Source organism: Brienomyrus brachyistius, chromosome 6, assembly GCF_023856365.1.
Source record: "Brienomyrus brachyistius isolate T26 chromosome 6, BBRACH_0.4, whole genome shotgun sequence".
Lineage (NCBI taxonomy): Eukaryota > Metazoa > Chordata > Actinopteri > Osteoglossiformes > Mormyridae > Brienomyrus > Brienomyrus brachyistius.
Window position 1 is genome coordinate 30,681,803 of NC_064538.1, and position 225,430 is coordinate 30,907,232.

General features: G+C 46.9%; 10 protein-coding genes and 3 long non-coding RNA genes across 26 annotated transcripts; 4 read left to right on the plus strand and 9 right to left on the minus strand.

The window, feature by feature from the left end:
* Positions 1-807: 807 nt before the first annotated feature.
* Positions 808-2,803, plus strand: rpain (RPA interacting protein). Its single transcript, XM_049017098.1, has 7 exons — positions 808-990; positions 1,452-1,637; positions 1,748-1,820; positions 2,077-2,191; positions 2,313-2,376; positions 2,453-2,593; positions 2,714-2,803. Exons 1-7 carry the CDS (start codon positions 919-921, stop codon positions 2,741-2,743), a joined length of 681 nt encoding a protein of 226 aa, XP_048873055.1. The 5' UTR covers positions 808-918; the 3' UTR covers positions 2,744-2,803.
* A 283-nt stretch (positions 2,804-3,086) lies between these two features.
* LOC125744829 (complement component 1, q subcomponent binding protein) lies at positions 3,087-6,616 on the minus strand. 2 transcript variants are annotated; one of them, XM_049017096.1, is made up of 7 exons: positions 6,578-6,616; positions 4,955-5,279; positions 4,599-4,749; positions 4,346-4,433; positions 4,145-4,240; positions 3,407-3,532; positions 3,087-3,314 (listed from the first exon to the last, which is right to left on the minus strand). In XM_049017096.1, the coding sequence occupies exons 1-7, from the start codon at positions 6,599-6,601 to the stop codon at positions 3,165-3,167; spliced, it is 960 nt and encodes a 319-aa protein (XP_048873053.1). In that variant the 5' UTR covers positions 6,602-6,616; the 3' UTR covers positions 3,087-3,164. The 2 variants fall into 2 exon arrangements, with proteins under 2 accessions (XP_048873053.1, XP_048873054.1); XM_049017097.1 differs by lacking the exon at positions 6,578-6,616 and adding an exon at positions 6,467-6,490.
* Positions 6,617-6,918: 302 nt separating this feature from the next.
* dhx33 (DEAH (Asp-Glu-Ala-His) box polypeptide 33) lies at positions 6,919-15,563 on the minus strand. The gene is made up of 12 exons (XM_049017094.1): positions 15,190-15,563; positions 14,407-14,567; positions 13,946-14,173; positions 13,329-13,499; positions 12,760-12,945; positions 12,458-12,569; positions 10,525-10,684; positions 10,190-10,278; positions 9,798-9,925; positions 9,510-9,713; positions 9,320-9,406; positions 6,919-9,059 (listed from the first exon to the last, which is right to left on the minus strand). The coding sequence occupies exons 1-12, from the start codon at positions 15,395-15,397 to the stop codon at positions 8,751-8,753; spliced, it is 2,043 nt and encodes a 680-aa protein (XP_048873051.1). The 5' UTR covers positions 15,398-15,563; the 3' UTR covers positions 6,919-8,750.
* Positions 15,564-21,104: 5,541 nt separating this feature from the next.
* p2rx1 (purinergic receptor P2X, ligand-gated ion channel, 1) lies at positions 21,105-35,308 on the plus strand. Of its 2 annotated transcripts, none has more exons than XM_049016688.1 (13): positions 21,105-21,380; positions 24,401-24,545; positions 25,048-25,119; positions 27,588-27,639; positions 28,743-28,830; positions 28,909-28,989; positions 30,367-30,508; positions 31,041-31,177; positions 31,262-31,352; positions 31,572-31,637; positions 31,966-32,061; positions 33,742-33,775; positions 34,810-35,308. In XM_049016688.1, exons 1-13 carry the CDS (start codon positions 21,244-21,246, stop codon positions 34,824-34,826), a joined length of 1,158 nt encoding a protein of 385 aa, XP_048872645.1. In that variant the 5' UTR covers positions 21,105-21,243; the 3' UTR covers positions 34,827-35,308. The 2 variants fall into 2 exon arrangements, with proteins under 2 accessions (XP_048872645.1, XP_048872644.1); XM_049016687.1 differs by having other exon boundaries at positions 21,106-21,380; positions 27,588-27,651.
* On the minus strand, positions 33,521-34,705 carry LOC125744648 (uncharacterized). 2 transcript variants are annotated; one of them, XR_007398468.1, is made up of 5 exons: positions 34,600-34,705; positions 34,449-34,561; positions 34,297-34,372; positions 34,221-34,258; positions 33,521-34,182 (listed from the first exon to the last, which is right to left on the minus strand). It is a non-coding gene; the product is annotated as an uncharacterized LOC125744648 (long non-coding RNA). The 2 variants fall into 2 exon arrangements; XR_007398467.1 differs by having other exon boundaries at positions 33,521-33,954; positions 34,145-34,372.
* An 8-nt stretch (positions 35,309-35,316) lies between the features above and the next one.
* On the minus strand, positions 35,317-77,145 carry camkk1a (calcium/calmodulin-dependent protein kinase kinase 1, alpha a). Of its 3 annotated transcripts, XM_049016684.1 has the most exons (19): positions 76,879-77,145; positions 76,618-76,725; positions 62,972-63,023; positions 55,314-55,714; positions 52,237-52,284; positions 51,770-51,823; positions 49,137-49,188; positions 48,798-48,931; positions 46,716-46,752; positions 46,252-46,273; positions 45,707-45,795; positions 43,601-43,800; positions 42,816-42,869; positions 42,473-42,546; positions 41,772-41,859; positions 41,063-41,191; positions 40,730-40,833; positions 38,894-38,941; positions 35,317-37,914 (listed from the first exon to the last, which is right to left on the minus strand). In XM_049016684.1, the coding sequence occupies exons 4-19, from the start codon at positions 55,617-55,619 to the stop codon at positions 37,845-37,847; spliced, it is 1,509 nt and encodes a 502-aa protein (XP_048872641.1). In that variant the 5' UTR covers positions 55,620-55,714; positions 62,972-63,023; positions 76,618-76,725; positions 76,879-77,145; the 3' UTR covers positions 35,317-37,844. The 3 variants fall into 3 exon arrangements, with proteins under 3 accessions (XP_048872641.1, XP_048872642.1, XP_048872643.1); XM_049016685.1 differs by lacking the exon at positions 62,972-63,023; XM_049016686.1 differs by lacking the exon at positions 38,894-38,941 and having other exon boundaries at positions 76,618-77,144.
* An 8,192-nt stretch (positions 77,146-85,337) lies between these two features.
* atp2a3 (ATPase sarcoplasmic/endoplasmic reticulum Ca2+ transporting 3) lies at positions 85,338-124,624 on the minus strand. 2 transcript variants are annotated; one of them, XM_049016452.1, is made up of 22 exons: positions 124,500-124,624; positions 115,503-115,520; positions 114,615-114,697; positions 112,375-112,479; positions 112,085-112,223; positions 108,491-108,571; positions 105,964-106,049; positions 105,195-105,659; positions 99,654-99,742; positions 99,225-99,327; positions 97,745-97,876; positions 96,388-96,504; positions 95,796-96,014; positions 94,964-95,299; positions 93,775-93,995; positions 93,291-93,493; positions 91,321-91,406; positions 91,104-91,237; positions 90,618-90,735; positions 90,103-90,220; positions 89,852-89,884; positions 85,338-87,862 (listed from the first exon to the last, which is right to left on the minus strand). In XM_049016452.1, exons 1-21 carry the CDS (start codon positions 124,615-124,617, stop codon positions 89,880-89,882), a joined length of 2,976 nt encoding a protein of 991 aa, XP_048872409.1. In that variant the 5' UTR covers positions 124,618-124,624; the 3' UTR covers positions 85,338-87,862; positions 89,852-89,879. The 2 variants fall into 2 exon arrangements, with proteins under 2 accessions (XP_048872409.1, XP_048872408.1); XM_049016451.1 differs by lacking the exon at positions 89,852-89,884.
* Positions 116,012-116,897, plus strand: LOC125744539 (uncharacterized). Of its 5 annotated transcripts, XR_007398425.1 has the most exons (6): positions 116,096-116,110; positions 116,146-116,215; positions 116,286-116,425; positions 116,461-116,530; positions 116,601-116,740; positions 116,776-116,897. It is a non-coding gene; the product is annotated as an uncharacterized LOC125744539 (long non-coding RNA). The 5 variants fall into 5 exon arrangements; XR_007398428.1 differs by having other exon boundaries at positions 116,107-116,215; positions 116,566-116,740; XR_007398424.1 differs by lacking the exons at positions 116,096-116,110; positions 116,146-116,215; positions 116,776-116,897 and adding an exon at positions 116,012-116,075 and having other exon boundaries at positions 116,216-116,320; positions 116,496-116,609.
* A 2,089-nt stretch (positions 124,625-126,713) lies between the features above and the next one.
* Positions 126,714-127,369, minus strand: LOC125744540 (uncharacterized). 4 transcript variants are annotated; one of them, XR_007398429.1, is made up of 3 exons: positions 127,242-127,369; positions 127,137-127,199; positions 126,714-126,800 (listed from the first exon to the last, which is right to left on the minus strand). It is a non-coding gene; the product is annotated as an uncharacterized LOC125744540 (long non-coding RNA). The 4 variants fall into 4 exon arrangements; XR_007398430.1 differs by having other exon boundaries at positions 126,756-126,842; XR_007398431.1 differs by having other exon boundaries at positions 126,798-126,884.
* An 18,270-nt stretch (positions 127,370-145,639) lies between these two features.
* On the minus strand, positions 145,640-180,466 carry zzef1 (zinc finger, ZZ-type with EF hand domain 1). Its single transcript, XM_049018113.1, has 54 exons — positions 179,622-180,466; positions 178,044-178,188; positions 177,515-177,709; positions 177,123-177,306; positions 176,799-176,998; positions 176,091-176,301; positions 175,689-175,805; positions 175,226-175,404; positions 174,862-174,960; positions 174,395-174,486; positions 174,128-174,273; positions 173,881-173,986; positions 171,338-171,592; positions 171,150-171,250; positions 170,704-170,864; positions 170,242-170,375; positions 170,072-170,142; positions 169,843-169,957; positions 169,382-169,541; positions 169,179-169,300; positions 168,898-169,026; positions 168,272-168,411; positions 167,958-168,039; positions 167,514-167,715; positions 167,273-167,394; positions 166,648-166,888; positions 166,433-166,512; positions 166,184-166,274; positions 165,573-166,062; positions 165,186-165,350; positions 164,656-164,775; positions 164,405-164,566; positions 164,008-164,137; positions 163,331-163,469; positions 162,904-163,069; positions 162,563-162,825; positions 162,264-162,397; positions 161,806-161,950; positions 161,548-161,708; positions 161,145-161,428; positions 160,888-161,062; positions 160,653-160,785; positions 160,376-160,575; positions 159,558-159,872; positions 159,333-159,433; positions 159,061-159,196; positions 158,188-158,547; positions 157,755-157,898; positions 157,485-157,653; positions 155,563-155,661; positions 154,895-155,060; positions 154,073-154,223; positions 148,412-148,483; positions 145,640-147,566 (listed from the first exon to the last, which is right to left on the minus strand). The coding sequence occupies exons 1-54, from the start codon at positions 180,036-180,038 to the stop codon at positions 147,486-147,488; spliced, it is 8,958 nt and encodes a 2,985-aa protein (XP_048874070.1). The 5' UTR covers positions 180,039-180,466; the 3' UTR covers positions 145,640-147,485.
* An 884-nt stretch (positions 180,467-181,350) lies between these two features.
* LOC125745354 (neuferricin) lies at positions 181,351-184,946 on the plus strand. The gene is made up of 4 exons (XM_049018114.1): positions 181,351-181,972; positions 182,086-182,226; positions 182,307-182,490; positions 184,217-184,946. The coding sequence occupies exons 1-4, from the start codon at positions 181,699-181,701 to the stop codon at positions 184,392-184,394; spliced, it is 777 nt and encodes a 258-aa protein (XP_048874071.1). The 5' UTR covers positions 181,351-181,698; the 3' UTR covers positions 184,395-184,946.
* A 152-nt stretch (positions 184,947-185,098) lies between these two features.
* Positions 185,099-202,566, minus strand: ankfy1 (ankyrin repeat and FYVE domain containing 1). Its single transcript, XM_049018116.1, is given in 29 exon segments — positions 185,099-186,577; positions 186,708-186,798; positions 186,909-187,055; positions 187,142-187,196; positions 187,199-187,274; positions 187,720-187,810; positions 187,949-188,096; positions 188,499-188,675; positions 188,852-189,052; positions 190,584-190,740; positions 190,833-190,951; positions 191,250-191,418; positions 191,522-191,675; positions 191,778-191,876; positions 192,110-192,323; positions 192,402-192,499; positions 192,816-193,018; positions 193,264-193,333; positions 193,535-193,765; positions 194,371-194,536; positions 195,522-195,671; positions 196,165-196,188; positions 196,190-196,276; positions 196,278-196,290; positions 196,384-196,519; positions 196,646-196,688; positions 196,691-196,766; positions 197,039-197,222; positions 202,410-202,566. Coding segments are annotated over 29 exon segments (3,522 nt in total). The 5' UTR covers positions 202,420-202,566; the 3' UTR covers positions 185,099-186,444.
* Positions 202,567-203,336: 770 nt separating this feature from the next.
* On the minus strand, positions 203,337-216,849 carry ube2g1a (ubiquitin-conjugating enzyme E2G 1a (UBC7 homolog, yeast)). Its single transcript, XM_049018115.1, has 6 exons — positions 216,643-216,849; positions 205,887-205,989; positions 205,586-205,683; positions 205,323-205,501; positions 205,073-205,196; positions 203,337-204,615 (listed from the first exon to the last, which is right to left on the minus strand). The coding sequence occupies exons 1-5, from the start codon at positions 216,686-216,688 to the stop codon at positions 205,110-205,112; spliced, it is 513 nt and encodes a 170-aa protein (XP_048874072.1). The 5' UTR covers positions 216,689-216,849; the 3' UTR covers positions 203,337-204,615; positions 205,073-205,109.
* Between the last annotated feature and the right edge of the window lie 8,581 nt (positions 216,850-225,430).

Below are 225,430 nucleotides of genomic sequence, written 5' to 3' on the forward strand. Positions count from 1 at the left end.
AATACACTTACACAACAGTCTTAATCTTAAACTTTTGACCACAAATAGAAAGACATATATACCATGGGTTTTCTAAAATAAAACCAGTTTCTACTGTATGTAGTTCAGTTATACCCATTAATATGCAAGATTTTCCCAGTTCCAAACATAACTGACATATAGCATCGGACGTGAAAGTAATAAAAGCACATGAATAACTATACTTGAAATAACTGAGGGCTGTGTGTGACCGTTGTATTTGCTCTCCCTCTTGATCGGCGGCATGTACAGTTTGACGTGACGCCAACACCAGCCTCTGGTTTCTCTTCTTTTATTGCTGAATTCGAAGAAAACAACCTCAGACATGGGGAGCAAAGGACACATGCAAAAGAGGCAGAGGACAGCAAAATGACACACCCTTGCAATTTAATTTTATCCGTGCAACTCTGCTTGACTTGGATAAAGAGTTAAGACAAGCGGATAGAAAAACAGTGAGCTGCTCCGCGTTTGACATACGGGGGGGGCATTCATAGATCACCCATCTTTGCGAGTTATGCAATATGGGAAATTGAGTCCGATGGAGTTGCACCAGCGTATGCACAGCACCAGCTGTCGACTTATGCTTATAGTTCTAATAAAGTGCGGTGGACGAACACGTGACTCAGTATTCATCTTTGAAAATACACGAGATATTACGGCCCAATCCCACTCACTACTGAATGAACTGCTAAAGGCTAAATACCAAATCAAATAACTTTAGTCACGCTGTCCTAAACACTTAGATTCACTACAATTCCCAGGCTACCTCAGTACATTACTTCCGGTGTGTTGCTGTTGGGAAGGTTAAAGGTCGCGAACTAGAAACTCAGGTTCTTAAATTTCAGGAACAGGCGAAATTGGTTTTTATCTTTTACACCTACTCTGTACATCGGTAAAGTCATGGATGCTCTACACAGACATCGCTCTTTGTACAAGGGAACCACGCCGCCATGGAAAGAGACCTACAGAAAAGTAAATAGTCGCGCATCATTGTTGTTTCTTTGCAAGCCTTGTGCGACTTTCTAGACCTAATTTATTTCACATTCGCAGTTGTCCAATCTATGTTTATATGTATTTGAAGTTGGTTCCAATGCAGTCTTGTTTAATCACATAACTTTAAGTTCTGCTAGATGTTGTTACTATCCGAGTTTAGTTTTAGTATCGAGTGCGACTGTTTTACTACACTGTGGTCTACTTGTATCCTTCTCCCCCTTTCATGTATTTATTAACATTTATTGTTTACTCATTTTACGCAGCACTCTATTGTCTTTATTACACTACTGTTTGTCTTGCTTTGCATTGCATTACTGTTTGTCCTGGCCCCCGATGCACCTGCCCCCTACCTACCCCTCATTAGTGGAAGAGTCACGGTGTCACTCCCACCGTGGAAAATTAAGATTAAATTAAGATTGATACTTGAAACCTTCTACCAGCGATGCGTGGAGAGATTAAAAAACAGCAGATCGCGATTACTGGAGAAGTATAGACAGATGGACGAGAGCCTGAAGACAGGGAGTGGATGTGTCCTAGTCCAGGAGGTCATGGAGGAGGAGTGGAGCGCCCTGCAGGCGGCCAGTCAGTGGCTGCCCTCGCTGCGCGGTAAAGGCTGCATCCGAGATGTGCGTTTGCCTCCATTCTGCCGCCTTCATTAATGCATTTAATATTCAATACTATAAAAATGCAATAATGCAGAATTGCATCATGGTAAATGTTTCTGCTTATCCCACAGATATACAGCGTTTTGCAGGAGAGTGATGAGCTGGCTGTGTTAGAGGAGATCCAGCAGGAGCTTATGTCACAAGGTATCCTATTTGTTTATTGTTATTGCAATTTTATTTTTTTTTGCAGGGGGGATGTTCTGTTTGGTGCCACTTTTCATGCCTTTTAGTTTTAGCATGTTGGTTGCTTGCGTAACTCTGCATGTACTTTGATATTTCTCGTACCTCATTACTGCCTTATCAGAACAAAGGGGCATATGTACACCTTGCGTCATGATTTCTGAGCCAATAGCACACTTATCTTAAGCATTTGTAAAAGTGTTGCATTTTCTGCTTGCAGAATTGTCAATTATAGAGGAGTATGAGAAGAGCTTGCAGTATGAAGAGTGCTACTTGAGCTCTGTGGTGGAGGGGCTGGATGACGAACAGCGAGTCATATGCCCTGTCTGCCAACTGTGAGTATTAACTGTGCACCTGCATGGGCAATGTGAATCGTGGACGTAAAGCTCATTTCTTATAGGATGAGACTGAAGTCTGTTTGCTTTACACCATGTGACTGATGCATGCTTGTTTCAGGAACCACCTCACCATAAACAGTCATTTCATCTTCTGTGAATGTGGAGTGCACATCGACACAAGGGTACGTCACCTTTCCATTTTAATGTTACATGTAAGAGAATCTGACTCATTTGGATGCATTTTTCTTTCTTTTCCAGCATGGGAATGTCACACCAGAGCACCTGCAGTCCCTGCTGGAGAGCAGAGTCTCGGAGCACATGGAGCAGTGCCTTCATAAACCCACCTTCTCTCTGACCAGCAGTGCAGAAGGCTGTGCCAGTCTACTAATGAGCTGTACTGTAAGTGTGGGCCTGCAGTCTCACTTATTTGAGGATGAAACAACTTCAAATATCCAGTTGTGTGATTAGTACCGCATGAGGGGAAGGTGGCAGATAACTGATGTTATTCTCTCTCCATAGGCCTGTGACTACATTTCCATTGTTCTCTGAATTCCTGGATATTTCATTAAGAGGGTTATTTTAATTAAGTGCAATAAAATTATTTATTTACTCTGTCTTTAAAAATCCTTAATTACCCCCTCCATCCACCCTGCATTTGCTGAAGTAGCAGCTTTGTCACAAAATGCAGAGTCTTTATTGAACAACGTTCTCACAGGAAGCCAGTCGCTGAACACATATGAACAAAGTTAACAATGCACCCCCAGCCAATTATCTGGAACCATCTTAAATATCATGTCACACCATTATGGAAATAATTCATACTTTACTGCCCCCCAGAACCTTACCATCAAACATCTGAACAACTTAAACGAAACGTATCAGCAGTCTGTCACAGGATTTTTTTTTTTTTTATTAGTATATGGTCATCAACAGGGTGACTATAGAATGCTCCAGAACAGCAGCCTATAGCTTACTGGCACTTGATGAAGCTTTTCAGATCTTCCAGAAACTTGATGTATTCCTGGTGCTCCAGTGCAGTGCTCAGCTCCATGAGCTCCTCAGCAAAAGTGTTATCCACCCGCCGCTCGGCCAGGAAGTCCATCAGGTGGTCATAGAGGGCCTACAGAGACACAATCTGCTTCTTATTTCTTTTGTTTAGAAAAGAAGTAGGGAGTGATATCTCATCCACTTTGGGTCTCCAGTTCCACCTACCCAGTCCAGGGAATCTGTGTTAAGGGTATAGCTGGTCTCCTTCCAATCATCATCTCCAGCTGGCTGGAAGCTTACTTCCCGTATGGCAAAGATGTCACCATCCTCCTCCTCTTCCCCACGTCCCGTCTAAAGAAGCAGAATCGTTTCCTTTGTCTCAAGTCTGCTTACTGATTTTTAAAGTCCAGTCAAATGCAGTAATTTCATTCATGTTTGATGTACCCAGGATCTATGGAAGTGGCATCTTTTTCATATAAGAATTATATACAATTAGCACTTCCGTATTTTATTCCCTGTAATATGGGTTAAGTAAAGGGTGAGAAAGTAGACTTAATTGAATTCCCTTCGATTTACTTCACAAAAAAATCCCAAATACATGCAGGTGTACCTGGCCAGTAATGGGAATTTGGATTCTGAATAGAACCAGGAAGCGCTAGGGGGTGCCATCCTAAATGAAAATAGACTAACCAATTTGAACCTGAACACAGCAGACCCCTTGTGATGTACTGTATCAGGTGTCATCACTGGGATCTAGAAATGGTACTGACAACTCATTTCCTATTTCCTCTCCAGAAGGATCTAATACAAGCTGAAGAGATCAGAAAGTAGCACCAATGGCTACATAGCCCATCAATTGGCAATTAAAACTATTTACGGGTGGAACTGCTCTTCAGAGCAGAGAGCTTGGTGTGCATTAAAATCTGCAGAACACACTGACAAAATCAATGATTAATATCCTACCTCATCTTCAGGATAATGACAATCAAATACCAATGAATGCTTTGCATCTTGTTTCGTTACTTCAACCACAAAGTTGGGTGTTGAAACAATTTCTGGCTGTAAAAAACAAGTTTCTCTTTAAGGCATAAACAGGGAAAATTAGTAGTAATTACTCTTAATAGAAGGCAGGACCAGATCAAATGTATATTATAAGCAGCTCACCTCGTTCTCAGATGGTTTCTGTCCTTCCTCTGGTTCTTCCTCAAAGTTAGGTGGGATACTATTGTTCACGTTAAATGTGACAGTTACCCTACAGGGTTAAATAAGGATGGTTAGTTTTAAAGCACGCCAAAAAAAAGAAGCTGGTAGACGTAAGTATTACTTTCAATAATACACGTCCCAACTAGACTGGATTAAGTCAGATATTATACCAAGAGAATTGACATGTCTAATTAATAAACATAAAACAGATTACGTTTCTCCGCCTGTTTTTCTAATTAGCTTTGCTTCTGTGCCATTCAGTTCCACCTCCCATCCTCCAGACATCGCAGGAAGCGATTTGCTTTTTTGGATCTTCTTCTCTTCTTTGATCTCATCCGATAGAAACTCTGCAAAAGCTTTGTCTCCTAATAGTAGGAACACGAGCCCAAGAATATATTACAGATATAGAAAGTTGTACCGTTACATGAACTACTTCTACGCTCCTACTTCTGATAAAAAAAAATCAGAAATAGAGCCAGTGATTAATACACGCCACAATAAATTCTAAAAATGATCAAAAGGCTATTTTATTGCCATTCGAAGCTAAACTTGCGAATACCCGTGACTTACCTTCCGTGTGAAGTCCTCCGCAGCCACAAGAAACAGGCTGGATGTGCTGGTTTGAGTTGAGAAAGCCGGGCCTGTGTCCTCCTCCGTTTTTGCTCATCATCCACAGAGAGCGAGTAAAAGGTCGTACTGTCGCTAATTTCGTGAGATTTAACTCTGACCGGCCAGCTGGCGCCAGCACCCGGGACGCCGAGACTGTGGCGAGCCGAACCCCGCCGTTTACGATCCGCGCCAGGGACTTCAGCATGACTGCAGAGACCGAGCGATCTGACGCACCGAACAACGTGTTAAAGGACGCTCTGACTTCTTCGGTCACATGACCTTCGACCTATAAACCGGTAATTGTGTTACTAGTGCACGTTTAAATGTGTACCGTAGAAACACCGGTGCCCAAAATGAAGGTTCCGGTCCAAAGCGACGAAACAAGCATTTATTTATTCTTAAGTCAGTCGGATCCTCAGTGCTTTCAAGATCTGTTTCACTCAAGATCAGAGCCACGACACCAGGATATGTCTTTGTAATTTTAGCTAACTAAAATAGTATTTTAACATTTAATTGTTCAGTTATCTAGCCCGCAGTTAAATGAAACTGTAACTTATCGGCATATATTCCGCACAATTACAGTTTTACTTATAAAAAAAAGAAATTCAGTACATTATAATGTGATGGGAAAATGTTACAGATTTAGTCGGGCAGATGACAGTATGAGAGGCGTTCATCATTTTAGCCCGATATTCGCATTATTTAATGCTTACAGAGTAAAGATCAATTGAATATTAGCGACCGGTTTAGCTGGATAATCGCAGATGAAAACACATTAAATTAAATCTGCTGTTTTGTAATTAGTAATAAATAATCAGACTACCAGATGTACCATATCTGTACATATACTCCATATCGTCGGCTAACTAAAATCTCGCGCCTGCAAAGTCATTGTTTTTCTGGCGATACAAAAAACGATTTTCCCGTTACAAAGAAGTTAGATTCGTATCGATAACTTTTATATATCAGTTCAATAAGTAGTACAACACCAATGTCACTTAGGAGGTTTTCGGCGCCAGTGAATATGACAAAGTGGTGTGTACAAGGTATTCATCTAAATTTCCTATTATACCATTAGATGTAATTGTGAAGGTAGGAATAGATGACGTGCACTCATTTTGATTTAGATATTGGCAACATAGAAATACGTCCTGGCGATTAACAGAGTAGCAGATAGCAGCAAAACAGCAAATGGCTAATCGACTGACCAAACTAAACATCATAAACTGTGCCCTTTGAATACTCAACAGACATTTCTGATTAAAAATGATCTAATTTTCTAGTCACTCTCACCCAAACTTCATTCAAAACACAAAAACATGGAGAAAACAATCTTTTTTTTTAGAACACTCCACATAGCACTTGTAGTAAATTATCATAGCCTCATAACACTAAAACTAATTACGACTAAGTTCGTTAAGGAACAATGCACAACATCAAGTGGTTTTTATTGCACTAAAGAAATAATCGTACCTTGTACATGCATGCAGCGCCTTGGGCTATTGACTGACGTAACAGAATTTGCACAAATTTTTAAGTTCATGTTTATGACCAATAACATTATAGAAAGAGTGCATTGCTTGCCTTCACCAGTAGTGTATACGACATGAGATAGAGGCTGGGGGCGGCGTAGGGGCTCGCATGGGTTTCCGCCGGGTTTCTGCCTGCGACCGTTTTAACGGGATCGGCTCCGGTCTCCAACGCGACTTCAGTTGTTATTAAGCGGTTACGGGGATGGACGTCATGTTAGAAAAAACGGGAAATCAAATCATAACTTTTCTATCGGCTAGGCATTTGAGAGATTTTCTCAAAACAAAATATTATCGTAAACCAAAAACCTAAACTAAAATTGCAGATAGGTTTTCTTAGTTAGCCGATAATATACTAAAAATCCGTGTATAAAAAACCAGACACATATGACGGACTTTGATCCCAAAGGGAAAAGCTTTTTTTATTACAAACATTTACATTACTTGTATTATATAAAGTTTCTCATTCATTGGTCATACAACTGCCCTGCGATGCTGAAAATATAAACCTCATTCAGTGTGCTCTATTGCATTTTACCCAGGCTACGACAGACTAACAATTTCCTTTCCACACACACAAAATCATTAAGTAGCTGAGCATACTGGGGTCACAGACTCACTGCTCTAACCAAGACCTCAACTTTTATTGCACACGAGATCATTAATATTTTTTTTTATTTATTGTGGCACAGAACATATTCAGTAAGGAGAGTTTACAACATTCTAATAATTCAGGACTTACTTGAGTTAAAATTTAATAAACATTTTAATGAATTCCTCTATACTGTAAATTTGGTTGGTTCTAATAAAAATGATTTTTTTTTTTTTCCAAATTGCACAGAATTCTGTTTACGATTAAATAATCTAGGGGTCTGCATATTTCATAATGTCTTTGAGATTACTAATTAAATCCAATTCACTTTTACCTAGAATTCAGTAAAATAAAATCTAATTTTTAATAAAACTGACATTTTAAATAAAATCCAGCAGCTCTCTCACTGACCTTCTACAGTACTGTCACCGTGCAGTAAAATCGTCCATTTCCATGCATGGCAGGCACACATCTACAGGCACGTTAGCTAATGCTAAGACAGTGTTGCTAAGCAGCATTCAGACACCGCGGTAAATCATCGTAGCGGATAGAGAGGTAATTTGCGGTGTCATATATGAGTACCACACATATTGTCACATCTTTGCTAGCACATGTGCTAGTGCTGAACTATAAAGGTGTGAGAGAAACATGCATCTGGCATCCAAAGCGAAACTCGATCTCTGGATATTTTACAAAGGCTAAACACGCAGGTTAAGGCAGCCTGAGACAGACAAGACTCGTGAGTAACTGGCTCTCTGCTAATTACTGACAGGGTTGCAAGACAGTTTTTACCTCATTGCATGTTCAATTTCCTTGCAGTTTTCACAATTTTTAAAGAAAATAAAAGACAAGCAAATATTTGGTTAGAATTAAAAACTAGTTGACACAAAGGCCGATGGGTTCTTCTATATGTTGGAAATGTATACGGCGGTTGGATAAATCCAAGTGTGGTCTTTACATACTTATTTCAAAGATATGAAAATAAAAAATGATCCCAAAAGGTTGAACAGTAGCTGACAGCTGGTAGTAGACCAGCAAGTTAGAAAAAAAGCCAAAACACTGGGATCTAGAAGGTACTACAGCCTTGGGCAGAAGAGAGAACACCACGAAAGACTGTCCCAGGCCGGTCCAAACAAGCAGCTCGGACAAAAAGTATGCTAAGGGTGCTCCATATACTAATCCCACTACAAGTCAGAGGCATGCAGAAGTCACTAATGGTAAGCAGCAGAAGAAAGCACCCAATGTCTCTGGGCTCCTTACAACAGCCCAACTCCTCTTCACAGCACTGCAGTGGTACCGTAAACGTTTTCGATGGAAAAGGGTGGACTAATTAGTTTCTTTTAAGTCAATCCTATTTCTATGTGTCAAATTCTGAAACTTAGACTGGATGCGAGACGGTCATTCATCATCTACAAGGACGGATGACAATCAGGGCGATGGAATGGCATATTGCTGGTGAATCCTAAACGGTGGTTGAGCCAAGTAAGCATCTGTATATTAGCGTTCCACTGTAGAGGTACCAAGTTACAAGTAAGTTTTTGGAGCACAGGAAAAGGTCACTGGGGTCACCACACTTTCCAGCTCTGAGGTTTCCACTTCATAGAGGGGAGGGGCTTGTAGATCTAGCGGCGGGGGGCTAGCTCTTTGCAGCCCGCAATTTGCGGCGGAAGTACTCAGGCGCGGCATCATGGAGCCAGTCGGCATCCACCAGGCAGAGGTCCCTCATGTAGCACTTGGAGGTATGGAGCAGCTCGTTGAAGATCACGTACGCCGGCTTGGCCTGGAAGAGCACCGAGGATGGGTGTATGGCCACTGGCTGGTGTGTGTCCAGCGCCACATAGCTGCCGTCGGGCTGGAGCTCAGCCGCGTTGGTGAACAGCCCATGGGCCAGGCAGCGGCGCACGTTACCCATGTCAGCACGTGAAGACTCCAGCGTCATCCCCAGCTAAGCAACAACACACGGGTTAGACCTCTGGGCTGACAGGAAGCTCACATACCAACATCTCCCTAGGACATGGGTCTCCAACTCCAGTCTTGGGAAGCTACTGTCCAGTATGTTTTCTATCCTACCTGGCTTCTGAAGAGCCAGGAACAGGTGTGGCGCATCAAAAGCCAGGTAGAATAGAAAACCTGCTGAATAGTAGCTCTCCAGGACCAGAGTTGGAGACCCCTGCTCTAGAAACTCAAAAGCGCACATCTCCTTACCTTGAGGGAGATCTCCCTGAGCTGGGCTCGGACCTCAGACACCAAAGCCATGTTTCTGCTGTTGACAAAATTCTCCCGACACCATTCCTTCAATGAGAAATGAGGAAACGCACAAGATGTCTTGTTAAAGCAGCTTTCGACCTAGGCGCTTTTTTAAAATCTGGCCTCGATAAAGATCTTAAATCTTCACCTTATTCCCACCCACATTCTTGAAGGCCCGGTAGATATTGAGTAGGGTCATGTGATCACCCTCGCTAGAGATGAACTTTCTGCGCACGGTGTGAACTTCCTCCCGCCGAGCGGGTGGGTTATAAAGTACGCTGTCCACAGACAGGAGAGACACGATGGTCAACACCTCCTCAGTGCAGGAGAACTCTGGGGACAGGAGGATGGTCTGCAGGAGGTCACATGGAGAGATGGTCAGTGTTTACTGACAACACAGCCCAGGATTCAGAGGAAGAAATGGCACTCCTCTCACCTTGGCATACCTCGGCTCCAAGGGAAAGCTGGCCATCTTTTTCCCCAAGGGAGTGAGACTGATCTGTTCATCCTTGCGGTCCACAGCTCCCAGCAGATCCAGCTGCTCGACGGCTGTGTAAATAGCCTCTGCAAAATGGAAGTTCTTGAGTGTGGCCAGCCAGTAAGATCCACGCACCTCAATGTCTCAGAAACAGGACCTGCTGACCCTGGGAATCCTTGATAAGTTACTTTACAGCAGGTAGGATCTCTGGAGCCAGAGGGCTGCAGAAATTGCAGCTTTTCTTCTATACATCACCAACTGGTTATAACCAATGTCAGCAATGAAAGCAGTCAACAGTGAGAACTTTCAATTAAAGAAGATAGAACCAGGGGAAGAGTAACATGAAATACCTGATGATGGTTTAGACATGAAATCAAAATTTAGGACATCAGGAACCTGCAGAGCCAGCAGCTGTAAGAGGACACTAGCCAGGTTACACCTACAGATTGAAAGAACGATGAAGTTAACCACTCCTCATTTTTAAAAAGCCTTCTAAGTGCCCTTAACCTTCCTCAGAAAATGTATAATTTCATTCATACAATTTTACAGCCCTGAATTGAAAAGACAGAATACTTCCAGAATAAGTAGTTCATACGCAGGTTTCAGACCCAGAACCAGTTCAGGACACACTTCTTGACCCATATAGGGTCTCTGTATTTTCTGGGAACATCTCAGGCAGTCTCACCTTTGGATCTCGGGCACAGTCATGTTGACAAAGTTTTCAAATTCGTCCTCTGTGTAGAGACGGTAGCAGAGCCCGCTCTCCTCTCGGCCTGCCCTCCCAGTCCGCTGCCACGCCTGGGCCTTCGACACCCTCTGCACAGCCAGAACCTCCAGCCCGCTGTCTGAGTCCAGGGATGAAACAATACCATTAAGCTCCAGATGACTTCGGAGTTCTAGTATTTAACTCATGGTGTGGTTTCTATTCTGGGTTAGTGCATATCGGGGAGGTTAAGAGATATGTTGCCTGCAGTGTTTAACCCCTCACAGGGTCACCCATGCAGTGGTATCTTAGGAGAGATGCAACACAAAACCTACCGTCTGGTAGTGGCAATAGAGGGTTATATGGATGATCACAGGGGTGAGAACAGCAAAGGCTGTACACCGATGAGCCAAACCACCTTAGCCTAGTCATCAGACCACAATGGAGCTCTTATTAATCACACAGGCCTTCAGTCCCGCCCATTTCTTCTGCATTCAATAAAACTACTAAAAATCGAATACATCCCAGACCTCGACGTGTTGTTTTCACAAGATAGTCAACGTTATTTGTATGACATGGGAGTGGCCATAATATTTTAAAGTATAGGAAACTGATATGAGATGCTGGACCCCTTCGATGGAGAAGCAGAGGAGCTTTGGATGAAATCCATATAATTAATTCAAGAGGATTTTGAAGAAAGAATGATCTAAGGGAAACGGGTATCGGGTGGTTATAAAGCCGAAGACTAGCAACAGAGAAAATAAACTATGGCACAAAGCAGATCAAGATATGGATGCAAAAGACCTCTATACAAAATATGTCAAGAACTATGACACATTTAAGAACATCAGACATTTGAAAAATAAGACAGCAAGATCAGCCAGTGTCCCTGGAGCAATAGGGGATAAGGGCCTTCCTCAATGGCCCAACAGTGACATCACTCTTCCATCTTTGGGATTTGAACAAGTGGTCACAGGCACACAGTCCTATCCTGCAGAGCAACACACCACCCCACACTGTATCAGTGCAGTTATATCCTTATGAAGAATCACTACATTGAACAAGAAGCCACATTCAGGAGAGACTGGTACAAGACTGGTAAAGGGGTTAGAGGCTGGATGCTGTCATCATACCTATGCAACCAAATGTATAATAAGAAAAGCTGGACCAAATGAAAACTGCAGTGGGTGAAGAAACATAAATAACCCCCTATTTGCTAATTACACCACATTTATAGTGGAAAATGAAGACACAAGTATGAGGTAACAACAGTGTGAAAAGATGGGTCTGGAGCAGGGGTGACCAATCTTATCCAGAAAGGGAAGTTGTGTATGTGGGTTTTCACTGGAACTCCCTAATTAGTAGTGATGGACAAAATGACGCTTCATAAACCACTTGCTGTATTGTTTAACCCCACTAGATGGTGCTCTTTGTTCAAAAAAGGGCATAAAGCATGCCTCAAAGCAAACCAAGAGCACCATCTAGTGGGGTCAAAAAATACAGCAAATGGTTCATCAAGTGTCATTTTGTCCATGGCTACTAATTACTAATTAGAGGACTGACTGGCTGAAGAGTCCTGCCACCAGGCTTTGAACAGCTGACCTAAAGGTTCTGTCTTTGGGTTTTATTTTAATCTCATTCATGAAGTACTCTGAGCTGCATTCCATGTATGAAATGTGCTACATAAATAAAAATGATGGAAATAATAAATAAATAAATAAATAAATAATAATAATAATAATAATAATGTGAATTATAATACTACAAAAGACAATTATTGTATTTTAAAAAGAAACTCTACCCATAACACTGTAACAGAACCTTCATACCATGCTGTTCATTAATCAGTATTGATTAATGATATTGGTGAATGATATCGCCATTCCCTTGTGTGTTGAAGTTGAAGGGGTCTCACCTGGATTGTACTTCTTCGCTTTCACCATTCCTGTGTCAATCACATACTTGATGCCAGGGATGGTGATGGACGTTTCCGCAATGTTGGTGGAAAGGACAACTTTCCTAGTTCCCTTTAAGAGATTGAAATGTGAGAAAAGTTCAATGAACAGCTCCAAAGCATCTGTTTTTCAACACAGACCCAAATGTATATTTGGACAACACAATTTGTCAATTTCTCTGTGTCTCAGAAATTCAACAAGAGCTATGTGTCGCCATGTCATCGGCAGCTGGATCCTTCCAGTCCAGACTGGGCGGTGGTACCTTGGGGGCAGTCTGAAAGACCCTCAGCTGCTGGGCAGGGGGCAGGGAAGCGTACAGGGGGATGACCGTCATGGGGCAGCAGGTTTCTGGCAGATGTTTGGAAATGTCCCTGCAGGTGCGTGCCAGTGCCTCAATCTCCTCCTGGCCAGTCAAGAAGACCAGGATGTCCTGAGATGGGGATGCCTCCTTTAGGAAATGGGAGGGGGGGTGTGCACAGGGGTCAGTCCCTGATATCCCCAGCAAAATGAACACATTAACTCCAGTTAATATCTCTAGTCAATGGGCTTCACTGCACTGTCCTACCTAGTAACCATAAGTCAAAGTAGTCAACCATAACTGAACAAACCTGAATGTCTTACTGTCATGTTCCAGTAATATGGACATAATCAAGAGTGGGTATGTTGTTTCCGGGGCTTCACTCAATAATCCACTTTGCCCACCCCCCACCCCTCAAATGTTTCAAAAACTAAATAGCTAATGTGGCTTGAGTGGTGATAAACACTGGGAATGCTCAGATGATTTTGTCCCAGTCGTTAAATAAATCAAGAACTGATGTTGAAGCTGGCCACCTGATGGATCTGAAAGATAGACACCAGGGCGGCCTGGAGGTAGTCCGACTGCGGCTGCTTGGTGTTGAAGATCTGGATGGGGTGCTGCCGGCCCTCCAGGTAGAGCACAGGCGCCTTGTTGAAGTATTGTGAGAAGAGGTCCACATCCATGGTGGCCGACATCACAATCACCTGCCAACAAACAGCCAATGGAACAGCAGGTGCTGGTTAAATGGATACGGACTAAGTGCAATGCGCAAGATGCTGTCAGTTTCAGTTACCAGGGTTTACTGTTGAACCATAGAACAACACACTTCAACTCCTATTTTAGCACAAGGTCACCAAAAGTCATTAAGAGTCACACTGATACAAAATATGCTTTACCTAGTGCCTGATTAGCACCTGAAATACCCGGAGATGTTAATTACTAATTCTCTAGAACAGTCAATTGAGATCTGGGGATGAAGAATCAAAATCTGCTGACTCACACCTTTGGAGGAAAATCCAGCTTTGAAAGTCAGTGAACAAAACCACAACCTGCACATAACTCAAAATAAAAGCATCTCAGGAGGAATCTGCTTGTTCATTGGATTAATGGCAATGGGCTACACCATCCAATCATGCGACAGCGACCTCACCTTCATGGGGAACTTGCTCTGCTCACGGCGCTTGCGCTGTGCCGACTTCACCACGCCGAACAGCACGTCTGTGTGCACCGTCCTCTCGTGGGCCTCGTCCAGTACCACCACCGTGTAACGGAGCAGCAACGGGTCCCCGATGGCCTCACGCAGCAGCATCCCGTCGGTCATGAACTTCAGCTTGGTCTCCGACGTGATCATGTCCTCAAACCGCACTGTGTAACCCACCTGGGGGGGGTGACTCAGCTGAGTCAGCCTGGCCATGCAAAGACACTCCGAAGCAGCCTAGGCTTCCAAGCACAACTGACATGAAGTTACACCCACATACTGGTGACCAAGGATACTTCCATTATGCTTAATAACAAGAATTCAGATGTATAAATAAGAGGACAAGCAGGACAAAGAAACTGCAAACTCCCTTAGAATAAGATCACCAAACACTTCCGTCCACCACAACGTACAAGTTTGCCCAGCTGAGTCTTCTTCTCTTCGGCCACCCTCCCGGCCAACGAGATCGCCGCCACTCGGCGAGGTTGAGTAATTGCGATGATGCCTTGGCGGCCGATTCCCGCTTCATAGAGATATTGTGGGATCTGAGTAGTTTTCCCAGAGCCAGTCTCACCTGAGCAACGACATCACGATATCATTAAGTAAAGTGAACATAAAGCATCACAGCGATTAACACGTCCCGAGCACTTCACGGACATACAGTGCAATGGACAATGTGAAAGGCACTAGTATAATCCAATACTTCTAATACTTTAAACTTTGTGGAAATAAACTTAAAATTGTAATCAAATCTGTAGACACACTGTACCTGTGCAAAAATATATTTGTGAAATTGATAACGACCGTCCATTTACTTTGTTTCGTAATTTCTTCCATTAAAAATACCTCCCAGTAAGCTCCCAACGTACAATTTTATGACAAAATACGTAAACTAAAGGCAAACTAAAAGTAAAAATTGAACAGAATCAGAAACACAACATGCACAACTGATTCTAGTGAGACGGTAATAAAAAAACAATAACAATAAACAGTAACAGTGCAAAGAATGTCAGGTAAAGTGCTGCACATAATTACATAGTATAAAATAGGATCAAACGGTGAGCTGTACAGTTATAAATCGTATTGCACGGTGGGTTTGCCTGTAATAAGCGGCACTGCACGTAGGGCTGTACAGTGAAGGAATGAATGCTCTGTGTAAGTGCGGCGTAAGTGTGGTGTGCCTTAGCACTGCTTACCGATTAAAACGGCGCTGTCCAGCTGGCGGAGCCGGTTTATGAGCTGTGACTTCGCCTGATAAATAGGAAGATGTTTGCGCTGGACATCTACCGGCACTGATGCGTTTTCCTTCCTAGGCAGCAGCATGCCAGGCTTCTTATTCAGACGGAAAAACTGGGACCCCGGCTTAAACCTTTTCGCCGGAGGAGGATCGGGGTCGTGGGGCATGATCCGGAAGGAAATTTGACACGAACCCCCCAGCTAATTTGACTCCTGAACCCAATACTTAAGTAACAACTATCAAAAATCTCTTTGTTACGGAGTAGTGACGGCAAGTAAGAACACTGCGGTTCCCCTAACCCACGTGGTACTGCAGGCGTTCTGTCGCAGAAGTTTTGCGTCACCATGCATCGCACGATATCCGACACTGCCAGCTTATGAATAGCTGTAATTAGTAGTGATATACGGTATGAACAGTGAACAGAACAGGATGTGAAAATATATGATACACCTCTTATACTTAATTATTTTAGTTTTAATGCCATAATAAATCAAGCAAAAATTAGATGGAATAATAAAACGTAACACTAGGGGGGGCAGAAGTTACAGTTAGCAGTGTTATTCAACCCAACGAACTTGCATAGCAGTGTGATAAAATGAAGCTTTATTTGTCATCTGTACAAGGATGAGTACAGCCAAGTACATTAGAATATATTTTGTGACATATCCCATCTTGATCTTTGAGACACACACATACAGGTGAGAGCGAAGCTTAGGGTCTAAGCACAGGGTCAGACGTCCATCCAGCAGGCCTAGAGCATTTCTGGGGGAGTTATGAACCTTGCTCTAGGACCCTGCGGAAGTGGGGCTACTCAAACGAGCACGAAATTCAAACCAGTGGTCTTTCGTTCGCAGCCACCGAGGCCTAACCCTTGTTCATTGCCTTATGCATTGGGGGGGGGGGGGGGGGTTCAATTCAATTCAATTAAATTAGCTGTTTGCAGTGCCTGTCACATCACAGTTGTCCCAAGGCACATGAGTGCTGTATTCCTCCATTTTTACAGAATCATTAAAAAAACAAGGGAAAAGGAAGCCAAAAAGAAAGAAATATGCAGAGAGGAACAAAAAATTTCCAGGGAGAGAGAAAAAAACCTCTGGTGGTCCAAGACCCCCCCCCCCCCCCCCAGGCATGTTAACATTATAGGAAAAGGAAGAGGAGGCTTGCTTGCTAAAAACAACATGTAGACTGTAGTCAAAGTCAAAGCCGAAGTCAATAACTGAGTCAGTTCTCCATGCCGGCCTGTGTGGAGTGGCAGATTAAAGACTGCACCCACTATGATACAGTTTGTAAGTCGCATCCACAATGTCACCCTTCCATTGGACTGAACCAGGACTCCAACTCAGATGGTATGCACCCCAGGCACCATCCGGACATGTGGGAAGGAAGACAGAGAACATTGGGGGTCATAACATGCATGGACACATTGATGGACAAGCATAGTAGACCAAAATGGCACGTACAGCAGCACCAGCAGCCATAGTTATAGTGTGTCGTGTTAAGTTGTGGGTAAGCTAAACTGATGTAACAGATTTGAAGACTGCTCTGCTCGCGGCGCTTGATGAACAACAACATGAACATTACAGGGCTGCCAACCCTCACTCCTCTGGCGTGACACTCACGCTTTCAGACTCTCACACTCACGCAAGAAATCTCACAGTAAATTGATATTATTCCATTATAATCTGGAAATTAGCTACATCAAAAGCATTGGGGCAGTTTGTAAACCTATTACAAGGTACATGTACATGTAAATTCGTGTGCAGACTTGTCTCAAATTGAAAATCTCACTCCAGCCAGCTGACCAAAGTTTGTGACCCTAACATGAGCTGGCAATGCATTCCACAATAAGGCGCCCTGGGGCAGAATGCTTTACCGTCAACTGTTACTTTATTTTTTATGTGGAATGAGAAGGAAACCTGTGTTCTGTGATCTGAGTGAACGATGCAGCTGGTAAACTTGAAGTAATTGTTAGGTAGGCAGGTGCTAAACTTTTGAGTGACTAATATGTATGTTGGAGTGACTAATATGTATGGTGCAGGGAACTAAGAGCAGGGGTTATATGTTCAAACTTCTTGCTCCTGGTGACAATTTGAGCTGCAAAATGCCCAGCATGGGTTTCAAATCAATCATCTTCTGATCACAGATGCAGAGACCTGCTGATTTCTGTTTGTGGTTTCCACTTGAATTTTAATGAAATTGTTCACTGCTTGTGCTCTCTGACAGCGTCCTGTCCAGGGTGGTTATTTAGCTTTTGGCATGTGCATTCTGGGTAGGCTCCTACCTCACCTTAACCCTGTACTGGAAAAATACATTTTCATCTCCATTCTGATAATTTACTAATGCTTTATGCAGATGATCTGATCTGGTCTTATTGTTACTCCAGAAAGATATTGTGAGTAGTCCAACTGGCAAAGAATCATTATCCCAGGAAAGTAGAATTTAGAGGTTAGCATCACTGCAATGAAATATACACTAATGACTTTCTAGCATAAAAACTGGTTTGCAAGGGAACTAACACCTTACTTGAGGCCATGTTTTTAGTAATATATAAGCACATTCGTAATGCACTATAATATATTCATAAAACATTATAAACATAGCTATAAATATTTATAAAAAGGCATAACACATTATATTGTTTACGAGTGAGGGAAGGATGGAGCGGGAGATCAACAGGCGGATCGGTGCAGCATCAGCAGTGATGCGGGCGCTGCATCGGTCTGTCATGGTGAAGAAGGAGCTGAGCCAAAAGGCAAAGCTCTCGATTTGCCAGTCGATCTACGTTCCTACCCTCACCTATGGTCATGAGCTATGGGTAGTGACCGAAAGAACAAGATCACGAGTACAATTGGCCAAAATGAGTTTCCTCCGCAGTGTGGCTGGGCTCTCCCTTAGAGATAGGGTGAGGAGCTCAGTCATTCGGGAGGGACTCAGAGTAGAGCTGGTTAGGTGTTCTGGGCATGTCCCACTGGGAGGAGGCCCCGGGGAAGACCCAGGACACGCTGGAGGGACTATGTCTCTCGACTGGCCTGGGAATGCCTCGGGATTCCCCCGGAGGAGCTGGATGAGGAATGTCTGGGTTTCCCTGCTGAAACTACTGCTCCAGTGACCCGACCTCAGATAAGCGGAAGATAATGGATGGATGGATGGATGGATGGATAACACATTATAGACATGTGTATTATGTATTATGACTCCCTTATTAAGCTCTCACCTATAATGCACTATAGATACTTTCATAATGCAGTACAAAGCATCCTTAATGCTTGTATCCACCATTATAATGCATTATAAAGGTATCTATTATAAATATAACATCCATCCACCATATTTGTTTCTTGAATGAGGACTAAAAGTTAGCCACAGGAGAATGGTTTATATGTTTTATGGCACTTAGAGTAAATTTTTCTGCATAAATAGGCGTTGTTCTATGATGGTAATGTCAGTAGATAAAATTAACTCACTCACTGATATGTGCATTGTACACTCTAGTAGTAAGCTACAAAAACGGACCAAATTGATATGTCATTAAAAGCACTGTTTTGTGTAGTATACATACATGTTCATTTGACTTCCTCTGCCACCCCCTGGAGGATGGGCTCCCCCTTTGCGTCTGGCTCCTCTCAAGGTTTCTTCCTTCTATGGAGTTTTTCTTGGCCAGTGTCACCTCTGGCTTGCTCACTGGGGGGCTTTGGGCGGGGATAATGTAAAGCACTTTGAAACAATGTAATGTTGTAAAAATGTGCTAAACAAATAAAACTGAATTGAATTGAATTTAATTGAATGTTACATGGCTGATCGGGGCTAGATGAACATTAGAGGGGGGTTTACTTGAAGCATGTTCCAAACTCTGGACTATATATGTCATACTTAGGTCCCTAGCCTTCTTTCCCCCCTTTTTCAGCAATATAAAGTTATAAGGTTGTTCAACACCTGAATATGCCGGAGGAACAAGAAAGTAATTTTGAGGGAGTATCTCACAAGTAAGGGGACACATCTGTTGAGGAATAAGCTTCTAAAACCAAACTGTTTAATGTTATTAAATTAAGATTCTTCTGCATTCAGCAGCAAAAACATGCAAACAAACATACATATGGTTCCAAATACACATGGTACAAAGACGATATAAATAATGCCAACAAAGGAAATGCAGCACAAACAAACAAATTATAGAAATATTCCGAAAAACAGAATGTGATATTAAAAATAAATATTTCAAGGTAAGAATGATTATGTGCAAATAAATTATGTGCAGCTGGGGCAGAAAGTGCCGGATCGTATTGTAAAGAGGCAGGATGCTTCCTGTTTTGTTATAGCTCCGGGGGAGGGGTGACACTTCAGCAGGAGGTGCAGTGGTGTGTGATGGCAGCAGGCAGGAAGGGGTCCCAGCAGCATTCGTTAGCACACCATGGTTATTATCCCAACATGGCTGGAAGTATTGTTGAAGGAGACTTTGTGCTTATGTGACTCCTTGGGAAAAAGATCCAGTATTATATCACTGGCAGGATTATTCGCCTCACTGAGGACGGCCATGTTGAAACTGTGTTCTTACGACGTTGCAACCAAAGGGAGCATCCAACATTTTTTTCCCAGATACTGAAAACATCAGTGTTTATGGAAAAGAGGGTGTGGTATTCAGGCTACCAACACCAACTAGTACAGGAAGCACCAAGCGTTGTACATGTTGTGAAAGCTTGTGTCTCCTCCTAAATTGTCTACAATCCAAAGTAATGACGTTTGGAATCAACAGGGTGATAAATTCAATTACATGGAAAATGGATTTATAAAGGGTTTTCAATCCTTTCTTCAAGCATATCTTGAATTATAACAGCGGTTCCATCTTATCTCATATCACTAACTCCAGTGGCAGGGTAATAAGTTATACCACAGATAATCTTGTTTGCAGTTGATCATATAGAAAGGTGGGTAGTTAAGATCGAGAGAGTAAAAGTCCGGACCAAGATTTTGTTTTAACTAACCAGTTGAGTATAAAGACCCACGGTACTCAACTCCGTACCCACGGAGTACTCAACTGATTGGTTGAAACAAAATCTTGGTCTGGACCTTTACTCTCTAGACCTTAACTACCTACCTCTGACCATGTAGAGGATAATCAAAGAGTCTAGGAACATTTAATGCAACATTTGTAACTTAGATATGTATGACGGCAGTGATAGAAATGTTTCAAGACGAAATCATGTTTCTGTATTATGGTGGGAGGCATTCGCTAAAAATGTTCCAGCTGACCCACTTATCCCTAAATCATGTGTAAAAGTCTTAAATTAAGTAATGCGCTGAATCCATGGGCATAAATTATGGGGGGATGGTACACTAGTGTGAGTACACCCTAAATTGCCCTCAGCGCATGCGTAGCTTAGCTTCCCATCCAGGGTGTCCCATGCTGCCTGAGAGGCTCCAACTTCACTGTCACCCTGTTGTCTGTATGTCTTTGGCGGTTGGATGGATTTTCTTCAAAGTACACTAAGAGAACAGACAACTATGAATGCAGACCCGCATAGACATAAGTGATGACCTCAGCATGAACCCAGCAGTGACTGCAGTATGTTCAGCATTCCAAGGAGGAATGAAGCTGCCGTGAAGCAGGAGCCGAGCGGTTCCACTCCTTATTAGGTCTGTCACATTAATGTTTTTTGGGGTATACATCTAACTGTGTGAAAATATTTAGTCAGCTGTATTTAATGTTTTCTTTGTATATTTTATATATAATGGTACATAAACAGTAATTTGACAAACAACAAAGAAAGCAAGAAAAAATGCAAATAAACACCCTTTGTGTTGAGTTTTGTCATAAGACTGGGAGGGAAGAAGGCGGGCAGATAGAAAGTGAGAGAGACAGAGAGAGAGAGAGAGAGAGAGAGAGAGAGATACAAAGGATCGGTGAGTTTCTTTCCCACTGTGCAAGCAGCAGGAAAAGTTTGTATGCTGGTGTTGGGGCGTGTGGTATGTTTTCATACAAGTTCCTTGAACTGGAAGGACCCCTGAAGACTGCACAATGAAGAGCCGCTTCAGTGACCTACTGTCAGACTTTTTATTTGAGTACGAGACCCCCCGCCAGGTACTGGTGAAGAACAAGAGGGTGGGGGTGGTGTGCCGGCTCATCCAACTGGGGGTCCTGGTCTACATCATTGGGTGAGTCACATTCCATCTCTCTGGCAGGCAGCTTCACAATCAGGCGTGCTGGAACTGGGGCCCAGTGCGCAGCTCTCTTATCTGGGGAAGAGTTTGTCGCATGTGTGGACATGTAATATTTTGCATATTTCAGAGATATAACAAGAGAAATTGCAAAATGTAGCGGAATAACAGAAAAGTAGTCCAAGAAACTCTGTGACAGTCCGTTTTATCTTGTGTATTTTCCTTGAGATGGTTTCCCCGCTATTAAAATTAATGTTATTGTGGGCACCAAACGTAACATCAGTGGAATGTGGCTCAGTGGGTTAGGAATCAGTATCTGTGATTGGAAAGTTGTTGGTCCGAATCCTGGGGGCTGGTACACTGATGCTGCTGTTGGGCCCCTGAGCAAGGCCAAATTTGCCTGGGGTGGCACAGGACACCTTCACCAAAAGAAAAGCTTTGATATTGGTTTGATATTGCACTTGCAAGTCACATCAGTGATATCATGTTACCATGTGGGTCAGTTAATCTTATCGGAGTGGGCGCCCTGATTCTAGTTTGTCAACTAGACAGGTTACCACTCGAAAGTACAGGATGGGGAAGAGGATGGGCGTGGGCTGATTTGAAGTCACTCCAGAAGAAGCCTGAGATAGAGTTCACCCAGGGCGCCATACAAGCTAGAACTGCCACTGTGCTATTTGACCTTGCGCTGTGACTCCCAATAAGGCTTTCACAGTGAGATAACAGCATTCTTAGGCAGTACCCAAAACTACCCATCATGCAACCCTGCAGAAAATTGTTAAGAAGATCAAGGGCTTTGACGGCAATCTGATGGCTTGCAGGAAACTGCTCGCTGACATAGGCACATATGCTCATTTATGACATGGGGACGGATGCTATTTCTCCATTCAATGGACTCTTGCATGTTTTGGATCACAAATGTCACACCACTAAAAAGACACACACAAACACGGAACGTTTTCCCCAGGAGAATTGCACAAAAGTAGGGCACAAAAGCTACCTAATTCTTTGTGCAGATGTACTATTTTGTGAGACAACATGGTATGAGGCAGTGGACACCCTGGATAGAGTTCCAGTCCCTCTGATGGGGGGGGGGGGGAATTCTGAGATGCTAGAACCTAACACCTAACTGCACATGTTGTTGTAACACAGAAAGCAAACTAACACAAACACGGAACGGGGGCAGAATTCAAACCCCTTTTTGGGGTGTGAGGCTACGAAAATCTAAGTTGACATGGAAATGACAAGAGCCAGGTATGTGGTTCTCTCAGAGTAGATATATGTGAATACTGATATCACAACTGTAATAAGAACAGCAGAAGAAATATACCAGGCAATAAAGATAAAGGGGTTTTTGGAGGCATTTCTGGCCTGGTGAGCAGTTTGGCAGTTGGGCAACACGCCTCTATCTTTGAAGTTTGGTAGACAGAGGCCTGGCCTGCTTTCAGCAGCTGGTTGGCTAGTCAGGGCAGCAACTCTCAAAAGACAGTGTAACACAGTAATGATACAACCCGCTTCAGGTTGCCTTGTCAGCTGTAGACCGCAACTTGCAAGTGCATACTGCTATTTGTGGGAGGTGGGGGGTCGTGGGTTTTTTTTGTTTCCTGAGAAACGCAGTCAGGGGTGATAACGGCCATATTATCTTGGGGAGATGTTCTAGATGGGAGATGCTTTTGCACATCGTTTTGATAAATGATGCTGCATGTTTAGTTTGCTAAACTTCTACCATTTACGTAACTCTGTGTCTAGATGTGGGAAAATGGCTGATTTATTGACACTTTCGTGTAGCATCATGTGAGTGACTATGGACCCCAGTGCTTGCCTGGTGGTGCTGCTGGGAGATAGAATTACAGCAGTAGGGACCTGCGGCCATAGAAACCAAAGATGTAGACATGTGTTTGTTTTCACCAAACAGTCCAGTGTAATCACCATAGTCTGGATTATACTAACAAAAGCTCATGTGACCAAAGCAGGCTGTCATGTAACACGCCAAATAACTGGTCTTCTTCTACACTGATGAGACTCGACATCCTCTCCCCAAGCTCCGCACCTCCTTGGTTTGCACTGTTTGCCTTTTGATGATCTGTGTTCTGATGGAAAAATGACTTGTTTATCAGTTCTGTTACCAGAGGTTTTACAGTTTTGCAGTAATGGTGGAGTTGGAATTTCCTGCTACAGATATAATGGGAACGCAATTAAATAATCCAATAGATATCCACCTTCCCGTTATCTTGCCGAAGCCATAAACCTCACAAAGAATTCACGCATGCCCCTTTATATATATAATATTGAGGGGGATCTAATTTCTAGAACTCTTACGAGTGAAGATACTGTCCTTCCTTCTGTGATTTTGCTGAAGTAGCTTGTGGAAATTCTTGTCAACTTAGTCATTGTGTGACTTGTAGGTGGCTAACTGGTTCAAATCAAAACAAGAGCATTTTACATGGATCAAGACAATAATCTTCTTTATATGGCTTTGGTCATTCCCCCCACCTGCCCCCCCAACGAAGTTCCGTTATGCAGGAAGGGCAGATGTGCAGAACTACTTCATCATTGGGACAACAGACATATCACGGAGCAATGCCTGCTTCAGAGGACAGGAAAGGCGCCAAGAAACGGCTAAACCATCCATGCAAAGTGCCAAGATGCTCAGCTGGCTATATGTGCACTGCAGACGGTATTCTGTGCCATCAGGGCCAGCCATTAATTGGGATACAGTAATAGTGCAGAGCCATCTACCCAAACTCAGTGCTTCAGTGCTGCTCTGCCTGTTTACTGTGAACACAAGACCTAGGATTTCCCCTGTCACTGATGCACCCTTATCCCATTCCTTTGGCATCTCCTGGAGTCTAGATGGAGATGTAACACATGGCCAAGTGCAAGGCAATGTTTATGAGGAAGGGGGGAGTGGAAGGTTTGGGGCAGACTGGCGCCCTGGTACCTGCTTCTCTAGGTTGATCTAAGAGGCGGCTTACTCTGTCGCCTAATGGGTTGACCAGCTTTGCATTGGCCTACAGGTGGGTGTTTATCTACGAGAAGGGCTATCAGTCCACTGACACGGCTATTAGCTCCATCTTGACGAAGATGAAAGGCATCGGCATCACCAATGAGAATGGCACGGAGCGCATATGGGACGTGGCGGATTACGTTTTTCCAGCACAGGTGAGCCATCCTTCAACAGCAGACCCGAGAGACATTTGTTTTCCAGTTCTGGGTGAAGGTACATGTCTTGATGTGACAGTGGGGGAAACTTGACTGTTTGCCATACAACAGATTCAAGAATGACGTGGAATGTCCACAGTGTCAACACCCATGTGATGGCTAGAGATTTTGGGCCCCATGGAGGCATATCAAATTGGCCCCCCCAGTCCAGACCAATACAGTTATTTTCCAAATTTTTTAGTCCCCCTGTCACTCATGGGCCCTTGGAACCGTCCTAGCTCCCCCCTCCCCACTCTTATGGCATTCCTGCACCCAAGCTCTGCACTGTAACAGTGAATGGAAGCTGCAAATTAAAGACACATTTTTTGTAATATGTAGTCATATATTTGTAGATTAATGAGAATCTCACAAAATCACTGTATAGATGGAAGGAAATGATTGTTTGTAAACGTGAAGCAGGAACGTAGAGTGTTACTCTCCAAGATTACTTTCTTCATCCTAGGGAGACTCATCGTTTGTGGTGATGACAAACTACATCATGACAGAGGGACAGCAGCAGACTACGTGCCCAGAGGTAAATGCGGGAAACGCCGAAAACGTAGTCAATACGCTTCCGGGAGAAATGCCTGTGTACGGTGTTTCTCTTCTGTTCATCATTTCTCTCAGGAGCAGGTTGACCAACATGCTCACAATTCTTATTGGTAACACTGAATTTTGATAGTCCACCTACAGAAGGTATGCGGAGTATTTGTAAGATTTCAGTAACTTATTAGTTAAGATTCAACAATTAATATAACATCAGTTGATGAAATAATCAAATTCAAATAAATTATTCTAAGAATATAGAGGTACATTTATTAATTGATACATATACTCTATATACTGTGTATTCTGTTAAACATCTACAGTTACAGTGAAACAACTGAATTGACGAATCTCAACCAAGTTGAAGTTGAGGTGCTACAAATACTCTGTAGGTGGACTATCCAAATAAAAGGTTATCCTTGTTTGTTTTTTCACACATAGAACAAACAAATTACCTCATTGTACAATGCAGGTTGATACGTTGCTGGACTGTATGAAAAGGCAATTACTTGTTAACAGGGCTCTCAAGTTTCATTGATGCATTGACTGACATTCACACACTCACACTGCACACCCTGTGTTTCTCACACTGAGAAGAAAGGGATAATGCCCACTGAGGTGTCCAGTTGTATGGAATTAATTGACGATGCCCAGGCATACGAAGTGGAGTTTTCCGCCAAGTTCATAGCTGTCCTGAGTTACACAGAGTTAATAGCCACCTACCAGAAAATCAGAATATAGCACTTGTTGTCCATCCATCCATCCATTTTCCAAACCGCTTGGGTCGCGGAGGGTCCGGAGCCTATCCCAGAAGCAATGGGCACGAGGCAGGGAACAACCCAGGATGGGGGGGCAGCCCATCGCAGGGCACACTCATATGCACACTCACACGCCATTCACTCACACATGCACACCTACGGGCAATTTAGCAACTCCAGTTAGCTTCAGCATGTTTTTGAACTGTGGGGGGAAACCGGAGTACCCGGAGGAAACCCCACGACGACATGGGGAGAACATGCAAACTCCGCACACATGTAACCCAGGCAGAGACTCGAACCTGGGTTCCAGAGGTGTGAGACAACAGTGCTAACCACTGCACAGCCCTTGTTGTTTCCAGGTAAATTCCAAAATAAGTTACATGTAATCCCATTGCAAACACGTTATTAGCCACGTCCCAGCCATTCAGAAAATATTTGCTGATTCCAGATAAATTCCAAAATAAGTTACATGCGGTCCTGCTGGAAGCAGGTTATTACATGGATGTGCATAAACACAGAGTGCAAATAAGGTGGAAATGGAAGAGCAAGAGTAGGCAGGGCTCTAAAATGACACGCACTGACTGTGGGACGCACAATCCGCCCCTAACAGATCTAACTCCAAACTGCTGATTAAACTTGAGAGCCCTGCTTGTTAAGCATGATAAATACACTAAGTAGCCAGTTTGATAGGTATGCCAACTTCTTAACACAAACAACCTCATCCGCTGAACAAAAAAGATCCAGTCAATTGCATTTCTATGGGAAAAAACACCTTGTTAATCAGGGGATGATGTCCAGATTAGTTAAAGCTAACAGTCCTCAGTGTTGTGCAGAATACTAATAAAGTGGCTCCTACATGGTATTAACTAGCTAGCGGTACCCAGGAAAAGCAGGTCCTACATGGTACTAGCTTGTTAGGCGTACCTAAGAAAGCAGGTCCTACATGGCACTAGGTAGCTAAGGGTACCTAATAATAGCGGGTTCTACATGGTACTAGGTAGCTAAGGGTACCTAATAATAGCGGGTTCTACATGGTACTAGATATCTAGGGGTACCTAATAATAGCGGGTTCTACATGGTACTAGGTAGCTAGGGGTACCTAATAATAACGGGTTCTACATGGTACTAGGTATCTAGGGGTACCTAATAATAGCGGGTTCTACATGGTACTAGGTAGCTAGGGGTACCTAATAAAGCGAGTCCTACATGGCACTAGGTATGTAGGGGTACATAATAAAGTGGGTTCTACATGGTACTAAATAGCTAGGGGCATCTAACAAAATGGGTCATACATGATATTAGGTAGCTAGGGGTACCTATAAAGTGGGTTCTACATGATACTAAATATCTAGGGGCATCTAACAAAATGGGTCCTACATGATACCAGCTAGCTAACGGTACCTAATAAAGGGAGGCCTACATGATCCTTGCTAGCTATGGGGACCTAATAAAGTTTAAATTCATGAATGTGAAATCTTTCTGTTGCATAATGTTGTTTTGTACTGTTTATGAAAGGAAACAAAGTCTGTTTTTATGTGCAGAAGTCACACCTGGGATCATAGCCACATGTCCCTCAGCCACACACCTGATTTTAATTTTTTTTGCCTAAGCTTACAAATGATGTTCATAGATCAGAGAACTGATAAGCAAATGCAAAATATTTGCTTACCCAAAGACTGTTTGTCTTTTCACCTTCCAGCCACAGGCTAACTGCACATCAGACACGGACTGCAAGGGAGGAACATTCAAACGTACGGGACATGGTAAATTGTAGCCGTTTAGTGGTGTGCGAATGAAAATGCAATGTCATGACAGCCACCAGACCTTCAACAAACACTGCGACGTATGAGCCCAGTTATCTGGCATCCAGGGATACCAAGCCTGTTGACTGAAGGCAGTAGTTTCTGTAACGGATGCTCATTCTCAGTTTGCACTGTGGTCTTTACAAATATTTACTGTGGTTGAAGCCACCCAAACACACAGAGGCACGCACTCATCCCCAGGGGGAAGTCTTTCCATGAAACTGCTGGAAACCGGCCCAAGTGGGGAGAGTCGCTCTGCAGGGCTTCGCATCTATCTGCCCTTTGCTAGGTTCTTTACCCACGTCTCTGTCTCCACCTCTATACTGTATCCTGAGACAGTGATGCCACTAGAGCCCCCAACGCAGACCAATCAAATTATGTTCCAGATTTTTAGAGCCCCTGTCAATAGCGTGGCCACTTATCTGGATTTTGCCCAGACAGTCCGGTCCTTGTTTTCTTCTTTCCATCCCCCATATACGCCTCCTGCACAAAAAACATGAAACAATTACACATACATACGCGGACGCTGGGAATGACCATGGTTGCAAGTATTTTCTATCTTTTATCTTTTTATAAGCTGTTATTGATATTTTTGGCTTCCCCCCTCCCCCCACTGCTCAACAAATCCATTTTAGAGTCTTGCTGGTGGGCACCCTACCTGTAACTGAGGGGCCCTTGGAATCACTTGGAATTGATGGGGGAATGGAACTTCTCCCCCATCCCGAGAAACCTTTTATGTTCAGGGAGGCTGAAAACGACGCGGCTGCCATGTCAGGCGGCAGCTGCTCTTATTTGCACTTTGCCGTCAGTGTTTGCACAGGAGCTCTACGCATGTAAGCTGCACGAAAGGTAGATGAAATGACAGAAAAGCAGAGGATGAGCTTCGCTTTCATGGTGATGCTATTTGTCTTACTCTCCTGCACGACACAGAATCGCTCAGGCAGAAACACAAATAGATTCATGAAAAACAACATGCTGCATGTACTGTAAGAAGATACTGCCATCCTCCGTGTTATCAAGTAAAACACCCCACTGTTACCTCCCCCCCCCAGGGCAGCTGACTGGGAAATGCCTCACGGAGGTTGGAAAGTGTGAGATTCAAGCTTGGTGCCCCACTGAGAACGAACCTAAGATCCCTGAGTAAGAATCTCCCCATACATACAGACATCAGTGTCCCTCTGCCATTACTGATGTGTCTTTTTTCATTTTCACTTAAAGCCCGGCTCTACTGATGTCATCAGAAAACTTCACGCTTTACATCAAAAACTCAATCACCTTTCCGACATTTGAAGTCTCCAGGTAGGTGACACTAATGGCTCTTTCTGTAGATTTTGTGCTTTGTAAATCAGTGCCACTCAAAGTCCATGTAGTACTTTAAGCAAGCTTCACCACCAGCGCATCCTGTATGAGACAAAGTGAAATTAGCTTGCTAAGTAGATGGCGCCCTAATCAGCTGCCTATGTCTCCCAATGGGTTGCGTGGCTCTAGTACACCATCTCTGATACACCGTCTCTGCTACTAACCCTTTGGTACACCACTAGTACATTACCTCTGGTACACCCCCTATGGTACACTCTCTCTAGTACACCCCCATTCCAAGCCACTGCTTCGGAGCCTCAGATTACCTAAACAGACTGCCTATTTCTGGTATACCCTATCTAGTACACACTCCCTGGTACACCCTCTATGGTAAACCCACTCTAGTATACCCTCTTTCGTACACCATATCTGGTATTCTCTCTCTCTGGTACACTCCCTCTGGGACACTCCCTCTGGTACACCCTCCCTGGTACACCCTCTCTAGTACACCCACTCTGGTACTCTCTCTATCTTTGACACTCCCTCTGGTACATCCCTCTCTAATATACCCTCTATGCCACACCCTTCTAGTACACCCTCCCAGGTACACCCTCTCTGGTATTCTCTCCCTCTGGTACACTCCCTCTGTTACATCCCTTACCAAGCCACTGCCTGCCACTGCCTCGGTACCCCAAATTACCTAACAAGACTGCCCAGCACTCTCAGTCTGAGAATGCCATAGCTTACATCTAGACTGAGGACATTTTATACATCCATCCATCCATCCATTTTCCAAACCGCTTATCCTATCGGGTCGCGGGGGGTCCGGAGCCTATCCCGGAAGCAATGGGCACGAGGCTGGGAACAACCCAGGATGGGGGGCCAGCCCATCGCAGGGCACACTCACACACCATTCACTCACACATACACACCTATGGGCAATTTTGCAACTCCAATTAGCCTCAGCATGTTTTTGGACTGTGGGGGGAAACCGGAGTACCCGGAGGAAACCCCACGACGACATGGGGAGAACATGCAAACTCCACACACATGTGACCCAGGCGGAGATTCGAACCCAGGTACCAGAGGTGTGAGGCAACAGTGCTAACCACTGCGCCACCATGCCGCCCCCATTTTATACATTATCTATCTATTCTAATAATTAACCCATTCTGCTTCAATAACATAGCCGTGACATGTCTTAGCTTCAGTAAATATGTTCTATAAAAGGGTCCCATCATCCTATGTAAGGTAATTGGCTGGATTTATTTGTACTTCACTACATGAAGAACATGGTACGCCATGCTTATAGGCCGGCAACCACCCAGGAGGTCTCAGAGCATCTGATGTCTCTTCTTCCTTCTCGGATTTTTTCAGGAGCAATTTGGTGGAAGATGTGAACAGCACTTACCTTAAAAGCTGCATCTATGAAGCTAAAAATAACCCGCTCTGCCCCATCTTCAGACTGGGGGACATCGTGAAGCTCTCCGGTTTAAAATACGCAGACATTGCCAAAGAGGTACACTGTACGTCACCCACGTCACGCTAGGGGTCACCTGACTCACAGCAGAGAGAGTCCGAGAGTCAGGCTCTAGCTCACACAGAAGAGATCAACCTCAATTCAATTCAATTCAATTTTATTTATATAGCGATTTTAACAACAGTCATTGTCACAAAGCACTTTACATTTAACTGGTCAGAAACCCACCAAGCAAGCCTGAGGCGACAGTGGCAAGGAAAAACTCCCTCTGGCAGGAAGAAACCTTGAGAACCTTGAGATGGGTACCCCATCCTCCTCTGGGCGACCGGGGAGCAAGAAACTGCATTTATACCTCACATACCATGCCATGAATATTTGCAGGAGAAAACACAGATCCTAATGAAGAAGATCACATCACCACATCCTTATTCCCATTGTGTCACCTATTGTCCCCTCCCTTGCAACAGTGGCATGAAAATTTCCCATAGCTCCAAAAAAAAAAACGCTACAAAGTAAATCTTGAAAGTGAAGGGTACAGTCGCTTACTGAGCTCTGGCTTTCCTCTGGATAGGGTGGTGGCATTGGAATTGTCATAGACTGGGAGTGTGACCTTGACTTCCACGTGAAATACTGCAAACCTGACTATTCCTTCTACGCCCTTTATGGCGACACACAGAAGACTGACTCTACCCTCGGCTACAACTTCAGGTTTGCAGTGCTGTTCTGCCAATGGCCGGGTGAGTCGCTGGCACACCCCTGGGTAAGGTGTTTCTGATTTGTTTTCGGTTTTAGGTACGCTAAATATTACATGGATGATGGGATAGAGAAAAGGACACTCATTAAGGTGTTTGGCATACGGATTGACATCCTCGTGTGGGGGGAGGTAAGTGTGCTTCTTCACAGCTCTACTGCAGTAGACTTTTCCAGAATTATGACGAATATGACTGAAGCCCCCATTATTTGTCATGAACAGTAAGAGGGATCAGGCACCCTCTCTCTATCCATTGAGGCCTGTTAGTATTTACTCCTTATTTCCTGGGTCTGTAATAGAAATTGGGGGCCCAGGGCTGACCCACAGTGATCAGCTCCCTTTTTTCTCCAGGCAAGGAAATTCGACATCATCCCAACCCTGACGGCCATCGGTTCTGGAGTGGGCATTTTCGGAGTGGTGAGTTGTGATCAGCAAAAAAAATCAAATCAAGGTGATGTATTATTTGAACTAGCTCTTGCAAAGATGAAGGAGGCTAAGTGAGTACCCCATGAAGTTACAGGGTCAGGGGTTTGAATCTATCCCCCCCTCCCCACCACACTCTCTGTCTGCGAAATTTCTGCATGCCAGTCTGTTATGGATACATGAAAAGACATATAATACTGAAAACACTAATCGTGCATATTGTGCATTATTCAATATCTGTTGTGGAAACACAATATGAATGACTTGCATAGTATGTGGTTATTTTTCCAGTCACTATATTGTTTTGTCGTCTATCTTTAAGGCCACCGTAGTCTGTGACCTGGTTCTTCTGTATGTCCTGCCCAAAAGAGACCTGTATAAGAACATGAAGTTCAAACACACAGAAATCCAGCAGGAGGTGAGCTTCTTCCAAACAATGCAAATAGAAGAATCAGAATCACAGCAGAGGCATACCTGGGATGACCAGTTGTATGGATGGATGGATGGCTGAACGTTGAAACTGGATGGATGGCTGAAGTTGGATGGATAGATGGATGGATAGATGGATGGATGGATGGCTGAACGTTGAAGCTGGATGGATAGCTGAATGCTGGATGGATGGATGGCTGAATGTTGAAGCTAGATGATGGCTGAATGCTGAAGCAGGACAGATGGCTGAATGTTGGATGGATTGATGGCTGAAAACTGGATGGATGAGAATAGGACTGCTAACAGTAAATATACTGTTGAAAATCTGTAAAATATTGTATTTGTTTTTACTTACAATACAGTATTTTAAACAAAGAATCAGCAAAGATGCACTTAAAGGCATAAATACACGTCCATGGGACAGGAAAAATGACAGAAACACCTGCTTGTGGTGACAGAAAATGTGTGCTGAAGACAGGCTATGGCTTTCTCAGAGCAGAATCTAATACAGACATAAGATAAAGCGTGACCTGTCACCATGACCATATGCATTTCTCCATAGCTTGGCGGGCCAGGGTCTGTTCTATGCGATTTCCATGCAGCATCTCTGCTGTAAACTCCAGCTTGGTGGAGTACGTGATGTACAAATGGTTTATGTTGGGGCAGGATCACTGAATTGCTGATTCACACAGCTGATCAATGTCTGTCTGTCTCGGCTGCTGAGCTTCAGCTGCTGGACGCTGTCCTCTGTCTATTTGCCATATGCATGTTCAATAATTCTGTATTACAAAGTCTTCAGTGTCATATTATAACTCGCATATCAGAGTGCTGATCATCAAACCTCTCATATCTGACACACATCCTGCTAATTGACATCTGGCCGAATGCGATTCATCTTTAGTCCTGTCCTTAAATTGTGAATTGGTTTCTTCAATGTCATTTTCATGTGGCGATTCTGTTACTTTGTTCACCACCTGTACATAAATACATCAGTAGCTGACATTACGTTGTTATGACACTTTTTAATATGTAGGAAACATTGGAGAAAAAAATAAAAAGGCAGAGATAACATGCTAAATCACAGAGAACAGGCATAAAAATCAGGACAGCTATTGCTTTTAAAATAGAAGCTCATTGTTGATTGCTGGTCACATGAACAGTTCATTTATTCCTATCATTGTGGGGACTCTCCATTCATTTCTATGAACATAACTCTAATCCTAACTATGATAACCTTAACCCCTACCTAGCCTAACCTTAACCATAAGTAATACCAGAAGCTTTGCTATTTGACTTTTTTGATTGCATTCACAGATTTTTCTAAAATGTATGTTTATATGGTGGGGACCCGAAAAACGTCCCCTAAAACTAAACAATAACATGTTTAGTTACTTTTGTCCTGAAATGTGGTAAATACAAACCTGCTGCTTTCAACACACACACATGCAGGCACGTGTAGGCTGGCTTCTGAACAATCTTCTCCTGGCTGTGGTTGCCATGGCAATGCAGGAGCAGAGCTGTTTGCAACAGCGCAGGGCACCTGGTGACCCGCAGCACCATTCTCTGGGAATATGACACAAAGCAGGGAGGAGGAGGCTCACACAGCATAGTGTGACAATAACATCAGACAAAAAGATAACATTGTAATGGGAAATGCAATGTCTTTCAGAATCCAGCTTTAAAAACGGACGACGGAAACGAAGGTAACGCTCTTGATATGTTCATGCACATTTACACACTTTCACACTGCTTCTGCTGCTTGTAGCACCTTGCACACTCTCACGCCTCTCCTGCACCTTTTAGCACCTTGCACAATCTCACGCCTCTATTGCAACTCTTGGCACCTTGCACACTCTCACGCCTCTCCTGTGGCTCGTAGCACCTTGCACACTCTCACGCCTCTATTGCAGCTCATAGCACCTTGCACACTCTCACATCTCTCCTGCACCTTATAGCACCTTGCACAATCTCACGCCTCTATTGCAACTCTTGGCACCTTGCACACTCTCACGCCTCTCCTGTGGCTCGTAGCACCTTGCACACTCTCACGCCTCTCCTGCGGCTCGTAGCACCTTGCACACTCTCACGCCTCTCCTGCGGCTCGTAGCACCTTGCACACTCTCACGCCTCTCCTGTGGCTCGTAGCACCTTGCACACTCTCACGCCTCTCCTGCGGCTCGTAGCACCTTGAACATTCTCATGCCTTTCCTGTGGGTCGTAGCACCTTGCACACTCTCACGCCTCTCCTGCGGCTCGTAGCACCTTGCACACTCTCACGCCTCTCCTGTGGCTCGTAGCACCTTGCACACTCTCACGACTCTCCTGCGGCTCGTAGCACCTTGAACATTCTCATGCCTTTCCTGTGGGTCGTAGCACCTTGCACACTCTCACGCCTCTCCTGCGGCTCGTAGCACCTTGCACACTCTCATGCCTCTCCTGTGGGTCGTAGCACCTTGCACATTCTCACGACTCTCCTGTGGCTCGAGCACCTTGCACATTCTCATGCCTTTCCTGTGGGTCGTAGCACCTTGAACATTCTCATGCCTTTCCTGTGGGTCGTAGCACCTTGCACATTCTCACGACTCTCCTGTGGCTCGAGCACCTTGCACAGTCTCACACCTCTCCTGTGGTTCAAGCACCTTGCACATTCTCACGCCTCTCCCGTGGCGCATAGCAACTTGTACACTCTCACTCCTGGTTCTGAGCCTCTGATCTAATCTGAGACCCCACAAACCAGGGGGAGGCCTACACTGAGATGACTTCCAGGACTGCTGGTGACCACAGTCAGACTCCCCGCCCCACTTGAAAACCATGGCCAGTCAGTGACCTGACTCATACATCCCCCAACATCTGTATAAATTCCCAGAGATGTATAGTATGTATACACACGAGTGTGCTTGTATAGAATTTGAATATACTTGTGTTTTGCTATTATGCTATTGCGTAAGCTTGTAGCAACCAATGTCAGCGATAAGACAGAAGCAAGTCACTGTATTGGATATACTATGTTACGAAACATGCTGGTCAGTCTGAACTTGCATCTCTGACTGCCTCTCGTTTCAGCTGAATTCTGCTGCTTGCGATGTCTGTACATGTTTTTGAAAAAGTTATGGTTTACCACAGAACTCAGGTATTTTCCAAGAAAGCTTTTATGAACAGCTTGATGTTTTAAGATTGAATATTTTTTTATTGATATGGATCATTAAAATAAAAAGCATCTCAACACAAGCACTCCAGTCCACTATAATGGGTGCAGGTCTTTATTTATGTCTATTGTACAAAAGCATGCAAAAATAGGCTCTTTATATCGGTACATATTTACATTTCGGTATGGATGTGTCATGCATTGTGGGACTGTGCCCATGACCAAAAATAAAGCGACATAGTGTGACCGTCCTCTACAAACACGCTGCAAGACCTGGGGCAGAGCGAGCACTGTCCTCTGAAGCAGCAGCACTGGGCCGCAGTCCTGGTCTCTGCACATCGACAGGCTTTCGTAGTGCTCTTCGGTTTCTCCATTAATGACAGTCTCTTTTTAAGCATTGTTTATTTGTCCGTACAGTAGGAGAAGGAACACAAATTAATGTTTTTCTTCTGTGGTCACCACAGACTGCCCTTTTATATTTAATAATAATGCTTTCGGTGCTATGGGGGGGGGGGGGGGGGGGGGGGGGCACAGCCTCATTGTGCTATTTAGTCATTCATTTATTTATATGGTATATTATATTATATACAGATACAGGCCATGCCTGGTGCAAAGACCACCGGAAATAATTTATACATGGTTGAAACATCACAAGTTCGTCATATAAATGTGCAAAGGATACACGGCTAGAGAGGAGAGCACACACAGGAGGCACGGTGCAGACCTCAGATACACAGGAAATGGTGACACGTCCAGTCAAGCATGTGGCAGTCTGGAGGAAGCTGCTCATTATCTGGAATCCAATAATATTTCTGCAACACCTTAAAACTGAAAGAACTGTTCAAAATCTACTTATTTTGATCTGGGTCTCTAGGAGGGTCATTAAAACAAGGAAAAAGCTGACAGTAGTATCTCATTAGCAATAACGGCCAGTTAAAGAACATAAACAAAAAATGTAGTGCTGGTGTGTGTGTGTGTGTGCATGCATGTGTGTGTGCATGCATAGGAATCCTCAAGCCCCACCCCATCCATTTGCACGATTTATCTGCACTGAAACGGAGGGTCGACTCAGCCTGATGTAACGTAATGAAAGCGGCGATGGCGACAATCTGGGCTGACATGCCCAAAGATGCCGAGAGAGGGCTGGACCCCACTGCTTGCTTTCTGGGTAAAAGGAGTTTGTTCCTTCTTGCACTTCTTTGGGGGGGGGTGGTTTCATGTGGCTGGGGCGACAGCATGTCTTAAACATGCAGAGGCACCTCCTCCTTTGGCATGGCCTGCTTCATAAAACATTGACAGTGAAACCCGTGCGTGGGGTCGCACACAGCGCTCCATAAATAAACCGTCAGAGCAGCACATAGCGGTGTGAGCTGCACGCCTGCACGAAGCCCAGGGCCATTTTGCCACGCCGCACATTTCCTATGGACAATACACCTACTGCTTACATTTAGGGACAAAAAGCTCTCCAAACACATGTACAAACACTTAAGACGACTCGTGACTACACTGGAATGACAGCTATTTAAAACAATTGGAATAATATTTTTCTTTTTAGTAATTTTTTTCCCAAAAGAACGCATTTTATAAACATTAATATCGATAAACTTTATTAAACCCCGAGGATTAACTAGGTGTGAAGTGAAAATGCTGTAGGACACAGAAAAGGCTTTTAAGTCCAGGGCAGATTTAAATTCACACACCAAAGCTGCTTTCCTGCAAAACATTATGTACATGTAATATTTTCAGGATGTCTCTGCTTGTTTAGCCTTTGGCACTGTATGTGATAACTGGCAATTACTTTGTGTGACGAAAACACCATCACATCTCCAGGACTGAATTCCTCCTGAAGCCAACATAACTGTCTGACTACACACTCAGACTAATATGCACAGTGGATATCATACATATATATGTGCTGAATGAACAGCACATACAAAGATATTGTCACAGAACGTGTTCTGCCCTCGCCGATGTTCTGCAGATGTTCGAAGGTTGATGGTTTTGGTGGCATCATGAAATCGTCTCCATACCATTCTCACAGAAGAGCAGAAAATCCCAACAGACATGGCCTGTCACACTCCGGACTACCAGCTCTGCTCGGGGTGAGGGTGACTGTGGAGGTAAAGCTGCCTGCAGGGGGCACCATAAGGCCGTGATGGGTAACATGTGGGGGGGGGGGGTGCTCCACGTTAATGGCTGCAGGCAATGCATTCACGCATCGCTATGGAGTTTCTGTCAGCTGAGAAGCTGCTCACCCCTAGGTCGGCTTCAGATGGATTCTGACACCATGGTCCGCCCCCCCGCTGGCCCGAATGCCCCCCCAAGTCAGCTGAACAGACGGTCTGTCAATGGGGGTGAGAAACAAACAAGCAAAGGCGACAAGCATTCATCACGCCATGGGAAAGCGGCGAGGAGAGCGAGGCCACCGACGGCGTACTTGGCATGGGAACGCCGACAGGAGCCCCATGGATCTCTGAGAGGCCTTACGTCGGTGTGAGCGGCATTATTCTGATGTGACCTGGGGGCAGGGCAGGCTAGGGTGGGGCAGAGGCGGAGGCAGGGAGTGAAGCACAAGGGGGGGGGGTGATGGAATGGGGAGTGTCTGCGAGCATCCGGGTGCAAGCGGTTCAGGAGGATGGCTCATCTTCACGCAGATCTTCCAGTTCTTCTCTATTCCCCTCCCCACTGCTGCCTTTCCTGGGGGAAGGGGGCACAGAAGCAGATCATCATGACCAGCCCAAGGCTACCAAACGAATCTTATTTTTTAACCTCTCTTAAAGCACCCCCCACCCCTGCTCTAAACAACTGATAAAAAACACATCAGAAATTATTGTTAACTGCCAAGCTTAGCACCTTCTGACAACCTGCAAACCAATCTAGACAGAAGTCACTCTGAGCATGTGGAGCATATCCAAACACGAAAATCTCACTGAGAAGCACCCCTGCTCTCTGTGACAGAGACAGTGCACAGACACATGCCTTTTCCATGGGACTGCATCAATAATCATCCATCCATCCATCTGCTAACCAGTTATCCTGTACAGGGTGAGAGAGACCTGAAGCCTACCTCAGGAGGCCTGGGGGACACCCTGGACGGGATTCCAGTCAGTTACAGGATACACACGCACCATAGTTTTCAGATATAAAACTGACTGCATGTCTGCATGGACCACAACTCGTGTGACAGGGGGGAGAGCAAGCAAACGCCACACAGTGTGGAGTTTTTGGCTGTGCTTGTGTCCGGAAGGTTGCCGGTTGGAATCCCACGGCTGGTAGAGTGATAGCATCACTGTTGGGCACTTTGGCAAAGTCCTTAATCCCAAAAACTCTCCCATGTGTTTGTGTGACTCAAAGAGCATGTTGGGATATCTGTACAAATAATAGTTTGCTATTAAAAAACGGTCACATGACTATGAAAAAGGCATCTGTTTGCAGATTATCAGCATGGTATAAAATGGTGTTTGCAGGAGCACATTATTGATTTTTAGAAAAAGACCAACAATGGCAGGAAGCAGGAATGTGATCACCCATGGTGACCTACAGAGTGCTGAAGCCAGGCACCCCTTATGGTGATAGTCACAGCGTAATGATCAGTGTAAACCAGCGTTCTTACAGTGGAGAGCCATTGACTGCACTAATGCTCATTGACCACCAGGGGGCAGTGTGGAAAGTTTACCTTAAAGAAGGGTGTAGTTTTAAAGAGGAGCGGAACAGCCGCCTGTCCCTGCAGCAGAGAAGTGAGGGAGGAGGGTGAAAATCAGAACAGACGCCATGGAAGCAATACCCGTCAGCACTTTGGGGTGGGGGGGGGGGGGGGGGGGGGGTACACCAGGCCCTAGCTATGCGGGCAGGGCCTCGAGCGTCACCACGCCGGTCATGGCTTTTGCATTCATCTGATAACTGGGTCAATGTCAATGACACAGTATGGTCACCGTGGAAACACACTTACCCTTCACGTCCTGTATGACTTGATTGTGGTGGAGCAAGGAGCTTGTGTGGAATTTAATCTATCATGTAATTTATCATGTACAGGACACCCTGATTGTTTAAGCCATCGGTCAAAAAGAAAAGACTAACTGAGCCTGTGACTTATCAGGATTACAGTACCAAAGAAGTATTTAAGTTCAGTCTAATGGGGTGAACAGAAACAAGGCGAGGGATCTACAATCGGCAAGAAAACTTTGACTAAAAATACCGAGCCTGTCAAATATGGGGCGGGAGCACAACAGCACAGCACATCCTGCTCCACACACCTCTCAGGATTAAGTGGCAGGCTGACGAGAACCCGGTTAAGCAGGAAGCTTCTGGAACCGTCTGTACTGCTGAACGTGACAACACCAATAACAAATGGCGCCCCCTGGCTGCTTTAGGCACGATTTCTCAGAGCTTCAAGAAAATGTCTGGTGAGATTCCTTATACCCCGCTAAGGTTTGAATGTATTGTATGCTGCTCAGTTAAAAAACAAAGTTATACAAAAACACTGTGCTTTAATGATGAGACAACTGCACGTCTGTGAACGGGTGCGTATGCATTACCCGTCTGGCAGATGGAATCCCGGACGGGAATCATTACTAGACAATAAAAATAAGAAGGTTTATGTAAAAAAACCTTCATGACTTTATTCATGATGGAGAGCAGATACACAGATCTCAGGTATAACGAAAATCACATCAGAAGCACTGCTAATTTGTTGATTTAAAACTGTCATGAGTGTACTCACGAACATATAAGTGCTACAGATGGATCTGTACCCAATAAAAGCACGGGCTGTCACACCCCCACCCCCCCATGGTCAATGAAAAAATGGCGAAAGCAATTGGACGGAAAACTACCTTTGATTGGTAATCGCAGGTTGCATGCTTCAATACCAGCCCCCAGTGGGGCGCCACAGTTCACACAGAAGGAGAGGGGAACCCCCGCCAGAACCGGAATCATACCGGGCTAGTCACAAACGGGCTAATGTTTTTCTACTGAAAATGGCCTCATGCCTGTTCTGGTACCAGAGATGGGGACAGGTGTCTGTACCACTGACTAATATATAGTGCCCCCTGGAGGAGGCTGCTGGATGTCAGCGCATGTCATCGCTCTAACAACGACCCATTACACGGGTAAACTAATCTGAGGCTGCAAACTCACTGCTCTAGGGAGATGTGGAGCAAGGCACTGCTTCGTATCACAAATGCATAGTGGGTCCTATCACCAAAAATGACCCCAGAAATACACGTGGCATTAGAAATTAAAATCACTTACTCATAAATTGTGTGGTAAAGGTTGGCCTTTTGATTAATCTGCATTAATGGATTTAATTGAGCATGTAGCACTGCTCACTGTGTGAATGTGCGCACTGCAGGAACACTGGAATCCCATACGCCGCCCAGCACGGCATCGCCTGTCCACAGCTCCCCCCTGTGGTGTCACCACACCGTGACAAGCTCGGACGCTTGCAGGAGCAGGGGCCGGACCATGAAGAGCTCACCCTGAGGTGTGAGGGCTGGTGTGCACGTGCACTTACATGAGTAGGTTCCCTGGGGCAGACATGGAGCGCTCCTCCCGCCGGCTTGGGCACTCAAATGGGTTGCTGAAGGACCGCTTACGGAGCATGGCCTTCACCAGGATCTGCAGAGCAAAGAGCCGCCAAAAACCACGTCACACATGGACCATTGCCTACAATTGAGGTGGAATTTCAAATAAAGTTAACACACGAACACACATCTCACTCCAGCTTTCCGGGTTACGGGAATTACACCCAAGCTCTGCTCTAATTACTTGGCCACTGGAGCGTGACACCGACGAGCTGATGAAGGTCCCCTGGGATTGAAGTGCCGTATCATGCCGAGGTCCTTACCACTGCAGACAAACTGGGGATGAACTTGACGGAGTTTTTCACTTCCTCCTCGGTGACCTCCACTGCGGAGCAGTGGTCTTCCTCCAAGGGCAGGGGGTCCGTACCATCTTGGGTAAGCCAAGGGTGTACCTGTCAGACCCGAGAAGGAGGTGGTGTGTGTGTGTGTGGGGGGGATGTGAGATATGAACCCATGCTTCAGAGCTGAGAGGCTGAATGGTTGCTAACAGGCAGCCTGACGACCGTTCCCCCCTCCTTCCCTCCCCCCTCAGAGTCTCCAATACAAATGACTCTCTGAGACCAAGGCCACGGGAGGATGGCGTTTTCCACCAATGTTAATACTCCTTTTGCTTGCTTCACAATTGTCTCAGGAACCAAAACGGAACCATGAGTTCCCTGTGGCACGAGCAACTTCCTGCTGCATGGGAACCAAACAGGGGATGGCAGCGAGGGCTGATTTTAAACACAGCCCCAGTCCACGCACCCCCCTGGGGGTGAAGACACGCTTAAAACAACAACCTCAGGTGATGCTCTGGGATACCACGTTTCCTCCACACCAATTACTCTGCTAATTAGTTCCTGTCCGCTGGTTGCAGGAAGAGGGGAAAAACAAACGAGAGGGCTGACAGAAATAAGAACGGATCTCCAGTGCGTGGCGAGGGGTGGGGTGGGGTGGGGTGGGCAGTGGGATGGGTCCTCGACCAGGATTCACCTTGATCTCCGGAATGGTGATCCTCGTATCTGGGTTTTTGTCCAGCATCCACAGGATAAGACTTTTCAGCAGCTCGCTGATAACTGGTCTGCAATGGCAAAGGAGAACTCGCTCAACACCCAGGCCAGTGGATGCAGGATGTCACGCCGCGTACTGGGGGGCTGGGTAAGGGAGAGGGCAGGGGCCTCACTCAAAAAGTACTCCCCCAGATAATTAATTAAAAAACTAAACAAATAACTAACAGAATTGTTAGATCACAGGTTGCCAACAATTTAGCAGAACATGATGCTTTAGTGTGGTGACTGTTTGTGGCCAACAGGGGGCACCTGGGCCTTGGGGACCCAATGCAAATGGTGGTAAGCTAAGGGGGGGGGGCACATTGCATCACTGCAGGCTATGTGTCAGCTTATGAAAACAAGTTGATAGACAAGCAAAGCACACAATTTGAGCAGACGGCCCTGCACGGGTTCTGTGGGGGCACCTATCTGGGACAGAGACCAGGGTGGTGAGCTCACCATTTGAACCTATGTCCCTGCGCCCACTGGCCTTTGAGGGTACAGAAGGCTCATATACATTTTTATGGCCCATGTTTTGTGTCCCTTCACCCCTTCCCCACCCACAGTCCGAAGAGGGAGCGGCGGCTCCGATCCCGATAGCTCCCCCCCAAATTGAGGCTAAATAAGGTGCCGTAAGACACTCACGTCTCCAGAAACTCCACAGGCTTGTTTTTGATCTTGCTGTGCAGGGCCAGGATGTACTCATCTATAAAAGGACACTGCAGGAAGAGGAGCAGAGGCGCAACTGAAACACACCCACCCAAGCACACTCAGGAACCATCCGGAACCAGGACGGCCACTGAAACCTCTCCTATCTTACATATAACAGCTGACAAACCTGCTTCACTGATTCATCTAGGCTTACAGAGATATACATTAACATGTTACATGTGTGTTTTTTTCTGTGTTTATGAAGACTGGCGTTGGCCAACGTGTGGGGGGGAGGGGGGGCACATTTCACACCCCCCCCACCCTATTGCAGACTTGCCTTTCCATAAACGAAACAGTACAGTGTCACACCCATGGCCCAGACGTCAAGAGCCTGAAAAGAAAGAACAGCTGTTAAAGGAACAGACAGCGTGTTCACAGGAGAAGTACTGGAAGGGTGACTCCTCAGCAAGTGGCCGGGGCCTTGAAGTGCAGATGGGTGGACATGGGACATGGGTGTCATCTGTATTAGACAGTAGAGATTGGTCAGTTTTGGTGTGGTTAGGGTTTGGGTTAGGATTAGGTTTAGGGTTAGGGAACCAAAGTGCTAAGTGTCACTATATGCGGGAAGGGACTCAGAGTTGTGTTTAAAAACAGCCAGTAACACCGGAGAACATGGGGTGGAGCTTCCTTTTGATCCTCAGTACAGGGACGTCCTTGCCAGCTCCCAGGAAAATGCTCCATCTATGTTTCAACGTGCCCAGTTACAACTTCAAAGCTGGAATGTAATCCGAGGGGAGATAGGGGTGCGGAAGATTCCTGGAAAGACTGCTGAGACATCACCTTGCGATTACCTTACAATCACCATGCGCCTCTGGCCGATGTTCATTCCATGGCTTTGAAAGAATCACTTCTACCTCCTCCAAGTTGAGTGCAGTGAGACGGGTGGTGCGGGAGACATGCTTTACCCCACGAGGATCGGTATGTGATGGAAAAGGCTGCCCACATCGCAGTGTTTGCTGCTCCCTGGCCCAGGTACTGACCCATCCTGCATATTGCTATGTGAGTGCGGACCTGCTCCATATAAGAAGTGACACCTCTGGCCTGGCCTGGTCCTGCGCTTACCTTCCCACTGAAGCTCTGCCGGCTGTCTGACAGTGCCTCTGGGGCCATGAAGGCGGGCGTCCCGGCCGTGCTAGACAGCAGTGCGTCATTGCCCTCAAACTGGTTGCTGACACCGAAGTCAGTGATCTTGACATGCCCGTCATCCCCCAGCAGCAGGTTGGACGGCTTGATGTCTCGGTGGACAATCTTCTGGTAGTGCACTGGGAGAGAGACACAGTGGATCAGATCCCAGCATCGACCCGAATGGAGAGCATGGTCAACTGGTCCACCTAGGGAGACATTAATGTGATTAGATAAGTCGCGCCTGGTCTGTGACCGCCTCCACCAGGCACAACCTTTGAAGCGCTGTGAGGCTTTGGGAAGCTCTTAGCAATTTTTGTTTTTTTTTGACAGCATTTCACCTCACACACAATGAGAGGACTCATGAGGGCAAGCGCATAGCCCTTGAGCTGAAAAGGACCGCAGAACTGAACAACACACATTGGCCACTTACACAAATGTAGGTGTGCATTAAAGATGATCCGGTTGACTCATAGATCTGTAACTATTACAAGGAAACCATCAAGAAAATGCAGATGCTAAAACTGGCAAGAAATAAACAAAAGTGCAAGCACCGTCATGGAAAATGGCTTTCGGTCATCCTTGACGAGATTCTAGCAAATGATCAGGCAAGTCAGAAGGGGAAGCAGGGCTTGGCCCATGCTGTTTACAACAGGCATGTAGTCAGGCAGTGGAAGGCAGTAGAGACAGTGAACTCGAAGGAAGACTTGTCTATCACTAGGGCTGAGGTCACTGAGGTAGTTAAAATAACTCTTCAGTGGTAAGACTCCAGGCATGTATGAGATTCACCCTGAGTTCCTGAAAGCTCTGGATGTTGTAGGACTGTTGCAGGGAGATCAGGGACAGAGCTTCTGGACCGGCAGACTAGGGTAGTGGTCCCAATCTACACTACAAGTCAAAAGTTTTTGCACATACTGAGATTTTCTACATTGGCATGTTACTTAACATTTACTAAAAATACATTCAATATTTTTTGCTAAAAAATAAGCTTACAGTAGGTTTGAGTACCTTTATTAGCAAGAAAATGTCATATCTTTGATTAATCAAAATTAACACCCTCGAGCAGTTATAACATCAGACAAAATTCAAGGCATTCTTTCTAGAAGGTAAGTAAAATACTGCTCTGTTACAATGCTTAAAAAAATCTGCAGTTTATGAAATAAATGGAAAAGTGGTAAAAACCAGCGGTGTGAAAAAAAACTTCTGACCTTTACAGTATCTCAGGGTCTTGTTCACAAATGAGGAAAGTAGCAGGAGATCGGCAGGCGGATTGGTGCAGTGTCAGCAGTTATGCAGACACTGCACAAATCTGAGGTAGTAAAGAGAGAACTGATCCAGAAGGCAAATCTTTCAAGTAACCAATTGATCTGTCTTCTTCCCTTTACCTATGGTCATGAGCTTTGGGTAGTGATGGGGAAAGAGCTTCCTTCTCAGGGTGTCTGGGCTCAGCTTTAGAGACAGGATGAGGAGCTCAGACATTTGGGATAGACTAAAAGTAGGGCTGCTGCTCCTCCGCATCGAAAGGATGAGGTGGTTCAGGCATCTTACTAGGATGCTTCCTGGATGCATCCCTGAGGAGGTGACTTGGGCACATTCAACTGGGAGGAGGCCCCAGGGCAGACCCAGAACATACTGGAGAGATTACAGTCTCGGCTGGCCTGGGAACACCTTGGCAACCCCCCGGACTGCAGCCCCCCAGCTCCGGACTAGGATGAGAGCGAGGAAGATGGATGGCTGCCATTGGATGCCGGTGCCATTAACAAAATACAGCTGCCACTCAAAAAAAAATAAAAACTGGAGAAATGTGTGAATGTTTTGAATGTTTGCAAAACCCAGAAAAACGGGATTCCCCTTTTCTTGAATTGGCCACTTGAGCGGCGCAATTGAGATAAGTGATCGCTTGTCGTGAATAAGCATGGATTTCAGAGAAAGACTATTTCTTTATGCCCCCCCCGAAGAGAACAGGGGTAAAATCAGGCCCCTTCTGTCATCCAATGGAGACAAATGCTCCCAAACAGAGAGGACATGACTTCAGTGTGGACTCACGGTACTCGATGCCCAGGACAATGTCCCTGAAGTACACGCGGGACTGGTCCTCTGTGAAGGGGTTATCTGTGGGCACCTCCATCACTGGGCTGGGGGGCAGAAACGCAGAAATCCTACACACAGTCTTGATTGGTTTATAGATGCCTCCCAGTGCATGTAATAATATCTAATGGGCTCCAGGAAACAAACATAAAATTTATCTAATATACAGGCAGCTTGACTGATATGAAAGCGACTTTTGGACTATCCAGCTAATTCAAAAACACAGAATATTCCTGTATGTCATTTTACACTTTGCATTTATTCTATGTACATATTTCTAGTATATTTTTTATGCTTATGTATTGATTTGCTATAAGGTGTCTTGAATGACATAGGGAGGGTCAATCTGACTCACACAAGGGTTTGTGGATCACTTACGCCAGTCGAGAGCTGTCTGTATACATTAAATTGGTATTTTTACGTTAAATATTTGAAATTCTAAGGATGTAGTGAGTGAGACTGGGAAGTTTTATTATGTAGGACCAGAAGCACAGTGTACTCACCCCTTCTGCATGAGCTCGAACACTAAAGTGTGCAAAACAAAGAGAAAAAATCAAGATGAAACAGGTGAATATGGACTGAACACAGCAGCATAACATTAGCAGTGGGACGCCTTTAACTGGACACAGTAGCAGTAACACCAGCAGTCCAGTGCCTTTAACTGAACACAGCAGCCCTGACTCCTGCCTGCTGTGAGGCCAAATGCCCCCCCCCCACTTTACTCAAAAAGGCTGGCAGGTGTCACATCCTCTAGTTCTCCAAACCTCCCCCTCTACAAAGGTCCAGCGGATCCCAACCCCTCCCCTCCTGGAGCCCAGCACAAGCAGTGGACAGGCTGTCCGGTAAGCTGGACAAGAACGGTGTCCCCCCCTCTGCGTGAATGCAGGATCCGGTCCATGTGCTGAATCTAAGAGCCTCCCCTGTGTTTTCAGCAGCAAAGGAGTTGGACGCTCGGCCGGTGACTCACCCATGTGGAGGTTGTCTTCAGATGGATCATCGAGAACCTGCACAGAGAAAAGAGGACATCCAACGTCTGGAAGGTACACTAATTCACTGATATACCTTTCACGTCATACCGGGAGACCGACCACACACACACACACACACACACACACACACACACACACACACACACAAACACAAACTGGCAACCCTAACCTTAACGATTCACAGAAATTGCATTCACAGATATTCATAAAAATGAATTTCCTCTTGTGGGCACTGACAAAAAATGGTCCCCACTTCAAAATAACAAATTCTTTATCACAACCCCTCCACACACACAGCTGATTAAACATCTGCATAAATCCTAATTAAGCATATTAACAAACCTAATCCTCACACGCAGCCCCAAGCGTTAACATATGAGGTGCACTTTTAAAAGGTCTGCCATGATACGAGCACTAATGGACTTTCAGGAAATGCGGAGGCAGCCCTCAGAAAGCAGCAGCCCTGCTTCTTAAATCGATCTAGCTGCCTGACTTAACGCTAGCGGCCGGGTTAATCAGAACTGGTGTGGGAGGCGGCCCCGGAGAGCCCAGCAGTGGCCGTCCGTCAGGCTCATTAAGCCAGTCGAGGAAGGGGCCCGTCGGGCATCCTCCGACCGGCGGCTTCCTGCCCTGCACTCCAGCCAACCGGCGGCTCTTAATTACTGCCTGATTGCTTCAGTGTCTGACTGTGATTGGCGAGCCACCTAATGAGGCCTCCATGGGGACTGGGAGGTACTTATTTCCAAGCCAAACATCTCGGCTTTGAACCTTGGACACTCTGGACCTCATGCAGACCTTGGTCCCAATGTGAGGTGGCCATTAATACAGAGTGCTGCTTAAGGCACAATCAACCTACCCCTGCAAAATCCCCCTACATCCCCAGTGGCCACGGTGCGGGATGGCAGCCCCTCAAACCCATCCTGCAACATCACACAGGAGCCAGCAGCCGCTAACAGGTCCCCCTGCTGCCATAAGCTCTCCAAGCTGTTTTTCCAGGTATCTCCTATTACCTTCCCACAAAAATGAATCCCCAGCATGTCCCACACCAACAGAGTAGGAACACAGCTGAAGAGTACTTAGCACTGCCACTAGAGGGGGTCGCAGAGCCAGCTGTCCAGCAGCACTCTTAGCAGTAACACTGGCGGCACCTGAAGAGCGCCCCTCTCCCCACCCAGCGGATCACTTGCAAACTTTACAGGTCATTTGTGATTGCCTGTCACTCAGGGCTGAGACGTTCGCCCTCGTCAAACGTACCATTAGCCGAAACTCACAACCAAGGCTTTTCGTGGGGTGGGAGAGCCATACAGGTTCCGGGGCCTCATAGCCTTCTCAACATTTCAGCTGTTATCTTAAGGAGTCACTGTGAAACTGAATATGCCAAGGCAGGCAATTGATACTAAAAACAAAAATAAGCCTTGTGTACCCAGACAAAGCATGGCCAGGCAGCCATTCAGAGGCACAGAATTAGCATATGCCGTTAGCACCAGAGCGACACCTGCAGGATCCACAGCACTCTGCCAGCAAGGCACTGCCTGATAGAGGGAATCCCTCTGTGAAGAACCCATCTATTCTGGCTCAGCCAAAAACAGCAGGAGGCCATTTCCATATCAGAAAGACATCAGCAGGAAGAACAGAGGAATGGAGGAATAAGAGAGACAAACTGGGAATTGGCGGGGCAAATGGAGGAATGGGAGTGAGAAGTGGGAGATTGAGAAGAGGCGGGGCAATAAGGAGAATGGGAGGGGCAAACAGCAGAATGGGAGGGAGAAATGGGAGATTGAGAAGAGGCGGGACAATCAGGAGAATGGGAGGGACAAATGGCAGAATAGGAGGGGCAAATAGCAAAATGGGAGGGACAAATGCTGGAATGGGAGGTACAAGTAAGAGAATGGGAAGAGCAAACAGAGGAATGGGAGGGACACATGAAGAGTGACAAGCTGAGAAGACAGGAGGGGCAAAAGGGGTGGGGAGCAAGTGGGGGAATAGGTGTGAAAACTAACCAGGCACAGACCATGGAAAAGCTTATTTCTTATTTGTATTTTTAGGAGAGCCTGCCCCACCTCCACCAGCTTGACAATGTTGACATGGTTCAGCTTCTTCAGGATGGCGATCTCCTGGTAGACCCTCTCCAGCGGTCCCATGACCTTGGCCTGCTCTCCCTGGGCAGCCTTGGCACCACGAGGCGGGGGGCGGCCTATACATACACAGCAGCAAATATATCAGGCATCAGCAGCAAAAGCATGTGCCATGTGGTCGTCACAGGTCACATGGGAAACACTGTCATTGAGGCGCTGACCCAGATACAGAGTTAGTGTTACCATTAAAAAAGGTGAAGAGGCCATGCTACAAATGACCTGGCAGCGTTTTTATTCCGTAATATAAGACGACATTTAACCTACGGGGAAATCCGCACTGCTTTACCATCTTCTTCTTGGAAACTAATTTCATTGCCTGAAAAATAATAAGATACAAGCAATTAGGAAGTCCAGCGACAGGAACGGTGCATTAAACTTGCTGCATGGAGAGAAAATTAAAAATATAAGCAAGCTGTCCCTCGTCAGATGGATTACGGTAATCGAATGAGTGGCTCTCTCTTTTCTGGCACTTTATACAGCACCCAGCTTTCCTCTCCCAGCTTCCGCTGAGAATCTGTGGAGCCCACTCTTCTGAGACTCGTCCTTTGGGACCCAGGAGCAAGGAGAGTGGGAGACGCGGCTCGGCTAGTGCTGAGCATGCCTCCCTGGCTCACGGCCTCCATTAGTAGGCCATATGGCCGAGTTATGCCTACTGATTTAGATAAAAGTCGAATTCGGTTAAAAAAAAAAAAAAACAGTAAGGTATGTAGCTTCCTGGAATTAACTTTTTTATTTTAATTCCTTAGATGCCACCTCAGCTGTGAGAGGCACCTCGGCCTTCGCCGTCCTCCATCACACTCCTCTACTGGACTGGGACGCTTATACACTGTGGGTCACATGACATGGAGGGTCACAGCTGTGTCTGGGAGCCATTCGGTCCCAGGTGGAGGTAAGACAGTGAGCCTGGAGTGCTAAGGTGTGTGAGGAGATAAAGGTTCACACCAAGGGTGGCAAGAAAGCGATCGTCAGCAGGAGACATCAGCTACCATTTCTCTGTCATTTCAGCTGTATGTTTCAGATCTCTAGGTATCTCCAACTGCAGACGGGGCCTAGGCTCAGTGAGGGATTCCAGGCCAAACATTCTTCTAAAGCTGTACTCAATTTATGGGGGAAAGAGGGTCTGAATCTCCCCCAATTAGAGTTTCCGTGTCTGTGATTGGAATGTTGCCAGTTTAAATCCCAAGGTCAGCAAAGTGATTTCTTCATTGGACCCCTGAGCAAAGCCCTTAACATTTATCGCTCCGGGGACCATCTTTCTCAAAGAATTTTGCCTTGGATAAAAGTGCCTAATCATAGGCGTCAATCCCGTGAGTGATGGAGGGCTGGAGCACCCTTGGAGGCGGAAGGATCAAACGCCAGTGCTGTAAAATGTGTATAATGTGATTGGCTGGCTTCCCTAGGTGTTGAGGCGTGGATCTCAATCCGTGTCCTCTGTGAGAGTTCATTGCATCTGTTTGTTACAGTGTGTTATAAACATTACAAGAGTGGGAGCATTATTTAAAAAGTAATTAATGTTCGGTTTCTGTGGTTTACGTACCACTTAGTGGTTTATAATGTCCACCAAGTGTCTGATCTGCACACATCTTTTTACTGTTGCTAATGGGTAAATTTGTGAACATTAAAATGTATAGGATGTGGTATGTCTCTGTGTTGAGGGTAGGGGAAGGGGGGTGCAGGGAGAGGTGTCAATTATTTAGGGCACCCACTAACAGTAAGATAAATCTGCACCTATGTGTGTAATAAATACATGAATAATCAATTAACTATTAACAGTTAATAGTACCACCTTCCAGTGACACCCCCATGCAACACAGTGTCTTTGCCCTGTACTGGTGTGAGCTCATGCACCAGTCAGATGGCTTTCAATAAGACTTCCTCAGCACTCAGACATGGCAAGGTCCTGACACGGGGAAGCCTGTGCTGGAAGACAGAAAGTACCGGAGAGGGGGGGTCGCCGAAGTGGCTGACAGTCACCACTCCCTCACAGCTGGGTAGCAGAAAATGCTGCTTCAGCATCTCCTAAATAAGAGACATACGTATTTCATATTTAGTGTAGTGACTGTTAGTGAACGAGGCCCAAGCGGTCATTTTTCAGACGGCTCTCTCTCCACCTTTTTCAGGTGTCCGTGAGTTAATGGACATTGCTGGGGGGGGGGGGGGTGACCTTCCAGTCGACCTCAGGCCCCCGCAGATGATGATGAGGCAGAGGCTCCCTGCACATGCTGCCATATCTAGGCTGCAGTGGCACCAAACAGCACACGGGGGCGCAGAGGAAGTTGGTGAACGGTGAACATTTAGCCAAGGTAGTGGGCATTACATCTGAGGTTCTGGTGTGTGGCTCTAGTTAGAGGACCTTGGGTGTCTGGGGGAGGTGGTGACAGCCGTTCCTCTGCATCTGTTAGAGACCAGAGCCTCCAAGATAAAGTTTAAACGAAACTCCCTCTGAAACACTCAAAACAATTCGCTTAAAACGACCCCTGATCGGCACTCAACGGGGCCTCACAAGAGCCACTAGGGGGCATAATTAACACTTTAAACCATACGGCTCCCCTCTGCGGGGAGAAAAGCAATTCATCTGGTTCCTAAAAAAGAACAATCTATTCAAGGGTAGCAGCTTCTGTTCATAAAGTTACTGATGTGTACAGCCTTCTACATCTGGGTCAGACCTGGGTTTGGGTCCACTGCACAGACTCATAGGCCACTTGGTTTTTTTTTATGGCTGGCACCCAGACCCCCCTCAGCTGGCAGCCTGCTTGGGCAGCAGGCAGAGCAGCTGGGAAGGCTGTGTTACCAGCACAGGGACCTCGAGTGGGAGGACCAGGCCCAGTTCCCAGCAGAGACGGAAAGCAGGCCCACACTGCACCAACCGGATTGCTGTCCGGCCCGCGAATACTCACGTAATACTTATCATCGTCCTCGTTGTAGACCAGCTTCACCACTCCATACGAGCCCTGCATGAGAGAGGGGGGGGGGGGGGGCGGTCGGCCGTCAAGCTGCCGTTTCCAGGGCTTTTTACTGCGGTACGAGCATAGAAACCCGACCCAAAAGGACACGGGGCACAGACAAACAGGAAGGGAATGGCCTCAGCAGACTAAACAAGAAACACTGCCTGCCATCAGATCAACCGCCATCACGAGCGAGCAGGAGCCTCGAGATTCCGAGGAGCCCCACGCTATCGGAAAACCGGAATATCTGCTTTGGGAGCTGAGCCGACATCAGCTGTACATACAAGGCTGATTAACCATGTTTTATAAATGATTGATTAGGGTGAAGAAGCATGGCTGGAAAAGCCACACTATGCATTCACCTTTATGGCTGGAGTCACCACAGGAAGAAAGCACCCTCTACAAATGCAGCTACTCACCTTCCCAATTTCACTCTCAAGCTTGTACTGGTTCAGCTGGATGCAGTCCTGCAGGGAGATACAGGGGTGTTTTTATGCAGGATATCAGGCGCAGGGACACAGGCGCGGGGAAAGGGGTGTAAGGACACAGACACGGAGGAGGGAAGTTGACATGGCCTGGAGAGCAGGAGCTTCTACACCTTTGGAGGGGGCCATTGAGCCAAAAGGTGACAGAACCCGCTACAAGGTGAGGAGCGTTTAAGCGATACTGTGGGCTACGCACTTAAGCCTAACGCTGGGGGAACTAAACAGGGCAGGGAGATGGAGCAGCAACATGGCAGGCAGCATGCTGTACGCTGGGTGCGTAGTTTTCAAACATTCAGCCTACGGTGACAGGCCCTGCCCCCAATGAGGAGGCAGAGTGCAGCATCCATGCTGGGGCTCCTGAGCTGTGAGACGCACTCAGTGCTAAAGGGGGGGGGGGAGCCACTGTAAATCAAAGATGGCCCCCCCAGCCTCGTACAAAGCACCCTGCCTGCCTTCCAAACAGCCCTGGGCGCCAGCTCACAGCATTTTAATGGAGAGACTGAGGCATTTTGCCCGAGCTCCTTTTAAATGACCAATCTCACGTCCCCCACATTAAGGCAGATTTAAAATCCCCGAACCTTAGGACGCCCTTGTGCCTGGTCATACCTCTGTGTGTTACTTAAGGCACCATTCATATTTTTCACCAAGCCAGCAGACCAGTAAAACAAGGAAAGGAAAAAAACATTAATAATTCACAGCACAGTTATTCTTAGTGTTTGTAAACAAGCAGCGTCGCCGGTGGCTGTCACTGAACCCCGCACGGCGGAACAGAGACAATTCAAGAGGACGTCCTCAGCAGGACAAACACTACACAGGTCACATGACCCACATCATCCACCGCAAACATGGCGAGGGTCTTAGTGTCACGTGATGGGGAAGATCACATGATGTCTGCTGATGTCTGTTATGGTTCAGTCTGAATGCCATGTAACACCCCTCTCCCAGCCTGGAGAGTGAAAGCTGTAGCTGGAAAGTGACGCACACACGGCAAACACACCCACACACACACATACACACACACACAGTCTGACACACTCTTCCTGGTAAGACACCAGTAACTGAATTTCTCAGCCAGAGCCAGTCTGCTGGACGATCGATACCCAGCGGTCTGTCTCTTGCTTGCCGGAACCCATCTCAGCTGGGGGGTGAGAACAATGACACCGTTTCACGGCAGCAGAAATCGACAGTGCTGAGAAACTCATCCATACACCAGGCTCAGGAGTGGCGAGGCTCAAAAGAACGGTGTCTTTGGGTATCACTGACCAAAGGCAAGAGGGCAGCTTCCCTCTGTGTGCCACAGCGTGCAACATTCAGAGCAGCGGCAGCTGCTTTTAGTGCCACTTAGGAAAAATAAATATGCAGACTTAAATGTGAAACTGGTCCATGTTATGCAAGACAAACTGAAAAAACCGCCTGCATTTATTGACTTCAAGCTCTGCCGATGCAGACTCCAATGTGCCACCCCACCCTTCCTGGCCTACTGACGGGACACACTTTGATGCCCCGACACCATCTCTGCAGGATGTCCGAGAGAGACACAAGGTCATGGCTTAACCCAAGAATCTGTCCTTCACCGCTACTAGCGATTCATTTCGCAAGCGTTAATTTAACGTCACGCACAGTATGTGCTCAAGTTGCTGCTAAAATTAAGCCCCACTGTCCTGCCAGACCTGGTCCTTAATTCAGAGGTCCTAAATAATTGAAGGGACACGACTTACAACAAGGAAACAAACATGTGACAACCACTCACAGCGCTGTCTTCATGCTGTCTTCAGCCGGACCAAATTAGTGGTGACATCTTAAAACCTCCTTATGAATTAAACTAGATGTCACCTCTCACTGAACTGTGCTCTGGGTACACAGCTTGTTGCTACTTCAAAAACAATTTTGCTTGAGACAAAAAAACACACTAAATTTAGACATTTGTAGTTGAAAATTGGCCTCTCTCATTGGCTCGATTGGTCTCCCTGATTTCGGTTTAAAATGCTGAGGCGGGGGCTGTAGGTTATGGTTAGTGGGGGACAGAGGAGAGAAAATGCTGGATAGATAAGAACACCATGCTGCCACGGCTTCAATCCCGTTACCCTTCAGGGACAGAAATGTCATCCCTTTCAAACGAGGCCCCCTCAGAAACATGCCAAATGGGAACATCAAACCACTGTCGAGCCTGGGGGTGCAGGCAGGCAGCACCTCCCTCATGTGGTTCTGCAGCTGTTTCACACTGTAAGCAGTGCTTTCCCAGTTCCCTTTAAACAAGAGTCTACAAACCAGTGTAACTGATTTTGTTACAACAGCAAACATTTTTTTAAATGTTCCACTGGAAGCAAAGAGACAGGTCTGCCTGCGTGATGTAATATCGACTCGCAGGTGCTACAGTTGACTTTTGCAATGGAGATAAAGGCACATAACAAAGTTGTCCTTTAATAAAATTATATATATTTGTATGTTTTATTTGTCTAAGCAACATAAATTGCCCCTGTTATCTTCATAGCACAGCTTAGTCAGTGGCTATTGCGACTCAGGGGGCATTGCTCAGGTGGATGAACTCTTTTTGTCATCGAATCAGGCTTTTCTGCACCTGACCTGTGATGAAGACAGCAAAGGCTGTGTCCTGAGATGCTGTACACATGATGGTATGGATTTGAAGTGGTATAACTAACAGATTTGAAGCAGTATGGCTAATGGATCTGTAGTGGTATGGCTAACGGATTTGAAGCGATATCTATAATGGATTTGTCATAGTATGACTAATGGATTTGTAGCAGAATGGCTAACGGATTTGAAGCAGTATGGCTAAGGGATCTGTAGTGGTATAGCGAACGGATTTGCAGCAGTATGGCTGACAGATTTGTAGTGGTATGGGTAATGGATTTGCAGCGGTATGGCTGACAGATTTGTAGTGGTATGGGTAATGGATTTGCAGCGGTATGGCTGACAGATTTGTAGTGGTATGGGTAATGGATTTGCAGCGGTATGGCTGACAGATTTGTAGGACGTGCTCCAAGCCTCACCTGGGTGTCAGAGATGGACACGTGCTTCGACTCAATGGTGGGCCTGCGCGGCGCCCTGGGGGATATATGGGTGCCAGCTGTACCCCCTGCCCCTGCGTATGTCCCCCGCTCTTGCAGGGACAGCTTTCTGCTGGACAGGTGGGGCCGTTCACCTGGCTTCTTGGGTTCGGTGCCCCCCGCCCCATTCTTGAGGCCGGCCCCGGTGCTCGTCTCGGGGGGAGTCAGGCTGACGGTCGCCACCTGGTTGGCCAGCTCTGCCTGGGGCTCTGGGTCCGGGCTGGCCTGAAACCCGGGGTCTGCATTCATGGTTATTGCAGGGTGCTGTGTGTAACTACCACAGGGACACAAGGCAGGTCGTGCTGCCAGGCATCAACTTCACAGTGGGTGGCTTCTCTCAGGCCCTGCAACGACAAGGGACATGAAGGTACGACTGACGCATCCTGACACTCTGAGTTAGGGTCACACTCAAATGGTGTACGACCTTTATTTTGAACTTCAGTCGGTAAGAAACTAAATGAAAGTTATTCATAATAAGGAGCACGGCATCCAGTGCTGCACAGACGCCCACCTGCTAGGCAGACACCCGCCTGCTAGGCAGACGCCCACCTGCTAGGCAGACGCCCACCTGCTAGGCAGACGCCCACCTGCTAGGCAGACGCCCACCTGCTAGGCAGACGCCCACCTGCTAGGCAGGTCCCCCGTTTTGAGCATATGACCCTGTGTTGCGCTGATGCCCCCCTGCTACGATATCGCTGCTTCCATTGCATAACCGTGTATGTTTCAAAAGCAACTTCTTGCTCCCAGAAGCCTCGGACAGATACATAACACAGAGCACACAGGAAATCTAAGCAGGAAGTGGATATGGACCACAATCACATGTCTCATTGGCAAGTCATCTACACCGACACAGAGTGACTTATTTGGACGTATGACTTCCTCCATCCAGCCATACTCCATACCCACTTTCCCATTTCAGGGTCACAGTGAGCCTTTTAGAGGAACCACAGCACAAGTCTGACACTCTGCTGCCACAGGACACACACACACACACACACACACAGGTTTGTAATTATATCTTTGTGGGGACTCTCCTTTCTATGGGAAGAACTCTAATCACAACATGACAACTTGAACTCCTACCCAGCCCTAACCTTAACCATAAGTAACTAAGCAAAATACAAGACTTTTGGCATTTTTAGTTTTTTGATTAGTCACAGATTTTTTATAAAATTGAGTTTCCCCTTGTGGGAACATTGTCCAAATAACAAGTTTTACCACACTTTGTGGACATTTTGGTCCCCAAATGTGATCTATGCAAACACACACACACACAAACACACACACACAATGAGCTATTTATAGATAATAAGATAGGTATGTTTTTGAACTAATGTACAAAATCAAATTAATTTTAAATACACATTATCAAAATCACCAAAGGAGAATTTTAGCACTGGAGAGCATCTTATTCTTTAGTTATGGAGGCCGCTTGTGGAAATTCTCTATCAGATGTGAGATCTGAAATCATAGGTAAACATCACAATAACATCACAACACTTTCCCAGAGGAAGGCTGCCGCAGGTCGAGCTAGACGAAGGCCGCTATGGAACACAGCCTAATTGTGCCTCACTGAAATTCGGCTGACTGCAAGCCAGGCAGACCCCCCCCCTAACACAGAGAACCCCGAATTCCCCATGTAGGTTGCCAGGGCCGGCCTTCAATGTCTGTGTGTCATTGTGGATGGAAAGAGGGAAGGTAGAGGGGATGCTAGACACCAAAACAGCCATTATTTGGGACCTCTAGCAGTGCTGGGAACGTGGACGGTCGGCCTATACTCGGCATCACGCCTCCACACCGCCCCCACTTCAGAAGCACTCAAGCGGAATTAGCCAATTAATGCTCTAAGTGATTCCAGTTCCAAACAGAAACCCAGGGGGTGGGGGGGGGCGTGTTTTGGAGTGGCATCCTCAGAAGATGAGTGCATCCTTTCAGTGTCTCCAGTTGACATCTGCAGCATGCACTAAACCTCGGGTGTTTAAAGGAGGACCCGGGAGAGACCAGAATGGTTAAAGGATGATTTTAACAGTGGTGGCGCGTTACTGGGACTAATAACACACACGACAGGCGCCCTGTGTTTACACGTTACAGAGAAAAGCAGGCACTGGCCACTATTGAGGTTAGCCGCGGAAAGCTGTGCGAGTCACATGGCTGCGTTCCCAGTACTGCGGTGACATCCATCGTCTCTACAAAATCATGTCGCTCTTTGTTATCATTTCTGCATCCCCGTCATTAGACTGGAATACAGTCCTCTGAAAGTGCTGTGATCTTTTATAACATACTGGCTAAAACCTGCAAAATCCCCAAAGAGAATCAGCATCTCTTCAGGAAAATGAGACACATCAGAAAAAAACGGCTATATGGACCGTCCATTATTATCCGTAACACGACATTCTGAAACAAGTGTGCGGCCCGGTGCCACACAGACATATGCAGACACAGGGCACGTGTCCTGAAGCACATACAGCAACAGACAGCCTCCATGGAACCTCACAGACTCTATAAGCAGCATTTAAATACCTCCTTTTTCACTTTTCTTTAAGGCAGAGGTCCTTGACATCACTAAACAAATGCTCTAATAACAAATCATTTCCAGTTTTGCCTATTTACAATTTGGGTTAAGTACCCACTCAAAGGCCCCCCTGGGACCTGAACCAGAAACTAGGGGTGTACAGACAGAGATCCAGGGCATATCCCAGAAAGCACAGGGTGTGATGCTCATGTACGACCTGAAGGGGGCACACACTCAAGGAAGTGCATCCACTCACACACACACACACACACACACACACACACACACACACACACACACACACACACACACACACACACACACACACACACACACACACACACACACACACACACACGAGGGCAATACATATTCATGAATTCAGCATACCCAGAGGTGGAGACCATGCCACCTTCACACATTAATTGGAGGGTAGGTGTCAAACCCCCTCCAGAGGCCGGCAATGACGGTGGCCCCTCTGCCGTGCCACCGAACCCTCAGATTAGGTTCAGACCTGACGTCAAACAAGTGCAGGCGATCACGGAAGATACCACGGCCCCCCCTCTCTGCGCTGTCCAGCAGAGTCCAGAAAATGAACATGTATCTCTTGCCATGTTTCATCTCCGGCGAAAGCGGGATGCTTAAACCCATTTCCATGTTTGGGTTGACGGGCAGCAAAGGGCCCATTAGCAGCTCAGTGAGGAAATGCCATGCATTGACACAAGTAATAAAATTACTTCTTTTGTGTGTTTAATTCCTAAGCCTGTGCATAACATTTACATTTTAATTTATTTAGCATCAACTACCCAAAGAGGTGTGCACTTTTGAGAAAACAGGGCCAGCCGGTCCCTGGGACGATTGGGATTAAGGGCCTTGCTCAGGGGCCCGACAGTGACATCATTCCGCTGATTCTGGGATTCGAGCTGGTGACCTTCTGAGCACAATCACAGTATCTTAAACCACCGAGCCACACAGCGTCTGCATTAGTACTAGCAGGCAATACAGCACTGAGTGAGGATTCAACCACAACTCAGATGTCAGCTCATCATCAGCTTCCTTTGTTACCAAGGTCTCCAGGGGAATGTTGCTATAAAGCAGCCCCACTCAGCTATGGAAAATGAGGACCACAAGCAGCTAGAGAAGTGGGTGAGATTTTACCCCACGTTTAGCAAACAAAGGAATACATGCCCTCTGCTAGAGATCTGGCTCGTTAATGAAAATCCTGCAGCTCCATCATGATCACAGACCACAATGCACTGCTCAAGACAGCAGGATACACTGACCACAGGAATGTCCGGCAAAATAGCAGGGAAAAGCTGCACTTAACACCTGATTACACATAGAGAGGATCACGTGCACACTCCTGAATGCTTAAGCACGAGTTGCCCAATTCCGGTCCTGGAGGGCCAGTCTGCGACACGGTTTGCAGATTTCCCTGCTCAAACACCTTATTCAGCTCACCAGCTAACAGCCAGGTGTAGTAGGTCTACTTGAGCAGGGCAATTTGCAAACTGCATTTTAGACTGGCCCTCCAGGATTAGAACTTGGCAGCTCTAGCTTAAGGAAATGCACACATGCAAGACGCACAAACACGCACATGTACATAAACATTTAAGTACCAGTATCACCCCATTCAAAACCTGACACGTATAAGACACAGGAAAACAGGAAAACTCAGTAATTTTAATAAATGTAGGTCCTGTTTCACAGTCACACTGCTTGTCAGATAACATTGGATCACCCTCATTATCAGTACAATGCCTCTTTGTGGACTTTTCTCAATTTATCACCCTGTATGACAGAAGGTAACTGGAATTAAGCAGATCTATGGAGATTCTGAAAGCTATATATTTTTTTATTACAGGCATTTTAAAGCAATAGTCTTTCCAACCCCTAAATTATTATGAAAGCTCACATTTGTAAATTTCTCTTTAGAAAAACCAGCAACAGGCCTCAGCGCTGACTCATCACGGTTGATCCTTGTCTGTTACTTGGAAACTGGCACTCTGAGTTGTTCTTACACTGACCAGAAATAGACAATTACCAGCACATAACTGGCAGCACAGTTTTATCAAATAAGCATTAAAACATTAAAGTTATTTTAATTTACTTACCTGTACCTTTACCTGTACTTCACAATTTCAGAATTAATAAAGCAAATATGGCAGATGATAATAATGATTCCTTAATCCCGTTGTCGTATTTAACAATACGCTCTTTCTATCCAAGAAACATTACGCAACATGCCCAGCACTCGTGCCCTCGTGCTGATTCACATGGCACTGCCACATATTCCTAACTAGTGTTATTTCCACTCGCTGATATAATGGCTTAGGATACAGCCCTCGGTGGAACGATGCCAAAATGTTTACATTACTCAAGAAAAACAAACAAACTTTGGGTTCCTAATCGAAGCGTAAAAGGTGCAGAGGGAAGGCAAATAGGGCCCTAATTCTTCTCAAGGACCTGCAGTGATAGTCCTCATGACAACAATCATTTATCTTACAGGTTACCGTTCTTTAAGCATGCTCATTTGCAGCTGTAAAAGACAACAGTTGTGCCCAACACAATGGCACGACTTTTCAGTCACCGGGACCCTATTCACAGATATTTTTTGACATTTAACCGTCTGGTCTATCTCAGAGATGATTTGCTGTTGCCTACATATCAATCTGAATACTGCACCTTGGCCACATGCAGGATAAACAAAGCGGCATTTGACTTCGAATGCCAAGTGTCTGCAAGCTGTCGGCTTCACACAAGATCCGTATCCGGCTGGCTAATGCCTAGATTGGATTTTCCCTCTGCTCAGCTGAAAGTTACATGAGGCTCCCATGAATTATACATGGCCTCTGCCCCCCAAGGAGCCACAAATTCCCCATGACACACTGCAGCAGCCATCTGGACGTCTTCCTGCCCCGAGAAGGATGGGAATCATGGATGATTCTGTACTAAAACTCCTTTGGATGAGGATCTCTTGCAGTTAGAAACATTCTGACTTTCCAAAGTTTTTTGAGTCTTGAGATGAGCTAGCGCTCTGCTTGCTCCTGGCACTTACATGATATTTTACACCATTAGTCGACATACCATCTTATGATCTTCAAGCTCTCTATCATTATGTAAGATATGATTCTTCAACGTGACTATGTGATTCAGAGGAACTAACAAAAGGCAAGAGTCCATCAATCGCACATTTCATTTCCTGGCATCATTTCATACCGATCTGACACATCGAATTAAGGAGTGTTCCTCGGTGACACCTCTACAAAGCTCATGTTAGGTTCTCTTTGTTCAGATCTAAACTGGTCTGTTACCCACATTGGTTTGTCGTTTCTGGTTCTCGATTAACATTGGCCAAGGTCTTAAACATCAGGAATCAGCACTGATTTGCTTGGTTGCCCTCAAAGCTGTTTTGACCCCCTCTCTCTCCCCCCCCCCCCATCACTTTTGCTTAAGGCAAATTGGTTTTCTGTCCTGGGTGTCTGTGCTCTGCTGTTTTACTGATGACCTTGTAAAATGCCTTGAAGGAGGATCATGTGGCTGGGAAAGTTGAAAAGCTCATGACATGCGGTTCGTTCAAGAAGGGTCGACCAGTTAGAGATACCTCAAAGAGTCACATTCCAGCAACCAGTCAGTAAAACAGAGTCAGCAGTGGACACACAGAGCTTGTGTCCAATCAGATGTGCCCGTGGACAATCAGTTTTGCAATCAGCATGCGTCTATGAGCCGACAGGATTCATCACTACCTTATGAACTCCCTCCCAGCAAGGGACCATAAGTTTATGTTAACTACTGCACTGTGTACGGTAGGAATCGGGTTACCTTTTCATGTGCGCAGCTTCTCGTAAGGTCTCCTATTATCGGTAGGTCATTATAATGATTTAATAAATGCCGGTATTTAGCTTGTGCCTCCACAAAGCTCATCTCAACGTTGTTACATTGCATCACTCTCAAGCTGTCATTCTTCTGGCCTCATGACTGTCGTAGCCAGACCACAGCAAGCGTGTACTGCCTCCTCAGCCCTCGACGAAGGTGTCGAAATACAGAAAATGATGACTGATGGCGGAGGCACTGCCTCTTCTTACTTTGTACTGACATCAAAGCAGCAGCCTAAGAAGCTATGCTAATATAATCTATGCTAATGTTCCTCTATTCTGACAGAACCTTGGGTGTTTACGAACGACTTCTTTCCACACCTCAGCATTATCGGTTGTCTCACCTCTGGAGGAGTTCTCTCAGCTTGGAATTTATTATCTAGCCGAGTCATATTCCAGATATACACACAAGACAACTTTGCCTGCTAGGTAAAGGTTCTCTATGGCCACCCTCGTCCTCATTGGCTGAGAATGGCCATGCCCTGCCCTGCAGTAGCTACTGAAAAAAGTAATATGACCAACACAGCACTGAAGTAGTGAATGGTAATACACTAGCCTTCATCCTCCCTACAAGCTCCCGACTTATGCAATAACAGCGAAACCTGGTGCAATGATTCTTTGAATTCAATATTATTTAGAGCCAATGTCTGAATCCAGATCTTTCCAGAATGCTGACTGCACAGCATGCGAATTGCACTGCTGTAAAAGTATTCAGTAACACTTTATTTGAAGGCCATGTTTTTAGTCATTTATAAGCACATTCATCAGAAAACATGCCTATAAATATTTATAAACTTTAACTTTAAAATTTATAAAGATAGTCATAAAGCTCTCATCTATAATACACTAAAGATACCTTTATAATGTAGTACAAACCATCCTCAATGCTTATACTGACCATTATAATGCATTATAAAGGTACCTATAGTGCATCATAGATGAGAGCTTCATAAGGCAGTCATAATGCATAATACACATGGCTATAATGTGTTATACCTTTTGATAACTATTTATAGCCATGTTTATAATGCTTTATGAATGCATTATTATTTGTTAGGAATGTGTTTAGAAATTATTAAAACATGGCCTTAAGTAAAGTGTTACCAAATATTCATTAGACTGACATACTTTTAAATGCCCCTTGAAAACCCCACGGGGAGGCTCCTGCCCCCCCCCCACCATCAGAGAGGCGCAGGGGCAGGACGGCAGCTTACCTGGCTCACAGAGCACCTGGACGTCCGCTCTCTTCTGTGGCAAAATTGGGCCCTGCCAGGCGGGAAGGCAGCTATTAGTTACACGAAACCACACCGGGTACTAGAAACAGCCCTGTAATGCTGCCTGACAGCAGCACACCGAACACGTTAAAACACACCGCAGTCTGCACACACTCAGAATCAAAGGATTACTCGTTCTCCGTTGCCCAAGGTAACCGGGTCAGAGCTGCAATGCATGACGGTGGAGCTATGCAGACAGAAGCGTTTGCTTCAGGTTTAACTGTCGGCAAACACGAGGCACGGAGAACATTTACCCTGCCAACAGAACATAAACAAAGGGTAACTTCGGGGGGGGAGGAGGTTTGGAAAAGGTCAGGCAATTAAAGACAGACAAGAAAAACCTCACAACTATACTACAGCAACAGCAGTGAGAAAATGCTGCTTTAGGCCCTTGTGCCTAAGACTGGAGATTCTACAAACTACAGGAAGCCCCCTGTGGTTGTCCTGCAAAAACGAATCTGCAGCCGGCTATGCAGCACACCTCCACCGCTACGCTGGCTGGAAGTGAAAGGCCTCTGTCACGCGACGGATGGCAGATCCACGGCACCCTCCTGAGTAACAGTGAGGAGCAGGAGATCCAGGCAGCTCATGGTATCTGCTCACACTGCTGTCAGACTCTTTTTTGAGGCCAAGCGATACACAGCGGCAAGGGGAGAAGGAAGAAAAACACCCTCATTTGTTTGCATCGATTAGCGACTCTTTGTCTCAAATTTGGCAGAGAATCAGAAATTACATCCCAGTTCTTCCAATACAGTGCAGAATTTCAGCGGAACAAACCCCAGAACCCAGAACGGGGGCAGGTATCCTGGATAAACTCAAACCCATGGTGAGCAGAGCCACGCCCGGCTCTTCTGAAATTTCTCATGGGCTCTAAGAGGCTAAGGTCTACCAGGCCATAATAGAATCAGTTATTACATCCTCTGTCTGAATGATTTGGCCGTGCGAGATCACATTCTAGGCGGAGACTTCAACAAATTGTGTGATGTACAGAGAAGCTTCTACCATCTGAAAACCTGTACTCAAAAAGTATGAGGAACATAAAGTGATGGCCAACTCTTTGCAACCCTGGTCATTACCTCTTCAAACATCTCCCTTCTTACTCTGAGAGTAAGAGCCCTGAGAAGAAGGTCCAACCGCCACCTGAACAGCTTCTTCTCATGGTCCTAGATAGAGACGCATGAAGAGCACACTGCTTCTGTACCGGTTTCATTCCCTTATTTGTCTTATGAAGCTTATTCTCACATACCCCAAGTTGTTTGCAACATGCATTTGGTTGTCTCACCCCAATTTATTATTTGTACATCTTCTATTTTTCTACCTTTACTTAATTTTTATTTGATTTTTTGTTTTTTTCTTCATTATATGTTTAAATTGCTTGATTAATTACATCATGAAACCACCAGCAAGAAATTGTAGTTTTTGTATTCGGGGAATAAAGATTCTGTTTGCTACTGCGATTGCGATCGCAGGAAGGTGGCGCCCAGGTGCAGAGCAGCGAAGTGCGGCAGGTGAGGAGGAGGACTCCCCCACCCATCCGTCACTGCAATTTACCATCATGGTATCGAAAAGAGGAGCTCATTGTCACAGTAACCCCAGGGGTGCAGAAAGTGTGGAAGTTGGATGGAGAAGGCAGATAGGAAGAGATATACTCACTCATTAGGCCATCCATCCAAATTCCAAGTTATTCTAACCAGCTTATCCAGTACAGGATCATACAGGGGACCTTCTACGCAGAGCTCAGAAATGCCCCACACTTCTCAGGAGAATGCCAGGGGACACTGGGGCCGACACATCTTAGTCTTGGTCACGTGACCACAGGACACAAGCCTTCAGTTCAGTTCCAAAAGATCACGCTGATCGTTTGTTCTGGCAGATACTCAGAGCAACTTTGATCTTCAAGCACACGGGTCTGTACACATCCAATAAGAAAAAAACTAAGCAAATTTAACAATTCTGTAAAGCCCAGGAGGAGGAAGAAAGCTGAATTTCTGCCTGAATCAGGTTTTTGCTGTGTTAAAGGGAAACATAACTTTTGCCAGCACAAACAGTACTTTCAATTCATGAAATGTACTCAATTTGTATGTCATCATGCAACTTGTTAGAAAACTTTAAAAATGGCTATGGGGGTGTGTACTGCGTGGCTCAGCAGATTAGGACTCTGTGCCTGTGAGCAGAAGGTCGCTGGTTCGAATCAGGCTCAACAGAGTGATGTTACCGTTTGCCCTGAGCCAGAGCCTTAATCCCACCCACATTTGATATAGTAAATGAGTTCAATAATAGTTTTGCACGGGTATTCACTGTTGAGGACCTTAGTAATTTACCAGTTATTACCTACCCAGCATCGTCTATAGCTAATATAGATATATAACTGAAGCAGATGTTTTGCAAAGCCTAGCTAAGCTCAAAATAAATAAATCACAGGGCCCTGATGACATCTTACCTATAGTGTTAAAAGAGATGAGGGATATTATTTACCGACCCTTAACTTTACTGTTTCAAAAATCCTTATCTGAAGGTGTGGTACCTTCTGATTGGAAGCACGCCTTCATAACGCCTATTTTCAAAAAAAGGGGATAGAAGTACTTTGTCTAACTATAGGCCAATCAGTCTAACTTGTATAACTGGTAAAGTTATGGAGGCTATAATCAAAGAGAAAATGGTAGATTACCTGGACTCCAATAACATTTTGCGGGATAGCCAGCATGGATTTAGGAGAGGTAGATCCTGTTTAACGAATCTGTTGGAGTTTTTTGAGGAAGCTACTCAGGAAGTTGATGATAAGAAGGCCTATGATGTCATCTACTTAGATTTCCAAAAGGCTTTTGATGTTGTCCCCCACAAGAGGCTCCTACTTAAACTCAAAGCGACAGGTATTTTAGGTACCGTAGCGACCTGGATTGATAACTGGTTAACAGATAGGAAACAGCGAGTAGTTATAAGAGGCACAATGTCACAGTGGGCTTGCGTTCATAGTGGGGTACCGCAGGGTTCGATTTTAGGACCACAATTGTTCCTAATTTACATAAATGATATGGATACCAATATATACAGTAAACTGGTGAAATTTGCAGATGACACCAAGGTGGGTGGTGTAGCAGATACTGAATTAGCGGCTCAGCAGCTACAGCGGGATCTTGATTTAATTAGTGACTGGGCCGATACCTGGCAGATGAAATTTAACGTCGATAAATGTAAGGTACTCCATCTAGGGAGCAGAAATATAAAGTACAGGTATTTCATGGGTGTCACTGAAATAAAGGTAGCTGATCATGAGAAAGACCTTGGTGTGTATGTTGATGCTTCCATGTCCCATTCTCGCCAGTGTGGGGAAGCAATAAAAAAGGCCAATAGGATGTTGGGGTATATCGCCAGGTGTGTGGAGTTTAAGTCAAGGGAGGTTATGCTAAGATTATACAATTCCTTGGTGAGACCTCACCTAGAATATTGTGTGCAGGTTTGGTCACCATATCTTAAAAAGGACATTGTGGCCTTAGAAAAGGTGCAGCGTAGGGCCACAAAAATGATTCCTGGTCTTAGAGGAATGTCATACGAGGAACGGTTACTTGAGCTAAATCTGTTCAGTCTCAAGCAAAGGAGACTGAGGGGGGACATGATCCAGGTGTATAAGATTCTAACAGGTTTGGATGCTGTTCAACCAAATAGTTACTTCAGCATTAGTTTAAATACACAAACTCGTGGCCATAGGTGGAAATTAGCGGGAGAACATTTCAAACTGGATTTAAGGAAGCACTTCTTTACACAGCGTGTAGTCAGAGTATGGAATAGCCTTCCTGATAATGTAGTGCAAGCTGAATCCTTGGGTTCCTTTAAATCAGAGCTAGATAAGATTTTAACGACTCTGAGCTATTAGTTTAGTTCTCCCCAAGCGAGCTTGATGGGCTGAATGGCCTCCTCTCGTTTGTATAGTTCTTATGTTATTATGTTCTTAGCTCAAGGGGCTGACTGACCCTGCTTTCTTTTTTTTTAAAAAAAACATATGTTGCTTTGGATAAGAGTGTCTGCTAATAAGTAAAATATTAAAAACCTACATCTGGAGCATTCTGTTTGATTGAGGCTGTTTTGTGAGTTTGCCACGGTACCCAAAGACAGCGTCCCCAGACGTCGAGTAAATGGGGGATTACCGCGGATAGGAGAGCTGCATGCTGGGCTTTTCCCGTGCTAATCCACCGTGTCCCCCACTCTGGCTCTCCCCCAAGTGACCCACTTTTCCCTGAGCCGCAGGGGGCTGCCGCCCCCAGGCTAATGATGGCGCCAGATCACACATCTAATGCGGCGCATCACCAAAATCCCAAAAAACTGTAACAATTACTGCCTGATTCGCACCCACGGCTGCTCCCGCCATCAGCTGGCATTTAATGCTGCCTTCTAAGTAATCAGAGGCCAGGGAGAGGAGAGCAGCTCAGATCCCCAGTCTAGTGTCTTCCTCCACTCTCACTTACAGGATCCACTATGATATACGTTTGCGTTCCCTGCTGCCGAGGACAGCAGACCATGGATGAATCGAAAAGGTCACCATCGAAGCTTTAAGCACATAAATCAAGGTCAGACCAAATTAGAGATCATGTCATGTATGTCCCGCAGATTGAGGACCAGTAGATAAACACTATTGTCTGATTGGTTAGACACGCTGCTTGACCAGCCTGCCATCTACACATGTCCATGTCTTCATGGAGGATTAAAAATGCTGTTCACATCTCAGAAGCCCGGCGACCTCAGTGTTAGTCCAAGCCAGAGTTCTTCATTCAGACAGAAAGGAGTCCAGATCCAGTACAGATATTGTATACTAGCCCTATTCACAGAGAGCATGCAATCCCTATTCACGGGAAGCATGCTAGCCCTATTCACAGAGAGTATGGTATTCCTATACACAGGGAGCATGCTAGCCTTATTCAGAGGGAGCATGCTAGCCCTATTTACAGGAAGCATGCTAGTCCTATTCACAGGGAGCATGGTATTCCTTTATACAGGAAGCATGCTAGTCCTATTCACAGGGAGCATGGTATTCCTATACACAGGGAGCATGGTATTCCTATACACAGGGAGCATGCTAGCCCTATTCAGAGGGAGCATGCTAGCCCTATTTACAGGGAGCATGCTAGCCCTATTTACAGGGCGCATGCTAGCCCTATTTACAGGGAGCATGCTAGCCCTATTCACAGGGAGCATGCTAGCCCTATTCACAGAGAGCATGCAATCCCTATTCACGGGAAGCATGCTAGCCCTATTCACAGAGAGTATGGTATTCCTATACACAGGGAGCATGCTAGCCTTATTCAGAGGGAGCATGCTAGCCCTATTTACAGGAAGCATGCTAGTCCTATTCACAGGGAGCATGGTATTCCTTTATACAGGAAGCATGCTAGTCCTATTCACAGGGAGCATGGTATTCCTATACACAGGGAGCATGGTATTCCTATACACAGGGAGCATGCTAGCCCTATTCAGAGGGAGCATGCTAGCCCTATTTACAGGGAGCATGCTAGCCCTATTTACAGGGAGCATGCTAGTCCTATTTACAGGGAGCATGCAATCCCTATTCACAGGGAGCATGGTATTCCTATACACAGGAAGCATGTTAGCCCTATTCACAGGGAGCATGCTAGCCCTATTCACAGGGAGCATGCTAGCCCTATTCACAGGGAGCATGCTAGCCCTATTCACAGGGAGCATGCTAGCCCTATTCACAGGGAGCATGCTAGCCCTATTCACAGGGAGCATGCTAGCCCTATTTACAGGGAGCATGCTAGCCCTATTCAGAGGGAGCATGCTAGCCCTATTCAGAGGGAGCATGCTAGCCCTATTCAGAGGGAGCATGCTAGCCCTATTCAGAGGGAGCATGCTAGCCCTATTCAGAGGGAGCATGCTAGCCCTATTCAGAGGGAGCATGCTAGTCCTATTCAGAGGGAGCATGCTAGCCCTATTCACAGGGAGCATGCTAGCCCTATTCACAGGGAGCATGCTAGCCCTATTCAGAGGGAGCATGCTAGCCCTATTCAGAGGGAGCATGCTAGCCCTATTCAGAGGGAGCATGCTAGCCCTATTCAGAGGGAGCATGCTAGCCCTATTCAGAGGGAGCATGCTAGCCCTATTTACAGGAAGCATGCTAGTCCTATTCACAGGAAGCATGGTATTCCTATACACAAGGAGTGTCTGGGTGTGCACGCCCTATTCACAGGGAACGTTGAGCCCTATTTATTTACAGGGAGTGTGTAAGCATGTAACCCTGGTTCACCAGGAGTGTGCGAGCTCTGTTCACTGGGATTGTGCAAGTTTGTTAGCCCAATTCTCAGGGATTGTGAGGGTGTGTGAGCCCTATTCACAGGGATAATGTGGACGTACAAGCCAGTACTCAAAGGGAGCACTGGGGCGTGCAAGCGCTGTTCACTGGCACGTTAAGGAGGGAATCACATGTGAATATGAAGTGCTTCTGTACACTTCCACATAGTATGACGATTGCTGACAATGTCTAGCCATAGAACAGCTGGGAAAAAAAGACTGGACAATAGGCTTAATGCCTCCCTAATGGAGCGGGTGATGAAGAGGATCCTAATTCTTTGAGCTACCCAGTACTGCAGTTTGACCACAGAAACAAGGTGCTAAAACATCATTGCTTCCATGTAAGGTATTTGCATCATTGCTTCAGTAATATCCATGGCATCTTGATCTTGTAGCTCTTAGTACTGTTTTGTGTGATTGGGTACAAAGAAATTTATCATAATACACTTTCGTTTGTGCACATATCATTACATCCCAAAAAACAAGCAATAAGCAGATAACAAAAAAATGATGGAAGAGGACAGCCTTGTGCTTTGAGGAGGAGGGCGGCCGAGTGCTGTGAGGAGGGGGACGGCCGAGTGCTGTGAGGAGGGGGACGGCCGTGTGCTGTGAGGAGGGGGACGGCCGTGTGCTGTGAGGAGGGGGACGGCCGAGTGCTGTGAGGAGGAGGGCGGGCGGCCGAGTGCTGTGAGGAGGAGGGCGGGCGGCCGAGTGCTGTGAGGAGGAGGGCGGGCGGCCGAGTGCTGTGAGGAGGAGGGCGGGCGGCCGAGTGCTGTGAGGAGGAGGGCGGGCGGCCGAGTGCTGTGAGGAGGAGGGCGGGCGGCCGAGTGCTGTGAGGAGGAGGGCGGGCGGCCGAGTGCTGTGAGGAGGAGGGCGGGCGGCCGAGTGCTGTGAGGAGGAGGGCGGGCGGCCGAGTGCTGTGAGGAGGAGGGCGGGCGGCCGAGTGCTGTGAGGAGGAGGGCGGGCGGCCGAGTGCTGTGAGGAGGAGGGCGGGCGGCCGAGTGCTGTGAGGAGGGGGACGGCCGAGTGCTGTGAGGAGGGGGACGGCCGTGTGCTGTGAGGAGGGGGACGGCCGTGTGCTGTGAGGAGGGGGACGGCAGAGTGCTGTGAGGAGGGGGACGGCCGTGTGCTGTGAGGAGGGGGACGGCCGTGTGCTGTGAGGAGGGGGACGGCAGAGTGCTGTGAGGAGGGGGACGGCCGAGTGCTGTGAGGAGGAGGGCGGGCGGCCGAGTGCTGTGAGGAGGAGGGCGGGCGGCCGAGTGCTGTGAGGAGGAGGGCGGGCGGCCGAGTGCTGTGAGGAGGAGGGCGGGCGGCCGAGTGCTGTGAGGAGGAGGGCGGGCGGCCGAGTGCTGTGAGGAGGGCGGACGGCCGAGTGCTGTGAGGAGGGGGACGGCCGTGTGCTGTGAGGAGGGGGACGGCCGTGTGCTGTGAGGAGGGGGACGGCCGTGTGCTGTGAGGAGGGGGACGGCCGAGTGCTGTGAGGAGGGGGACGGCCGTGTGCTGTGAGGAGGGGGACGGCCGTGTGCTGTGAGGAGGGGGACGGCCGTGTGCTGTGAGGAGGGCGGGCAGCCGTGTGCTGTGAGGAGGGCGGGCGTGTGCTGTGAGGAGGGGGACGGCCGTGTGCTGTGAGGAGGGGGACGGCCGTGTGCTGTGAGGAGGGCGGGCAGCCGTGTGCTGTGAGGAGGGCGGGCGTGTGCTGTGAGGAGGGGGACGGCCGTGTGCTGTGAGGAGGGGGACGGCCGTGTGCTGTGAGGAGGGGGACGGCCGTGTGCTGTGAGGAGAAGGGCAGCCTTGTGCTGTGAGGAGGAGGGCAGCCTTGTGCTGTGAGGAGGAGGGCGGCCGTGTGCTGTGAGGAGAAGGGCGGCCGTGTACTGTGAGGAGAAGGGCAGCCGTGTGCTGTGAGGAGGGGGACGGCAGAGTGCTGTGAGGAGGGGGACGGCCGTGTGCTGTGAGGAGGAGGGCAGCCGTGTGCTGTGAGGAGGGCGGGCGTGTGCTGTGAGGAGGGGGACGGCCGTGTGCTGTGAGGAGAAGGGCAGCCTTGTGCTGTGAGGAGGAGGGCGGCCGTGTGCTGTGAGGAGAAGGGCGGCCATGTACTGTGAGGAGAAGGGCAGCCTTGTGCTGTGAGGAGGAGGGCGGCCGTGTGCTGTGAGGAGAAGGGCGGCCATGTACTGTGAGGAGGAGGGCAGCTGTGTGCTATCAGGAGAACAGCTATGTGCTGTGAGGTAGACAGCCGTGTTGGGAACATAAGCAGTTAGGGTGGGCAGCTTTTGTTACCGCAAGCCTGGTCCTTTAACCCGATTACTCCTGTAATCTGTTTACGCCAGCAGATTTGTAATGAAGATGGCATCTGTACCAGAAAACAACATACGGTAATTCAGCGAGCACCGGTTCAGGCACCACTCATTCTCATTGTAAGAATAACCATCTGATCGCCCCATGAATAATCAACGTCGGCAGGTTGGTGTGTGAAAAATGTAACGAACCACTCTGAGGATGCGATTCATTTCCTGAATGAGTGTAATTCACACTGATATTTTCCCAACACACAATAGAGCCTTTATCTGTGCTAGAAGGCTGGCAATTGGACCAGAATCAGAACCATGCCAGGCAAGCAGAATGAGCCAGTCTGTTCTTCTGGCTCTGAGAGGTATTCGTTCCAGGCGGATGCGTTTCATACACAGTTACTGTGCTGCGGTGAGGTAAAGCCCAACATAGGAGGATCCCCGATTCCCTGGGGCAGTGAGGAGGACGGCTCAGTGTTTTTTGTGTCCAAAGTGAGAGATCGCAGGCGGGAATGCAGGTGACCAGAGAAACACGAGCAGCTGTTGCTGTTTTAATGCTCCATGGTAGAAATGCGACTATGCAGATCTTAAGTGGAGAAATGCGGCAAGTTGGACACAGATAAGACTGAGTGCTTCTTGAGGAAACGCTGCCACCGCTGGCTCGTCTCCCATTAGGTCTTTGAGCGCAGTGATTAAGCGATCGCTCACTATGCTGAGGACAAGAATATCGGGGCCCATCCTGCAATGCTGACGTACGCCACAAAGGACCGTAAATAACAGCGGTTAACATACGAGGCAACGTGAAAATCGCCAGAGGGATCTTGATATATCAATCCTCGTTACAAGTCTTAAGTAAACAGCAATGGCGTGGAAACCTGTTTTGATTATATAACAAATGCCTGGTACAACAGAGAGGCTGACACATGGTGCAGATAGAGGAGCCAGCTTACTGGAGAGAGGGGTGGCCGCATGAAACAGTGCAGGGGATTAGCGTGAAGGCCGCAGAAGGGCCGCAGAAGGGCCCTGCACAGTGGCTTGCGGAAGGTGCCACCTGCAAAATTCCTTCTAAGGTACTTAAGCGCGGGGAGGTGAGGAGAGATTTCAGAGAGCCATCTGTCATGTCTGCCTGCCCATCCGCGATGTAGCAGGTAAAGCATCACAACACAGATACACAGGATTTCCAAACATGACTCGGGACATTTTCTGACAACCACACACACATCCATCTATCTTCAAACCTGGGTGAGGGCCACTGTGTCCAGCCAATCAGACATCTGTGGATCAACAACTCAGTTTTTCAATAATCCAGCATACAGACTGATACGTGCAGGCCTGAGCAGGATACGTGTAGAAACTTCTAATCACAGCATCCGGGCGGTGGTGGCCAACACACAGACGCAAATCCAGCCTTTTTTTGGCAGAGCGAGCGTGAGTAATGCAGGGTGACCTGAGACCCTGAGACTGCCAAGCAGGCCGTTATAGCGACCAGATCAAATGACTGCATGTAAGATTCACCCTCAAAATTCAGTATTTGCTATTCCTATGCATGTATGTAGTACAAAATAAGATGTAGATTGCATTTGTACACGTGAATTAAGATAAGCATCTCACTTTCAGATTCATGCAACACCTTGCGAGTATTTTTCCAGGACTAAGCACAATCCCCAGGAATAAGCCTATGCTTGATTGGACATTAAAACGTTTTTAAACTCTTCAGTGCAGATGCCATATAATCAACACCCCCCCACTGCTCGAACAGTAATTGCGTGCCAGTCAGAAATGTAGGGAGCAGCTTGAGATTTCTCATTTTTTATTCTGATTTAGTGGTTGAAGGATTCTATGGAATAGAGAGGCCTTCAGAGATGTACAAAGTAGCCCCGGAGGGGTCCTGAGGACAGTACCTCAGCCTACCCAACACGTCAAACATTTACAACCACAAGCAACAGAACTTTAGTACTTATCATTATTACTTAATGATTCATTGGGCCAGATTGGATTCCAGAAGACAGAGAAGAATATTATGTGTTAGGAGCATCAAATTACAGAGAGGTGTTGGGACAACTCAGCTTGGCCATGTAGAGAAAACGGTCACGCCTCTTCTGCATATTATGATTTTCAAAAAATATATATATATGACCACTCCGGTTTCCCCCCACAGTCCAAAAACAGGCTGAGGCTAACTGGAGTTGCAAAATTGCCCGTAGGTGTGAAAGGTGTGTGAGTAAATGGTGTGTGAGTGTGCCCTGCGATGGGTTGGCCTCCCATCCTGGGTTGTTCCCTGCCTCGTGCCCATTGCTTCCGGGATCGGCTCCGGACCCCCTGCAACCCAGTAGGATAAGCGGTTTGGAAAATGGATGGATATATACATGACCTTACTTATATGGAAGCATTCGTTACTTGGCTGAAAAAAAAAAACAGTCTGATAGACGCATCATGTCACTTTAAAGGGAACTTGTCAGGAACTTTGACCAGCCCAACCAATTCCCGTTTTTGTTGCTGTACAACCAGCGTTCGCTCTTCTAGGGAACTCGGCAGGTTTTCAGGAAGCACCAGCAGCCCCTGCGATGCAGGAGAGGAAGCCCGACCTCATGATCATGGAGATAAGTGGGCAGCCATTACTGCGTTTAAACTCCAGGCTAAACATGTTTCAGCCACTTACCATTTCGCAGAAAGTTCAGAATTAGTGCCATAGTATGTATCGGTTACTTTGCAGGATTGAAGTATACTGTTATAATATATGCTAATGAGAATATTTCTAAAAGCAAGCTTTTCGAAAATAGATGACAAAGTAGTGCAAGTACCTTACATGGAAAGCCTGGAAAATTAAACTACATGTAGGCACTGCAGAAGCGGTTGGGTATTTATTCCTGTGAAACACACACAGAAAAGAGCCTGTTCTGCTCAAAGTCCAGTTTAGTTCTGGTGTTTCACAGAATCTTGGACACTGAAGGCTTTTGCTTGTTAAGGTCAAAGAGCAGACAATATAACAGGAAATGAATTCCCCGTTTGCTGGACATCAGGCTTCCAGATTGAAGTCAAGGAGGGGCAGCCTGTGGTCGTCTGACTGCAACCGTTAGTGTTAGGGTGTCCTGGAGTGAGCAGACGATGCACCGCAGCTGCGATGGACTCAGTGGGACTACAGCCACCACACATGCAAGCATGCATGCACACACATGGACACATGCACACATATGCACAAACATGCACACACACACGCATGTGCACAGACATGGACACACACACGCGCAAACATGCACACACACATGTGCGCCCACACACACACAGACACACACTCGCTCTAACCATGCTGTCCGATGCAGCAGTGGAAACGTGAGCCCCCGTCACTTAGATATGCAGGAATTCACACAGAGCTGCAGCTGGAGAATGAGCTCCACAGAGATACTACAGCAGACAGGCTGACCTGCAGGCACCCGCTCTCTGATTAATCTCTATTAGCACCCCCTACTTGCAGAACAGAAGCATTTACTTGGCCTCCTATATGTTTTGGTGCCAGCAGATGGTGTGAGGGAGGGGACCATGCTCATTTTTTATAAGCTCTAGAAAATTCCTCACCTCTACTGCATCCTCTGTCATAATCTATCCACAAGAGATGTCCCTACATTTTTTGATTTACTTTAGTACCCCCCCCCCCCCCCCACCACCACCCCGAATGGAGTGAATGCTAGAAAAAACAAACACAATGGTTGGATCGGCAAATCCAGGAGCATTTTCCATTTGTGGAACAGCACCGGCAACCCTGCCTGACCGACAGACATGTTTACACAAATATATATATGTGGGGGAATGGGGGGTGGGGGCATGCAAGTTCAAAGCATCACCTGGAAATCCCGAAATGATCTAACACACACCCCCACCTCTGTACCCTGATGCTGACTGACTGACTGACTGACTGACTGACTGACTGATTGACTGACTGGCAACAGTCAGACTGTGAGAATAAGGGGGGCATGGTCTGTAAATTTCCTCGACTCATCATCCTGCTGGGGGGGGGGTTTCATGATGACCAGAGGCTGTAGACCAGCTGACCTGGTGATACGGAGCTCTTCTCCATGCGGTTTACCAGGCTGCAAGTACAGTGAAACCATGAATCTCCCCAGTACTGACAATCAGCTGTAGCTAGGAGGATGATTAAAGACCTTTCAGACGTCTACATAACACACAGTGCAACCAGCCCACCCCAGCTTGGTATACACAGTCTGAGCACACGACCTGAACACAGACATCTGAGTCGACATGGCACTGAAACGACCTGTTCTGTGGTGCCATTATCCAGCCTATATACATATATAACATCAGGCAACCAGGGGTATGCAACAACAGCCTTAACAAGCTGATGGGGAGGGTGGGGGAGGGATGGAAATATCCACGTGCAAGTAGCGCGATTAGAGGACAGGAGATTTACAGGTCCCTCTACACACATACACACGACCGGCTCATAGAACACCGGTGGCTGAGACATCACGTTGAAAATATTCGTGTTTGTTCGCAATATTATAATGCCCAACTTGTGGTTTGCCGGAATACAAAAGCGCCGGACATCTCATGCAAACACATGTAAAGTACGCCAAGTACCGCATATGTAAACAAAATCGCCGAAACGGCTACATCCTGTGTAAGAGGTTTCACTTATTAGCGTTTCGAGCAGAATTATGACAGACACGTTCGTGAACATTATCACTGTAAAAGGCAGGGAGGCATATCAGAGCGGATACTTCCTTAATTAGGATACACCGCTCCTGTAAAACAGCCGCGCGTAATGCACTTTATTAAATACTGCAGGAACGACGTAAAAAATAAAACGTAGGCATGTCTCCTATACGTTAAGCGTTAAAGCGACCGGGTCGCTGCCCCATTGTTTCGTACAGCGCTGCAAAAAGACATCAGCAATAATAATAATCATTATTATTATATGGCATCAGCACAGAAGGGACGATATCTACGATAAATTAACTGGTGTCAACGCGCCCAGGAAAAGTTTGCGCTCACCTGTGTTGCGCGTCCTGGGGCAGCCGCCGTTTGGGTCAATGCGATCCACTGCTTTTCCGGACGGATCCGGCGTGTCGCGGCAATCAGCCGCCAAGTCGCTCCGCGGGGCTGCGGGTAAGAGGCGTGTGCATGTGAGGGAGCAGGGAGCGCGGTTCCGGTGATAGTGGCCAACATGCACACGCACGGGCACACGCACGGGCACACGCCCAGTCCCAGGTGCTCCCCGAGAAAGAGCTCAAAGGCGTCCCCCCTCTCTCCTACCCTGCCTCTCTCCCTCTTCCCCTCTTCCGCTGCCTCCTGCTTTGCTTTCACTTTCGCAGCCCCACGTCTCGGGCGAAGGGGACGCGCACCGACGGGTGACGCCACAGCGGCCCCGCCTCCAGCCTGCGCCCAGAGATCGGTGAAGTTTCGACCGCTGGGCTCGCACCGGCACGCCGGGTCCTAGATGCAGTGTGTCGGGCCGCACTTGTACCCGGCCGCATATGGCTGCCGCCCTACAGCCCCGATGTGTGTCACCGTGTTTCCGCGGCGCTGTTGAGTGTGTGTGTGTGCGTATGAGAAGTGCAAGTAAATTACTGCTTGTTACACAGCAGCAATAATAACAACATTTAAACAAAACACCGCCCTTTGGCCAGTTACAATTGTAGTGCATGTATCTTTTTGTCTTATCATTTGGATGCATATGGCAGTGGAGGACTGGGGCAAAAACTAAAATATAGGGGCATCTATTGCATGACGTGTACCCCCCCCCCCCCCGTCCCGTCAAGGGGAATGGCACAAATTATCCTAAAATAGTTTCCTTAGGTAAGTATTTTGGATCTCTGCTTGATTTCTAAAATGAGTGCACTAGTTATAGAACCAGTTAGACAGGTACATTAAACATCTTAGCTAGACATCTGAACTACATGTCATTAGTAATATCTTTACACCTTTAAAGAAAGGTTGCTTTATTCTATACCTCCCTGCTATAGTCACCACCTCCCTGCTTTATTCACCACCTCCCTGCTTTATTCATCACCTCCCTGTTTTATTCACCACCTCCCTGTTTTATTCACCACCTCCCTGCTTTATTCCCTACCTCCCTGTTTTATTCACCACCTCCCTGCTTTATTCCTTACCTCCCTTCTTTATTCTATACCTCCCTGCTTTATTCCGTATCTCCCTGCTATATTCACCACCTCCCTGCTTTATTCTGTACCTCCCTGTTTTATTCACCACCTCCCTGCTATATTCACCACCTCCCTGCTTTATTCACCACCTCCCTGTTTTATTCACCACCTCCCTGCTTTATTCCTTACCTCCCTTCTTTATTCTATACCTCCCTGCTTTATTCCGTATCTCCCTGCTATATTCACCACCTCCCTGCTTTATTCTGTACCTCCCTGTTTTATTCACCACCTCCCTGCTATATTCACCACCTCCCTGCTTTATTCACCACCTCCCTGCTTTATTCGCCACCTCCCTGTTTTATTCACCACCTCTCTGCTTTATTCCCTACCTCCCTTCTTTATTCTATACCTCCCTGCTTTATTCACCACCTCCCTGTTTTATTCACCACCATCCTGCTTTATTCCCTACCTCCCTTCTTTATTCTATACCTCCCTGTTTTATTCACCACCTCCCTGCTATTTTCACCACCTCCCTGCTTTATTCACCACCTCCCTGCTTTATTCACCACCTCCCTGCTTTATTCACCACCTCCCTGCTTTATTCTATACCTCCCTGCTTTATTCTATACCTCCCTGCTTTATTCACCATCTCCCTGCTATATTCACCACCTCCCTGCTTTATTCTATACCTCCCTGCTATATTCACCACCTCCCTGCTATATTCACCACCTCCCTGCTTTATTCACCACCTCCCTGCTTTATTCACCACCTCCCTGCTTTATTCCGTACCTCCCTGCTATATTCACCACCTCTCTGCTTTATTCCGTACCTCCCTGCTATATTCACCACCTCCCTGCTTTATTCTGTACCTCCCTGCTTTATTCCATACCTCCGTTTTATTCACCACCTCCCTGCTTTATTCACCACCTCCCTGCTTTATTCACCACCTCCCTGCTTTAGTCCCTACATCCCTTCTTTATTCTATACCTCCCTGCTTTATTCCGTATCTCCCTGCTATATTAACCACCTCCCTGCTTTATTCCCTACCACACACACTAGTAGGATGTGCGGGTTACTGCTCAGACTTCTAAAGGGGGTGTGACTAAAACTGCAAATTTAAAGGGTTTAAGGAAATAGATGTATGTTTTTATAGATGTTTATTTACCAGCAAAAATAACAATGGAAGTATTTTAAACTTAATCGTGGCATCCTTAGCAATCCTTGACTTTATCTTTTAATATTATATAAAGCTAATCAAATCTAACCTAACCTAACCGTAAGTGTCAATTAAAAAGAATTTAAAAACAGGAGGCAGCTGGTGGGATTCAGTTAATGTTCTTGTACTTACAAGCATCTTGAGGGTATATTATTTCATCAATTTTTGTGGCTTGCACAGGAACCTGTATCTCACAGAAAGGGCACCCATCAGAGATGTTTTGTCTTCATTGTACAGGTGGTGGTGGTGAGTGGTGGTGAGAGGTGGTGGTGAGTGGTGGTGGTGAGAGGTGGTGAGAGGCTCAGTGGGCTAAGCCTCTGTACCCATGATCAGTTCCCAACCTTGGCAGACTAGTCCATTGTCCATGGGCCCTTAACTACAGTACACTGGCTGAGCTTCTGCTGTGACCCCCCAAGCCTGCCCCCACCTGCCCCTGTATGTCTTATGGAGAGCTAGATATAGTAGGCAAAAAGAGGCATTCCAGTGTACCTGTGCAAATAAAGGATCATGCAAAGCATACTTCATCATGTTTCTTGTTTGGAAGGGCACCCTAGAGGGGACAACATCACATTTTCTCCTCTGGAAGTGCATCCATTAAGTCAGTACTCACACACAGATGGGCAGCCTATACAGAACTGCATCACATTTTAGGGGCACCTATTTTGGCACTTTGTCATGTTTATCCAGTTAGGAGTTCCCTTTATAGCACTGTATCCTTTGGCTTATTTAACCATGTAGGGGTGGCATAGGGGGCACTTCATAATGGCATCCTATTTCTTCTTATTATTATTGGAAGGCTACACATAGACACTGCTTAGACCACTATAAGGGCACTTTATAGCACGTGCATCACATTCTCTCCACTGGAAAGACACTCATTAAGACACAAAATCACATTCTCTCCACTGGAAAGATGTTCGTTAAAACACGAAATCACGCTCTCTCCACTGGAAAGATGCTCGTTAAAACACGAAATCACGCTCTCTCCACTGGAAAGATGCTCGTTAAGACACGAAATCACATTCTCTCCACTGGAAAGACACTCATTAAGACACAAAGTCACATTCTCTCTACTGGAAAGATGCTCGTTAAGACATAAAATCACATTCTCTCCACTGGAAAGATGCTCGTTAAAACACAAAATCACATTCTCTGCACTAGAAATGTGCTCATTTAGACACAAAATCACATTGTCATTCTCTTTAGAGCACAACAATATATGACCTCACTGGAGGATAGTTTCATCCACCAAGCTGTCAGGATGCTGAACACTTACCCCTCTCGCCTCCTATCCCCACTGCCCCCAAAAAGTCTGCACTGTAACCCCCACCCACCCATACCCAACACCAGCCACTTTACTTACTTTACTTTGCATACTTACCTACAACATAGATTGTAAAACTAAAAACAGCTGGCATCTAAATTTGCACTGTGAATCCAGCAGGGGAGTCCGAAAGGAGAGTCAGAAGCTACACCAAGAAGCACAGGACACACGGCAGAAAAACTCCCTGGATGGGAAGCAGGTCCTTTACACGATTTATTTACAGGTGTCAGTTTAGCGATCTGCATGCTGTCTGGACTATAAGAGGAGACCCACAGGGCGTAGGGAGCAGCCGCGACCTACCCGTACACAGAGGGGCGGTGGGATTGGAACCTCCCAGCACTGAAGGTGACTGGCCACTGAGCCGAATGTTTGAAAAATCACGGAGAGTATTGAATAGTATTTATATTTATTGCTTTATATTAATTATTTACAAGTTCACTGCAAATATTTGAAAATTCATATCACATGATCACATCTGTCAGGTATCCACCATAGCAAATTTTTTATTTACACATTCTGAAAAAAAATGTAAGCAGATGCAGAATATTGAAATCATAGATACACCGAAGCAAAGAAATCACATTCATCACCCCTTTTCATGCTTTGCTTTCAATACTATGTCAATATCGTTGGAATTACACAGCAGAAGACAGGGGACACCCTAGACAACACGCCACTCCGTCGGAGGACACATACAGTATGCTGGATACAGGCCATTCAAAGACGCCAGGGCACACACAGTCCAGACAGGGATCAAACCACAACCCCAGTGGTCTGAGGCCACCCATCCATCCCTATTTGTTTAGCACTAAATAAATGTAGGATTAATGTATCAGTCAACAACCAGGCTCAGACACAGAACATTTCCTGGAAACTTTCTTTTTGAGAGCTGATATTTACAAGTGTACATTTCTGCATAATAAATTCTCACCCGCATTATATGTTTTCAGTCATTTATTTTGCGTAGGCTTTTCTCCAAAGCGGGCGCTCAGGGAGCAGATGAGGTTAAAGACCTTGATCAAAGGCCTACCTCAGAAGACACTACCTTCCAGACACTGAACGCATACCCACTGAACTACACACCGCCATTACTGTTCAAACTGACTTTCGCTACTGAAACAGTGACTTTTTCTCGCCAGTGTGAATGACGGGAGCCACCACTTCTATTGGCCAGTAAATGTCCGGGACACTGCCTGAAGTAGAGTATGTGTCTTTATCCAAAGATTTGTATATGTAATTGGTACTCCAGCCCCAATTCATTTTTTCCCATATAGTAATCATTAATGGCCACCTTCTCTGGAGTATTTTAGGCAGCAAACTGGGAACACGGATCTGATGTGATTTAACTACCCTGAGAATGTGAACCTGATATCTCATACCCCATATTTGGGTGCAGTGTGCACCTCCTTCGATAAATAGTTTGTGGGAAGTTTAAGGTCTTTTTTTTGCAACAGTACAAAGTTCATTAAAAAAGTATCTATGTGACATTAATAACAATCTAGTAAGGCCCCTATGCAGGGGGGATTTTATCTTCTGAATTTTTGATCGCCATGTCAAGGACTAGAACTTTATATATTATTTGCGCCGTACGTTATAAATGGCTTGCGTTTATTCTGCAATGAGTCATCGTTACATTTAAATGACTCCTTTTCCAGTTAATTGGCAGTAGCTGGCCCGACTCATTTGAGGCAGCGACTGCATAAATCATGTGATTTTTCAGGACTGTGGTTTTACGCATGGATTGCCAAGCTTTTAAAGCGAGAGCAGCTCCTGGGTGATTGCAAAGGCTCTGGGATCCGCAGATGGACACCAAACCGCAATGCAGGGGTTGGCGAGGCTGCCTGAGTCACGCCCTCCGCAGGCTGCTTTAATCAAGATCCCTGATTAGGACTCGCGAGAACAATCACCTCAAAAGTAATAATAACAGGAAAAAATGACGTCTGACTCCGGAGTATACGGGAGCCGTTATCACCCAGGAGAGCCTCAACCTTCCTTTAAGCATCGGGCAGCTACAGCGCGCCCGCGAATGACGCAGATGAGGCGCGCGCAAGTGCGCGGACTGCGGGTGCTCGTGTGCAGGACGGTACCGTCGTATACAGAAAATGCAAAGGAAACTGCCACGGCTAATTATGTAACTGTATCAGCGGTGTAACGGGATACTCCATATAAAATCTGCAACAATTTTCTCACTTGTCAGGTATACTGAAATCCAACACTTATCCAGATTGAGATCTTTAACGCAAACATCATACTCCATTGCTGACAATTGCCGTAGGATATACAAAGACAGGAAATAACGCCGAGGATATAAAAAGACGCTACAGAGTGATGGACTAGCAATCTATATAATAATAATTGTGTTAATCCATGCCAGTTGCAAGAGTTAATCTTAGACAACTTTTCCCAAGAAAGTTGCTTTAAGAGACGCAATGTCTTTTTCTTTCAGCTGAGTCACAACACTGTTCACTGTTCCCAAGAACATTTGAAGACATTTAGAAGAGACTATCCATAAGAGCTGCGTAATGTAGTGCAAAAGAGCACAGCCGCTATACGATTCGCTATTACTGGCATGGATAAATCTGCTATATTACCTATTTATGGTATAAGTAAATTACTGGGGAACAGCGATCTGAATATTTTAGGACCTACCTTAGCAGTACACGGCATACATTTCGCACAAAAACGAAAACATACAAGTGGAAATACAACACAAATCCCAATTAACCGATTTGACCACGTGATAGGACCTATCTGCAGTTTCTATCGTACATGGACGCATTCGAGCATGACACCATCCTCTTGGTCCAGGGCTCCTGGACTCAAGATCCGCTTGACGTTTTCACCTAATGACAGCATTTCCTCGGCTATGCCGACGCCTGTGATATCTTATTCCATGGTGAAGAACGCCATCTACCGGCCGAAAAGTGCCACTTCACACAACAACCTGCCACTGTTTTCCTCGCAAATATGTCAACGATAGGATTCTCATATTTGCAAACAAAACTGCTTTTCATTTATTGGAGAGCATCTAATCAGTTTCGCTTTCAAACGGTAGAAATTTATATATATTATCCAAGTTAAAGAAAATGCAACCTACACCAGGCTACAAACGAACACAGTAGGTTAGCGCTCCCTCTGCTGGCCGCGCTTCATATCCAACTCATAGTAAAAAAAAAGAAGCACACAATGCAACACACTGCAAACTAATACTACATTCAAGTATTTCTTCATATGTTCATGGTGTCTTTGTGAGTACTAAATTCCCTGTAGTATGTGCGTGTGTCTGGGTGAACTGGCATCCTCTATAGGGGACTGTCCTCCAGTCCGTGATGAACTGCTATTCTGTCCAGGGTGGGAGAGGCTCCAGCTCCCACCTCCCATCCTGAATAAATGGTTAGACATTCTTGAAATCATCATAAACTGTTTAACAGTGTGTGGGTTTGTATGTGTGTGCGCGCGCGCACACACACACACACACACACACACACATATATATATAGATAGATAGATAGATAGAACTTTATTAATCCCTCGGGAAGGTTCCTCTGGGAAATTCTAGAATATATATATATATATATATATGTGGCCAAAAGTCTTAGAACACGCCGCTCAATCACTGATTTTGGGTATTTCATTCAAACCCATAGCCAGAGGTATATAAGCCATTAGATCAGTAAATCTGACTGCTTATATCAATTTGAGAAAGACTGGGTTTGATATCCACCCACTCTGACATTCAAAGCTCAGTGAATTTAAGTGTGGTCCTGTCATAGGATGCCACAGTTAATTTAGTTAATGAAACTTCTGCTATAAATTCCATGCTCAACTGTAAGTAGTAGTATTACAAAACGGAAGCATTTAGTAATATCAGAAACTCACCACTTAGAGGGCGATCGGCGAGTGCTGAGGTACAAAGTGTGTCAAAATTGCCAATGATCTGTTGACTCAATAACTGTAGAGTTCCAATTTTCCTCTGGTATTAACTCCACCATAACAACGATGTGCCAGGAGCTTCATGGAATGGGCTTCCTTGGCTGAGCATGCAACCTCACATCACCAAGCACAATGCCATGTGTCAGATGCAGTGGTGTAAAGCACACTGCCACTGGACTCTGATGCAGTGGAAACATGTTCTTTGGAAATATCTTCTCTGTCTGGCAGTCTGATGGATGAATCTGGGTTTGGCGGTTGCCAGGAGAACGTTACCTGCATGACTGCATTGTGCCAAGTGTAGTTTGGTGGAGGAGGGATAATCATATGGTTATATTTCAGGAGTTGGGCTAGTACCAGTGAAGGGAACTCAATGCTTCAGCACACCAAGACATTGGACAATTCTATGCTTCCATCTTTGTGAGAAGAGTTTGGTTAAGGCCCTTTTCTGTTCCAGGATGACTGCCCCAGTGCAAAAACCAAATAAAGACGTTAGGTTGAGTTTTTTGTCGAGGAACTTGACTGGCCCACAAAGGGCCCTGCTCACCACCCCTTCGAACACCTTTTTGATGAACTAGAACGGAAATTGCGAGCCAGGCCTTCACGTCCAACATCAGTGCCTGACCTCACAAATGCTCACAAAGGGGACCAACTCCATATTGATGCCTATGGATTTTGAATGGGACGTCATAAAAGTTCCTGTAGGTGTAACGGCCAGGTGTCCTAATACTTTAGGCCACACAGCATATATTTAATTGATCTAAGGTACAGAATATAAGATATTTATTTTAAACAAGCTAACATGACAGATAAAACTAATTTGATAGAATAATCAGTAACCTGGGGCTTTTTGTTTATCTGTTACAATGAACATTTAATTCAACCATGGCTGTGCAACACCTTTAAATTCTGAATTTTCCAACATATCATAGTATATTTTGCAGGATAGGGGATGTTCCCAAAAATGAAGAAGGTATAATAGACCACAGGGCCACATTGTTCCACTAATGTCATTTACATGTAAAATGACCACACCACTAATGTATGAGCTGTTAATGCAAATGGCTGGATGGACAAACCCAAAACATTATTCTCAAAGAATATATAGGCATTTGTGGAAAAAAGAGAAACAGGCTCTGAATAAATAACAAGATAAATAATTTTTATTTTTAATGTTCTTCATATATAAAATTGTGTCCACAATTCTTAACAAGGCAATGGAGAGAATCTTTTATTTTCCCACTCTGTAATCAAAGCCAGTAACGGAGGTGGGATGGGGGTGGTCACTCGAGATCTCGGGGCTGTGGTTAGCGATGCTTTACAGCACCGACTCAGAAGCGTACCGTATCTGTGACCAGATGCCATCGTTAGCGGGTGACAAACCATGGTGACAAAGAGACTCAGCTAAAGACTGGTGACCAGACCTCCCAAAGAAACAGACCTCCCAAAGAAAAAGCACATCTTCATTACCCAAAATTCATCAATACGTTAGCCAGACAATTCCCCAGAACAATCTCATTGCCAAACCAAATTGCTATTATTATTATTATTATTACTATTATTATTATACACATATTCCTCCCCTAAAATTAGACACAAACCCAAACAACTTTAAAAACAGAAGCGGTAACGATGAGTAACCAACCCTTCTACAAAATTACATCCCAATATGCCATGTGCTTGAAGAAAAATAAAACTTTCATTCAGTTCTTTCACCGTTTGTAAGTTAGTTATTAAAAAATTAAATATTATATACTGTATAGGTTATTAATTACAGTAACAAGGTTCCATGCAATCCTTTTTTCTGTACAGAATGGGAGAGTTCAGTAGTAAATAAGAAAGCTGTACAATTCCAAGCTTCAGGCACATTTCGAGCAGCCCAGCAGCCCGGGGCACCTCCCAGCACGTGCAGGCTAACCACGACACGTATCGCCTTACGCCACTGCATTAGCCTCAGCAGGGCTCCGCGATCAAGAATCGCAACATAAGCCCTGACCTGGAGCTGCCTTCCTTCTCGTGTTCTTGCTCTAAGGTCAGAAGCCAATTATTGTTATTTACAGATGTTGTTCTCACACCTGGCCAGTAGAGGCGCTCCTGTCATGCCCTCTGAACGACATCACCAGGGACTTTGGTCACATGGCGTCACCTTGCTTCCGCTAACACAGTGGCACAGGTTGCAAGCGCAAGCAGCACCCGACTAAGGCAAAAACATTACAAATATAACATTAAAAATACCAGCAAAAGAAACCTCCAGGGCTCATTCAGTCAGCTGTATGTGTGTGTGTGTGTGTGTGTATGTGTATGCATGTATGTATGTGTGTGTGTGTATATATACACACACACACGCACACACTTTAACAATACCCACGTTAATGCACGTAAAAGCATTTAAATACAGCAGTAAAAAAAAACAACAGAATGAACTGTACTGCATTTGGAGGAGACTTGAGTGACTGAACCTGAATCGTGCGGGGGCGGGGCAAGGGTGCGGAGTCTTCGCTCTTAATTATGTGCGCATATATCGGGATCTGATCATGTCGTTTCTACTGGAAAGCTGGAGAAGGCATCACATGGACTACATTCCAGAAGCAAAGGCAGGAAGCTGTGCTCAAAGCCCCCCAGCGCTTTGCACAAAAAGGAGTGAAAAAGGAGAGGGGTGGGCCAGGTGAAAGGGGCAGCTGGCCTCCACAGGGGCGCCCTTCTTCTGGGGAACATCCAGCCGCCTGTCGGAGTTCAGAGCAGCCATGTTCCAAGGTACCGCCCCCCCACCCCCGTGATTGATGCTCACCAGCAGCCCCTACATAGTGTTGTACTACCCAGCATGCTTGGGGGGTGGGCTGGGTCACAGAGCTGGCTCTAATGGAATATCAGGCTCGACGGCACTCTTATCTACAGCTGACGGGGGCCAGGGGTTATCAGAGGGGACCCTAATCGATTGCACCGAGCAGATTCTGGTTTGATGGCCACCCACTCTGACATTCAAATAGAGTGCCGAAGTCCATTCCTGGTTTTTAAGGTGATCTCTAATTCCTTAGCAGGCGAGGGTCCCAGTGTGGCGATGCTGCTCAGAGCAGGTCCACCTTAACGGCGCCCAGAGGCACAGGAAGAGCCCACAGACTCTGGGCGTCACACTGGCTTTTTGGTTTAGATGTTATCTGGCTTAAACCTGGTGCAGAAAGAGGTGAGCGGCTGGGTGCCACCACACTGGGGAGCAACGCGGGAAGATTCATTCAGGGACTGTGGGCTGAGGGTGCCCCCACCCCACATACAGGCTCTCTGTGGAGGAGGGGCACTCAGGAGAAACTCAGTAGTGAAGGGGAACATGCATACAGTCACACTCACAGACACACACAGACAGGCAGACAGAACAAGAGACACACACAGACAAAGAGAGACACACAGACACAGTCACACAAACAGAGTGAAAGACACAGAGAAAGAGAGCGAGACAAACACATACACACACAGCCACAGAAAGACACAGATGCACACAGACAGACACACATGCACACAAGCCCTATTCAGTTGTCTAGTGGTGGCTGAACATGTGAAGCTTCTAGTGGCGGTGGGGGGGGGGGGGGGGGGATTATGGTCTTTCTGGAAAGGGGTGAATGGAATTTTAGAATTTGAGCTGCCGGTTGTTCCTGTACTTCCTCTCCTCTTCTCCTGTGGGAAAGACGAGGGGGGGGTCAGTGGTCAGTGGGGATCGTCGTACAGCGGCTGCTCTATAAACAGGGAGACACAATGCATCATGATGCAGCTAAGATTACCAGGCTGCTACCTGCACTGCGTGTGTGTGTGTGTGTGTGTGTGTGTGTGTGTGTGTGTGGGTGGGTGTGTGTGGAGAGGTACTGTGTCCTTAAAGACTGTAATGTAATTTTGGCGCCATACATATTGGCAAAGGAGCGTCACAGTTTCTAATTCATCTGGTACTTTGATGATTGAAATCAATTAAAAAAAGGTACAATTACAGCAATGATTGACTATCCTAAAGCTTACAGGCCACCTGTTCGAACAGTGGGGCTCTATGTACTGAGTACTGAATATCCGGGCAGCATGGCTCTCACAGAAAGGCCCTGGTGGCTAGCAATGTGGTGAGGAGACTCTGCAAAGTCTCAATGAAATGACACACAATCGATTACATTCACCCATACAGAGAATTACAGCATCCTCCATAATTATTTGCACCCCTTGTAAAGATTTGTAAAAAGGGTTAGAACAAAAATCTACTTTTCAGTGAAGTGGCTTCATCTCACATTGAAAAAAAATTGAAAAATCCAACCTCTCTTTGAAATAAATTTATTCAAAGAAAAAACAAATCTTTCATTAAGAAATAATTTTCATTAAGAAACATATATGCCACGATTATTGGCACCCCTGGAAATTATTATTAAATGTTATAGGAGAAGATGAAGGAAGGTTGTACAAAGTATTAAAAGCAGGGCTGCCAATAATCGTGGTACATGTGTTTTTATTGAAAATAATTATTTCTTGACGAAGGATTTGTTTTTCTTTGAATAATTTTATTTTAAAGAAAGGTTGGATTTTTCTTATTTTTTCAGTGTGAGATGAAGCTACTTCACTGAAGGGTAGATTTTTTTCTAACCCTTTTTTACACATATTTACAAGGAGTGCCAATTATTGTGGAGGGCACTGTATAATATATAGCCTGATATTTTAGAATCTTGTGCCCTGACGCAAGATGTTTGCCTTCACCACTTAAACCATTTTCCGTGTGCATAAACAAATATATTTAGCTTACTAGCAAAAAATGGTCACATGCAAGCAAGTTTGTGAACATAAATAAAACCACTTGCTAAAATGAAAATGTTTTGTGGCTGTAATGTGTAGTCTCCACTCTCCAGCACAGAAGTGCCTTCTATTGGTAGGCAGGTAGTTACTTTTTTGTGAACGATAAGCATAAAACAATCTTAACAGACAGACAATAAAACGACCGGCTATTATTATCTAGTACTTGTGAAAAATCTTAAAATTACAGCGGCGGCGGGTGGGATTCTTCACTACCACAAAAGAAAAAAAATAAACATTATACTGTGTTAATTTGATCATTTTAGCTACAAAGAGCTACAATACGTCATTGGCACCAGATGCCCAGTATTACTGATACATGATAAATACTTGCAGGAACCCATGGCCAGTGTGCAGTTTGCCAGAAGCTAGTGTTGGGTCACATCGGTCACACGGTACTGAAACTAACAATACACCTTTTGGTGTTGGCTCAAAGCTTGCTATGTCACCACCAACGCCTCCATTAATCCATGTTACTGGCTGCTCTTGGTTGCCCAGGGAAACCAGGCAACCCCTCAGCAAAGCTGGCTGTTAGAAAGAGGGACTTAAATACACGAAAACAGGCGCTCCTTTTGCATTTGGCATATGTCACTTGAGGCTCCAACCAGGAAAATAAGCTGTAACAGTGTGACAAGCTTGAAAACATCTGCTTTGGTAGTAGATGCAGGTTTCAGGTGGAAAACGGGACTGGCCATCACGGGGCCAGAGAGAGATGGCTTTAGTGGGAGTCAGAAGGAGCCATCGTGGTGGCTGGATCCTGACCATGTTGTTTTAGCCTGAGAAAGAGCAGCCTTGTATGCAGTACGCATGGATAGAGAGAGGGAGAGTCAGAAAGGAAGGATATACCTTAATGTGGCAGGCAAGAGGAGGAGGGTTAGGCTGCAGAAAGGAAAAACAGAAGAAAGCAAACAGACTGAGTGTCATGCCTGGTCATGCGATCTCAACTCTACGCTTCAGGCTAGTTAGTTCACTGCAAAGCTAATCCTGCTATTTACCGTCAGGAGAGGTTCTGGCTTGATAGAGCCAAAATGCTTCACGGCTCATGCCGAGCAAATCGGTGAGGCCTTTGCAGGAATCCGAGGGATGGGCAGCCTTACCTTCGAGGTGGTTGCGAGAGATGTACTTGAGGGCCTCATCAAGAAGAATAACAGGAAAGGAGATCTTCAAGACCACAATCCACTGAGAGTGACACAGAGGGGTCACCTGGAATATCAGCTAGGAAAAGAGACAGAAAAGCAGAGGACTAAGTAAGTCAAAGTTAGACCTATCAGACTGCAGGTCACATGCTCATAGGCCTATCAGTCAGCAGTCAGGTTCTATGAACCTGCAGAAAACCTGGAGCCCTGACAGATCTGCACAAGAAGTTGGTAAATAAGCACTTCCTTACTTAAACAAACCAAGCTTAAATTTTTCAGTTCAAAATACCCAGACAGAATTCTGTAAAGCGAACCTTTGTAAAGCAAGGTGGGCAGGTGTATCCCATGTGTTCCTCAAAACTAGGCTGTAGACTGATATAAAGAGTGGTAATTAAGACTGAACCATGATTACGGTTCCCCTCCACACGAAAGGACATGCCTCTGCTACCCCTATCGGGAGATACAGCAGCACTTACCGGCAGTGGTTCCACGTAGAGAATAAGGAAGTGCAGTGACAGCGACAGGATGATGGCTCCCAGCAGCCAAATATTCACCCAGGGAGGCATCCTCAGCAGCGACTGATTCTCCGACAGGCTGTGGGGGGTGGATACCATAGTACCATGCATGACCCTTTTTCGCCTCCACAATGACTTCAGTAAACTACCCAGGTACCCAGTAAACTAACGTGTAACTTGTTTATTTCAAATCCTCGACCTTACAGAACAGCACGGTTTATTAATGAGTAACACTGCCAATGTTTGCTCTTCAAAAACACTAAAGTCAGGGCTGCTTTTCCACAAGCTGATCCCAGCCACTTCACGTGACCAGGACATGGTGCGCCACTCATAGGAGTCCCAACCCCTCCTGATTCAGCCAGCTTTCTAGCCTGACCTAAGGCTCCAGGAGGAGCCCAGCATGGTAAGAGCGGTCCTTGTCAGCTAGTGGGCGTCCTCTGCACCTACCTGTTTAGTGCGTTGAACATCTCTATGGTGACCAGCACAGAGAGTGCCATGGTGGTGGGGTAGCGGGATTCGAAGACTTCACAGTCGATGCCAGAGAACATGGGGTTCTGGTCGGTGCACTGCATAAAGTGCCTCTGTGGGGGGGGGGGGAAGGTCCTCTTACAGTCACAGTAATTAGACCTGGTATACTCAAACCATGAGGGGGGTTCACCCTTACCAACTGGTAGAAGGTCACTTGAGGTCCCTCCTCGTCAAACAGGTACCACCACGTAGCAGCGCCCACGGTCCCCAGGCCCACGTACCCTGCAATGGGGGCAAGAGGATGCCATTGTGACTAGGGCGGGGCACTGGTACAGATGCCCCCATTCAGTTAGATACTGATTCACAAGCTAACGATATGATTCAATTCCATTTCAATAGGAATGAGATGTGAAATACTATACAAGCGTTCCATATTTAGAGAGATGTGTAAAAATGTCTAAATGGAGCACAAATTTATAAAAGAAGAATCACTGGAAACAAACTGTGAAAAGCACAAATGAATAAGGTCAAAGGCTAGTTCACCAAATTCTTTCGACTTGAGCAACACAGGGGTATAGTTCCCGAGAAACAAAACCAATCTGTCTTTCAAAGCACAAAAAAAACTAAAAAGAATAGTTGAAAAAAAAATGGTGAAGTCTAAAACTTGCATGCCATGTTTCAGATGGAGTTTAACTTTAACCCTCTGGGGTCTAGGGGTAGGGAACAGACTTTCACTGACTGGGGCATGGTCACACATTTCATTCAATATCATAAACTTAATTCATGGCAAATGAATTATCTGACATACTTGTTTTGGCAATACACTCATCTTTATTAAATGTACTTTGTAAGTATTTCAGATTCATGTGAACTTTGTAATTGGACATCAAAGTATAGACATTGCAAAGTGCAGTTTGGAACACATGCAGAATCATCATAAAAGTTGTTTTGATCCCAGATATCTTATCACCAAAGTCCTGGCTACATGAAGATGACTAAACGGTGTAGTTGCTATACTCAGTTGGATAAATAAATAGGAAAACCTAACTCATGTCACTATTTCTGGGCTCCTTTCATTGACTATTTAGCAACTTTCATGTGTATGCATGAGCCATTCACACTTGGCCACATTCTCTCCCCCCCCGCCCACCCCCCACAACGCTGATGGGGATATATCTGGATCGCGCTGTTCATCAAATTACCATGCGAATGCGATTTGAATACACGGAAATGAGGCTATTTATCTTCAGGTGAGGACAGTACTACACGCCCCCGATGCAGGTAAAACAAAGAAAAGTGACATGGTTAATTTTTTTTCCAATTTATCCAAATTTTAAAAACTTTAATACTTCCGACAATTGACGTTTTGAAAAAAAGACAGATTACGGATTTAGTCAGGTTTTTTATGTTTTTACAATACGATTTCAGCAACTTATGAACTGAAATACATGAGAAAGATACGAGGCATCGCTGACAATGCCGTTGACTCCAGAGGGTTAACCCTCTGTGACAAAAAATTTATATTTTTTTGTATGAAGGTCCACACACATGTTCTGGTAGTGCCTTCTTAAATGGCCATGTACAGCCAAAAATACAGGCATCCTAGCGCTTCCTTCACAAAATCTAGCACATCTACCAGAAAACTGTGGTATCAACATGTTCATTTCGTTTGTTTGCACTGGAACAACACAAAAAAAGTCCTCCGGCTTACTAGTGACTCAAGGTCTGGACACAAGGGTCAACTAAATAAATAAAAACAAAAATGAACACGTTTACATAACATCCCAATATTGGAATTCTTTCTAGTGGAATATGGCCACACTTCAGACCGTTGAGCTTTAGGCATTTTAACTGTGTTTAAGGTAGCCATATGCTAAAATCAGGGCCTGTGAGGTGCAGTAATGCTTCTGTTGTCAGAGGGCAAAAATAAACTCGGGCATTTACAGTAAGTGACACTGAAATCTGTGCTGCAGTATGATTTAACCATCATGGAAAAGAAACCAGAAAAACATTTTTAAAAATGCATATTAACCTGAAAGATCGATCCATAAATTTTACAGATCGAGATCGAGTTGGACAAATTGAAAAACCAATATTTTTGCACACCACCAATAGTGATGGCCATGCCAGGCAGCAGTCCTGGGGGTCCCGTACTCCCGACCTCACCTCCAATAGCTAGATATCTGAAGAAGAGCCATCCAGATATAAGAGGCTCTTTGGGGTTGCGGGGAGGCTTGTCCATGATGTCCAGGTCGGGGGGGTTGAAGCCCAGGGCGGTGGCGGGAAGGCCGTCCGTCACCAGGTTCACCCACAGCAGCTGCACGGGGATGAGGGCTTCAGGTAGACCGAGGATGGCAGTCAGAAAGATGCTGTGGGGGGGTGTCACAGGAGATGGGGGGGACGTAAGCAACTGGGGGATTCTCACAATCCACATTAGTCATTGGTCCCAAGAAACGCTTTCTGCTTTCGTGGGGGTCTTAACGTACAGCATGGCCACGTCTACCTATGGACATCTCAAAAGGACCTTCTTCCAAACCCAGAGAGAGAGCTAGGCCCTCAAATCTCATTCCAGACAGTGACTGGGGAACTGGCTTCAGGAACCTTCCATCCATTGCAGGCCCTGGTGAGTACGACGGCGGGGAGCCCTCACCAGACCACCTCGCCCACATTGGAGGAGATGAGGTAGCGGATGAACTGCTTCATGTTGTTGTAGATGGCCCTGCCCTCCTCCACGGCCGACACAATGGTGGAGAAGTTGTCGTCAGAGAGCACCATCTCAGAGGCCGACTTGGCCACGGCGGTGCCCGAGCCCATAGCGATGCCGATCTCTGCCTTCTTCAGGGCGGGGGCATCATTCACCCCATCACCAGTCTGGGGGGAGGGGGCAGGGGGTCGGAAGAGGTAGCCACAATCATACCATATCTATCATGTCCTATGTCATCCATCTTCTGCACTGTACATGTAGTACAGGGTCATTTTGAAATATCATTCATCATATTTAACAAACAACACAAACAAAACAAAAAGGTTGTCTTGAATTTGTTAAAGCCTCCCCCTGGATAAACACTGGGGTACCTCCGTCTAGCATACTGTACCAGAGTGCACTACTGTTCCATCCATCCATCCATCCATCCATCCATCATCCATATGCCCATGGAATTAGCTGTTAGACTATGGTTTTGTTCACTGTCTAATGAAATGTGCTATTGAACAGATGCCTAATCCTGCACACACAATACAGATGTCAGTAACCATACCACCTGCTGTTCAGACTAGGTAATCCATCCACAGCTAAGCAGGACCTGGTCAGTACTTGGATTGGAGACCAACTAGGAAAGCTGAGTTGCTGACGGAGGAGAAGTTAGTGTGGCCAACAGGGGAAGTCTATTCTGTGGTCTGTGTAGATCCCAGTGCAGTGATGGTTACACTGCGCTATAAAAATGGCAGCATCCTTCAGATGAGATGTATAACCGAGGTTCTGACTCTCTGAGGTCATAAAAGATCCATGGGCATCTTTCGAAAGAGTAGGGGTGGTACCCTGATGACCTGGGTACAATTGCCCACTGTGACCCTTTAAAATCTGACCTCCTAATCATCCCATATATCTAACTAGTGAATTCTCTCCTGCCCCTTCACCACCTTAGCTAATGGTGAGTGTACTGGTGCAGAATGGCTGCTGTTGCATCATCCAGGTGGGGGCTACACAGTGGTGGTGGTTGAAGTGGCTCCATATTGTTTATGTAAAACACTGGATATCTTGGAACTCGCTAAATAAATGTAACATTTATTCAGCATGGTTATGAGGATGGTGTACGTATGTGGCTACGGCCGTCACTCACCATGGCTGTGATCTCGTTGAAGGACTGCAGATACGCCACAATCTTGGACTTGTGGGCGGGCTCCACACGGGCGAAGCACCGGGCCTGCTTGACAGCCTCTCGCTGGACCTCGGGACTGAGGTCGTCAAACTCGCGGCCCGTGTACGCCTTGCCCTCCACGTCCTCATCCTCGCCGAAGATGCCGATGCGGCGGCAGATGGCCACGGCGGTGCCCTTATTGTCACCCGTGATCATGATGACGCGGATGCCTGCCTCACGGCACAGCTGCACGGAGCCGATCACCTCTTTCCTGGGGGGGTCCAGCATGCCCACGCAGCCCACGAATGTCAGTTGGGTCTGGGGGAGATGGCAAAAGAGACATGAGTACAACACTCTCACCCTCATCCAAAATAAAGGGAAAAGAATCTCCAACGCCTCCTCAGTCAGTGACTCAATAATGGTCCAAACTCGGTGAAATGAGCATCACAGACAGACACAGGCACAGACACACACACAGTTGTGTAATCATATCTTTTTGGGGACCGCTTATTCATTTCTATGGGAAAATTGCTAATGCTAACTATGACAACCTTAACCCTAGTCCTAATCATAACCATAAGTAGCCAAACAAAATACCAGAGTCTTAGCATTTTTAGTTTTATCATTGCAGTCATGGATTTTTATGAAATAGAGTTAATAGAGAGGTAAAAAAAAATAGGTATTCATCACGTTCTGGGGACATTTGGTCCCCATAAGGTAAGGTATACCTGGACGACACACACACACACACACACACACACACACTGGATCTGAGCCTTTGAGGTATGTATATAAGTCAATGCCCACTCCTGACCTCATACTCCGCAAACTTGCTGGAGTTCTCCAGGTCCATCTCCCCCTTGAGGGGGGGCGAGTCTCGTGTGGCCAGTGCCAGGCAGCGCAGTGTGTCGCGGCCTGTCCCCCACTCCTTGGTCTGTGCCATCAGCTGGTCCCGTAGGCCGGGGGTCATGGGCACTTTGCCGGTGCCCACCCGCACGAACTGACAGCGCTCCATCACACTCTCGGGGGCGCCCTAACAGAAAAGGGTGGGGGTCAGTCCTAAGGGAGCCTTTGAACGAGATGAATCAAATGAGCTCCTGAAAATCGATCCACGAAACACGCATTATAACTTCGATTACAGTAATTCTCCAGCATATTATTTACTCATGGAAATATGTACATGCACACATTATATACAAACACACACACAGACACACACGTAAGTACATATAAACATACAGGCTGGTCTCAACTAATATAAAAACGACTTAAAAAATATCCGAGATATACAGAGTTTACAGAAGTGTCAGTACAAAAATGTACTATGGAAATGTACACTATCTTTTCATTTATTTAATATGTGTTCTTTAGAATGTCTGTGCTAAATGTTAAATGGGGTCCAATACCTTGACAAACATCTTGCTGAGGGAGCCGGGCTTGGCGGGGGTGCAGTATACCGACATGGACTTGCGATCGCGGGAAAACTCCAGTGTGAATTCTTTCTTGATCACCTGCTTAATCACCTGGGGGAGGGGAGGGGAAGGGGTGGGTCAGACACTGAATGGGGTGTGGCCAAGAGGCAGATTCACATAACCATAACAGTCTGATGGGCACCCCCCCCCCCCGCACCCAAACACACACACATATATACACATACATTCCTCTGTGGGGAGCCGAGCTGATATTTGTTTACTGAATGAGTCATGTCTCTCATTCATCCTCTCAACCTCATAATTTTGATTCAACCCCCCATTAAAAGTGAGATCTAACCTCCTTATAAAACCTTATTTTAGATACAAATCCCCAACAAAAAAGGTGACTATGCATTCGAGCTCATGTGAAAAAAATTAACTCAACAGGGCAGTGCAAACATTTCATCCATGTATTAAAACAGTCTTGTGTAACTCCCATGGTGCAGTTACATAAAGATTATTTCAGTGTTTGTTCTTGCATTTATTACGGTCCCTTGTCCAACAATCGCCTGAGGTACATCTGCTAGGTGTTATTAATGCTGCTTATGGGATTGTGTTTCTGTCTTCTACCACTAGGGGTCACCATTGCGACAGCAGGCACCTCGGTGAAGGTGAAGGGGGCGCTGTCACTGCTCACCTACCATCCAGACACGTGTGACGTTAATCGATGATGTAAGCGGGCACAAAAAACCCTTGACAGATGTCCCGATAAAGCGAGCGAGACGCATTAAGATGCAATGTCTCATCTCTCCAGCAAAAGACAGTCTCCATAGTCTGAGGGGAAAATGATGACGTGAAGCCCTCTTCAGGATGTGGGTCAGGGGTGATCAAGGAGGAAAGCGAGTCTGTGTTTCACGGCTGAATGGCAGATGTGGCCTCAGAGGTTTAGTTTATAAACCATAACCCAGCTCTAAGCTAGAGGTCCTGTTTATCTTCACTGGTCTGACGGCTCCAAAGGGCTTTTCCTGGAATTAACCACTTGCAGCTTGCAGCTTAATTTCAGGCATTTTCGGTACGGGTGTTACGGAGAAGCTTCCGGCCGCCATCCACCCAAAACAGGGGTCCAACTGGACGGATGGATGCTTCTGAGTGCTCATGGATACTCAGTGCTGCTACACTGAGTCTCCTCGAGCATTTAGAACCATCCGTCCATCCATACACTCATCCTGGTCATTGCAGTGGGGTAACTGCAGACCTGTCTTGCTAGATTTCATACAAAGTTCTCTGAATGTCATTAATTAAGGCAATTGTGAAAACCTGTACCACTCCACCCCCCCACCCCACAGCTTACCGAATTGCACACGCCTGCCCGCTCCACCTTGGTCAGTCCAGAGAGGTCAGTCTTGAAGACGTTCATCTTCTCCACCAGGGTGGTCAGGGCCGTCTCCGTCGCCTCTCCCACCTTCTCGTAGACACCCTTGGCCTGCAAGGATGACAGAGATGGGACTGCTGACATCAGCCATAAAGTGATGGAACAGTGTGTGTGTGTGCATGCGTGTCCATGTCCGACTGTGTGTCTGTATCTAGATAATCGATGGAACGCAGACACACGTCTCATTGTGTGTCTCATTCAAAAGCATGTGGAGCCATTTCCAAATTAAAACCATCATTCATGAGTGCTGAAGAGCTGCTGACTGCACCCACACAGCGGCGGCCCCTAGTCTCCCCCCCCCACGACAAAAGTTGCCCGCTGGCTGATTCTAAAAAACAGTGTTTCCTAGATAGGGAAAGAGGAAGAATAGGATATAGAAAAGGGAAGAAAAATGAATGGCAGTTAAGATTTCACAAAACAGGAAGCCATTAAGGGGCCTGGCAGGGGTCCACTCCACGTGAAGGCAAAGAGAAAGAGGAGCCTGGCAGTCAGGTTTGCACTGGACCCTCATGTCGGCGCGACTGATTCAGGGAGCTGGGCATCTTCATACTCCCCCAAAGAAGACATACGGAGTACCTCATTCGTACAACACACAGTCATCGATCATAAATTAACAACAGTACTGTATAGTCCTAGTCAGGGTGACCGAGTACGTGCTGTATAGTCCTAGTCAGGGTGACCGAGTACGTGCTGTATAGTCCTAGTCAGGGTGACCGAGTACGTGCTGTATAGTCCTAGTCAGGGTGACCGAGTACGTGCTGTATAGTCCTAGTCAGGGTGACCGAGTACGTGCTGTATAGTCCTAGTCAGGGTGACCGAGTACGTGCTGTATAGTCCTAGTCAGGCTGACCGAGTACGTGCTGGATAGTCCCAAACGGTCCGAGTACATTAAAAGTGAAGTGAGCCCAAACGTGCAGTGATATTAGGATGGCTGGTCTCCCACTTGCGTGTGAGCGTATATGCATGCTTTACATACAAACATGGTCATGGTGTTTTCTTGAGAGAGGCGCTGCTCTGAATAGCAGCTGCTGCCGACCCTCACGAAAAGCAGCGAGGCGTGGCCACACTACTCCCTTCTGCCTCAGCTGGCGTCGACGTCACACTAACCATGTGCTTTGGGGGGTGTCGGCCTCTCATGCCTGCAGGACAGCCAAAGCTGCCTGGGGCAGGATGTACTGGGGTAACCAGAACCCAAAGCAGCCTGAAAATGGAATCACCCCCAGAACGACTGAAGTTTGGGAGGATAGAGCCAGACAGCATGAAAAGCAGGGTTTAACCTGAAGGAAAACAGACGCAGATGCACGCAGCCTTCTCACTCCTCACAGTAACAGGTAGCAGAGCAGTACGTTGGGGGGGGGACAGGTAAGGGTTAGCAAAGTAGTGTGTTGGGGGGGCTTACCTCATTGTAATCTAAGGAGGAGTCGTTGCACATGGCACAAATGGTGGCCAGCTCCACCAGGCCGTCGTAGTCTCCACACTGCACGGGGCGGTCCCCCTTCAGCCTGGAGGGGGGGGGGGGGGGCAATCGTGTGATCCAACACTCAGGAAAGACGTAAGAGCTCATTGCCAGCCAGGCCTTGGCTAAGCTGGGGCTTAAGCGGCTGCTGTGTATCAATTAATTATCTCTCAGGAAGGACTGTTTTTACATTTGCTCAGAAACTCGCCGAAGACGAGACGTAAAAATACACAAAGCAGGGCAAGGGGGCAGGGAGGTGACCAGCTGGAGCTGGCTGGTGTGCGTCCTCCATATTAATGTCATACACATCCAGGCGGGTGGACCATGAGGTAGGATGAGCAGCTGTGTATATGGGGTGGGAGTGGCACTCACACTTGTCCTTCAGGGGCATACGTCGAGCCAGTGATGGAGAATTCCAAAAGGGAGCAGTCAGCACCGTCCGCCCGGTCCACCACGAACATCTGGAACGGAGAGAATAAGGATTCGAACAATCAGTCAGTCTCTTTCCCGGAAAACATTGCAGGGAGCCGAATGCAGCACGAGGTGCTCATCTGTAACTGCGCCAAGGAGGGGATGGGATAATAGCTAACGGGTCCTCCTAGGCTCTGGGGATTTGGAGGATGGAATGGGAGATTTGATAAAAACCCTTAGGACTTTACAGACCAGGAAATCGCCATCTTAGGTAAGCGGCACAGAAAAGCAGCACTTTCGCTGGAGAGGTATCAGAAGCACTGAGAAAACTTTAGTGGAGGGGCTCATCCCCTCACCCCTATAAAATCAAACAAAGCCTAATTTATTTCCTACATTTATATAAAAAATTTCACTCCTTGTTATGCAGGTAATTCAATATTAACACTGTGTTGCTCGTCATGCAGGTATTTCAACTTTAACCTTGTGTTGTCCCTCGTGCAGGTATTTTAACGTTAACACTGTGTTGCCCAGCATGCAAGTATTTTGACATTAACACTGTGGTGCTTGTTGAGTAGGTATTTTGACATTGGCACTGTGCTCCACGCTGGGCAGTTATAAGCTCACTAACAGTAAAGGGTGAAGAAAGAAGCTATTCAGTGGAACAGTGCAACAGGAGTTGCTGAATAGGAAAGGGAAACAGGAAAAAGTGCAAAAAAATGGAAAACTGCACACACGACAAAAGGGATTCCCCCCTGCCGAGAGCAGCCAATCAGAGACTGCCTGACGTCACTCAACTTTTTTTCCCTCTCTTTCATTTTTCCAGTAAACAGCTGGGAGTTCCTCAGTGTTACTGACCCAGCATAAACCCTCTATGTCACTCCAGTCAGAATAGGGCCTTTCAGCTGCACCCAAAGTCCCCCCCACTCTCTTCTGGAACAGCAGTGCGTGAGAGGGAACCGAAAGCCCTCCAGTCAGACCCTGCCCCCCCCCCACCTTAACACAGATGTCAACGGCTCTCATCAAGGCACTTGGGCTCTTGCCAGGGCTGCCCGCGTATTCCAGTGATTATGGGAGAGCCGGGAACCGCACGTGGGAGGGGGAGGGGCCGTGGAAACACTGACATGACGACGCCAAGCGGGTTACGTGAGGGCACGTACAGCCATGAGGCGCGGGGGGTGTGGTGGGACTCGCCTTCAGCGGCCCCCAGCTGCTCTTGCATCAAATTCCCCAGGGAAGATTTTTTGCCCCCCCCACACATATATGGAAATGTACCATGCTTATACTCAGTGAACCACAACTAAATCCAGTTCAATATCAACTAAAGGAATCAGCTTTTGAATAAAACATCCTGTTTTCTGAGAACTGTGTGTTTTTAAAAACAACTTGCGTGACACTCTTGCCTGCCAGCCTCACCACCACAGGGGGGCGCCGCAAACAGAGCCGAGAAGGCTTCACTCACAGCCAAAGAAACACACTAAAAAAAAAAAAAAAAAAAAAAAAAAAAAACATAACCGGTGAAAGTGGGATCCACTGAGAAAGTGGCCCTGTGGCCCCAGGGTGAAAGGGGCCTTTTCCACACAAGCATGACAGCCTGTTGACGGTCCCACACTGAAGGGTTTTGTGGGCTGTTTAGGAAGACATGAGGGGCACAGGATAGCAACATGCTCCAAGACCTCCATGCCCTATGTTGCCAGGCTAAGAACACATTCTGCCAATGATGCAGGTGGTAAACCTACCTCAAGGGGGCAGTGTACTGCAGGGGTGGCAAGCTGAAGCCTAGAGGAAGGCTTCCAAACACACACACACGCAAAGCTGACCATGCTGCATGCTGCTCAACACAATGTCTAGAACATCCATCCATCCATTTTCCAAACCGCTTATCTTTCTGTGTGGCGGGAGGTCTGGAGCCTATCCCGGAAGCAATGGGCACGAGGCAGGGAACAACCCAGGACAAAAGCTTAAGGTGACTTCTTCAGGAAAGCAAACTGGATTATTTTCTGGCCAAATTATTCGCTTCCCTCGCGAGCCTCAACTTGGCTGCTCTGTGAATATCATGCTGGTACCGGCCCCACCCACACTAATCTGGCTATAAGTATAGGCCGGGACAGGAACCAGCCACATGCCGAACCCTCCCGTCAAGGTAACCCTGCACTCTATGTTATGCCCCCCAGTCCTAACAGGAGTCATTTTCAGCCTTTCCTGTCAGGTCCTCCAAGCCAAACGTGCTCCTTCACAGGCAGCGGGGCTGCCGAACCCCTCCCCACACCACCTGGCCGCTCTTCATCTTTATTTCTTACCTTGTCTCTGAGTAATGTTACAACTGTGACCCCCGACCCTTTCCAGCTTAAGCAGCTGTAATTGAATTACTGTTTATTTTCCAGCTGCCATAATAACATTAGCCACAGCGGCAGGGGACGCAGAGGAAGTGAACGGACCGCCAAACTCTCAGCCGGACAGCAGGTGGGTAATGGGGAAATGCAGGCAGTCCAAAAACACGGAATAAAGTGCGGCCCTCAGACACAATCAGGCACAATCAGGCACATTCTTGCACCCGGATGGCAAGATTAAGGGTAGAATGACAAGAAGATTCTAGAGACAAATTGGAGGAAGAGCCAATAAACAATCAGCAATGACAACAAGATCAGGACCAAAACTACGCGTCATTAAGCCACATACGGCCAGGTGCTTAGGGGAACACAGGCAGATCCAAAACAAATCTGTCCACAGCCATCCCCCCCAGCCCTTGCTGGCCACTGCCCCCTTTCCTCCCCACCTTGATTTGGATGTGCCCCTCTGCCTACCCGCCCGCCCGCGTCCACCCACCTGCCCGCGACTGCGACTGCCTGCCCGCGACTGCGACTGCCTGCCCGCGACTGCGACTGCCTGCCCGCGTCCACCCACCTGCCCGCGACTGCGACTGCCTGCCCGCGACTGCGACTGCCTGCCCGCGACTGCGACTGCCTGCCCGCGACTGCGACTGCCTGCCCGCGACTGCGATTGCCTGCCCGCGACTGCCTGCTTGTTTGTTTGTTTACCTTCTTTGCTTCCTTTTCACCCGCTGCTTGTCCAGCTGGACACAGAGGCGCCCTACCCCGCCCCGCCCCATGCGTCCGAGCCACAGATGGCTGAGCTTTCCCAGAGCCGCGGCAGGCCTCACTGCAGAGGTCATGCCGCCAACGCTGCTGAGAGAGTCCCGCTCTGACATTTAACAAAAGGTACCCGCCGATGCAGACCAGCCTCTCTTTGGCATGTGACTGGCATTACTTTACTGCTTGATTAAGGGAATGTGCTCCCCCCCCCACGGCGGAAAAACAGGCAGTTATTTCAGTCCGAACCTGATCAAGCTTTTCCGTCATGGTCACACCCTTTGGGTCACCAGTGCTTTAGTGCTTTCAAGCCAAGCAGGGCTGGATTTCACCAGACATGACCCCCCCCCACAATAATATTCTCAATTACAGACAATGTATGAATGTGAGTAACCCCACACAGGGCATGATGGGTACCAGATGGTGCTTGGCGCTGGCGGCCCGTGTCTCCCTAACAGACCCAAACAGACCAGTCGCTCAGTTGGATGCATCTTAAGTTTGCTTAAATCAACCCCCCCACTCAGTACAGGAGACGATGGAGGTCATGATGAGATTAACAGTTCATCAAAGGCAGGAAGCAGCAGGGAAGACTTTGGGGGGGGGGGGGGGGGTCAAGCTGCAGACACCTGGATATGCTCAGCTATGCAGCCAGCTGAGAACCAGCATGCAGATGGGGGGGGTGGGTGGGGGGGTGTCTACGTTCCCTGAAGTTACCGGGCATGTTGGCGTCTCTATGATCTCACACAACAGTGGCAGCTGACCAGGTTAACTGAACTCATTACCTGGGCAATAATTCATCCCTCCTGTAGTGTCTGCTGTCAAATCCAATGCTTTTTAAAAGCTAGCGAGTCAAGTCTTTAAACGGTGCACTTCCCTGCCAAGGCAGCGGGCTATTACAGACTAAAATAACAAAATAACAATTACACATATTTATGAAAGCAATGATCTATGAAATGAATATGTGAAATGCCCTTCTTGCTGAGGATGGAGCTGGTTTCTTCAAAGGCTAAAGATTCCAATTTTATTACAGGCACAGGAGACCATCGGCCAGGCTGGAGGGAGCATCTCCAGTGCTGTGTAATGCGATTGCCTCAAAGGGCAGGTTTTCCCAGAAGCCTTGGATGCCTACAGGAGACCAGGGGAGCCGTAGAAGCCGACGAAAGCCACTGTCCTCACCAGCGCCAAGAAACTCGAAAACATCTACTATCCCAACTCACGGATACCTTGTGAGGAAAGAAGCAGTAACAGGTTTCCCCTTTGGGCTGGATAAGCTGCTGTGGGCACCTGGAAGGAGATTCGGTGAGCTCCAACAGCATTCACCCAACAGTTTAGCTGAGCTCAGCAGAATGGACCGATGCACGTCTGTGATATGAAACAAGTACTGGGAGACAGTACAGGAATCAGCTCTGCAAGCCATTAACCCGTCCAGATGCAGGAAACGGATCCAGATAACCATAGGTGCGGAATGATCTGGAAAACGTGATGGCTGGCTTTTAATGAGCTCTGGGGCACTAGATGAATGCCAGGCTGATCCTAGAGCACATGCTTAGCCCATCCCAGAACACCAAGGCATGCGGATGCGGACAAGACCAGCAAGACACGTTATAGCTGTACAGTCACGGAAGAATGCACAGGCCAGCACAGACAAGCACAGGAACTAGGAGATTGTGCTGGGGGGGGTCGGGGCCCACTAACAGGCTCTCTTTTATCCAGGGTCTGGCCCGGCCTCTAGTAAATGGGCACGAAACGAAAAAGTTCAGAAAGAAAACCCGTGACGGGAACCTGCGTAGGTGTGAAAACCGGGAAAGGGAAGGTTCCATGAGCGAGTGTGTGCGTCCGCATGCAGGAATGCGCTTGCATGGAGTAGAAGGTATGTGGGTGTGTTCATGGGCATCGGCCTCCAAAGTCAGCCTACCTCTGCACACACACCCACATGCACACGTGTGTGAGCGTGGGTGCGTCACTGTGAGATTTGCTGGTTCAAATGTTAAAAACCAGACAATGGCTTGACAACTCAGGGCACCTACAACGTTTTTTAAAATTCCCCTGTCAAGAAATGTCTAGAGAGGAAGCAAACGTGCTTTGATCACAGCAACCGTGACATGCAGCACTGCAGCTGTGCCAACGGGAGACGAACACAAAAACCTCCAGAAGTTTCTGCTTCTCCACCTCGATCCAAAAACCAGCGTGAAAGTTGTTCTGTGGTGCCGAAAGCGGCCCGATCCCACAGGAGCAGCAGGCGCCGGCGCCGGCTCCGTAACGAGGTCGGAAACGTCTGCAGGAGAGTGGTCTCCTGCGGAACAACAGGCTCCCACCCCAGGGAAACACGGAAACAGGCGCAGCAGAAAAGTGAGGAGTTCTCTGCTGGGGATGTGGGAATGTCTGCCTGATTGGCTGAACCCACCCGCCCACTCACCCGGCACACAGACATCTGATTGGTAGTGAGGGTGCCCGTCTTGTCGGAGCAGATGACGGAGGTGCAGCCCAGAGTCTCGACAGAGGGCAGGCTGCGCACGATGGCATTCTTCTTGGCCATGCGGCGTGTGCCCAGTGCCAGGCAGGTGGTGATGACGGCAGGTAAGCCCTCTGGGATAGCTGCCACAGCCAGTGCCACCGCGATCTTGAAGTAGTAGATGGCGCCACGCACCCAGGAGCCGCCGTGGACTGGGTCGCCAAAGTGTCCGATGTTGATGACCCACACGGCGACGCAGACGAGCGAAATGACCTTGGAGAGCTGCTTGCCAAACTCGTCCAGTTTCTGCTGCAGCGGCGTCTTCTCCTGCTCTGTGGCTGCCATCTGGTTGCGGATCTTGCCGATCTCTGTGGAGATGCCGGTTGCCACTACCACGCCGATGGCTCGACCCGCCGCAATGTTGGTGCCCTGCAACCGCAGACAGTACAACAGCAGGGTGTCCTGAGATGCTGCAGTCTCACCACAAGGGGCAGAACTAATGATATGGCATTCTTTAAAATGGGATGTCAATGAAACTTTAAAATATTTTAAACATTTCCTTTTTCTCATATGTAATGTGACTTTAACTAAGGCTTAGAATTTAGTGAATGTCTGTAATAAACCAGTGATATCACTTTAAAAGAGTCTCTGGTGGCCATATTCAGATCTCAAACGGAAGTGCTTCACTGGGGCAATTATCTACGTTGGTGTCGTGCCAGGGGGTGGGACTTACCGAAAACAGCATGTTTTTCTTGTCTTGATTGACAGCCCTTGGGTCAGGAACCGGGTCTGTGTGCTTGATGACAGACACTGACTCACCTGCAGTCAGAAACGAGTGTTACGCAAGGTCGGCCATGGCCTCGGGGGTCCCCGCCCCTCGGGACACACCGACAGAAAACACGTCTGATAAAAGCAGTCTGACTGCTTGGTGGGGGCAGGGGGGGGGCAGGGAGGAACATAGCCTTTGTTAACAGAGTGGAACTTCCTGATGTGATGGTGACAGAAGATGTGGTTATTTGTTCATGCTGAACAGAGGCTCTAAGCGTTTCTCCTACTCTGTTCAGAGCTTTGAGAACAAACACTTGGGGTGTGGTGGGTGTCTGCACTGTGTCTGTTTCCAGGGTGACCATCTGGCCAGACGGGGTGACAAAGAGCCACCAAACGTGGAGGCAAGATGGATCATCCATGGAATATAGAAATATCTAAAATAGGCCTGTCAAGATAATTACGTTACTGATTTATTGCACAACATATAGACATAACCTCGATAATTTTTTCTGACCTTGATATTGGCAAATTGTGTTTACATAAGAATGAACATGGCTTCTGCCCTCTCGTCTGCTCTGTGTCGCAGGCATGGTTAAGGATTGATTCATATTTCACGTGAAAAATGTGTGCAATGTTTTGCATGCAACGCAGTGCCAGACCTTCTATGGTCTTGAATGCTCATATTTCCAGAGCCAACAAAACAAGAAACCGTGTACTTTGATGTCAGGCCTGGGGTGGCGCTATAGAGCAAAGCTGTTCTTAAAAGTTTTTTGAAATGAGGTATGGATGTTACAAGAATAAAACTAACCATGCACAATATGCGTATAATACGCAAAGTAGGGTTATAATTGTTAAAAAACTTTTCCATAAACTGAAATAAAATAAAATCTGAAAATAAAATGAGAACTACAACTGAACGAGAACTATAAATATTTTGAAACCAAATTAAATAAAAATAAAAAAAAAAACATCAAATACTTCCTGTTACAATTTTTAAATACTATGTAGCTAAAATTATGATTTGTTTCACTTTGGCCTTCTTGTACAATGCACTTAAACCACAGAAATAGCCAATGGCACTATAGTGTGACACTTTGTAGAAACAGTGAAGCCCTACAACTTTGTCTGTCCCTAGAAATAAAATGATTAAAACCTAAAGTAAAATATATAACAACTAAATAGATTTACGTCTAACATAAAAACGAATGAAACCACACCGAAAACTAAAAATAACCTACATTTCAAATGAAAAAAACAATAATATAAAACAAAATTTTTAAATCAAAATAATAACACTGATGCAAAAACACACATGGAAGTGTTATGGTACAAATACATAGAGGGTATCTATACAATCTTTGGTCCGGCTACTTTCTGAGTTCCTGCTACCAACGAACGATCAAGGTTCGTCTGCATCACTGAATGGAGTCTCAGCAAAACTGGGTTGGCAGTACATTGCCTGTTAAGGAATAAATGACTCTCTATAGCCCCATGCCACATTGTTTAATATTTAGCGAAATTTTTTGTTAACAGAGCGTGAGAGTCCATTTTATGTATATCTTTTGGTTGTGTGGTTTTATTTAGGATTTTTTTACTAAATAGTCTGAATAGGGGCGGCATGGTGGTGCAGTGGTTAGCACCTCCCACATCTGAGACCCGGGTTCGACTCTCTGCTTGGGTCACATGTGTGTGGAGTTTGCATGTTCTCCACATGTCGTCGTGGGGTTTCCTCCAGGTTCTCCGGTTTCCCCCCACATTCCAAAGATATGCTTAGGCTAATTGGACTTGCTAAATTGCCCGTAGGAGTGCATGCATGAGTGAATGTTGTGTGAGTGTGCCCTGCTATGGGCTAGCCCCCCATCCTGGGTTGTTCCTCGTGCCCAGGATAGGCTCCGAACCCCCCGTGACTCAGTAGGATAAGCGGTTTGTAAAATGGATGGATGGATAGTCTAAATAGTATCCATTTTCCAAACCACTTATCCTTCTGGGTCACGGGGGGTCTGGAGCCTATTTAGATTTGCCAATTTAGCAAGTCCAATTACCCTCAGCATATCTTTGGACTTTGGGGGGTAACCGGAGTACCTGGAGAAAACCCCACGACGACATGCAAACTCCGCACGCATGTGACCCAGGCGGAGACACGAACCTGGGTCCCAGAGGTGTGAGGCAACAGTGCTAACCACTGCACCACCATGCCGTCCCGAGTCTAAATAGTATTAATAATTAAAAGTCTATTGGCATTTGAAAGGGTGTACTTGCATTATCATGCTATAATATTATCAGTATAATGCTAACATAAAATGGTCTTAAAAAGACTATGATAAAATTTATCGCAATTATTCCTGGGACAATATATTGCCCAAAAAAAGTAATTACTGTAACAGGCCTTCCTGTAAGTCATATTTAAATCAAAATGATTGCACATGGTTTTTAAGTAAACCCAGGAAGTAACAGTGTTATCAAAGCACCCCCCCTCCCAGCTTGCTGTGTACCTGTGAGAATGGACTGGTCAACACGGAGAGTCGTGGACCTTATGGAGGTAATCCGGATGTCTGCTGGAACTTTGTCACCAACTGAAGGGAAAAGTAGACCATGGAAGTAGATGTTACATAAGCGAAAATGAACTTTCAGATGACCACAATGCTAAAGGGGACACGACTCTACATTTTTTTTTTACAGTATTTAAATCATGAACTGAATCTTGTAACTGAGGAACTGGTCGCAAGTTCATGTTGCTGCACGCGACAAGGTGCTAATATGCGGGAGCCACAAAGCAACAAACTAGCTGAAGGCGGAGAGATACGACCACCAGGAGCTTTGTGACATGGTGTCAACATGGAGAAGCCACAAGGCAGAGATCTACCCTGAAGGCGGAGGGAAGGGATCGCCAGGAGCCCCGCAACATGATGCCAATAAACACCTCAATCCCTGCATTTTAAACACCTCCGATTTCAACAACTGGCTAACAAAAGCCAATCATTCCCGCTGTTTGCTAGCAGCACCTCAGGAGGTTATATTAAAGCCATTTTTCATATCCACTTATCTGTACAGTTCATAGGTGTTTAAGACGTCTTGTCCCCCTTAGGGCAAGATGCAGGTTTTTCTGCCATTGAAAGATGCAAATGTATGTTTCACAGTACCATAACCAACCCCCCCCCCCCAAAAAAAATAAAAAAAAAATCCTGATACTGTCATACCACAAGCCTGGCCAGCAGCCATAAATCTAAGCAGAAAAGTTGCCAAGAAATTGTGTTAAAATGCAGAAATCTCTTCAATTAGAAGTTACTTAAGGCCTTAATATGTAAATCCTTCAATATTAAACACTGTAATGTGAAAACAAGCCAAGGAGATACCAATAATGATGCAGTTTTTATTTTTTATTCATTTTACTTGGAGCCACTTCTGGCTAACTCCCTCACATATAAATGGCAATACAAATGTGCACACGAGTCTTATATAACCGAACAGATACTATCTTACATAACAGAGCGAATCAGACAAACGCATTCTCAGATAAGGCAACCTGACTTATGCAATAAAACAGTTTAATCAAAAGAAGAAAATCAAGATTCCAGAGTGTCCTGAGATTTTTGCACCATCCTTGCAATTATTCCATGGTGTGGCCTGAACATGGCACCTAACATGAGGGGAGAAGAATTCACCATTAGTGACGGGGGGGGGCAGGTAGTGTCACGAAAGTTTGTTTGCCCTGGAAAGCACTGAAGGGTTGCTCTTTGCCTGCAGATATCTGATATCTTACCAGGAAACAACCAACCCAGAAAACGCTTGAAAGGTGTTAAGTTTCAGCAGCCCTTTGGCAGCGACACAAGGCCGCCGGTGTCCTGTTACAAACACCGTGACGATGCCCATGACTAACTGAGGGCTTTACATCCACGTTGGCTTTTGCTGTTCGTGTTCCTCGCTCTCCAGTCTCCTCGGCTGTGACGCTAACAAAGAAACCCAGTCCTATATTGAGGAGGGATCGCGGTGGATCCCGAACACTGTGTCCCTACTCTGACTCCAAGCTAGCATCAGAAATGCTGTCAGAGGACCTTGTGCAGACCGCAGACCTTTCGACTGGCCAGTAGCACTAACCTACACACATCAGGTAAACAATGAAACAGATTAAATACTTAATTCTAGACAGATGGAAGTGGGTGGCTATGGGTTGTGTGGGGGGTGTGTGATCTGTTCTGTGGAGTAAGGACCTGATTCATGTCACTTCCTGTGTTTTTTTTTTCATGGGACCTGGATGAAGCTCTCAGAGGCTGTACGTACATTTTAAAAATGAAATTTTGTGACACTGCCTACCCTACAAGGTTGGTCACCTGAAGTAAAACTGCTGCCTCTTTGTTCTACAGCCCCTCAAGAGTGCAACTCAGCATGGTCAGGCTGTGCATCACGGCAATCACATACAGCAGGTAAAAATGTGCCCAACCAAAGACCTAAGGTGACCTTTCACAGCAGAGACCAGCTCTGTACAGGTTACAACAATCATGAACATGTTACGGCGATTATAAACAGGTTGGCATCTGACGCTTCACATGGTGGGTGGGAAAGACAGCTGATGAAGTGAGTCTTAGTGCTGGTTTTACAAGCTGTGAGAAACACAGGTCTGTTTGCCAACACACTGAACATCAAGTATTAACAGCAGATGTGTAAGCAAGGCGGAAATTTTTTTATATATTATATATATGCGAAGCATTTTATTACCCATAATGCAATTTCACAAAATCACTTGAAACCCACGGCAGTTCCATCAGTGATCTCATCCTTTCTGATCTTGAGTCATGCTCCCCCCACCAGTGATTCCTGTTCCTGACATCCTCCTACCACCTGAATGACATCCTCCTGCAAATCTCCAAGCAAGCTGCTTATCAGCCATGCTGATCACTGTTACTGATGTACTTTCGGAGTGTGAACAGTCAAAGCATCTGACTGAAGTGTGACGTTGTGAATGCCTGGCCGATAGCTTAAAATGAGCCTCAAAAGTTACTAAGGAGCATAGTGACATTATAAATAAAGCCCCCCCCCGGTGGCGACCCACACAAGAGGGACACGGCGCCGAGCTTTCCATACAGCTTCCTGCTTTCCATACCCCAGAAAAATCATCAAAAATGGGCACATTCCCATCACATACGGAGAGCTTTTCCATCTTAAAAACCACGGAAAGTTCCACGGCAGGAGCAGCTCTGGCAGTCGTGACAATAAGCGGCTGAGGGTGGTGGAAACACGCGTGTGGCGTATGCAGATTCTCTACAGGCATGTACGCTGGAGGTGGCCTGCCTTTCCCTTTTTGTCTTTCCTGGTGTGACGCCAAAACCCCACGTCAAATGCAGCATAGCTGCTGAAACTATTTTACGATGCAGCTAATTATTATCTGAGTAATCTGTATAATCCATAAAAGTGCATTTCAATCAAAGCCAGCCAGTGACACAACAGTAAGGATATTTTAGCAACTAATTCAAGCTATTTCTTAAGAATGAATCAATGAGTTAATCAACCATTCCTTCATTCATTCACCAGCAGGCGACCCCGGGACAGAGAGCCTGCTCTCCCTGTTCAAAGACACAGCCAAGGTCATGTGGGGGGATCTCAGCCATATTAGAAACCGTCCTGTTAAACTCACATCCCTCCCCTCACCCTCCCCAATGCCAAGGCAAAGCACCACAGGAACATAATTCTGATAAGGAGACCCCTGCTGGTAACAGGACCTGAAATACCCCCCTCCCCTCCCTGAGGTGCTCCTGAAGCCAGCTAAACTCTTAGCAGCACTACCCACATGTGGCCTGGCGAGGGGTGGGGCAGTCTGAAAGGTGGCCAAACGTCTAGCGGGGGTGGGAACGAAAATAACCGGTGAGATCCATACCGATTTCGTAAGAGCCGGGGGCTTATGTAAGGCTGGGATAGCCCTCCGAGTGGCTTGCGGGAGGGGGGGGCTATTCAAATCAAACAATACAGAAATGCAACAATACAGGTCTCACGATGTAAAGTACTAGACGTGCAAGTAGACACCAGGGCCAGTGGTCTACACCACTCATGTTAAAGACGTCACTGCAGTTACCGTGGCGATGCAAGGGACCTACCAGCCACCTCCACAATGTCCCCAGGGACAATGTCCCGCGCTTTGATCCTCTGCACAGCCTTGCGGTTCATGCGGTACACTTTCCCCATCTCTGGCTCATACTCCTTCAGGGCCTCGATGGCATTCTCTGCATTCCGCTCCTGGGGGATTGTAGAGTGTTATGTCAAAGGGCATGGCACTGGGCAGGGGGGTCACAGAGTAGTGCTGTTTTACCTCACCCTAATCCCTGACCCCAACACTCTGCCTGCCTCACACCACCATGCAGTGCGTTATCCACAAGCGGGCCCTCACCTGCCAGACGCCAATGACTGCATTGGCGATGAGGATCAGCAGGATAACGACAGGTTCCACGAAGGCGGTAGTGGTCTCCTCCCCCTCCTCGAACAGGGCCAGGACCTGCCAAATCCGAGAGTGCACAAATGGAGCAGCTCAGCAAAGGTCACCCAGGGTTTGACTCGTTCAAGTGCTAGTGAGTAACAGCGCCCCCACGCTGAAATGAGCTGTGTCGGGCCCTTGCCATGCCAGGGCCCCCTCTTCTCAAGCAGAAAGCCTTCAGGGGCCTATTGTGAGACAGAAGGTCACCCTCATAGAGCCTGGGGAAACTGGGCAGGACAGACACTCCTTTAGAACTGGGACACACAAAGCAGAAACCTCCGCCACGGCTCTCCAGGCCGGCATGTACCACAGAGAGCAGAACCAACAGCAAGAACAGCAGTGAAGCCTGCAGCATCGATTCCTGTCTGTCTGGAATGCAGATGAACTGTGTCCACCCCCCCCCCCCACCTTCACTGTTCTGTCAGGTGTGCATATCTGTGGTTCCACCATGTGTTTGTGAAGCTGGCACATGGATGTTGCATGTCTGTCTCCATGACAACAGTTACATGGATCTAACCCCTCCCAGGAGCAGTGTGCTCAATTTTACACTACTGTCCACTGTTCAAGTAACTCTGAACCTGACAGACATGCAGGTTGATGGATGGATGGATGGATGGACTATGTGCACCATGCAGGAAGAGGGAGGGGGGATTCTTTCTTCCTGAGGTGTATACCATTGTTTAAATATTTAAATATTCGGGTATTTTCTGCTGGAAATGAGGATAAGAGTTCACTGCATCTGTTTCCTCCGGAATGTTCTACTTTCCTTCTTTTTCTACCCTTCAGAGCCAAAACAGTTTTGGCAGAGCAATCCTGTGGTTTGTGGCCCTGCTAGGGGGCAGTGGTCAGGCACTTTAGGAAAAGCCACGCGCTTCGCATGTTTGGGGGGGCCTTTTGTGAGTCTCTGGCAAGGCGGACAAGGTGTCCAGCTGCTAGCTGCTCCACACCTTACCAGGGTGGAAAATTTTGCTTGAAAAAAGCGAGAGCAGGGGAAGCCGGGGGGGGGAGGATGAGGGGGGATGTTTGACTTACAGCCTCCTGAACACCAGCGGCCCTGAGATATCAGCGGTGGGGGGAGGTGCTTATTCAGAACGCGGCCATCGGCAAGGCGCGTTTCAGATGGGCCACGGCGGTATGAGCACAGCCCAAACTCACAAAGACGGGGCCATTGTGGATGTTAAAGTAAAGGACCAGACCTGGGCTCTCCATTAAAATCCAGAGAATCCCGCGTTTAACGCTCTGTTTCACAAAAGCCTTGCATAATGGAGTGTTAAAAAAGAAAATCATCCCACGTATATCTTAAACAAAGAGTCCCTGCAGAGGACCACTCTTGCATGTCAGAGTTAAAAAAACAGCAGCTAATGGGCTCTCTATCAAAACAGGGACGGCTGTGTGACCTCTGCACTGGCTGTACTCCCTTCCTGTGCTTGAAGCTCCGAGGGGCAGCATGCTGCGGTGGCGCATAACCGCTCCATTGTTTTAGTGACCGCTCTGAGCCCTAGTGAGTAGGATCAGCGGCAGAAGATGGATAAACGTTACTCAGACATTACTCAAGCATTACTCTCTGCGATGACAGAAGACTTGGTACGGTGGGTGTCACAGACGCAGAGCGTTTCAGGGTGATCGCATTTGGGTCACACGCATACAGCAGCCCTTTCCGTTCCTCTTCATTGTCCCTGGGCGAGCTTGTCACCTACGGCCTTCGTGTGACAGAAATGGCGTCAGCCACTCAGTCGCCATCACTGCGACAACCTCTGCATGTCACCTTAACGACAAACACGACAGGCAGAAACACTCAACCAATCAAGCGCAAGTTTGTAGGGTCTCATGAGCCATGGAATGCAATCTCAGGAAAGGCTCACAGACAGAAAGCTGGGGTTGCCTGCAAGCATGGTTCATTTCGAAGGCAATAGTGGAAGGGGGCTGAGGAGAGTGCCTCCCCTAGTCTGCATCCGGATCAGCGGCTCAATGACCTGCGCAGTATCAAGTAACAGGACAGGTCCACCAGCACTCTGATTGGCCATCTCCGGATATGCCCCCAGCCTATCCCACACAGTGATCCAGCTTGGTCCACGTCAATGGGCCGCAGGAAAGCGGGCTTACCCAGCATACACAGGGATGGCAGGGGGCTGGGTGGCCGGGTGTATGGTACTTACGAAGGACACGCAGGCCGCCAGCAGCAGGATCCGCACCAGGAGGTCATCAAACTGCTCCACCACCAGCTCCCACAAGGACTTGCCTGGAATGGGGGGCAGGGTGAACTTCTCGAACAGCTAATCAGAAAATCGGCTGAATGCACAGCCTGCATGACCCTCATGATTAACCTGCCCATGGAAATTAATGCAGCGAAGCGACAGGTACAGGACTATATTCATGTGCGAAGATTATTAGGAGAATCTGGGCAGTAAGTCAACATTTGCACAGAAAAACACATCAGTTAAGACTACAATATGTGCCAATAAACAGAAATATAATTTAAGGTCACTAAAATTTCTTCTGTTCTGCAAAAAAGTGATGATATCTTTCAGACACCTCATAGAATCTCTCCTCAGGAGCACCCCAGCCATGGCCTGTATTTGTTAATTTCACTAATTGAATAATTAGCCAATTAACTTTATGCGGGTATTTATTCGCTAAATGAAGCCTGCTGTTTCAATTAAGCAAAAACACAGGTATGGTGGATGATGACCTCACAAATCAGAGGATTTGAAATGGCTAAGCTAGCATACTTTGAAGGGCATGAATCATTGTTTTTACATCAACATTAATATAATTTAAGTAATTTTATAATTTGTAAACTCATATAAAATCGTAAACTTTTGCATAGCACTGCAGATGTTTATGAAAAGCCGTGCCTTGCCAGGTGTAGGGTCATATTGGATAAGTAATAATACAATAATTAAAGCTTAGCTGATGAATATGAGCTGCTAAGAGTGACGGACTCTGGTTGGCACAGCCTGTTAAGGTTAGGGGCCGCATCTTAGCATGTTACCGAGTAAGGTGGGAGAACAGGGGAACCGAATGTCAGAAAGATCCATGCTTACCTTCCTCAGCTGGGAGCTCTGGTCGTTACGATGATGTGGAGAGGGCGCATGTGAGGATGGGACAAGAAAGAGCATCATCAGGACATATATAAACATTGTTATTATCATTACTATTATTCATAATGCCAAATAAGAGCATCATCAGTACATATATACAGAAACTATCAACATTGCACTAGACCATTACCAGTAAATACATACAGGGTCATAACTGGTGAAGGTTGGGCACCATCTGATGACTTCAGCTCCAGGCCACAATCATCCAATAGAACGACTGTATAAGTGGATGTATTAACCAAGCAGATAACACAGCTAGACAGACCATTCAAATTCTAACAAAATCAATCATTGCATGGGTATTAATATTAAGACTGAATATGAACATTATCAATAGATATACACAGATGTTATACTATGTTGTGGTTAGATATTTAGGGTTAGATACATATAGGTAGTTTGATGGAAGAGGTTGGGGTCAGATACACTGGGCTACGTGCATAGAGTTTGGGGTTAGAGACACTGGGATACGTACACAGAGGTTGGGGTTAGAGACACTGGGCTACGTACACAGAGGTTGGGGTTAGATACACTGGGATACGTACACAGAGGTTGGGGTTAGATACGCTGGGATACGTACATAGAGGTTGGGGTTAGATACGCTGGGATACGTACATAGAGGTTGGGGTTAGAGACACTGGGCTACGTACATAGAGGTTGGGGTTAGATACACTGGGCTACGTACACAGAGATTGGGGTTAGATACACTGGGATACGTACACAGAGGTTGGGGTTAGATACACTGGGATACGTACACAGAGGTTGGGCTTAGAGACACTGGGCTACGTACACAGAGGTTGGGGTTAGAGACACTGGGCTACGTACATAGAGGTTGGGGTCAGAGACACTGGGCTACGTACATAGAGGTTGGGGTCAGAGACACTGGGCTACGTACATACAGGTTGGGGTCAGAGACACTGGGATACGTACACAGAGGTTGGGGTTAGATACACTGGGATACGTACACAGAGGTTGGGGTTAGATACACTGGGATACGCACACAGAGGTTGGGGTTAGATACACTGGGATACGCACACAGAGGTTGGGGTTAGATACACTGGGATACGTACATAGAGATTGGGGTTAGATACACTGGGCTACGTACATAGAGATTGGGGTTAGATACGCTGGGATACGTACATAGAGATTGGGGTTAGATACGCTGGGATACGTACATAGAGGTTGGGGTTAGATACACTGGGCTACGTACATAGAGGTTGGGGTTAGATACGCTGGGATACGTACATAGAGGTTGGGGTTAGATACACTGGGATACGTACATAGAGGTTGGGGTTAGATACACTGGGATACGTACATAGAAGTTGGGGTTAGATACACTAGGTATACAGGCTGGTGTTAGATACTCAGGGGTTAGGCTGAAATGGATAGGGGTTATACACATGGGGCCTTGTGGCGAGATGGAGGAACCGGCTCCCACGTCCCTCCTAAGCAACACAATCACAGCCCTGGGAGACTGAGTGGGAAGGAACGGCGTGTGGGCAGGAAGAAAGCTGCGCAGGGACAGAGGCGGGGAGCAGGCACGGCACCCCGCACGCCCCCCAGAGGTCACTGGCTAGAACAGGCTGCTGAGTGACTATGTCTGTCCAACACACGCTTTGGAGACAATGTGGGGGGGGGTGTGGTGTGGTGATGGATGCTGGTCTAAATAAAGTCACACCACTCCAGAAGGCAGCCTGCCTGAGCCCACGAGGAGGCCGCCACCCCCACACACTTCATGTTAATACCATCCTGAGCGGGAGCTTGGTACCCATTCAGACCCGGGGTCTTGCAGCCCAGTACCTGCAATCATTCTGTTAAAAACCGACATAAAAATATAACAGTTGAAAGTTAGTCTAAACTTTAAGTCTTTAAATTTAGCCAGGAAAGAGGTTCAGAAGCAGTCATCCAAGGGAGACTGGAAAAAGCAAAATGGTGTTAAAAAAAGAACAGCAAGCTCTAAAGCACACCGTGTTTGTTTTTCCACCTTGCAAGCGGGCCAGTGCCCTCTGGAAACATCCAGAAACCCTGAGAGAGCCACAGCTCTTGCCCCCCACGCTGGAAGCAGTCAGTCTCCAGCCAGTTCACCCGCTTTGGGGATTGTTTTCCCGGTGTCTTACTGGGGAAGGTGGTCAGGGCATGACGTGTGCGGCAGGACAATTCTGAAACATGTGCCCGGTTCCTCCGACACGCCAGCAGGAGATACCGTTTAGAAACCACAGCCGATGCCAACATTCACAGCAGGAACAGGACAATTAGCTCATAATTCTAAATTATCAGTCATGCTACTTCTAAACGACAAAACAAAGGATCTTGTAATGACTGCCGGCACAAAAATGCCAGGAAATTTTAAACGTGCAAAGTATTTATTCATGGAAACTATAAAATTATGGATAACGTAAACCAACTGAAGTATTCTGTGTGGAAATTTCCAAAAGGAGCGTTTACTTACTGATTGGATTTGACTTTTTAGTAAATCACCTGGAGGTCCAGAGTCCCACCCACTGGCTCTTTCATTTGCATTTAGGCAAAGAACTACAGCACATGGCAAAACAGATGCTTGGTTACTTAACGTAAATCCTTAAAAGCTCCAGGAGACTGGTAGCCATCCAGTGGGGAAAAGCTCAAACACGTTTTCCATGGCTCACAACGAGACACGAGCGAGAAGCGAGACCACCCCCCCCCCCTCCATTAATTCTGCGGTTTGGCCATGTTCCTTTATTTCAGACATGCTGGCTACAACTCCCACTCAACGGAAGGGGAGGAGAGGGGAGGGGTGGCGGGGGCCCCCAAATGGGGTTCCCCGGCCGGCCTGAGCCGAGGATTCCCCCACAGTCATCTGGATGGCGTTGGTCGCTCCTGCATTCCACAGTGCTGACATCAGCATGCCTTTGCAGCGCGGCCAAAGCAAGACAAGCGCCAGCTTGTTTACGCACCAGACGGAGAAGGACCACTTCCTGGATACGGTTGCTGACAACACGAGGGTTATGTTCGGCCTTGGCGAGCCAGAGGGGAAAAGGGAGGGAGTGTGTAGCCAGGCCGAGGCCCTGAGGAATACACCCGTGAGAGTGTCCGTGTCAGGGCCGCTGTGCTCCGCCATCACACGCATCGTTAACACATGAACCAGGCCAAAAAAACACTGCCAGGGTTCAATGTGGTTTCTATGGTTACCTCATTGGAAGAGGACTGAAAACAGACGTGAGAGTTCCCGATTCCCCCCAAAAAGAGAGAGAGGGCGTCACGCACACACCAGACACAGGGGAAAGCAGGCGCACAGAGAAGCAAGATAAAAATAAACATGACGTGATGACCTCAGCCTCCGCAGAGTATTTCCCCAGTCAGAGAGTGCGGGCAAGCGTGTCGCTGACCACCGGACACCCGGAGGAGGACACTGATGCAGTTACTTTACACTGTAGACAGGAGGCGATACAGCCGATTCTCCAGGGATGCCAGGTTCTGTCACCGGAAAACACCCGGCAAGAGATCTCCAACCTTCAGGGCAGTGCCAGGGCCCGGCCCACCAGACTCATTTCAGTAGCCAATCAGAATTCACAATATAACACAATAGCTCAGGAAATGTGCGAGTCGCACATTGCATAGGTTTTCACAAGCAAAAGTGAGCTATGAACTAGGCAGCTGTGATTACACTCTACGCTCTGGCCGGCTACGCTCACGCCACCTACGCTCTGGCCGGCTACGCTCACGCCACCTACGCTCTGGCCGGCTACGCTCACGCCATCTACGCTCTGGCCGGCTACGCTCACGCCACCTACGCTCTGGCCGGCTACGCTCACGCCACCTACGCTCTGGCCGGCTACGCTCACGCCATCTACGCTCTGGCCGGCTACGCTCACGCCATCTCCGCTCTGGCTGGCTACACTCACACCATCTCCGCTCACGCCATCTATGCTCTGGCCGGCTACGCTCACGCCATCTACGCTCTGGCCGACTACGCTCACGCCATCTATGCTCATGCTGGCTATGCTCTGGGCAGCTACACTCTGCAAACACAAAGCCCATAAAATATCTCTGAAAGACATGCCCATTTCGAGTTCATGAGCTGCAAGGGAGACACAATGCAGGATCACCATTCACACGCTTGTTGGGAGAGAAGTGGCACACAGAGAGACCTGTTTATTTCACCAGATATAAGGGGGTTGGAGGGTTCTGCTAAACACAAACTTAGCCCTCACCAGAGATGACTACAGTTCCCAGGGGGGTACCATGACCAAGAGATGCAAGAGACGAGACGGCAGCGGGTACTGACGGACAGACTTGTTCGCTCCAGATTTCTGTAAAGGGGAGCAGCTGTTCAGACCCAAAACGTGGTCCATTCTGCCATCGGTGGTGCACCATGCTGGAAATTTCAGCCCAGGCTCTAAGAGGAAAGGGGAGACCTCAAAATGGCCCTTTGTGCTCACCAAGAGGGTGCAGAGGGTGTGCAGGAGGCCGGGGGTGGGGCCCTGTAGCTCGCCGCCCAATCAGCCGCTTAGCACCTCATCAGCCGAACATGCAGCCATTGCTGCTTTGCCTTATGCAAACAGGGCACACAAAGGAGGCCTTTTTTACAGGGGCATGGGGGGGGGGCATGGGGGGGGGGCACACGCCAGACACTGCAGCGGTGCTCTCCATGCTGGGCTGAGCGTATTTCCGCTCCATGAGAGGCTGAGAGCGGCCCGATTCCGCTTCGACGTGACGGGGGGTGGGGGGGTGGGGGGGTTATGGAGTCAGAGAGCCTGAAGAACACCCCACCCTCTCTGGTGCTCTGAAGCTGCAAATTCCACAGCTCTTCCATGTAAAACTGACCTGCTTGGACTTGACCAAAAGTTGAAGAACAACGTCATGGCAAGAGTGTGTAATTCAGCTGCATGCTAAGTAGACAACTGTCGGGTAACCGGCATGGGAACAGTGGCCTGGATCTAAGCAAAATGCCAGAAAGGAAACGGCACAAAAAAAGAGGCATCTTCTCGTATCTCTCACCATCTCGCTCACCTTCCCCGCCACGGCCCTGTGGTGGCCAAATTCTCTCCCTGCTCTCTGCTGCCACCACAGGAGACCCCACAACTAGCAAGCTATTAAAATTACCCGCACTACATTTCCAAATTGAAAATTTCTGGAACAAGAGCTGACATACTTCTTCGGTGCTCAACCTGAACGCAGAGGGCCTGACTGCAGCCGAGCATAAGGAAACTAAAACTGCACTTTGGGCAAGACTTAATGTGGTGATGATTGATGAATGTGAATGATCAGATAAGGTGCCGTAATTCCAGCCACTTCACAAAGATAGGCATTAATACTGTGGGTCTCGCCACTCGCCTTTGGGGCCACGCGGGTCTCCCTGGGGCCCGCCGTCTTTGGGGCCAGGCGAGACTCAGCCCCCCCCTTAAGATTTCTCAAACTCTCATGAATTGTACATGTTGCTTAATATTGATTTATGGTGCTATATTCAGTGCTGGTGTCATGAGGATGGCACCTTCTCAAACCGCTAGCCCATGGGCTGGTAAAGTGACTGGAGAACACTGGGCACTGCCCACTTCTATGACACGTGCCATTTTCCAGCACAGTGGACAGTAGGGGGCCCTTGGCAGGTGCAGACTTGACTAATACCCCCTCCCCCCATGTAGGCAGAGCCTGAAAGTTGGCTTACAGTCCAAAACAGGGATGTTATGTCTGCGTCGGCACCTGGGCAAGCAGTTTATCTTCCTGAAGAATGCCGAGACCTGCATTTGTGGAGGGTCTCGTAAAAAAGGCCGCTAAACTGATTGATATGGCCAAGGAGAACTCGAGCAGGTCCCTGAAGATCAGCTACAACAGGTACTGATCATCACACACTTGTAATGAACAAGGATACAAACAGGGCCGGGTATTCAACAATCTACTGGTCATGACCCACAGGGTGCATGATTCCACACCCTGCTGGTCCAGCTTTCCTCTCCCAGCCAGGAACACCAGGGTGACAGTGAGGCAGCGAGCTGGCCCCCAACCCACAGGCAGACACACAATCAGGATATTCTGAGGTGCCATTCCAGAGCAGACATCTTGCCCCTGATATGGGGGGAGGGGGGTCCTTTTCTTGCTCATAATGTATCGTTAAACAACTTCAAAACACATTACAGTGAACATTCACACTCTGCCCAGACTCAAAAAGGTCATGGTATACAAAGAAGATATAAACGTTTTCAAACCGAAACTCAACCCCCTGCCAAAATAGATCAGAAACTGTTTAGATTTGCAGGATGGTACACGCAGAAATCATTTAATTGCCAAGGAAACCAAAATAAATATTTAAAATGGGTCAGCTTGGATTTTGCTCATTTTCAGCCATGATTACACTGCAGTAATAACTTTTCAAAATTCCACAATGTGAATCAATTCCACATTTTAAGGTTTCCCTATACCGTCACACAACACACACCCTGTGTACTGGGGGAGGGGGGCTTTAGGGACTCATTTAGAGAAAAGTAATGCTAAAACACCAATGAATGAAGACGCTTGAAGAGAGTCCAACAAAGCAACTGATCGAAAAGTCATTTTCAAACACACCTGCAGACTATATGCTAAGGGCTCTGGACTGCACACATGCTTTATGGCCTACTGAAAAATGCCCCCCCCCCACCCCATACTTCACAGGCAGTTAAAAAGGTTCCTTTCTTCCCTGAACTTCATCTGTAATGTCTTTCGTCTTTCTAACGAGCATCACTGATGGGGGGGCGGGGGCACTCAAAAATAACAAAAGAATAATGAAAAACTAAATTAAGAATAATGCAAAAGTGCATGAAGTTAAGCCTCAGATATAGCCCCTGCCCTAAGAAAACCCAGAGAGACCATAAGACACAGAAATGGTCAACCTAAATATAGGCTAGCCAGAGGTTGTGTGGGGAATGCAATTTAAAGAAAAACACTCAACGTCATGCAATGCACCACAGAGGCCCAAAAACTGTCCCGCATTAGCATGGCAGCTTATACAACTGAGAGAGACTGTTCGAAAGAAGTGAAGAGGAAGGGCTTCTCCCTGGTATCTCACTTACTGTCAGGCAGGCAGGAAGTGCAGCTGAAACAGAGGCGGCTATCTGCACCAAGAATCTCGCTTTTTTTTCCATGAAGTCACTGCAGTCATGGGGGACCACACGTTCATTACAGAGAGATATAATTTTAGCACAAGAACACGGCATTTCATTTCGACCCAAAGCCTGACCCTGAACTTAATGGGAAAGCGAACAGAGGATGAAATTTACAGCGTCTGTAAGGGATACACGTCAGGTTTTCTTGAAATGTTTGAGGTGTTTCAGCGTGCAACGTGCAAACATCTCTCATACTGGGCCCTGCCCCCCATAGATCCAGTCCCAGGAAGACTGGTGAACTGAGGCACCGGAGCACCCAGGAAGAGGGTCATTATACATAATCATGGGCAAGAGGTGTGAATCAGGCCTGGGCTGACCAGCAGGAGAGAAATGGGAGGGGGCAGAGGTGCCAGCAGGGAGCTACCAGGGTCGCCCTCCCCACCATGCACCAGCACTACGCGAAACTCGGACCACTGGGCTTTCCCCTTCCATCCTCCGAACACCCACAACAGAGAAGTGGACTTTACGCTACAACACCCCACTTCCGTTACATCAAATTTAAGTTTATGAACAACCTTTGTTAAAAATCCAGACGGAATTAAAGATGAGAACTGAAGCGCAAATATCAGGATATTAAAACAATGCAAAAACAGCCGCATCGAAATATCATTGTAATAAAGTCGCATTAACAACAAAACTTAGCTCATCTTTATTCAAATTCCCAAATACCTTCACCCTTAATATTCTTCCCCAGTTTAAAATCATTTCCCAGAAAGGCCGTGTATAATATCTGGACGTGTAGGCCAATTTAGTGTTTTAAAAGTGTTGCTACTGTGGTTAAAATTGAGAAACATTGTTAAGATAACTGGCAACATTAAGACGCATCATTTCATTCTCGAAGGTTTAGGCACCGACCGCGACCCAGAAAGCGCCACTGCCGGCGCGGCGAAGTGGCCGAGGGGACCCGGCAAAACGTGCGCCTTCGCTCCGGGTAGCTTTGGCTGATTTCCAGCCGCAACCTCAAAAAAAAAAAAAAAAAAACAGTCGTTACACTATAACTGAATTATACACCCAGAGCAGTTTGCAATTATCATTTCGTATCGATATGTCTGCGCCGAGACATGAAAGCGATGTTAATGTAACTGCAAACATACTGAAAAAGCGGCGCGTATTTCATTCAGAGGAGGTTAAAGTAAATTAAAGCAGTTTGTTCCTGCAAAGAAATACGGAGCCGCCTCGTTATTCTCTCACCCCTCAATGACAGCCTGCCCCCTTTCCGAAAAATGAAGCTGCACGTACAATTACACTTCAAACGCAACAATAAATCAAATGCAGAAAAAAAGTAACGCTTCAATAGTCGCGTTGCTTCGCCGAAAATGGGAAAGCAAAGTGCCGCCCGAGTCACTAAATGTCGCAGAAAAATATAAATTTACCAAACGTGCGTGAAAATGCCATTCAAAGGAGCAAAAATGTGGCAAACACGACCGATTATCTGAAAAGCATCGTACGTAATTGTTTATGCTTTGCAAGGTGCGCATAAGAGAAAATAAATTTAAACCTTATAACTTGTACATGCACAGAGGTTTTCACAACTTCCGACGCCCACGGCGCTTTGGGCACGACGCCGTAGTCACATTTAAACACGATCATAAACGATATTAAAGACTCACCGATGTACCTCCCCAGACTGTCCCGGATTTGCTCTGGTATTATGACCATATAATATTAAACACTCACCGATGTACTTCTCCAGACCGCCGTGGACCTGCTCCGCAATTATCTCATTTAGACATTATATACGTACCGTTGCTCCGTGTTTCTCCAAGATCGGTCGGACCTGCTTATTATAACAACATCTAAATGTTATATTTTAGGGACTCACCATTTGGCCCGTATCTCTCTAAGCTGGCCCGGACCTGCTCCGCCGTCAGCCCCGTGTTCTCGTTCACCCCGAAGTTGCTCAGAACTTCACATGCCGTCTTAGTGTGCGCGTTTTCCATGCTGCAGCCCTTAATTACAGCACTAAATTCATATGCATGTACAGCTTTTTATAACAATAATTAAAAAGCCAATTCTAGGATGAATGACGAGCAGATCTATGATTCCCATCCAAGCGGAGGATGCCACCTCCCCCGCCTTCAGATCCCGTCGAAAGGCAGCTGAAACCCGGCAGATGAGCTCGGCGTCTCGGTGGAGGAGGTGCACTGGGGGTCCGCCTCTCTGGGAGGGTGTCAGCGCTGTCAGTGTATGACTGTGCGCCTCTCTGCGGCGCTGTCTATTGGTCAGCGTTACCTGCCGGCGATAATAACACCCACACCGCGCTTCGGTGGCTCCGGTCCGGTCCGGTCCGGTCCGTTTAGTTCCGTTCCGGTGGCTCCGGACTCCCCTAAAGCCGGATGATTCCTTTACTTTCGCAGAAAAGCGTATTGCCGGGGTTTAATGCGCGTCAATGCGGAATCACCGGCTGCTGTCATTGACTTTTACAATCGTTTTTCTTTAGCTTTTTTGTACTAAAGCGGTCGCAGCGCGTCACCTTTCGGAAGACGCCCCACGTTCATAGATTGCATGCCCGAAAACGAACACTGCTGCCTGGCTTGCTACTTCCGCAAAGCCGACCGTGCAGCCGCGGATTTGCGCGGAAAAACACGCCTCGACGAGGCACTTTTCATACTCGTTCGTGCGGTTTTACCTATTTTTTTAAACGATTTGTGTGTAATTGGACGTATATTTCTGGGGTCAGGGATACGATGGAATAATCATGTTGTGATCGATATAAAAGGCGGTTCGTTTGCGGTTATAACGCGTAATATCTGTAATATCCCCAAAGGTCAAGTCAAGTCAGTCAAACTTTATTTTAAGATATACAGGAATGGAGTGAAACGAAGCCTATGCTGTTTGTGAACTGATGCTTTACACATAATATGACAAGTTAACACAATAATAAATAAGCAAATAAGTATGCCGTGCATTGTGTAGGCCTAACTTTAGGCTTTACAGTGGATGTGGTTGTACATCATGTCAGTTTAGAAATCTACATCTAAACAGCTTACAGTGAAGGAATAGTGGGTCTATAAGGTAAGTAAGACAGCTTTTCTCTTATGTGTAGCTGATGCAGAAAGTGCAGGGTGGTATTAATGAATTGTGTGTTAAGCCTGTGATTAAAGGTACACATATATAATAAAGAGATGCATCTTTCAGAGTAGCTGGGGTCTGGGGAAGTGCAAGATACTAACCAAGAGTACCTGGACTAACTGCCCTTCATGGAATACTGCCCTGAGTTAAAGCTGATGGGGATGTATGGGCTTGGCCTCCTTTGGACATGGCTGCCCTGGCAGACGGTTGGTCATTTCCGTCTCTTTCTCCATTTTTCCGGCTGCTTATCCATGTTAGGGGCCGCTGCATGAGCAGACCATGGGCTTTCACTGCATAGGGCCCTAGTTCGACTGATACTACCTCACTCTGCGATTCCTGAACTCCTCATAAGCAGCTGTATCACATGCTTTGCGGGCCAACCTCTGCACCTCATCAGTCAGACCATCTCACTTAGGAGCCACATTTAAAGTGGTTTTAACATCTCCCTCATGGCATTCAGACAGGTCACTGCCACTTTGACTTATATCTGATAAAAATGTACTATTTTTCTATATTTTTTCCTATTTCACAGGTGACGACTTCTGATATAAAGCAAAAATAGGTGATAGTGCATCGTGGATCATTATGTGGTGGATGAGGGTAAGACACTGCTACGTTGTCTTTTTGGGGTCCTCTGAAAGAGCAGCAGAATAAGGGGGGTGTTCGCCAGGATGTGAGCGTTACAGGGATGTGAATGGGAGGTAGAGAAACACCTCGGCCTGCTAAACGTCCTGCACTTCTCCCATCAGGACACGCAAGAGGTTTCAGCTTTGGGTCCTTGGCCATCAGCGTATGGACAAATATAGCTTCGTGCCTCTCCTGCAAATCGGAGCCAGCACCCACTCTGCTCAGGTGCCCCGTGACCCCCCCAGGAAACAGCTCTGCCTTTATATCCAAATCACATCTTGCCAGAGTGCATCTCAGCCTCTTTATATCCAAATCGCACCTTACCAGAGTGCAGCTCCGCCTCTTTATATCCAAATCACACCTTACCAGAGTGCAGCTCCGCCTCTTTATATCCAAATCACACCTTACCAGAGTGCAGCTCCGCCTCTTTATATCCAAATCACACCTTACCAGAGTGCAGCTCCGCCTCTTTATATCCAAATCACACCTTACCAGAGTGCAGCTCCGCCTCTTTATATCCAAATCACACCTTACCAGAGTGCAGCTCCGCCTCTTTATATCCAAATCACACCTTACCAGAGTGCAGCTCCGCCTCTTTATATCCAAATCACACCTTACCAGAGTGCAGCTCCGTCTCTTTATATCCAAGTCACACCTTACCAGAGTGCAGCTCCGCCTCTTTATATCCAAGTCACACCTTACCAGAGTGCAGCTCCGCCTCTTTATATCCAAGTCACACCTTACCAGAGTGCAGCTCCACCTCTTTATATCCAAATCACACCTTACCAGAGTGCAGCTCCGTCTCTTTATATCCAAGTCACACCTTACCAGAGTGCAGCTCCACCTCTTTATGTCCAAGTCGCACCTTATCAGATTGCAGCCCCGCCTCTTTATATCCCTGGAGTGAAGCTCTGCTCAATTAATGTTAACCTTTTTTCTTAAAGTCCAAAAATTTACTAAACATTCAAAGAGAATGGTTTAATAAAAGGCCACTTTTGTGCTAAAAGTTTTATTTTTTATCAACTTCATTGCTGATTTTCATTAGTTACTCTGATTTCTCGAGTGGCTCAGATATTCCTAAATGATACCATGAGTTCCGTCCCCTGTTATTGTCTCTTCATTTATTTCACTTACTGTACTACTGCTGAAAGTTTACTTACTAGAATATGCTAGAGGTAAAACTTCTGTAAGAAGCACTTAATGAAAAACGATATTTTAATGCATTTTCATGGGGAAATAATGGTAATAAGCCATTTTGAAGCGTTTTTAAGATTTATTAACATGTTATGTTTTGAAAAATTCAAGTATTATTTAATCATGCTAAATGTCCTATAATCATGTTTTATATTGCTAGTGGTAACCCAACATGCTAACAAATGAACATATTATGTCTTTCAGATTGTCATCAAAAATACATATAATAACTAATAAACTAATGTACAGAGTGGCTAATTCAGGACCCCCTCCCTTGGTCTGCTCTATACCCAACAAGGCTGACCTCAAACCGCCTATCAGAGTATAATCTCAAAGGCCAGAACCACGCTTGTCATAATGCCACCTTATGATCCCATCATTAACGATGTTCTGGAAGGTACAGCTTGTGAAATATCCGTCCACCACAGGGCAGGTGTGGTGAGAGTAGACCTCCTTCCGCTGGGAAACAACTTATTTACTCGTGTGATGGTGGTCCACCAGCGCCTTCCAGAGCCTTCCTCTGCATGTTTTCATAAGCTGTCCTTGACAGGCCTCCATTTGCATTTGGGTTTGGTTACACCTTTTATTTGCCTAATGGAAATGAGGATGGAGGAGTTAAGCTCCCCTTGGGGTAGCAATCTCATCCCATGAAGGGTGAGCTTTACCTAAATTCCTCACCTTCACTCCCACCTTACTCCTGCCTCTCCCATCTCTCCCCTCCCTCTCATCTCCTGTATCACGTCTGTTTCTCCCCTGTCTCGTCTCACTCTCCCATTTCTCTGCTGTCTCACTCCCATATCTTCCCTGTCTCTCCCCTCTCACTCCTGTGTCCCTCTCATCTCACTCCTGTCTCACTCCTGCCTCTCCCTCCCACTCCTGTCTCTCCCCTCTCACTCTGGTCTCAGTCCTGTCTCTCCCTTCTCTCTCTTGTCTCCCCCATCTCACTCCCATTCATCTTAGTCTTAATCACTGGCTGCCTTTGACTCCCCCTTAAGTGCTCCAAGATAAAGCGATGTCAGCAGCTGTACACGACGGGCTCAACGGTACCCCCCTGCATCAGGCTACCATCACGATAACTGCCAGACACAGCCGTATCACCTGGGGATTCCCAGTGCTCTGATAGACGAGTCCAGGACCTCGGTACTGGGGGGGCAGACTGTGGGAGATGGGGGGGGTGTTTGATCCACTTCCGTAATCGGATTGGTCCACAGTGATGTCACCCCATTTCAGAATGAGGACAGTCTTGCCTGTGTCTGAATAGAGACGGCTGCTCAGGGGGGAGCTGATCGCATTTGCCGGCATCCCTGCACGCCCCCACATCCTCCTCAGGGCCGAGATGCTCCCCCCCCCCCACTGTGGATCGCGCCTTGGACAGTCACGACGGGATCGCCTCACCCCCGCCTGCCAGTCAGTTTATCAACGGAGCGGAACACTGCACAGAGAGGCAATTATAAACCCCCGGAGATGATATTTCATAAAAGATGAAAAAAAACACATGAGTGACATTTCTCATTTTCACACTTTTTGGGGGACATTTAGTACTCTGAGGAATCCACTGCGTCATACCGGTTAACAGAACGCTGGCAGGGTGATGCCTGCCCCCCCCCCCCCCCCCCCCCCCATCTAATCATGCTCCAATAGGGTCACGGCAAGCCTGCCAGTCCAATCTCAGGGAAGCGCTAGGAGAAGGTGCAAACTCCACACAGGGTAGGGGAGACTAGTGAGTTGTTACATTTAGTAGATTCTTTTATATAAAGTACATTTTTGAATACACAGGATCACACAGGCCCTGGAGCAATAGGGGAATAAGGTGACATCACTCTGCTGATCGTGGGATTTAAACCAGCGACCTTCTGATCACAAGCACCAAGACCTGGCCTGCAGAGCCACACACCACCCACTGATTCCAGGGGTGTGAGGTTACAGTACCACCCTCTCCTAATCCCATTTGTAAGGTTTGGACTAAGCACTAATCCAGGAGTACTTTCCCAGGTCAAGCGTAGGAGGAAATCGACCAACTGGTGGCTCTCGCTGTCATGCGTCAAGCCAGGCGTGAGGTCGCTATCTCAGCAGGGAGTCCAAACAGGGAAGACACAGCCTCTCACCTGGACTCTGACATTATGAGGTCACCAAACACAGAGGGACGTTTTCAAAGCATGGTTCTAACAATAACTTTTATCATCTAACTTCTGGTTCAATAGTCCTCTAGGAGAACAGCAGCTGCAAGATGGATGGATGGATGAATATTTATTGTTTCATAACTGAGAAAAGTAAATTATAATTTACTATGCCACAACACAAGTTCACAGAGCACAAACAGCATCACAGCTAGTTCTGTTAAGTAAGTAATATAATTACAATAAAACAATGAGTATTATACTTTGAGGCGTTTCACAGTAATATGACTCCTGAAATCTCTCTTTTCAAAGCACCAGCAGTAAATGTATCTGTCGTTCCCTTTCCAGTGACTCCATTATCAGAGTCTATCATGTCCACAGAAGAAAACACTGAGTCCTTCTCTCATCAGTAGAGCACGCTGTCAAACTGCAGAAGGAAAAGCACAGCCCTGCACAGATGGAGTTGGGTTTGATTGTCACACTGTCGGGGGAAATTGTTACTTGCTGTGTAGAAGCAGACACATTCCTTAAGGAAGGAGATCTGAAAGCTGGACAGGATGCCAGGGTGGACAGAGCAGGGGGCACCTTGGATGTAATGTCAGTCCATCTCAGGGTACAAGGCCGGGGATACTCTGGACAGCATGCTAGTCCATCATAGGGTACAGGACATGGGGTCCTTCTGGGTGGGTCAACAGTCCATCACAGACATTTAAAATCATGTTATGCCTGCAGCTTTGTGAGCTCACGCCATACTGCTGGGTCTTGTTCCTTGTCCCAGTTTTATAAGGCAGATAGAGTTTCAGGCTAAGTAGAGCTGTTTCTGTAACTCTGTCGTCCCCCTTGAAATTCAGACAGCATATCCGTGTTGTCCAGTCGCCAGGCCTGCTGCTCATTGGCTATCCTGCAGGGTTTCCTCTGTATTGGAGAGGTATGTTTCTGCTCTACTGAAAGAAAAGGCGGCATTGGGTTAAAGCCGGCAGAAAACTTAGGGTCAGAGAGGATTCTGTGTTTCCATTTAAATGACAAAACGGGATACAGGCTATCCACCTCCATGGCCTTCCCCTGACCAAGTATCTTTCACATTATTGGCCTGAGCCCTTGTCTGTCACGCCGTGGGGCAGCACCCTGAAATAGATACAGGTCACATTTTGACAAAGGAACCTGTACTAGCCCAGTCAGGTAGGGGCATACAGGATCCTGTTCAGCGTGTACAAATGATAAACTGGTGTTTTTGCAGAACCCTGGAGGGTCAGCGGCCCGCTTTTTATCACGGAGTCTCCCCCATTCTCCTTCAGCAGAGTCTCAGGAATATTCCTGTTCACTTACCATTCAGAATATAAAGGTGTCCTAATTGCCCGTAATAAGGTCTGTGCTGCCTGGCCAGCTGCCTCAACCTGGGGGTAGATTTCCTGATGGTCCCTGAGCATGTGCAACTTGTGTGTTCTCCCCGTGTGCTGTGATTCTGCGCCCACAATCCAGATACAGGTTAACTAATGTCTCTAAATTTGATCTTTCGCTCCCCTTTGTGGGTCTCCCGTTTTGCTCCTCTCCCCTCGACTCTTACCTCCCCTCTGTGTCTCCTGTCACCTCCCTTATTTCCTTTCTCTTTCCTTTCTTCTCCCCTCTTTCCCCTCTCCCTCCTCTCCTCTCTCCTACTCTCTCTCTATTTCTGTCTCTTCCCTTGTCTTCTTTCTCCCCTCCCTCTCCTTTCTCCCACCACAAAAGACTACCTGCCGTAACACAATTAGACACTCTGTGGAGGAGGCCCTTGTTCTTACTGCACAGGGATCTCCCTCCCCCATTAAAACGCATAAATAAGGCTTGTTTCTATTTTCCATGGAAGGAAAGGTCAAAATTTGTCTGCTTAACCACCAATTATTTTTCCACTGATTTTGTTTTCCAGAGACCAGCCCTGGGTAAGTGCTCCGGGGGGTTGGGGGGAAGCGTTTGATGGGTCCCATTTCTCTAACATCTTCATTCAGCATTTCCCTAATGATGAACAGAGGAGCTCCACCCCTCTCTGTACGTAGCGAGACCATGCGTGATTTTGCGTCTGTGGCTGTCAATCTCCAACCTGTCCCTGATGAGCGGTCGTCCTGCTGGCCCCCCACACCCTCGTGCCATGCAGAGTGAGGTGTTGTGTGAGGTCACACCCTGCCATGCTGCCCCCAGTTCCCACCCTGCTTTCCATCTTTCCTGACACCAGTCACCGGTCTCTCTATCAGCCACCTTCAAGTCTTCAAGCATCAACCAAAATGAGGAGAAACTCTGGTGAGAATTCTAGTACTTTCTTATGCAGCAGTCCTGGATCCAAATTTTTAAGAAAAGGGGAATTCGAATCAACCACCTACTGTTCACTGTACTCCTTGGGAAAATGCAAAAGTAAAATGCACTTAGTTCATATGCGAGTGCCTAATGGCTGGGTTCCTACCGACAGGGCCCAGCTGGGCCTAGCCAGAAAGGGTTACATGGATCCACGCTCCTGTGGACCCACCACCTGCAGGGGGTGCTGTGAGGGTCTGCTGAATTGTAGATCAGGTGGCAGTCAAAGACAGAGGCCTCGGAAGACCGATCATCAGCTATCAAAACTGGCTCTTGGTACATGGAAAGTAACCTCTCTGGTGGGAAAAGAGCCTGAGCTGGTGCGGGAGGCAGAGAGATACCGACTAGATGTCAGGCTCACTTCAACGCACGGCTCAGGATCTGGAACCAAATTCCTGGAGAGGGGCTGGACCCTATTCCACTCTGGAACTGGCCATGGGGAGAGGTTCCAGGCAGAGGTGGTTCTACTTATAGCCCCTCGATTTGGCACCAGTACTGTTAGAATTTACTCCAGTGAACGAAAGGATTGCCTTCCTTCGACTTCGAGTTGGGAGACTGGCTCTGACTGTTGTCTGTGCTTGTCTGCTGAACACCAATCCAGAGTATCTGGCCTTCTTGAAGATAGTGGAGGGGGTGCTGGAAGGTACCCTCTGGGGACTCCATTGTTCTGGTGGAGGACTTTAAAGCTCCTGTAGGTAATGACAGTGAAACCTTGAAGGGTGTGATTGGGAGCGGTGCTGTATTATTGGACTTCTATGCTAGCTATAGTTTGTCCATAATGAACAGCATGAACATACTGTAAAGGTCTTCATAAGTGCACCTGGCACCAGAGCACTCTAGGACGCGGCTCAATTTTGTAATTGCATCATCCGATCTGCGCCGACATGTTTAGGATACTTAGGTGAAGAGAGGAGCTGAGCTGTCAACTGATCACCAACTGGTGGTGAGTTGGATATTCTGGATAAACCTGGTAGACCCATACGTATAGTGAGGGTGTCTGGGAGACTCGCACCTTGCACCTCCAGCAGAACTTGTCCTGTATCCCCAGGGAATCACAGCACATTGTGCCTGAATTGGCAATGTTCTGGGACTCCATTGCAGAACTGCTGTGCAGAGCTGTTGCCATAAAGTTGTTGGTGCCTGTCACCGTGGCAATCCCTGAACCCAGACGTGGTGTCAGGCTGAAGGTAGAGGCCTTCAGAGCTTATTTAGCTGACAGGTACCAGCAGGTGAAATGGAAAGTGGCTTTAACAGTTACTGAAGTGAAACCTCGGGTATGGGAGAAGTTTAGTGAGGCCATGGAGAAGGACTTTGAGTCGGCCCCGAAAAGATTCTGGCAATCCGTCAGGTGACTTAAGAGGGGGAAGCAAGGCTTTATCTATGTTGTTTACAGCAAGGATGGAGAACTGTTGATCTCAAATGGAGACATAGTCAGGCGGTGGAAGGAGTATTTTGAGAATCTCATGAACCCTACTGATATGCCTTCCTTGAAGGAAGTACAGCTGGAGGACTCAGAGATAGACCCATCACAAAAGCTGAGGTCACTGAAGTAGGTAAGACTCTGGGGGTGGATGAGATTCACCTTGAATTCATGAATCCATGATAAGCACCTCCAAGTGTTAAAGTATCTCTAGGTCATGTTCACAAGTGGAGGGAAGAAAGAAGCAGGAGTTCAAAAGATAGATTAGGGCAGCATCGGCAATAATGCAGACACTGTACTGTTCTGTTGTGCTGAAGAGAGAACTGAGCTGGATGGCAAAGCTTTCAATTTACTGATCAATCTACGTTGCCACCCTCATCCACATTCATGAGTTATGGATAGTGACCAAAAGAATGAGATTGTGGATACAAGTGGCAGAAATATGTTTCTTCTGCAGGGAGTCTGCGCTCAGCCTTGGGTGAAGAGCTCGGAAGTTTGGGAAGAGCTCAAAGTAGAGCCACTGCTCCTCCTCTTCGAAAGGAGTCAGTTGAGGTAGTTTGGGCATCTATGTAGGATGCCTCCTGGATACCTCCTTGGGGAGGTTTTTTAGGTATGTCCAACTAGGAGGAGGCCTGGGGGCAGACCCAAGTCATGCTGGAGAGATTATATCACTTAGCTAGCCTGGGAATGCCTTGGTATTCCTTCGGTGGAGCAGAAGGAAGTGGCTGAGGAGACCACTGCCCCCATGATCCGACCCAAGATAAGTAGCAGAAAAATGGATGGAAAGATTGATGGGTGGATGGATGAATTGCTTATATCTGATGCTGAGTCAGTATATATCTGGCACAAAAGCTGTTTGCACGTGTCTGGGTAACAGTGTGTGTGATTCGTTGTGCATGAACCCTTCATTTGTTCTTCTTTTCTTACATGCAGATGGTCCAGGTTACAAAAATGAAACACGCAAATGGAATTTGGAATTAAACCTCAATGACGGAACAGAGGGCACAAAACAACTTAATGCGAGGGGAAATGTGCCTGTCTGGCCAGACCTGGGGGGGGGGGGGGGACATTCCAAAACACAATCCATTGGCCTCACAATTCATGGCTCTCTGTGCCAGAGCCACATAGAGGAGTGTGAGTGAGAGGTACAATAGGAAAGGTAAGCAGCTGCTTTCTGGTCTTTCAATTCATAATGGCCGCTTTGTTGGTTCTCTCTCTCACTCTATCCCTTTACAGTTTTCTGGCCTTTTCAGTAGAGAGCGACTGACCCACCGTGGCTGCAATTGTGTTAGTAACTCAGAGCGTCGTCGTTTATGCTACAGAATAATAATGCTACAGGCTCCCCCATCATCCTCTGATCCGAAACATGGTAACCAAGAAGTCCTCAAAATGAGAGGTGAGGGATGGCCAGCAGCCTCTGGATGAAACGCAGGCGGCTAGCGGATACGGCCAGTGCCCTCTGGGAAGCATCAAGTTCTGCGAAGGTACCCAGCATGCAGAGAGAGGTTTGGAAGCAGTCAGGGGGTGCTGAGTACCTCTCAGGAGGCGGATGTCAGTGGCCGACAGAGACGTGGTCATATTTCAAACCAGCCCCCACCTGTGAGGCTTGGAGGCCCTGTCTCGGCGTGGCCCGGCCCATCTCTCCGTCTCTGTGACGCCATGTTTACGTTTCCGTGCAGGAATTTTTAAAACACATCTCCCCAGTCGGCTGCTCTTAAATATTAACTGCGAAGTGTCTTTCCAGCTCTTTTTGTAAACACTCCCGGCAGCGGATGGAAAAAGGAAATAAAACATGGACATGATGCGTCCTTAGCTCGAGGTTCCCAGAACAGGGTTTGTGACGGCACCACTGCAGAATCCAGCACCTTGACGAGGGCTTTTAATGCGGTACACAAACCACCAAAAGACAGTCACAGAGCAGGAGTCACAGTCACAGCATGTTCCGCACATTTACTTTCTGTCCTTTTAAAGGAACAGATTTATTTTTAAAGGGAGGCCTTCCTGTTGTGGGGCTGAATGGCCTCTGCCCCCTAGGGCTGGCATCATGGGGGCATATGGGAAAGTGGCAGTGTTACCCGTCTGCCAGGTGTGGCCACCTTGTTGTCCCCTGTACCGCACCAGCCACGTTTTTGGGGTTAACCCTCTGGCATTCCATATTTTGGGGCCCTGGATGGACGTGCAGACCCATAGTTGTTGGTGGGCTCAATCAATAAAATAATTAATCAATCAATCTTTCCATCCATCAATCAGGGATGTATGTGCAGTGCTTGGCTGCATGTTTAGTCCCTATCAGTCCCCCCCCCACCCCCTTGAACTCACATTTCTACTGCCCACCCACACCCCAGTGAAGCTTTTTAGCATCCACTGCTCTTGGTGGTGTGCGGCTGCCATCTTTAATAGTGGTTATCAGCGGAGAGTCAGTGACTCATCGCACCGTCCACATCGCTGAAGAGGCCAGGAGGGAGGATTTAGCCACTTGTCAGTGACCCCCCCATCCCGCCTCCGCAGTTCCCGGCCTCCTGCTCTATTGCTCTACACCTCCTCCCCGGCAACTCTGAATGGTTCATCGGACGCCCCCTCATGCCCCCCCCACAGGTGCTTCTCCTTGGAGTACAAACTTTCTGTTTTCTTCAGAAAAAGAAACACACCCCCATGCCCAGGAGCAGAGCACAGTCACACAGGCTGTTTCATACCCCCTCCCCCCCAGCATCCAAGATGGATGTCTGAAATGCTGCCGCTTCATTAAAGCTTGTTACATCCTTCTAAAGAGCTCATTTCTGGACCAGATAAGCTCATTTCTGGACCAGAACTCTCCCCCCGGAACTACTGAAAATGTCCGTTTGTAGGATGGTTGGTGGGTCACCCACATTATACTCTGCGGGGGAGATGATACAGCAGAGTGTTAATATGCTAATGCTAATGTCAGAAAGGACAGCTTCTTAATATGCTAATGCTAATGTCAGAAATGACAGCTCCTTAATATGCTAATGCTAATGTCAGAAAGGACAGCGCCACCCTTCTTCACAGGCATGGGGACACACTGCACCTTCGTTCTGCAGAGAGCGAGGAAGAACAGGAAAGACGGGTGACAGCCACTCTTGCAAAGCTGTAGTGAGGGGGGCGTGGATTGAGGCTGCCTGTAAAGTTAGGTGGCTGCTGCCCATGCACTCAACCCCCTCCCAGTCCCCACAGCACTATGTGGGTCAAGCCTCTGCCCCAAAAGACTGCAGTGCCATGTTCCTTTAAATAAAGCGCTGGCCTCGTTCAGCTTGGCTAACTGCTGCACCTCATGCATGGGCGGGGAGGGGACATGTGGAGGTGACAACATGGAAGGATGCAAACGCTGCCACCACGCCCTGACAGGCCACCCCCCCTGTGGACGGAACAAGCCAGAGTGAGGAGTTTGCAAGGCAAATGGGTGCCGGCACTCAGGGACCGGCATGCAAACGAGCGGACTGGGCGCAAACAGCTTCTCTCACCTCATTTGCATGAGCGAATAGCACCGAGCTGTTTGCCACCAGCAAAATGAGCAGGAGCTTCATGTCATGCCTGCAGCACAGCGACCCTGATGTACTGCAGCATTATACTGCCATTCCCCCCACTGACAGTGGGTAGTGTAGCAGTTAAGGACAAAAAGGCTAACCAGACGTGATCTCTGTAACCGGAAAGTCGAGTCTATCCCCACACGACCCCAAAGTGTTCAGTTGTGCTAGCAAAGAATATAGGTGGGTGAATCCATAAGCTGCTTTGGACCAGAGTAAAACCTAATTAAATCTGCTCAAAATCAAATGAAATGGCTCACAAACACCGGGTATGACCTTGTAAAACAGTTTGCCTCTGATTGGCTGAAAGTAACTCAGAGTGCAGATCTCTCATTGGTCGAAGGGATGATACAGATATTGTTGTTAATGAGGTGGAGCCATATTCAGGGGACACTTGGCGGTCGCACATCCTTCCTGATACCCCTGTCCTCCTCAGGCACGTGTCAGGAGGAGCCAAGAAGGTGTCCCCAAGGAGGTGCCCGTGGACGTTAAAAGCAGGCAGCGCCTAGCCAGACGGCAGGTGCCCCGGACAGCTCCCGCTCTCAGCATAGCCTCCAGCCAGCTGCCACTGTCAGACAGCATCAGGAGTCGCTCCCCTGTAGTGAGCAGGGAGACAGCAGGGCACTCAAAACGTGGTTCTTTGTGAAGCCAGAGCATGCTGCCATTACTGGGTCGGTTCTGAAGCCAGCCATGAGTCATGCACTAGGAGAGTAGGAGGGGTCCAACAGAACCATAGGACTTTGCCTCAGAAAGCATTCTGGACAGGGGATGTCGGTGCGTTGGTAGGGGACACACCGAGGGCGATTGAGACCCCCACCCTGGAGATGCGGGGCCTCCATGCCTGTCTACCCCATTCCAAATGTTCACCTTGCTGTCCCTTGTTGGTTGAGCTATTCTAGGGCGCAGAAAAGAGAGCAATATCAGGAGAGTTTTATAAAAGTATAAAGCACGTGGGAGAGTACAGCCAATGCGAGATTCCCATCCCCTGTGTCCCAATACCACGTAAGGACACCCTGGCACAATTAGCGATTCCGGACTGCAGCTGCTGTGCTAAATCCATTACTTTAATAAGAACCGTGACTTGCAGTACAGACGGGTTGTAAAAAAAGAAGGACATCTCGCTGCAATAAATATATATTAGGGTGGGGTGGGTAAGGCAGGGACAGTGCTCTGTTCTAATGGGGCTCTCCCCAGCGCTCTGATCCACCAGTCACAGAGATCCAGTGCCATGCGTTCGTCCTGCCCATCCAGTATGCAGGACAAGACAGCAACAATGTGTGCGTGTGTGTGTGTGTGTGTGTGTGCGTGCATGTGTGTATGCTTGCTGCAGTCTGACTGCGAGCTTCGTGATCACAGATCAGATTTGAGCACTGGATTGTACCAGCGTATCCACTAGACCTCCTGATGACAAACTGCCCGGCTTATTTGATTAAACCATTCATTCTGTTTGTTTTGTCCTTTAACTCATGGAAAGGTCGCCTCCAGATGCCCTGGCTATTTAGCTTCCTATTGGTATTCAGGAATCGAGAGCAGGGTTTATGTCTGTTGCCAGTGACAGTTTGTATTGTTCTGCTTCCTATCAGGCTTTGCTTCACCAGGAAATGAAACACAAAAATTCAAAGAGCCACTCCAGGGTAGGAGGTCTTCCCTCTATAAGTAGGGCACTGGCATACGCTTCTGATGATAGAGACATGCTGGATTCTTAGCCTGGACTAGAAACACAAATGTAGTTCTGTGTCACATTTGTTTGGCAAAGCCTGTTCATGTCCAACTTTCCGTCCTGATCATGGAGAAACGAGCAGCCAAACATTCCCAGGAAAGGGTCGCCCTTCATGTTCCAGGCGAGTTCAGGGCAACCCTCCTTGGATGAGCGCCGGCCTGGCAGTCTCTGGACACACAAATGAGACTGGAAGGGGTCTGCATGTGCAGGACTCCCAAGAGTAAGGTGACAGGAGCGTCTCGAGCCACAGATGAATCTTACAGATCAGCTGAAGCTCACCGGAGGAGAAGCGCACCTTACAAGACAGATCACCTTTTCAGCTGGCTGCCCATCCCAATGCCTCCCCTGTGGGCTGCCGTGCGTCAGCATGTGGAGGAAAGGGCTTCTCATGACTTTTTACTTGCTTGTATGTCTTGCCTCCTCAGCTCCAACCTACTCCAAAAAAAAAACAGAAAGCACAACAACAAAAGAACTGCACTCTCCCAGAAGACAAAGGAGAGCCCAAGACAAGAGAGAGAGGAAGAAAATAAGGAAAGCCAGCCTTAGGTTACACATCCTACTCCCCCGAACCCTGCTAGTGTCATCCAAACACAGCTGGCACCTTCCTGAACCTTTGCTGAAGGCGGGATTGTAACCAAACCTCCACTGCAGAAAATAATAACAAGTGACACAAGACACGCCTTCTGCCGCGGCTAACAAGAGCCTAGCAGCAGTGACAGGGGTCACTGGCAGGTCTCGGCTACGCTCCAGCGTGCCCCTTGTTCCCAAGGAGCAGGTGGTGCTCGGCCGTGGCAAAGTTTGAAGGGCTCAGGTTTCTGGCCCGTTGTCCTTGACATCAGTCGCTAACCCAATTACACCATCACTGGGGCACTTTCTCTGATGAACACTCGGTTACCATCTCATACTCATAGTTTTTAACATCTTCTTGATTTGTCAAAGCCTTGAACTAGAAACACCCAGCACTCACTGCAGTTATATCCAAAAGGTACACCCAGCAGACTACACCCAAAAGACTACACCCAACAGGCTACACACCACAGCATACACCCAACAGGCTACACTCAGCAGGCTACACCCAACAGGCTACACTCAGCAGCATACACCCAACAGGTTACACTCAGTAGGCTACATCCAGCAGGCTACACTCAGCAGCATACACCAAACAGGTTACACTCAGCGGGCTACACCCAACAGGCTACACACCACAGCATACACCCAACAGGATATGCTCAGCAGCATACACCCAACAGGTTACACTCAATAGGCTACACCCAACAGGCTACGCACCACAGCATACACCCAATAGGCCACACTCAGCTGCATACACCCAGCAGGTTACACTCAGTAGGCTACACCCAACAGGTTACACTCAGTAGACCACACCCAACATGCTACACTCAGTAGACCACACCCAACAGGATACACCAAACAATTCAAAAGAGGGTACTGAGAGATGTCACCTTAAGTGCAGCCCTCTACGTTAATCAGTCAGGGATCCATAAACACATAAAATGTATTTATGTATTAAAAAGCACCTTGGAATGGAGTGTCTATTACATGGTTAATAATAATAAGGTGGACCCTGCAGTGGACTGTCCTCTTGTCCAGTGAGTCCCCTACTTCATGTCCTGTGCTTCCCTCAGGTTTTCTGTGACCTGGACCAAGAAGCAAGGAAGAAGGCAGGATAATAAACAAAAGGAGAATTAGAAGGGTATGGAAAGGTCATTCAAAGAAAGATGTATCAATGAATTAATAGTCTAGCTTAAGTGAAAGACCTAGTTTCAGCTAGAAAGAAAGTCTCTCTCGCCCTTGTTCTCGGTGTGGGATCAGGCAGCGGTAAAATCCATGCTAAAGATAGTCAGAGGGGTTAAGTGTGCCTTCAACCCTTGGATTTTTTTAACCACACAATTATCCACCCTATGTATGGAAAGCTCCCTGGAATTCCCTCGCGGCTGCAAGCAATCGGGTCTAATTAAGACGCAGGGCCTTTTAGCTAATGGGACGCTGGCTCGTGTGGGATCGCAGGAGGTTGTGGGATAGCAAGAGCAGGCAGGCGGATACCTCCAGAGCGGCGGTCAGGAGCAAGGCGCAGTCTTATTTCAAATGACGGGAAGGAGGTTGTGGAGGGAACTTCCTGTGATACTCCTGGGTGACTCAGGGCTGTCGACATGCCCACCTGACATGCCCACCTGTGATGGCCATCCCCCGCGGAAATACCGGCATGCATCTCAGTACAAAGTCACCCACACACCAGAGTCATTCCAGACAGCCATGATGGAGGGCAGAAACTCTGACCGTGATGGCCGGGGTGGGGGGTGGCAGAGACTCTGTCAATGACGGCTACGGGCATAGGGGTGGAACTCTGACCATAATGGCCAGGGCACAAAGACTCTGACTGTGATGGCCGGGGCAGGGGGTGTGGGGGGGGGGGGGACTCTGACAGTGATGGCCAGGGCATGGTAGGGGGGGGGGACTCTGACAGTGATGGCCAGGGCATGGTAGGGGGGCGGAGATTCATCATTCAATAAAAACTAACCCGATTGCTCTAGCCTCCATGCATCTATCAGCACAAAAAATTTTACTCTCTGAAATAAATCCAGAGGTCTGATTAATTAACCCAGTTAATTAACTGGATCCTATTATCCTGAAGATGATTTGATCAAACTAAGCCTCGTAGCATCACTACTTAATATTATGTTGATGTAAACATGCTTAGTGTTCCAGTACTATGAGGCACAGATGACATATTAATACATTACTCATGTCACAGACACTTTCGTATTTAAATCTGTTTACCTATCCGGCATAGTGCAGTGACACTAATGTGACCCTAACTTGAGTCATGCCTCTTTCAGCTGCCCCCAAACTCCTTTAGGGGATAAGGATGTGGTACATGTCCCCCCCCCACGCTCCTTTAGGGGGTAGGATGGACATAATACATGCCCCTCCCATACTCCTCTAGGGGGTAGGATGGATGTAGTACTCACCCCCTTCCCTACACACTAGCTTAGGGAGTAGAGTGAACGAGTGGACATGGTACATCCCCCCACCCCCATACTACTTTAAGGTGTAGGATGTATTCATTACACACCTCAGGCATGCGGAGGAGGAGGGGGAGTTTGCATGCTGTGGCTGCCTGGTCGCAGAGCTGCGATTACACAGCGATGAGTCAGGGTGCATCCATGCCCCCCCCCCCCCATCCCCCCGATCCCCCACGCACACGTACCAGCCGGTGAGCTGAACACAGCACTGTGGGCACCTGGGTGGACTCAGGGTCCCTCGAACATGGATTGTGATGTATTTCTACCTTGTTAGGTGGGGGGCCATGGATGCACAGCAGAGAGTTAGGGTTAGGATTAGGACTGGGGGTGGCAAATTCCCTTCCACAAACCTTTATGATTCCAACAGGGAATACGGAATCTTGGAAAGCAGAGCCTGCAGGTGGTGATGGCAGAGTGTGTAATGGGCTCTAGCAAGGGTGATGCAGGGGGGTCAGTGACCTGCGGGGTGGCTGTTCGCGAAGGCAGCCTAACGACAAATGGCACATCCCCCCTCCACTCAGTGCTCCCCCGCATTATGGTGAATCACAGACATGAATATGCAACAAGCCCAGCTTGAGCGGGACAGCGGGGGGGCTGGGGGGTGGTTTTCCTCACTTGGAAGATTGTTTGTTTCTAAGGCGTACTCCAGTGGGCTGGAAGTCACGCTAGAGTGTGGAGCAGATGCTGGTGCGTTGATCTGCACTCCGATTCAGCGTGAGCAAAGCCCCACGGAGGAAGATGATGGAAGGTTGTCCTGATGTATGTCACACCTTCATCCCTACATCTATCTTTTAAATACAGACCATATTTCCCAGAATCCATCCTGCTCTGACACACTAACACAACTGTCAGCAGCACTTGCCCATGGGACAACTCTGAACTCTGAGGGCCCCCTAGGGTCAGGTGACCTCTTGCCGTGAATCGAGGCTCGGACGGGAACAAAATGCATTGACGTGGGAAGGATGCTGAAGAATGGAGATGTGAGTTCTCACACAGCAGATGTCGGCAGGGGCGAGGCGAGGTTTCAGATGGGGCTTGGAGCCTCTCCCGATCGGCAGGAAGACTGCTGCTTTCTGGGAATGGTGACGGCACTCGCTGGAGTCGGTAAACACGTCTGCTCTGGAGGCTGGTGCAGCGTTTGCTTACAGCCAGGTCACTTGGGCTTAGCTTGTTTTTTGAGCGTGGATTGCTGGGTAAACACTGTAAGGAGTACCCCTCCTCCTCTCCCCCAGCCTAACAGGAATTCCCAGTAATCCCATCTGAGTAGGGATAGAAAAAAAACAAGAGGCAGTGCCAGCCGGCCAGGTGCTGATGTCAGAGGGTGCGGCTCCTCCAGCCAGCAGCAGCACTCTACCAGCACCTGCCACGTGGCCCGATCTGGAACTCCAGCTGGTCTAGGGAACCAGGAGCTAAGGGCGCCTCGATGACCCTCAGAAACATATCCTGCCATCCAACCATAAACTGCAACTCATATGGCCCTCCATGCAGCACCCCCCCCCCAGGATTGCAGATATGCTTACCAAAGTGGCAGAGTGATCACACTTGACTGTTTGTCCAAAGGCTCCTGTGCTCTTCCCTCCATATTCACGCCTCTATGTTTGTATCCAATTCCGTGTTACAGGAACAGAAAAACCATATTTCCTCCTAAACCACGTTGCTCCAAATTTTTTTGTTTCTAGAAATACAAAAAAAAACAGCCAGTCAGCCTGCACCAACGCAGGAATCGTGTCATCAGTCAGATGGGGCTTTGGAGCTCGTTTATTAGCTATTGTCATGTCACTGTGACCCAGGATAAAGTCTCTGATCCATAGAGGTGCTTTGTAGGGCAGAGGTGTCCCCCTTTCCCTTTCTTTCAAGGTTGGAGGTGTTGGAGATTGTCAGACAACTTCATGCCAAAAAGTAGACTCACGTGAGACCAGGAGAAGGCCTGCTGTTAGAGCCCGTTGCTGAGAGGTGCTAAAAACCCAGGAAGGCACATGTACATGACCCAATGCATGGGCCCAAAGGCACTGGAGAGAGCAGCAGACAGATCCACACACAGGATCAGACACCCATAGAAATGCCACCAGCAATCAATGACCAATGGACTTAGGTGCGGAATTCTAAACCGGGAACAGACTGGACTCCCTGGCACTGCACAGCCCATTTTTGGAGCTTTGAACATGATGGGTTGTTCTTTTACCCCTTGAGTGATGGGATTGTTTATATGATGTGTGATTAGCTTGATGGGTAAAGTGCATCTCACACCATCAGAGTAATTTTCAGTCCAGGAGCTGACCCAGAGATGATCTTGCCCCATTTTCACGGGCTCTGTGTCGTCCGCCTCGGCCAATGGCAGACAGGAGACAGGCTTGGCTAGGATAATGGAGTTTTTACAGATTTAGTCCTCACCGCGTCCGGGATACTGGCTCACTCTCCGCGGCACAGAGGGCAGAGCAGCACCAGCAATACAAATGAGCAGCTTTGCTCTCGGAAAAAAGCCGTTAGTGAGATCAGCGAAAAAACCGAGATCTTCACTTCCTGCCAGACGCACATGGAGGGGGACAGGCTTACTAAATGGAGAGTTGGAATGATGTGTCATTCGCTGATGGTGTCACTGCACACAGCACAAACCCACCTGCCGATACCAGCCACCTGCTAAAATACATAAAGCAGAGCAAGCAGTACAGGATGAAGATTTGGAAATATTACGACTCAGATGGGGGGGGGGGGGGGGGGCGGGCAACTCTGACAAGGGCTCAGGAGCCAACGGTCTGAGCACGTTTATGACAGAGGAGAGCTGTGATGGCCGCTGGCCCTCATTCCCCCAGCCATGTTGGTACCTTACTGCTTTAAGAGCCATAGCCACTATACACAGATCAGAAAGCAGACATGTAAGCAGCGGTGTGGAAGCCTGCCTATTAACCATGGGCCTGAGATTAACTTCAAAGCCTGACAAATTGCTATGCAAAGCCAGGCCGCATTTTCAGAGGTTTACATTCCCGGGTGGGGAGGGAATCGGCGCTAACAGAGAAGAAACAAATATTTGCATTAGGTTCATATTATTTGGCCAGCAGGTGGGTCGTGGCTGTTTGTGTCCGGGTTCACCTGTATAAATGAGGGTTTCGCTGCGATCAAGATGTAGGGAGCCGCAAGGCCGAGCTGGGGAGGAGGGGTGGATGCTGATGGGGCAGAACATGGAATTATGCTGAAATGCAGGTTACTGGGGAGACTGAAGGCACCCCTACTCCGTAACAAAGCGGTTGATTGAGGATCTCTGAGCACATACACATTTCATATGTTCCTGTTATTTCTATGGGCATAACCCTAATCCTGACTATAACAATCCCAACCTCAACCCAGTTCTCTCAGCCATGAGTAACCAGTATTTTTTATTGCATTTACTGAATTTTATAAAATTGGGGATTATAAAAACGCCCCCATATTTTTTTATCACACTGAGAGGACATTTGGTTGCCACAACATGGTAAATATGAAGCTGCACACAAGCCTGCCCAAGTGGCCCTCCCACACCTAGGCTCATTCCTAATGTTACCATCTGGGTGACAGTTATGACAATGCTGCTGTAGATTACTTATTTTTGAACATATTTTAATATTTTAGCATATGGATCAGTCATATAGCACAATATGCCTGCGATTGGAAGGTCACTGGTTCAAAGCCCAGGGTCAGCAGAGTAATCTCACTGTTGGGTCTCCGTGCAAGGCATATAAAATATAAACAGCGTCTGATAAATGTAAATAAATATAAAACTGCATTAATCTGTCTAGCCCATTGTGTGCTTTGGCCTGAGGCCTGTCTTTCCAGTAGGTATGCGAGACGGATGGATGGTATTACTAGTATGAGTGTGTGTGTCACATTTTTAAAGTTGCATACATCAAGTAATAAACCGAACAAAACACATGCATGGGTTTATGCATTAAAAGTGCATTTTAATAAAAAAACAAAAAAAAACTTATCACAAGTCCAATCAAAGGGATCAGTCTCTTTCTGCTGTAGGATACGTTCAGATTGATGGGGAGGATCGAGAAACTAGTCAGCACTGCTTCCGCAGGAAAATCAAAACATCTTCCCCTTGAAACTTTATTTCCATTTGCATTTAACGTTATTCACAGATATACACAGTCAAACGCAGCCAAACTCAAAGTAAAACAAAACCCCAAACAGATTTAATTCGGCTTACAAATAAAGATACAAAAGCCAAAAATTAAATACTTTTTTTTAAAAAATATGATTAAAGAAAAACCCTTTACAATATGAAAATTAAATTTTTTTGCGCTAAACCATAGGCACATTTTAAACAGGCGATGTTGAGGACGGCCAGGGTCCACCCAGGTCACTCCGCTAGCAGCCCATAAAAAACTGCAGGGAAGAGCAGGGCCTCCATCGGTGGCATAGTCAGGGGCTGGCGCCAGGCGGTCAGTGCCCCCAATGGGCACTCATCAGCCGAAGACCCACCGAGACAGGAGTCTGTTGAGTTTACACACCCCCAAAAATAAAGGTGCCAGTCGTCCAACAAGGACCTCGTCAGCGACATGTTTCCGGCCCTGAATGCTGTGACAGTATTCAGTCTTTTTTTTTTTCTTTGGTATACACCGCTCTGCCATGCTACAAAACCAAAGCAGAACCACATATCCCTGCAGGAATCCTCATGATTATTAGGGGACATGATCAAGCCAGGGGTAGCCATTGCACAACAGAAGGACGGGAAGCCCAGGCTAGGGGGAGCGGGGGACATAAAAGTAAATGTACAAAATAAAATATAAAGATCTGGGAAACTTAAAAGCTAATAAGATTCGCTCCCAAAAACCTCGACGAGCGGCAGAGATGTGCATATGGGATGAGGGGGCCTGGCGGTTCGGAAGGAGGGGTGTAAAATTATGATTATTCTCGAGTTTCTCTCCCGTTCCAAGGAAGCGTCTCGTTTCATGAAGGATCCCATGCTGAGGAAGCCTCAGGTAAAGCTTCACGCGCCAGCAGGGACCAGCAGCCAGCGTGGTGCCCGGTGGGAATGTAAGAGTGCTGCCTGTCGGCATCATGTTGCCTGGCAGTTAAGGCTGGAGGACAAGCTGCCCCGCGAGTTGCACCTGGGCCTTGGAGCGGAGACTAAAGTGTCCGGGTGAAACATCCGGAACCAAACCCCTACCCCCGACCAGAAAGAAAAGGAAAGAACATCCCATCATCAACGATTGCATTATTGCTCCTTTTCCGTGCAGGATCCTGAAAAAAGCTTTGGGGGGGGGGGGGGGGGGGGGGTTGGGGGCGGTAGCCGCATCATGGGGTTAACAGTCATGCATTTTTGGAAGGGTCATTCGAATAGGATGCTATTACGTCTCAGCTGAAGACCAGGACACTCGCGCCTGTGAATAATGCCCCCCCCCACGGGCTGCTGTATTTTTAGGCTGGGCTGCTGTGTTCTCTGTGAGGGGGGAGGCAAGGTGACCTCCTTCCGTGATGATCGATTATTCAGCCCCGTGCATCTATTTTTTTATACGTCAAAGTGGCATACAAGTGTGGTGTTACTGCATTCCCATGTACTGAAGGCAAACTGAAGTATTAGCAGGCCAGCCGGCATCCCCCCTCAAACCCGCCGTGAACGGCAGTGCGTCCTCAGCCTGCCCCACACGGAATAGCCTCCTCATTCTCATGAGACTGCAGTCACTGGAAGACATTCAGGAGTCGAGGCTGCCGTTCCGATCCCCACTGTTTCCTGAATCCCAGCCTCTTTCAGATGAGGACACCCTCTCTCAGACTCACGGGGACACATCCAGTAGCTTGGTTGATTTATTCGGGTAGTTGATGGCCAGGCTAATAGCAGCGACATTCTTCAAGGCCTGATGGGAGAGAGAGACAGAGAGGGACAGAAAGTGAGGGGGCGGAGCTACCAGTACAGGCCTCGCCTCTCTCCAGGCATCCTCTTAGCGCAGTGCGGTCAGATGCAGGAGTTGAACCCCTCCACCCACGACTCCACCATGCATGGTGATGAGATAAAATTACAGGCGCATTAGTCCCAAATGCAGCCCACACATGGAAAAAAAATCATGGGGGGGGGGGGGGGGGGGGGTTACAGGGAGCCCGGCTTGTCAGAGTGCAGCGTGATTCATTGCAGAGTAAGAGACTCAGTCACATTACGACAGATCTGTACTGTAGCTGAAAGCACAAAGCTTCCAGAAGCTTCCATCTCTACTGAAGCAAAGTGCATGAACCACATGAGAGTAACCGAGCACTTTGTTAAAACATCAGGCCCAAGTGTCACCAGAATCTCCTCACTTCACTCTGTGCTGGGACCTTGAAGGCGGCACTGCAGCAGGCCAGGTCAAAAACAAACCCTCATCTCCATTTAAACAAACACAGAGATTCATCTGGAAAATGTTCATTTAGAGCATTTAATCCCAACTTTTTTTCCCCAAGAAGATAAGCTTCCTTGCTGAAGAACTGCAGCTACAATAAACAAGAATGGAAATTAAATTCATTCAAACAAATTGGTTCAAACTCAGCCTGTAATGGGGAAATGGATAGAAAACCAGCGGAGTCACGATATCATCACAAAGAAATAAAACAACAGGACGGGCTCCTCAGGTACGGCTCTGCGCGTGCGTCCCACCAGCTCAGCTCAGGGGGAAAGCAACAGTTCCCAGCATGCTCTGCTGCTCGCTGCCACTTTGCACGGGACCCTCACCTGTGCCGTGTGATTCAGAAGTTGCTCGCTGGTTGTCAAGGCCAGTAGGTACTCCTGGAGGACCCCCTGCTCCTGGAAGGCAGGAGGGGTAAGTCAGGCTTGCTTCTTGAACATTTACTGACAGCAAAGGACCAAAGACGAATTTGTCTGGGACTGCAGAGTCCCGCACCTTACAGCTGCCAGTGACAGTAGGGGAGAGAGACAGTGCACAGAGGGGCAAAGAAATAGGACAAGCAGAGTTACCAGGACCATTCTGGAAGTGGGACTGGGCACAGAGAAGCCAGTGAGAGAGAAGCACAGCGACAGCGTGAAATTAGCCTATGGGGATTAAACACTGGGATGACATGGCTAACAGGGTGCAGCTAGTCCATAGCCAAGCTGCTGTTTTCATTCAACAAGTGTGAAGCCAAAGTAATCTAACAAGAGAAGTCATACAAATGCATGAAAAATACTGAAGTATACCCTTTTCAATAACGTCAAAAAAATTGTAGACAGTATACGATGAAAAAAAAAATTAACGGCCAGCTATCGGTTTTGGCAGAGCAGGGCAGGAACAAGTACACCTCAGTGATTCGCTGTTTCAAAATGGCTCCACCTCCAGTTTTGTTTTTAGTCAATTTACAACAAAAAACAGCCATCATTACACATGACATAGTCCTGCAGGCAGTTCAAAGAGTAACAGTCAAGCTGACTGCTCTGAAATTTCACACTAGAAGTGAGAAACCACATCCGGTGCTGAACTATCACTGGGAAAGTCTGCTGCACAGAGAGTGGAAAAAAAAAAGAGAAAAAAAAAAAAAAAAAACTCAAAATGGTTCGCGACGAGGACACGTGCCATGCAGCCGCCCTAGCACACCAGACCCCCAAGATGGTCCGGAGTGGCATCTGGCTCAGCACACTGCCACAAAACAGTACAAAAAGATGCAACTCCTCAGCAAAAACCGACATCAAATAAGACGAGGCCACCGCATCATGAATACAAGGTTGACAAAAGCATAAAACTGAAACTAAGCTGATTTGCCAACGGGTTAGAGTTTTCACTATGGGGTTATATTTTCACCAGCAAGCTCCATCAAGCTGTGCATGGGGGAAGGGGCAATGCGATGCTAGTGTCCGATAGGTGAGTACACACAAATAACCCAAAGCACATTTATGCGGTTTTCAGGCAACTTGTCAGAGTGATTCACAAGATGGATGGGGATCTCTGAAATGCAGTTCAATAAAAACTTTAACAATGACAGCACTGTATAATCAGAAAGGACTCAGAGAGGTGTCGTACCCACTTCCGATGCACTAGCCCCCGTCACTCATTGATCCTGCTGAATCATACTGGCATCTAAGATGCCTCTGACTGTAGACATGCCTGTCCTCGGTGTTACAAAAGAAAAAAAAATTAAATGCAGGCGTGGAGCCAGTTCCTTCGACAGCAGCAGTTGTCACCCAGCGGAGGATGCATACTGCCCCCTGCTGCTCACTGTGGGGCCATATTCACACCACGCAAACTAACAGAACCCACATATCTGTCAGCTTCACTAAACCTGAGCTGCAAATCAGTTTCTGCAGTGTCTCAGTATATAATAGAAGAATCGCACAGGTAGCGTGGCGAGTGGGTGGTGTCATGGAATTCAGCAGGACCGAAGTGGATGGAATCTACTTCAACCCCTCTTGCATGAGCAAACACACAAAACAAGCCTTCCCCTCTTCATTCATTAAAAAGGTGCACCGTGTGGGGGAGTGTGGCCTGTTGCTTGCATCCTGAAATACTGATGAGCCTACTTACAGATGGGTAGCTCCAAGACCCAAGGAACAGAAAGAACAGGTGGGGCTAGGGATCCAACCGCAGTCAGTGTAAAAACGTTGACAAGACGCCGACGCTAGCAAGGCTGCATTCTGAAAATGTAAACAGCCCTGTACCATCCCGAAACCCTTCAAATGCATTAGATATGCAAATGAGCCACACATCAGGCTGCAGACTTTGCAATAAGACAAAAGGACATGTGAAATACTGCAGTTTAAAGTTCAGAGAAAATGGACACTTGGGCAGAAGAAAAAAATCCTTCAATAGCATCTGTTCATTTTTCATCTTGTGGGTTCACCACTAAGAATGACCAGGGTCAGTGCAGTGCCATTTCAGGGGCAAGCAAGGAAGCAGAGCTCAGAACTGGGGATGAGTCTCTCCCACTCAGGAGTTCCCCCATGACAAAAGATGAGGGAATACTCATAAGTCCCAGGCTGACACAGCTGGAGTTTGTCCCCCAGTGAATGAGAGGGTGGCTTCTATGCGGCAGAGTTTGCAGAGTGGAAAAAAACTACCGTTTGTGTTTATGCACCAAACGGCAGCTTGAGGAAGCCTTTTTGGAAAAAATAGGTGAGGAACTCAAATGTAAACATCTTACATGATCTTATGGGAAGACTCATATGCAGATACTTGGAGAGGTGTGATCGAGAATCACAGCCTCTGGGACAAATTGAATTGATGCGGAATTGTTATTGGGCTTCTGTAAAAGTCATAGAATGTCCATAATGAACATAATGTTCAAACACTAGGACACGCACAAGTCCACTGCGAAATTGACATAGCCTAGGATGCTCTAACATTGATTTTGTAGTTGTGTCATTTCTACTTGGTGCCCAAAGTGAGGAGAGGGGCAAATTTATCAACTGATTGCTACTTATGGGCGAGTTGGATTCAGCTTATGAGAAGGAGGCTAGATGGCCAGGAAGACCCAGGGTCTGCTAGGAATGTACGGCTAAAGCTGAATTCAACTTATCACTCTTGAAAACTGGTGTACTGAAGTGGCTGTAATGAGATACACCCTGAAATCATTGAGTCTCTGTGACGGCAACAACTTACACACCCAAAGGTAGACACAAATAGTGATGGAAGACTGCAGGGCAATGGTTTCAAGGGGGTCTTCTGATTTAGGTGTTAGGTAGCAGGCTAAAAGAGCTGCAGAAAAGGAAGTCACAGAGGCGAAAGCTCTGACATGAGAGGAGGCTAAAGGGCTATGGGAAGTGATTTTCTGGCAGCCCCAAAGATGTTTCGGCCGACTGCTGAATGTCTCAAGAAGGGGAGTTGGAACACTGCTCAGGAAATGTATAGCATGAGTACAGAACTGCAAAGGACTCTAGGAATATTGTCAAGTAGGGGAAAGAACACGTTGAAGAATTCTTTAACCCAGTGGATATGGCCTTTGTTGGAAGCTCCTGGTGAATCAGAGTCTATCACTGCAGCTGAGTCACTATGGTGGTCAGAGGTCTTCATGGTGGAAAGGCTGCAGTGGTAAATAAAATCAGCCATGAAATGTTGAAAGCACTGGATGTGTTATTGGGAGGCAGGTAGAGCATTTCTGGATTCACAAACAGGGGTCCCTACTATTAAAAAAATGGGATGAGAGGGTGACCGGCAGCTATAGGGGGATTATAATCATCAGGAGGGACTGCTGAACCAAAATTAAAATGAGAAAAAAAAATGTAGATTCTAGTCTGGTGGTTAAACAGAGAATCAACTTTCTTGCTCAGTTGGGGGTTCATGGGAATGTGCCAACACAGTAGGCATATGGTCGTGTTCCCTGCCACATTCTGCAGAAGGGGCTGCAGGAATACAAGCTACCAGGCTGCTATTATGTGTTATTCTGTCCTGGTACGAATGCAGTAAGGATTGTGTCTACATTCTTGGCACAAGTTGTTGTTTACAGAGGGTGTTGGCCTCGCCAAGGGACAGTCTATTCTCCAATCCCGTTTGTCATCTTCATCGACATGATATCAAGGTGCTGCAGTAACTGGAAGTACATCTGGTACAGAGGGCCAGACATGACATTCCTGCTAACTGCAAATGGTGTTCTCTTGGCTTCATTTGACCAGGACCTGTGGCCACTGGATCGATGAATGTGAAATGACAGGGATACAAATCATCCTCCCTGAAGTCAAGGCCATTGTGCTCTCCCATAAAAAGAGAGGACTGCTCCTTTAAAGCGGGGGAGAAGAATCTGTCCTTAGTGAAGGATGCCAGCTGGTTGGCACCCAAGAGAACTAATGGCACTGCAAAGAGGTCCCGTTGATGACCTGGGACACACTAGAAGAATTAAATGTCCTGGCTGGATAAGGAACATCTGGGGATCCCCAAGAATGGAGGGACCATTCTTACAATGATTTAGTGCTGACCTTTGTGAGGTGGAGGAGAGGGGAACTCAGATTTAAAAAGGGGGAGGGTAATACCTTAGTGATCTTAGTGCACCAGAATACCTTAGTGATCTGCTGACCACATACAACCCTCCACGCTTGCTTCGCTCTCAAGCCATGGGATATCTGTTAGTGCCTAGGGTAGAAAGAGCTACGGCAGGCTGCAGAGCTTTCTCCTACAGAGCTCCTCAGCTGTGGAATGGTCTTCCACCGGATGTGCAGGTTTCAGGTTCACTCTCAATATTCAAGTCCAGACTAAAAACACACCTGTTTAGTTTAGCGTATAGGGACACTAGTTCTAGCCCTAGCTAACTCTTCACTCCCAGTCAGACCTGTAGTGTGAGGTGTAGAGCTGGGTGGGGATCGGTGCCATTGGCTTTGGATAAACTGGACTGTCAGTGCTGTCACTCTAGCTTCGCAATCTCTTGTGGAACTGGAGTGCTGACATTTCAGGGACTCCCCATGCCTGCATTCCCACTTGCCTCTCCCTCCTACTGATGCTGCCATAGCCATATCTGCCGGAGCTTGCACATTGCACTTCATATTGCACTCACCTAGCTTTTAGCACTGCCAATAGCCTCCTCTACTTTGCCTAATTGTACATTTTATTTCCCCTACTCCTCCTGGGGGGTGATGCCTGGAGACCTCAATCTATCAAGCTATCCAGCACACCCGGCCACATGTGACGTCGCCACCACCAGTGACGTCCCTGCATCCAGCTCGCCGTTCTGATCTTTCATGTATGACCCGCTGCCTTACCTCTGGTTGCCTGGCGACTGGAAGAAGACTCGGCATCGGCACTGGCTTGTCATCTTCCTTGCTCTCCAGTTATTTCCCAAATCTTATGATTGGGACAATGTGACTTGGCCCATCTCTGGCACTTAACCATCTCTCTATTTGACTATCCCTGCCGGCCCCTGGAGGATGGGCTCCCCCTTTGAGTCTGGTCCCTCCCAAGGTTTCTCCCTTCTAGGGAGTTTCCTTGCCACTGTCGCCTATGGCTTACTCACTGGGGGCTTTGGGTGAGGATGCTGTAAAGCGCTTTGAGACAATGTAATGTTGTGATAATGCGCTATATAAAAATAAATTTGTTTGTTGTTTGTTTGTTTGTAATAAGTTGGTAGATGTTTGCCACTTTACAGCTGTTCATGTTTTATATAGAAAGGGCTCAGCTCTGCTGTTAGCCTTAACAGATGAACACTATGAAGTAATTTGCAGTCATCAGGCCCCTGCTGATGATGCTTAACAACCTTTTTAAAAACATACCTTGTCTGAGGCTGGAAAACACAGCAAGAGCTAATTATCTGAACCAGAATCTCTCTTGCAGGAACAACATGGCCAAGTGGCACCCGGACCCCCAATCGTTGTCCTTCTAAGACCTGAATGGGGCTCAAGAAAGCAGCATCCTGCAGTCTACTGAGAACTGAGGTAGCCGTAGCCCCAGCCCCCCCCTGCCACCCCCCACTGTGTCCTACTCACCATGGCCCGGGCCTCAGCCACAAAGAAGAGCTCTGTGAGGGCTCGGTGCAGCGGCAGCAGCACGGTGACATTGGTAGGGTCCTGGCCCAGGCCAGTCTCCATGGTGCAGAACAGGCGCCACAGGGGTCGGAGGAGGGTGAGCTCGAGGCCCCTGGCAAGAACACGGTACAGGTAGCGGTCAGTCAGATTCTGAGTTCACAGTCCAATTCAAAAACAAACAGGTTGCTAGACCTCAGAGGCAATGAAAACCTCTCCCCAAATGCCATGAATGTAAAGGGTTAGGCGTGTCGGATACATCCTTCACAATAATACTATGGAAGGTGGCCATCTTGCATACTGACAGTCTGCTCCTTTCCAATTCACAGTGGCCAAATAGGAACAGAGCACAGAATAAGAAGCCTAGTTAACACTAACTCAGCTTCTGGATTCATCTTTTATGAGAACCGGACCTAGCGGGTCTAAGGCCCTTAACCCCGGTTGCTCTCCAGCGACTATTTGACCCTGCTTTCTCAAACCTGTATATCATTTTGGATAAAAGCTTCTGCTAAATAACTTAAATGTAAATATAATGTAGTGGGTCCGGCTGGCTGAATACACCCGACGGCAAAAGCTACTACTGTAAAAATGGGTTTTCAAAATTTCCACAGATCGATGTGAATTTACATATAAATGGGAAAAAAAATTATAGTTATATTATAGTTATGACTCTGAAGACCATCCGGTGGTACAGACGTCCCATCAGAGACCCAGTTAAGACCCCCTGCATGTGACAGCAGAGCATTTCGTAAAGTAAGATGCAGGAGTTACACGGAGGTGCCTCACCGCTGGGAAGGGCAATGCAGCATGCGCAGCAGCAGGTGGATGGCCTTCAGACGCTGGCTCCCCGTCTGCCTGCAGGCCACGCCTACCTGCCACTCCCAGATGTCGGTCAAGGGCAGGTGGCTATAGACCTGTTCATCAGCTAATATCTGCTTCAGAATCTCGAAACCTGTGAATGGCATACAACCTTAACTGATCCAAGAGCCCAGTTTCCAATTCCAGTTTGCCCATCCTTACTGATCCCCGTTTGAGACTTAAGATGGTAAAGATTTTATTCCTTTTCCTGGGAACAACGGATTTCGAATTTGAGAAGGAAAAAGCTTATCATTTGGCACATGGCAGCATAACCTGTAGCTTCTATTAAAACAGCCAAGACATCATTAACGATTTTAGCTTTAGCAGCATGCAAAGAGATTAAAGCTCATGGCAGGTCTGAAGCGGCTTCAGAAGCAGCTGCTAAGAGCAAACATTAGCAACTGGCTTTCAGTCTAGAGAAAAGTACCATGAAGAAAAGTGGGTGAATGAAATCAGTGGCATGAAGCAAAATTATAGAAAACCTTAAAATGTCCAAGAAAAGGAGCAGCGAAATCCTGTTTGCATATTGAGTATTACAGAGCTGAAATACCGTCTCAAAGCCTACAGCACAAACGACATGAAACACCATAATATACCTGTCTGAAATCTGCCTCGATGGCCTCCGGTGACGGTGAACTTGTATCCCCACTCGGTGTTGCTCATGTCAGATATGAACCTATAGTAGAGTGTGTCACCTGTGGGAACAGCAGAAACAGACAAGCCGTTTATTTTATCCTCAGCAAGTCACAGAAATCTGCTCAGGACTCGTCCACACAACCTTAAAAAACACCAACATTTGTGAGGGATTCCGTAATCAAGTTAAGGAAACGAATGGGCACTTTGCACATAAAACAGCGATGTCATATCCACAAGAGTGAAACACGTCTCATTTGCTTCCTCTTTGAGGAACTACAAGTACACAAAAGGATAAACTTGTGTTTCAGAAGCTAGAAAAACGATACCACAAACACTGTTGTTTCCCAAGTGCTCAGCGTCTTCAAAATATAATCGAGTTAAGTTTCCACACATGCCTATGGCCAATTCTGGAAATCCAATTAAGCGCAGCATGTTTTTGGACTGTGGAGGGAAACCGGAGTGGCCGGCAGAAGCCGCACGACAACACGGAAACAGACTCTACACATATGGAACCCTGGCAGAGACTTGGACCCAGGTCCCAAGAAGTGTGAGGTGACAGTGCTATCCACCACACCCTCAGGTCCCAGAGGTGTGAGGCAACACCACTAACCACCACACCCACGTGCAGCATCACTCAAACAAATATATACATAAACAAAACTAGCAATAAAAAATTTAAAGAGGAAGAATTTTGTTCTCAACATCATTATGCTAACATTTAATATATTTTACAATATATTTATTTATTAAGGCACATTTCATATTTCTTTACTGCAACATTTTACAATGTAATCATTTGTGCAGAAATTTATTTAAAATAGTTTGAATATTCACTCCATACAAATGGGCTCATCTTGTGAACACAGTAAACACGACCACATTTGAACGCATCATGAAATACATGCAACAACCAAGGCAATGAGGCCAAATGGGACGTGGCCATATTTTGCACATGCAACACAAATCTGAACATTGAAAAGCTTGAAATGGAACCTTTTAGAACAGTTGAACTCAAACTCACGAAATTACCAGTACTCCCCAACTTTTACACTATGAGGTTTGTCATGCTTCTTCATGAATCTGAAGCAAAAAGCCTGTATAGCAACCACTCCTGTTGCCATAATTCTGTCTGATACAAACGTAGATTAACGCAATATGTACTTAAGCACATACAGAACATATTAAGTTAGATATTCTCAGCTAAAATGACTAGGGATGTTCATAGACACCTCATTGGCACATGCATACACTATCTCAGTCCGGGAGTAATGTTTATTAGCATATGCTATAGCCAACTCCGACCAGAAAGTTGAAAGAATAAAGACTCCCCTTCGTATCTGTGGATGCTAGACAAGGCATGTATCTTAAAGCCATTCTCTAATTTACTTATTGGTGCTTTGGAGAAGGATTTACAAAGGCAACGTTGATCATAAATTTGGGCAGATCCTGTAAACAGCATGTATAAACCAATGCTATTTTTCACTGACCGATAACGAGCCAACTGCATTTTCATGAACGTAGAAGCTGATGTGCAAAGAACATGTAGACTGGACATGTGGGCAAGGGGGCGAGAGAGGGAGGGAGAAGCAGGACGTTCGTTACTTATGTGTTGTTTATGGGACACCTACAGCCACTAACCATGTGTATTATTTTTTGTGCTACCTGTTGCCATCATGATCATATAAACAGCATGTATAAACCAATGCTATTTTTCACCGACCGATAACGAGCCAACTGCATTTTCATGAACGTAGAAGCTGATGTGCAAAGAGCCCATTAAAATACTAGCATTTAAAGGTACCCTTATGGGAAGTACTATGACAGCAGAGAAAGGGTGACCTATCTAAGGAGGACAGACAATTTGCCAGTTCTGCGAGCTCACCCGGGATCTCGAAGTCAGTCCACTTTTGAGGCGAGCCGCTGAAGTTGTGGAGATCTTGCACAAAGTCAGAACTGCTAGCCATCAGCAGCTCGTCACAGCCTTCCTCTGTGTGGCAACGCGAATCGAACTTGATGCACAGATATATGGCGCCAGGGATGTGGACTCTGTCCTGGTTTTGGAAAAAGAGGTCTTACCCAACACATCATCATGGAGGAGCAGACTGCAGGGTAGCCTAGCTATCCGTCTCTGCTTCAGCCCGGCCCTGCGTACCTCAAAGTTGGTGTCGTTGTCGTAGGGGTGCTTGGACTCCCGCACCTGCACCGCCATCCCTGGCTCCTCCATGAACTGGCAGGCGGTGAGGGACAGGCTGCCCAACATGTCCTCGCTGCAGCCCTTCACAACATTCTGCAGGATCTGGGGACAGAGGGCTAGATTGACAGAGTGTCTCATACCCCCTTTCCAAAAGCTAGACCGACCCAAGTCACACACACACACACACACACACACACACACACACACACACACACACACACACACACACACACACACACACACACACACACACACACACACACACACACACACACACACACACACACACACACACACACACAAAGCTAGATCGATCCTCCCAGTCCACATAAACACACACACACCAAACCTGCATCCCTCTCTCCCAAACACGCCGTCTGCTGAGCCCCACCTTCTCCCATAGCTGCTTCTCCTCCAACTGCATAAGCATGTCCAAGATGTAGACCATGTGGGAGGCGCCACTGAGCTGCAGTACATCTTCGCTGACAGGCACACCAGCGGGCCATTCCGACAGCAGCAGGCCTAGCGTATGCCGGGCGTACAGGATGGCCACGGCCTCGTTCACCTTGAAGAGGAACTGGCGCACGGCCCGGTTGCTGCGTGCATCCAACTCCTTGCGCAGCAGTGCTGAGCTCTTGGTGCGCCGCTGCTTGGCGTAGCTCCGCTGCAGCTCGCCTTCCGTGTTGGTGATGAGCTTCTGCGTCACCAGGTTGGTCTCCTCCGTGGCTCTCTCGCAGCGGCCTGGTTTAGACTGGACATGCGGGCAAGGGGGCGAGAGAGGGAGGGAGAAGCAGGACGTTAGTTACTTATGTGTTGTTTATGGGACACCTACAGCCACTAACCATGCGTATTATTTTTTGTGCTACCTGTTGCCATCATCATCACCATTATCCCTACCACTATGGTCACTATCATCACCATCCTGGGCACAACCACCACTATCATGGTTGCCATTATCGTCACCACCACCACCACCACCACCACCACCACAGTCACCACCAGCATTACATTCACCATTACTTAACATCCCATCATCATCGTCATGGTCACCAACCGTCATGTCATTCTGTTTTCAATACTGAGATGGACATTTCAACCTTTCATAAATCTGAGCAGACCTGGGAAAATACCCAGAGTAGGTCCCTTCCTGGGACTGGATCCAGCAGGCCTCCCCCCATGAACACTACTCCTGTTGCCATGCTGCTTGTGTAACCCCATGTGAGACACGCTAATGGGGAAGCCGGGGTCTGTGAGAGACACGTACCACACACGGCACGACGATCATATCTGTGTCCACTGCCTTGGCACTGCGCTCCTCCGTCCGTGGGCGCTTGGACGGCTGCCACTTCTGCGCCAGCGCACAGATGGTCTCATCCGTCTTTATCACGTCACCGTCGAACCTGGGGGAAGGGATCTCTTTAGTTAGAGGGGGTGGGGTGGCAAACTAAGAAGGCACAGTTGCCAATCACATGGTAATCTTGCGTTCAAGGATTAGACATGGTAGACATGACTTGCACAGTTCATTTTCCCACCTACCTCTTCTGAACCTCCAAGAAGAAGGAGTCTGTTCTTTTCATTTGCAGCTCATACATGGCACGCAAGATATGCAGCGGGGCATTAAAAGCATCATGCGTAATCTGTCACAAAATAAAAGCAGAACAATGGAAACACTCCTTAGGACTCAGACAGCATCCCCCAGCTAGTTACAGGTGACCCGGAAGGATCCAAGCCCAGGGAGGCCAGCTCAATGACAGGTCGCACCTGGAAGCAGATCTTGGTCTCCTCATCGAGGCCCTCAAGTGGGTCGGGCTTGTTGGGGTCTGGGTCGTCGGCACAGCAGCTGGAATGATCCGAGTCATGCTCTTTTTCTGGCTTGCGATCATAAGGCTCCGAATCGGTGACCTCAGCCATGCAGCTGATCTCCTTCTTGGAGGAGTACAGCATGATGGAGAGGATCTCTAGGTCTCGCAGGAGCCACATTTTGCTGAAGCCGGTGCCTTTGCTGCACTTCCTGACCAGCAGCTGGACCAGGCCTGACTGCTGGATAGCAGCCTGGCCCATCTCCACGCCATGTCTCTGCAGGGGCAGAAAAGCCTTCCAGACTCATGCACTGATAAACACTCCCATCTATCCTCCTTAGCCTACTACTGAGTCACTGTGATCCCGGAGATACCCATGTGAACGCGTCGAGCCATCAAAATACAGATAACCTCAACAGAGGAAAATATAGACCAACCTGACTTAAATTCTTGCCGTGATTAACCAACTTGCAAAAGAGAATTTGGAACATTACCACTATGGTTGACATGCCACAGAGAGACCATCAACCAAACACCAACCACAAATTAGGTGACGGAGGGGAGGGGTGCACGCTGGAGGTAAAATCTGTGAATGGGTAGGAGGCCAGTAGGTGGTTGATCATGAAAAAGAGGTATGACTTGAATATATATTGTTTATAGGTTCTTTTCAGAAATTAACCAACTCATTCCCCAAACCCTCAGCACTCTGATCTGGTGGAATACTGGCTGGGAACTTGTGGTCTAAATGGTGCAAAATGTGGAAGAAAATGCAGAGCTGACCTTCAGGCTGGTGTAAAGCCCCTTGAGGCCCAGGGACAGCACCCAGGTGGCCTCCACAGCATCCGGAGCGCTGCCTTCCAATTCGTTCTGCAGGAGCTGACTGCAAATGGCCGTGAAGTGCTCCAAGTAACGGGCGAGGGGGACAGGCCCCACAGGAGCGCTCTGACTATCAGGGGGCTGGACCAGCTGGTAGTCCTTCACTGAGGGGGGACAGGGACATGTGTGAGGGCCAGGAGAGGGGCAACACATCCCCTACCCCCAGCCAAGCGAGACTCACCAGTCCTCCTCTTGCGGGTCCTAACGTCCACCACAGCGGCGCGGTTCTTTTCGGTGAAGTGCTTCAGCAGGATGACGGCATGCTGCTCGTTGGCGTTGTCCATGAAGGTGGAGTGGGAGCCCATGCACAGCACCTGGAGGGACAGCAGTGTGTTGGAGAAGATCTTGGTGGAAGCCCAAGGACACAAGAATAAACACGCTCCAAAAAATGATGGCCAGATAAGGAGAAGAGGCACCTCCGGGAATCCCACCAGCACCAGCAGGGTGAACAAGTTCGAGCGTTTCAGCTGGATGGGAAGCTGCTGCATGCAGTGGTCAGTGAGTACTGCGATGACACTGCTCCACTGGGGGGAGCTGTTCAGGTCCCGCAGGATGTCCGCCACCAAGCACGCCCAGTCTAAGCCAATGCGGCTGCAACAGGGATGAGGAGAGACTCTCAGCCTCAGTCCTTGAGAGGCTCCCAACATAAAGACAGAAAAGAAGGGAGGACTACCTGTCTAAGCACACGGCACCCAGGCTAAAGAGCAGCTGCGTGGTCCTCCAGCCTGGCGGGTCAGGGGCTCCATCCCCCGGGGTCAGCAGTGCCTGCCTGTCCGCCAGGGCCTCCGCAACAGCAGTGTCAGCAGCCGCCGGTGAGAGGCGCAACAGCAGCTGACCCAGGAGGCCGAGCGTCAGATGGTATGTCTCATTCAGGCAGCCGGCGTTGGAGATGACGACGCGGAAGAGCAGGGGGAGGATGGAACTGAGGCTCTGCAGAGGGAGGGTACAGCCCGGGGACTGGGGGAGGAATGGGGGGCAGAAATGGTTAGTTAAACCTTCCCCATTTACCCAAAGGAGGAACTTTACTCTGGACCACAGAGATGGTGATGGGGCTTAGTTGGGGAGCGGCATCTCACTGGCTTGCCAGGGGGCAGCATGGCCGCCAGCAGGCCCAGGATCCTCTCACGGGAGCACTCGGCAAACACATGTTCTTGGAGGGGCTGCTTGGCGGCCCGCTCATCCAGCGGAGTCACGGGGGGGAGCACGTCGAGATTTGCATCTGTGCCGGCCCCAGTAGCTGGAGAGGCAGACAGGGATATAGCTCAGGCCAGGCCTGACATCGAAAAGTCCTGGCACAAAGAACCGCTGCACCGCTGAATGAAGAGCGTGGGTACCTTCACCAGGAGTCAGGATGCCATCAGAGGACGTCTGGCTGAGGCCACTGATGTCATGCTGCTGTCCCTCCTTATCTCCTGTGGGAACCCCCGAGACCAGCGGGAGATGGGATGCTGGTTGCCCATCAATGGGCCCACCTTTGTGCTGCAGGGAGGGGCGGCATGTTAAACAATTACCAAAAAAAGTTTCATTCCTGATCATGACCAGGTCATATAAAGGATAAACTACACATTAGGACACATGTTGTCAGAAAGATGGAGAACATTCTTAAGCACTACCTGCCATCATCATTCAGACAGCCCAGCCAGCCTGCTGCGCGCTTCGCTCTTAATTATTCCAGAAACCTCCGGCTAGCACATTGGCACATATTCGGCGTCTATTTATAGAGACCCCCATGCCGAGGCACAGATTGGCCTACGTCATCTAATGGAGGGCGGAGGACGCTGCAGCTGGTCACCTTGTCCCTAGGGGGTGGCGGTGAGCAGACTGTGGCGGTGCCACCTTGTAGGGAGTCCTGGCCAGACTCCGGCTCACTCTCTGAGGCCGACTCGCCCGACGACAGCAGGGACATGAGTGCAGAGGTCCGCAGACCTGTGGGGGGGGGGGGGGGGGGGGGGGGTCACAGATTTTCACTGAAATTCCATCCTTAGAATGAATTCTGCTGTGTTACATGGTCAAGGCAGCCAAGGTTGCCACGGTGAAGTGTTTCTTTCAGCATGAGATGTGACCAGCCTACCAGTTACGGAAATGACTGACCTCTGCCCTTTTGACCCTTGAGCAGACAATCAGCAATGAGCTCCGAGCAGCGGGCCTGCAGGCTGGCGGCAGTGCTCAGGGCTCCGACCACCAGGGCCTCACCCTCCAGCTCACGCTCACTTGTCAAGTCAGAGGCATAGAGGGCTAATGCACAAAACAGCAGCCAGGCGTAGTTGTGGATGTAGGGCTGGATGAGACGATGACGGTCGCTGATCCGGATGGTCACCATTGGGTACACTGTGATGCGGTGCGTTGGCAGGTGGCTGGGGGAGACGCAGGGGTAAAACAGGCAAGTTCCCAGACGTTCTGAAGACGACACGGCAGAGCCCCGCCCTGCTCACCTATCCGGGTAGCGCTTAGAGTTGTAGCAGCCGAAGCACAGATCGAAGTCCTCGCACACGTTGCAGTTGATCCTGCTGCCCACAATCAGCCCTTGGCAGTGGTCGCAGGCGTACTCCATGTTCACCATCTCATGGTCGTCCTCGTGGCCCTCGGGCTTGGCCCCGCCTAACAGCAAACAGCAACAGTTCAAAAAAGTCTCCCTAAGCCAGACCATGACTGTGCAGTTCTATGTTACCAAACGTCAAGGTTTCACCAGTGCCGAAGGCTTAGCAAGACGTCAAAGCCTTTGAGGCATCCCAGGAGATACATCACGATGGTCTGGAGAAGGAAGCTAGCCAACAGACCACCAAACCACCGGAGATTTACCCAGGATTCTCGGGGGCTTCAGGAACCCCATACCATGGGGGGTGGGGAGGTGGGGCTTACTGAGGAAGCAGGTCTTGCAGAGGTCCATGTCAGTACACTGCAGGCAGCGGTAGCGGTGCCAGGGTGCGATGCGCTCGCAGCCATCGCAAGAGATCTCCACATTTAGCAGGTCACAGTACCGTGCGATGAACATGTGCATCTACGGAAAAATCAGCGGACAGCCTGGTCAAGTAGCTGGAGGCAGACGGCAAACGGCACGGGGTCTGAGCGTGGCTACTGCTTCTATTTGTCCGGCTTGGTGGATCTCCCTTGTAAACAGGACGGACTGGAAGCTGACAGTATAAACATTAGTATGGCTGATAGGTGCTCACAGGTCAAACATCAAATTGGTTGAAGGTGTGTCTCATTATAGGGTTAAGCTCCATTTGAAGACTCACATGTACGGAAGAGTAAATATTTAATTTCAAGCAAAGGCTGACACAGACCCGGCAGGTGCATTCATAGGGCTCCTGGGTTTATTACCAGCACCGCCTGTCAGCAAACATTTGCTTGGCTGAAGCAAATATGGTTCTATGTGAACTTGGATGTACAGATGGCCGATGAAGTGAAATCTCCTAGGAAAGCCCAAAAGATTATCAGCCATTCCAAGTATGTTATCCTTCATGGTAATCTAAGATCAACTTAGAGCATTGGTCTTCATCAGAGAGGTATAACCTCTGATGGTTTGCCGACCTCACCTTCCTCCGCTCTTCCGGGGAACCCTGGACAATTTTGTCGTACCACTTCTCAAACATCCCATCCTGACACTCCTCCATCCACTCGCAGTTCCTCAGGTAGTCGGCTATCTCATCCTCCTCACTCCATTGGCTAAATGGCCCAGAACATAAAATGCTGGCATCATTTATCATCCCAAACCTCCCACCATAGGGGGCACCACACATGGACCTTTATAAACCTGAAGGTCACTGCTCTGAACCCCAGAAGAGACCCGTGAACAGTCTATGACACTAATAGTGACTGTGTTAATTGAGGAACTATAAGAATTTAAAAATAAACAACAACATGGATCTACCTTCTCGTTCATCTGTCTACCTCTTGCCTAAAAATTTCTGTCTTTCCCCCCCTTCCTTCTACCTTATAGCTATATCATGGACGCTGATGTTCTCCTGGGCCATGGAAAGCAGGAGATCCGGCAATTTGATGTTGAGAAAGAGCGGGAGGTCTTGCACTTCCCAGCTCATGTCGAGAAGGTGGAGAAGGCAGGTCTGCACGCAGGAGAGGGCGGGGAGCAGAGCCCTGTGAGGGACAAGGGATATGGACCATTAAAAAAACCCACTTAAACAGGCCTGCGTCCTGTCGCAAAGCAACAATCGAAGGACCCTTACTTATCTCCGATGGACTCAAAGTTCTGGACGGCATCCACCAGCATCTGCACCAGCTGGTGGTATGACTGGCGGACTTCATCCTGCACCTCCTGCCCGCTGCCTGACAGCTGGGTGAAGTAACTGCAGAAAAAACAGCAATTAAATAGGTGATGGTGAGGACCGTGGGGCCTCCTGAAGTTCAGGCCTGATGTTCCTCAAACAGACCGACGTCAGATTAAGACTGCAAGATTATATGGTGCCAACAGCTTTCGCACTTCAACTCTTTATTAATCCATTCTCGAGTACAGTTTTAATCAAAGGTTTTAATCGTTTACTATCTTGATGTGTCAAAATATACACATTTTCTTTCAAAGACAGCTAGTCAGACAGGCTGCAAAATATTAGACTAGAAATGCAGGATAATGTGTCATTTTTCCAGTTCGACTTCTGAGAATATACAGAGATTATGAACAAATGCAGCTAAAACCACGCGGCGACGGGCTACGGTCGCTGTCGGTGGGAAACGGAAAGCTTTCCGTTCCAGCTCCCACCTGGTGAAGTCCTTCTGGAAGGCCAGAAGCTCTTGGAGGAAGAGGATGCAGGAGGCCTGGAAGAGGTGCGGCTCACCCAGGGAACACAGGCACCGGCGCACGGTCCGCAGCACCTCGCTCACGCTGAGGGCCTGGGCCTTCTTCAAGGACAGGAGCTGCAGGACGCTGCATATGCATGCACAGATCAGTGGCCAGCGCTCTTTATGCATGTGCTACGTGCCAGGTCTCACCATCACACATACGCTAACGAGCTTAGCAGTCAAAGACACAAAAAACAGGCATCAGCCTCAGAGCGTAAAAGACCCTCCGTCTCAATACAAAATTATACGACGACTATCAACAGCCCTACAGGCACACACTGCATATGGTGGAGCATTTGGGACATACCTGGCGTCGGAGATGGTCTGGTCCTTCAGGAAGTTCATAATATCCTTGAGGATGGGGAACCTATCCTTGATGGACAAGGGAGGGCGGGACTCCTCCAAAGACCTGAAGGAAAGTAGCCGTATGCGGCCCCTGCTGAACGGCACTTTGCGATGCAGGCTGAAGGGGGAGGCCGTTTCTCCAGGGAGAGAGGTCAGACTTTCAGTGGAGCCTCGGTGGGGGCTCCCGGTAAAACTGCCCGGAGATCCAGGGTCGGAACCGCCAGAGGTCTGGACCACCGGAATGTGACCCTTTGAGGGGGCGTCTGCTCCAGCTTCGCTCCCACTAGCCTGGAGCCCGGATGTCGGGCTGCCCTGGAAGTCACTCTCAGATACAGAGGTGGATCTGAGGAGCGGATGGGAGGCGTCATTCCTGGGGGGGCCTTCATCTGCAGCCGGAGCCCAGCAGGGGGCGAACTTGAGCAGGAGCAGGCTCTTGGCAATGCAGGCATCCACTGGTGAGAGACAAGACAAGCGGTTTGGAGAATGAGGGGATGCAGCCACAGGATCATAGAGACCGAACAGAAAAGGGAAAGGCTGGGCGGTGAGGCACCCGGCTGGCGGACGGAAGCGTACCCAGCACCTCCGTGCTCACTTCCTGGACATCGTCCTCTTTTTCCTCCGACGGATTCACTGCTCCCACCAGGTATCTCTGTTTCATCTCAAGCTGCAAAGCAAAAATGAAACCAAACATCCATCGTTAACTGCTCATCCTGGCAGCATACAAGACAGCTGCAAAAACAAAGATCCTCAAGCGAGTATGTTTCCATGACAGAAGAGCTGCTCACCCAGGACGTGCAGACAGACCATGCTAAGCACACTCACCATCCAGGTACGGATGCCCTCCGCAAAGCTGTACACGTGAACAAAGTCCTCAGAGAAGCTGGACTTCCCACCTTGGGCCACTGCTCAGTAACAGAAAGGCAACATTTAGATGATGGACAGTTTGTTACCCGGGGATCCCAGCACACACCCCGTTGGACTTGATCTTCCAGGTTAGTGGTGTAAAGTAAACAGGCAGAAATTAATTAATTTATTACCGTAGTTCCGCAGACTGCGGTGAAGGACCGGGGTGTGGTAAACCATGCAAGCCCAGATAGCATTAACGGCCTGGTCAACCTTTGAACCCGTGACTACATCGTTTCTGGCAGCTTGTTTCCTACAGGCCAGCACAAGTGCTTTCATCATCTCCGCCCCGCTATCAGAGGCGTCTTCAGACGGTTCCCAGCTGGCGAAGTCGACAAGGAACTTGACGAGTTCGTCAGAGGGACGAGTGTTCACCTGTATGACACATGGAAACCAGACAATTACTCATTCAATTCAACATCCAATAAAACAGCTATTTAAATCATTTAAATTGAATAAATAACTGGAACTGCATTGGAAATTATTTATTCATTTTTACCTGAATATTCAGACAATCTTGTAACACTTACGTTTAATGGCCTTGCTCAAGGGAGTAAAATCACTCTGCTGACCCTGGGATTTGACCTTGTGACCTTTCTGACCATGGGCACAGTAAGCTAACCTGCTGAGCTACACACCACTAATTTTCATGTAGTAGAATCATTCATTTCCTTTCCACACGCAGGTAGCGTGGTCTCGCCTAGAGAGGGAGAAGCACTGCTTCGGTGTTTTAGGGTCTCCATCCCAGAGCCACGTTACCTCACTTCCATCCTGAGTGTGCTGCTCTCCTTCAAGCCCCTGCCTGAACATGGGTTTCCACAGTGCAGAGGCAAGGATGTGATTCATCTTTCCCGCCGGGAGATCTTTTGCACTACCGGTTTCTGCCAAACGACACGACAAGCCCCTTACACATATTTGCTTCAGGTGACAGATCTATTGTCATGGACAAGTGCACAAGCCACCTTTCGCCACCCGGACCAGAACCCAGCAGGGTGCTCACCCTGAGGTGACTTCAGTGCCATGGTCCGCGAGGCCAGGCGCCCCAACAGCCGGGCTGTGAGCAGCAGCAGGTCAGAGACCCAGGACACAGAGATGTCAGGCAGCCCGTAGGCCACAACGGAGAACTTGTAGCCCCAGCCATTGTTGTTGTTCTCGGAGTGGAAGAGGAACTGCAGCTGAGGACCACCTCGGAAATTCACTTTCTGAGGGCAGCAAGAATGTACTCAGGTGTCAAGGAAGCAGGGGTGAAGATGAGAACTTCAGGTCATACCCAGGGGCCAGCTGGACATTTATTTTCCTAACCCTAACCCCATTCAAAGTCATCTTGGGTCCCCACACCTTCCTGCCCCAGGGTAGTGACAGTTTGTGGCCAACAGGGGACACCCAAGACCTCAGTGGCCCCGCATAAATGCGTGGTTTGACTGATGGTAAAAATTGTTCTTACCTTGGGCCACTTATCCGTGCCGACCTTCAAGCCATAACAAACCTTTCCACCTCTGGCATCTGTGAATTCCAGGTAATCGTATCTATCAGGGATCCAAAGAAAGAAGGCTTGTTAAGGAAAAAATGTCAAATATGTGGGCGTCCACCAGAAGCTAGCCAGGGATCGGGGCAGTAAGTCTGAATGATATCCTTCTCTTCCACCACCACCCCCACCCCAAGCAAATTAACAGTTTTGTCACTAACTTACAGAAGACGTAAAAGAAATTAAGAGTTATTTAAAAAAATATTACTGATGACAGCTAAAGGCCCCTGTACCTTTTCTCAGTCTCGCATCTCTCATCAAACTCCACCTCGAAGGACGTGGCCCCGGGGCACTTGAAGATGGTGGTCTCGTGTCGACTGCTCTCGTAGCTGTGGGCTGACTCCATGCCCCAGGTCCTCAGCACCACAGGCTCCTGGGGCCATGGCAGAGGCACACGGTCAGGCCATGGTGCACCTGATTCTCACAGAGACCGACAGCTCGAATCGTGGGGCTCCACAGGCAGATTTCGACTGGCGTAAGTACCCCGCTCCACCAAGCCGGAAAAACTCAGATAGACCCCCCCACATCATACAAAACACCTTGTAACAAAAAAACACATCAACTAAAAATATATTAGCGATACATACTAAAGGATACATATTAAATAAAAAAAGATTTAGCGCCAATTTGTCACCATATGTAGGCATGTCACCATTTTACTTTAGTGCTTCTGTAAAATGTATCTTGAATATTTTTGTGCAAGTCTGGATTTACGAATGTCAGTCTTACAAAAGTCAGGAGCTGCCTATATTCAAATAAACTCAATATGGACGCCATTGTACTATGCAAACACATGGAAAAACAGACTGGCAAATAGAGTGGCACTGGAGTATGAATAGCAGAGTGCAGGACGGCGTACTTTCGAAAGAGCATCATCCTCATCTTTATCACTGTACATTTTCTTCAGGAGCTCGACCAAGGCTGTGAAGTTTTTCAGAAGGATCAAATGAGGGACGTCCAAGGAAGAGAGTTCCAGAAGGAAGATAATCTGGAAGAGTAAATATGACCAAGTCATGCTGCAGCTCATGTGGAAATAACTCATATCGACAGCTTAACATTTTAGTACTTGAAAACTGGTGATACTGCAACCACTAGAGGGCGGCACCATCCAAAATAAAATAGCAGTCGTGTGTTGAGTACCAGTTGCCTAGTAACCATGGCTAGGATAGAAGGGCTCAGCTTTTCCATGATCTCTGCGCCGGTGTATTTCTCCAGCAGAGAGGTCATGATGTCCTGGACGCCCGAGAGAAACCGGTCGACATCTAGGAGACACAGCAGGACAGGTCAATGCAGGAAGCTCCCCAAAGGTGGACAGGGGCTTGGGGAGGTGCCGATCTGCTCACATCGCAGGAGGATGTCCCTGGCCAAGTGGCACAGGGTTGTGGACCCTGCTTTGAGCTGGAGGTAGACCCAGGAGAGCAGGCTTCCCTGAAGGGCCCAGAAGAGCGACAGCAGCACCTTCCGACTCTGACTGCCACTGCCAACAGCCATCAGCGCCTCACACTAGGGGAGAGAGGAAGAGCATCCATCCATCCATCTATTCATCCACAACAGGAGTGCAGTGAGGCTGGAGCCTATAGTTGTAAGCACAGGGCAGGGGACAGCCCAGATGGGATGCTAGTCCCTTATCAGAAACAGGGCAGGGGACACTCTGGACGGGATACCAGTCCATCACAGGGCACCATCACACACTAAACCATTCTTTTCATACGAAGACACAAATTTTGACCCGAGCATCTATATAAACATTAAAAATACCACATTGATAACTGTTCATCAAGTAAGAAGCACCCAAGCAACTCACTTCACGTGTAGCCACCAGCAGAAGCGTGTCCATCACATTCAGAACGGGCGAAACATCGTGGTCCAAAGGTGCCTCCTTGAGGGGAAGCAGCAGAAGGCCCCGGGGATCCTGATGGCTGCCAGAAGAGACGTGTCACGATAAACAGCAGCAAGCAGGGGAGTTCAGCATGAGAGTGATTGCAGGTGGGGGTGGGGCGGGGTCAGGGGCAGGTAGGTTCCTTGCCACTTACCTGAAGTATTTACAGAGAGACTCGAAGGTCAGCTTCAGGGATTCAGGCTGATCCTCAGCGGAGATGTTTTTCTGGTAACACAACAGGGGAAGGGAAAATGGAACATCTGTAGGCCCTGCGTGGTACTTGGCAGAGCAGAAACAGCCAGTGGGCGGGCTAACATGTCTCACCATCATGCTGAACAGCTTGTCTCTCCTGCTCTGTTTGTCAGGGAAGAAAATTGCCGCCCCATCCAGGATGGCTTTCAGCGCCTCCTTCCTCAGCATCTGGCTGATGGGTGCCCCCTCCTCAGGGCTGTCCACCACTGCTCCAGACAGTCACAGAAACACTGTTAAGGCAGATTCACTAACCAACCCATCAAGTTACTCTCTTATCATTGCTAACCACCTATATAGGAGCAGGCATGGATGGAGATGGGCAACAAAAGTGAAAGGGATTGTTCCAGCATGTTCTATTGATTGCATTTGTGTTTGAATGACAGCTGCAACAGGTGAGGGATGTAGAACCCAATTAATTACTCCAGTGAAGCCATCAGTGCAGATCAGTATTTTTCCCAAGTGGCACGACCAGACCCAGCGACCCAGCATCTGTCTGCTGATCAGCTCCTTGAACTCTACGGTGAAGGTTCTCACCCTCGCACAGGTGGCTGTAGAGGCCGTGCACTGCCTCCTCCGGGTCAACATGGGCACTGCCAGCCGTCCCGCACCTCTCCATTGGGGTGCGCAGCACGGGGAAGCAGTTCTGCAGCAACTGGAGTAGCAGGACCCTGGTCTTCACCGCCTCGCTTCCGCCACTGGAGACATATGGCAAAGTGAGAACCGTCAAACACAGCCAAAAGTGAACATCCAGCAGGGGAGCTGAATAAAGGAAGAAATGAGGTTTCATTTTATGATATGGCAGACAGGTCAAAGAAAAAAATATTTAGAGGATGTCATCCAGTAAAAACAATTACTGGCTTTAGCTAGATAAACATGAAGTAGGTTAGATGACCAGATGAGAAGGGGGGTCACATGGAAAAGGACGTGTTCCTCCCAGGCCCACAGCCACCAGTTAATCTGGCCTTTATCAGGGCACCTACTGATTCATGAGTTTGCGGTAAAACTCCCAGAAGAGTGGCAGGCTGAGGCCGCTGAAGTCCAACAGACATGCGCTCTTGGAGTGGGAGGTGTCCTGAAGGGCCTGGGTGGGGAGAGCGGCCTGGGGTTAGAAAACGGAGGGCTACAGAGGAAGCACAGACAAAGCGAACGATCCACCCCTACACCATACCGAAGGGAATGGGGGCAGCCGCGGGGCGCTGGCAGGGCAGATGTCCTGGGTGAGCTGCTGAATGAAGTAGAGGGTCTTATTGAGCAGGCAGAGGGCCGTGGTGGGGCCGCCTTCAGCGCCATCCTCTGCCGTGCCGAGTTGCTCCAGCTGCATGCGCTCAGCCCTGGGGCACAGGTAGCCGCTGGCAGAGAGGTGCTGCACGCCCAGCCGCTCAGCTGACTCCTGCCTGGTGCCCAGGAACTTCACCATCAGGTACTGGGGAGGAAAACAGGCAGGGGAGGGGTGGGTCAGCTAACAAACTACCCTCACAGATGCAAATACAGCTGCATGCAAATTGGGGGTGCAGAAAAAGACAAACACAAAACGCCTATATCTGTGTTGCATGGGTCCAATAAAGCAGCTATGACAAAATCGTTTCACTCCAACAGACTGTAGCAGTAGAGCACTATTCACTGAAATTAGTATTTTTATGCAACGACATTTATAAACATACAATTATAACATGAACAATGAACTGTGTTAGCCTACGTTTTTAGCATATGCTAATAGTTCATTTTGTTGCTTGCCATTTATATTGTTTGGTGGCTAAACTATAGCTTTAACAAGCTATACTTGTTTTTGAAGTGAACAAATCAGTGATGCAAAGATAATTTTGGTATACTGAATGAAATAAGTAGAATCACAAAGAATCATTTATCACATGTCTTAGTGAATGGTTTGATTTTAGTGAATTCTGAGAGTCTGTGCAACGTAAAGATCAAATCGCATGTTTTTTTTTTTTTTTTACACAACTAAAAAGGAATACTACTGATTTCCATTAACAGTCTTTAATGGAGTCCTAATTTTAAAACACAATAAAAGGTATATCGATATAAAATGGTGTTGTATCATCCTATAACTGGTTTCTAGGGACATTTTGAAATTGACGTTCAGCACGATAAGACATGTTAGCCCGCCTACTAGCCTTCGGCCTGATTAATTTTCCAATGGTGCCTTTGTACAATACTATTTATCACTATAAGAGTCATGGTGCAATACTATTTAATCATTGTAGAATCCATGGTACAACACCCTTTAATCACTATACAGTTCATTGTGCATTGCTAGCACTGTACAACCCACTGTGCAATACTATTCATTACTGAATGTCCCACGGTGCAATACTATCACTGTACAACCTGCTGCACAATATTATCACTGTACAACCCAAGGTACAACACTATTACTGTACCATGCTCTGTTTTTCACTGTACTATAGCGCTGGGCGATATTATCGGTAACTGACAATATCGGATAAGCAACCTGGTGTCGATATTTGAATAAATGGCAATTGTCGCCATTGTCAGGTAAGCAGGCTACAAATAAACAAGATAAGAGGATTCGGTTTTCAGTTCAGCCTTCGAGCCTATGTTTCTGCTGTGGACAGCTATTACTCCCAAACGCTGCTCGTTGCAGTAAAAGTACGTTCACCATCCTTGTAAGTTGGGAAGTTTGACACCCACATCACCAACTCACCTTTCGGTTAGCAGGCAAAAAAGCTTTCCAATTTATGTGGATGGCAGTGCAAGACAAGTGCTTACCATAGTTAATCACCTTGATAGTCTAGCTATGAATTTCTGTATTGCAGCTTCTCTCTTTGATAGGAGAAAAATAAATAAATAAAAAATAGCCTAGCCTAATTCATCTAAAAAAATGTAAATGGTCAAGTTTTGGCTACATCATGCGAAGACAGCTCCTGTCTTCGCATGATGTAGCCAAAACTTGACCATTTACAATTTTTTAGATGAATTAGGCTAGGCTATTTTTTATTTATTTATTTATTTATTTACCTTTATTTAACCAGGCAAGACAGATTAAGAACATGTTTCTTATTTACAACTGTGGCTTAATTAGGATTAAAAGCTTGGTGGTGTGGTGTGCAGAATGCATATTTTTAATTAGTCTATGCAACTTTCAGTTTCCCTGAATTTGCTTCATACTATGGCTGGGTGAGAATTTACTGATAACCATGTTAAATTGAGCTTACTGACCTAATTTTGCTAATGTCAGTCTGCATATCAAAAACAACTCCAGCTATTCACCTCAGTGAGCTGTCCCTTTAAGAACTACAACACTCATATTCCATATTTTGCCAATACTGGAGTGTCACAGCTGCCTGACAACTAAATGACTAGTCAATGGCCAACTTCCAATCTGAATCTATGTCCCACTGGCCAATAACATCTGCCCACAGTGGTCCCAATATTACCATTGATGGCAGACAGCTTACTCTACAAAAGAGCAAGTTGAGGGAGATGTAAAAAGACAATTTCCCCACGGAAGTATCAATTAAAATTAAATTATCAAAATATTTATATTATTTATAAATATATGTATTTATAATTAAATTACGGGATATAATTTTTCCATAAAGCCCAGTCCAATGTGTGTCCATGCAGAATATGTCAGCCTGGGGGGTGTGTAGCACGCCTGGCAACCTGACTGGAGGTAGCATTTATGAATCCTGACACTGAGCAGACATCTCAGGCCGGGCCGGGCCACACCTGCACAACTCGACACTGCTGCAGCTTGATCTCCGTGTCGTTCCAGTCATCCTCCAGCTCAAACCAACCAACAGGCTCGTCTTCTGTGAGCTTTGTGGTCTTGCTGCTGTGGGATCAGAAAGCGGCAGATTCAGGGTCAGTCAGCACAGGGCCAGTTTATCGGAGCAGAGGCTGGAAGCTGCTTGCCTTTTAAGGGTGAAAAATTTGAAGACAAACACCCAAACAACAGTAAATGGCCTTGTCCTACCTTTCTTTCAGGAACTGCCTAAAGTCCTTGAAGGTCCAGGTGTCATAGTTCTTGAACCGCTTGAAGTGTTTCTCTGAGCTGAAGGCGTCGGCCTCGTTGTAGGCGAACACCAGCCCAAATTTGGCACCGATGGCTCCCTTACGCACCTGGGAAATCGACCCAGGAATGGCGTGGAATTTAATGGGAGACATCGGTACATCTGTCTTTTCAGCTTTCATCCCAAACATTGGCAAAGATGAGGATGCATCTCAAAAAGCCTTGACTCACCCTGATCTTTATCTGAGTGACCTGGAAGGAGGTCTGGTCTGCAGTAGACAGAATGATGGTGGCTTTTTTCTTCCCGGTTTCTGTTAGGAACCCTGGGAAAGGCACAGTGGGAGGGGAATGTCACAGCATTGAGTCTGACTTGTGTTCATGCCCAAAGTGAAGCAGAAACATTTGCAGAGTCAGCAGACTCTGGTTCTCTGTAAAGCACCGCAGCAAGTTTGGTGACCAAGCACCCCATTTCCATAGGGTGCCTTTTCTAGTTAAGGTAGAATCTAAACTTTATAAGTTATAAATTTCATGTAACGTGCAAGACATTTGCTTTCATTTAGTTGTTAGACAATAAGGACATCATGCTCATTACATTAAAATGTCAGAGATTGGTCATCCTTGGGCCTTGTGCTCCCCCTGACCCAACACTGGATAAGAAGGAGGGAAGGATGGAAGACAAAGTGGAAAGTAGAGCGCACCATCCCCCATGGAGGTTTCCACGAGCATGTTCTCCGGGCCAGACTTGTCTTCTTTGCCCTTCACATCACAAGCTTGGAGACTGAGGCGGAGGGGCTTCCCTGGCAAACAACAGCCAGAAGACTGTTAATAGCCTGTTCATTTTCAGAACTACACATTGCAATTTGGTCCCATTCTTGCAGTTTCCATCAGAAGCACCTGACCGTCTCGATAACAGGAATCAAAATTAAAATACAAGGATTCAGCATTGGAATCAAGCGCCACAGAATTTAACCTCAGAGTGCCTTGAAATACATGAAAGGCACCCTGGACATCTTTACTTTAGCGAAGGCCTTTTCCAGTCAAAAGGTCAAAGGGCACTACTACCGTTCTTGTAGAGAAGCTTGAGTCGGACGGCAGCCATGGAGGAGATCAGAGAGGATGCTTTGTATTGTCTGTCCAAGTGGTCACTAATGCTGGAGAGGAACATGATGATCTTGGCCAAACTACCCCTAGCCAGGGCAAATGCCAGCAGGGTCAGCTCCGCCTCAGGACTCACACAGCAACTGACAGACACAGACACAACTATGTTACAGTTCATTCAATTTACTAACCAGTACAACAAACATCTACTGATGTGGAACTGACACTGCAGCAAGCCAATAAGTATAGAATGTGATTATCTGAATGAAGTCCTAACATTACTCTTGTTGACAGAATAGATCTTTGACTATATTCTGTTCTTCAGTTGTATGTAGAGAGTGCACAATCTTGAATGAACCTGCTTGGTGTTCCACTGACTGTTCAACAAACACCTGTCAGTCATGAAACAAGGAATGATTATTATTACTCGGCTATTCTGAGGAGGAAGGCATCCACTTCCTCCATGATGTTGGGGGAGAAGAACTTGGGGAATTCGGTGGAGCTGGGAGTTAAAGACAACGGTGGCATGTGCTGCAAGGCTTTCCTGGAGGAAGGAGGGGGAATCAATTAGCCGACATGGGGAGGATGGCCAAAGGTGGCTGAGCAACGAAATCCAGCAAGCATCTGAAAAACTCAGGTGCACGGTTCCATCAGACCCTCATAACCTCAAGAAATATCACTAGAAATTTAGCATTTCAGGAACTTTTAGGAACTGCCTAACAAAATAAATGCTGCACAATAATTAAAATGAGACATAATGACAACTCCTTCATGACCACAGGGTGCACATTCATAGAAAGGGATGCTGCTGGCAGTGGGCGTCACTCACTGTGTGCTCTGGAGGACCGTCTGAGCCAGCGCCGGGTTGCTCTCCATGGACGCCGTCACTAGAGACGTCAGGAGTGACAGATACCAGATGGCAGAGGCATCCGAAATGGAGACCTCGGTGCTCTTGACAACCTGGTAACCCATGGTCTTCAGACCGTGAATGCGCGTGTCACAGCCATCACTCAGGCAGCGTTTGATGTTGATCTGGACATCTGCAGCAGAGGTTGGGAACCATACAGAACAGAGTCAGGCAACCATATCATACAATGCCGACAGTGAGAGATCAGCGAAGTACTGTTGACGTTAGAGACTGCAGCAAAACTATTAGTGCTGAATGCACCGATGAACTAACTGATTTGCCACAATGGAAAATGAATCCAATGCGATCATGCTCATTATTTCAGTAGTCTCTTCAGTTGTGGTGTGCTCACTTTGAATGATGACTATAGTCTAAATATTGGTTGGCAATATCAACCGTGAATGACACATTGAAGCCAACGAGCATCAGCTGATACTGATATGTTAAGTGATATATTGTGCATCTCTAAATCTCTAAATGAGTTCAAAAGAAATGCAACACAAAGTTCAGTATGTGGTGAAGTGAGATTAGCTAGAATGTATACAACATTCAACATGTAACTGAGTGAGGTACACAGGAATACATACAGGACAAGGTTCGTGTTACAGCTGGAAGGAGCAGAGGACTTACAGGTCTGTGTGATATTGGCATTCTCCAGTAGGGCAACATAGCCCGTGACATTGCTGGGGATGCGGATCTCCCGGATCTCCTGCAGGCACAGCCGGCTGTTCCCCACGGCCACGGACACCAGCTGGGGCATGTAGCTGTGGTCGTTGGAGGCCACTGCAATGGCCAGCCGCCTTAACACCACACCCGGCTTCATCTTTAACCTAAACAAACATTGACAGGTGTATCAGACATGCCCATTACCATCCCAGCTTTCAGACCTGCATGTCACAGATCCAAAGTGCCACAATAATTAACCAATTAATTATTCGGTTATCGCAGCCTTGCCTTATCCAGTGTGACCGGGCACTACCATCTGACTGCCAGAAGGACACAGTTTCCCCGTTTGTCATCTTGTAGATGTCTGCCGTGTTGGATGACGCTTCGATGAAGCTATAACAGGGGTTGATGATTTTGACCTTGTCCGTGTCAGGGTCGTGATTCTGCTCTGCTTGGTACTGGATGTCTAAATCTGCAGAGAGGATGCAAGCCCACTCACCATAAAATGCGGAAGAACAGACAGAAGCAATCTAAAAAAAACATATGGTTCTACCAGCTTATTATATCAGATGCTTAGTCAGCAGGGAAAAGGCAAGTATTTAAGGTCACACTAGGGTTACCCTGAGTTACTGTGGCCATTTTATACTGTGAAAGTACATTTAGGGTTAGTAACTCCATACCCTTCTCTTTCTGTAGCAGGAAATCCAGGTAGCTTTGCACGACAGAAGACCTCATGGTGCAGAGGCTGCTGTAGCCCTCTAAAACAGGGAATGGGATGGCACTGCTGGGAATCCTGTTCCGGTGCAGGAACTTCAGTATCTTAGAGGCATGCGATCCAAGGCGGTCCTTTGTCTTGGAGAAAATGTCAATGAACCCTGGAATGTGGCATACGACAATGAATGACAAGGAGCAATAGGATAAGGCCTGTGTCGGCAAACAAACTTCTGGCCATCTGCATTCGAGAGTCACCTCTCCCATCAGGGTCTGTGACAACTAGGGACCACAGATTAACCCTGTCTTCGAAGAGTGTGTATGTATATGCTGTACCCATACACCAACTAAGGAAAAGTTCACATCAAACCTGCTGAAAAGAAACCACAGTTCCCAGTAGACATCAATGGGGAGGATGTGCAAAAGGCACACAGCCTGAGATGGCTCGGTCAGATTTGACCCCATGAAGCAACAGTCCCTCTCTGCTGGCCACAGTACCTGGTGTGAGGGAGCAGGCCTGCAACTGCCGTATCACGTGACTCAGCTCTCCCTGCAGATTGGCTCCGTTGCAACTTTTCAGCACCATCAGCATGTTCTCCACATCAACAATGCCGTCTCCTTCTGCATCAAACTGCCCAAAGGCCTGTGATAGAGAATGTGTGTGACCATCAGCCCGGTGTACTCCAAAGTATAGTAACCTGATTTAAGCCAATTATTTTTCCTCACCGTGATCTGACTCTACATATTGTACATTTTAACAGCAGTCTGCTGGAGGTGTCAGCTTAAAACCAAAACAGCCTTTCCCACTCTTGCCTGTCCACTTCCATAGTTCTAGAACCATCCATTACAAGCAGGCCCAATTCCAGCAGCTTCAACGGGAGGCTCATGACTGACTCATTTAAGACAACAAAGGTCTTTATCTACCCATTAATATCTAGGTGTACATTGACCTCAAAGGACAATCCTCTGCAGTGTTCTAGGCCTTAAAAAACTTCCAGATAACATACCCAATATTTTGTCAATTCCTGGCTAGCACATTGATTAGATTGATTAGATCTACAAAGATAAGCATCACACACTTTGTCAACATAAAGCATATTTCTGCATCTTATTGGAACTTGTAATGCCCCAGTGAAATTTTCCTTCACAGCCCTGACTCACCTGCCGTGTCAAAATCAGAACTGGGACAAATCTTGGATTCACACATTTGTCCAGCTGTGTCACGGCTATGGTGACACAACAGTTATTAAAAGTTATTACTCAAAAGTTTTTAAATCAGCCTATTTCACAGGAGGTACCCTTCTACAACATTACAGAACTAACGAATCAAAGCAAAATGTAACAAAGTATTTATGCATTACAAAACAAGCATAAGCCCTCTGAGGAAGACAACGATCATGGACTTCTTGGAAATCGGCCAATTAGTCAACTTGCTGTTTTTATACTCACAATAAACAACATTTAGAATAAGCCAAAAGCTATGAATGGAATTAAACTTTAAGAATGTAAAGTGGGAAAGCAGACGTAAACTAAATACTAACATAACCAGAACATTGAAAAGACTCACTACATTTAAGTTTTCATGTGTTATAAAAAGTAACAGGTGACTTAGGAAGTTGAGAAGCTCACTGGCACCTGTAGGACCTTCCATATTAGTCACCAACCACACATTATACTCCTGTTCCCTCTAAGTTCATTTGCACATATTCCAAAGCTGTCTGTACCCTACATCTTGCCTCACCTTTATTTACCTCTACATGTTTATTTTTTTATTAATAGCACAGTTTTCTATTTCTCCATCTGTTTAATCGATTTGTTTTTTATGCATCTTTATCCTGACAGCATATTACATTGTATACTCATGCCACAGACTGGAACAAAAATTCCTTGTAGTTTATGTACATTTGGAATAAAATAATTCTGATACTAAACTTTAAGAACTCGTTACGTTTAAGTTTAAGTTATAAGCAGTAACAGGTGACTTGGTAAGCTTCTTAATTCACATAAATCAGAAAGCAGAAGACACAGGGAGCGGTAACTGAACGACGGTCGGACGTGAGGAGTGAGAAACCGCACCTCCTCGCACTCGTGTCGGGGAGCGTCCCGGCTCTCCAGCATCTCGCAGAACTGCTCAAGGGTCACGGTCTCTTCGCCACGGCCCAGCCGCTCTTCCAACCAGCGCACCAGCGCACTCTCGTTCCGGGCAAGCACCGACTCCGAAACGGCAACCCAGGAGTCGCTCATCCGGGCCGCCGCCGACCTCAGTTTGCCTTGCTCCAGAAGGTCCTCGGGTGCGGGGAGTCCGAAGGCCGGCGCGGGAGAGCTGTTCGACACTCTTACACCTCCGGATCCCGAGGCTCCGCTCACTGCCGCCGCGCCGCCGCCCGTGGTCGCAGAGGCCGGGCTATCCCCAGCAAAGACGTGGCTGTCGGTCTCGACGTCCTCCTCGTCGCCGCTGGCGCCACCGCCGCAGCCGCTCTCCACGTTCCCCATGTTCTGGCTTCCCCGCCTTGGTCGGAAGGCAGTTACTCCGGGGCTTGTCAGGGGCGCAGCCTTACCGGGGCCGCCAGCTCGCCGCTCCGCTGTCAACCACCGTAGTGACGCTCGCTCCGCGGCTCCTCGGGGCGCTACGTCACGCGGGCCGGAAAACTCTGGACTCCGTGCTTTAAATCGCCACTTCCGGGTTCGCCACCGGCCCACGGGCAATAACAATCGGTATGTCGGTGTTTTTTCCTCCTGCCATCGCCATGTTTTTTTTTTTTTAATTTTACGGTCACGAGTATGTTTAAAATGTAACTACTTCAGGCTGGACAGCTACTCGCACGTAAAATTCAGTATCATTGACAGTTTCGCCACGGCCGTGAGTCGGCGTTTGATTCATTGACGGCAATAACCTTCTTCGTTGGTTTCCCTGGCTCAGATGCTGTGAGAGGCGCTACTGCCACCTGCTGCACCGGAGAACAAATCAAGCGCCTTGGTATACTAAGGGCTTTTTTTGATACAGTGAAAGCCAACACCAATATAATACAAGGCATAAAACACAACAATACCATCCACCTATCTATTTTCTGTAACCGCTTATCCTATTCAGGGGATCGAGGGCTCCAGAGCCTATGGGCTCAAGACTGAGAACAACCCAGGATGGGGCGCTAACCCATTGCAGGGCACGCTCACACACCATTCACTCACATATATTGAGAAGGTGTTAACTCCAATTCACCTTCGCATATTTTTCGATGATGGGAGGAAACCCAGATGAACCCTACGACATCACAAAGAGAACATGCAAACTCCATACACATGGAGCCTTGGCGGAGACTCAAACTCTGGTCCCAGAAGTGTGAGGCAACAATACTTGCTAGCCACTGCGCCACCATGCCGTCCCAACAACAATACCAATAATGCTAAATAATTTATCATTTTGGGGGAGTGGTTAGCACTGTCGTTTCCAACTCTGGGACCCAGGATTCAGTCTCCTCCAGGGTTCCATACGTGTGGAGTTTACAAGTCCCCCCTCCCCCCCCCCCCATGTGTCCTCGTGTGGTTTTTTCTGGATAGTCTGGTTTAGTACTTTCTGGAGCTGAAATCTCCACCAGTATACTTGCAAACAAAAAAAAATTGTGTACAGTCCTTCAATTATTGCTAAACGGTTTAGCCCAGAAATCGCTTCTACGTGAGCAGTGCTGGCGTTGTCAATAAGACATGCCTTCTTGATTAAATGTAATTATTATTGCCTACAGTGTGTACGCAATTTCCAACGAAGTTCCAGTAAACCACGCCCCTTATTATGGATCCTTTCGGCCGGAGGGACACAGGCTCACATTGTGATTGGCTGTCGAACATTTTAGTTATTATAATAGGTTTACGAAAGATCTTTCTGTTGCTCCTAAAACAAATATTGAAGAGACATAGGCCTACTTGACAAACTACATCAGAGTGGTTGAGGTGTTGTTTGCTGTTTCTCGTGAAATACACCTTAAAATTTGATTTAAAGTATGATTTACTGGAACTGGATTGGAAATTGCGTACACATACACAGTATCCAGTTCCGGAAATGTAGATTGATGTTTCCTCCTCACGCACCAGTAGTTTGCTGCTGAGTGTTGTTGTTCGTGAAAACAGCATTTTGCACGTTAATGAACATTCGTGTTTAATGGCACGGGGTCTGATCGCCGTGGCCGCTGCATCGGCAGCTGTCCTCCTCGCCGTGTGCGACCTGGATGCCGTTATCGCACATCTGCTCGCTCTGACGGCGATTTTTTCCTCATCTCCGGACGCGCTGCCCTTGTTAAACCAGCAGGACCTGTCACGGTATGACGGCGAAGTGGGCAGCCAGGGTCTGTACCTGTCCGTGCTGGGGCAGGTGTTTGACGTCAGTAAGGGGCGCAGGCACTACGGACCCGGTGGTGCTTATCACTTCTTTGCAGGTATCTTTTCTACATTTTCTTTGCATGATCCAAGTGCATTTTTACTGTAAAAAAAGCATGTCACTTTGCAAAGGTGTCCCATTAAGAATACGGTTTATCATGTGATGGGTCAGGCACAGATGCCTCCAGAGCTTTCGTTACCGGAGATTTCACGGAAGGCGGGCAGACGGATGACTTGTCGGGTCTGTCGCCGTCGCAGGTAGTCGCCCTGTATGACTGGCTGTCTTTCTATCAACGTGATTACAGACCCGTAGGTAGGTATTGCGTGCACAGATCGTATCTAGTGAGACACCACATAAAACATCAAAGTATAAATACGTTTGTTAAACCGAAGGCAGGCTGATCGGACGTTACTACAGTGATACCGGCAAACCCACGGAGGCTTTGCGACAGGTGGAGGCTGCCCTGGCCCGAGGACTGGAGCTCAAAGCTGAAGCCGAAGCTGACAGCAAGCGCTTCCCGTCCTGTAATTCCGAGTGGAGCGCCGCTGGTGGGAGAGTGTGGTGCTCTGAAAAGAGGTACAGCAGCCTGTTACTCAACAGGGGGTGTTTCCCGACAGCGATCGATCTCAGCGAATAACGAACAAATTAAAGAAAGAGTGCGATTTGCGACTGTTCTTCAGAACGCTTCGTTATTCCAGAATTAAGGCACAAACTTTTTGTAGTATTTAAAGCCCCCGCGTAAGAAAAGCACAGGGTGTAGGAAAGAGTAACATCGACCCCACGTATTCAGTGGTAAATAGGTTTATATGTTATATGATTGTTACATTAGACACATACAAATAAACATGTAAATAATAATAATAGTTATTATTATTATTTTGGTAGCATGGTGGTGCAGTGGTTAGCACTGTTGCCTCACACTTCTGGGACCCAGGTTCAAGTCTCCGCTTGGGTTACATGTGTGTGTAGTTTGGATGTTCTCCCCATGTTGTTGTGGGGTTTCCCCCCACAGTCCAAAAACATGCTAAGGCTAATTGGACTTGCTAAATTGCCCGAAGGTGTGCATGTGTAAGTGAATGGTGTGTGTGAGTGTGCCCTGCGATAGGCTTGCCTCTCATCCTGGGTTGTTCCCTGCCTCATTCTATTGCTTCCGGGATAGGCTCTAGTTTTGGGGTTCAACACTGGAATCAGCAAGAATTTGCTAAAAGGATGCCTGATGTCTCCCAATAACCAGCCACCTTTGCCATCTAACACACCGCAAAGCTGGACCAGATGTAAGCATCATTTGTGCTTCCAGGCCACTTTTTAATGTATGTAAAAAGTTCTTGATGGTTGCATATCACTTGGACCTTTAGGCCTAGTGTCGATAATCCTTTTTGATGGGTGCAGGTAGAATTCAAGATGTTGCGAATATGACTAGGGTTGAACATTCTATTGACTGCACCTAGAATTTTAGGTATGCATGCAATACCATGAAGCCAGTTTTAGTGTCATGCAAGGCATCCCCTCCTGCTGGACATTGTATGTAGTCGTGCTCACAGTGCAAAAGAAATGTAAACAATGCATGCACAGGTGCAGGACACAGCAGCCTTGCTGAGGCCATGTGCATTTGTTGGTCTGCAGGAATCTACCAGTGGCATAGAAACAGAGAGCTGTCAGAAGCTACATGCTGCACTGAGGGCACAATTCCGGTGTGTTCCTCTTTTCAGTTTATCCTGTACCAGACCAAGGAGGTTCATTATTTCACCCCAAGCCAACATATATTTTCCTACATCACAGCATTTTAGCCAGCAGCTTGGCTGGATTATTAAGTGCCTACCAAGGTTGTTCAGAATTTATTAATTGTGCTCTATTCCATACATGAACTGGAATTTGAATTGAAATGACAGGAAGAATTTAATTTCATTAAAAAATTTTAAAAAAATCAATGCAATCACAACACAGTAATGTCATTTAATCTAGCAAAACATGAATAATTACATGATCGATTTACTTTGTAGATGTTTATATTGATCTTATATAAGTATGATTGTAAGATAAAAATCATATCATTGTTTAAGCCTATTTTAACAGTACGTAAAGCCTGTGGTTAAAACTGTAAAATATAAAGATTGATATTTTCCGTTTCAACAATCTCCGGACGGCGCCGATCCTAGAGCTGTAGTACCCGCCTACTGTCTGCCCAGCGGCACTGCTTAACTCACATTCATTTTCCTGCATTAATGCATGCTTATTCACTGCTTTCTGCACCGCTGTGTGTCCGGGCTGTAACCGGGCATCCTTGCGTCTTCTCTCTCCGCAGTGGCGGGGTGCAGCGCCCCTGGGCCGGCGTCCCGAGGAAGATGTTCAACCCCGGATCCCGGAGCGTTCGCTGTGTGTGTGTGCCGAGCGGCAACCCTGAGCTGTCAGCCAGCGTCGCCCTGCAGGAGTACGAAGGCTGTCCACCGGTCGCAGAGTCCTGCCCCGTCCACAGCTTTTAAACGTTTCAAAATGGGACCGCGTTTTATTAACTCTTTATCCAGCAAAACGTTTCTTCTGGTCAAACTCAGGAGTTTCTACAACTCAGCAAACTGAACTGAATTTCTCCTTTATTTATACAGTGAATGTAACACGCAGCCTTTGTAGTGGGATCTGGATTCATTTATATTGTGATCGTTAAATCTGAAAACACATTTCTGCATTATAAAAATAAGCGGATCAATAAGCTGTTCAAGCGCATTAAACGTTTTTAGTAAACGTTTCTTATTTGTCCAGATGGACCATGACAGTCAGTCAGGGTTGCCAGCTCACGCATCTGGTGTGACACGCTTTCAGATCTTTACGCTCACACAAGCAAATCTATATTATTCCATTATAAACTTAAAAGCAGCTATATCATGAAAAGCGTGGGGTAGTTCGCAAAACCTACAGGGCATTAAAACGACATGCATGTGCAGACTTGTCTCGTATTTAAAATCTCACGCCAGTCAGCTGGCTAAAAGTTGGCAACCCTGCTACTGACACACATTTGAGAAATATGGGGGGGGGGGGGGGGGGGGGGTGGCTAAGGAACCCAGGGTGTCTTTCTACAATGGTTTGTGCTATTTGACTGTACCATAAGGGTGTTTTCATCGCCGCTAATCATTTGCGCATAGCTCGCCTCCATGCCCACAGCGCACCCCTGCGCAGATAAATGACTTCACACTGCTTTTTGATGACCTTTATGTAAAGTTGTTCTCCTGCGATAAAGAAACAGGCTAAATATCTGAGCGTACAGATACGATACAATGTGCATAAAAGGTTAACTGAGGCAAAGTTTTGTCACATTGACAAAAAGCACAAACTGCATAAAGTACAAAACAGTTATAGTGGTCAAAAATATTATACATTTATCTGTACAATTTATCAATAAAGAGCCGACCACAGCCTGTGATCACATCCTCTCTAAACTCTAAATTAACTAGTAAGACATGGTGTAGTTCTGATGAAGCCTGTAGCTGTATAGCAAACATGAGATCATACATAATGTGTTAATGGCATTCAGTTAAAAATTTAACTAGTAACTGAAATTAAGGTCCAGCAAGAAATCCTGCAATAAATGGAATGTATCCTTTGGTAATCTGAAAATGATTCTTTAAATGTGCTGTAAAGGAAGCTCATGCATATGCATTAAGCTCTTAGTATTCCATCAAAATAATAATTAAAAAAATCTGTTGTTTGTAACATGACAGATCTCCAAGTGTTTCTCAGTCATCCAGGTACATAATCTCTCTCTCTTCCACAAGTGTAGTTCTTGCTGTTTTGGAAGCTTACCCAATGAGGGATGGCATTTCCCCCCTTCAGAGTCTATGCTACACATCCACAGTAGACTGTCCATTCTACTATCGGGGGGGACTACAGATCTATTGATTAAATGGGTAAAACGTGTAGCTCTGCACAAAACAGATGAGCTCATTGTGGTAAGCAGAGATCATTCTCGTACCTGACGCTTGTGAGTTTTCTAGTGATGCTTTCATCCATAACATTCTAGAAAGGCGCAGTGTCGTTTAATCGGTAAAAGTGACCATTTGCTACCACGTTAGTGTCCTCCAAAGATTGCCACTTAAAGTATCAAGTTTTATAAATATTGGGGCTCCAGTAAGAGACCTTCTTACTTACAATTAAGTTTTTTGAATTGCTGAACCCAGCCTTACATTATTGAATTGTACTGATTAACACTACTTAGCATTCCGTTCCAGACTAGAAATAAGCATCGCTGATCTCCACGGTAATCGGTTCTTCATGAACATCACGAGTGACGGTGATATTCCCCCCAACCTCTGCTGCACTTCCACCCATTCCTTTGTTCACGCTACACTTTAATCACCAGAACAAACTACTTGAAAACTATAAAACTGAAAAACCGGGCAGTGGAAAACAAAATGGTGAAGGAAAGGTACATATGAGCGGTGTGAAATTTGTCCAGGCTTCCCAGTGGGCCTCTCCCAGGATTCCCCCGGCTGTGACCCGGGCACGAAGGCGGTGGCAGTGGTGGCGAGGGGGAGGGGGGCGTTAGGACACCCCGCCCAGCGTCAGTACATCGAAGCAGATGTTACACACCCGCACGGGCTTGTTCAAGTCGAATTTGATGATGGGGATCTCCTTCAAGGAACACTTGTGACACAGCAGGCGGCCACAATGACGGCTGAGGAAGGTCACATTGGAGATTAGGTGACCATCTTTGGCCAATAGGAGAGTCGTTCTATGCACATCATCTTGTGTTTATAAAAGCTAGCTGAGATGGGGATTCATGCCGGGGCAGTGCACACTCTTACCAGTGATGTTTCCTTGTGGTGACGCCAAACTTCGCTGTGCATTCATAACAGTTAGAGCCGTCACACCATGGTGGCTCCTTAGACAACATGTCTTCCAAGGAAAGAGAGATCAAACTCCATCAGCCCTCAAAAGAATAAACACCAACAAAATATCCAAGCTCAAGCTTAGCACCGCTATCATGCAACGTCATGAGATGTTACCGAGAAGCCGGAAGAGCAGCTGCTTAGTTGCCACTTGGTAGTTGAAGATGTTGACACCCTGATTGTTATTGACTCCTAGGCGGGCACCGGACCTCACGATGGCCCTGCACAAGTTGGCGTTTCCTTTCATGTATGCCAGCAGAAGCACTAGAATTGGGGAGCAGGGCCGGGTCAGTTATGAAGCACCACCAGACCCCAATTCTAAGGAGGTCACCCACAATGATAAAACTTACCGGTGTTCCCTTCGTTGTCAGGCTTGTCCAATGGATACTCCGGCATGCACTCGAGCACTCGAGGAAGAGCTCAAAGATGGCGGCGGCATTCTCCTTCCCATAATGCCCCAGGACATGCATTGGTGACTGACCCCTGTGAAGCATATGCCATTTATTTTTCCTCAATCCCGAACGCTTGTTGACAGTCAACAATTGAACAGCTTACAGTTCAGACACGGGAATAGTTGTGGGTCCCCACACGAGTTCTGTCAGGCATAAGAGCCTCTCAGATCAGAAAATCAGACTGAATTAACTACACAAGGCATCGACAGGCTATTAGGAGCTCAAACAGACTCGCTGAAATTCTGAACAGGACAGGCTTGGCTGGTATACCAATTTATATGGTATATAATGGTATACAATGGTATATGTTAAAAGAGATTCTATCACATGAACCAACTTTTCCAACCCTTTCTACTGATTTTGTAAGGTAGAACAGACTGAAGAACCTCACAACTAACAAGAAGCCTTGGCACCCTCAGGTCTTCTCTGAGGATGGCCCCCCACAGAGTAGAGACAGACTGAAAGAGGAGAGGTACCTGAGGTTGAAGGCTTCCGCATCTACAGTGGACTCCGTGAGCAAGATTCGCACGTTATTCAGACGTCCGTGCATCACGGCGATATGAAGGGCTGGGTGGAGGAATGGAGACAACCTTATGTAATCGAAGCATTTTTCAACACTAGAAGTATGGAAGTCACCATGGAGATCTTAAACTTGCATCGAGGCGGATGTGCATCATCATTTTCTGGATCTGCCACACCTCTTACCATTGTTGCCATTCTCATCCACAGCTGTGAAGTCCACACCGTTCTCCAGCAGCACAGAGCAGATGGTGGGCAGGTCCTGCTGGGCAGCCAGGTGTAGGGCAGTCTGCCTGTGCTTGGTCAGCTCGTTCACTTTGGCCCCAGCCAGGAGCTGTAACAGGTGTGCAGACCCCTGTGTTGCATGGATAAGCCAATACTCCCCTCAACCCAACACTCCCCATTCTCCAGCCTGCCTTGGAGCCTCTCAATAATTCCCTGGCATGATCCCTTTTCCTAGTGGTAATATGTATGATATTATAACTAGGTGTAAGGTTTCCCACCATAAACGAATGTGACCATTGGATCAGATTACATGAACCCTCTGTGGAAGCCACCTGGTTCAGATTCACATAGAGCTTATTTTTGTAGTGACTTATACTCCACCCTCTCCAGAAATATGTCCATCATACTTCAAATGTTAGGTAAATTCATTAAGGTGCTTTGATTTCTTAGTAATTCAGAGGCACTGAACGCAGTTCATGGGGCGGGGCCTGCGGTCAGCAGGGATATCTACCAGGTTGCGGACGATGATCTCGGACCCTGCCTGCACGGCCAAGTGGAGGGGCGTGAGCTTGGCAGCATCCTGCACTCGCGAGTTCACGTTGGCCTGCACACTGATGAGGAAGAGCACGCTTTCGATGTCTGAGTTCTGCACCGCCACATGCAGGAAGTTACGCCCTTTGTTGTCCACCTGAAAGAGGAGAGGAAGCGGAAAACAGATGACACTGGCTTCCTCTACACGAGAGGAGTCTGGTGGCAAGGCCCCATGCACCCTGGCCCCGCCTATGCACCCTGGCCCCGCCCATGCACCCTGGCCCCGCCCATGCACCCTGGCCCCGCCCATGCACCCTGGCCCCGCCCATGCACCTGCTCAGCCGCTCCAGACTCCCTCTTCAGGATGGCCTCAGCTGCCTTGTTGTTCTTGTGCGTCATGGCACAGGCAAAGGGTGTCATGCCCTGCCGGTCCCGGACATTTAGCCGAATATCCGGGTGTGAAATAAGAAGCTGTATGATGACGCTGTGCTGGTTGCTGATGGCCACATGGATGGGGGCCCTACCCTCAGCATCCTGCAACAAAGGATGGAGACTGGGTAAGAGCATCAGCATTAGGGCTGATCGATTATGGAAAAAATCATAATCACGATTATTTTGGTCATGATTGAAATCACGATTATTTTACACGATTACTCATTGACTTTGGAAATATGTTGCATTTATTGAACAGAACAGTGAATTCTCCTTAAAACAGATTAAGACAGATAAAACAGTTAAAGGCAAACAAGATCAACAATGTAGTGCACTTCCACAATTTTTTGAAAACAAGTAGTAAATAAAATATAAATATTAAATAAAATAAATAAATTAGTCCAAAATAAATTTGCTCACGTATGTGCCTTAACAAACTGAAAAAAAACAACATTTTACAACATTCTACATTTTAAACATAATTAACAATAAAATTCCGGTCAGTAACTCAGTCCAAGAATATTTTTGGCTGGCACACTATCGCTCAGAACAGCAAATATGTTTAACTTCAACTTTAGCCTATGTAAACATGTTTCAACATGGGCAAAATGCTGATAGGGTTACAGATCTAAACCTTAAAGGTTTTTAGCCAGAAACACCAGCCTATTCTCATGATCTGGTTTCAGTGATGAATGCAAGCAGGAGACAATATTTCCGCTAGTGCTAAAGACTCGCTCTGATGAAGAACTTGTGGCTGGAATACATTTATCATTTTCCTGAATCCTTCATTCTCAACTGTGCTAATAGGGCACATGTCTTTGGCTAAAAAGTATGCAACAGCATCTGTTATTTTTTTGTGCCTTTCTGAGCTGGATGGATACGGAGTTGCACTGAAGAGCGTGTCTTTAATGGATGACTGTGTTGCGGAGGATGTTGTGGGGGTTGTTCGCCGTTCTTTCTGTTTCTTTATTAGTTGGTCATATGTCGGTCTGTGTTTAAATTTTAAATGGTTAAAAAGATTTGTGGTGTTACCAACCGGTGCCGACACAACCGCGTAGCAAATCTTGCACCTAATATGTTTTTGATCCACGTCCGCTTCTTCGAATCCAAACTGTTCCCAAACAACAGAATTGCTTCTACCTCTTTTGTTGACCAAAGACTTCTGTGGCTGCTCTTTTTCTGCCATCTTCACTCGCGCTGATTTTTAAATGCGATCAGATGCCACATACACAACTTCTTCGCTGACTATAGAGAGAGAGAGTTCAGGCTTCTGGAAGGGCGAAAGTGCGGATGCGCGCGCGTGCGTCAGAGCGCAGGTCAAAATAACTTAAAAAAAATAAGTGAATAATCGTTTTTTTCGATTACACCATTTTTGTGATCGTTGAGACCCGAAATCGAAATCGAAATTCGATTAATTGCACAGCCCTAATCAGCATCATTATCACCATCATCTCAGAGCCCAACAGCACGGATGAAGGTTCTACTTTGAATTGGAAGTACACATACATATTACCCAGCCAACTAAAAGAGGACAGTTTCTAGGTTCTGTTCCACCAGAGGAATCCATGTTGAAGCAGAGTGAACCTAGCATGGGAGCATGACAGAGACAGCCACTTGGGCCCAGTGAGCTGACCTGCGCGTTGACATTGGCCCCGAACTCCAGGAGGCACTGCACCACCTCCTCCAGGCCCCAGCTGCTGGCCAGGTGCAGGGGTGTCTGTCCGTCCCGAGCCTCCTCATCCCCTTCTCCATTGGGACCCGGCCGCCGGGGGCTGTTCACGTCGCAGCCACTGGAGACAGGGTAGAGCCCAAAGCCCCATGGTGAGACCCACTGTCTGGGTGGTTCCTAGATACGCCAATGCAGAGAGGCAACAGTGCACACCTGCGCACGAGGAAGCAGGCCATGCCCTCATTGTTCTCGTCCACGGCGCGGTGCAGTAGTGTCTGCTGGCAGCCTCCCGGCCCAGGGCTCCAGCAGGTGGCATCGCAGCCATGTCTGACCTGTAACGGGCGTGAGTCGAATGCTCTGTCAGTGAACGATCCTGGGATCAGATGGCCACTCTTCCCACAGCAGACTGGCCATTCCTCTTTATATCCACGCTCAGATGAGGCTGCCATCTACAGTGCCTCATCTCTGGACTCTTAGGTTTTTTTCGTGGACTGATTCAGGTTAAGTACAACAGGCCGGCAACTGGCCACAAACTGCCCCAAAAGCCAGTTTAACAGTAGCACCAGGCCAATTTGCCTGCAAAATCTCACTGGCAGTGAATCACTGCAGCGCAGAGGAAGGCGGGCTCACCAGAGTGGAGGCGATGTCCTCCAGGCCACTCTCCAAGGCCAGCCACAGTGGGGGGTTCCCCTTTTCGTCCACTACCGACATGTCTGCACCTCGGGTGCATATGGCGTCCACCACAAGGGGGAGCTGGTTGCTGATGGCTAGCTGCAGTGCTGTCTTGCCATCCTGGGTCCTGTCAAAAAAAAGGGACACTGGCTTAGAACAGCAAGATACCCTTGATGCTCTCTCTCCCCCTGCAGTCCTCGAAGCGGGGCCTGCCCTGAGCCCATGCTAACCTGACATTAATGTCGGCCTGGTGCTCCAGTAGGAAGAGGGCGCTCTTGCTGTCCTGTCTCTGGATGGCCATGTGCAGGAGGGTCTGCCCACTGGACATGGTGTCGTTGATGGCAGCTCCAGAGCCCAAGAGCTGGGCGGCTATCGTGTGCATGCCTGAAACACAGTGCCCATGACCGTGTGACCGTAAAAACACACAACCAGCATGGGAGTCTTGGAGACCCAGGAGAAATAACGGTCATGGGTGATGAAACATGCCTGTCCACAGTGCCAGCCCCAGGACCGTCTGGTCCATGGAGTCCTTCAGGCTGAAATCTGGGATGATCTGCAAGTTGTTGGTGGCGTGGAGAGCGTTAGCTATAAGTATGAGACAACCCTCAATGAGTCACATGTTCATGGATTGGATGTAGCCAAAACTAAAGAGAAACACGGGTCAGCTATACTAGCGCCCCCTCAAATCTCATAAGAGGGTCCCTTGGGATTTTTCAGCACTAGTTAGCACTTTTTAGAACTTAACCCAAACCGCTAGCTAAATAACAAAACTATTATACCCATATAAGGCTAGCAAAGGATGCAGAAGCACCCCCTACCTTTCTGTTCCAGAATGACGGACACCACATCGGGGTGGTTGTGGACGATGGCCATGTGCAGGGGGCTTTGCAGCCACACGGCCCCGGTGTGGCCCCTCTCGTCACTAGGGGGCGCACTCACTGTCTGCAGGTTGGGGTTAGCCCCTTGCTGAAGCAGTTCCGCAGTCAGCCCGGCCAGGCCGTGGCGGCAGGCTGTGTGGAGTGGGGTCTCACCCTATGTGGTGGTGGGGGGGCACAGTCATGTTGTAGGAAGGAGGAAGTAAGGTGGGGTTTGCGAGGCAGGGATACATACCCATTTATTGGAATGGTTGACCTTTGCCCCATGAGTGGCCAGGAAGAGGGCAGCTGCCTCACGCCCCGCTGCTGCTGCTCTCTGAAGCAGGCAGTTTCCTGAGGAGACAGAGAGCACTATGTGATCAACTCCAGACAGGCATCAGCAGCTGCCCCCAGGTCACCAGCCCTCTGCTTAGGCAATACCAGTTCCTAGTAAGGTACTTCAGTTCAATAAGAAACTGGTGATGTCACATGCATTCCACAGATTTTCTTGAGGATAGAAAAAACCATACCAATCAAAAAGCTGATGTAAGATCTTAAAGTTATAAAAAGCAACTGCCAAAGTAAGAGTGAATTTCAAATGACAGCTCTGTCTTCCTCGAGTTGCAGCCCGCCGCAGCAGCACCACCTGTAGGTCTGGAGGACTCTGCACCTGTGGCCGCATCAGGTGCATCTGGGTCACTGCCCCGCTGGATAAGCCTGGCAGCAAAACTGTTCTCGTCGAAGGATGTCCCATTGAGCACGGGTGCATCGTCCTCGAAGGGGTTGACCGACGCGTCTGAGGCCATGGTGATATACTGCAGGGCCAGCCATAGAGCTGTGCTGCCCTCGTGGTCCTTTAGCTCCAGGTCCAGCCTGGACAGCGAGATGACAGAGTAGTGCATTGACTCACCATGACGACTTTTCACCCTAATGTTAACCAAATAACACTACAGTTCAGGTTCTCATGTTTTTATTATTATTATTTTACGGCCTCCTGCCGAAAGAGTTAGAGATGGAGAGGTGGGAGCTGTTTCTGTAAGGACAGGAACCGGCGGTGGCCGAGATCAGAGATCGAGGGCTGAGAAAGAGGTACATCCATCGCAGACATAGCCACTCACTGCCTGCACAGTAGAAGTTGGTTGAAGACGGACTCATTCCCAGAAGCTATTGCCTCGTGCAGGGGGGGTCCTAGGAGAGGGATACAAGTAAACCACATATCAACAAGAATGTGGTTGCTTAGCTTCGGGGGACGTCAAGAAGTCATACTGGCCATCAACCTTACAGTTACCCATCCACCCATCTGTCATCCATCATTCCATCTATCCATCACAGGGTTACAGTGATCCGCATAAAATAACCGATGTATGGCTAAAGGTCATCTGTCATGACCTCCGGTGTGAGAGGCGGCCACCTGCCTGCCTTTGCTGTTCTGCATGTTGGGGTTGGCGCCAGTCCTGAGCAAGGCCTCCGTGATGCGCGCGATGCCAGCCATCACCTCCGCCGCGTGCTTCTTGGGGCTGAAGGAGCAGACGAGGTGCAGCGGCGTCTCCACAGCGCCCTTGGTGGCTGCGTTCACTTTGGCCGAGTGACGGATCAGGAACGTTGACGCAAACTCGTCACCTGCAGGACCGTCAGGACACACACTCATAGCGGAGCTGGACCAGCACCAGACTGGGCGACAGGCCGGGCCAGAAATTGTTATTATTGACAAACCCCAACGTAACGGCTCCATTACAGTGTTTAAACAGTACCCTTCCAATAGAATGTCACTATAATGGGTCCTTGTACTCAAGAAAATGTGATGCCCTCTGAAGTGCCCTTCCAAAACATGACGGAATACCCTTGTAATAGAAACATGAAAATGAGATGTAGTATTCCACTATGAGATGCTGTTTCCCATATGCCCTCTGCCACAGGGTAACAAGTCCTGTACTTCTGGGCTTTGAAATTTCTGAACCACATGTTGGTCTGAGGTTGGTTGGGACCCCTCATGTTGGAGGACAGAGCAGCCCACCACCCAGTATATATTGCTGTAGCTGGGAGTCGAGTGTTAAGTAAGAGGGGCAATGCTGAGCAGGAGGGGTTCATCAGAAGACATAGAAAGGGTTTATAATGCACGGTAGGGTATCACATAACAGTTACAAACCCCAGCCACATCACCCCTCCCACTCGACATTCGGCTTCTTGCTCCAGTGATACGCCTCTCCCCACCACTGCAATCCCACCTCTCTGGATGGCCTTGTGTAGCAGGCTCCAACCACTCTGATCCACCATGTCCACGTCAGCCTTGTTGTTCACCAGCGTGGTGGCGATGCTCTCCAGCTTGCGAGACAGAGCCAGGTCCAGGGCCAGGTCACCGTTGTTGTCCAGTTCATTCAGCTTCCCGGGCAGCTGAGGATCAGAGGAGACAGCGCGTTTAAACCGTGTCACAGCGAACACACATGATATTCACACACAACAACCAAAACCACAGCACACATCCACATCAAAAAAAAAAAAACGTGAAAGCTATCAGCAATACCACAAATATAAAGCAAGAAAACAACATGGGGTAAAGTATTTCATTTCAGGCAGTGCCAGTTAATGTTAAATCCATTTCAGTTCAATTCAATTTTATTTGTATAGTGCATTTTCACATTACACTGACTCAAAGCGCTTTACAATATCTCCGCCCAAAAGTCCCAGAGAGCAAGCCAGAGGTGACAGTGGCAAGGAAAAACTCTTGGGAGGAACCAGACTCAGAGGGAGCCCAACCTCCAGGGGGCGGCAGAGGAAGTCAATATAACTGGATGGCAAAATCCTAGAGTGCAAATTTTAAGATTCAAGTCTAATTGCGAAGAGCAGACAGGTGATGCTGCTGCTTCTGATGGCAGGATGATTGGTGTTACAGCAACATCACGCCTGCTTTCCCGCCGAAGATAAGTTTTTGATGTACTTCACAAGCTGTGCCACCAAGGCACCACGCAATCCAAAGAGACTCCTCGGCCATGAGGAAGCCCGCCACTTGTCACATGACTAAACAGTGCTGACGTTCAGCATCGGAGATTTACTGCGGTTCACCAGAGTCAGCTGGTTGCCTCTCAGTCCACTGATTTAAGGTGCAATTCCAGTGGTTCCCAGGAACGATTTCACCACCCGCTGCTCTGATTCCGAGCACAGCGGATTATGGAAAGACAGGGGATCCGAAACTGGCAGAGTCTTCGAAAAGAGGAAGAGAGTAATGTGGCAGAGGGTACAAGCAGTGAGCTGAGACGCACACAGTGGCTTTGTAACATCAAAGACAGCACAGAGCCAAGCATGGCTTAATAAGAAAGACAAAGAAGCAGAACTCCTCGCTCAGCAGAGGGACGAGATGTGCGTGTTTAATGCGACTCACCTGTGAATCCATCTCTATGAGGTAGAGGAAGACTACGTCCTCACGCTCCACCTTGATGGCCTTATGCAGAGGGAACTCAGTCTTGGACTTGATCATCTTGTACAGTAGCTGGGCACTCATGGTACTGAAGTCCTCTTTCCTCAGGTCGTCCTTAGAGGCACGTGAATGGGGGGGGGGGGGGTATTTAACAGCACATCATTAGCACAACATAACACAGGCAACAACAAAGATTTATGCACTAATATTAGTCATTCCAAGTAAGTCACTGGTGTGGAGGCGTACATTTAAGACATGTATGCAGCAATGAATGATTGATGAGATTTAGTGTGGTTAGCGGGAATCGACATGTACGAGCATCCCCGCGTCCGGCCAGCCCAGAGAATGGGACCCACCCAATAGCACTGATAAATGAGCAAGGGGTCACCTGATCTTTTTAGCTGAGTGTCAGGGAAAATCTCTCTCCAGCACGGAGCCAGCACGGGGGACATGAATGTGTGATTGTAACCTGACAAAAGCGAATGCTTTTCAAGGCAGCGGTGCCACCCCCATAATTCCATGTTTGGTAGATGCCAGTGGCTCATGCAGGCACACAACATCATAAGAGGCCCGGGGTGGCACTGCCTGCACGAGGCAGGGGGGTTACCCAGTGGCTGGCGATGATCTCCCCCGCAGTAGTTCATCAGGGTGCTGGCGTTCAGCTCCTCCGCCGTCTGGTAGAAGCGGATGCAGTTCCTCACGTTCACAGAGGACATCACGGCCATTCTCGCACCTGCGTGGAGGAGGAGCCACACCTGAGCATTGGGTGTCTGCGGGGGCCCAGGGTGGCCACAAGGCGGTGGTGCCCCCCCCCATGACAGGGTACCTCTCCCGGAGGAGCTGCAGCTGGAAGCGGTTGGCCAGCTTCATGAGGTCGATCAGGAAAGTGTCGTCCTCGCTGAGCTCCAGCTCATCTGTGTAGGCCCAGCGCAGCATTGCCATGGCGACATTGGGCTTCGTGTCTGCTTGGGGGGGGGGGGGGTGGGGGGGGGGGAAGATGTCTATCACACCATGCATTTTTACCCATGCAGAGAGACACTCTGCCTTTCCCCCTGCGAAGCCCAAGCCCCGAGCCTCCCCCGCCTCACCAGACAGGTCGAGCTCCGTGACGGCTGTCAGGTTTGGACAAGCTCCCAGGCATCGCTGCGAGCTGCCAGCACAAACTTATGAGCACTGTACATCTTCTCGCCAACCTTTACCTTCAGGTCACTGAAATACAAAACCCATCTCTTAATTCTAACTGCAACCCTGGGAGAGATTACAACCCCAGGAACCCCTGACTGCCTTCATCCAATAAAAACAATAATAAAAAGCCATGGGCAAGAAAGGCAACCACAGCCATCAGCGCCAGGTAATCGCATCACCTGCCAACACCCATCAGCTCGCACACAACTGCAGCAGGGCAGCCATTAGGCAGACGTTATGGCCCTTTGCCCCAGGACATTGTGTCAACACCTCCCAGCAGCCAGGGCGGTGCTCACCTGTACTGGTCCTGCTGGTAGAGCTCGGCCACGATGGCCAGCAGGCGGCAGATGAAGGAGTCGCTGCCGCTTTCGCGAGCCGTCAGCAGGGTGCAGCGCTTCTCTGTGTCGGCCAGCTTCTGCTGCATCTTCACGTATTCCTGCCGCAGCAGGGCAAGGTGCTTCTGAAGCTTGGCCACCTCCTCTGCCGGGAGATGAAGACAGCGTTACAGGAGGGCCACTGTACCCGGTATCCCACCACCTTCCTATCTCCGCTGAATAACTGGGTGAGTAACTGACAACTAATAAAGGTGTGAAACTTGCTGTGGGTGGGATCACAGCTTGCTGTCAATCACCTGACTAAGTGGCTGATGAAAGAACCAATAAGTAAAGGACTGCACACAGCAATCCCGCCTCCCCTGCCATTGGTGAGATCAGAATGTACTGTCAATCACTTCCAGCTTTAACTTGATCAGTATCTGACTGCACATGGTAATCCTACTCACCGCAAGATTTCAAATCCACCTCCATGTTGCACTTCAAAACCAGCAGTTTCACGCTTATCCCTTTAATATCCTACACCTATGCTCAGATCTCATTTACTTTATTAATTCCAAAGCAAGTGCGGCAAATAGCACATTGCAAACATATGTGCCGTCGAGGAGTTGGCTAGGCATAAGTGCAGCTAGGCTGAGTTTCCAATGAATGCTCAGGTATCAGTGTAAGCAGGAGCTACAGCAGATCTACCAAACAAAGCAAGAGCTGAATGAGGCAGCTATTTAAATCTGCCGAAAGTGCAGCATTAAGAACGAGCCATTTCAGCCAACGGCTCCAGGTGACAGTTTACAACATACTTGTGATTCTGTCTTACTCTGCATTTTTTGTAAAGGGGTGAAGGTCCAGAGGTATTTAACACCGTTAAACATTGAGCTAAACCGACAGGCAGCACTGGAACGAGAACGAAACAGCAGTCAGGTCTGGCAGGAAGAGGCTCCAACATCCAAACCCACTGAGAGGTGAGGAGCCAACATACAGCAGAAAACTGCTCAAACAACCACCGGCTGGCTCTGAGCAGCAGATCTCACCACCCGAAGAGCACTTCCTGCATCCATGAGAAAGTGCTTTGCAGCCTCCACCAGTGGCTCTCAAGTAACATCCACATATAGACCTGATTCCACAGGTCACTAGAATATAAAGCTATTGATCAGGTTCGCAGGTGGTGGAACAAACCAAAAACAAAGGGCAGGGTGGGGCAGGGACTGAGACATTAGGACATTTACACAGCAGTGTTCATAACGGCCCTCTCGATGACATGCCTACACTGGCCAGCCGCCTGTGCTTTCCTGCATTTGCTGCATGCAACGCGAAGGTAGACAAGCGCAGCAAATACACAGGATGTTGCAGCTTTCTCCAGTAGACGGAGTGAGGTACTCACAGGAAATGAGTCCCCCACTAGGCCTCCCAGAAGAGCACGGTCACAGGAAAGACAGTTGCTGCATCAGCAAGAACCCCCCCCCCCCCCCCCCCCCACAGCAGCAGGCCGTCCAACAGCTAGCCTGCTCTTTGTTACTTTGCATATATCGCGGTCACAAAACACACACCCTGAAGCAAAAGCATCACCTCAATAGGCAGAAGGCAAAGAATCAGTGTGCTACCAACCTGCTTATTAAGAATGGCTAATGCTACAAGGGGAGGGACAGTAACGGAGTAAATAGTGCCAGAGAGCGTCCTAAACGGTCTAGGGGCCGGGTGGCGGGGGGCCAGGCCATAAAACATATTTTTGCCTAATGTTACTGACACCTCACCAGGTGGGAGAGGGGTGAATTCCGCTGAGTTTGCTAGCGGAATGACGTTACATAATTTTGTTAATTGTCTGTGGAAAACAAATGATCCCATCTGCAGGCCAGATTTAATGATGCATTAAAAATGTCATGGGCCATACAAAAGTGTCTTGTAGGATATACCTCGTCCACAGGCTGGTACTTCAAGACCCCTGGCCCAGTACAATCATCTTCAATATTTTAGCCCTTATGCTCTTTTATTTATTATTAGTCCAGTGCTGCTAACTTTGAATACTGACTAAAGTATAAATACTGGACGGGAATATCAACCAAAATTGACATACTGGTCAATTCCATACCAATATTTTGATTCTTAAGGAACAACGGCCAATACAGGTATGTTTGGCTGATATATCGTACATCTCATCAAAATATTAAATGAATGTGGCTTTTAATTAAAAAATCAGGTAATTACCCCATCTTCAGGAACTCCAAATCTACCATTTCCTATATAAATTATTATTAATAAAATGCAGGAGCAAGTCATTCACTGTCAGGCAGCAGGTTTACAGCTGCCTCCATGGCCCAGATTTTGCTCTATTACCATTATATCCTGTGTGCACTTGTCACAGCAGCTTAGGAATAGAGCTGAGCATGGCAGGAATGTTGTAGGCATGCAAAGATGCATCGTAATGAATTTGGCATATAACAATATGAGAGAGGAATATCAGTACACATTTATGACATTTCAAATAGTGGAAACATATTACTGTCCTGCATAATCTTAGTTTTTCCTAGCTGTAATCGCTTTGTTTAGACAACAGAGGGCCTTGCATCTATGCCAGCAACCAAATAATGCAAGCTGCAGAAGTAATGGGGAGAACAGTGGACAAATTGTTTTACTTTTAAGCCTGACTACAGCCTTCATAAATGTCCATAAATGGTTATTAAGAAAAAGCCTGTTACTAACTTTTTAATTTCTAATAAAAGGAATATTTTAGTTAACCGGCTACTATACTTTACTCAAACCTTTATAAATAACCAGTAATTTACAAATATTAAGAAAGTAAAAATAAATATTAGTTTTATTAAATTACGTTTTTTTAAGTTGACAAAGAATGAGAAAATAAATATTTCAATTTTTGGTAATGAATATTATGGGAAAAACTAATCATAAATCCAATATCGTGGCTCGAACCGAACTGTGAATTGAGCAAATATTTACATGCCGATGATGAATTGATTATCAATTTGCAAAACTAAAATGCCCCTTAAAGATACTCCTACATCTAGGTTGCGTGCATTTGCATTTCTGAAACTTAGGATGGCAGGGAGGGCAATGTACCAACCCGTTCATAATTCATTACGAAATCTGGCCTGTAGTTCTATCTATCATTTTCTACAGAATAAAAGATGATGCAAGGTCATTTCACTAATCAGCAACACCGACCCACCCCCCAAAAGAAAATCATATAGCGCTTCGCTTGGCGTTTTTTCCTGTATAAATCAATAGCTGGCCTTTTGACAATTTACACTGGCTTGCTCTCCCTGTTTAACAACGACAATAAAAAAAAAAGTTAGATTCTACTTTGTATTACATTATCCAACCATCCATCCAACCATTTTCCAAGCCGCCTACCCTACTGGGTTGCGGGGGGTCCGGAGCCTATCCCGGAAGCAATGGGCACGAGGCAGGGAACAACCCAGGATGGGGGGCCAGCCCATCGCAGGGCACACTCACACACCATTCACTCTCACATGCATTCCTATGGGCAATTTAGCAAGTCCAATTAGCCTCAGCATGTTTTTGGACTGTGGGGGGAAACCGGAGTACCCGGAGGAAACCCCACGACGACATAATCAAACAATCAATCATAATCAAACAGCTGATTAATCCATTCTTGATAAAAAGTAAAGGCTTCTGATGCATCAAATCATCCCTTCAAATAATTATTAAATCGAATCAATTGGGGTGAACGATTTACATCCCAACTGTGCACACAAGCTCAAATAATACAATAAATACATGTTCCATGATAGAATACTGTATGAAAAACCAGGATACAAACCAACACACCACCTCCCTAGACATAGAACTGGAGGTGCCAGTATAAGGCCTAAGCTTGTTAACGTGCTTCTCTCGCCCTTACACCACAGACTGGGCAGGAGTACTGCTTATGATGACTGGCTGCAGTAGAAGCTCTGAAGGAAAGGCTAGATATATCAAAGAGGTGATAATGAGGCAACCTATGGAACTGAAACACTTAAAAATCTGCCATTATAACCCAATTAGCAACCAACTTTCTCCAAACTAAAATACAAGAACCGCACTATAGCTAGAGTGATATGGTAAACTGCAATAATATTACTCAGTACCTCAACAGGTTACTATGAAAACAAACACCCCATGAGCACAAACCTGATGACCCTAACTTTCTTAAAAGCCACTTTAATGTCTCGGGGCACCTTTAATGCTGTTAAACTCATCACCTAGTGATTTCGCACTTTATGCGAGCATGGCTTCAGAAATGATGCGCAGTAATGTTTTACTGTATTTCCAAAATACCTACACCCTAAAGCCACGGAGTAATCCGACAGGAACATGTCATATTCCTCTCTCATAACTAAGCAAGCTGGACAAATAAACCGGAGAAGCACATTATATACCCTGCTTAACAAACCAAGGACGTGTTTGCTGCAAAACAATAAAAGCTAAGCGTTAAAGCAATAAAGTTCTGCATTACCAAGTTGGTCATACAAGGGATTTGCTGCCTGGTTAATGATACCCTCAGCACTGAGCTGGTCTGCCACACAAACAGTACTGCCAACCATTACCGCTCAGTAAACCCCAAGCTTTTTACCCCAAAGCCACACAGGTAACCTAGTGCCTAGGACACATTTCCCTTACTCAAGATCTGTTAAAAATAATTACCACGGATCAGCTGCCGTACTACCAATATCATAACTGTAAAAAGGAGCCCCACCCCATGAATCGACTAAACCTAACCCTTGAACCCTAATCCTAAAACTCCACCTAACGGTAACCCTAAAACTCCACCTAACCCCTGCCCTCGAAGTCCGCCTAAGGGTAACCCCGCTACAAATGCCAAAACGACGGGATTCTAGCAGGGTTTCCGGTTTCAAGCCGCGTGCATCCAGCCGATAAGACTGATACGCTTTTTAAAACAATGTATCTTTTTATTAAAGGGCTGCTGAGCACCGCTCCAGAGCTTGTTTCGGTTTGATAGGAGACGCACCCACAAGTTGGCGGAGTGGTTCCGCTGGAACGTAACGATCCGTCCCTCATTTTACAGTCTCTCATCATCCCCATTATTATTTACTATAATAGTTATTATGACCGCTTAGTATTTGCACCTGAATCCGTAATGACCGTCTAACACTGCGAGTCCCATCCCACAGCCCGGCTGCACCACCCAAGTCGTCACCCGCCTGGCCTAAAATGAACGCCGCCGAACCGAAGCGGGCCGGAACTGGGCCGTCCTGAAACCGAACAGTCAGCCGAGCCTCCCCGTGCCCCCCCGACACCGAACCGGAGCTACGGCGATCCGGCAGGGCGGCTGTCGCACATCCAAAAGACGATGATCCTGTACCTTCAGCCATGTTGGGTCCGGGGCTCGCCGACTGCTATCGCGAGAGGACGCGCGAGCTAGAACGCAAGCGGAGTACGGTTAGGGCAGCGGCTCGCAAAGGGGGCGGCGCGCGCGATAGTAGCCGAAGCGTCCTAGGTGTCGGAGTAGGAGTCGCTTAGGATTCAACAGATAAAAAAATAAACTATACTATAACTTAAATTAACATATGGGGAAGTCCTCCAATAACACAAAAAAATCCCTTAAAAATGCACGGTCTGTTTTTCATATTCCCTGGAAATCCCTTTGGGAAACACATTTAAATAAGCTGCACGCTACGACGTGTGAGGCGTGAAACATAACTGGGACACTTAGAGAGAGTACAGAGTACTTTCAGATACCAGTGCTGAAGCGTCCCCCCGGAACTATAAAGTTTTCAAAATAGAAACTTAACAGTAATTAACGTAATCAGATGCACTACAGCGGTCCGGCAGGTGTAAACAGTATTTTTAAATTTAATTATGTAGTAATTTCGAATTCCCTTTAACTCGCCCCACCATATCAGGTATTTAATCTAGCGAACCAGATTTTTTGATTTTTCGGAAGCTGCCATTTAGATTATCTCTCTCTACTAGTCAGTGTCAACACTCGAACATTACTCACCTCGGAGAGCAGCTCAGGCACGGAGATCATTTATGCAATCAGATTACAGGAAATAAATCAAAATCCACCATAATTCCCATAATTGTCCTTACCAGTAAATACAATTCTCTTGGAGACTTCTCAGAGAGTAAGTTTCAGGTTGTAGTATTATTACAGAATGACCACTGCGAATTTATATTGCATTAGCTGTTTTTAGTGGAAGCGCCCTCAATTTGTAGTAGTTATGGTGTTCAGATTAAATTTTCAGTCAATTTAAAACAAGCTAGACAGAATTACACAAAACAAGAATTGAAAAGAAAATTATATTTTGGAAGAACTCACTACAGAAGGTTTCCATTACATGAAAAATATACATCAGCATTTTGTCTATGTACAATAGGCAAGGAAAATTGCAGTAGTCCTTCAGTGGCAGCACAAAATGAGGCAACAAATTAAAAAAAAAAAAGTTTTCATGTACAACAGACCAACACACTCCCCGACATCTTTCGAAAAACCCAGGACTGCCTATAAGACCACCTACAGTCAAAGTATACTTTAAGGTAAGAATCCACAAAAGAAAAAAAACTTTTCAGAGGGCAAGTATGAGGAGAGCTCCAATCTTCAGTTTTTCAAAATGCACTGATCGCAACAAAGGGTTATTGCTAGATGAACCTTTTTGTCTTCCTCATTATCCTGGTTGGCACTGGTGCTCGAGTAGTGTGGTGCAGTCTTTCCACCTTCTAAACTTCTGTTTAATGCAAAATATATTTACTGAGCAATTTGACAGGAGGCACTTTTGAAAGACAAATTAAAATTAAAAAATATTCTTGCAACATACTGCACGTCTGATGAGAATCTTCATTTCCACAAATTCACTTTAAACAAAAACTCATACAAGATGTAATCCTGTCTTTGTTTTCATGAACACACTCCCCCCCCAATCCAAAGAATGAGTACCTTGTGCTTCTACAAGACATAATAAACTCTAAAATCCCGAAGAAGTGAGAGCAAGAGGAAATCTATCATGAGACACATGCTTCACCTTTCAAAAGATACCTTATTCATTTGGGTCAAGGATAGCCACACAAACCCAGGCAGAACTTTCTGGACCAAAGTAGCCAAGTTTAAAAAACCTAAAAACTCTCCCCACCAAGATCTATTCACTAGTCTCGTCAAAATAATTTGTAATAGAAGAGATGCACACAAAAATAAAAAAATAAGGATGAGAATCTTCGAGAATCAACAGGATTCCTGTTCCAACTAAAGATGCACTATTTATTTGGTATTGTGTGTGTTGCCGGGTGAATATGAAATATGAACAGTTTATATATTATCTGTTTAACGTTGGTGCTATGTACACGTCTTTACAAGTCTTCCTGAAAATTGAAGCAGTTCATAGACTTCAGAGGAGGGAAAAGACATTTTTGGGGTTGGCACTTGCTCGGCCTTGTGTCACCGCTACTACCAGCCGTCTCGTTCTGATGCAGCTTATTTTGCCAGCATGAGTCTGGCGATGTTCGATAAGAACAACTCTGGCGAAAGGTGGGCAGAGTGCAGGAAAACAGTGCCATGATTCTCAACCGGAGACCTGTAAATGACAAGCACACACACTCAACAATAATCGAGATCATACCACGTTTAATCAGCTGCCAACCCAACTCACGCAGAAACATGTTCTCAACGACAGGTCAACGCAGGATGCTACAGATATCATCAAAAGGCTTGTCTTGTATCATTTCATCCACGTATAAAGCTGAGCATTTTACTGGAACAGTTGAAAAGTTAAAAACTGTTTTCAAGCATTTAGCATAGGAGAGGTCCACCTGGGATTCAAACTAGCAACCTTCAAGTCCACATCCTTAATTGCAACGCTCCCTGCTGCCCCAAAAGTGTGGGTGGAGCCTTAGAGATCAGACACTGAACTCAGTACCTCTCTCTGTCCTACAAGTGCTCTGCAGACCACACCAACTCCCCACGTACAGGGGGGGCCGCCATCTCAAAACTGCGCCTGTGGATGGGCCACAGCTGAAGCCGATCCCCCTTACCCTGAAAACAATGATGCTACAAGCTGCAGGATGAGTGTCACTCAAAAGCAGTCTCTTGGCTCTTTCTAACACATCGGGCAACTTTCCTTTTGAATTCTCCATTTCTGTCTTCTCGCCATTCTTTCTGTGGGACAAAACGCAAACAGCCCATCACACAGCGGACCTTTACAAGTGTAATAGTTTATTAAAAAAGGAAATATTATACTAAGCACTGATTAAGGCTACAGCCAAAGCTCCAAAATAAACATACTGCAGCGTCTACGTTTGCAGGTGAATCTCCGTTGGGATCTGCTAACATGGATATGACGCTAATCATGATGGTTTCCACTGTGTGGATAGGGAGCCAGCGTTCCTCTGGTTTCTCATAGCCGTATTTGTCTTCTCCAGGCTCATGCAATATCGAAATACATACATCGCCGTTCTTGTCAACTAGAAGCGAGAGTGGAGGCAAGGGCATTAGGAGTGAGGGTATTATTAATATTCCGGAGGGTTCTAAAGTGCTCCATCACTTACCGTTGGGGTGCCATATTTCAGTGATGAATTTCAATTTGGGCGGTCTGAGGGGATAGTCTTTAGGGAACGTAAGGTGTGCTTTAAACACGCCTCCTTCACTGTCAATGAATGGAAAGTGAGCATTAATACATGTACTGGGGAAAAAAAAAAAACAATTCCCAACTACACCCCACAATGAGCAATTTACTGAAAGTACATAAATGGGCAAAAGAATTTGCAAAGTGGATCTCCCAAAATTGAGGTGTTGCAATGTTATGACCTATTAACGTGAAGTTCCCAATTCAAGCTCCTTTGTACTTACTACAGGGTATCGGGTGGGCCAATGATTAGAACTTCCCATCGATAGAGGTCGCTGTCATCTATCAAGCCTGCAGAGAAGCCCTCTACTGGGTTCTTATTCAGCTCTGAAAGGAGAACAGAAATTTACAAACTGCACTGTGCGACTGCACTATATATTTATTCCTGAAGCTGAAGTCCCAGGAAACAGGCAGATAGGCTGGCAGGTAGCTGCCTTTGCATTACCAGCATGTTTGAACGTGTTCTCCTTGCTTTGTCAAGGCCATTGGGAAAGCGTACAGCTAGGCTGTATACAGGTCTGAAGTCCCCCCAGGGCTACCATAAGCAAAGAGGTCTTAGCAGAGAGACAAAACCTACCACCTACATTAGGCAGTGGTGATATACAACTGCCACCACTGCTAGCATTGGCCATGCTAGAAAATAAAATCTGAAGCAGCACAGAAAGGACCGGTACGGCGAAGGGTCGCAAATGGCAGTTTAAACACCAGAAACTGGTTTGAGATTCTGAACACCGCCAACAGGAAATATCAAGAAAAGTTACATCATCATCGCCATCACATTAAAGGAAATTAATGTGGAATAATGCCAGATTTGCATGTTAAAACCTCACATGAGTATGCTGAAGAAAGTCGGTAGCTGGAAAGAAAATGACAGCACAAAGATCAAGCTGAGATGGAAGGAACGCACCAGAACGTCATGTAGACAAACTCCAAAGCAGTGGAAAAGGGTTTGCACTTGTTATTCAATGCGTCTCTTCAGAACACCAACTAATTTGTGTTTAATAGGAAGGTAAGAGGAATTTTACAGTGATTTCAGTCCATTTGTAAAACAAGTGCCAGCTGCTTTAGTAAAACTGCAAAATACTACAAAATTTATCTTTGACTACACTCAGTTAAAAAAAAAATCACAATGGCATGATTTATTTATTAAAATCAGATTTCAGTTTGCAGTCCATTCAATGTGTCATCTTTTAAATGTTCTTTTTAAGTGGAATCTGTTTAAGAGAAAGAAAAATTAAGAAAAATTCCTAACGGAATTTTAAGCATAAATGGAAGAAATAAAGAATTAGTATTGAAAACAATGACTTATGAATAATATCCCAAAAATGATCGCTATCGACCAATATGAAATATATATTGCATTTTGCCATATCACCCAGCCCTACTTCCTAGTTTTTAAATGCAGTCCTGATGGCTGCAGGCTTCGGTTTTCAGAGCTATTTGACAAATAGGTTTCTAGAATTTGACATAAACTGAGAAAGATACTTTATTTTATCCATGCAACACAGATATAGGTACAATTTTGTATTTATTTTTATTTTGACTTATTTTGGAATAAAGAGCAAGTCTATACTGCATAGCTGTAGTTGTATATTTGCAAACTATTTCAATAAGTGTTTCTGACATCTCACATGTGGCTCAGACTTACAACTGAACATTTAAAACACTTTACTTGTGTGTGTGTGTGTATTGCTTGCATTGCTTTTCTACCTAAAAATACAGATATGATTTCTGGTCCATTTCATTATGGGGATTATGAATATTATGCAAGAATGACAAAACAACAAGCCATGTAATGTCAGGGAAACCCAAAACAAACAATCTATCACTTTGTGGTCTATCATTACTGTGATTGCAAATAAATCTTACTTCCATTATTAGAGTTACTGAAAAGTAGGTCATTAAAATGGACAGATAGAAATAAGATCAAGCTAAATTGGTTTTCATAAAGACCAGAAGGACAGGAGGGTTCACCCCACGTAAAGCTAAACTGGATGGAAATTGAGCCAAGGCTGAGGGTGTCTGCAGTCAAAAAGTGGGGCACCTGATTCAGCCTGATGGCTACACATACAAACGTGTAACTGGAACACTGCTGGTGTACATTCCAGAAGAACGATGCTGGACAATCCATACAGGACACTGAACCTGAATACCTCCAAGAAAATACCCAGGTGCACAAATGGGATGAATGTGACAACTGAGCAATTAAATGTAATGTAAATGGCAATCTTCAGATGTTTTCTATCAAATTTAAATACTTTTGCATTCAGCTGGAGAGATGAATGTAAGTTTTTAGCAGTGAATGTGAAAGCAAGCCTGGTCCTGCGCCAAAGGTTTTGAATGTTTGATTGGGATTAGTCATAAACTAGCACCTGCGTGCAAATAAAACACCTAAAATCAATCTAAGTATCCTTCAGTGAATCTTGCCAAGAATCCAGGGAAAAGATCATCAAACCGGGACCCATTCTTTTAAAAATCAGTATTGGGGACAGCGTGTGGTGCAGTGGGCTAAGCCTGTGTGCCTGTAAGCAGCAGGTCACAGGTTCAAACCCAGCCACAGCATGTCCGTGGGTCCTTGAGTAAGGCCTGTAACCCCCAGCTCCCTGGGCGCCATTGCGGGTGGCAGCCCTTCGCGGACAGCTTACTCTACATGGAGCAAGCTGAGGGAGGCGTAAAGACAATTTCCCCACAGGGGATCAATAAAGTATCAATTATTATTATTATTATTGAAAGCAAGTAAAATTGTCTGTAAGCCTTGCAATTTCTTAAGAACTCCTGATTCCTAAAAACGATACATACAGAATCAAGAAACCATTTACTGTACACCAGTGTTTCTGAACCATTGCTCCACAGCCCGAAACGGCCTCTAATGGTCTCTGGTACTGTGGCAGGGAACCACGGTTCTGTTTGTAATGGGCTGCCACATGAAGAAAAACCCGACCTTCTGCCTAGGAAAACTCCTGAATGAAATTTCCCAAGGGGCTAGATTTGGGTGATATAAACAATATATCTACCAAAAAAAGAGAAACTTTAATATTAAATTGTCAAGAAAAATTGCTGATATCAAAGAAATAAATGCAATTCTAACCAATGATATGATAGTCTTTTCAGAACAGGCAACTTACACCAAACAAATACAGATCAACGCTACTAAGGTAGCAGAGCATGCCACATGCTACTGTTTTGATAAAATCATAGAAGAGATAAACACTTCCTCCGAGGAAACTCAGTGTCGGTGAAAAAATTGACAGCCGCAACATATTTTTAAGAAGTAGATACTGTGGATAAACAAGATAAAGAGCTCTTTTCTACTGCACCAGGTACCATACCAGGTACCATACTTTTAGTACTTTCTCAAAGTAGGTGAAATAAGTAGGTAATTTACTTACAGATGAACAGCAGTATTAATATTTTTCGCACCGCAAATGCAACCTTTTCCTTGGGTTTCGCGTGTTTGCTGTTTGTAGGCGTATCAGCGGACGCCTTGGGCCACCTCTAATTGGTGAGAATCACCGTCACACAAGGAGGACAGGCTGAATTTGTAAAATTTATCACAACTTTAAGCCTTGGGTCAGATGTGCTGTACAATGCATATCCTAAATCGCAGCTTTTGCAATATGCTAATCATTTCAAATTGTGATTTTGATTATCTTGCTGTGTCTCAAATCACACTTAACAGGAACATTATGTCATTTTGACAACGCTTTGCATTGTTCTACGCGACATAGATGAAGGCGGGAAATATACTTACATTTTACATAAACAATTTATTCATTCAATTTACAGTAAATGTGCTATATCATGATATGTACTGTTATTGGGATATAAAATTACCTATATTGGTATAGGAGATTCTGGTTATATTGCAACAAACTGCTTTGATATCGTGCGCATGCAGTGCGCTGAAACGGTGACCACCATGATAATTTTGGCTCAAATTATGTCAGATTATCAAATTCTGTCAATTTTGTTTGATGTATCTGGCCACTTATACTTTCTGCAGTTTAAAGTCCAGCATGCAGCAAACTGTTGATGTATACTGAAAACTTGTGCAAACTCAAACTGGATATACTGCAAACCTATTTCATCAGTCAAGCTTTGCCATAGAGTAGAACACACCGAATGCAAGGGTTTGCAGTCACAGACCCTAGTAAGTAGGGTATCCACTTTCAATCTCAAGAATATAAGACAACCAACATACTGTATTGGTTAAAAATTGAACACAGCAATTTTTTTTTTTATTACAGGACAGGTGACAACTCTACCAGCAAAGCCAAAGCTGTCGAAAGCATTGAAGGAAGGACTAACTTCACATTATTTTTTACACGCATCTATTAAGTCCAAGATGTTTCTGTACCGTCTGGTTTGTTAATCTATATGAATTATTTCATTTTACTTTCAGACTTTCGGTTATGGGGCAGCATCGTAGCACTGTGGTTAGCACTGTTGCCTCATACCTCTGGGACCAGGGTTCAAGTTTCCACCCTGGATCCATGTTCATGGAGTTTGCCTGTTCCCCCTATGTCATCATGGGGTTTCCTCCAGGTACTCTGGTTTCTCCCAAGTCAACAACATGCTAAGGTAAACTGGAGTCCCTAAATTGCCCATGTATGTGCATATGGTGCGCGAGTGTGCCCTGCGATGGGATAGGCACCTCATCCTGGGTTGAACCCTGCCTTGTGGCTATAGTCTTCAGGATAGGCTCCATGCCCCCCCCCCCCGCCGCAACCAAGTGGTTACAGAAAATGGATGTATGGACTTTGTTTCACAGTTTTAAATTAAAATACATACCTTATGTCAGTGCTAATCACAGGACTTTTTATCATAGCAGTGTTTCCCCTACCATTATATTACAGGGGTGCCCCACCCCCCCTTGAAGGTCAAGTTTATTTTATGTTCTATATAGCACCAGATCACAACAGAAGTCATTTAAGGTTACCTTTCCTATAGAACAGATCTTTACATTGTACTTCTATAAACAAACTAAATAGCCTTATGTTATTTATCTCATTCACACAACAACTTGTCATTTCTGTCTCTACATGGTCGCATGTTTACAATTCTACTCTGCTCTCTGTATCGCACATTACGGAGTTCCGCCGTGATGCGCAGACAGACACGTGCGCGCACACACAGGTGAGCACACTCCCACCAGTATCTGATGATCTGGTGAAAGCTGCACACTTTGTGGATAATTGTCATAAAAATAAATGTTCTGATGTTTAGTTCAGTTCTTAAATTGACTGCTGTCATTAAAAGAAATACATGGACACCATGAATCCTGTCGGTGTCCTTCTGAACCCCTAAAATTGTAAACATAGGGGAAACAATGCCATCCATCCATCCATCCATCATCTCCCGCTTAATCCGGAGTCGGGTCGCGGGGGCAGCAGCCTCAGCAGGGAGACCCAGACTTCCCTCTCCCCGGCCACTTCGTCTAGCTCCTCTGGGGGGACCCCGAGGCGTTCCCAGGCCAGCCGAGAGACATAGTCTCTCCAGCGTGTCCTGGGTCTTCCCCGGGGCCTCCTCCCAGTGGGACATGCCCGGAATACCTCCCCAGGGAGGCGTCCCGGAGGCATCCTGATCAGATGCCCGAGCCACCTCATCTGGCTCCTCTCGATGCGGAGGAGCAGCGGCTCTACTCTGAGTCCCTCCCGAATGACTGAGCTCCTCACCCTATCTCTAAGGGAGAGCCCAGCCACCCTGCGGAGGAAACTCATTTCGGCCGCTTGTACCCGCGATCTCGTTCTTTCGGTCACTACCCAAAGCTCATGACCATAGGTGAGGGTAGGAACGTAGATCGACTGGTAAATCGAGAGCTTCGCCTTTTGGCTCAGCTCTCTCTTCACCATGACAGACCGATGCAGCGCCCGCATGACTGCTGACGCCGCACCGATCCGCCTGTCGATCTCCCGCTCCATCGTTCCCCCACTCGTGAACAAGATCCCGAGATACTTAAACTCCTCCACTTGGGGGAGGACCCCATCCCCAACCCGGAGAGAGCACTCTACCCTTTTCCGGCTGAGAACCATGGTCTCGGATTTGGAGGTGCTGATTCTCATCCCAGCCGCTTCGCACTCGGCTGCGAACTGCTCCAGTGAGAGCTGAAGGTCACGGCTCGATGAGGCCAACAGAACCACATCATCCGCAAAAAGCAGAGACCTAATCCTGAGGCCACCGAACCAGACGCCCTCAACGCCCTGGCTGCGCCTAGAAATTCTGTCCATAAAAACTATGAACAGAATCGGTGACAAAGGGCAGCCCTGACGGAGTCCAACCCTCACTGGAAATGAGTCCGACTTATTGCCGCCCATGCGGACCAAACTCTGGCACCGGTCATACAGGGACCGAACCGCCCTTAAAAGGGAGCCCGGTACCCCATACTCCCGGAGCACTCCCCACAGGACCCCACGAGGGACACGGTCGAATGCCTTTTCCAAGTCCACAAAACACATGTAGACTGGTCGGGCAAACTCCCATGAACCCTCCAGAACCCTGCTGAGAGTATAGAGCTGGTCCACTGTTCCACGGCCAGGGCGAAAACCACACTGCTCCTCCTGAATCCGAGGTTCGACAATCCGGCGGACCCTCCTTTCCAGGACCCCCGAATAGACCTTACCAGGGAGGCTGAGGAGTGTGATCCCCCTGTAGTTGGAGCACACCCTCCGGTCCCCCTTCTTAAAGAGGGGGACCACCACCCCGGTCTGCCAGTCCAGAGGTACTGCCCCCGATGTCCACGCGATACTGCAGATGCGTGTCAACCAGGACAGCCCCGCAGCATCCAGAGCCTTGAGGAACTCTGGGCGAATCTCGTCCACCCCCGGGGCCCGGCCACCGAGGAGCTTTTTGACCACCTCAGCGACCTCCACCCCCGAGATAGGCGAGTCCACCCCCAAGTCCTCACACTCTGCTTCCATATCGGAAGGCGTGTCGGTGGGATTGAGGAGGTCTTCGAAGTACTCCCTCCACCGACCCAAAACGTCCCGAGCTGAGGTCAGCAGCGCACCATCCCCCACCATAAATAGTGTCGATGCTGCACCGCTTTCCCGCCCGGAGCCGCCGGATGGTGGACCAGAATCTCTTCGAAGCCGTCCGGAAGTCGTTCTCCATGGCCTCACCAAACTCCTCCCACACCCGAGTTTTTGCCTCAGCGACCGCCAAAGCCGCATTCCGCTTGGCCTGCCGGTAGCCGTCAGCTGCGTCTGGAGTCCCACAGGCCAGAAAGGCCCGATAAGACTCCTTCTTCAGCTTGACGGCATCCCTTACCACCGGTGTCCACCAGCGGGTTCGGGGATTACCGCCGCGACAGGCACCGACCACCTTGCGGCCGCAGCTCCGGTCAGCCGCCTCCACAATGGAGGCACGGAACATGGCCCATTCGGACTCAATGTCCCCCGCCTCCCCCGGGATATGGGAGAAGTTCTGCCGGAGGTAGGAGTTGAAACTCTCCCTGACAGGGGATTCCGCCAGACGTTCCCAGCAGACCCTCACTATACGCTTGGGCCTGCCAGGCCTGGCCGGCTTCCTCCCCCACCAGCGGAGCCAACCCACCACCAGGTAGTGATCGGTTGACAGCTCCGCCCCTCTCTTCACCCGAGTGTCCAAAACATGCGGCCGCAAGTCCGACGACACGACTACAAAGTCGATCATCGAACTGCGGCCTAGGGTGTCCTGGTGCCAAGTGCACATATGGACACCCTTATGCTTGAACATGGTGTTCATTATGGACAGTCCGTGACGAGCACAGAAGTCCAATAACAAAACACCGCTCGGGTTCAGATCGGGGGGGCCGTTCCTCCCAATCACGCCCCTCCAGGTCTCACTGTCGCTGCCCACGTGAGCATTGAAGTCCCCCAGCAGAACAAGGGGAAACAATGCATAGTATGAAATAGGAAAGGAGAGAGCCAAATCTGTTTTTAAGATGAACACACCACAAGCTTTCCAAAGAATTCTGTAGCCCACCCCGCATCTTAAAGCTAAACTAAAAAGCAAAAAAAGAGCAAAAGTAATTATAACAAATGTTGAATTTTTGTTAACTTTGAAAACGTGTAATTCCACAGCACACCTAGCACAAGTAGACAAGTATTAACTGCTAACACACTCTGGCCACAAGCACATAAAGAAACAACTTAACCCAGCTCTCTATAAGTAACTCAATTTCACTGTACAAAACCAGTAGCTGCTAATAGATATAAATGCAACCAGAACAAACCACATGACCAGGACCTGATAAGCACAGTTCTCCAAATCCCCATCCCCCTAAAGACACAAGGAAAGACACCAGGAGCACTACCTGTCAAGCCAACTGACCTGCTGACTTACAAATCAGCTCTAGGCCTCTCTCATTACCTTTGACGACCCACCAGCTGGGTCACTATTATTTATAAGGACCCAGGAAATTAAAAATTCTGCAATCTGTCTTCTTAATCATCTATCCAAGAGATTTTTCAGTCATCAGTTTAGCTTGTCTAGTACAGTAATGCACAGTAATATTCAAAACTAAAACAGTAAAATAACAGCACCCATTTAACTGGGTATTAAAATGAAGTGAGCTATTACCAAAAGACAGATGAGTTATATTCTCATATTTCCCAGTTTTGCCAGGATTTCACCAGTGTGCAGTCACAAAAGCTTGGTGTAACAATGTGAAATACAGCATCTACAGAATGGATATGGATAAATTATTCAGATGAACCTAAAAACCCCAAAAAGCCACTCACAAGCTTAGCACACATTATAAGGACTCCTACAAGGCTCAGCTTGTTAGGGCCTGAAGAAAATAAAACTACAGCATTTTATCTGATGCAGCCACATGAAGTTTCCAGAAGTTAATCAAGGACTGCACTTTAATTCAACATATTTCATGCGCATTTACATACAATCTTATGCATTTAAGTTCTGTTTCAAAGAATGATCCATACTAGTCAATCTAGTCAAAGATGACTATCCATAACACACAAGTGCAGATCTCCTCAGCAGAAAACCACATCTAATACATGCTCCTTGGGGACATGTGGCAGAGATATGAAATCTCAATATAACATGGGAGCAAATCATCTGCTGACCTTTTCCATGCACTCATCCAAAACATGCATTAAAATCAAAGTAATAAAAGTGGCCTTATAAGAAAATAAACAAGCCCAGCAAACCCAGCAATATCTTAACATTCCCAAGTTGGACCGTAATAGCTTAATGAAGTTAATAATTAACTGTACACTCTTAAGAGGTGTGACAGCTACATACATTTACAAAGAATGACAACAAATTTAAACAGAAGAAACCGCACTAAACACTGAGGTCTTGTGTACAACGAAAAAGCAATCCCAGCACAGAAAACTCTACCTGAGACACTGCAAACACCTGAAAACACAACCTCAGCAGAAAAATCAGAACCCAGAGAAATCTTATGTTCTGATAACCTAAAAAAAGGTTGTCGCCATAACACTACTTTACCAGGTGGGAAGAAGGCACCGATTTCAATGCTCTCCAGAGGGTACACAAACCAAGAAAAGTCACGTGACAGACTATGACATTCTTCGGGAATTTGAGGCCAAAAAGTAACAGCAACATTTCCCTGCAGTGAAAGAAACATCTAAAATCCGGCAGCATGATTGGTGGTAAAAATTCTTCACTTGCTATCCTCATGTGCAGTCTAGTACAAACACTGTATCTCAGCGATTCAATAGTCACTTAAAAGCAGGTGGAATGTGGACTTTCAGGCCAATGCAGCATCGGGATAAACCATCACAGCCTAAGGACCCAGGTGACTATCTACAACTCCTATTTCCTCCTTTACTATGCTAAAGTTTTAAGTTTCCTTATATAACAGATAAAATTGGTTTCTAAAATGTACATTGTCAGTTTCTTCTTATTAAGAAGTAAGGTGGAACAATGACTAAGAAAAGGTGCTGGTTCTGGAGTGACTCCTAGAGGTATATAACGCCATAAAAGTCACCGACAGGGTATGTGCCACCGCATGAAAGAATCAGCACTACCTCTTACCCAATGACGGGTGTCCATTAGACACCTTAAAAAGCACGCGTTTTTCAGCTTTTATACTGCTGTTTTGTCTCTCCGCGTCTAATGAGCCAGATCGACCTGCGACTAACAGAATATAATGCTTAAACTTTTTCAAACAAATTATGGTAAGTTTATCAGTCGTGCTCGTAAGCTAACAAATACTAAACGTTTATTCTGCATTTCCTTAACTGGATTCTTTAACTAAAAAATGCTGTAATTGTAAAAAAAATCATGAGGAGGAAAGAAGGCACCCATGATAAGCAACAAATCTGCATTTCGCGTATTCCTGTCACAGTCGGCCTAATGCAAGTGCCAGGGGCTCGAAGCACATGGGCCGGAGGGCGCTTGCGCAATACAGCCCGGGCCGAGGGCACATGCGTATTGCGACCAGGCCAAGGGCTCCGCGCAAACAGCCCGGATCCCAGCTGTCATTCAAAGCTCCGTCAGAGCGACCCAACTGGGGTACAAAGGGCTCGCGCGGCGGTACCAACACCGGCGTCGTTGCAAGAAAATGTCGCATGCTGGCTCCTAACATACACTGAGTTTTGCGAGCAAGTAGATCGGCGGCCAGGCCGGACTTAACCCTTAACCCCCGGCGTGCATTTAGCCGGACGGCTCGGTGTTAATTAAGCTCCGAACAAAGGGACAGGCATCCATTACTTACAGAAGCGTGTGTGGCTGCGCCGGGAAACGGGGGTCTGCTGGCGGGGAGAACGGCTTCCAAGTCAGTATAACGCACTCAGCAGACCCGCTTACGGTACCTGTGCATCAGACACTAAGAAAACCAACTCCGGCATGGCCTGTCAACGGCCAGGCGGCTATGGACCGAGCCCGGAGCAGTCGAACTTAAGAGGTCCACTTCTCTGTCAAAATAGTCCGGAATGCGGGTATCTGCTAACACGCTTTCGGGTTAAACCACGACGGTGCGGCTAAGCTAGTTCCAGCCGTCTCCGCGTTTACCTGCCAGCTGTCTCCTGAGTAAGAGCGCCGACTGCGGCTCCGTCATGCTTTTGTTTCTCAAATCGACGGGAGTTCCTGGCGGTTCGCGTCGATTTTCGGTCGTTAGGAGACTGAAAGCCACCCCAGTAAACAGCGACAGTCCGTAGCCGCCACCGTCGCTTCCCAGACGGAGTTTCGCCAAGTACTCTGGCCGCGAGCGCGCATGCGCACAAATACAAGCCGGCCGCTGCGAGACGGCCCGGGACGCGCGCGTGTAGCCTGTCGACTTCGCACCATTTTGGGAAGTTCTGGCGCAGAGCGCGAGCGAGGGCCGCTGTCATCGGTGCTGCCACCGTCATCGATAGTATCTCCATCGTTAATTATTCAGCTACCCCTTGATAATTTTAACTGATTTAATTTTTAAAACGTTTGCTTTCTATAATCACGGCATATAGTTTTATTTGTACAGCATATTTAACAAACACATTATTCATATTAACATACTGAAAGACATAAATTTAAGTAATGGAATAGAAGCTTATTAAATGGGAAATAAGCACCTTTGAGAAATTTAAATTAATAATATTAAGATATAGCATGCAATATTTATTCCAGAAAAGTTATTAATGACAGGTGCAGAGGGTTAGTGTGTTTTCAGTTTTCACTTTACACTGCAGTTGGGTCTCCCCAGAAATCTCCCAGTTTCGGCTAGTGTGGGAGCACAATGCTGTCTCACCATGTTTCGATTTGGCTCTAGGTGCCACCACCCGTCCTGCTGTGTGATTTATGAGGGCTTTCCTGAGCATGTCAGACGTGTTTTGGTCCTGAATCATTTAGTGACATACAAACAAGTAGCAGCCCTTTAAAATCAATTCAGTAGAGAACGGGAAGCCAGTGAAAGGATCTGAGAGTAGGAATAATATGCACTTTTCACTGATCCTGCTATACAGTTTTCTGAACATCCTTCAGTTGTTTAAAGGTCTTTTTTGGAACACCCGAAAGGAGACCAACGCTGTGGTCCTGCTTGTGCGGAATGTCAGTGAGATTCTCCTAGTCCTGTTTAGATAAATACCTTTCATTCTTCCTACAATCCTGAGATGATAACTTGATTTTTAGGCATCAAGTCAAGTGGGGCTTTGGGGAATCACGTTCTTTGGGATGTGGTGCTACATATACGGTGTATCAAGCAATGTTTAGAATGGTCAATGAGCAGCAGTCTGTGTCACGAAGCCGGATTTCTTGTTTATCCAGATAACTTGTTGGGTTTAAGGTACACTGGTTTATATGATCTTTATCTTCGTTTATTTATATTTTGTACAGAATATCTTAAATCTGACAATGTGTCCGCCTAAGCAAGAAATCCTGCTTTATACAGACCCTAGGAGAGCACATAAGTGGTATGTAGGAGAAAATGTAACATAAATATCAGAGATAAATAATGCTGATATTGGCAATAAGTCAAGGGGCAACTTAATTTTGACTCTTCATTTACTAAAACTGCTTATTTTTTACATAAAATTACTTCTGTTATATCATCTGTCAGTGGAAGGAAATCGTGACTCGTGGTTGTTCTCAGTGATATAGCACTGGCACTGAAAATCTTTTGTAACTGTTGTTGCTTGGACAGATTGCCTAGTATGTGTGAAAACATGTAAGAAAATGGAAAATTTATGAATTTTTGTTTCATGTTTTTTGTGGTTTCCTAATTATATGTGGATTTCCCTTTTTATGGTTTTTGTATAAATATTTGTATTTTATTAGTTTATAGTTTATTTGTATTTTTATTAGTTTGCTTTGCATTTTCTTGGTGTTTTGTGTTTACATTTTTTATGTAAATTTGATATGTGCTGTAACCGGCAAAGAATGTGAGCAGAAGGTAAATAACTTACTGTTCTAAGATCAGTTGTGAGGCATATGATCCCAGTGGTTTGTAACCATGCATTTCACTACCGTGTACATGAGGTCAGGACAAAAGAGTTTGTACTGATCGTGCCAAGCACATTTCAGGCATGCTGGTCTCAATCGTGCTTTCATCTGGAAGGAGATTCCTTAAATGCTCCCAGGTTTAAACACTAGCTGAATGTTAATGTCACTTCCAGTCAATCAAGACAGTAATCAAGATTTATTTTCCAAGTATGTGCTCTGGCTATTTCCAAAGCTTTTTTTCTATTTTTAGTATTGAAAAACCTGAACTTTTTTCTCCCATCATTAAAACTAAAATAAGAATTACACAACATAGGGTGTACAGTGGAATGTCTCTTGTTTTTGATGTCTGATTTTGTTTGTGAACATATCAGTTTTATGACTGTTTTTTTATCCTTTTTAATACGTTTGTATAGGTCAAAGGTTCTGAAATTCACCTTTGGATTGCAGTACTCAATTTTGTCCACCAGATGGAAAACATTGCGCATTTATTTACCGTTTTGTCCGAAGTGACGTGAGTTAATTTTTTTGTGACTGGAAAGAGTAGGTCTGGTTAAATATGTGTCTGGGTCAGGCTTATGAGATGTCTGGTCTTTTCCTTGCTAGAGTGATAGTTTACTTTTATCCACAGCAACTGTATATGACCATTTTAGACCCCCACTAGAATAGGACATGATGCAGCTGGTGTTATATGCCATGTACGTTTACATGTTACTTTTTCTGTTCATGCATCTGGTGCACTTTACTAGTCATCCTGCAGGAAACAGCTCTCCCCCTTCCATTGAATGTACATGCTCGTTTGCACAAAGTGCTATTTGCCCAATGGCCATATTAAACTGTATTAACCATAACGGGACATTGTTTGCACAGGTCTTATTACATATGTTTAGCTACATTTTGTTATTGTTTTTTTGCTTTTCATATGTATTGTCTTTGTTGACTTGTATTTCTTCATTGTATTTATTTCTACCTAAATTATCCATTGTTATATTTGTCCCGTTTCTGTGAAAGTAGATAAAGAAAATTCCCCTCATAGGCATTAATAAAGTTATATCTTATCTTCTTTTTCTCAAACTATTGAGAAAAACATGCATTTTAAGTGACAGTAATGCTTTCATTCACAAATACAGAGATTATTGGCTCGTGTGAAAACTCCTCATGGATGCAAAAGAGCCAGGAAGCTCTTACTACATGTTTACAATTTTTTATATGATAAGTATATGATAAAATAAATTTTAAAAAAAACTCATTCTGAAAGACACTTATGTACTTTAACTTATGAATACTGGGGTGTTTTTAAGAGTAAAGCTATTGTATTCAATAAACACAGCATAACAAACCATTTTAGGCTTTACTTCAATGGCAGCAGCACTGCCATATTAAATGGCTGTTTTGGCAAATGCACTCAGTTGACATCTTGCTGCTGTTATAGATGTTTATCACACTAAGAATGTTCACTTTCCATGACTTTCAAAAGTCCTCAGTCTTTGTAGGTGTCGTCGTTACACTGATGCTAACATGCTAAAGTTTTTATGTAAGAGCAATAAAAGCAGCGTGGTAAGCTATGAATTCTTTTAGTCCCCCAAGCTCCAGTGGATGGACCAGCCACCAGTTGAAATCCTAGGGTTAGCACAGGTTTCTCACTGTTGGGCTCCTGAGCGACTAGGCTAAGGCCTTCACCCCCAGCTACCTCAGGGACTGACTGACCCTGCTCTCTCAATTGTGTGTCACTTTGGACAAAAGTGTCTGCTAAACAATGACATAAAGTGCAAATATAGATGATCCTCAATTTGTGCCACAGTGTCTTCTATTTTGTATCATGCAGGGATTTCCACCAGCAGCCTTTAACTTCCCTACTTGCATTTGAAGCTTTTTCTTTGTAAACATAGAGGCTTTATTATTCTAGGTGATGTTATGAATGTTTCATCTACACTCAGTGGGCAGTTTTTTAGGTAGACCTGCTTGTTAATGCAAACCGTCCTGCTTCTCCAAACAGCCAATCATGTGACTGCACATAAATACTTACAGAATTACACAGGGTCAGGAGATTCACTTACTGTCTGCCTGTTATTGGGATGGCTAGGAGATGCTATTTACATTTAGTTGTTGATGCTGTGCATGCTGGTTCCAGCTTCTGCAAAACAGCCACTGTCAAAGGAATTTTTACAGAGGATGCTGCAATGAACAAAAATCCAGTCAATTGCATATATGCTGCTGAAAAAACCTAGTTAATGAGTACGGTCAAAGAAGAAAAGCCAGGTTTGTTACAGCTAACGGGAAGACCAGAAGTGTAAAAATAACTCAGTGTAATGGTAGTGTGAAGAATGGTTTCTCTGAACATGCAAACCTTGTGGTTCCACGGTTGCCGAATTTCACACATGTGGCGTGACACTCACACTTTCTGACTCTCATACTCATGCAAGAAATCTTATGGCAAATTTATATTACTCCATTATAAAACTAAAATTAGCTGCATCAAAAGCATCGGGGTAGTTTGTGACCCTACAGACTATTTACAAGTTAATAAAACTGTTTATTTATCCATGTAAATGTGTGTGCAGACTTGTTCTCAAATTGAAAATCTCACACCAGCCAGCTGGTCAAAGTTGGTGACACTGTGGTTCTGGAGGCAAAAATGGGTGCTAAGTAGTACTGGCTAGCTAAGTGTACCTAATATATCGGGTCCTACATGGCACTAGGTAGCTAGGGGTACCTAATAAAGCAGGTCCTACATGGCACTAGGTAGCTAGGGGTACCTAATATAGCAGGTCCAACATGGTATAGCTAGCTAGGGATACCTAATAAACGGGTCCTACATGACAGTAGGTAGCTAGGGGTACTTAATATAGCAGGTCCAACATGGTATAGCTAGCTAAGTGTACCTAATAGGGGAGCAGCATGTGGCTCAGTGGGCTAAGCCTGTGTGCCTGTAATCAGAAGGTCGCAGGTTCAAACCCAGCCTCAGCCTGTGGGTCCGTGAGCAAGGCCCTTAACTCCCTGGGCGCTGCTACGGGAGGCAGCCCTTCGCCTGACAACTTCCTCTATGGAAAAAAAAAAAGAGGAAGTTGTGGGAGGCGTAAAGACAATTTCCCTATGGGGACAATAAAAGTATCTATTATTATTAATAAAGCAGGTCCTACATGGCACTAGGTCGTTATGGGGTACCTAATAAAGTGGGTCCTACATGGTACTAGGTAGCTAGGGGTACCTAATAAAGCAGGTCCTACATAGCACTAGGTAGCTAGGGGTACCTAATATAGCAGGTCCAACATGGTATAGCTAGCTAGGGGTACCTAATAAATTGGTCTTACATGGCACTGGGTAGTTAGGGGTACCTAATAAAGCGGGTCCTATATGGTACTAGGTAGCTAGGGGTACCTAATAAACTGAGTTCTACATGGTATAGCTAGCTAGGGGTACCTAATAAAGTGGGTGTTACATTGTACTAGCTAGCTAGGGGTGTCTAATTAAGTATCCATTGAGTATACATAAAATAACATCCATGTTTTTTTTCTCTCTGGGCTATATAGTAACACTCATGATTTTATATTCTGACCTTTCTACTGCCAGTATCCATCCATCCATTTTCCAAACCGCTTATCCTACTGGGTCACGGGGGGTCCGGAGCCTATCCCGGAAGCAATGGGCACGAGGCAGGGAACAACCTAGGATGGGGGGCCAGCCCATCGCAGGGCACACTCACACACCAGTCACTCACACATGCACACCTACAGGCAATTTAGCAACTCCAATTAGCCTCATCATGTTTTTGGACTGTGGGGGAAAACCGGAGTACCCGGAGGAAACCTCACGACGACATGGGGAGAACATGCAAACTCCACACACATGTAACCCAGGCGGAGACTCGAACTCGGGTCCCAGAGGTGTGAAGCAACAGTGCTAACCACTGCACCACCATGCCACCCCTACTGCCACTATCTGCTTATGAAATTCATGTTTGACTTGAAGATAACCCCAAACCATGACTGTCTTCTACTACATGCTCTACATTTCACAGACACCTCAGAAAAACTAGGTCAGTTTAGCAACTCAAGTAACAGACTATTTTCGGTTATCAAGAATTAACAATCAGATTCACTTTTTATCAGTGTTAATTTTGACAGCAAATTGTTATTTAGTTTTAGTCATAGTTTTTTGACTAAAATGTAATTTATTTTCAGTCATAATTTAGTCATCTAAATTATTTTAGTTTTAGTTTACTAAATATCATAAGATTACAGTGGACTAAAACTACAGTTGATTTAGTCGACTAAAATTAAAAGTGCAAAGTATAATGGTTAAAGTTTCCCTTTGATTTCTGAAAGTCATTATGTTCACCAAGATGAAATGAAACCAATGTTAAGGAATGGTGTTAAGGTCTGATTGTGCAGTACAAAAATACACAGATTTCACTTTTATTTGAAACACAAACATATGTTTATTTACCCGGAAACTGAGTTCTGTAAAATCAGTAGTTCCATTAGCGCAAAAAAAAAATCCCTTCAAAGAAAAAGTGCATAGGGTATAATGCCACCAGGCCTGCGCTCTCTTGATATTAAAATAGAAATATCAAAATAAATATTTGTAGACGTAGTTTATCGGTGATTTCATGTTCGTTGAAGTTTCCGCTGTTTAACTACTTTATAAAGTAACGTAATTTGTTATATAAATCAACTCAGGTGAAGCAAAAAAATGTACGTTTTGGGGTTGCCAAATCTCAAGCATCTGGCATGACTCACGCTGTCCGACTCACGTTGGAAATCTTACAGCAAATCTTTATTATTCCATTATACACCTAATATTAGGTACGTCAAAAACATATTTACACGGTTAAATACAAAAGCAGAATGTTTACAAGGTACTAACTGTTACATAGGTGTGCAGACAACTCGAACTGAAAATCTTACTCCAGCCAGCTTGCCGAAGTTGGCAACCCCGCGTTAGATTTTACATGAAAAGTAAAATGCGCTGATTTCGCCTGAAACGGCTCGTCGTTCCGTTTGCGTTGTTACTACGACAAATATAAAGATAATATGAGGAAAACATGTTACGTTTTATATCTTTTCGAAACAATATGACCGCCCATATCCTACTCTAAAAGCGATCGAAGTTCGCATGTATTTATATTAAAACGAGACTTTAATTTTATTACCGGTGTGGGATTATCGAAGCCAATACTTAAATCCATGAACACTACTATATATGAAATAAAAACGATTGTATTAGGGTTTTACGGCTTAAGTTAAGCACTTTAAACATGTACATTTTTCACGTTTTATTTTCTCTTATTTTGAAATGCAGCCCTACTTTTAAAATGTCTTTTTAAAACTAGTAAACGATAAAACATTATACATATCGGCAGTAATACGGCCTATGTTCAGCTAAATGTCACATGACAATAAATATTGTCAAAAAGTTTTTGAATTGTACTAAATTTGATTTGACAGTAAGATATTGATTACGTGCAATGTTGATACAAGTAACAGGCTACTTATATATATCACACTAAATAGGTATACATTACGATCTTCCGGACGTTTGCTTCAAGAACTTTTCTCTAACTGGACCTCTCAAAATTTTTGTTGAAAACCCCTGTACGTAAACTACATTAGTTCTGCTGATTGTATCTCGTCTCTGGCAAACATTTTCATCTCGCTTTTACTCGTTGACGAAAGTGTCAATACACTTCGTCATAGTCTTAGGCCTCGCGCAATCATTTTTAGTTCGTCTCGTTTTGGTCTGAAAATAAAGGTCGTTGACGATAACTATGACGAAAATTTTTCGCTAACGAAATTAACACTGCTTGTTATTGTTCTCATGAGCTTCATTTTGTCTGATGAACTTCTGGTCACAATTTCGGTTGTTCAGGCTCTGATTAAGATGAGTAGCATTTTGCACAAATTATTTTTGATTCCTTTGACATGCCCTCATCCACATGTGGTGTCACCTTGTCATTTGAAATCCATTCACTGACGAGGCCTCTTTGGATTCTATGATGAAATATGAAAAGTTTAACTGATGGATGACAGGAGGTGATGAGGTGCATCAGGGCCTAGTGATTCTCACCAGGCAAGAAACTCTCCCTCATAGGCGCCTGTTAGCTGGTCTTTACACACATCACAATGTCATCATTATGTTCTCACTCTGATGACTCTGAGCTAAAAGTCACAAATAGAGATACTGTTTGGTTTGAAATTGAATTTTAAAATTATGTAATGCCTTATTATGTTGCCCTGGTAACTCTTAAAGAGGAGTGTTGAATGCAAATTAATTCACATCAGCAATTTGAGAATAATGATGATTTTGTTTGAAGAAAACATTGAATAATTATGTAGGATAAAAATGTTATCCATCTGTACTGTTGGAGTCAATGTCAGCCACAATCACCATAGATACAAACATAGGGCAAAAACATGGCAGAATGGCATGAGATTGTACAGCAGAGCATGCAATCAGAGTGGATCTGTGCCTCTTGTGTGCTGATACTATCCTTTGTATACAGCAAGTTTAATAATGACACAATGTACGCATGCAAAAATACAATACAAAAAGTATATGTGAACTGTACGAAATTTACAGCAATAAAAACAATTGAACTTACCCAAATGCAAAAGCAATCCTGGGTCAGACCTTTAGGGGGCAGGGTGGAGCCGGCTCATAGCAGGTAGATGGCAGATACATTTTATATTTGTACCTTCACTTTTTTAGCAGATGCCCTGAAGAAAGGAGGGCTGGACAATCCTTGGAGCAATTAGGAGTTAAGGGCCTTGCTCAGAGGCCCAAAAGTGAAATGATATTTATTTATCAATGTTTTTTATCCAAAGCAACATACATTTTGAGAATGCAGGGTCAGTCAGGGTCTTGCTTAGGGGCTCAACTGTGAAAA

What these genes read in the sequence shown, in the direction of transcription:
- LOC125744829 (XM_049017096.1), bottom strand. Translation starts at nt 6,601, where the DNA reads ATGTCGTATACACTACTGGTGAAG. An exon ending in CGGAGGACTTCACACGGAAG is followed by an intron (nt 4,750 to 4,954) that starts GTAAGTCACGGG and finishes TCCTACTATTAG; the next exon opens with GAGACAAAGCTTTTGCAGAG. An exon ending in AGAAAAACAGGCGGAGAAAC is followed by an intron (nt 4,434 to 4,598) that starts GTAATCTGTTTT and finishes TTAACCCTGTAG; the next exon opens with GGTAACTGTCACATTTAACG.
- dhx33 (XM_049017094.1), bottom strand. Translation starts at nt 15,397, where the DNA reads ATGCCCCACGACCCCGATCCTCCTCCGGCGAAAAGGTTTAAGCCGGGG. An exon ending in ACTGTGCCCGAGATCCAAAG is followed by an intron (nt 10,279 to 10,524) that starts GTGAGACTGCCT and finishes TTCAATCTGTAG; the next exon opens with GTGTAACCTGGCTAGTGTCC. An exon ending in CATGTCTAAACCATCATCAG is followed by an intron (nt 9,926 to 10,189) that starts GTATTTCATGTT and finishes TCCATTTTGCAG; the next exon opens with AGGCTATTTACACAGCCGTC.
- rpain (XM_049017098.1), top strand. Translation starts at nt 919, where the DNA reads ATGGATGCTCTACACAGACATCGCTCTTTGTACAAGGGAACCACGCCG. An exon ending in GGAAAGAGACCTACAGAAAA is followed by an intron (nt 991 to 1,451) that starts GTAAATAGTCGC and finishes ACCTTCTACCAG; the next exon opens with CGATGCGTGGAGAGATTAAA. An exon ending in GCAGGAGCTTATGTCACAAG is followed by an intron (nt 1,821 to 2,076) that starts GTATCCTATTTG and finishes TTCTGCTTGCAG; the next exon opens with AATTGTCAATTATAGAGGAG.
- zzef1 (XM_049018113.1), bottom strand. Translation starts at nt 180,038, where the DNA reads ATGGGGAACGTGGAGAGCGGCTGCGGCGGTGGCGCCAGCGGCGACGAG. An exon ending in CAGGGACATCCTCCTGCGAT is followed by an intron (nt 169,301 to 169,381) that starts GTGAGCAGATCG and finishes TGTGTCTCCTAG; the next exon opens with ATGTCGACCGGTTTCTCTCG. An exon ending in TGGCTGAGGCCCGGGCCATG is followed by an intron (nt 148,484 to 154,072) that starts GTGAGTAGGACA and finishes CCTGCCTTCCAG; the next exon opens with GAGCAGGGGGTCCTCCAGGA.
- LOC125745354 (XM_049018114.1), top strand. Translation starts at nt 181,699, where the DNA reads ATGGCACGGGGTCTGATCGCCGTGGCCGCTGCATCGGCAGCTGTCCTC. An exon ending in TGCTTATCACTTCTTTGCAG is followed by an intron (nt 181,973 to 182,085) that starts GTATCTTTTCTA and finishes GTGATGGGTCAG; the next exon opens with GCACAGATGCCTCCAGAGCT. An exon ending in ACGTGATTACAGACCCGTAG is followed by an intron (nt 182,227 to 182,306) that starts GTAGGTATTGCG and finishes GTTAAACCGAAG; the next exon opens with GCAGGCTGATCGGACGTTAC.
- camkk1a (XM_049016685.1), bottom strand. Translation starts at nt 55,619, where the DNA reads ATGAATGCAGACCCCGGGTTTCAGGCCAGCCCGGACCCAGAGCCCCAG. An exon ending in AGGACGATGATAAGTATTAC is followed by an intron (nt 49,189 to 51,769) that starts GTGAGTATTCGC and finishes ATTATTTTTCAG; the next exon opens with GCAATGAAATTAGTTTCCAA. An exon ending in ACTGTTTCGTTTATGGAAAG is followed by an intron (nt 42,547 to 42,815) that starts GCAAGTCTGCAA and finishes CTCTTCCTGCAG; the next exon opens with TGTCCTTTTATAGATGAGTA.
- ube2g1a (XM_049018115.1), bottom strand. Translation starts at nt 216,688, where the DNA reads ATGACGGAGCCGCAGTCGGCGCTCTTACTCAGGAGACAGCTGGCAG. An exon ending in ACTCAGGAGACAGCTGGCAG is followed by an intron (nt 205,990 to 216,642) that starts GTAAACGCGGAG and finishes TTCTCCTTTCAG; the next exon opens with AGCTGAATAAGAACCCAGTA. An exon ending in TGAAATATGGCACCCCAACG is followed by an intron (nt 205,502 to 205,585) that starts GTAAGTGATGGA and finishes TCTCGCTTCTAG; the next exon opens with TTGACAAGAACGGCGATGTA.
- p2rx1 (XM_049016687.1), top strand. Translation starts at nt 21,244, where the DNA reads ATGAAGAGCCGCTTCAGTGACCTACTGTCAGACTTTTTATTTGAGTAC. An exon ending in ACGCAGACATTGCCAAAGAG is followed by an intron (nt 30,509 to 31,040) that starts GTACACTGTACG and finishes TCCTCTGGATAG; the next exon opens with GGTGGTGGCATTGGAATTGT. An exon ending in ACATCCTCGTGTGGGGGGAG is followed by an intron (nt 31,353 to 31,571) that starts GTAAGTGTGCTT and finishes TTTTTTCTCCAG; the next exon opens with GCAAGGAAATTCGACATCAT.
- atp2a3 (XM_049016451.1), bottom strand. Translation starts at nt 124,617, where the DNA reads ATGGAAAACGCGCACACTAAGACGGCATGTGAAGTTCTGAGCAACTTC. An exon ending in GGACATTGTGGAGGTGGCTG is followed by an intron (nt 108,572 to 112,084) that starts GTAGGTCCCTTG and finishes TTTTCCCTTCAG; the next exon opens with TTGGTGACAAAGTTCCAGCA. An exon ending in GGGCAGGCGTGTGCAATTCG is followed by an intron (nt 96,505 to 97,744) that starts GTAAGCTGTGGG and finishes CCCCTCCCCCAG; the next exon opens with GTGATTAAGCAGGTGATCAA.